The 288,358-nt window shown below is 39.8% G+C and overlaps 4 protein-coding genes across 17 annotated transcripts; 2 read left to right on the top strand and 2 right to left on the bottom strand.

The window, feature by feature from the left end:
- The first annotated feature begins 10,044 nt into the window (after nucleotides 1–10,044).
- Nucleotides 10,045–45,285, top strand: ZNF366 (zinc finger protein 366). 4 transcript variants are annotated; one of them, XM_027634947.1, is made up of 6 exons: nucleotides 10,045–10,175; nucleotides 25,596–25,665; nucleotides 30,147–31,475; nucleotides 33,565–33,756; nucleotides 39,406–39,580; nucleotides 41,534–45,285. In XM_027634947.1, the coding sequence occupies exons 3-6, from the start codon at nucleotides 30,177–30,179 to the stop codon at nucleotides 42,067–42,069; spliced, it is 2,202 nt and encodes a 733-aa protein (XP_027490748.1). In that variant the 5' UTR covers nucleotides 10,045–10,175; nucleotides 25,596–25,665; nucleotides 30,147–30,176; the 3' UTR covers nucleotides 42,070–45,285. The 4 variants fall into 4 exon arrangements, with proteins under 4 accessions (XP_027490748.1, XP_027490750.1, XP_027490749.1 ...); XM_027634948.1 differs by lacking the exon at nucleotides 10,045–10,175 and adding an exon at nucleotides 11,261–11,374; XM_027634949.1 differs by lacking the exon at nucleotides 25,596–25,665.
- Nucleotides 45,286–73,654: 28,369 nt separating this feature from the next.
- Nucleotides 73,655–89,675, bottom strand: PTCD2 (pentatricopeptide repeat domain 2). 6 transcript variants are annotated; one of them, XM_027634636.1, is made up of 10 exons: nucleotides 89,553–89,675; nucleotides 86,445–86,537; nucleotides 84,042–84,189; nucleotides 83,140–83,257; nucleotides 81,759–81,837; nucleotides 80,537–80,628; nucleotides 77,747–77,860; nucleotides 76,183–76,257; nucleotides 75,304–75,417; nucleotides 73,655–73,967 (listed from the first exon to the last, which is right to left on the bottom strand). In XM_027634636.1, the coding sequence occupies exons 2-10, from the start codon at nucleotides 86,482–86,484 to the stop codon at nucleotides 73,743–73,745; spliced, it is 1,005 nt and encodes a 334-aa protein (XP_027490437.1). In that variant the 5' UTR covers nucleotides 86,485–86,537; nucleotides 89,553–89,675; the 3' UTR covers nucleotides 73,655–73,742. The 6 variants fall into 6 exon arrangements, with proteins under 6 accessions (XP_027490437.1, XP_027490435.1, XP_027490430.1 ...); XM_027634634.1 differs by lacking the exon at nucleotides 89,553–89,675 and adding an exon at nucleotides 89,318–89,509; XM_027634629.1 differs by lacking the exon at nucleotides 89,553–89,675 and adding an exon at nucleotides 88,952–89,235 and having other exon boundaries at nucleotides 84,060–84,189.
- Nucleotides 89,094–128,199, top strand: MRPS27 (mitochondrial ribosomal protein S27). 3 transcript variants are annotated; one of them, XR_003526228.1, is made up of 12 exons: nucleotides 89,094–89,203; nucleotides 91,151–91,228; nucleotides 96,052–96,122; nucleotides 98,045–98,103; nucleotides 115,261–115,375; nucleotides 115,885–115,963; nucleotides 117,255–117,370; nucleotides 120,107–120,209; nucleotides 122,373–122,515; nucleotides 123,570–123,725; nucleotides 126,471–126,649; nucleotides 127,780–127,843. XR_003526228.1 is itself a non-coding variant. In XM_027634637.1 (11 exons), exons 1-11 carry the CDS (start codon nucleotides 89,140–89,142, stop codon nucleotides 128,017–128,019), a joined length of 1,224 nt encoding a protein of 407 aa, XP_027490438.1. In that variant the 5' UTR covers nucleotides 89,094–89,139; the 3' UTR covers nucleotides 128,020–128,199. The 3 variants fall into 3 exon arrangements, 2 of the variants coding, with proteins under 2 accessions (XP_027490438.1, XP_027490439.1); XM_027634637.1 differs by lacking the exon at nucleotides 126,471–126,649 and having other exon boundaries at nucleotides 127,780–128,199; XM_027634638.1 differs by lacking the exons at nucleotides 126,471–126,649; nucleotides 127,780–127,843 and adding an exon at nucleotides 124,383–125,560.
- Nucleotides 128,200–138,506: 10,307 nt separating this feature from the next.
- MAP1B (microtubule associated protein 1B) lies at nucleotides 138,507–208,136 on the bottom strand. 4 transcript variants are annotated; one of them, XM_027634679.1, is made up of 8 exons: nucleotides 207,739–208,136; nucleotides 202,960–203,061; nucleotides 159,597–159,679; nucleotides 155,762–155,902; nucleotides 144,459–149,708; nucleotides 143,195–144,266; nucleotides 140,841–141,079; nucleotides 138,507–140,275 (listed from the first exon to the last, which is right to left on the bottom strand). In XM_027634679.1, the coding sequence occupies exons 1-8, from the start codon at nucleotides 207,914–207,916 to the stop codon at nucleotides 140,120–140,122; spliced, it is 7,221 nt and encodes a 2,406-aa protein (XP_027490480.1). In that variant the 5' UTR covers nucleotides 207,917–208,136; the 3' UTR covers nucleotides 138,507–140,119. The 4 variants fall into 4 exon arrangements, with proteins under 4 accessions (XP_027490480.1, XP_027490478.1, XP_027490479.1 ...); XM_027634677.1 differs by having other exon boundaries at nucleotides 143,195–144,274; nucleotides 144,314–149,708; XM_027634678.1 differs by having other exon boundaries at nucleotides 143,195–144,082; nucleotides 144,275–149,708.
- Nucleotides 208,137–288,358: the final 80,222 nt, after the last annotated feature.

Here is a 288,358-nt window from a genome sequence, read left to right on the forward strand (position 1 = left end):
CCCAAAGTTACAAAGCAACTAAGCTAGTGTCTGATAACGTCCTTCACCTTTTCTCCAGCATGTGCAGTAGCATTAATGTATTTGGAGTGTGCATCAACTGCGACATGAAAGGATTTTAAATGACCAAACAACTTCAGGGGTAAGTTGTTGACAGTTAGGACATGACATGATTATATCCTTAGCCTGGTTCATTGTAAGTTTGAACTGCCTTTTCAATGAGTGTGCATTTTGATGAAAAAACTGATGAGATAGTTTTGCCTGCTCAAGAGTTTTGGGGACTGTAGCAATCACAGCAGTGGCATCTGCTCTTTGATTGCCTTCTACTATGAGCCCTGGCAGTTCTGTGTGTAATCGGATACATCAGGTAAAAGTCACGTTTTCAGTGATTGACAAGGAACCATATAGTACACATTTCTGCAAATAGATAAGGATTAGTGACATCCAAAGAAAAGAGGCTTCAAGATGCGAAATTAACCCTGCAGCATGACATGAGTCAGTGACAATATACAGTGGCTGATTACAAAATAATTCAAAAGCCCTACATATAGCAGCAAGCTCTGACTTGTACAGACTCTTGGACTGTGATCTGTACTTGCTTGTCCCAATGTCCTGTGACAGGATTGATCCATGTCACGGCGGCCTTTTTTGGCCATCCAGGTGCATCAGTAGAGACAGTGACACCTGACATGGGCTGTGGCCGACAGCGACATGTGGCCATCAAAGGTAAATTCCCCATCTCTACCCAGAGTCTGTGTTTCAGAAAATGAATGGAAATGTCACCATTGCAGTCTGCCAGAGCAGTTTGGAATCCAGCGTCCTCCACGATGAGCCAGTCTAGATTGTCCTTGGTGGCTGGAACGTAGATGATCTCAAGATCTCGTCCATCCATCTCCTGCAGGCGTCTTCGGTCTTTAATGATGAGATAGCAAACATGCCATTAGTAGTCCATACGGTTCTAGGTGGAAAGTGGGGTAGAAAAAGCCATTCCAGAATTTTTAGGGGGTCAGACTCCGTCTGATCCCACTGGGAAAGGATGGCAAAGGGTTGGAATTTGCTGGGAACAGTGGCAAGGCAGATGTGTAGGTCAGGGTGTTGTCATCCTTGCCTGTTCTCAATAGCCTGTGTACATATTTTCAGAGCCTATTTCGCTTCTGTACTTAGGGATCAAACAGAGTTGAAGTCTGAGTCACCTTTAAGAAATTCAAAGAATGGGTGCAGTTCCTCTGTCATAATTCCCAAAATAGGTCTCAGCCAATTAATGGCTCCCAGCAGTCACTGTAAGTCATTTAGTGTTAGAGTGTCCATTACCTTTAAAGTCAGTGGCTGTGGCATGATCTCCTGATGCATAATCCTCCATCCAAGGTAGGCCCAGGGTTCAGTTCGCTGGATCTTTTCTGGTGCAATCTGCAACCCTGCTTCTAGAATGACAGTAGTTAAGGCAGTCTTAACAGATTGTAACTCAGTCTCTCGGGCTGCAGGTACCAGGATGTCATCCATATAGTGATATATGATAGCTGAGGGACAAAGCCTTCAAACAGGCTGTATGACATTCGATACAACTGACATATTATTGGACTGTTCTTCATGCCTTGTGGCAACACCACCCAGTGGTACCTCTGCATAGGTTCTGCATGATTAAGGGATGGAATTGAGAAGGTGAAGCGAGGAGCATCATCCGGGTGCAGAAAGGTAGTAAAGAAGCAGTCCTTCAAGTCAATTACCAGCAGTGGCCATCCCACAGGAAGCATAGGAGGTGAAGGTAGCCCTGGCTGCAATGCTCCCATTGGTTCAATAACTTTGTTGATTGCCCTGAGATCTTGTAGCATATGCTACGTGCCACTTTTCTTAGTGATGCAGAACACAGGAGTGTTCCATGGGCTAGAAACTGGTATTATGTGCCCAGCATCCAGCTGCTCCTGCACCAGGCCTCACAGGTGGACTAGCTGTTCTGTCTTTATGGGCCATTGATCTATCCAAATTGGATCCTCTGTCTTCCACTTTAATTTGATAAATTCCTGGAACGGCTGACCAACAACCTCTATTGAAAAACCTTATCTCTCCTTGTCACAATCTGCATAGTGGTGCCAAATTGACCTAAGACATCCCTTCCCCACAAGGTACACGGGATAGGAGCTATGAGGGGTGCAACCCTGGCAGTCTGTCCCTCTGGTCCTATCACTACAAGCAAATGTGCACTCTGCCTAGGCCTCTACATACTTCCTACCCCCAGAATAGTAGAAGCGGGGAAGACTGTGGGCCAATCAGAAGGCCATTCTGTGTCCTTAGTAATAGAAATGTTTGCACCAGTGTCCACCAAGTCCTCAAACCTACGCCCGTCTGTTTGACAAACCAACATAGGCTGAGAAGCAGTAATAGTCTTAGCCTAAAGTCTGTGGCTCGCCTGTGCTTCCAAAAGCCCCTGAGCCCCTCCCGGCCTTTTCCTGGGGAGTCACACTGTAAAAGGGAATTAGTTGGGCAAGCCTCTGTCCTTCAGGGATAAAGAGTCAGAATCAGAATCAACCACTCCAGGTAAAACAAACAAAACCATCCTTGTGGTTGAAGAATGGCCAGCTAGTAAGCCATGGACCCCTGGTCCCAAGGGTCCCCACACTCCAGTAGGTATTAATGCCATGGCAGTGGATGTCATGGTCATTGGCTGTTTGGAGGCCAAGTCCAGGCCAGCGCTGCCCATGGTGGTTGCGAGTCAGTCACGAACTGATTGTTTAACGCTGAACTTGTTTGATTCACAGGGGTGCACAGCGCCCCTGTTTCCCGGCAATGCAGGCTGCCTTCTACAGTAGACGTTGAATCAACACTCTGCATCCCAGTGCTTCCCTTTGCTGCAGCTATGGCAAGTTGTCGAAGGGCGTTTTCTGGGGCAGTTTTTAGCAAGGTGATCGGTTGCTCCACATCGGAAGCAGCCACTATTCCGTTTCGCCCCTTCATATACCCATAACTGGGCTGCTAAAGCCATAGTTAGAGAAACCATGTGGTGGTTGACAGACCTCACGTTCTGGCAGGCTTGTACCATTTTGGCAATTGTGCAGCTTTCTCGCTTAGTGATAGATTGCAGCACCCACCGACAGTCACTGTTGGTATTCTCATATGCAAACTGCCTAAAAAGCAACTCTCTGGCTTCTTCATTTTTGATTTGTCTGCTTAGAGAAGCCTGCAACTTGTCAAGAAACTGCGTATAGGGTTCCGTAGGTCCTTGTAGGACCTTAGCAAAGGACAGATTACTGTCTTTGTCTGTGCCGGGAAGCTTTCTTACTGCTCTCAATACCAATATCGTGATAACCTCATAAATTTCTCCTGGATAATGAACCTAGGAGCCATGTGCTGTGAAAACTCCTTCTCCCACCAAATGGGCACAAGTCACTTCAGCCTGTAAACCTCTCTGATTATTAACATAAGCCGCACAACTCTCCCTAAAGTCTGTAAGCCAAACGCTGTATTGAGTCACTGTTAGGACCGTTTTTAAGAGCATCTTCCAATCGTGAGGCATGAACACATAAGGTTTCCAAGTAAGAAAACATATGGGGCAAGGAGACACCACTTTCTTTAACTATCTGCCTCAGTTCCTTCGTCACATCATAAGGCAAGCTATGGAACTGAGGGGTTTTTTGCAGTTGATATATTACAGGACATGCGTTTATCACTTCCCAGTCCCCCACTCATAATACCTCCTCCCGACACTTTTCCCGTCTGCTTACGGAAACATTTGCACCCGCGCCTCTGTCCTCAATCTGAGGGACTACGGCTGACCCCTCCCCAGCATCTTCCATTATCTCACGTCCTACCAGACCGAGGCATCCAATCTCCGATGTGTGCATGCAAGAAAACGGCCACTGGACTGGAAGAGAAGGACTCTCTTCTGCCACATGGCTAGGACAAAATGGCAGCCCCTAGTCAACCATGCAGTCGCCACAGGGCTGCAGCTCTGCCTTAGCCCTGTGGCCAAGGTCATCCTGCATGTGTCCCTCCATTTCACGGCAGGAATCTGGGAACCACCCCCCGGTAACACAGTTTGAATTATGCGTTCGCTTCCTAGGTCCCACACGCCCATGAAAACTCAGCACATAGCTACTGCCCACAACATCCCCATCCTGTCCTTGGCTGTGGGAATACAATACCAGCTCCGAGAATACACCTTCTCCTTCCCATATTCTTTCCTCCTGTATTCTCAGAAGTTCCCCCGCACTCTGATCTCTGTGCCTGGTCTCTAGGAGAATTCTATGGCTGTCAGAGTTTGTGGGGGGAACAGGAGGGTTAGGGTCTATTTCCATGGAGGGACTGGCTCTCCTCTGTGCGGTCTTTAAGGCTTCCATGACCTCCATCCAGGTAGTAAGGTTTCTAAATGCCTCCATGTCTCCCAGTTTTGCTCTGTCTCTTAAAGTCTTTCCAATTTTTTGCCAAGTAGTCACACTTAGAGTCCTGGCCAGCAGGAATCCCGGTACAGCTCTGTTAATCCATTTTAATAGCTCAACTAATTTGGCTTCCTTGATTTCTTGCAAGCACTTTTTAAGTATTCAGCTTAAGGCTTCAGCATTTTTCTCTAATTCTCGGGAAGCACTCTTCCCCATCTTGGCTGCTTGCCTGGAATTCAATCTGAACTGAAAACATATTATCTTCTTTTTTCTTTGTAACTTGATTCTTTTAATGCAGGATTCCTTCCTACCAATTCCAGGTACTATGCACGCAATTCTTTTTAGCAACTCCTTTCTTCTTTTAGTTCAGCCAGGGGTGCACCTGGTAGACATACACCCGATGTCTCTTACTTAATATCCCTGTTGCAGGGTGCCATTTGATGGCACTGTGGGCACGGACCCTTACTCTTGGGTTGACAAGTGTCCGAATCAGAGAACAACAACATCTTATATAAGCAGTTTAAAAAGAAAAAAAAATATGCTGAATCAATCAATGAGTATTCCACAGAGCATGTGTAATAGAGTATCAGGAACTACATTTCCCAGGATGCCTTTTGGCATTCTTCCTGTGACACTAACCTCCGCGGAAGTCCAAACCCAAACCCAAACCCAAAATAAAAACCCAAATATTCTCAAACTCCAACTAGAAGGAATCTTCTTTCCTTCCTTCTTTTCTTCCTTCTTTTCTTCCTTCTCTTCTTCCTTCCTTCCTTCCTTCCTTCCTTCCTTCCTTCTTTCCTTCCTTCCTTCCTTCCTCCTTTCCTTCCTTTTTTCTCATTTTCTTTCTCTCTCCCTCCACCCCCCCCGAGACTTTAAAAAACCGTTAGAGACACAATTTATCAACATTCACACGGGTACGGAGTACAGATTTCCCAGGAGGTTTCTTGTCTCTACAGCCTAGCAGCTATAAATCAGAAGTGCACTACTATTTTGCTCCCAGGAAGGACCTGAAATGAAAAGGACCTGAAATGAAAATGACAGCAACTGGATACTGATTAAAAAAACCCCCACATAAATTCATATTAATTTCTAATTAATCTTGAAATAGAATACAGAAGAAATAGTTATCAGAGCTAACAAGGTAAGAAACATCACTGCACAAGAAGAATATGCAAACCTGTCTTTTCCTGAAGAGTTACACATTTTACAACACTAGATGCCCAGCCTTCACCTGTAAGTGTATTAAGTAATTTCAGGTGCTACAGTACACTTATTAGACATTAGAACACATGAACAGACTTAATTGAGCAAGATAGCCAAGAAAGACTAGAACAAATGCTGGATTTATTACCCAGTCTAAGTAGACATAAAACTGCAGCCTTTACTGCTGTCAAATTACCATTTTGAGAAACCACCAAAAAACTTGGTGCATACTTCGGCAGATCTTCAATGTGACATCAAATTCAAAGATACTGACTAAAGCCAAGTTCTTGTCCACCTCTGACCTGAATAGGGCTCACAATCCTTCTTTCATAACTTTATGTATGTCAAAAGATGAAAACACATCCTCTTAATCATACCATCATACTTTAAAATAGCTTTTGATGGTATTGTTTTAGTAAAGGTAGTTGTGATGATTGCATACAGGGTACAGGAAAAGCATGTCCTTAAAGACTGCAGCCAATACCATTTACCAGAAATGAACTTGGCCCAGGATAAGTTATAAAGGCCACTTGAAATTATAATAAGGTGTTTATTGCCAGGAATGCTCCTCTCTTTGATAAAAATTCCCACATTTCTCTCCCCAAAACAATTGACAAATGTGGTTGGTCCAAAGGTTATAGTCTGCAAACGCTAATAGTTCATTAAAGTGATGGTTAGGTACTACCTGTCTCAAAAGTAAAAAAAAAAAAGTAGATTCAAGAATAATAAATTTGGCTGAACAAGCACATACTCATGAGAATACTTTGATCATACTATAATCATGAAAGACAGGCAGTAGCGTAAAACCTTTGGAACATCTAACATTCTAATATTTTATAGCCTGAGAAACTGAACAAAATACTTATCAGTGTATGCAGGCTTATTGTGTTGCAATACAGTAAGTTGCAAAACATAACCTTACATTGACATCTAGAGCTATGTTCTCCAGACACTGCAGAACAGAAGAGGAGTTCTTTAGGCTCAGCTCTGGTTGTTTCTGGTCCCACTAGTATTCTGCCAACTTGTTTCTGAATAATCTATGATAAACAGGCAATACAGAAAAGAAACCAGGAAAAGCAGAGATGAGAGTGACTTATGAAAAACAATTATGTGTCCTTCAGGTTTTTTGTCTCTGATTGAGAACTGTATTATTTTTACTCAGCTAAAATGCCACAGGTATACTGTAGACCGGAAGGAAGATATTAGTCTTATTTTTTTCACAGACAGTTCAGATATGTATGGTTATTGTCCTAAAGCAATCAAGAAAACCAGTAAATATTTCTGGGGTTTGCCTTCAGTTTCTTTTTCTCAGGATAAAGTGGAATACTATTGCTGATGCAGTTACCTTTGTATTCTCTCCTATTATGCTGGATAGATGCTCATTGTTTTTAGCATGCTGAACTTGTTTATTTAATTCTTATTTTGAAAGCATCAAAATAAGGAAACAGGAAAAATAGAAAGCATCTCTGCTGTCATTGGAAAGAGACTGTGAAACACAATCTATTCCCTACTGAAGTAAAAAGAGTAAGAAAGAAGGAAAAAAGAAAGAAATAGGGACCTTAACTTCTCAGATGTCAGTCTGATTGAAGATCTAGTCCGATCATATAGAGTGCTATTCGAGGAATCCTCCAGGTCCTCAATACTTACTGAGACCATGAACACAAGAATATTTTTTTTGGTGGCCACTCCTTACAAGGCATTATGTATTGGACCCAGGAAATACTTACACTTGATGTTGTTCATCAAACTGCATTGGGGCTGGCACTGTATCTGTCTGACTTTGTGTCAGTGCCTTCATTTTGGTAACAGTAGACTGAGAAAAGGTAAAAAAAAAAGGCAAACACTTCTTCCAGAAATATATTCTGAAAAGCAGATTAACTTGTCCCTTAAAACTTGGGTAAATATCATAATTTAATCTCTTATTACATGATTTGCACGACTCTAGAGTCCATTGGTTTTGGTCATGCTTTTTTTTTCCTCGGCAGTAATTGCACAGGCATGACCTTGCAAGGTATTTTTCTGTGAAAATCACAGTTTCAGTGCCTCTTCCTCCTTAGGTTGTGATTTTCTGGCAGCAGTTGGGAGAAATTGACAAAAGTAAGAACAGGTCAAGTGTTTCAGTGGTTGCATGCTGGGAAGCAAGATTACTTTACCCAGACTTGGCTGGGCAATTAAGTCCTGACCTCTTGGATAGTGGAAAGGCTGCTGACAATGAGTCCCAAGGTAGCGTTAAGTGAAATGCTACCCAAGGTAGCGTTGCATCTCCTGCTGTCCTTGCTGAAGTAAGGGGTTCCCACAGTGTCCTTCAATCAGAATAGCCAAGTCTTATACCCTGTTGTTAGTTAGTGTGGTAGTGCAGTACTGAAGATGGAGCTGCTTCTCTACAACCAATTCAGGTTCAGTTCTGTGAAAGAAAAAAAAAAAAAATCATATACACTCTGCATCCAGACTTTGCCCTGGGAGTAATAGCTAGACCAGTGCTGCTGAAATTTAGTGGAAGGACAGGAAGCTTTGTAGATATCTGTGTCCATCTGCTTAGTTTTGCAGACCTCAAGAAAGGGAAAGCTACCCTTTGAAGAAGTACTGCTGTGACAATTACGTGCTTCATAGAGGACTTCAAAGACTATCACATACCCTCAGTGACTTACTTAAGAATGATCCTAACTTGATTAGTATAGGTTTTCAACTACACTTCTGCAATGTATTCCCAATGGAGAGACACAAAATGTTACATAATGGCAGTCTTCAGGGTCTCATTAATCTGTTGTACCTGGCGAATAAATAAATTAAACTAGTTTAAAAGACCTGGAAGCTGCAAATATCTTCAAGATCTTGAAAAACAATTTCAAAACACAATGACAAGTTTTGAGCTGTTAGACTGACCCCGCAGGACAATACATTACTTTGGTGGCTTTCCATGCCTCTTCACTTTCCTTGTGCTCAGTATGCACAGGAGATCTATTTGATTAGGACTTCCACTCCCAAGGGAGAATTAAGGACTTCATTTGCAATATACAACCCAAGTGCATTGCATTCTTTTGCTTTTAAAATTCAGCCTCCTGTTATACTTTTGCCCATTTCAGAAAACCCTGGTGATGTGGTAAGGCCAGAGATTGGTCATAGCACCTGCACTGCTCTGCCAAGTACTGATACCCATTATCAAAGATTTCAGATTCTGAATATTAGAATATACCCCAGAAAACTGCTTATTATCCAGCCAAATAATTGCTATATATCTTCTGGAAATAGTACCAGTAACTACATGAAGGAACACAGGTGCTAAAGAGCTACTTCCTACATTGGTTTACAGCCTGTCAATATTTAGTATTCTATAATAAAAGAATAAGGTACCAATTTGTCCTTCCACTAAATTTCAGCAGCACTGATCTAGCTATTACTCCCAGGGCAAAGTCAGAGTGTATATGATAAGTCTACTTGAAAAGACTTTTTTTTTTTCTTTCACAGAACTCAACCTGAACTGGTTGTAGAGAAGCAGCTCCATCTTCAGTACTGCACTACCACACTAACTAAAAACATAACATGACTTTGTGAGTGTGAAGGTGTTTGCTGGCAAGAATGTTAGAATAAAAAAAGTTAACGGGAAAAAAAAGGGAGCATCTAATCACTGTAAGTGACCTTCAGATGATAGATAAAGTTAGGGGAAAAGATACAAGCAAACAAAAACGTAGTGGAACACAACAAACTAAACTTATCCCAAGTATAATTCCAACCAGCTGGCCAGTATCTGTTTGTCAAAATAACTTTAATGGTGAAAGAAAGAAACAAAATAAGGTATGAAATCTGTTCTAGAACATAGCACATTGGTTTTGTTTGAATAGATCAGGATGTCCTCTATAATGCCATTCTTTGAGATAAATTACCTGTTGCTGTACCTCCAATATCAAGCTATGAGTCTTAACATTTTTCTCTCCCTTTCACCCCTCCCCTTTTTTTCCCACAGCATTTTATAAACATCCAATGTGATATTTTCCTGTGGTCAGAGTAAAGAGGGGGTTTAGGCGTTTTTTTTACCTATATCACCATGGAAACAAGATCTGTGTATTCATCTACAGCCCATTTTTCTCCAGAGTAAAAACCTTCATTATCTGTGCAAGCTTATGGTTAATTGTTCTGCATAAGAGATGGTTGTCTTATTCCTACCCACTATTTTGGAAATTCATTTCATGTAGTTGCACATAATGGGCCGTAAAGAAGGTTTTATGAAGCCAATAACGCAGATATAACACTTGAGGAATTCCTTTTGGATTGGACGTATTTATTTTTCCAAACATTTTGTTTGAGAGAAAACGAGATTGCTATCTGCTGTTTCCTTATTTTTTTGCAGGAAAGCAAAGGGTTGTTGACTTCCTCTCCCCTCCCTTCCTTCCTTCTTTCTGAAGGTACTGTACTCATCTGAAAAAAAGAGAACGAAATGATTGTTCCTGTTCTCTTTCTTAAGTCATTTGAAACATTGTCCCTGCTAATTTTCTAAGTTTACTGCAATCTCTGCACGGGGGGAGGGAGAAAGAGGGAGAAAGACACAGATATTACAAACTTGAGAGCAGGTAGAGTTTAGGGCAAGACTCCTTCCAGCTTCAACAATTGGTAAGTTAAGTAAAATTCTTTTATGGTTAACTTTTTAGAAGTACAATATATATATGTTTTTGTATTAAGAAAAGGCACTAATCAGATAATAATCATATGCATTGACAGCAGTCTATTTATGCTATAAATACCTATAGTCTGGTTTTTAGATACTGGTGCTAATACCATATGGTTTAACCTATGCTGATACGAAAGAATTTCCCAGTAGGGCTAGAAACAAAGCATAATCTGCTGTGAATTTCGCATATATATGTCCTACCAGAAACTTGTTACGCGCTTCACTAACTTTATCAGTGCAGTTTCAGCAAGAGTCACTGGGCCATTGCTGAAATATAGAGAGGAGCTGTGTCACAGGCAAATCAATGTATTTAATTTACCTACTGAAGTTTGCTCTAACCCACCAACCTGTGCTATATCAGGAGAAGAATTACCAGGGCCATTGGGTTTTTTTCCTTCTAACTGTATTGTGTTTAGGATTACACATGTTTTTCTCTACTTATCTATGTATATGATTAGTCCAGAAACAGTAACATTTAAGAGGTGTTAAAAAAAGTTCCTGATTCTCTTGTGGAAAAAAAGAAAACAAAAAGTTGATGTTGTGTAGTATATAACAACAGTGAGGCTAATTACCTGCATCAGTAATAGGATGGACTCAATTGTTTATCTGTTATTTGCATTGTTATAGACACCAATAGCATTTTTCATGTTGGTCATTAATGTATCACAATGATCAGAACTGTCATGTGAAATGAGTGATTGAATGCAAGGGTATGTTTCAAATATTGGAAGAGAAAAATCCCTCCTGCACACTTTTATAGAAGCAGAATGCAGAGGTGGGGGAAGAATTGGGACAGGTGTCCATTTCTTTGCAGAAGGAGAGTTATTCATCTTATGATTCATTATTTCTTCAAGTTGCATCTCTCTGAAGTGCAGGGTCCTCTGCAGAATGCCCAGACAGAGAGGCTACAAATGGTGAGCAGATAGGGCAGAGAGCCAGCAGGCAGCTCTAGCTGCCCCTCTCCAGCTCCTGCTCCCACCAGGGTACCTGGGCTGCACTTCCGCCCTGCGACAGCCTTCTGCTCCCACCCCTCACTGAACCAACTAGTGGAAAGGACTTTCTGCCCCACTCTATCTGGCATCTTTGTGCAAGTTTTTTCATAGGAAGGAATGATCTACCACAAATTCAGCCCAGTTTCTGGGTAAGTTGTAGATTCCGTTTGCTTTGGGAGCAGCTGATGGGTTCTGCCAAAGGAGATTAAAATAGCTTGTTTCTTGAACTTCTTAGCTTAATGTTGCAGCTCCATTTAGTTTGGCACCAGTTATTAGTTTTTTTCATTATATTTAACCCACAAAGAATCCTCTGCTAATAGAAAGTGTATGCCAGGCGTTGCTGTGAAAACCACTTGCCACATTTTTTGATTGGGATATCTGGGTTTATTTTTTTGTGACTATATACTGACCCAAATTTAGTAAATTATTTGGACATCTATTTTGACAGTTACATGTTAAACACCTGGAATACCACTTTTTGCTTTAAATGAGAAGTAGAAGAGTCTTCCAAACACAAAAAAACCCCATAAGCTCTACATTTGTAGTGGTATTTTGCTCAGACTGCAGAGTGTTACTCTGGATTGCAATCATTTGTAGGTTTTGGTCTGGTTAGTTCAGAAGTCTGGTTTGTCATATAGGTAAGAGCCAGCCACAGCCTTTAGGTACAGACTTTGTTTCTGAAGATGATAAACATTAATGTATTATTGATTTAGGACATGTATACAAAAAATTCTTTCTCTCAGACATTGTCAGAAATATATAAATAAGAACACATGTGTTCAAAATCATAGTAGGTGACCAAAAGCAGTACATACTATTTTAAAACCCAGTCCTCAATAATGAGCACAGAGAAAAAACATTTTTAAAGGAATGCTTAGTAATTTGACAGCAAAAAGTAGAGCTTGAATTTTGAATTTCATTCTTAGATTTTACCTCTTGGCTTTATTTTTCCTTCAAATGATACACTTTTGCAGTTTATTTGTTTTCACTTTGTGTAATTTATTGCTGGGAGGGCTCTAACATGATTCAGTGTAGCAGGAATTTATAACAGAACTAATATCTTTCTTGAGGTATCAAGAAGATGATTCTTTTGCTGACCTGTTATCCTTATCCCACATTGCTGAGATACTTGCAAGCAGAGAAAGGTATAATCTGAGTCTGGTTGGAGTACAGATCTGCTACTGTCTTACGGCACAAATTAAATATTTGTGAAATGAATTTTCAATTATTCACCTCAACATTATAAAAAATATTGGCACAACAACCAAAACCAAAAAGAGAGAGACTGTGTTTATTTTTCTTGAAGTGTTATTGCTTCTATTGCTAAGAGTCATATTTATATATATATAAAAATAAATATAGCATAAATACATATGCTATATTTATGTATATAGCATAAATATAGTCTCTCAATGTATGTATTTTCCCAGAACATTATTTAAAGCTGTTATTTCCATTTGATTTGCTCTCAAGTATAATGAAATAAAATGTAGAGGAATTTTCCTTTTTTTTTTGAAAGAGAAAAATAAAACCACAACAGTAATGGCAAAGTTGTTACAGAAACAGGTTGTAGCCTGTGGGAATCTGAAGGTAACATATCTAATTCAAACAGCACAGAAGCTGAGAGAAGTCTTTATGTAAATGTCAGTTGCTTTTTATGTTTAGGACCAGCTTCTTTAATGGTGAATACTATTGAAAATGGGAGTTTTGGATGCAGAACAGTAGCACTGAGTTGCATTCCTAATAACATTTTGGCATCTTTAATGTAGAGATTTTGACCAGGAGTTAATTTGAATCTTTGAATCTTAGTGAGGTTTGGCGTTGTGGTAAGTTTTTTCATTTTTAGTTGGTTTTGGGAATTTGTTGTTGGTTTGTTTGTTTTTAAACAAGCTCATCAATAAGAACCTTGCTTTCAGACTATCTGGATGCAGAGCAGATACTGGTGATCTGAAAGCCATGATGTGCATCTCACAGATAAACATAGTGTCATGTCTTTAAAGTGCTGTTTCTAGTAGCGACAAACAGATATACAGGATTTAGAATGGGAGAAGCACAAGGGGATGAATCATGATAGCAACACAAGATAAGCCTAAAATACAGAGGCAGAAGAGTATGGATTACCCCAGAGAATGCTTAAGTTGTTTCTAATCTTTGAAATTGCAAGGACACAATGATGCAGAAAAATGTCTATCTGGATGAATAACTTCATTCTGCTAGGCACATCAGCAGAACAGCACCATGAGAAATAAAAGCCGTAAAGACTGCATAAGGTAATAGGGTTTTTCTATGGCTGTGGTTTAAGGACACTAATCAGGTAACACTGTGTAAGGAAACACCTTATTAATTGGCAAAAAATGAGCCATAGCTTTCAAGCACTAATGTACGTTCCTCAGTAGCAACTCATGCAATGAAACAAACTGCTCCTTCAAACAGACCTTATAAGTGCTGTGAGACTGCTACAGATTTTTCATTTGTTTGATGGACTAATTTTATACCCCAACCTATTTTTAAAAATAGACCACCTGTTAAAACCAAACAGCGGTTTTCTTCTTGAGTGCAGTAGTTTTCCTCATTCTAGTTTTCCATCCTAGAAGACCACTGAAAAGGAATTAATGTCATCTTGGACAAGAAAGAATTAGAGAGACACAAATAATGGAAAGCCTTTAAAAAGAAAGAAATAAATCTGGAAAAAAAATTACTTGGGATTATCTTTTTTCTGCTGAAAAGCTGATATTCTGAAACAGAGACTGCAGCTTTCCATTGCTGCGGATAGAATGGCATTTTATGGGTGATATTCAGATTTTTATTCAGTGAAGAGGCCTAAGTTAGTACTCAGCGGTTATTTAAAACACATATTGAGCTGCATGCTGGATATCTGGTTTTTGTTTATGTATATGGCAGGGACTAGTCCTTCTTGCTTGGCTTCTAAAATGCTAATGATCCAATTAAAAATGTTACTTAATATTCGGTTTAGTTCCTTCCAAACTCAATGCCCTTTTGACTTGCTTTTGTAAAACAAATGGTTTTATTTGAGCATTACTCTGCTCTTGATAAGCAAAATGCATAATTTTCCTTCTAAACCAACAATGCTTAATGTACTGTAAAAACTTCTAATGTCACTGGTAGTAATTAAAGTAAGAAATCATATAGTAGAAGAAAATATTTTTCTGCTCTGGAGGTTATGGGAAGAAATTATGTGAATAATTGCCCCTTTTTTAAACTTTCGTTCTTTATTTCCTGCTTTTTATGTTAGAAACCACCCCCCCTATTATTAACTATTTGAATGAAGGATGAAACACCCTGTTTTTAATTTCTCTTCCCTCTCTCCTCTACTATAACATCTAAAATGCAGACACATTTTTCCTTCTACTTTGTGGGTGTGCGTGAATTCATGTGATTTAAAGGAAAAAACCTATTTTCCCCTTGCCAATCTTTAAAAACTCTAAACCTGGAAACACCTAACTTTTCATCTGCATATGCTAATTAGTGGTATCAGAATTCAGAGGACACTGAAAAATATAAATGTTACTGAATTGGAAGATTTATTTAATTACAAAAACCTACAAGGTAAACTGAGTCTCCTACATTGATAATATCCCCTTTTGCTAATGAATTTGCAACAGGTACAACTGATTTGAAATTGAAAGCAGGGCTGTAAGAAGGGTCATGCATTTTCAGTGCTAGAAGGAGAACTAATGCAGAGCAAGCAGGCATTACCCACACAGTCCTCTGTCTGGAGGCCTGATGAAGAACAGAAATCATCTAATTTCCCTGCAATTAGGAACTTTGAAAGGTGGTCTTCCTAGAATGGAGGAGCAGGTGTGGTGGCTCTGGGATCCCAGAATGAATCACAGAATATTCTGGGTTGGAAGGAATCTGCAAGGATCTTCAAGTCCAGCTCCTGAGTGTCCCATATGGGGATCAAGCCCACAGCTTTGGTGTTATTAGCACCATTCTCTAACAGCTGAGCTAGTCTCAGGGACGGAAGCATGTGATTTTGCCCCTTTTTGGGGAGCAGCTTGTTCTGACAGCAGCCCCTCCGAAAAACCACAAGTGTTTTGGCTGGGAGGGACAAAATGACTTCCAGCCTTCCTCTTCACTAGTTTGTTGATATTTGTGACTGTACAAAAGTCACTTATACTTCAGTCATCCCTGTTTAAGCTTGCAGTGTAACTATTGGGCTCTTTTTTCAGTGATGAAAGACCTTCTGTTTTGTTAAGGGCTCTATGCTGCATCTGCCACTAAAGACTTTGTAAATTGGAAAGAATATGTGCTCTTACCACCACACAATACACTGGATTTAATCCAAACTTATACACACTCTAAAGATATCCAGGGAGATCATTTTGGAATGTCGTTTCAGGTTTAGTTGTTTCTCTGTGCTGCTTTCTAAAGCATCAAGTGTTTCAGCTTGCTACTTTTGCTCCAGGTAAAAATGATTTGAAAGCACTATTTGAAAATGGGCTGTCTGTCATACAGTACTTTCAGTTAGCATATTATTTTTCTACCTGTCTTCTTTTTCTTAAAATTATTTAGAGTACATATGTAATGAAAATCATATCAGGAGGGGGAAAAGGAAGGGATGACCTGTCTTTAGAGCATCTGTCAGCTTCTAAGGAACACCAGAAATTGTTTGAACCATCTGGTAGACACCAGCCCACGCTGGGTCAGTTCCTTAGTGCAGATTTCTGAAGCTATGAAGATCATCCTGTATTTGTCCAAAACTATTGTCCTTTGATAGGAATTCAAGAAAATTGTAGTGAACGTCCTAGAAGAGCAAGATGACAAAAATGTGCTCATAAGTTCACCAGAAATTAAACCCATTCATTTATAAAAGTGCAGGAAAACATTTTTTCCACAGCACCACAGCAGGCAATCACACTAGCATGAATGTTATATCAAACAGTTTTCCTGTATAGTGCTGAACTCACAATATGAAGTCACCAAGATTTCCAGAATAATTTTGTATGTTTGTAGGCAGCATTTTGTCAGGATGCTACAGAAGTTGTCACATACATCAGAGGAATGGTGCTGACCAACTCCTCTTTCCTCTGCCAGAAAAATGGAAATACTAATTAATGACCTTAGATTCCAAATACATTAACTGATTTTTTCATATCCTACAGAAAGCAAACCCTACCTGAACTTCATCCATAGGTAAAGAGTATCACCAGATATCACAGATAGCACTGGATTCTGAAGGCAAATGATTGGGACTCAGGATTTACTCTAATGACTTGAAGTGGGGATTTTCACTAATTTGTTTGCTACTTAAAAATACGTGAATAGGCATCCAGTGGAAGGCACTGAATATGATTAGGAGAGTAAGTTGTAACAGAATTCAGTGGGTAATGTCACCCTGCCCAGATCACAGCCTTACCTGCTACTCCTCCCAAAACACAGCAATAATTTCTATCAAGTTTTCCTGGGTTTTATATGTAATACTTGCTTTTTTTCCCAGGGAAAAATTCCTGTGTAGAATGACTGGGCATGGGGTCATGGGGATGTGGGAAGGGATTGATAGAGAGAGTTATATTAATGTATAAGGTGTTTTTTAACAAAACTTTACTTCATATTGCTGGCTGGCCATTCTTACTCATGTTGTCGTGGTGTAGAGTCACAGTGGTTTGATGGGGTTTCTTGGTTTCCTTTTACTTGTGATGAAAATCTGAACTGAGTTAATATCCAGTTCAAGTCTTTGTAATCACCCACCATGAAGGATTAGTACGAGTCTGGTTTGGGAAATGTTCAGAATCTCAGATTTCAAACTATATTGAGTTTCTTCTCACTCTTTCTTTTTTTTTTTTCCTTTTGGCAAAAAATAATTTCTTGTTTGTTTGTAGCTCTAGTCTCTGTTTCAGTATCTGCTGATGACACTTGGCTAAGTTTGAGCTGTCATTCCCGTGCCATATCCTAGTTTATTGAATTCAGTAAAACTGGCATTTTATATCTGTTTCAGCTTAAAATAATTAATCTCAAGAATTTTTTCCTGTATTTACCATAGAAATTTGTTTTCCAGTTGATGAAAATCACAGAAGCAAGATAAACATTTGCTTTAAATTTCAGATTTTCTATAGTTGTGACAACAAACTAATGCTTATTTTTAAAACTTTCTGGAAATCAGAAAATAATTAAAGGCAATATGCAGGATTCATTTTGGGGATCGGAGAGGGAAAGTGTTGTTTTGTTTTGGTTTTTTTTTTTGCTGTTTAGTCAAGGAGAAGATTCTAGTTTGGCATCACAGGTAAAGAGCAAAGACAGAGAGGAAGGTATCTTAAATTACTTCCTTGCAGATGTTTCATATGATCAGTCAAGAATACCATTCTGTGCTGGGGACTAATAATACTCCTCTGTGTTTAAGAAAAACTAGACTTTCACTAAAAACTAATGTGTTTTGGAAACTTTCTATGAAATCTCTCCCATACAATCGTCCTCAAGCATGTGTGCACATTTTACATGGTATGTTCTTTTTTGAGGTACCTGCAATACCCAGAACAAGCAATTTTGAAGTACATGCAATTAAATGCTAATGCAATGCAGCTGACTGGATTGAAGAACCAAGTTGAAGGTGGCCCTTAGCTACCCTTTAAGATAACAAAGAGATAGGAGGAGAACAGACCATCTCTCTGGCCTCCATATATGATAAGGACACTGGGACTACAGGAGGAAGAAAAGCTCAATGCATTTCCTTTTTAAAGGTCATGAATGCCAGTGGAAGGTTTACTTTCAAAATAACAGCACAAGCAGGACAGCATGAGGGTTATGGAAGGGCATGCCTTTTTGATCATTCTAATTTTGGATGTTCTGCATAACTCTGTTATTTTTCTCAAAATAACACACTGTACAGCTCAAAACCTCTCTGTTCTCTTTATAGTGTTTAATGACTATGCGTTGTAGGTGGAAAGGTTATACCCAAGCTCTCCTTAAAGGACTCCACACTCTATTAAAAATCACTGTTTTACTACCAGATCATTCCTAATAGTTATAATACCTATATGGTGAGAAAAGATTCATTAATGTTATTTGATAATTTTCCAGAGGAAAAATTATTTTATACCTAGGAATCCTGTGGTGCCAGAAACGTACTATTTTAATTTGCAGTGGCAAATATGTGATAGACAGGAAATGGGGATGGAATGAGAGGGCTTCTATAAACAGTGATTAAAGTGACTCCACATACTTTATAAAGGAAGGGATACATCCATGGTTCCAGCCTATGACATGAAAATTCCTTATTCATTTAAGAAAAAGAAGAAATCTGTCTAATTGTCATCACCTCATAACTGTCAAATACCAAATCTTGTTCTCAACTATATCATAGATCTTCCATAATTATTTCAGTACAACACAGATAACACTAGAGAGAGAATTAAGTCAGTTGCTTATGATGAATTGTTTAATTGAATAGTCAGCTGAGCTGGCCAATCCACCATTAATTCCAATTCCTAGTCAGAGCAGGATCAAATGATGTTTCCACCCTGTCTGCTGGCACCAGTTAAACTGTGCATTTAGAACTCCGCTACTACATGTGCTTCAAATGTCACCATCATGGCCAGTTTGATCTTGTCAGCCCTGAACTTTGGTCATGATCTGAAAACTCAGTACATCATTGCCCAAATGCTCTTGGGGACCCAGTCCTGTAAGAATATTTATATGTAACTCAATGTACACTGATGACATCAAATTCAGGGCAAAATATAACAGGTAAAAGACAGGAGACTTTGATTCATTTCCCTCCTCCTTCCTGATAAGTTTGGTCACACATCTCTATTCTCTTAAGGGAGTGTCCTAGCTAAAGCCTGTGAGGGTGACCCTCCCTGTGAGGGAGCTGGACCTTTAGACAGATAAAAGTGGAAGTGCCAAGGGGCAGGGAGCAGAGAGAGGTCAAACGTGTTTTTTGAGTGCTGCGAACTCTATGCCTTTAGAGATAGGTCTGTTCTGCTCCCAGGTGTCACTTCTTTAGGTTTATTGAAAGTTTAAGGCACTTCACCATCCTGAGTGATTGCATTTATAGCTTGGCTATGGTGTCAGGTTTCTTCCAGTTCATTCTGGCTTGTAACCCCTTCTCTGCAGTGCTAAAACTCCAGAAGAAGGGAGTGAGGATCCGAGTGAGGATCCAGTTTGGGTGAGTGAAATTTCTTTAGGTACATCCTCATTCTAAACTCAGACCTGCACTTGTTTCCTAGAGAACAGCTCTTGGCACTCAGCCTTTCTTTTCTGTTTTATTTTCTAAACAGGTGTAATTAGTCTGGAGTAATTAGTCTAATACAATTTCTTCTTGTCATGAACATAAGAGCACCTTCAAATGCAGCCCAGTGCCACACACCTGTCAACCTTCTTGAGGCAGTAGTTCACCCTTGCCTATCCTCCAAATTTCTATTCGGAATATGAATATATTTTGCTTTCCTGTTTTTGTGATGGTGGGGGGGAAACAAAAGAAAAGGAGAGGAATTATACATTTAAGAACCCTAACTAATAGAGACTTTCCAGTTGAACCGTTACCAGCAAAAATGATCCATCTTTACAGTGACAAAATAATGGTTTCTAAAGATGGGGCAAATGGCAGCAGGAGAGGGTCTGCTCTTCAGAGAGTTGGTAGGGAGACGGAAAGCAAGGCATAAGTGAAATAATCTACAGTATGTATGGGTTTCAGAGGACTTTAAGATAAAAAAATAGAAGTGCTTCAGGGAAAGGTAGATTGAGAAGAGTGTATGTGGGCATATCATCTCCTGCACAGTGCAGCTGTCAGTGCCTGGGCTCCTCTCTAAATCTTGGAGGTACAAGATTTCCATCAAACCACTGAGAGGTATATCATGTCCCCAGAACACAGTACCTAACTCTGTATGTCCCTCAGCTCACAAGAAACAGTTCTTTGTGTTTTTATCTTAAATAACTTTTATCCCCATCCATGCTTCATTGAATAAGAAAAAGTCAGAATGCAACATCTTTGGTTCGGGAAAGCACTGAGCCACAGACCTGAGAACCTACCTGAAGACCATGCTGGAAAGTTGACATGACACTGTGTCCTATGCCTTGTATTCTTCACAAGACCAAGATTTTGAGTTAGCTACACTGCTAGCCTGAGCTGATAGGTATGATTTTACATCCTCCTGTGCCTTACCAGCTGCTCTGTTTCAGGACACACTTAGCAGGTTTCTGTGAAGGAACAGAGAAAGACAAGAGTTTGGGTCAGAGCCCACCCTGATGTGAGCCGAGATGGGGTAGGGTTGTACTGTGAACCCAAAGGAAGAGATCTGCTGGTGAACAGCTATTCCCCCTCCCGCTTCCTCCCCACTCTAAAGCAGCCTTGAATTCCATGATGGTACCAGCAAATCAAGAAGATGGAGGTGCTTAGCTGAGGACAAATAATCTTTGTCACCTGACATACTTTTAGATCGGATTGTTTGCTCTGCCTTGTAGGCTCCCATCATGTGTAGCTGTGGTTTGGTGTGGCTGTGTATAAACAGCTAGGACTTCAGAGCCTGTGGACTTAATATCCACGTCGTTATGCAGGTTGTCTACGTGTTGCTGACCCTTTTAGCAAACAGAATAGAGTGAACAGCAAATGGAATACAGAAGTGAAGAGCTAAGGACATATAAGAGAAGAACTAAGAAAACTCATAAAGAGGAAGAAAAAAAAGAAAAAAAAAAGAGAAAGGAGGATAAGAAGAAGAGAAATAAAGAACCAAAACAGTAGTGAGCCTAACTGTACTCAAAACCCACTTTGTACATACCCAGAAATGACTAGAGAGGTCCATGAGGCTGAAGTACTGCTAAAGGCGTTGCCAGTAAGGCCCTAGAGTTAGGCCTAGAGTAAGGCCCCCAGTGGTTAGCCCAGCCATTCTGCTCTGAGACCTTCATCCTCTGTCCTGTTAGACAACAGAAGAGTAGTGAGAGTAACAGCAAAGGTTTCCCTAAAGTAAGGACAGAGTGCACATAAAAGCAGTGAGAGAGAGAGCAAACCATTTTGCTAAACTGACAACATGGCATTCATAGTGGGGAGAAGAAATACATCTGCAGCTACCTCACTATAGCATCTGGCAATCTTTTTTTTTAAAAATCTAATTAATGAATGATTGAAAAGCAAATTATGCCATAAACTACTCTATAAACATATTTGATACCACAAACAGTGCCCCATCTCTGGCAGCGTGGGTAGTGGGACAGCTCCAGACTTTCAACAGAGTCTAATCTAATCTAATTTAGACTAATCAAAATCTAATTTAATGCTTTCAATAATTATCAGAACAAAAATAATCTGTAAGTTATGGGAAAGTGAATGTGCATTCATTTTGATACTATTTTAGAGCATTTGCTCTATTACAAGGAATACAAAGATAACTATATTCCTGTGATAGTGCTTGTAGTGTTTTTTTCTCTGAAATAAGTACAAAACCAAGTTACATGCATATCTAAGATGACTTCAAAATCTACTCTATAGGCAGTGCAGACAAATGAGTATGCTTACTAAACTTCTCTATTTCCCAGTTAAAATAAAACAAAAATTGTGCAAGTTAAAATTTGGGAATAACAAAGGCAATGCAGGGAGGCTATTCCTATTACACGGTTTTCTGTATTTCTTTGTATTGATGTCATCTTGCAGACTATATTAATACAGCTACACTGGATAGGATGCCCTAAGAGCAAAAGGAATATCTGAAGTGTTAGAACTTCAACCATGAAGCAAGAAGGGTACCAAAATAGTAAATGAAGGAAAAAATTATTTAATAAATAAGGTATCTTTGAAAGTTCATTGCTTGTTTCATCTGTTTTCTTTTTTAATCAATTAAGTTTATTTGTTGTGTTATTGTATGATTTACATTAAGCTTGTCTGCAAATGTTACCGTCTGCTAACTTCTGAGGATATAAATATTTTTTCATTTGATTATGCCATAGATGGGTTCATATCTCATTGGACAATAGAACCCATAACAAAAAAAATTCTAAGAATTACTTTCAGACTTCATTAGAAGTCTTCCCACAAACCTTAATGAGCTCTGATTATGCCCTAAGAAGAATTATAAAGATGATCACTTTACCAAGCATTTACTGAGAAAAAAACCCCCACGTTTCTTGGTGGAAAGAAGAAGTTTTAACTTGAAGTCTGATACCAGCAGATGAAGGTAATTTCCCAGGGAGAAGTGAAAAGACAGCGATCTCCTTGGTACTATCATACTAATGTAGGAAGAAAAAACCTGATCTAGTCCACTTCTCATTTTCAGTCATTCCAAGTCATTTTTGTGAACAATTGTTTACTTGTTTTCAATTCTAAGTCTATTAATGATGGTAATCCAAAAAGGGAAGAGGGATATATGTGACAACACTTTTATCTTGATAGTGTTCTCCATTTAAGCAGACTTTTGTCTCACAAAAACATGGGGCAAGAAGCCTTATGTCAGTAGACAGTTATGCTAATGGTTAAATCATGGACTTCATTTGACACCAGGTCTACATGCATGTGAAAGTGAGAAAACAAGTGTTTGTAGAAGTGGTATAGAAAAAGATTTGACTAAACTCAATGACTGTTATTTCCAGCTCAAGCCTGTTTTTCTAAAGGCTTCCACAACATTTGTGTCTCTCTATAATCAGTATCCGCAGTTATTGTTTCTGAATACTTTCCCTAAAACCATATTTAATCTTACAAGTTAGTCCAAAGTTTTGTCTTCTCCCATCTCCAGATTGAGGCAAAAAAAGTACTCTCTTAATTTAAAATGTAAATAGTATTTTAGGTTAGCTTAAAATACCATAGCATAAAATCTTCAAGGCTGATTTGTGTATGTTAACATATATTTAGTTTACATACAGCATGCACACAGTTTATATACTCAGATAGAACATATTAACATACACTCAGTATATGTTAATAGAGTCAATTTTTCAAAATTGTGTGCTTGAAACATGGATATTTACGCATGGAGAACATGGATAGAAAATACAGCTTGCACGGACTTCTCTAAAGAATAGGACAGTAGGGTTGACACTGATTCTAGAGAAGTTCTGTTATGGGTTTGAACACAATCTTTTACCTTCTGTCTGGAAGGGTTCATACTGCCACTGAAGACAAATAGCAAGGAAAATTGTAAGGAGGGATCAGATGTGTACTAAATGAAAATACTTGATTACCACTAATGGATATATTCACATTTATATAGGTTTTTTTGGCATTTTCAAAGTCTGACAAATAGCTCAAAGCAGTGTGTCATTGAGCAGAGAGCACCTTCTCACTGTTGAAGTGAAATGAATTCATCATAGTAAAGTTTCTTTGTCAGATCCTGAGACAGATGCAAGTTTTGCATCAATAGTAAATGAGAGAAAACTGTGTAAGTAATTTGGTGCTTAGTTCAACAGTTGTATGACTGAGTACATTTAAAAGCATAATATATCTGGAAGTACAGACTGAGAGCCCATTAAACCTATTAAGATAATGGTAATTATCACCGTAACAATGATTGGCAAAAAACAGTGATTGAGAAAACCCCAGATGGTAGTTCAATAAGGCTGAACCTCAAGAACTGCTCAACTTTAGCTCAAGAAATGTAGTAGTGTTAAATTTGTTGCTAATACTTCCCACATCCAACACATTTTTTCATTTTTTTCCTTATAGATGCCAATATTTCAGTTCTCAAGAGGAGAGCAAACATGCACTGTTACGGGTCATGGTTCTGCAGTCCTACACATTCAATTAAACATGGAACTTCTCTTCCAGTTAAGAGAAGCTTTTTAGCCTATTAAGCCACCTTTAGACTTCCTCTATTTTCATGTGTTTCGCCTTCTTCTGAAAGAACAAATATAAGTGCAAACGTTGTGACAAAGTAAACCATTTCCTTTTGTCAGAGGGTACATACCACTTTTGCTCACCTTGGCCTCATTCCTGGTTTTATAACTGTGTTGCCCAAGAGCAAGATCACAACAGTAATAGGCAGCGTTTAACTTTGAGAAACTTCACAACCTCACATTGTTGTAGCTGGACACATTATTAATCTACAGATAGAAGGCATTTTCATACAGGAAGGAGAATCTTGGTTCTACTGAAGTCTAAAGAAAATTTGCTGTTGACTCCACTACCGAATATTAGCTGGACACTGCAACAATCCTTGTAGAGTGAATAGCAGCATTTGCATACTGTTTTAAATCCTTTGTCTGTAGAAGTGAGTGAACATGAGAAAGTAAATGGTGATTCATATTCTGTGTTAAACTCTCTTTCTCCTTCATGGAAGTTAACATTAGTAGCTGCTGCATAGATATTTTATTTTGGAAATACCTCAACAACTATCTGACCTCACTGTCACATTTCTTTTGTTGTTTTGAAAGGACAGGAAGACATAATTTCTGGTTCTATTTTTCAAACTAGTGTATTTCCAAATATATGTTTTTTACATAAAGAAAGAAACTGTGAGGATCCTTGTCTCTTCTATAGAAATTGACTTTTTAGTAAGCTCTGGAGGGCTAGGTTTTTTGGAGGGAGTGCTATATTTCAGTGACAATACAGCATGGAAAACTCTGTCTCAGTGAGTTTTCCAGACCAAATTTTCAAAACCTAGGAGCTGAAATATTATTGATGAAAGCTAGAATTTTTAATGAACATCCAATGTTTAGAATCACACTACATAGCACTACATTTTAAATGTGACGTTCTGTAGAAAGAAGGATACTTTGAAGTGCTTGTATAAGAAACAAGCACTTTATAGAAGACCCATAGGTGATATTCAAATATAAAAATATTTAAATAATAATAAATATAAAATAATAATAATAAAAAAATAAATTCACCACCTCCCTCCTAATTTGTTGTTGAGTATTAAAATGAGAGCAGCTACTGCACAGTTAGATAGAAAAAACGTATTGGGAAACTATTAAAAACTTTGAAGTTCTCTACTGAAATTATTTAAAGAAGAGGGACTCTCCTCTTATTTCACAGAATACTCTGAGTTGAAAGAGACATACAAGGAACGCCGAGTCCGAAGTGAATGGCCCATACAGAGATCAAACTCACAACCTTGCTGTTATTAGCACTATGCTCTAACCAACTGAGCTAATCTTAGTCTTTCTGTTCCTTAACTACTTCTTGCATGGTGGTCACATCTATCATCTCTTCTGTGGTTTCATCAGGACTCATGTTTTTACAGAATTCAGTTCTGGACAAGGTTAAGATCACAGCTCCCTTCAAATTAGCAAGGTTTTGCTGCCAGAATGAAAGAAGAAAGAATTAATTTATACATTATAGGTGTTGGCAGATTCAAGGGGGAAAATAAAGCAGTAGGGTGATCCATATATATAGACTTCCCCTTTCCTTTGGAATGCTCTTGTGTTGGATTATATAGCACCTCAGATTGTGCTGGTCACTGACTGTTTAAACACTTTCCTTTGTAGGCTTAGTCCTGTGATGCATGTAGCTGTGGACAGTGAAATCAACCCCTATGCTCAGTGAAAGCACTGAAAGGTTAGTAGCACAAGGAAATTATTTCTTTCTAGTAATTTCAAGGAGTTCTGCAGCCTCTGCTGTAACTGCGTGTTCCAGAAAGAACGAAACTGCACAAAACTGGCTGTGGAAGAAGGGAGTAATGGGCAGACAAGAGACAAGAGAGCAATTAGGCAGAACTCACTGTCATCTCTGTGTATTTTGGTAGCATTTCAATAATCCAACAAAAGCAGTAAATAACATAGCTGTTTCTCAATTGCTACATGCCTTTTGAAGAATTTTATACCCATATTGCTGGGAAAAAATAAGATACACAAGTTGACAGATATTTGAGGGACAGACCCTGGAAGGAAAGATTTTGGTCTACAAGCATATTTTATGTTCAAATTGTGTGAGTTTAACTTTGTTAAAAATTATTTTTAAAGTATTTTTTTCTTGTGGAAAGAAGTGAAGAATTTTTCAGTATTCAGGTGATTCCCTTGCCTTTCTCCAAAAATTTTCAAGATCTAACTGTTCCTTATTTTGATCTAATTGTTCCTTATTTTGAGGGAGTTAGGGTGACAAGGAAACAGTAGAACGAACAGTCGATCAAAGTCCTCTCTGATTGAACATATATGCTATGTATGCATACACACAGATACAGGTGTGCAGCTTTGGGTGCCACAATACAACAAGGATATAAAGCTATTAAAGAGTGCCCAAAAGAGGTCTATAAAGATGGTGACAGGCCTTGGGGGAAGCCTGATGAAGAGTGGCTGAGGTCATTTTATTAGTTCACCCTGAAGATGAGAAGCCTGAAGGGAGACCTTATTGCAGTCTACAGCTTCCTAGTGAGGGGAAGAAGAGGGGCAATCACTGATCTCTTCTCTGTGGTGACTAGTAACAGGACTCGAGGGATTGGCAGGAAGTTTTGTCAGGGGAGATTTAGGTTGGATATTAGAAAAAGGTTCTTCACCTATAGGGTGCTTGGGCACTGGAACAGGCTCCCCAGAGAAGTGGTCACAGCACTAAGTCTGTTCAAGAAGTGTTTGAACAATACTTTCAGGCATATCATGTGATTCTTGGGGTGCAGGGCCAGGAGTTGGACTCGATTCTTGTGAGGCCCTTCCAAATAGGATGTTTTATGATTCTATGATTCTATATTGTGTACATATATGTATGATATTTCCAGTCAGTGAGCTAGAAACTGAAAGTCAAGTTATCGTATAATTATTAGGTACTTGTCCAAGATGTAACAATTTTTTAATCTTTTTCCTCTATTGGATGTATTTTTTGAATCATAAGTTTAGAGATCCTTCAATTTTTGCTTCAATTAATACCCCCTCTTCGTGTATTGTTTGATCCTTTTGTCTAAATTTTCTGTCTTAGAGTTTTGTCATTGAGACTTTAGCTTCACACTTTATCTCAAAGATAATTCCGCAGTCTATTCCTTCTAAAAAACCAATGTGTTTGCAAGAAGTTATTTAAGATGCCTTCTCTTCCCCATGGCCTAACTAGGTTACAGAGATCTGCTTTTATCTATCTTTAGAAGAAGGTTTATCAAGCATGGAGCTTCCTGAAAAAGAAATAGGAGTGTATATAGTACTCCATTCACCTTCATACTCTCCACCCAGCATTTCCAAGAATGATGTTATAAATAGCGTCAACATGTCACAGATGATAGAGGGAAAATGTGTCTAGTTTTCCAGCCTAATCTCTCCCTGGTTGGCTAGATACATGAACACAAACACACACACATTCATATAAGTGCATCCCTCAGGAGGGCTGCAAGGATGTCATGAGGTTATGCAGGGAGAAAATTGGAAGGGTCAAAGCCCAGCTAGAACTTAATTTGCCTACTGCTACAAAAGACAATTTAAAATGTTTCTGTAAATACATTCACACCAAAAAGTGGGCTGAGCAAAGTCTTCATTCTTTATTGGATGTGGAGTGAAACATAGCACCAAAGGATGAAGAAAAGGTTGAGGTATTTTGTGCCTTCTTTGCTTCAGTCTTTAATAGTCAGACCAGTTGTTCTCGCTTAGACCTGTACAAGTCTATGGGACTGGAAGGGATCTGCCCATGGTCCCGAAGGACCTGGTGGAAATGCTCACCGAGCCATTTTTCATCATTTACTAGCTCTTCTGTCTATTTGGGGAGGTCTCAGTTGACTGGAGGTCAGTAAATATGACTTTCATCTACAGGAAAGGCTGGAGGGAGAATTATGGAGCAGATCGTCCTGAGTGCCATCGCACAACAAGTACAGAGCAACCAGGGGATAAGGCCCATGGGTTTAGGAAAGGCAGGTCCTTCATGACCAGCATGATTTCCTTCTATGGCAGGATGACCCAACTAGTGGATGAGGAAAAAGCTGTGGATGTTGTCTTCCTGAACTTAGTAAAGCTTTTGATGCATTTCCCATAGCATTCTCCTGGAGAAATTAGCTTCTCATGGCTTGGACAGGTGCACCGTTTCCTGGGTTAAAAAAGAGTCAGGATGTCCAGGCCCAGAGAATGGTGTTGGATGCAGTTACATCCAGCTGGCAGCTGGTCACCAGTGGTTTTTACCAGGGTTCAGTGCTTTGTCCAGCCCTGTTTAGTATCTATGTTGATGATCTGAATGAGGGGTTACAGTGTACTCTCAGTACATTTGCTAAGTTCTGTGGGAGTGTTGATTTGCTGAAGAGTAGGAAGGATCTGCAGAGTAATCTGAACAGGTTGGATTGTTGGGCTGAGGCCAGTAGGGTGAGGTTCAAAAAGACCAAGTGCTGGGTACTGCACTTGGGTCACAACAACCCCAGGCAGCACTACAGGCTGGAGACAGAGTGGCTGGAAAGACACCCAGAAAAAAGGATCTGGGGGTACTGGTCAACAGTGGCTGAACACGATCTAGCAGTGTGCCCAGGTAGCCAAGAAGGCCAATGGCACCCTGGCTTGTACTAGCAATAGTGTGGCCAGCAGGACCAGGGCAGTGATTGTTCCTCTGTCCTCGGCACTGGTGAGGCCACACCTCAAATCCTGTGTTCAGTTTTGGCCACTCACTAAAAGAAGCAATTCCTGGAGCTGGAGCTTGTCCAGAGAAGTAAAATAGTGGTGGGTCTGGAGCACAAGTCTGAGGAGGAATGCCTGAGGGGTCTGTAGTTTTTTAACCTGGAGAGAAGGAGGCTCAGAGGAGACCTTATCACTTTCTACAACTACCTGAAATGAGTGAGTGAGATGTGGCTTGGCCTCTTCTCCCAAGTAACAAGCCTTAGGATGAGAGAAAATGGCCTCAAGTTGGTCCAGGAGAGGTTTAGATTGGATGTTAGGAAAAAACCTCTTCATGTAAAAAGCAATCAAGAACCAGACCAGGCTGCCCAAGGAAGTGGTTGAGTCACCAACCCTGGAGGTATTTAAAAGATGTAGACATTGGTGCTTAGGGACATGTTTTAGTGGTCGACTTGGCAGTGCTGACTTAATGGTTGGACCTGACGATTTTAAAGGTCTTTTCTAACATAAAGGATTCCATGATTTTATGATTCTAGAAAGACAAGGGAAAAGGTAGCAGCCTTATTTAAGATGAAGCAAAATTTATAACCAATGTTTTAGATGAACCCCAAATCCAGAAAAAGACATCTGTATAATCAGTGGGATATAAAATTTTGCCAGAAGAAAATTATTAATCTGCCTCATCACATTGTATCACTAGAAAAGCTCAGAGCATTCTTAGTTGTCAATTACTGTGGAATCCTGGGGGTTTGTTGATATTAATTTTATATTTGGGTTTATAGTGGAGATTTTGCCCACCTGTTTAGAAACAAAAAAACCCCTATTAAACTGCATATAATTTGGAGAGTTGTCAAATGTCTTTCCTCCCCCAAATCTGCCAGGTAAATATCTCTGGGATTAAAACAAAGAAAATAAATTAATCTCCGCCTTCTTATTACAATACAAAGTGAGAGAAGTCAGGAAACACGGCGCAAAATCTGATGGTACACAGTGTCCTTAGATCACTTGGCCATTGTTTTCTCTCACAGTAGCACATGTTAATGATACAAAGAAGTTTAATATTTTTTGGCTTTGGCTTTTCATGTCACAACCATAATAAATGTCCACATTGCTGTTTGTATTGCCATATCCTTTAGATGCACCGCCAGTTTCTAGAGACTGTGCATGCACAGTCAAGGAAAGAATTTTGCTCACAAACAGCCTGTCTGAATTAAATTAAGCAGAAACACTGCCATACAGATGCAGCTAGAGAGTAGTTGTCACAGTACAGAATATTTATGTCGTAAGGATGCTGTGTGAGTCAAACTTGATTTAAACAACCAAATCTCCTTCAGGAAGATCAAAGCCTTTTTGTTCTTCACTAAAAAACTTAATTCTTCTTCAAAATGTCTTTGTCTTATATACGGCTAAGACATTCCTGGTTGTATTTAATTAAAAAAAGCCAACAACCTTCAAAACAATAAAATAGTCAATAAAATGTTAAACCCAAAAGAACAGGAAGAAATAAAGAGATTTTGGTTTTTTGCTTATTTTAAGGAATTTGGGCCACACAGAAAAAAATCGAGTATGATGAAGAACGAAGAAACAGATTTTAATGTGGACAATACCCAAGCCTCTCCCTTCTCCTGCTGCCTGCAGCCACTCAGCCCTGTTACAAAGCCACACAGAACAACTCCATTTGATGAAGAATTCAGAACACACCTTTCGCATTTCCGCTATGGTCCTCCTCCTCTTGAAAACATGGAATCTTTCCAGGGGTCCTTGGAAGGAGGGTCTCGGAAACGCAAGAGCATGCCAACAAAAATGCCACCTTCCATCACCCTTGAGGATTCCTCATCACCACCAGACAGACCTGACAATCACAATGACATAGGCTCTTCCAGTCTCCCCTTGGTGTTCCAACAGCCAGCACAGCCCAAGTACAGCTCCCAGATGATTGATCTCTGCAACTTTGGTTTTCAATTCTACAGAACTCTGGAGCATTTTGGAGCCAAGCCCATCAAGCAAGAACCAGTGAAGCCCAACATGGCATGGCCTAGTAGCCCAGCATTCATGCAGGCTCCTTACCCTTATTATCCTAAAGTCCACCCTGGTTTAATGTTTCCTTTCATTGTACCACCAAACTTTCATTTCAGGAACCCCTTTCAAATGAAAAGACCTCCAGAACCACCCTTCAGGAGGGCTGAAGTAAGAGAAAGCGGTGAAAACAAACAGAAAGTTGAAAGAGTAGATGTCAACCTTCAGATAGATGACAGTTACTATGTTGATGTGGGGGGTGAACAGAAACGCTGGCAATGTCCCATGTGTGAGAAGTCCTATACATCCAAATACAATCTGGTCACCCACATCTTGGGGCACAGTGGCATTAAGCCGCATGCTTGCACCCGATGTGGCAAGCTTTTCAAGCAGCTGAGCCACTTGCACACACATATGTTGACACACCAGGGTACTCGGCCACATAAGTGCCAGGTGTGCCACAAGGCTTTCACTCAAACCAGTCACCTTAAGAGACACATGATGCAACACAGTGACATCAAGCCTTACAACTGCAGGATCTGTGGCAGAGGTTTTGCCTATCCCAGTGAGCTGAAAGCACATGAGTCTAAGCATGAGAGTGGCCGAGAGAACATTTGTGTGGAGTGTGGTCTGGACTTTCCAACTCTGGCCCAGCTGAAGAGACACCTAACCACCCACCGTGGTCCTATACAGTACAATTGCACTGAATGTGATAAGACCTTCCAGTACCCAAGTCAGCTGCAAAACCACATGATGAAGCACAAAGACATCCGCCCATACATCTGCACTGAATGTGGCATGGAGTTTGTGCAGCCCCACCACCTGAAACAACACTCCCTCACTCACAAGGTAAGCACGGGTTGCACTCTGATCTTGCATCTGAAGGTAGCAGGAGGGTTACAGGCTACTAAGGTATCTACCTCCTTGGAAAGAGAAGAGACTATACAGCCTCATGTGGCCTTTTGCCAGCTTTTGTCATACTTACGCACAGCAGAACCCCCAGCACTGCTGGCGGTACTATAATCCAGGTGTCTCTGTCAGACTTATGAAAGTTCAAACAAACCAACTTCGTTATAAACAGGAGTTCAATTAAACTACCCGTATTACTTTCCAAAACTGTATTCACATCTCTCCGGCTTCTGTCTTCGGAATGATCTTCTGTAACATAACATAATTTTGCAGAGCGGTATAATAAACACCACCACCCCCTGCCCTAAAAATTTTAAAAGAATTTTTTTTACTGAAATCCAGTTCTGCTGCTTTGTTTTCTTAATTAGGAAGTAGGTCGGTTTGCAGGAGACTGCAGCAAAAGAAAGTATATTATTACTCATCAGATTTTGAAGAACAATTATAATGAGAGAATTTAAAACCAAAAAATCCTAAGAAAAATTCCCCTTCATGCATAAGTTATCCAGAATGCCAGTTAATAGAAATGGACAAGCAGGACCATAATCGCAGCCAATTCATATCAAGTGGCAGTCTTGCCACTGCTGACAATAGTGACAACAGAGTCAGTTTAGGGTAGAAGCAAACTTTGGAGCACTTCCAGAAAGATTGCTTTCAGAAACAGGGAAAATGTAATTGTTCTATTCAATAAGCTTGGAAATTGACTGTCCACCTTTACAAAAATATTGTTAAGACAAGATAAACACCCTCATTTTAGAAAAAAAAATTGCTTCCAGATTTGCATATTTTTCCTTTAAATCTTGAATTTTGGCTTTTATATGAAAAACATTAAAAATACAGAAAGCTACAGTATTTGAGTTTTATAGACATATTTTCTTTTAAAAAACCAACAACCTCTACTTCCATATTTGCTTTTTATTTCCTGCTTAATGATTATAGTTTTTGCTTTTCTTGAAGATTCCCTGGTCTTTGGATTTACCATGCAAAATCCCACTAATTGAAGACTTTAGTCACAGGAAATTAAATGTCCCTGTGCCTTTACAGAGCTTCTGCTTCTTTGTCCACAGCTGCAGGTGGATTCTGCTGTGAACACAGTTTACAGTACTTAGCTCACCAAACCAAGCCTCACATCAGATAAGCAGACACTCAAAGCTGCTGGTGATGTTCACAGTTTTAGCTTTCAAATTAACTGTGAAAATCACTGACAGTCTTTTCATGTCTTTGTGAAGAGAGCCTGCAGGAGGAGTAATTGCTCTCAGCACTTCACTAGTAAATCCCCATACCTTCAGCAAGTCATACTCAAACTATTAAGATTTTTGGTGGCAAATTCTTTGACTTTCATAATATCTGAATCACTTTTTGAGAAGCTGACATTTAGACCACACAGGTGTAAAAAGACTGATTTATGCATTTTGTATTGAGTATATGGCATAAAGCGTAATAAAAATGCCCTATAAACCTCATATAAAAGGAGATCATTCATTAGGGTTACTGTAAATCCCGCCAAGAATATATATGTTTTTTCCTCTTCTATGAATGTAAAATATTTAATCTTATTTGGTACCATTGCTTCACTACTTCTCAGTTACTTCAGGCTATTTTCTATAGCTTTCTGCAGAACAGAGTTATGACTTTTTCATAATCCAGTGCTGCTCAATTATCAAAGGCAACTACTGCTTTAGTCTTATAACTGCTTAGCTTTTATTCTTGGTCAATAAATGTACATATTTGACCAATACTTTTACTTAAGCAGCAGAGTAAGACATGGAAGCACTGACACTGACTGTCTCATTGATTTGTAAACCAACTTCATTATTTCATTAAGCTTATATTTTGGTTTACTTCTCTGCTTCTCAGAACCTTGTAAGAATTTCTCAGGAAAAATTACATTGATACCTCTTGAACAAATGTTAAAAGTGAAATAATTTATTATCTATTTTTCTAATATGGAATGAATAATTCATAAATAGCTCTACTGATGATTAAATTATCTAAAAAACTTTCCATCTACTGAATTTTTCTTTTCTTGCAGGGTGTAAAAGAGCACAAATGTGGAATTTGTGGCCGGGAATTTACTCTGCTGGCCAACATGAAGCGACATGTACTGATCCACACCAATATCAGAGCCTATCAATGTCATTTGTGCTTCAAGAGCTTTGTGCAAAAGCAGACTCTCAAGGCCCACATGATTGTTCACTCTGATGTCAAACCCTTTAAATGCAAGGTAAGTGCATTTGGAGACAGAGCCGTTAATCCACACTTTATGTCTCTGATATTATCATCTTGTGATATCAAAGAATTAGAAAAACAAGACTTGTTAACACCTACTGCATTTAAATAAGCATAAAACGTTCTGGTTTTCTTTATTTATCCAGGTTCTTCTTATGTAGTACAAAACAATGGAATTAAATACGTGTGGTTTAGTCCCTTCCTCTTCAATACCAGTAACTTTCATCCTCATGTAGTTTTGGTTTTGATTTGTTCTGTGAGCATTTAAGTGCCATAGAGGTTTGAGGACAAGACAATATCTGACATTTGCTTTGTACAACCATCCAAACAGAAGTCTAAGTCCTTAATATCTTGACACACTGACTAAAACCATAAATCAAGTCATGCACCCTGCAGAGGATCATGGAAAAGCAGCAGTCACAACTTCACACAGTGAGGCTATGCAACACTTCAAGAAAGGAGACAAAAAAACCCACAGAAAAATACAACTACAGAAGGGATTTGAATGGGCCAGATGTAATTACCAGACTGAAATTCAGGGCAGGACATCAATATGCTAGCAGAATAACCTCTGAGACCATCTGGCTTTTTTATGATCCTTTGCAAACTCCAGTTTGCTGCTTCTCTCCAGTACATTGAAGGCTGACATTTCCTTTCCATCCTCTCTTCTCCTCCCTCCCCATAAAAATCTAAGGGTTTCTTGACCCTGTTTATCTCTAATATATTCTTTATGGATTATTCATGTTTATATTCTTACTCTGTATTGGACACCATGTAAGTTCCTTTTTCTACCTATATGGTTCCTTACTATAGTCATACCTTGTGAAGTCAAAGGTTGTAGATTTCATTCTCAATTTCATTTGCTCTGATAAATAGTAAATACAGAGTGAAACATATCACTCAATTTCTATATAAGACTGATTTGAAAGCAATTTCTAAAACTCTTTCATCCTACATCTTTATGGAATTGAATATTTTCTTAAAAGGAACATTTAATCAAGAAATAGAGATGTATGAAAAATTTTAAATTGAATGATTTCACTTCAGAAACCATAGAACTTTAAAATGCTATAGGAATACAAAACATTCGGTACTAATTTTAATAAGAAAATGTAAAAGAAAATCTTTCTGACTTCATTTTGCTTTGTCATTTTATTTTGAAAAAATAGCAGCAAAGGTTTCTAACTTTGGTGTTTTGTTTTTTCCTAATTTATGTCCTATTAAAATGCTATTTTGTATACTTGGGCTTACGTTATTCTATATTGATAAAAAAAAATTTTTACTGAAAAGCTTGGGGAGTTTCATGTCAAGTCTGCTGGAGATTTTCGTTCTTTGAAAACATCTGGAAACCTGCCTTTTTGTTCCCATGTCGTCAAAGTCCTCTTCTGACTCCTCAAATTTCAGAAAAGAAACTCAATTGTTTGATCAGCTGTTGTGGGTGCAGTATGTGGACCCACACAATTTTTTAGGTACGTGCAGATTAGCTGGAAGATTGTGTTCAGCTTAGTGTTTGATGATGGTATACTATTAAAACTTGGAGATGGCAATAACTGGAGCTGGGAAATGGAGTATCACTAGAATGTTTTCCAGCCAGTAACAAAAGCTCTGCAGGAACACCTGTTTTTCTTATTTTTTCACTTTTCTGTCCCCACCCAGTGTTCCTAGGAGGAAAGAAACAAGTAAGCACAGTGAACCTGTTTCTCCTGTGGCTGAAGGGGTATGAATCAACATCAGTGCCCCTGAGAGTGGAGACTGCAGCAACAAGCAAAGGCAGAATCAGGAATTGCTCTTGGTCATTAGGAACATCCTGACATTACCTCTCTGACAGAGCCCTCAAAACACTCTTGAAAGCAAATATTTCTGGTTGGTACTTGGAGGGTTAAGGCAGTGACCAGATAGCAGCCTTTTGGCACCAAGCTCCTCCTCAGCAGAAGGAAGGATATAGCTGTATGAACAGCCTGCTTAACAATGGCTCACATGTCCCCGGGGAACCGCCTGCAAATAGATTTCATCTTGCTTTCTCTTGTACTTTTCAAAGCTTCCTGTTTTCTCACGGTCCTTTTGGACAGTTTACAGTCATTCTCCCTCTCCCTCTCTCTTTGAGGAAAGGAACACCCTTCTTATGAAGAAAAAAAAAAAAAAGAAGAAGAATGCAAAGGAAAGAGAGCACAGCAGTAGCCTTTCTATTTCACCACATGCAATGGTTTTCTTTACCTTTTTCTCACAGCGAAAGAAAACATGAGCTTTCCTATGAGTCTAATCACAGCTAAGCACAGACTATCAGAAGTGAGGGAGTAGCAAATAGTTGTCCCTTCTGTTTCCTCATCCAGCTGCAGCCTTCATCTGTGTTTGATTTCTCTTTGAAGAGTGAACTTCTCTGTAACATTTAAAGTCCTGAGCCCATGTTGCCGTGTTTATTTCTGTTAAAGAAAAAAAAAAGACTGAAGAGTTATGAAGGTGTTACACCAACTGTTGCAACAGTGCTAATTCTGACTTGTAGAGGAAGGTTCCATGAAATTTACTGTTGTTTTCAGTGCTGGAGTAATCAGTGTTTCAGACCTCCAATAAAGAATGCAATGGATTTTTTTCCAGCCCAGCCAAATACACTTCGCAGTGGACGTTTTGAACTCTACTTTTTTCCCATCTAAAATTGTGTGTTTTAATCAGGAGTTCAAAACCAAAGAAAATGTGAGAGAGAAGTACTTTGAGAAGAAACAAAACAGGCTGACAAATCTAGAAGTGTGATACTTCATGTGGTGTCTTAGGAAGACAAAATCTACCATTGAACTAATGCAGGATTCTTCTAGCAAACTGTACTGAAGTCCATTTCATCAGCAAGTGCAACAAAGTGTGTTCAGCAGACTTGCAGCTGAGGTCTGTTTCTTCAAGGCTTTAATTTTATCTTGTCTAGAGTAGACAGCCCAACAAAAAAATCCACAAGTTCCCAACATCCCAAGTTCTCTTGCATTAAACCACATCATCTCCCTGAGCACTATGGTGCTCTGTAGTGAGTTCTGCTGGAGCTCCGTCCCATGCAACTGTCATCTTTCTCACTCTGGTCATCAGTGCTCACAACCCTGTCATGCCACAGAGAAAGGAAATCTTGTTCAACCTTCCAGTTTGATATGCAGACTCAGGCTGTTCATTAAGCATTAGCTGTGTATCCCAACCAGCTTTGAGTTGCAGTCTTTCAGCATGTGACCAAAAACCTGTTTCCTCTACCCTCTGGATCATTCATCCAAAAGGTGTCTTGCACCTTTTGAAAAGGAGCAGTTAAACAAAGACCGTGACACACAGAAACATCATTCTGAAACACAATTTTAATATCTGCAATTCTTTAATTTTCCTGCCACACCTCTCCCTTCTAGTGCCATTTCCTCATGTATCCAGAAAAGATTTCATGGCAAGAACACATTATACAACCCTAAGATACACCTGACTTTGGGAAATGGAAAAATCTGTCAACTTTATTCAGAGACAAAGAACTTTTATACTGTAAAGAACTATCCTTTATGAAGTCCCTTTTCTTTATGAAGAAAGAGAAATAAATATTAACTTCACAGAAGAAAATAAATGCTCCTACTAGATCAGTTTTAATACTCAGGAACCTATAAAGATATGGATTTGCATGAAGTATTCTGGTCGCTCGCCTATTCAACTTGGTTTTCCTTGGCCACCAGTTTAGATAGAGAAATAAAGACCCAGCTATAGGAAAGCAAGATCTGGTGACAATATAGGTCAGCCACAACATAAGCAGATAACCAGAAGCCTTCATGTAAGAGGTATTAGAAAGCTATTATTACTGGCATTCTTGTAGCAAGAGTAATATTGACATATTATAGTTTGTTCCAGCAGCTGTCAGGATACAATCAGCTGCTGTTATTCCTTGAGAATTTTCTGGGCTCATCAGTACTTTTCCTCTTTGTTTCCCCTCAGCACTTTCAGAGTATTTTTTTGTTGCATTCATTTCTCTGAATATAAGCAATCCTGCATATTATCTTTGTTTGAATGCAAAGAAGAGATAATACTCTTTCCTAAATGGATGGATGACCCTTAGAACCAGATATCCTTATTTTAAAAATTAATAATTCATTTGCAGTGGCTTTTTTTCCCCCTCCTACTGTCTTGCTGATAAATTTATTTGCTAGAATGTTCATTTTAGCAAAATTGTGGAGAGAAAATCATGGAAGAAAACATATGCAGCTGAAGCAAATATTTGTTTTAAAAACAAGTGAATATTTCCAGAGTCTTTGTTTTTGCAGCACTGGCTCAGCTCTAATTTTAATTGTGAAACAGTAGACCTGCAAAGTTTTGGTATAAATGAACTGATTCAATTTTCCCTCAAGAGAGAGTGTAAAATGCAAACCACATAGTACTCTTTCACCAATGATAATTCCACTATCTACATTTCATCCAGGTGTTCCAGGTGATGACTTTCTGAATAAGAATCTACAAGTAGCATATCAGATCTTCTACAATATCAAAACAAATAAAATCAGAATTCCCATTATACAAAAAATGTGGTGGAATCTTAGTAATTTCTTTTTAGTAATTTTCTGCCAGATGATTACCCTGCTAGATGGAAGTTTCAGTTACTCAGTAATGGTGATTCAACTCATATAGAAATAAAGATAATTTTAAAAAATTAAAATCTGATGGTAGAACCAGTCAGAAAAAAAAAAAAAAAGGAGCTGAAGTAGAAAGCACATACAGAAGTTTGCAGAGGATGGAAATAGCCACTTGAACATGAATAAAACTATAAATCCTGATAAGGAAAGACCAGAAGGCAAGTAAGACTAGATACTTGTAATAGTGATGTCAAACTCTCATGTCTTGAGAATACATTTGTTTTATAAGAGTCCAGACTACAAAAGGACTCATCTAGATAAACAACAACAATGAAAAAAAACGACCCTTATTGTTCCATCAAAGGAAAAATTGCAGGATCAATGGCTTGAGCTGGCAGGAACATGCTTCAGGGAAAGCTGAGTCATTCTTGCAGCCTCATGACTGTTTACATTCCAGCTTACTTACCAGAGACATCAAAACACAGAATTTGATAAAAAAATGATAAAGGGATCAGAGAAAAAACGGTGAGCAAGAAACAAACTAAAATAAGGAATTGCTTTTTCTAGCTTTAAGCAAAATATGCAGCTGTTTAATTTCCACTTAAGGAGAAGTAATATTCTGTTTGACTGTGCCACAGAAACCCTTAATTGGTTTTATTTTTTATCTCCATCTCTACCTGGCATTGTTCTTGATTAAAGGCTAGATTTATAAACTACAAATTAAGTGCTTCGCCAGGGCAGAAAGTTATACTTTGAGTGTCATTCAAGTTAAGAGCCTACCAGATTACTCACTTAAGTCTCTCCCCTCCTTACAACAACATTGCCTGCTTTTGGGGAATCCTTGACTGTGTGTCTCGGTCACCAAATTAAAAAAAAAGCCAGCAGTGCAGAGGGCTCTAGATACTCAAAACACATATTCTTCTCTGTAGGATTATTGCCTGGAACTTTGAAAAACACATTGCAGCCAAAAGCCGCCAAGGCTAAAGTAGAAAAGTGTAGGTCTTACTTCCTTTTAAAATGTTCTCCTAGTAAATACTGATTCAAACTAATAATTTTCATTTTTACTGTTTTTACAGCTCTGTGGAAAGGAATTTAACAGAATGCACAATTTAATGGGACACATGCACTTGCATTCCGATAGTAAGCCTTTCAAGTGCCTCTACTGTCCCAGCAAATTCACCTTGAAGGGGAACCTAACCAGACACATGAAAGTCAAACACGGGGTCATGGAAAGAGGATTTCATTCGCAAGGTAATATTTTTCAGAAAGGTTGTTTTTTGTGAGATCTGAAGATGCTTATCAGTGAACCCAAATGGGCTTTGTACTACAGATCCACAAACTTGAACCATGGATCCTATGCTACTGCCAGTGATAGAATCCCATAAGCCTGAAAAGTTGCTATTAATTATATTACTACAATGTTACAGATCAGAGATTCCCAATAAATCATAAATTAATCCTAAATTGACAGAAGCAGAAAATCTAGAACATTTATGGGTCGTGCTCACTGCATATTGGATTCCAGTCTGGAATGCGGATGGAAGGCTGAGTGTCTCTACATCCAAGAGCCTTGGTTATTCTGTACTGTATTGGCATAGCTGATGTCAGGTGAAGGCCATAGGCTCAAGACCCAATTTACAAAGGAGTACATGAACAGGAGATACTACTGCCCCATTTCAAAGTACAAGGATTTTTTACTACCCAGGGTACCCTGCAAATAATTTCCTGTCTGCCATCTGCCATGTACCATTCCAAAAGTTATCCTTATGTACGCACACATGTCAATGCTAACTAGAGAAGTGGAGGAATTAGGGAAGATTGTTTTGAGAGTTTGATTTTCCAAGATATGTTTTTTAAGATTTTGTGGATAAATAATTCTTTAATGGGGAAGATTTCTTAGTGTTCCTCAAATTCAAGCGTTAAGGCAGTCCAGCACATATGTAGAACACTCTAATTACACTACATTACTCTAATGACATTTGATATAAAATGTACAAACATCTTAATGGGTAATGAAATAAGTGTGTTTTTTCTGTAAACCTCCTACAGCACCATGCTAGTTAGACAATTACTTGGAATTGGAGATTGCTAAGAGCCTTTCATTGTACAGGGATTCTGCATCCCTTGAGGCTTATCAGACACAAGATAATTTGTAAGGCCTGCCACTTGCTTATGAACCATTTTAACAAATACAGTCTGTTGCAAAGTAGCATCTGTTTTCTTATGAGACTGCATAGATTCTTCAGAAACTGGATTCAATTACTGAGGGAAAAAAAAAAACAACAAAGCAAACAAAAGCAAGTAAAGTACTGACTTTTGTATATATTTACTGTGAGGTGAAATCCTCGCCCCAGTGCTGTCACTAGTCTTTCATGAAAATGGTCTATGCCTACCGTATCCCAATCTTCTTTAGTGCCTCCTGGTGCTTGCAGCATATTAGAGTCTACAGTTGCCTCCTGGGTAACATCTATATTTCCAGTAAGAGGAAAGACACTGAAAAATATTAAGGCAAATCAGATCCAGGAGTACATGCAGATTTACTCTATACTGCTTGAAAGCATTATTTGTTTATAATGATTTCCTCAAGCTGAAGCACTATCTAGTGCATAGAGCTTTTCAGTTGACTGGTTTCTCAGTGGATGAAAGGAAAAATTAAGGAGAGTGGAGGTCATAGACTGCTGAGACTTTATTGTCTTTTCATTCTTAAAATATTAACTTTGAATTGGAGTGTCCAGAGAACAACTACATTAACACAATTTCAGTATCTTCCACTCCTATGGAAAAATAATATATAAAACCTGAACTTGGATTATGGACTGTGATGCTTTAGATCAAAGTTTTCATTTAAAAAAGAATAGGAAGGAGGAAGTGGATAGGTTCACTGGTAAAAAATAGCTTATAAAAGGACAGACCATTTCACTTTTTTTCCTAGCTGCCTCATCAAGAGTCTGTCATGTATAACACAATGTTTTGCGTGTCCTGACCTGTCTGTGAAGTGTATAGAATAGCACTCCTTTTTGCAGCATCTCAAAGGAGATGCCATGAGATGTAAATAGTGAAGTACTTGGAGGCAGCTGGATGGAAGACAAAGGTAAAGTATGAACTAGAAGGCCACCTCAGAATCTGTTTTTTAGCCATGTATCAAGTAGTAAAATTTCCGATATATAAATTTTTCCTCTTCTCCTCCCCTCAAACCGCTGCAAGGTTTTGGAAGAGGAAGAATTGCTCTGTCGCAGACAAAAGTCTTGAAAAGTTTGGAACAGGAAGAGCCTTTTGATCTTTCCCAGAAAAGCCAAGGGAAGGGAATCTCATTTCATTCTGATGGCGAGAGTGCCAAGGGAAGCTCATGCCAGGAAGAAGAGGAAGACAACTGCTATGAGGCAGAGCGGTACAGCCCTGTCATGTATCATCATGATGACAACAAGCTACGTGTGGCTCAAGATCTCTCTGGCAAACCCGAGTCCATGATGAAGGACTTCAGAGAGTCCTCCTGCAATGAGAAGGAAGAAGTGCTAAGTGAGGGAGGACTGAGGAAGAGAATAGGAAATTCGGACAAAGAGGAGAGCCAAAGAGAGGGAGAGCTTGCTAACAACAAAGAACGTCTCAGCTTTAGATCCTTTGAAAAGGCCAGAATTGGCCACTCTTTCTCTGATTACTTGTATTTCAAGCACAGGAACAAGAGTTTGAAAGAATTGCTGGAAAGAAAAATGGAAAAACAAACAATGCTTATAGGCATGTAAAATGGACACTTTGAAACAGCTTGAAAATTGGAACCAGAGAGTTTTTAACATGAACTGTAGTTTACCAAGACCTGAAGTCTGTAGTATTCTTTAGAATTAAACAAGCCAAATAGATAAAAATAATTTAGTGTAAAACACATACATTAAAAGCCACTGAGAAATGCAATAGATATTGAACAATAACACTTTTATATTTATCCATTTGATGTAACAGCAAACAATGGGTTAGGTACAGAAGTTTATTTTCTATTATATGGGGATAGATACTTACATGCAATTTTCTAGTTAGCAGAAAGCAACATACTTTAGCATCTGATTTATTGTCTGTCTAGATATATATGAACACTTCTAGCCATATGTCTCAAAAACATTTGAAAATACTAAACATTTCACATTATAAGCCAGAGTACTATTAAATGTGACACGCATGAAAATGCTGTCAACATTCAGAACTAACACAGTCCAAATACTTTGATTTACTGAAGTGACTCTTAATTCAATCACTTATAGTGAGAACTGGGAAAGAAATAAGGAAGAAATACTAATGTCTTGGGACGCAGTGAAGGGCAACTCCGTAAGGCTTTGAAAGGACTGGAATTTATTACAAAAGCTCTTCCTCTGGCACAAGGAATGTTCATGTTTTGTTTCAGTCAATATGAGAGTATTCAGTAATTCTTCAAGTGAAATAGCATAGACTGTGTTGACATTTCATTCTACTGCCTGCTCAGACCAATACATCTAATGGGCAGCAGCAGAATGCAGCATTCACAATCTTGCTAGAATTACACATAAAGAAATATGAGTAATTGCACTGAAAAAAATATGCAGTTTTACCATTTATCTCTTCATTTTTTCATGACTAGGAAGGATAACTTTGAAATACACAGGTCTGATCAATTTTATTTTAGAAGGTAAAAATAACCCCTATAGGACAAGCAGTACCTCAGAGAGTAAAACTAGTTTTCGATTTCCTCTTATTGGAGGCAGAAATTTTCCCTTATCAATGTGTCTTGAGGAGGGTCCAGGCCTTTCATAAGAATTCACTTACACTGTTTTTACTGTCACACCCAGCTTTTCATCCTCTGATTCCCATACAATTACATGTTCATAACAAAGATGCTTAAAGCATATTCCGTTCAACTTTTCATTATTTGCATGAAGAGTTTGGCCAGCATATTAATTTCTGCATCTTCAAGATAGAAAGCAAACAGCCTTGCACCATGCTACTCCTTATAAAGAAATAAAAATTTAATAAGTCATAAAATTTGTCTTATGTCCCTCCCACATCCCAGCTTAAAAGGTTAAAATTCTCTTCTAAATACTACTGCCTTTTTCACTTACCTGCCAAGTTCTTGATTTGAAATACATTGCTATCATGTTCAACATATAGCAAGTTATAATTAAATATAGTCATATACTTATGTTTTGCTAAGACTATAGTCAAGTAGCTGCAGCTCTCTGCCACTGTAAGAAAACACATACCTTTCAAACTAATGATTCTCACACCTACCAGTTAATCAGCATTCACAGCACAGAAGTCTTTATTCCTCAAATAAAACTGGATTTGTGTAGTCCAAGGTTGGAAAAGGTGGTTTCACTTTCCAAGGTTCAAACATGGCATAATAAATATTCTGAATGAAAAGCAGAAAAAGCTGTTGATAAAAGAAACTGTAACATACGGGTGACTCTTCTAAATCTAATTAACTTACATAATTAAAACTGATGTGCATTTTAAAATGTAAAGGGTATGCCAAATTGATGTGGAATGTAGGTCAGTTTAAACCTAGAATTAAAGAAGACTTTGAAAACTGAGTATATTTCAGTTATAAATAGCCATGATTTTCAGGAATGAACTGTTTTACTGTATACACTCTTCCTTGCCGCAACTGTAAGATGACGCCTCTTGAAAAAGGAGCCATCCTTCTTTCAAGGAAGATATTGTGGTCACGCAGAAGAAACTGAAAAAAATTCAGAATAATGAGTGTAACTGCATTCTTTCTTAGACTGTAGGGGAAATGATCCAGCAAAAATTCAACGTAGTCTAGGAGATGGTCCCTTAGAAAAGGGAACAACTCCTTCGGTTACCTTCTTGGTACTATCTTGTCTCTGTCAGACAAAAGGTCCCATTTGAGAATGTATACAGCCAAAAGCTGGGAGTCACTGAGTCTTAGAATTGTCTCTGTCTCAGTGGTGTAGTTTTCAGCTATGCATGATTCCAGATCAGTCCACTCTGCTTTTGCAGCCATATTAGCTCTCATGATGGGAAGAACAAGCAAGAAATCAGAAATCTCTTTGCAATTTCTAGAATGGTAATCGTGCAGATGGGTTGAACATAACAAGTCCTTCACTTCTGCGGTGGGTAAAGCAGGAAAGCACTCGGTCCTTCCATTGCAAAGCCTTGTTGTCTATTCATTGGAGAGTGCTACGGGACAGCTAACCAATCTTTACCAAGAAAGAAAGAAACAAACAATTACGTATCAACAGCAGTCCAGGCAAATGGAACAAAGGAGAAATTTTCAACAGAGTTCAGCTCACAGCAGCTAATATCATAGGATGTTATCTACCCGGACTTTAGCAAAGTCTTTGATACTGACTCCCATGGCACTCTCCTGGAGAAGCTGGCAGCCCACAGCTTGGATAGGTGCACTCTTTGCTAGGTTAAAGACTGGCTGAATGGCTGAGCCCAGAGAGTGGTGGTGAATGGAGTTACATCCAGCTGGCAGCTGGTCACCAGTGGAACACAGTACTCCCCAGAGTACTGGGGGGCAGCCCTGTTTAATATCTTATTGATGATCTGGATGTGTTTAATATCTTATTGATGATCTGGATGAGGGGTTCATGTGCACCCTCAGTACATTTGTACATGACACTAAGTTGTGTAGGAGTGTTGGTCTGCTGGATAGTAGGAAGGATCTGCAGAGCAATCTGGATGGGCAGGATCAGTGGGACAAGGCTAGTGGAATGAGATGCAAAAAGACCAAGTGCCGAGCCCTGCACTTGGGTCACAACAACCACAGGCAGTGTTACAGGTTGGGGACAGAATGACCGGAAAGCTGCCCAGCAGAAAAGGACCTGGGGGTGCTCGTTGACAGAGGCTGAACCTTATCCAGCAGTGTGCTCAGGTGGCCGAGAAGGCCAGTGGCATCTTGGCCTGTATCAGCAATAAAGTGGCCAACAGAACCAGGGCAGTGATTGTTCCTCTGTCCTCAACATTGGTGAGCCAGGCACCATTCCTGGAAATGTTTAAGAAATGTTCAAGAAATGACTGTGTGACACTTAGTGCTACAGTATAGTTGACCTGCTGGTCTTCAGTCAAAGGTTGGACTCAATAATCTGAGATATTTTCCAACATAAATGCTTCTGTAACGCTGTGATTCTGTAACCACAAGAATTATGTCTACTGAAAGCACGCAGTCCAGAGTTCCCTTACACATGTTGTAAGAGAATGTGCCAGTTGTGTCCTTGGGAAAGGAAATCACTGCAAACCACTCTGGTTTTCTAAATGGTTAACTTGAATTCTTTCAACCACACTGTCACTGCAGTCAATTTACCCTCTTCTACAAATGCACTTCTCACTGGAGCAGAAGCATCTGACAACCACATACTATTTGCAAATAATTTGTAATGGGAGTCCCTTTTTTTGCATTTTTCCTAGAAAGCAGAGAGTATTCCATTACAATGAGATCCTGAGATTCTGCCCAGTCACAAAGTCACACTAAGCTAATTCACAAACACTCAAGTGTAATTCATGCTAAAATAGTAAAGAATTCATCTAAAACTGTAAGTTATCATAAGAAGAGTTGCAAACAAAACTATTACTGAAATAAGGAGACAGTGCCAAGTGACCCAAGCAAAGCGATTAGATGACAGTCATCTCTGCTGTAGAATATAATGCAAATGGGTCTAAGACACTTGTTACAAAGAGGTCTCAAGGGACAAATTAAAAGTGAAATAACAGCCTTCATTGTGAAGCACCTTGCTTTTCAAACATGAGTTATTTTCATGCTATTTACATTGGCATTGCTTTAGGAACAGACAGTAACAGCCTTTGCTTTATAATAGCTTTGGAAACGCTTTATAGAAATTTGCTCTCATAATGAAGCTATTTCCCATTTCTATTTTTCAAGGGATTAGCTTCCTTATTTTGCCTTGTATAGAGGCTCAGAAGTCCAGTAGAGACATTACCTGTGTCCTGGACCTTGGGGGATATATTTTCTTCTTTTTCTAATTTCTGAGTTTATCTACATTCTTCTTGCTATGTTGTGGGAAAAAAAAAATTATTTATCTTACTGTTCTCTGCTATTTGGGTCTTCAGTGTGTGGTAACACATGAAACTAAAGCCCAGCCTCTAACATCTCTATGTAAAATCACATACATACTATTTCCCTGCATTGTTAAATGAAGTCTAGCTTCATCCTCTTGGAGAGCATAACAGCAAAAAAGAGTGGCCACAAACTCATGCAGCTGAGATGCTTCAAGAAGTCATGCTGAGAAAAAGTAAATTGGCCCTACCATAATGAGTCTGGGCAAGTGAAGGCAGGTGGTTTGTTAAATTAGAGGCTTTTCTGATGTTAAGGGCAGCAAGGAGAATTCTGCAAGACACTTTAGAGTACAGAGTAGGTGGAGGAAAAGCTAAAAGCTGAGTTACTAAAAATTAAGGATGAAGATAGACAACGTATTTATGTGGAAAGAGAAGTTATGGGTGACCCTGGAACAAGATGCTTTGACTCTAGCCACTAGGACTCATTCATCTCCTTGTGAATCAGAGTTTTCCTGGCTGCCAGACAGGTGCTCTGTGTTCAGAGGCTCAAAGCGTAAAACACTTCATGATAGTATTATAATTGATGTTTATCCTGTGCTGTTTCTTCTAAAACAAGTTACCAGAAAGACCAGGTAATTCTATTGCACCCACGCTTTTACAACTCTGTGTTTCTCTACTACCTATTCTTTGATATCTCTCTTTATATGGTGCTGCTGGACTCTGCTGTTTTGAGTGTACAGTTAAGAAGTAATATAAGTACTGTATTTATTATTCCAAGAAGTTTTTAATAATTATTAACAGTTTTGAAAATAAGTCATGTCTGCTTAGCTGAACAAGATGTAACAGAGCTAACATTTTGTACTCCTAACAGATTTTGCAAATAATGTGTTGCATATTTATTTCACATAGAACATTGAGTTCCTATTTAAAGCCACAACTCAAAAAGTGAACCAACTATATGTGAATATTTAGTTTCTGGCTTTCTATCTCAATAGTAAAAGCATGTATGATGTATTGTATTAATTTAAGCTAATAAATACATACTGAAAAAGCTGCTGTACTTGGTATTGAAATGCATCTGGAGTTCTTGGCATTCTATGCATTTTATATAGTAAATGCATGGGGCTGGTCTGACGAGGTCATGCTTCACTCAGCACCACTGAAGAGTGGTTCTTGTAAAGGGAAGCCTAAATCAATGATGGACAGTTAGTTAGAAGACCAGAGCAGAAGAATTACTAGGTCCTCTGAGGCAGAGGACATAAATAATGCTCTTGAATGCTTATGTTGTTTGTCAGCTTGTCTTCAGAGAAGCTAAAAAAGCAAGATTCTTATCTTAGACACATTTGAAAGACCTGTATGACGTAAAAAGACAGGAAAAACCAGATATATTGTAAGACTGAAGTTAAGAAAATAGGAATACTTTTATAGGTTAAGGAATAAGCAGAAGACTGAACTCAGAAACCCATTGTCACTGTTTTTAAAGGAAAGCATCACTTTTAAGTTATGATTAAACTCTTGAATTTGTTTGTTTTAATGAGATCCTGATTAAATTGGCATTATCAGATTTCACAAAGAACATTTCTGTTCTCTGAGCTGTTTCTGAGCACAGAGAGAAAGCAACTGGAATGTTTGCTATAAAATAAATCAAGTAATAACAAAAATAGAGATATTCTGTTTCTAATTCTCTGAGGTAAATGCCTTAAAAAGTGCAAAAAGACTTATGTAAATGCTAGAACTACATGCAGGAGGCTAAATAAAACAGAATGAAGTCTTTATTTTCTTTCCTGTTTTCTTATTTTCTTATTTTCTTATTTCCCCCCTCATGTTTTGATGCTAGGTAACAACTACGATTAGGATTATAGGCAACCTCTACATAGGAGGACAAGGATATGCTGGAGAGTGACCTAGTTCATTCCTATGGGATTCAGTATCACTGAATCTCAGATTCCCCTTTGCCAGTCAAAAAAATTAATTTAGAAAAATGTATGTTTGGTCTTTTTCATAAATTTCCAGGTGAAAAATGAGCCTATGCTCTCCTATGTTTTCAAGCAAGCAGAAATTAGGTAGAAGAGAAATTGAGCCTCTCAGATGTTCCCAGAGGGCTTTTCTGTGACGGTAGTGACATGTTGGAAGGCCCACTCCATCTAAAGGTATGGAGACAGACAGATCAATATCAATGGTATGACAAGAAGTGTGAATTATTAAAAGGAAAACCAACACTGGTTCAATACAGATGATATGAAGTATCTCTGAGCAGAACAAGTCACTGTCAAGTTGCAGTGTATTAGACTTACAGATTAAAATCCTGGTTTAAGTAACAAGTTTGCATACACAACCTCTTACCAAATTTGTTCCATTAATACGCTCTTAGTGTGACATGACTAAGTCTGTTTGCCCACAGGCTTATAAAGTGAAAATCTGATCTAAAAATATATGCAAGATGTCAGTCATTTCACCACCTGTAAATGATGAAATATCAAATAGGGCTCACTGCTAGTGCTGTTTCCAGATATGATAACGTGTGATATGACGTTGTATTGGATCATATAGCACAAATTTCCCAAATGATCAGCCTGCAATGAAATATAGTTGAATAGAAAACAGCCACTTTACAAATAAATCTTCTGGTGTCATATCACTCTGATTAAATACTGAATACTTTGAAAAAATACTTTACATCCAATCCCATCATAGAAGTGATTTAATTTGAATGGAGCCAGACTTTCCCTTTACTGAATTACTTCCTGGACTAAAATATCTCTGGTAGTGGAAACATTTTCATTCAAAAGACCTCTATAAATTTATATCACTAGAAGATATTGGCTTGTGGTTTTGGAAATGGGATTGTCTGTTTGTACTGCACTTTTTTCAGTACTTAAGTACCCTTATAGTTCTGAATGGAAAATCATTAAAGAATAAACTATCTTCAAAACATTAATTAGGCAATTAAAAAAAAGGTTGTAGTAAAATGAGAATGATGGAGTTGTGTGAAAACTAGAAATGCATTTTATCCTGTGGAGAGCTATTGTAAAATAAATGGAGATAGGAACTGTCTAAAAATGTCAGAGAAGATGTCACAAAAATGTCTCTAAAAGAAATAGAGTTAAATAGGATAAGTGGCAGATATAAATGCAGAAAAATATTTATTGATACAGAGTCATATGCTGCAAGAGAATTCTGCAAGCTGCTCAATTCTTTATAGACCTTGCTATTTTCTACTACAAATTATAAGACTTTTTTGGAAACACTAACTCTTGATGGTTTTTATTTGTTTCATAGGTAAAGATAATTTTTCAAAATCAGTATATAAAGCATTTGTGCAAGATAGAGAACCCACTCTCCAGCCAGCCACATAAATATAATGAAAACTGACAACAGTGGTGAAGACCTGCTGTGCAAAAAGTTACACTAAAATTGAAACAGCATTGTGCCTAGTTCAATCTATCTTGAAAGTCTATGACAGCAGCACCAAGATCAGACAGGTCCAAAATTATATAGGTTGATAAATGCACTTGCAAACAATGCCTGGAAGCTTAGAAAGAAACATGATCTTACTTAGGCGGAAAACATTTAAATCTGTTCCCTAATGAGAATTTTTATTAAACTGGGATTAACTACATTGTAGGGTCCAAAAGGATTATATGAGACAGACTTCACATGAACAATCAATTAAGACTAGACACGAGCAAAATTAATTCCACTGAAATATTTCCTACAGAAATGTCTGGGGTTGCTCACAACCATATTGGGTCATACATGCTTGTTACTACCACTCTGTGGGAGGCACCACACCGCAGCCAGCTGGCAGGATGGATCATGAGAGAGGATCATGCAAATGTCACCCATTCCAGTGCAGTTAGTTAATTTTAAATGTATTATCCCCAGGTTAAGCAAACCTGCCTAATTTCACTCTGAAGGGGATGAGGCATGCTCGTGCAGCCTGTTCAACACACTCTTCCATAACACGCAGCTGTGGGATAAAAATATTTTAAATAGCTGCAACGATGTCACTAACGAACATCTGATAAGGACATACACTAACGCTCCCGATTTCAGCAGTGAGGTCAGTGGACTTGTATTAGCAGATACAATGTCTGTACAGCATGAAATCACTCAGCTACTCATTCTCATTGGATAATATAGGGTCTTTTAATTTCTATCATGTCAGTGGTTCCATTGCAGAAGTCTAACAACCGTATAGTTGATAGTTTGACCTATTTCCTCAGTTTCTTACAATCACACACTTACAGGTTTATTTTATTCCAGGTCTTTAATTACACATTTTTAGTCTTCAATGTAGAATTAATTTCTGTGTAGATCCTATCATTCATATGAGGGAGAGTAAAGGTGAGTGACTACTTGTACGTGTTTTCAACAGATAGTGGCAAAATAGAAAGTTATATTTTATCATTCTTCTGCTTTTTTATTTTGTATTTTTTTAAAAATATTTCTTCTCTTTTCATTTTACTTGTTCTCATTAATTCTTTAAGACTGTAGTGCATAGATCACTGATTATCTTTCTACAGGGATTCTATGCGTGTGGCTAGAATATAAGTAATGTAAGTAAATATAAACAAGACCCTCCTAGGATGATGAAAAATGGAGAATCCTTTATTAATGACTGAACAAGTTCCTATATTTGAAAAAGGCATGGTTACAAAATGTGGGGTGGCCAGCGCAGTCCTGTCCAATCACTTTAAAGCTTCTTCCCAGGACACTTCTAATTGGTCATCTTTTTGCAGGCTTCCGTCAGACCTTCAATACCCGGCATACACCGTGACCATTACAGAACAAGCATCCCATATTAACTCGCTCATAACCCCACATAAGTGGTCGTGGTGATCTCTGAGAACACTACTGCAGAGCTGTTTCCATCCTATTCTTATTAAATGCTTGAAAGAAAAAAGAACCCACTGCGAAGGATGAGCAGACAGAATGACAGACCCAGGTGCACTCAACATAATTTCCAAGAGCCAGTACTGTGAGTGCAGCACATTAGTCCTTGCGTCTAAGCAAGTTGAAAATCTGAATATTTTTAGATTAATTTTAAAAAACTATATCAGTGTTTCAGGGTTTGCACTTTTCAGCTTACAGACTGAATATGTGAGCAATAGCAGACAGTGGGAACATACAAGTTCACCTGTAGTTGACAAAGATTGTTAATCTTGCTTTTATTTTTAGATCTCACGAATTAACAGTCTAGTCAGCCACAGTATATTTATAATGCACCAATTTCCACATGTAAAATGGTTTAAGGACACGCAAAAATAATACTTTTGGATTGACAGCAACCATAAAATCCTGCAATCAGGTTATGAAGGGTGGTCCCATCCCATTCACATCATCCCAAAACAATAGTTTTATAAAGGAACACAATCATCAAACCTAGACTCACTTTTGTTGCGTAAATGTGGGTTTGTTCCACAGTAAAGATCTCTTTGCCCAAAATTATCTGCTACTTTCTCTTTTCTGCAGCTCAAGCACCTCAGTTACTTTGTTGTCTAAAACAGAGCAGCAATTACCTGTACGTCAGAAGATTTTCCCCATTTTGATGTTTCGTTTTCAAGAGTTTTAACTTTCACTCTAAAATCGTATCCCAAACTGCCATGAGTCATCCAAAAAAACAGTTAGGGGACCTGGGAAAGACAACATAATAATTTTGAAGATCACATTGATTAAAAAAATAACTAATCTTACCAATATTAAATGACTTCCCAATGTATATTAAACATCTCTAAAATTTCTCTTATTTTAGAGCTGTTTTGAAGACAAGGCCACCTGCCTGGCAAGTAGAAAGCTATCCTACATTGTTCAAACCTGAAAGCCCTCTAAAATAATCTAGTTAAATGAGTAGCTTTCCAAGACTTACACTGCATTTTTTCTTTGCTATATTGTACATTCCTATTTCTGACCCTCCTCCTGCTTTCTGATTCAGTTACACAGGACAATGCCTGGAGGCAGGGCCATCGGAGGAACTATATCTCCCTTGCCCTGCAGCCCTATCCCCTATAGCCAAGGGGATAGGTTTTTACAATCTGGTTACTGATCAAAAGCTTTCCACCTTGGTCTTGTGGAGTATAAGCCATTGCAGTAGGTTTTACAGGAGAGATGTGAGGCTTTTGCCCACTGTGATAGAAAGTGACAAGCCTCAAACAGACCCCCTGGCTCCCAGGGACAAAGTGGCCAGAATTGCCCAGAGGCACACAGTGAGACTGGAGTCAGCCTCCCACTAGTGGGAAAAAAGGATGCAAAAGGTGTACAAGAAAGGACTACATCTGTATGTCATCACTACCACGAGTCACTGCTTCATCACCTATTATGCCACAACGCTCAGTGTCAGTGGATGCAAGAGACAGGGTTTTGATCAGACCCGCTCTGTGCATTGGCTGGAATTATTTTAGGAAATGTGTCTTTCAGGAGAGCATAAATACACACAGGAGCAGTCAGCTATGTTGAAAACCAGCCCCAGAGCTCAATCAGGGAAGAAACATGAAGTCATAACCAAGACACAGTTGTGTATTTTACTACTTCTGGCTTCTCCCTTCACTTAGCTCCACCTCTATATGCAAATATGCTGCTCTAACTGTGCATGTTAAGGTTCACTGTGCAAGAAAGTAATAGTAGCTTCATATTTTTGGTGAATGTGATTGCACTTTCCATCTTTAAATGAAAGTTTTACTCTTGTTGTTTTTAAAGGGGTAAATTTTAAAACCATGATCTATGGGTCTGACTTTTAGAACTGACTTTTGCTTTACCACAAACCAAGTGTAACAGATGTAAGAGTAAAAAGGACTTCATGGACACAGTTCAAAATGCTTGAACAGCATCTCAGGACTGTGTCCTCTCTTTAACAGGCAGTAGATTTGGCCTGACAATTAAAGCAGTGGTTACCTCATCTAGTGGCAACGACAACATCAACCTGAGCTGTGTGTCCTTAGGCAAGGCATACAGGTACAGATTGCAGAACAACATAGTCCACCCCACAGTTCAATTGGAAAACAGCTTTAGCTGTCAGTTGAGACTGCTGCCTGAGGTTTATGCTTTCAGCCCATTAACTGAGGAAGGGATGTACCTAAAACAGGTGCCACTAGACCTTTCAACTTTGAATGCCTGACCAGCTGCCAGTTGTCTATTTACAATAGAAGATAAAATAAGGTTTCTGACAGCCAAACTTCCTTTGCTCTCTCTTCCTACTCCCATGGCTGAGCAGACTCTGATCTGAAAATGCTCCTGTGCTGGCTAGACAGCATTACCCTGGTAGAGTGCAAACCTGACCCAGTTTGACTTGGTTGTTCAATTTTTAATGGCATATAGCCAACTTGCTACCAGTTAGGCTATTCATACTGCAATAGGAAGCAATCTTCCTGACATGCAAACTTCCTTCTCCTTCTGCCTGAGCAGCAGTGCACGCGAAGATGCTGAGCTAGATAAAGAACAATTTCACCCTGTAAAGATACAGGTCTTGAATAAGGCTTTACTTTGACTTCATTGTGCTAGCCAACTGCAAAAACCATCCTTACCCATGGCAAATCCAAAAAGACAGGACCGAGTTCTTGAAATGGAGAATCGCACCTCATAATCAGATGTAAATTTGTGGTCCAGAAATCCCTGGCAAAAAATGGACCATGAAAAGTGATAATCAAAACAGGAATTCAAGGTGCCACTGCAGAGTTTGATTACATTTAGCTTGCTGTCAGGAATATGAACCTATTAGAAAGGCTTTATCACTTGTTTAAATTGGTTATATGAGATTGCTTTCTTCCTCTCCTTTTCCATCCTCATGGAAACTCTTAATCCAATTTAAAAAGAAGCATGCAATGGGTCTCACAAATCAGTTTCTGGACACTTGAGCTGATATACAGTGTTCTTTCTGGATGACAGCAAGTTAGAAGAATTATCTGTTCCAAGAACACCAAGACACCTACGTAAGTCATGTCTGAACAAGGCTCTCCTTAGCTCCTTGTCTGAAGGGGAAGGAGAGGCTTGGAATAGCAGCAGGAAAGACATGGGCAGCCTTTATTTTAGTTTTCAACTGAAACAAAGATATTCTGGTGCAGTCTATACCATAACAGTCTTATTTTTTTTACTGTTGTGGTAGTTTAGTTTAGGCCTTCCTTGGTGACCAGTTTGTAACCAAGGAAGTGCCCAGATTTACCCAGTATTCCCTACGATTTTTACATAAGCCAGGGTATAAGAAGAAAGGAGGAGAGGCCTTTGCTCTTTCCTTCCGGCAGCTTGGAGGAGTGGGTTTCCCTGCTGTTGAGTCTGCCGTGTTGGGGAGTGAGGCCTGGTAAGGCCTTGTCGACCTTGGGAGGGGGAGGGTGCCGGTGATCGTTCCAGTGCAACTTTCTGTTGTCCCAAGGAGAGTAGTAAGATATTCTTTTGCTAATTCTTTTAGCTGTTAGATCTTGGGCTATTGATCACATATATTTTATTTTGTTTGTGTTCCTTTTTCCTTCCCCCTCCCCTTTCCCTTTTCCCTTTGAAATTGTACATATATTTCAATTGTATATAACTGTAATATAAGTGTAAATATATTTATATATATTGGTTTAGCTGTCTCTCTCTCATTTCAGTTCTCTTGGGTTTTTTTCCCCTCTTCTCTCTGAGGTTTGGGGGGGGGGACTTCTTGTGGTAAGGTTTGGAGACTTGGCAGGGAGCCAGCTTCAAACTATATCAACTGTTCAATTAAACAACTGGAAATCAAAATCAGTGATAAGAACAGGATGAGGTTCAACAAGGCCAAATGCTGGGTCCTGCACTTTGGCCACAACGACCAACCCCCTGCAGTGCTAGAGGCTGGGGGTAGAGTGGCTGGAGAGCAGCCAGGTAGAAAGGGACCTGGGGATACTGACTGACAGCAGTTGAACATGAGCCAGCAGTGTGTCCAGGTGGCCAAGAAGGCCAATGGCATCCTGGCCTGTATCAGGAATAGTGTGACCAGGGAAGTGCTTCGTTAACTGTACTTGACACTGGTGAGGCCACACCTGGAGTACTGTGCCCAGTTCTAGGCCCCTCAGTTCAGGAAGGATATTGAGGTGCTGGAGTGTGTGCTGGAGTGTGTCCAAAGAAGGGCAACAAGGCTGGTGAAGAGACTCGGGCACAAGTCTTGTGAGGAGAAGCTGACAGAGCTAGGGCTGTTTAGCCTGGAGAAGAGGAGGCTCAGGGAGACCTCATCACTCTCAACTACCCGAAAGGAGGTTGTAGCCAGGTAGGGGTTGGTCTCTTGTCCCAGACAACCAGCAGTAGGATAAGTGGGGACAGTCATAAGCTGCGTGAGGGGAGGTTAGGCATTAGGAAGAAGTTCTTCAGAGAAAGGGTATTTGGGCACTGGAATGGGCTGCCCAGGGCAGTGGTGGAGTCACCATCCCTGGAGATATTTAAGAAGAGACTGAATGTGGCACTTAGTGCTATGGTCTAGTAGATAAGGTGGTATTAGGTCATACGTTGGACTCAGTGATCTCAGAGGTCTTTTCTAACCTAGTTGATTCTGTGATTCTGTGATTTTAGGAAAGTGTTTAGGGAAATAAAAATAATTTGAAGTTTGTGATACCCCACCGTGGTCTCTGTAGTGTACAGTGTATTTGTCTACAATAGGAATAAAGTAAAAGTATTCATAGAAGAATAGCATGTTTTTGGCAGAATAACATCCCATCCAAGCTGCTTCAGCATTGTGACCATGGTGTTTTTGAGTCAAGTGCCCATGCACATCTTTTACCTCTTGCTGATCATTTCCACTAGTTTCCCAGAAGACTTAGAGGTGAGTTCAGGCAAGGGACACTTTCACAAAGCTGCTTTGTTGCAGAGTAGGATGTGGGTTCACAGTTTGAGAACAGCCTAGGCCAGCATCCAGGGAGCTGCCCCCAGGAATGAGGATTCTGTGTTAACCATCTCCTCAGTCAATTTGCAGATGACACCAAATCGAGTAGGAGTGTTGATCTGCTGGAGGATAGAAAGGCTGGGATCTGGACAGGCTGGATCAATGTGACAAGGCCAATGGAATGAGGTTGAAAAAGACCAAGTGCTGGGTACTGCACTTGAGTCATGACAACCCCAGACAGTGCTACAGGGTGGGGACAGAGTGACTGGAAAGCTGCCCAGCAGAAAAGGACCTGGGGGTGCTGGTTAAACAGCAGCTGAATGTGAGCCAGCGGTGCGCCCAGGTGGCCAAGAAGGCCAGTGGCACCCTGGCCTGTATCAGCAATAGTGTGACCAGCAGGACCAGGGCAGTGATCATCCCACTGTACTCAGCACTTTTGAGGCCTCACCTCAAATCCTGTGTTCAGTTTTGGGCCCCTCACTCGAAGAAAGACACTGAGGTGCTTGAGCAAGTCCAGAGAAGGACAACAAAGCTGGTGAAAGGTCTGCAGCACAAGATCCACAATGAGGCAGCTGGGGTTGTTTACCATGGAGAAAGGGAGGCTTAGGAGTGACCTTATCACTCTCTGCAACTACCTGAAAGGAGGTTGTAGCCAGGTGGGGAGTTGGTCTCTTCTCCCAGGTAACAAGCAACAGGACAAGAGAAGGTGTAAACAAGTTGCTCCAGAGGAGGTTTAGCTTGGATATTAGGAAAAATTTCTTTACAGAAAGAGTTGTCAAGCATAGACCAGTCTGCTCAGAAAGTGGTTGAGTCACCATCCCTGGAAGCATTTAGAAGACATGTAGATATGGCACTTAGGGAGGAACACGTTTTAGTGGTGGACTAGGCAGCATTATGACTCAATGATCTTAAAAGTCTTTTCCAATATGGATGACTCTATGATTCTGGAGGTGTGCTCGACATCACCAGGGAGCAGCACAGGGAGAGAAAGACTAGTGACTTGTCCTGCTACTTATGTCAGTGCACACTATGCACAGGGAAAAACACAATTTGCGTTTAGATTCTTGAATTGCCCATTTTTTTCTGCCTGAGATAAATACTCACTTGTAACTGTGTAAATGGAACTGAGCAGAGTTTGCAGAGACAGTGGGTTTTAAAAAAAAGTAGCTTTGAATCAAATATCAAGTACCCTGAGGCATATAATTCTGCTTTCAGCCATGAGTTTTTAGGTAAAGCACGTTAAAACTGGAAGTTTGCAATTTGGGGGGTGTGTTGCTCTCTGTTTACAAAGTACATACACAAAACTCTCTCTCTTTGAATCCAGTTGGGACAAACAACATGCGACGGTTTCTTTGTTCAGAAAATCAAATCTCTTTTAAGCCAGCATTCTGGCCAAAATTAGAACATTGTTTCCCACTCTAGATTTTTTTCCAGGACTATGTATATTGCTGGTACTTCCTTGGCTGGCTCTTTTTTGACTGCATTTTTGTTAAGTTCATGTCACACTCACACAAATGCATCCTTATGATCTAGTCAGTGTTTGCAGAATATCCCTGAGAAAGCTTTTTTGGCTGGTACATACCAGGCTTTCCTCAGGACATCACTGATCTGTGACTTGGGTAGCAGTTTCTATTGTTTCATTTGTTGCTAAATAAAAAGGTATTGAATAATTTTCTTCCAGATTAGAAGTGTTGTATTCACTTGAAGGAAACCAATGCAGGAGTTCAACTGGCAATGTGATGGAAAATGAGAAATTAATTTGAACTATAGACAAGTACGCATGTAAAGTGGAGCATTCTTACAGATTTAGATTATTAAGTGCTAAGGTACTGTGAATTTAAGTTCCGTTTGAATTTTAATTAGACTACATAAAAATTTAATTCTTAAAAACAGTACAGAAAAAGATTAAATGCAGCTTACCTTAGCACTTTTTATAATTAATTTTGTTTCACAACTCTGAAGGTCACATTGTATGTCTAAACTTCCCTGACTCCTTCCATGAAATGAAATACGTCTGGTCAGTGTAATATTAATATATACTGACATGCTTGAAGTAGTATGTAATAGACATTCAGCATTGTCCTGAAAAATTACTCCAGCTGATGATATACAAAACAGAAGGTATAACAATGTGATCCCTCTGCCAAAATTGCTCTTAGCAGCAGTGGTTTTCAGATGCGAATCAAGAACACTGTGATTTAGTAAATGCTTTGCTGCTTGGAAGTGTGTCATATCCCTAGCTAGCCCATTCTGGGAATCAAATAGGAGAGTTAGTTATTTCATCAATGGGAAAGGGGCATGAGCAAGCTGGTTTGTTGGTCCTAAAGCCACCTGAAATCCACTTCAATGAAAGTGAAAATTTGATGTTTGTTTTATTGATAGTGTCACTGAAAAGTAGTAGGAAAGATTGCCTTAGAAAAATGCTTTCTGAGCTGGAGCTTTTCTAGGATCCCCTTTTAGCAAATGAAGGGCAGTAATTGTCTCAGTCTCCAAATCTACTCTCTCAGTTCTTGTGACGCACCATCAGAGAATACGGACATATACATCACTTTCTCTGCTGGCTGTGGAAGAAGACTGGCTTCCTCGTGAGCAGCCAGCTCACCTGGGTAAAAGTTTATAGCATATATACCAGCTTCTTGTTCACAATATGTTTCAGTATAAAGCAAATCTGAGTCACATGTTACACTAGCAAATGGAAAGTCAGTTTCTATCAGGTGCCCAGAAGCATTAACAACTCATGTTATTTATGTAATATCATCTAATGATATCAAGTAATATTTTTGTTTCAGAAAAGATTCCAAAATGCAATCTGAATCTTTTCTGACTTAAACCCCTTTCTGACTGCAGAAATTTTCACTGAAAACAGTACAGCTTTGCAGGACAGAAATAGGTTTGAAACAGCTTTTTCTGACAGGAGTTACTCAGAAAGCATTTTTCAGTTTTCCTGACCTTATAAAAACTTTAACTGTTCTCTAAAACTGGAAAGCTGTGATGGTTACATGTGCAGTACTATGTTCCTTTGACTTTTCCCCTTCCTTTAAAATGTAAATCCATGGCAGATCCTCCTATTTGTTTATCTTTCACAGTACAGAGCCATGCACATTTCTTGTCCTATACAAAAGATTAATAATGTCATGACTTTTAAGCCACTGACTATGAAGAAACACTTTGCTTCTTACCCTCTGCTTCATAATTTGAAGTCTCCCACCCCCATCCATGACACACAGGCCTGTCATTCTCTTTCACTGTCATTTCCTTCTATTTTATCTGAGTGTTTCAGAGTTTTCCCCAGGAAATTCTTTTCTACTCATTTTTAGTGCTTATAAGGGAGCAAACAAGATGAAAGCTTAAGAAAAAAAATGTTGTCTTTCTGGACATTGTAAATATAGCTGATGTTTCCCTTTCTGCAACTATTTGGGATGCAATCTGAGAACTACTAGGGTAAATAGCAATTACTGAAGCCTTGGTTTCACAGCACAGCAGACACTGCTGAAACTGAGTATGTTTTTAAATCACTTAAAAAGCGTCACAGAATCAGAGAAACAGAATAAGAGATTTCAATAGATATCTAATACTTATTTGCTCCTCTCAAAAGCAAGTAATGTAAAACGTTTAACTACTTGTTGATTGTTATTAGTACCTTTGAACCCAGGAAAAAACTGGATTGCCTTCTTATGCTATAAACCAGGAATAACTCATTTAATATTGGGTTGTTCTTAAATGGGAGGCTGTTAATGAGATTCCAGTAAAACAGAGGATAATAGTTTACTTTTCTCTAGCTACTTTTGTGCAACAAGCAACATGCAGATGGTAAAATGTCTCTCCACATGTTTTACTGGCACCAACAGCCTCTGTGCAGACAATTTACTGAACACTGTCTTTCAAAATCCCCATCTGATAAACTAATAGCACGGTGAAAAAAAGAAAATCCTGTAATAATCAGGAATTCCTTCACCATCACTTAGGTCTTCTTGAAACATAGTAATTAGCCTAATAAGCAGGAAAAATTGAGAAATAGAAATTCCCTTTGTTACCATGGAAACTACTAGTTGTCCGACTGACAAAGGAATATATATTTGTTGTATTAATAACTTCAGCAGCTGAAGAGGATACAGTATTTATAGAACTGGAGAATCACAGGACAAATGAGGTTGAAAGAGACCTCTAGAGGTCATCTAGTCCAACATTTTATTCAAAATGGGTCCAATTAGATCAGGTGGTTGAGGATGTTCAGTTGAGTTTTGAGTATCTCCCAAGGACAAAGACTCCACCATCTCTCAGGGAAATCTGTTCCAGTGCAATGCAAATTATCCAATGAAAATTGTTTCTTATTCCTGTATTCTGATTTGTGCCTGTTCCCTCCAGTCCTGTCACTGCACTTCCAGGAAGGATTTGGCTCTGGCTCTATCTGCAAGTGCCTCACATCTTCCCTTGACACAGTTGCAGATAACACTAAAAAACACTCTGGAAAGTTAATTTCCAACCACTCATTCCACTCTCTCTATAGAGTTGCAGGAGGTTACTCTCTACCAGGACTTTGGACTTGACCTTGTTAAACATTTTGAGGCTCCTGATACCTTATTTCTACAGCCTGTTGAGAATTTCCGCTTCCTCTCAGCATGCCCTTCACCATATCTACTGTCCCCTGGCTAGATATCACTGGCAGGCTTGCTGAGGGTGAGCTTCCTATCATCCAGGTCATTAACAGAGAGAGATGTTAAGCAGCATGGGTCCCAGTACTGGTTTTCTGAGGGACACAGTGAGTAACCAGTGAACACTTGGAATTCATACTCATGGTCACACCAACCCTTGAGTCCTGCAATCCTGCCAATTTTCCACCTATTAGACCATCTGCATAACCAATCTCTAGCTCACCAACTTGGGTACTAGGATACTACATTAGATCATGTCAAAAGCCTTGCAAACTGTGGTGCAGCCATCTCATATTAGAAGTCAGTAGGTTTAGTGGTAGTGACCTTTGAGCTGCTAAAGATTCATTTTGATTAATTGGTTTTTGGTTAGTTATTTTAATTTCTTTTATAGTTTTGATCTTGCTATTCGTATTTAGTTAAAGCTTCTGGTTTCTGTTGTCTATTTTTACAGTACTGTTTGAAAACTCAAAAATCATGTCAAAAGAGGAAGAACAGGAGCCTATGAAAGGAGACCTGCACTGTCTTATGGCTCCTGCTAGTTGGTACAACACAGTTGCTTTTGAGACATATTTTTCAGCTAGAATACTATTTTTCTTTACTGGCCAGGATCTCTGGCTGTCTAAAGTCTCTGAGAAGACACTATGTGCTCTCCTCCTCTGAAAAAAAACAAAAGAAAATTTTGTTCTGTGCCTGCAGAGCCAAGATGTGTGATAGATGATGTTGTTTGTTCATTGCTGATAAGCAACACTTTGCAAAGACACTATTCAGAAAACAGGTCTTTATTTCAGTTGAAATATGATAAACTTCAATCACAATGAAAACCTCTGCTGATTTCTATGAATTCTTCTATTTGTCCAAAAAAGAGATTGATTTTTCTTCACAGAAGACACAAAATCCTTGAGGTAAAAGTCATAAAAAAATTTAGTTTTCACACAAAAACCAGTTTAACCAGAAAATATTTCCAACCTGTCAGCTGAGGATAGGTGTAGTGAGTCCCTGGAACCTAGTAGAAAATTAAATCCTGTCACTGAAAAGCAAACATAGAACTAATGACACTTATGTACCCTTCATATAATGCCCCAAGTCACTCTAAAAATGAATGTCTGCTATCAAGTTACTACTGAAAGTTTTGTTGCAATTATTCAAATACATGTTTCAAGTATATGTTTGAATATCCAGTATAAACTACCACTATTACTATTATTATTATAAAACACGTGAAAGGGTGTGGATAGTCTATTTGTTTCCTTACAAATCTCTATAATGAGGAGAGCCACACAGACTTACAAATATTAACATCGTTGTGTGATGTCTCAAATGTCCATATGACCTCGTGGATGCCTGATATGCTCTAACAAATTTCCATTGCATTCTTTCTCACTATGTTGTTCTTGCTTCCTTGTATCTTGCAGAAAAAGTATTAGAATAGTAGCTCCTGTAACATTATCCTTGCATGACATCAGTTCTTGCAAACACCTTATTAACACATATTTAAGTAGTTTCCATTTGAATTTATGTAAACATTTCTTGCTATTCAACTAAAAATCACTTACTTTTGCACCTGTCCCTTCCTCAGTTTAAATAATTTACGCATATTTCTCCTTCCTGTTATTGTTCTCCCATATAGGAAAGTAAGAAGATCCACAGTGTGCAACTTGTGAAGGAAATTACATTAATGTATATTGGAAAAGTGCATCAATAATAACTGACTTAGCATGTAGAATAGTCACTCAACGTGTCTTAATGTCTGTTTGACTCTTAATTGGTAAACAATGACTATTTATTTTGCATAGCTGCTTTTTCTAAGGGAAACCACCTTCCCTCCAACCACATACAGCAGAGAAGTAATTTTAAGAGGACAAGTTCCAGAAACTTTGTTTTCAAATTATTGGTAGAAAGTGATTGGAATGGTTAAGGGTTTTTGTTGTGGAGTGTAAAGCATCTCTAGTCACTCCTACAGCAAATACATGGGAGGACACCAGTACCTATCTAGACAAACTGTAGATTTTGCATGACACCTCTCTTCATAGTTGAGCATCTCAAATAGGTTGGAAAAATAACATTTTCATACCATGATGTAAGATCTCAGATAGAGCATATGGAACGTAATTCCTTCAGTGACGAAACTTTGGTAACAGTGGTCTATTTTTAGTCTTGCTGCAGAGACAAGGTGTGAGAAGAGGTAAGCGACTTTCTGACTTTCCATTTAGTGAAGCTAAGTTACAGTTGTATTCACTGAAATGTGTTTATGCAGCATGTGGGCATTTTTCAGACGTTTCAGGAGTTTTTCTAGATATAATATTGCTCAGTTAATAGCAGACTTCTGAGAGCCATGGACACCAAACATGGGGCACCAATACAAAACAGTGTAAGGTATTCAGAATAGAAAAGTCCATCAAGCTTAGTAACTATGATGCGGTTTTTTTTTTTTAATTTAGCAATTTGGTAATGTGTGTACTGTGTAAAGAGCAGAAAATATCTTTAACCACAAAGTTCTTCTAACTGTTCTTTTATGTGTAGAGGTGGATGGCTGAAGGTCAGTATTACCCCTGGGCCACCTTTAAAACCATACATAAATAACTTTTAGCATTATTTTGTATTTCCATTACTGCTTGAAACTATTCCAAAAATGCAGTCACTTTGATAGAATTATAGTTTGTGAAGTTCTTAAGAGTTAGTATCCCATACTGTAAATGATAAAGGGCATATTTTTACTGTATTAGTGTCACAGTAAGATAAATTTTATTTTGTGAACAGAAGTTTTTACACAAAAAGATGTTTCCTCAGTGTTACATCTCCTGATAGCTGAAACTAAGGTCATAGCCACATGAAGTTGCAAAAGCAGCGGTGGAGTTTAAGCAGAGCATCTTCTAAGTATGTGCAAATTTATTGTAGTCAGTAGGTGCCTGTTCTATCAGCAAGTGCAGTACAGAATTCAGAAGGTATGTAATACAAATCAAAAGTTGTATTTACTTGCAAAAAATCCACAACAGCAATTTTGTCGCACAGGTGTTGAACACAGGGCAGAACCATGTTGAAAATACCTAAAATAGGGCAAGTAGTCAGACTTAGGTACTAACAGTGCTTACCGGGTCAATGGCAAACTTGCAGTTGCCCCCCTTATACTTCAGAAACATTAACTATATACTCCTTTACATCTGCAGTATGTAAAGAATGAATTTTATTTATGTGTCACACAGTGGACTCAGTAAATTTAAAGTAACTATTTCCCAGATGAAACATTGTTTCCTAGTTATATATGTATATATTTTTAATTTTTTTTTAAGCAGATGAATAGATTTTGTTCTGTGGAATAGTCAACATAACTAACACTACTAGTCTGGGTTCCCAGTTGAAGAATGTTTCTCCTGTGTAGACAGAGTTTGCTCAAACTGGTCACTCTGTATTTGACACACGGGATTTTGAGATACAGCTCTTCTTGCAACACCTGGAGAGTTCTTGCTTTGTCTTGCCTTCATTTGTCTTCTGCTGCTGCTAATTCAGCATGATGATATCTGTATGGCCAGGTCTGATTCCAGCTGTAAATGCTTTGTAATGTGAGCTGATCTCACATTATTTCATCTACCATGCTTCAAAGTGCACATGCAACTATCTGGTCCGTGAAACAGCAAAATATTCTTCTGTGGATTTGCCCAGTTTCTGTCCATGCTGCTGAAATTTATAGCCTAACACTACAATGTAAAGCTTATGCACACAAAAGGTTGTTCTGTGCCAGAAGAGCAGTATCACATTTTTCATTCACAAGAGGAAGTGCACAAAGCACCAGCCAGCTTCAGTGGAGTATGCAAGCAGAACATTTTCTTTTCTCAGCCCTAGGGCCTTTGGCCTCACCAGTTCTTGAACACTTGAATCCATCAGTAAACTTAATTATAGTCTCACCCTACCTTCACACAAAAAGTCACAGGAGGCTTCAGATTTAGCAAGACATCTTTAGCACCATTTTTCTGTAAAAATGGTGAATTCAGAGTATCAATTTATTCCATAAATGAAAAGAAACAAGAAAAAAACAAAGAACGGCTACAGCTACAAGCAGCAGCAGCTGCACTTGTGAGATCCACAAAAAAAGATCGGTCTATAGCAAAGGTAAAAGTTTCTGCCTCCTGTCTTACTTGGCAAAGCCTGAGGCAGGTGAGAAAGAGAAAACTGTGCACAGATAAAGATCAATACTGGGAGAACTGCTTCCTTGGCATTCCAAAACAACCTTGCCAATGATGAGGCATAAATCTTACCAAAAAATGTGAGGTTTATTCACTTACACAATAAAGAAAATAAGTTAGACAAGGCAAACAGTAGCTTTGTGCAATAAATTGTGAATCTACTGTGGGTTTTTCTACACTTCTGGACTTGATTTGTCCCTAGTACTCAAAAAGTACTAGAGTACTCTAGTACTTTTAAAAATGTCTGATATTCTCAGTTTTATACTTACATTTTTACCCTTAAGGTCATTTAGGGAAACAGGAAACATTCTTACTCAGTAAGGTTCTCCGTATTGTTTAAACAATAACATTCACTAAGCTGACCCTAAACCACATTTACAAGATCTGCAAACTGGGTTCTTGGTGTTGGAATCCAATGGAAAATCCTCTAACAGCAGAAGTAATCAGAGCTCAGATGAAGCGAAGTAACATGCAACTTATTTCAGTGGAGGTCTGGCTTCCACATTTTCTTGAGTTTCTACAGAAACCCAGGGGCTTCACATATCTGAATGAAGCCTGCTGAGATAATGTAATACAGAATTACTTCTGTTTCAAGATATGGTATGTTTCATGGAAGTTTTCAGGTTAATTTCCAAGATTTCAGGATCTTTGGATTTAAAAGGCATGTAGGAAAAATTCAAGCTCAGATCACTTCCCATCATCCTTCTATATCTCTATTTCTGGCACAAAGAAGAGCTTACATAGTAAAACAATTTGGTTAAGAACACTTACAGCGGGCATGTGACTTGACTGCCAGGAGCTATTAATTCATTTCACAGCAGGAAGACACCGAGATACCATATAGCTTGCAGTCAAAGCTGTCAACAACACTTTTACAAAAGGCATCCAGTCTCATTTTTGGGAAACCTTACGTTGTTTGATTTTCCGAGCTGCCAGACAGTATAGAAAATCTATGCGGAAAAGTATCTGAAATTCTGTTCCAAAATTTCCAGAGATGATCTCTTAAAAACTGAGGCAGATATCAAAAGCTTGGCTATAAGTACATAATTGCTTCTAAAATACGTCGAATAATCCCATCACATAAATGTTACTTCTCAGACCCTCAGTCTTTCTGTCTAGAAACTGAGGAATCAGGATGGCTAAATTATCTCAGGTAGTCCCAAGGAACAGATGTCAGTTCTCACATGAGTTATTGGTTATGGGTATAGTAGCATATTGAGAATATATCTCTTCCTGTGCTCAGAATCAGAAAGACATGGCAGTCCCTCACGACAATCACAGGGAATTTTCTAAGGTATTGCATTGCATAGTGGAACTGATTCAATTATTCAGCATTCAGTAATTTTCTATGTGTTTTCTTTTAAAAATATATTTATTGGAAGCATATTGGGCTATTTAATAGGGTGTCACAGGTGTTGAAGGAGATGAGAAACATTCGCAGCATACGTATGAACCAGATGATTTGTTACTACTCTTCATTTCTTTTGATTTGCCCTAAGTCACATCAGGAATTGTGACCACATCCAGGATAGGAAAACAGCTCTGATGAAGTAAACACCCAGTGGTGTCGTTTTCTTCTGACATGGAGAAGGAGGTCTTGCTTTCTCTTCCCCACCACTCTGTTTTCACAGGTCTCCTTTCTGAACTTGCAAGTTTAAGGATGGATACATTAAGAAAACAGATGGAAGAACAACACAGTATGACTCTTAACTTGCAGCTCCCAAGATGTCTACATGAATGTCTAGCCTAATTATATGAGCAGTCTTGTTCAAAACAGACACTAATGGCCTAACTCACTATTTATAAGAATGATCTCGAAAATTTAAAAGACAAAACCCACATTTGTAAATTATTCCCTGCAGCTAACAGGAAGACTAAGCACTTATGCAAGCAAAATGCTATAATAACATGGATGATAATTGGCAAATTGAGCACGGTGTTAGACCTCTCGGTAAGTTACAGGCAAGTTACAGGATCGAGCAGAACACAATGGAGGGGAAAAAAAAATCACACCTGGTTTTATATGTGAGTACAAGAGAGAAGAAACCTGACACCTTGGGACCAGAGAAAACATCTGACTGCTCACATCTGGGGAGAAAACAGATTCTTATTTGGACCTCCAAACCTGAGCAAAGGAGAGGAGGCAGCACAGCAAGTCCAATATTGCTCATAAGCTTTAGACACAACACACACTCACACAGGAATAATCAGAGCCATAGTGGGATATTGCTTCTAATTGCTGCTATTTTGGCAGTGTGAGAAGTCTTTCCTTGATCTGGATATATCTAGATATGTCATCATGATTTGGCAAGAGCTCTTTAGACAAGTATCTTTGGGAAAAACATCACTAACACCCCAATCCCTAGGACTCAGAGGGAAAAATGGGCTAACTATATAAGCGCTCCTTTAAATAACTGACTTGGGAAGTCCTGACTTGGTTCAGGAAGTTATGCATACACTCTAACTCCAAGTAAAAGACATTTAAAAGTAGTTTGTGTAAATATAAAAAGAACATTAATGGAATAAATGGGACTTCAAATTGTGTATTATTTAATTGTAGATTCACCTGTAGCAGAGCGTGACTATTTAGTCAGTAGGTAAAAAATAGATGTGGGCAGAATAGAATGGTGCTACAAGAGTGAGTTACTTAAAATCATCTCTCAATGCAAGAACACCTCTTCGCTCCACTCCCTGGAGCTCAGAGGATATTTTTAGGCATCCTGGCTAAGGGAGAAAACAAAAAAAGCTAGTTACTACTGTAGGCCCTGATTTGGAGAGGTTTTCAGCCCATACTTAAAACACACTCATTTTAGGAATAGGCAGGAACAAGAGCTAGCTGTAACCAGGTACGAAGCAAGACAGTTAATTGAAAACATATGTCTCTTAAAATGAATAAAAAATGACAGAACAAGCTTGGTTTCACTAGCAGAAAAGGGAGCTGCACCCATATGGCTACAGTTGCACAGGCAAGGATTTTAATTTCCTTTCTCTGACCTAATGTTTCAGTGCAATTCTCTACTGATATATAATGAGGGGTGGGACAAGATGATCTCCAGAAAACTCTTCCATTTTAAGTTACTCTACAGTTCTGTGATTAGCTTGCAATAAACAAAAAAATTCAACCCAAGACATGGGTGTCACTAACATGGTTACAAACACATGTAAACCAAGAAAAATACAAAACTGTCTTTGGCAATGTAAATATGACAAGGCACCAGACTTTTTCCATCATGTTCTTCAAGATAGCAAACTATTTTGTCTGGATACCCATAGGAGATAAAGATACATGGCAACTCAGGTGAGAAATGCCTTGCAGGCTGACCAGTTGAGCCCATGCAAAAATGTATACGGTGTAAACTTTCACGCCTGAAATTTGACATGCTGATGTTTTCACCTGTGTGGCTGTCCATAAAGAGCTGCATTAGGGCTACAGCCACCACGGGCTCTTTTCTAAATTCAAGCACATACTTGTCTTAGCATTTTGTGAGGAATTTTTAAAAACTTTTACTTGCCAATGCTTACAGATCTTAAACCCTTCCAAAGGGTAGTAAAAGTGCAGCAGAGCAAATTTTGTGGTCTGAATTTCCCCTGAAAGTACTTAACCACTACAGCTATTTTGTAGATGCATCATCCTTTCTCCATTACAGTTCTCGTTTTCTGTCATTCTGATGTGAGAACTGATAAAGCTTCAAACATAAAGAAGAAGTTCTCAACAATGTCTCTGCCTTTTATTTCTCCTTTTTTTCCCCCCTTCCCTTTACCCCTCCCCAAGTGATGGTACTATAGAGAAGGAGGATGAGAAGTTTCTCAAACTATTTTGTTCATGCTTAACGATTCTTAGGACTTTTTTAATTATGTAAAGTGAATTTGTGAACTGATTCCCTTTCCTATTCTAACAAGTTATGCTGGACTCTCTGTCTCTAGTTCTGCAGCATATGGTGGCTGAAAGGAGTGCAGAACCACTCTCAAACAGTTAAGTCAGCAACAAAAGCCCCTACTATTAAAATCCTACCATCCAGAGGAAGGTCCATTTACTGTCAGAAAGCTGAAAGAAATGTTACAGCACTAGTATGTAGTTATAGATGAAATAATTACCAGGGAGTTGTTACTTGGTGTGCTGGTTTTGGCTAGTATTGGGCTGTGTTTTGAATTTGTGACGAAGACAGTGTTGATAATATAGAGATGTTTTTGTTATTGCTGAGCAGCACTTACAAAGAGCCAAGACCTTTTCTGCTTTTCATACTGCCATCGTGGTGAGGAGACCGGGAGTGCATGGGAGACTAGGAGGACACACAGTTGGGACAGGGGACCCAAAATGTCTAAAGGGATATTTCAGACCATATGACATCATGCTCAGTGTATAAAGGGGGGAGAAGAAGGAGGAGTGGGTGGACACTTAGGGTGGTGCCATTTGTCTTCTCCAGTAACCACTATGCATGATGGTGCCCTGCTCTCTTAGAGAACTGTCCTGGCATTGCTTACCCACGGGAAGCAGTGAATGGATTCCTGTTTTGCTTTGCTTGTGCGAGCAGCTTTTGCTTTCCCTATTAAACTGTCTTTATCTCAACCCAGGACTTCTTTCTTGCTTTTACTCTTCTGGTTCTCTCCCCGATCCCACAGGTGGGGGAGTGATCAAGTGGCTTTGTGGTACTTGGTTGCTGACTGGGGTTAACCATCACACTTGGGAATTCTCACTGCACTCTCCCAGCTGTTCCAAATGTTACTACTTTTCCATGATTCTTTCCTAAAATTTTCCGTTGAGATTGGTGCAGCCACATCTCCTGCTACAAGACATGTCCTGTTCCTAAAGTAAATGTGATAATCTGCTAGCCTGAATTGCATAGCAGACACAAGACTGGAGATGGGTAATTTTCTATTTCATTTTGATTTTGCAGTTTCTGCTGGATATGGCTGAGGCTCTAATCTCTCTTCAAGCATCTTACATCGGTCAATGGGACTGAGACTCCACAAACTTCCCTTAACTGCTTTGAAACTGAAAACAACTACCAGCTTACAAGTCAGGGAAACTGCACATGAAAAGTTCCTCTTACAGTTTACCTAGAATACAAAGCCTTGAAAAGAAAGCCTTTAATCTGAAATAAGAAGACAACATCTTTTTTGGACTAGGTGCTGGAGTGGATGCAGGGGCAGGTTGCTGCGAGCACATATCCCCTTGTGACTCCAGGAACAGTCACAGCAGTTCCAAGCAAACAAGTGTCACATTGCCTGTTCAATGATACCATCAGCCCAGGCAGCTAGGTCAAAGGTTCGTGTTTGACAACAGTGAGTGCACCTTTTTCGTCTTATTCCTGAAGGTAGTGGTAATTACTTGAACATAAAGCTGTGGTTTTTTGTCAAGAAAACTAGAGCAGCCTGCTGGTGAAATGGTGCAAGTGCACACCATTGTCTGCTTTGATATTGCATGTAGAAAGCTGACCCCTTAAATTACTTCAAAGATGGCAAGAAACATGAAGACCATTTCTCTGATGGCCTGTTCTTACTGATACAGTGAAAAAAAGCTCATTTGAGATGTATGTTTTCCTTGTAAATTGTGACGTTTCAGAAGACTGGCTGTCTGTGAAAACTTTGTACCAGCATCTCAAGCCAAAATAACAGGACTATCATATTCAAATGAACCAGAAAAGGAGAAATAATTCTGGGTCTAACTGGATAATCTTGCAATTGAATTGAGTTGAAGGCTGAGGACACTGGTTTTGTCTAGAAGAATTGCAGTAGCAATACAATGTTGATCTTATCCCACCGAAAAAGGAATTATATTTGACCATACACCACAGGTCCTGTAAAGAATTGCTGAAAAGACTATTCATGCCCATTTAGGATCATTGCTGATTCTCAAGACCACCTTGTTGTTATTACACCAAGTCTAGCTAAATTCAGTGGTTTCCAGTCTGAAAGGTAGAATTACCAGACTAGCTACCATCATGACTATTTGTGAGCACATGATTATCATATGATTTGGAAATTTGCACAGCTATATTCTGTACGTCTCCCTATTTTCCATACGGCTGCAAACTTCTAACAAGTCTTTGCTTCATGTTACTTAAACTCCTATAGAAGGTTCATCAAATACATGAAAACTCTTCTTAAGGCCTGGAGCCACTCCTGCAATGACTAAGCCTTTCACCTCTACTTTTATTGTTTTGAAGCAGAAAACTAACTTGGGAGAAGCACAAAGAAAGTGATCCTCCCTCACCAAGACTCAGGATATTTGTGGAAAGAAATATGAAAAACAAAGTATTAACTTATGGAGAAAAGTAGAAGCATCTACAGCAGAGGAATGTCAGGCCTTTAGAGACTGCACAAAATCCAGATCCCATTTGAATGTAAAAATGAATGCTTTTACAATTCAAGTCAGTGCCCAACTTTCTCTTAAAGGTAAAGCCTGTATAACTGTCACTGGTGTACAGGAAGAACATCAACACCCAGTCTTCTAGGTCATCAATTAGTATTGCTACAGAATACTGTAAAAAATGTATTATGATCATGAGTTGTTTCAATAAATGCAGTAAAGTTTCAAATTAAGTTCTGCAAATCTTCAGGTCTGCAGTCATCATCAACCATCACTGACCACTTGAGGCAGCCGACTGTTGCCTGGATTTTCCATTTTAACACGGCATGCATTAAACACAGGGCAGACCACTCATTCTGCCCTGCCTTTGCGTTAAGTGACACTGCAGGCGAGTACATCCTTGGAAATAACACTGGCAGCAAAGTATGGTCAAGAAACGCCACCTGCTGTCTCTTGGATCACTGCTCCAAAAAGCTGCTGGGGTGCAAGGACATGCACAAAAATCACGTTGTCTTTTACTGGACGAAGAACATTTGAATATGATAAGGAGCAATCCTTTTCCACACAAGAGGTCCCAAAAGGGGCCTCAGATCCTCATCTGAGCTACTTACTACATAAGCAGCACTTCCTACAGAATCTCTTGCAGTGAAACCTAGAGAAAAAAATGTAGCAATTCACTTTGAAATGTAAATGCCTTGGGTTTTTTTCAGATTGTTAAAAAAAAAAAAATCTGTTATTGAATTTAAGAATGTTGAATTATCTTTTATTTCAAGGTTCATAATTGAAAAAAAAAATATTAAAAGCTGCAATAACATAGTGTGGATCTTATTGTCTGAGGCTGTCTCCAAAAAAACTGTCTAGTAACTCAGCCACTCTGACCCAGCAAAATCTCTAAGTATTTGCTTATCTTTAGACAAGTTTGGTCTCCTGATCTTGGGTGCTTGGAAACCAGGAGTCAGCACAATCTAGTCAACTAAGCACAAGGATGAAGACTTTTCAGCACAAAAGCCAGTGTGCTTAGGACCTTGATGCACCAAAAGACAAAATCATAAATAATCACTCAAATCCAAGATTTCCCAATTAACAAGTCTCTGCACCTTGTATGACACAAATTTGACTTTGTTGGAAATCAGCTGCATAAATATTAGAGGTTGCTTATTTTTCCCAGCTTTCTTTTTTCTGAGGGATAATGTTACCAGTCTTCTAAAACACTTCAACATTCAATATTCTAATTTTAATTGTCTGAATTTTGTGTTTCTTTGAATGTATTCTTTAACGTTCATTGAGTCCCTGCTTTCTTCTTCTACTAAAGTATTTTTAGTTATTTAAATGTATCTCCTTTCTTAAGACAAAGACATGTTATTTCTTAAAAAAAAAATATCAATTTGTAACTTGGAGTAAATAAACCTCAAGAAAACAAGTAGCCGAGAGAACAAAGAATGGAAACATCAGGTATACTGACAATTTTAATAGAAGTTATCATTACTTCAGTTGCAGGTAGGATACAGCCTCAGGTAGGAAGCTATCCTGAACTATATGTGGAATTATGTGCTACACAATACTACAGAAAAAGTAATAGTTGTGTTCTTAGACTAATGTATGTAGTATTTAGTTCATGCCACCACTCATAAACACTGTGCATGTGATTCACAAAAATGTAATACATACTCAAATGATTCTTCACTTACACTTGTATGAAGTTCCCTCTACTGTGTAACAGTTTTTGTGCATTTTAGTATTAACAGGACATATTGCAACAGCAACAAATCAGAGAGTTAGAGTCTCAGACAGAAACCTCTGGCGTGCTGTAGCCACATTTTCTTTGAAGCCGTATTTCTGCATGGATGGGTTCTTGTTCCTTCACAGTGCCTCACTGGCTTCAACAAAGTTTGATATAGCATGCACAGATTCATTCACAGAAAGTATACTCTGAGTTCTGACACTGCTCGACTGGGGCAGAGACAAAATAAAAAGAACAGAATCCAGAGGAGATAATGCAGCCCAGCTTGGAGAGTACGAGTACCAAGCTGGGCTCCAACTAGTCTAGTGCTTACAGGACTGCCAGGTTCTGTATCAACAGGTTCATCACTTCATAGGCAGAAGCAAACCAAAAGCATGCAAAGGCCAGCCAAGGTATAACTGCTTCCGACTCCTTCTATTCTGGATGGTGAGTGAGTACAGATTTTTGGGTGTACAGGACTCACAGTTACAGATCAAGCACATTTGATCTGGAGCCATTAAAGCCATCACAGTCATTACAGTCTAAAAATGTGATCGTACTTGCTCTAAGAAACTTCGCAAATTTATGCCAAGATCTGCTACACTGGGAAGTTTAATATCAGAAAATTAGAAGAGGTCACTTGCTCATTGTGGAAATCGGGAGAAGGCATTTTATTTGAACCTGGCTTCTAAGAGATGCTATCGGCAGTTTAGTTTGCCACCAAATACTGAACTATTCCAACAACAGATTTGACTGAAGCGGATTAGCAGCCTGATAGCCCAATTGCTTCTGACTTAAAAGCTTTGCAGTAGTCTTCTTTGAACTAGGAATCTGGAAAAGCATGTCTTCTAGTGTGCACATGGTAATCTGTCCAGAAGCTTGTAGTTTTGTACAAATATCTCCTAATTTGACAGAAAGGTTAGGGTTTTCTTCCATCTTTTCCCTGACTGTAGCCAGCTGAGGAAGAGAAATTTACATATTGTTACAGTTCAGCAAGTGAAGATCATGTTCTACTATCATACCAAAGACAAGCAATCACTCATCGTAAACAAACAAACACACAGCATAAGACAGGTTGCTAAGGCAATGATTTTATGGAACACACATTATGTATCACCACACACCACACAATGGTGGAAATGCACTGGATACCTATCAGAGAGGGTTTATTACATTTAAAACTTCCTTGAAATTGTACAGTCCTATTTTCAGTCCTAGTACAGAATAACACAGTTATTTTCTATTTAAATCCAGGAAACTTAATTGCTTCCTGGAATCTACTTTTCAGATCAGCACAATTCTAATTATTATTACGCATCTCAGTAAATGTACAGTACAGAAGAAATCAATAAGTCAGACTGTAGAGTCTGACAGACTACAGACTCAGTCTACAGAACTGAGAAGTTCTGTATGCCATACACAGAGTATGAACTCAAGTGTTAAGTAAATCTCTTAAAAAACCGTTATTTATCCATAAGCTTTTGTGGAAGGGAAGGGTTAGGACTAATGCTTAGTCTTTTTATGCTTGTTACATATTTCCCAAACAAAATCAAAATACAACACCGACGCATGGAACGTTTATTGCGAAGACTTTACAAAACAAAATGCTGCTTAAAGAATTTCTTTTTGACATAGCAGTTAATATAAATGGGTTATGCCTTGAGAGGAATACCCCCTTCTACGTGATATTTTACATATCAGTTACAAATTCTGTTTAATAGGCAGCAGTGAATGGCTAAGTATTTAATTATTCTTGCCTTGTTCTACAGGCACATTCAAAAGGAATTCACTGATGAGTTTCAGGAAAAGCAGCAGGAATGCTGACAAACTGATAGAGGCTACGTATGTTCTATGAGAAAGCCTTCTTGCTGATCAAGACTGTAAAAACAGTTTTCACAGTAAAACACAGTTAAATAGCAAAAGCTACTATTTCTCATATCACACTTCCCTGTATAGCACAGATCTTTGCAAATATTACCAATCTAACAATATCACTGTGATCAGAAACTTTACTCTCATTTTCATATCAAATGAAAATAGCATAGAAAGCAAGGGATTAAATTATTTAATGCCACTAGGGAAGGCTTCACTTACATTCAAATGAAGTATGAGCTTCCAGGAGCAAGACCATGGAAAGTGAACAGCTAAGTGTTCTGTCCAACAGTACAGGAAGCCAGACAGGTGCTTTGGCATCAGAACCCAAACAACTTTAGTAGGGTGAACTTAGGCACCTGAGGTTCTGTAGGTACCACCATTACCAGGTCTCAGTCAAGTACCATTACTGTGTACTTACCACCTGCTCAGAAAACTCAAGTTTTTTCACAAAGGGAGGAGTATCTACTTCCACTGCTGCCTCTAGTGTCTTTATTACTTCTTCTAGCAAACCAGATCTGAGCTGGACAAGAACCTTAAAAATAAAATAAAAATACACCACACAAATAGTGGTGGTTACATTCATCAGAATGTAAATTTTTTAAAAAGTGTTTGAGAAAGACATGAGGCAAAGCAGGACAAAATACATTTCCAGATGCTGCACTGATAAAAATCCATTCATCACAAAGAAAGCAGATGGAATGATCAATTTCCTCACTGTTTTTTTTTTTCACAGTTGGGACCTGGAAAGGCAGGGTGAGTCTGAAGGTAGAGCTCCTCTGATGAAGCTGCATTAGCTGTTCTTGAACAAAGTGGTTTTTGCCATAGCTCAGAGAAGTCGCTTACATGACACCTGCAGTACACTTTCTCTGAGGTTATAGACTGTGCAAGTAAACAAAAAAATTGTTGTACGTACACATGTGGTTAAGGTCTGCAGGGCTGAAGGAGGCCCGAAGTGGGCAGAGCACAGCTAAAGAAGGCATTTACTTGGAGCTGTGGGTTTTTTTCAATCTTTTGTAGCAAGGAAGCAAAAAGTTACAGTGTCATAATTAGAAATTGCTCATGGTTCTATACCCACAGATGTAGGACTAGTCTCATCTATGGTAGGAAGTTATTTTAAAAAATAGTTGAGGACTGTTAACAGTTCAGAATTTGTTGACTCAGAAACAAGCTCATCAACACCACTAACACACACATGTGCTCCTAAGAAGTTGCCCCTCCGTTACTTTGCACATGGAAGTTTTTTGTCCAGCATAGCATACTCCTTTGCAAGACTTTAATACAAAGCAAGCATACTTACTTTAAGATTATTGTATAGTTTGTTCTCTGTTTTCATTATCTGGGAGCAATAAAGTTTGGCTTGCGCTACGTCATTCTGGGAAGGAATTATAAATAATAAAAAAAATACAGTCAAACATGCATCACAAACTTTTGCAATAAAGTTCAAGAGAAAAAACAGTCCTTCACAACTTTTCAGTAAATCACAAACCAGCATTTAAAACCCCTTCACCATGACCCATAGACACCAAACAGCATGCAGCCTGCAAAAGAAACACCCCATGCTGCATTTCTCATATCATCTGGGTCTTTACTACAATGTGTTGCACGTAACCAACACTGAGCATGAGATCACTTAAAAGATACAAGATCTACACACATGCTCAGTTTGACACATTTCAGAGTACTTAAACAAAGTGCAGCATATGTTAATGTGGATATTTATCCTGCCCAGCCCTTTTAACCTTTTGGACATACACATTTACAGTACTGTATCTCCTGTATACAATTGATTTGTATAGAGAGTTAATGTTACACTGGTATTTACTAGACCAAGCAATGTTTCTTGAGATCAAGAAACATCTTACTCACAGCAATAAGTACTGACAAAGGTCATGCACCTTAAAGAACAGTTAAATATAATGTGGAGCATTACTCCGTTTGCAAAACAAGAATTTTATCAGATTTTTACATACAGCAACATCAAGCACATTTCATTTTGTTTCAGAGATAGGGATTTTGTTTTTACTCAGTAAGTTCTATCATGTCATCATGCACATGAATAAATTTATTTCAGTGTTGCTATTGCTCAGTGTCTCTCTTCACAGAGACAGAGTAAAAAAGACCACACAATGCACAAGAAACCTTTAACAATTCTACTTCATTCATTAAAATTTGTGAATAAGACCAAATCTGTAGTCCTTCCAGTGTCTCTGACCTCTGTTTTAACATGAAACAGAGAAGGTTCAGAGCACACCCATGCTGTATACACAGATTAACTGCAGAGATTTCTTCCAGCCTTTAGAATTTCCTAAGTGTTATTCTCTTGCTCAGAATTTGACCCTGTGCTGCCTCAGAGCCTCAGTGCTTAGGCACATGAGGTATACGAAAACCTCCCCGAGCAGAAACATGTTGAGAAGAAAGACAGGCCACCTCCCATGCAGTAGGGCAATACACATCATAGGCTTTGAGCCTGCCTCCCAAGATAACCATTTTAAAGAGACGATTGCATAAATATTTTAAATTATAATTTAAATTCTATTTAAAAGAAATCATTACCAAATAGTAGTATCTGCAGGAGTAGATCCATGGTTACATCTAACCTGTTTGCCTAACTCATTCGTTTTCTAGTAATATTCTACACGGCATTGTCACTAGCCCAAAATACATTAGACTCAAGACATGTTTATATTTCAGAACTTCCAGGTTCAATTTATGTGAAAGTTGTCTATAATCACACGGTTTCAGGAGCCTAAAAGTTTCAATACTTGAAGTTGTTACATAGATCAGCACTTTCTCCATGTTAACTTTCTTTCACAATAAAACTATAGAGACCCAGGCAGAACCTAAAACAAAAGGCATTGTACCTGCTTGAGAGCAGTTGCCATGGCAAAGCAGTGTGCTCGCAGTGACAAGGTGTCACCTTTCAGCTGTGCTTCTTCAAGCAATTTCGCAGAGATTTTGGAAGACTCCAGGTTGTCCTGCATAGAAATTTCAAAGTAAGTTGCACTTGTTATTCTTGTGATCTGACAGGACTGTAAGCAAATGCAATCACATTCAGAAGGCATGCAGAAGTCAACATATGTATGATCACCAAGGTAATATGTATCTAAACCCAACCAAGCAGATACTGTGCAGCACTTCTTGAGAAACACAACGTCAAAATATGATATTTAAAATGACAGAGGTCAAAAGAAGGTAAACATAACTTCCATTCTTTTAAGAATTACACCTGGCCCTGTTTTGGCTTCTACAAGAGATAAAAAAAACTGTGGCAATATCCTAAACCAAACAGACTTTTCACTTTTGAATAATTCCAAAATCGGGAAGGAAGATTAATTTTTGTCCTTTATTCTAGAATCCACATTTGGTAGTTACTAAAAAGTCAGTATTTTCTAAGCATTGAACTACTCAGCAGCACTACACTAAAGAAGTCTGTGTATGAGCAAATTTGAACATTCAGCCATTTTTTTAGCCTCTCTTACAGATCAAATCTTGAAAAATGTTTCCAAAGCATATATTCTAATATGACTGTTTAGACATTTGCATGTTTTTCAACATAGAAAGCTTCCATTATTCCTGGGACAATTTTCACTAGAGTCTATAATAAAAGGCAATGAGTTTAGCTATCTGCTACCTCACAAACCACCAACTCTCCAAACCAATACGGCTCACACTGGAAACTATGGGTGGAACTGACTGGATTCCAAACAAAATAGTATCTGCCAAACTTAAAAGCTGGCAGCATGAAGATTTTGTAACAATTGGTACCACCAATATGGATAAGAGTCCTCATATTTGGTGCTGATTTCTGTTCCTAGTGTTCAGTGTCATTCCTGCAAAATATGGTTTAAAACATGTTCTTAAAAATTTAGAAACATTCTGATCACCAGAAGATTGATTATTACGTAAATACTTTGCTGTCATCCAAAGGCCTATAGCTCTTTCCTGCACTAAAAGAAGGACCATCTGTTGTCTCAGATGATAGTAGTGCCTTATAGTGATTGAAAAAATCCCAGGAGTGTTTCAGAGTTGACCTGTAAAACACCTCTGAACAAAGATTAAACATCAATTCCTTTGTTTATCCACTGGCAATAATCTGAGCTTTAAGCCTTGTACATTTTTCCGTACTGGTCTCTGTCAGAATTATTCATAAAAAACCCAAAAATTAACCTGGTAAAAATTGAGCACAGCTCTTAATGACATCACTACCACTATTTTCATTATTCAAGTAGTGCATATTGAAGATACTTCCCGTCAAGATTTTTTCTGACATTTCTTATCTTGCAGCATGCACAAAAGTACTTTTGAGCTTCATGGTTTCTCCTCCTCCTCCTCCATGAATCAACAGATTAAGCTTCTGAAAGACCTCCACCTAATCCTCTTTAGCGCATATAGGGTTACTACAGCTTATTCCTCTATTGGTAGTATTTTATCTCAATGAAAAAACCCATGAGTTTATTGTGGCTGTTAAAACAATTGGGTGACAGTTTAGAATTGTTTCCCCTCTATTTTCATCAATAGTAATAATGGGTTAGATTCTCTATTGAAAACACATGTAGGGACAGATGTGGTGGAAAACAGAAGCCTCGGGAACCTCTTCCTGTTGCATGTGCCATGGGTCCAAGCCTTCTGACTGCAGGCCACGTAAAAAAACATGTAAAGATTTTAGGGAAGAAGCTACAGCAGACCTAAAGGCAGGGCTAACTCATTAGAACTGAGAACTGCAGAGGCACCACGTAAACTACTACTGAGGTACTATTTTAGGCCTACTCCTTTTTCACATACGCACTCAGTTTCATTTAATGTTTAACTGAGAAACCTGAGGAAGTTTAGTCTGGTGGTATAACTTTTTCCTCAGCTAGCATCTTCGTAACACAAGAGAAAAAGGAAGAAAACTTTCTAACTGAGTTTGGGAAGGGTCCACGTTAATATTTCAAACAGCAAAACCGACTCAAATCTGGAGAGGAAGATCAAAATAAAAAAGTTCTGGGATCTCACTTTGCTACAAAAGGAAAACAGTTCTAAGGAAACACTTGTAAAACCAATGTAGCCCAGCTTCTCACCATGTTCATGCTCTTTTTCTTTGAGACAGGTAAGCTCAAGGGCAGCCTGTCTCTCACTAGAGGCATTCATTTAGGTTTTTTTTCTTCACTCAGCTGTCCATTTTCATCAGGCACGTAGGGAACAGATTAACTTTGACAACTCTATTCCTTGTCAAGTTTGGGTGCAATTACAGAAATGGTTCAAGGCTACTTGTAAGGGGAGGGGGGAAATGGATGGGGGATGTCTGACAAACACACCATATCACATATAAGCCTTGTCTCTTAAGGAAACCACACTATAAAATCGATATTGAGGCTCAAGCACACAGTATAGTCTGAAGAGTTGTAAAGTTCCCAGAGAAAGAATACTATAAGGCTGTAGCAAATTTGTTCCTTAATGCTTATGTTCAGAGATTTGTTTTGTGATATTAGTTTGTATGGGAAACTCTATATGGGCACTATATCAGGCACAATGAAGCAATTTAGGACTTAAATATGTCTAAAATATTTCCAGTAGACAGGAAATCATGACAGGGAAAATATGGAAATTTTAAAATCCAAAAAAAAAGGCATTTCAAACACTTTTTCATAATGTAAATTGAAAATACTTACCAGCTTATAGCATATTGCAAATGCAAGTAGATATGTTTCTTTGTTGAAAGGTATACCTTGTTTTTTCATTTCTACCAGAACTTCCAAAGCACCTATCAAAAATATATTAGTCTTACTCACTTCACAAATTTATGGCTATACCTTTAGTAACTGAAAAAATAGTTCAACATGCTATGAGCTCAGTAAGTCTATTTGCAAATAAGAATGCAAACTGAAATCTATTATTTTAAAAAGAAAATAATTAAAAAAGTTTAATGCATGGTCAGTTGGATATAACAGCAAGATTTCTGGGCAGTTAGGAAGAATGAGGGTGACTTTGTCAAGTGTCTAGAATTTAGCTTCAGATTCATATAAAAATAATGAAAGAGTAAGGCCATATTCTACTGCCCAGAAATCTTGCACCACTTTAGGCAAACTCCATAACATCCCCTCAATAACTCATGTGCCTCAGCATAACACCTGCATTCAGGTGCTGATCTAGTTATTTTTACAATGGGTCAGGCTCAACTTCTAGGGCAGCTGCTGAACTTATATTTGCTAAACATCAAGAGATCAAGTGCTGTGTATTCAACAGATTTCAAATAAAGGGATTTGCTTGAAAAGCTTATTCCATACTCAATTTAAGGTTTTCTCGTGAAAAGTCTTTTAAGTTAGGTTAGATGATTTTTCCTTATCCTCACAAAGGGCCAAACTGATTTGAAGCACTGGACTTAAACACCGCAGTAGCCACTCTGTGTGATGGCACTAGTAAGACAAAACAAGAGAAGACCGCAGTTTTGGAAAAAGGGTATTCTTCTCTGCACTGACACTAATGCAAAACAGCCAAAAAACTGTTGAAGAACATACCATTTCAAAATCCACATAAAGCAAACTCTGAATAGAGAAAACAAAATGCTATGGGAAATTACAAAGCAAAAAGAAGTTAGCACTTTAGAGAAGAGGGTTTAGGACACAAGGTCTCCTGGATAAAAACAATTCCAGGCAACTTGAATGGCAAGAATACTGCAGGAATTAGAAGACCAATACTGTCTTCCATTTTTATTACATGCTACAGCGCAACTCATTCCCATCTACACTTATTTACATGATGTTTGGCCATCTAAAACCATAGCCAACTAGCAATGTTCATTAAAAAAATACATATATTTATATACGCACACAACACATACAGTGAGAAGCATCCTCCTCAAAATTAACTTGTCTTAGTAAACACAATACTTACTTTCAAATTGGCCTTTTTTAAACAACATAGTCATCAAAATATGGAATGACGTACTCTCTGAGAAAAAACCATGCAAATTCTGGAAAAAAAATAGAGCAAACATAAAAAAGGTCGGGAGAGTGAACAGTCTTACTGTGCACAGCATTTAGCAGGTGTTCCTACTGGAATAAGTCTCTTCTTTACAAGTTCAACATTTAACTCTCTGGGTTCCCTGACTGTCCATCCCTCTGTCAAGTAATCTCTAAAATATCAGTGACTCAGTATGGTCAAAAGCTCACCAAAATTAAACAGAAATTTCCCAGAGAGTCCTCCTATCATTTTTTTAATGACAGATTGTAACCCCTAAGTCACTGCAAGTGGAAGTCCCTGACAGCTTGCAGCTGACGAACAATATCTTTGTAGTTAAGCACATCGCCATGAAATTGAAAGAATTTTTTTCTAATCACAATATCAAACGATGAACAGGTCAGCACAAGAGCTTGAGTGATGATGATAAGAGTAGCGGAAGAAAGAGAAATTACATATTATGTTCTACTTCAACCACACTGTGTTGGGAATAACCAAATAAAATATCAGACATATTAAGTTTAAATTTCTGTAGCAGAGTCTGAAGAAGTATCTCAGACTCAGTATCTCAGTATCCACCAGTTACCATGTCCTGCAAGTACAGCAGAACCTGTCTAATGACACAGATGCCAATAAGAAAAAAAACAAACTAAAATAAAAACTACATACTTTTACATGTCTAATTTAAGAACAAAGAAAGATTTCTCCCATTTCTTGCTGGGTGTATCTCATGCCTTAATGAATTAGCATCAGAGACATGACTTTTCACTGGCTAGCAGACATTTTTGAATGCACAACATTATTGCACACACTTGGTATGATTAACATCTTGCCTTAATAGCACACATAAGAGTTTCAGACATGTTCAAAAACAAGTCCTTAAGTTTCTTCAGCACTAAAATGGCCAAGTTCCTGAGCTGTTGAACATCATACCACCTCTACAGAGTTCAGAGGGAATCTGAAGTAGAGTACCATGATAAATCTGCTAATACAAATAACAAAAGGGATTTCAGAGGGCTACCACAGAAAAACTCAGAAGCATTCATTCCAAGAGTCATCTAATGCAATACAGGATGTGGGAAAACATGCATCAGTCATGTTAACTTAAGTAATTATTTTTTTGTCAATATTTTTTATTCAATTTTATCATACAGAAATAAAGTTACCAGTCAAACTAGCATTTAATTTCCTTTTAATTACTGTTTTGCTATCAGTAGCATACCATTTCTCATTTTTGAGAATACATTGACTGAGAATATATTGACTAATAATAACTACAACAACAACAGTATTTTTGAAATATAAGGGGAAGTACCTGATCTTTGATAAGTTCTACTGCAGGTCTTTCAAGGTCTAGCTCATAACATAGCCTCATAAAGAGGGGCCCAAATTTAAAATTCTGTAAGGCTGTTATTCCATTCTGTTCATGGTACCTATTGGAAAGATTAAGAAAGTTAATCACACAGAGCATGGAATTTGCCAAAGAGAACAGCTTTAAACAGAGAGCAAGATCTGTACGTGCAATGACAGAGGCACACTCCTCTATCTGCACCAGCCCAAGATATACAGATAACAGGAGATTAAATTTTAATGAAAAATATAGTTTTGATCAAACTAATAAATGAACTAGTAATAAATAATCTCTTCTATTACCAGTAGAGTAATCTGCATTAGATCAATAATAGAATGGGTCTCTATCTAAAAAATTCCCAGCTACTTTACCTTCTGTTCATGGAACGATAGCACAGAAGTTGCAGCAGTCTATTTTAGCAGCAATACCTGCTAAAATACCTCTACAAAAAGAGAGTATTTTAATTTTTACTTTATGGGTCCTACACTGTAATTGCTGGGAAAGTTTTCACTCACAAAACCTCCTGCCATTAATCTGCCACTGCTGGTTCCAGACCAGTTTATAATCAGGCGTGTCATGGCTGGAAAAAACCCTGAAAACACATCTGCTTCTCAGCTGTGGGATGATTTTTCTGTGTGGTTCACCATTCATTCTGCAGTAGGACACCACTTTGCTCTCATAGTTTGACCCTCCTTTGACCTGAGAGTCTTTGAAGGGTTTGAAGATCCAAAGAAAATGAAAACACAGCCTTAACTTAAGGGATTAATTATGCCTATAGCCATTGAATCAGGACAAGCACTCAACTGCAGATATAACCTGAGATGATCTAATAAAAGACAAAAAATAAAGACAGAAAAGAGCGTTACCTGGATTTTAAAAAATACCTGTAAATAACTTTTCTGGCTAATTCCACATCAGATGAAGTCTGACATAAATGCAGCAAATTTTTTAATTCATTTTTGAGAATTATTCCATTTTTCTTTAATTTTTCTTTAATACTTCTGAAATATGGATCTGAAAATAAAATACATAACAGGAGCAGTCTATAGACAATTCCATTACAGGTGTTGCATACTTGGTACCTAAAACATGGAGACTCAATGAATCAGCAAGCTTGTTTTTTCACCAAGAAAAATGCATAAAGCTTCTCACAGACAAGCATGCCAAGCTGTCTCCATGAAGTCATGTCAAACTTGGAAAACCAAGAAGATGCATATTGTGAACTTAACTCATTGTGTATGTTATGGAACATATCTGGTAATGGAAAAGTTTTAATGAGGAAGAAAGTTTTGTGACATTTTTTGTCTTCTGTTCTTTTTCTAAAGAGCAAGCAAACAAACAAAACCAATTCCACACAGCATTCAAACAACTGTAAGAACTACTCAACACTGCTCATACAGAAGACTTAAATTTCTTCACAGCTGATGAAAACACAAAGACTCTCCTATATAATCTGTGTTTTTCTATACACAGCCATAAACTTAAGAGTTGCTTCCTTTACCCTGTCCCAAAACAAGATGGTTCTCTATCCCACCCATTTTCCTATGACAAATCAAGCACAAAGATGAGTCCTCTGGTTGGTAATCTCAATCCTCTGACCAACACACACAAGATTAAAACCACATGTACCACCTGACAGCCTCATTCCTCTCATGGTGCTGACCACATCTTAGGGAGAGAAGCAATCTTTTTTTGTAGCAGTTGCTGTGCTACTGGTGCAAGCTATTGAGCTACACAAGAGGTAAAAAGTAGGCACCACAGGGAACAACATATTCAGTTACTGGATGCATATCTGTTGCTACATGCAATTGCAAGTCCTTACTCGAGACTGAAATACAGAGCTGAATCCTGGAAGTTAGAAGAATGTATACATACAAGTAGGCATATATAATGCTTGTGATGTGCTCAAAGGTGCACAGAAATTAAAAAAATACCTGAGATCTGAATGGTATTTATACTATTGTAGGTAATTGTATAACTGCTGTAGTTAATAGTATAACTATTGTCGTTAATGGTTGGATTATAACTACAATAAATAATAGCTATTATATATTCTGTGCAACAGTTATTACTGCTTTTTCCATTACTAAACCAAGTTTTTATTCGCTCTAATTACTTATTTTCATTTTTCATATATTACATTAAACACTGAGTACAGAAACTATTCACACATTCACATAAACAGATGTTTAGCACAATGTTTTCATTAGTTTTCAGAGGCTACTATTTGTATGAAACTAAAAGGTCAACTGTGACCTGTAAACCCAAACATTTGGCTTCTACAAATCTGCTTTAGCAAAAGTGATTGACCCACAGCAATAAATTCAATGTATCTCAGGTATGGGATGAATAAACTAAGTATGTCATCATTACAGCAAAATATAATAACATTATGAATTGCAACCGCACAATTTAAATTTTACTAAATATAGAAAAAGGTGTCAGGTTGACTTTACTTCCCTCTCTGTCCCAAAAGACTGATTTACATAAAACTAGATTTGTTTATTTGTCTCTTCCTTGTCTTAAAATTAAGTACAACCTTTGGAACACTAGAACACCCACACATGATAAAACAGGAGTTTTGCCTAAGCTTTCTTAAATAATAAGGGCATGTTTGTATCTATGTTTCTTAAAGAAAGGAATTTGTATACATTTTAAACAGCATGACAAAATCCCTGCCAGAAAAAATCCACTGATTCTGCTCCTATATTAGTTTGGAAAACCTGAATTTGTTTTTCATATTCGGTGTAGCATATGTCAGCTGGAAGTGGGTGTACAACTGAGAACTTACACTAGGCAAAAGAAAAAAAATCTAAAAGAATATGCTAACTGAACTTACAGAACAGATTAAAAGAGAATTACCAGTGAAGGCCTTTTCTGGATACTTAGGTAACTATTTGGCTTTGTGTTTCCCTTCTCTGTTGATGATGTATTTGAAGCGATATTCGTAGACTGAAACAGTATTTTCTATTAAATTATCTTAAAAAATTAGAAAAGGGAGGAAATAAACATTTCAGGTCTTATGCAAACACCTTGCACACATGAAAGCTTCTCCACACATATTCTCAACACAGCATAACTAATATTGTTTCATTTTACAAAGTCTCAGATCTTCCAATAATGGTAGATACAAAAAATTTGCAGGAGGAAGACATACGTTGTTTCTTTAAATGGGATCAATTGGTGTCATACTTTTGTAACTTGGACTGTTTTGTTTCCTAGGACTTATGCAAAAATTGAGAATGGTGACGATGAAATAAATTCTATACCTTTATTGCCATGAACTTCATTTCTAATTGCCACTTTCATCTGTTGAAATTCTTGTAACTTTATATCTTCTTCTGTTAGCAGATACCGCTTCCCTATCACAAGAAAAAAAAAAAGAGGAAGACTGAGTTTTATGTTACACTGTCTGATTTATTACTACTGAACCTTGCATGTATTAATTACTGACTTCAATTTTCTGATGCCAGACCATTGTCAGTATGACCTTAAAAAACAGACTGCAAAACCTGAAGTTGTTCATGTCACAAACAAAAGAACTCAAATACTATGTTACAGCTCTATGGACTTTATGTGAACAAGGATGAAGAAGTATTTAGTTACTGAATGAGCACAAGAAAAAGTAGAAGTAACATTCCTCTTCACCAAGGAAGAGGAGCATTCTGCTCAGTAATAAGATCTTTCCCCCCTTTTATACCTTCATAATGATTTTCTTGTCATTTCTTTATTGTCCACAATTCACTAGTGGCACAGCTTGCTTTCCCCTTAAGTGCTGTCCCCACTGCTGTAGAACGCATCATTCTGGAAGCTCCAAATGCAGTAGGAAGACACAAAAAGCTTATTTTTTGAATTTATAAAAACACCAATTGCATTACTTGGATTCCAGTAACACTCAGGAGACCTAGTGAAGTTCTGTTGCACTACAGACATAGAGGTAAGACAGTTAATTAATCTAGAAGCTCAACATTAACTTTGGGTGCTGACCTCAACTGTACCGTCTTGCAAGCTGCTTTAATAAAAGTGTCATGCAAAAGCTGTTTGACAAGTTTTTGCTGTTACAAAATCAGATGTCCATTAGATTTTTATTTGCAACTAATAACTTTGTAACAGACAGTCACTGTAGTAGCTTACATTGTTACAATCTAATATTTTAAAGTTGTGGCTTCTTAAAGAATTATCGGAACCATGAAGGGACAAGAATAAGTATTGAACTGAGTTAGGTTGTTTATTCTCATTCTGCATTTCCCCAGAAAAATGTAACAGGCCATGCAAAAAAACCCACTTGTTTTCTATGCAAGCAAAGCATGCTAATGACACACTTCATAAAACCTGAAGCAAAAAATCCATTAAATAGCACATTCATCCATTAAATTTAATGGAAACTATTCCAATGGGAAAACAAACACAATTTATCCAGCACGAAATTAACCTGTATTAGCCACCATTTAGGTTCCACAGACCTGGTTTAACAGCGAAAGCCCATCTCAGTCCTGGGCCTCTCCAGAGCTGGTGCAGGAATCATGCTAGTGCCTGGGGTGGGACCAGCACACTGCATATCACAGACACTCCGTGGTCACGGACAGTGTCAGCAGAGAGTGGGGGGCAGCAGAATTTTACCCTTCTTGAATTCAATTTGATGAATTCCACTGCTTCCTTAGATTCACACCTTACAGCATTACAGAAACAAACCAGTGCAAAACCAAGCAAAGGGACCTCCAATGAAAAAGGAGGGAGATGGATATGACTGCTGGCATGTGCAGGTGGTGCAGGCTATCCCAGAGAACTTAACCAACCAACCTGCTCTGCCTCACAACCCTCTACCAGGCTGGCCAGTGAAGAGGGGTGGGCAGAGCATGAGGCAGAATGGAGGGCTCCATGTCTCTGAGGGGTCTAACAGAGCTGTAACCTGAGCGAGGCCTCCACAGGCCAGGAGCCCAGCCAGGGCCTGGGCTCAGAGCTCTGCAACATACACCTCTTTTCCATGTGCCCCCATTTCCTTCTCTGGGCAAGGGAGTGCCTTTGGAAGGCCTCTGAAGCCCAGAGTCTGGATAACACTGTCATCCTCCCAGAATAAACACACATTTATGAAACTGCACATGTGTTCGGTTGGTTGTTTCCTTTTCAATGTCACATCCTGACAGCAGCAAGTAGGAGATCCACTCACTAACGCTGACCTCCAGGGTGACCTTACTGTGGCCTTTCAGTACCTGAAGAGGGCCTACAGGAAAGATGGAGAGGGACTTTCACAATGGCATGTAGTGCTAGGACAAGGAGGAATGGCTTTTGACTAAAATAGAGTAGGTTTAGATTAGATATTAGGAAGAAATTCTTTACTCTGAGAGTGGTGAGGCACTGGAATAGCCCAGAGAAGCTGTGCATGTTCCATCACAGGAAACGCTCAGGGCCAAGTTGAATGGGGTTCTGGGCAACCCGATCCCGTAGAAAGTGTCCCCATGGCAGGGGGTTGAAACTGGACGATCTTTAAGGTCCCCTCCAACCCAGGCCATTCTGGGATTCATTCTGTGATCTCGTAAGGCCACTGCCCACCCTCCCTGCACGGCCTGCCCACCAGGAGCCCCTCGGCGCTCCCCGCCACAACACCACGCGCCCCGAAGGGCATCCAGGCAGGAACTACAGTTCCCGTCAGGCACACGCCTGGCGGCGGCGCCGGACCTGCCGAGTGCTGCCGTACCCGGTATCCCCCGCACCGGCGGGCAGCCTCGCTCCCCGGCCAGGCTCCCCCCGCCCGCCCCTGCCGCGAAGCCCGCAGTACCTGCGGCCACGCAGCCCCAGGCGCCCGGGACGGGCAGGCGAACCGCCGAGCGCCGCGCCGCCTCCCGCGCCGCCCGCCGGGACCCGCCCGCCAGCACCGCCGCCATCTCACGGCCCAGCCCGCGGGGCGGGGCGAACCGGGGCGCTCGCAATCTCCCCGCGCCACCCACCTCCTCCGGCCTCGGCACCATGGCCGCCCCCGTGCTCCGGCGCGCCGTGCTCCGCAGCGGGAGGGCCCTCGGCGCGGCCCCAGGTCGGTGCACTGCTGGGGGGCGCGGCCGGGGCACGGCGCTGGTGGCCGTGGTTGCCGCAGGCGGAGGTGGGAAGCGTGAGCAGGGGTGGGATGCTGCGCCGGGACTGCCCTCACCTTCCCCCATTTCTCTCTCTCTTCGTATATCTGTGTGAAATTGGAGGCAGCTCTGTGGACGTCTTATCGCTGGCGTGCAGTGTAGGAGAGTGTTCGCAGTTTGTATTTTAGTGGATCCTCCACCGTGCGGATTTCATAGTTCGACATTTTAGGGCCTGCCCCTTTGGGCCGGGGGAACCCACGCGGAATTGTAGGAGAGGCCGCCAAGCCCGTGGCAGTGAGTGCCCAGCACAACCTGGTAACGCCGGTGACAGAAGAGCCGCAAGGCTGATGTCTTGGAAGAGACAAAAATGTGACCCCTTGGGAGGAACTGAGCTCAGTAACGTTTGCCTGAAGAGTGGTGGTGATGGGTGACTCCGTTGTGCCTTTTCACACGCGGAGCACGCTTTCCTGCGTTCTGCTTACTGGATGCCCAGGGTTCAACCGCGCCGCCCTTCCCTCTGGCGCTGAACCGGCGTGAAGAGCTCAGCCCTGACCTCGGCTTACCCGAGCATAGAGCTGTCAGGCGGACAGTTTTACTACAGAAAATAGTTCTGTAAAGCCTCATGCTTGCTAGTGGCATCCTTCGCGTGAATAAGCATACAGTAATTTATCCTAAAAAAAAACCAACCAAAAAGTCCCCAGAAACCCACACCAACCTCCCCAGGTCTTCCGTATGTCTCTTTTGTCAACCTAATGAAAAATAGCACTAAAAGAAACCGTATTAACCAAACAAAAATACCTTATTTCCTGTTTGGTGAAGTGATGTACATACTCTCATATTCTGACTGTGGAATTCTGTGTTCTGGGCCTTTTTGATAGAGGTCTGCAAGGTTGTTCAGAGGTGGACATGTGTTTATAATGGTGTGTCAGAAGGATGAGGAGAAAAATTGTTTCACAACCAAAACTAAACTTTCAGAGGGAGCTGATTTTCGGATTAAAGCCTTAAGGTAGTTGCTTAGACTCCTGTGTAGCATTGTAATGTCTATTTCTAAAATATTTCATATTTCTTAACATTACTTTCTGCAACCTTCTACATGTATTCCTGTATCTTCCTTCAACAAATTTTATCCATGTCTTCCTCATGCATTTTCAAGAACACATCATCTGTGGCTGATGTACAAATTTTTCCAGCTGAAGTATTTTCTGTTTTGTTTCAAAAGCTAGTACAGCATCTTGAGCAGATTTCAAAGGTATGAGTACAATGAGTATTTGGAAAAAACTTCCAAAAATGTTTCCGTGAATGCACAATTCACAGGAGATGGAAAAAATGGAGAATATTAAAAGGGAAGTATTTCCAGATGAGCTTCTAACTTTCACTTCCAGTGAGACAAGTCTTTACAGGTAGAAAAAATAACTATCCAGCAACAACAGAAAAGCCTTTTTGTGCATAGCCATGTTTTTTGCTTATGTTTTTTAGCCTACACTTAGCTAATTGATAGCATTTGATAAAAAAGGTCTGCGTGCACAAAGAAACTGCTTTTATTATTCTTTGGGGTTTTTTCTGCCTTTACAAATTTGTCCTTTTCTTAAATAGAGAGTTCAGGTTTGGAAATATTTGTTTCGTGATGAAAAAAACCTTATAGGGGAAAGCTTTTCTGTTTTAAATATTACAAGGAAATAATAAAAATAAATAAAAATAAGTATAATAATAATAATTAAATACTAATTAAAATAATAATAATTACAATTAATCAGAATTGTTACAGTAGTAGTTGCTGACTGCTATGTTATAAAAACAGCTTAATGCATCCCATTCAGTAAAGACAGTAGAAGATAATATCTAATAAAATGTTACTTTGTTTAGAGTTGTCTAAACAAACTAGCTTACATAGTATTGTCTTTCTTCATTAGGTAGAAGATCTCTTCTTTCTGCGGCCTATGTGGATAGCTCAAAATGGGAAAAGAGACAAAAAGAGGAGCATAACCTGGGTGAGAAAAGTTTGTTTCTTGTCTCCACTTTATCAAATGAATAGCAAGCTAAACTAATTTTTTACTAGCTCATCATCTGTAAATAAGAAAATGTGTGAAGCAATATGCTTCTAAGGTTCTATGTCAAAAGGTGTTCAGCATAACTATTCAAAGCTGTAATGCAGAAACAAGTTAGAATTTGCCCATTTGATTAATATTTGGTTTCTACAAGCTAGTTTTTTTCTTTCACAAAATCCAAAGTTTTATGGCTGTATCTGAGTGTCATCTTCGTTGACATTGTTTTAATTGTACAGCAGTGCGAAAGAAAAACTAAGTATCGCAGGGCAGTCCTGTTTAAAGACATTTTTTAAAAGGAACATTTTCCTCAGAGTTTTGCAGTTTCTTGTTGAATTACAGATTTTTTGGGGCGGAATGAAACTAAAAGTTTTATTTTCAAGAAACTATACATTAAACTGTATCTGCATACGGAACTGAGATCTCTAGTGCAAGTTTTATAGCTAAATTATTTGGCTGTGTTACATTTGAAATTACATTCCACCATCTTTTTGGTGACTATGTTAAATAGAAAACATCTTGCAAAACATATTTCCATGCTAAAGATAGATATGCAGTATTTTGTACCACAGGTGTTTGGAGACTCCTTAATGCGTAATCCTTGTCTTCTCTTTTTCTTTCCTGGGCCCCTGAACCGTAGTTGTTACTTACAATGCAGATTATGAGGCTGAAAGAAGAATCAGCAGGTGAAATTCCAGGAGTTGTGTCAAGCAGGAAGCCAGACAAAATGATCAGAATTATGTTTTTTTATGCCTTGATTTGTTTCTCGTATTTTCACTTGAGCATGTAGGGGTTGGGATTGCCAACATGTTATACTGTACCTGGATCAGAAACAATTGGTGGGTCCTCGTGGCTGTAGCTAGGATCCTGCAGAGACTGTTAATACCATGTTACCCTTTACTGTCAATAGGACTGCTCGTGCAGTGTTTTTTGGGCTGGAGCCACAAATTTGTGCCCTGTGATGTATTTGAACCAGTCACCTTCAGGTGAAAATGGGTTATTATTTTGACAAATGTCATAGCCAGTAGAAATCCACCACTGAAGAAAACACTGTTACGCAAGTGCTGGTCCAGTCTGTGTTTGGCTTTTCCCAGGCCTGGCAAGATCTTCTGTGACTGTTTGGCAGGCACAGTTCTTGCTGCTCCTCTGCTGATTATCTTGATCCAAAGCAGATGTCTGTTCCATGCTTTTCAAAGAACTGCTTTGCATTTTCATTTTGTGTTCACAGAAAAGAGAAAATAAGTTAACATGGTGTCAGCTTTATTAGCATTTTCAAAGAGGAGACAGCCCTGCAGACGTCTGCTCTGTAGCTGTCAGTTGTATGGTTGCACATATAATCTTGTGTGGTAACTGCTGATTATAGCTTCAGTGAGTTCCTTGTGCTGAGGAGATGCTCTTTTATTTGTTCTTCAGACATTGTTTCAGAAGTGTTATTATGCAAAACTATGTTGTGAGGATACTTTTAAAGGAAAAAAAAGTATTTAAGTATTTTCTTATTTAAAGTCAATTCCATTTCTCTGCTGCAATAATGTGCCATCCCAGACTTGAACTCATTTACTGCGTCCATGTAAGATACACTTTATTGTCATCTCTGTAACCTCAATTTAGAATTCCAGGCAGGAATGAGTTTAGCAAACTTCAGTACTGAAAAATGTGTGGGAAAGAACACGTCTGTATTTTGTGTACAAAAAGGCATTTGTTCAAAAAGATAGGAATAGAAATTATGTTAATTTGGAATTTACAAGCTGCTTGCTGGTAGGAAGATACCTGCCTAGATGTGGTTTGGACTCCATTTACTAAAAATGAAGTATCAAGGAAATAGAAGGCATGGCTCGGCTTAAATTCTCTATTGCTTCAGTTGGTTCATCACTAACAAGAATGAAAGTAAGTCACAGTAAGCACCTTCATGAAAAGAAAAACAATTACCAGAATCCCAGGGGATGGCTTGTTAGATTCAGAGTGCCTAAAATGGCTCACCTGCAACACCAGGTGGCAGTGCTGCCTTTACAGTCTTGAATAACTTCCATTCAAAGCCTTGTTCAGTACAAAACTGTTGTTCTTTCCAGAAGCTGCTAATTGTGTGGAAATAGAGAGAAATGTGGAACGTATAAATTGTAAGGTGTAAAATATTTGCCTTAGCCTTCCTTTATATTTTAATTGGATCTTTAAAATAAATCAAGGCTTTCCTTATATTAAATGGTTAGCCTATGAGTTAGCTCTGCCCATCATTCCCAGGACAAGTAAATTTTGCACCACATTTTTATCTTCTTTCTCTATCACTGGATCAAACCACTTCTAAGAATACAAGGATATAAACAGAATAAAAGTGACCTTACGTGGTGGTTAAACGTGCCACTTATTGATAATGTTCTACTTGTTGATGTGGCTACGTTCTGTGGATAGGTACACGCTGTGAACCAGACTGATACTGTGATGATTTCCTAGGCCACCAAACTGGTGTTAGAAGTCATAACAACTGACTTGGAAGGTGACGGTCAGTATTTTCTCAGTCAGTGTCCTTAATCACCCTGTTGCAGGCAGCAAGACACTGAGTTTATGTGAAAAAATTAAAATAAAAGGGAGCATGAAGTCTCAGACACCGATCTTCTAGAGACCACATGCCTGGAAGTTTACCTCAGCTCATATTTATGGTTTGTTTTGTTAGTTTGTTTAAATCCATTAGATTCTTCAATATACAGAACTATGTTTTTAGAGAAGTTTAGTTTTGAAGGAGTTAATCTTGTAGAAATGTATTTTTAGGCAGTGTGTATGAGAGATTATATACAGTAGTGTCCTCTTTGGTAAGTAGTCACATAAAAGCACTTGCAACATGTATCAGTTAAAATGAACATAGAATTCTGATCTGTCTGTTAAAATATTGATTTGGTTTATATACTAATGTTAGCACTCAAGTTTTACTACCAACAGTGACAGGAGATTTGGGCATTCACATGCTTGCATTCTAGTACTTCTGTCAAGTTTTTTTTGACGAAGAAGTTTTAATCTTGATTGTTGAGTAGCAACAATGGAGAAAACTTGATTTACAAAAGGTAGCTGAATTATTTCAAACTGTGAATATGAGGAAAAAAAAGTCTGATTTTAGATGCTCTTCAGAGAAAACAAACCAGTAAAGAATTACTCACTGCAAATTATTCTTATCTAGAAACTACCACAGAAACAACAGCTTGTATGGAAACAAAACTGAATTTCCCATTATCTTAATTTGTCTGCTATTCTTTTAGATTTAATCAACTTTCAGTTTATTGTGACTCTTACACTGGAGTTGATTGATAAGTGCTTCATGTTGCTTTCCATACTATAGTTCTGGTGGAGAGTTCCAGCTTTGTAGGCAGCATTAAAGGTCAGTGATTAAAATTCTGTGTGCGAACTCTCCCAGAGGATGCTAGTGTATAATGGCTAACAGTCTTGTGATCTTGCATTCATGCCATTGTATTTGTTGGGTTTATATTCTGCTTAAGTACTCAGTGGGCTGTTCATCTTCATGAGCACCTAGACAAAAGAAATGCCAAGCTCAGGGCTTGAGTGTGGCCCAAAATGGCTGTAGGGATCACCTAGTTTTCAGGAGTGATGCGTAACAACTGTAGTTCTGCAACAGATAAATGAACTCCCAATATGTGCAGTTGTCTGTTTCAGGCCCAGATTGCTGTGTCCAGTATATCAGATTTTGGAACGAATACTTCTTTCCAACTGTCTCGAAATGGAGATGAAGAATGGTGGATGACAGTTGGCTTGGTACATTTAGGCAAGGACCTAGGCAGTCTTTGTTCTGGAGAAGTTGACTTAGTCTTAGCATCCCTTCTCTCTAACTTCTGTCACTACTGGGAAAGCTCCCAACGCCTTTGCCCGTGTGTGTCATCATGGTGTTTGTGACTGCTAGAGAGTTGAATAATATAGAGTCAAATACAGACACTTCTTGTAAGGCTATTCCCACTTAAATTTCTTTACCAATCAAGAAGTCAATCTGCTTTTTAGTGGTTATCTGGTGTAGCATGGCTTTGGTGGCCCACATCAGCTCAGCATCCTTTGTTGTCATCTTCATTTTCCAGGAACAGTATAAAACTAAAACTCCAAATTAAATTAATTTAACTTCCAGTTAAATTCATTAAATGCAGCAATGGCTGGCTACCTGTTCAACAGTCAGAAGTTTCAAGTTGTGTATGGTTGAATTAATATTGTTACATGACTGCTGAAGAGAATGCTATAAAGTTAACAAGGTACTGGCACAGTGCTCAATTTGATTTATAGGATTTCTTTGTATTGCTGTTTGTGATGGAAGAGTTTGTCAGTAGGGTACTGGTTGTACTGTACCAGTACAATGAGAAACTGCTGGTTTCTGTTTCTCATTGTTTTACTGTAAAATAAAAATCCATGCCAAAAGCACTGTCCAGCGTATGCTAGGCTTGAAACCAAGTGGGAATTCTGAGGACATCTGGTCAGTTGTTTTTTTTTTAGATGAGTTATAGTAGTTATATGAATTTCATCCAGCACATTATAGGGTAGTTTGCTTCCCCCCCACTTTACTAATAAGTTAGGATCATCATGTTGAGAACCTTTTAATGTATTATTTTCTGTTAAAGTATTTAACAATAATTGAAAGTACTGTTTTCATACAACTTCAAAATGAGATGTTAAAAAGTAACCAGAATTTGATTTCGTGGACACAGGTTCTATTCAAGGTTATATGATGGCTCTGCAGATTTTCCTGTAATGCCAGTTGATTAAATGTACTCTTTTTCTGCTTTCTCCAGCTGACTTGGCCCACTTAATGGACAGAACCTATGAAAGAAAGCTGCCTGTCAGCTCTTTGACAATAGCCCGGGTAAGAAAATAAATCCCAATCATGAAGTCATAGAAATGACCGTGGAATGCTTGTATAATCAAGTGAGCTGAGAAGGAATAAATGATATCACCTCAGTTGGGAGTTCTGGGATCAAAAATGTCTTGCTATACTGTTACATGGCTGTATAAAGCCGTTTTATTGTTACTTTAGACTCATTAGTTAGTATCTGGACCGTAGGGTCTTCAGAACAAAATATTTCTTTTTTCTGTAAAATCAGGCCTCACTATTAGTGGGTTGTGTTTTTCCCTAGTATATGTTCCCAACCTTCTTGTGGTTTCTGTCTTTGTGAGAGCTTTAATGCCTCGTCAGGCACTGCATAAGAACCCAGGCTGCTAAGGGAATGCAATAAATTAACACCCTGCACTGTCTGTCTTCCTCCACTTCCAGACTTCTTTCAGTGAGGCAGAGGTAGACGTATTTTGCTTCTGTAGTTTTCTTTCCTTGCAGCAGACTGAGGCAGAACAAATGCTGACAGGGGTTAAGCAAAGCCATTATTTTTACTTGAATTAGTAATGAGTTCCATCCTCTGCATGGGTTAATCTGGAGAGGGGGAGTGAAAGCAAAGATGTGAGCTGTGTTTTTAAGTTACCTGTGTAAGAGAGTTTGTATTGAAGAAGGAGAATAAATATGTCACTTGTTTAAAAAAAGGAAAACAAACGAATTTCAGTCTTCAAAATTGCCACGAAAAACTGAATTACCGCCCTTGTACCTCAGTAATATCATTAATTAGGATCATTTGCACCACTGACTGAGGAGTCACAGAACCCTTTGTTCAGTTATAAGAGCAAGCATTTTTACAGATCTAGCATTCTTGATCATTGCTTCTGAGACAGGGTCCATGAGAGAAATGTGTTCCTCTCCCTTTTATTAAATAGCTTTATTCCTTTCCTGCATTCTCCTGCTTTGGGGTACCTTTTTTGTGGAGAAATGGCATTTTCAGATTGTCAAACAGCCCCACTTTCCAATACCTGGAGCTCACAGCAGATACTTATTTTCTAAAATGTAGATAAAGGACCCAGGCATGCTATTGCCACACTTAAAAGATGAGACCTATATATGTACAGCATGCAAGGATAATTAAGAAATGGGAGATCAAATACCAGTCAGCTGAAATTATTATTTTTAGCTTAGGATACAGACAAGTACTGACCTTGAGAACATATTTATATATTCTCAGCTAGAGGTATTATGTTGGGAAGACTCTAGTGTTTCAGTGTCTTTATGTTAGTACAAGGTGCAGGAAAACAGGATACACTTACCATAACACAAAGTCTGGGTGAAAACTTGGCTTGTATTTAGTTGATAGCACTGGGAATTTTGTAAGATTGCCTGAAGAAGACAGGGTTGTAAATGAAAGGAAAATTGTGTTTTATAGCATGGGGTTTGATTTTTTTTTGTACCAGTGTTTATATGCATGGTGAAATACAAAATGCTTTTGCTCTTGTCCTTCAGAATATATAGTAAGAATAGGCACAACAGTCAACTTTAGAGAAAAAGATATTTTTTTGAAGAGAATTAAGGTATGTCAAGGCTCACTTAAAACTGTAGCAAACAAACCTAAGGACCTGAATGTATTCTTAAAATAAAGGATGTGATTAAGAGAAAAAATTCAGAAGAGCACCAAAAATACAGGGTACTAAACTGTGGAGACTTAATCCTCAAATGGTCTGCAAGTTGCATAAAGTTTCTGAGAGGTGAGGAAGGGAATTATATCAGTTCAGAAAGATTTGACTTCTAGCAGTCTAGAAGAAACCAGAGTTAGGAGCAAGCAAAGATGTGAAGAATTCCAGTACTGTCAGACAGCTAAATATGCTGACGAATGTATTTTGTTATTGCATTTTTTTCTAATATGCTTTGTGAGTGCTCCGTCTTGAAGCTTTTGTTTCTTATGTTTTAATCAGTTTGTTGACAACATTTCTTCACGAGAAGAAGTGGATCAAGCTGAATACTACCTTTACAAGTAAGCATCTTTTCTCCCCAGCAAGAACTTTGAATCATACAAGTAAATACCATGAAGTGTTGTCCTTTGAAGAAGACTGACCCTTTACAGCTTACTGGCTTTGATTTCTCTCTAGCAAAGTATGCTCATCTACTTGTCTTACAACTCACACCTAAGGGCTTTCTTGGTTGTTATGGCTGTCCTCCTCTGGACCTCTGGCATTGATTCCTGTCAGGCATGTTAGTCTGAACTACTGAACAGCCAGTGCAACCTCCAGCTGTGGTTTACATTAGAAATTATAAGGAATTATGTTTGTTCACAGCTTTTCCTTCTGATAGTTTTTTATTACTAAGTCATTATTTATCTAAATGTGCTATTTGCATATTTGTGTGTGCATGTATAGGACTCAATGAAGCTTGTTTCCTTGGAACTAGCAAAAATGAAAATGGACATCCTATGGTAATGATTAGGTCAAGGTTGAATGAAGTGTAGTTTTTATCCCCTTACTACTTTCATGTTTCCCAGATCAGCTGTGTGGTTCACCTTATGCATGGGTTGTTAGGGTTTTCTGCAACTATTCTTGTGTTGAGTGAAGTGTACAGGGTACCTTTACTGCTGGTGTCAGGTTGAATGCTTGCTTGCTTGCTTGAAGTCAATACCTCTCAATATTGACTTTAAGAGGGCAAAAATTCTTGCTGATCACTAAAAGAAATTAATTCCTTTATGGATGGTTGCACACACACATTGAAAACTAAGTCTTCTGATGGAGAAAGTAACTCATGCTGTCAAAACGTGTGAGAAGGCATCCTTACAAATAATGTCAGGTTGTTATTTGTAAATAACAATGGTTTTTATTTTAATTAAGATGTTTGCTGGATGGCTGTTTTAATTGAATGCATAGTTTTAAATACATAATTTCATTAGAATTCAGATCTCCATAATTCACTGATACTAATGGGACAGTATCTGAATACTAGCAATATCCTGTAGTGAAAAAATAAAAATAGGAAGAATCTCTCACAGAGGGGAAGTTAGTAGAGCTTTCATTCCTTTTGATCAAGATTTCCTTAGTCGTGTCAGAATCTGTGGTCAAAAATGAATTTTCCATCCTGCAATGGCAGAGATGAAAACAGGACAAGGTAAAGCCACTTTAATGCAAGCCGTCTGGTACCCTTGAGTAACATTATTGAAGATTGAAAAGTATTTTGTGCCACACGTACTTAAGCCCTCTCTGACTGAGTCAGGACCTCTGTGATCAGGGGTGTCAAGAGACCTTTGATTTCCCTGACATGCAGAGGCAAGTGAATTACTAAGTCTCAAAATGGTACAGATAAAATCCAGATAGTGAGACATCCATATATAATGTATCTTTCAGGTTCTTTATTCTTACATGTTCTTTCTTTTTGAAAAAAGTTCAAGGAAAGTGACAAAAAAATAGAAGCAAGAAAATGGTCCATAGTAAGAGGTAGAGAATGGTATGGGAATCTCCTAACATGTAAATATCCTTTTTACTTTTCATCTGTACCTAGCTAATTCATCAGTTTAAAATACAAGGTTTCTATCTTAAGAACACATCCTTGTGTAGAGAGTTACAGTTCAAGAATAATTCCCTAAGAAATAATTCTCCCATGGCTGGTGAGAATATAGTTATGTGCACATCAGATATGATCATTTGTATCAATGTGGAGAGAATAGAGAAGTACTGATGTGTCATATGGCTTGTCAGACATGCTTTAGCTGGAATTTTTCTTTGTGTCTCTGTAATGCTGCTTTGTTTTGGTGTTGCAAAATGGTTAGTCTTTTGGTGATGTTAGCAACGTTTTTCAGTTCATTCCAGCATTGATCCATGAAACTGTTCTCAAAAATGCACATATATGCAGGTAGTGATTGGTATTTGCAAGACCCCTTTAACTGGTCTTTGCACTTAGACTGGAGTTCAAATGAAGGACGTGTTTATAAAGATATGCCTTTGCATCTGGGAGCATGTTTGGCACAAAAAAGTCCTGAAAAAGGGGCCACACCAGGAGACATAAATGAAGGGGGTAGAGAGGGAGAATTAAGGAGCAGAGAAGCTTTGACAAGTAATCTCTTTTTAGGCCTTCATGAGAAACAGTTCCAAGCACAATTTTTGTACTCTATGTAAGGAGAATAACCTTTTAAAAAGGAGAAAGGCAGTGTAAAATAAAGACTGGTTTTGTGTCCTCTGAGGTATACAAATCCATTGCAAACAGATGTCATGTACATAGTCTGGTAAGTTGACTGTATGTGCATTTTCCTGAACATAAATGAGAGAATGTTCCCAGAGTCCTGAGTTTTTCCCCTTAACTGCTTGTAGAGTATAAAGAAGGGATTTTGATATCTCTCCCCAGTGTTTGGTGCCTCTGGCAACCTGAGGTGAAGGGTAGTCAGTTCCAAGGCTCCTACAAGGCTGGAAGATGTTCCTGGTACAAAAGGCAAAATCCCTGCAGGAAGAATCAGGGGAAAGTATGCTTGCTATCTGGAGGTTTTCTGAAGACAGGAGTGACAGAACTTGTAATCGTTAACTTTGTAGACTGGAGAGTTTCCTTCTGTTATGTCACACGTTTCAAAAAGTAGTATTCTGGAGCATTACCATAATGCATTTAGGGTTCTGAAATACAATATATGTATTATATCTAGACCTGTTTCAATTTTCTATCCTTTAAAAGCAGTGGATCTCCAGCCGTACTGTCTCCACAGAGGCTCTTGAGCTCCCAAGAATAGCTGTGTGGAAACTGCTATGCCACATTGTGAAACATGTCAGTAAGATGGTAAAGGCCAGTTTGAGGCATGACGTCATCTGCTTTCAGTGCTCCTCTTTTTGTTCTCTTCTGAATACCTCCCCCCCTCTGTTAACTGTCAGACTTAAAAAAATCCTTTCATCTCCTAGGATCCCAGCAAAAATTCTAATCAGAATGCAGAGCCCTTTCAGCTAGATCAAAGATCTGCAGTTCGCCTTACTTTGTCCTGTCTCACTGAGATGTCACTATTTCACACATCAGGGTGTTTTTCATATGATGGAAACATTAGCATAATGGAAGGAGGTTTTGTGGTGAGGTAACTGCTGATTCTGTATGTAGGTTTTATGCCAACAAAGATTTTCAATGGGTATGAAAGCAATTGGTGAAGTTTTATGTTGAGATTCCTCAGGAGAATTTTTAATTGCATTGAATGCATGACCCACTCTGTAGATAAACGTATACACACTATCTGCAGAACACGTTTGTGTGTGCATGCGCTCTGCAAATTCTTGCACAATCTACCTAGATCTTTTTATTACCTTTCTGTGATTGATAATTGCTTTTTACCTGGACTCCTTACTTGATTATAATCACAAAATGGGACAATAGTCTATGAGAAGTTATTCTTAGATTTAAAATATATATGTATGTAATATCTTCATAGAATTGTTTAGATTGGATGGTAGTAAGTTACAGCTTTGAAGCCTGATTTCAGCCTTTAAATCGTTTTGGGACTAAGATAGTCCCAAAATGCTCTCTATATATGAAATTGTGCTTATTCCTTAAAATGCCTGTTATCAGCAGTTAATGCAACATTACATGCAAAATAAGTTTCACCTGCGCTGTCTGTATTTGCATGTCTGTTTTGTGGGTGCGGAAGTTGCAGTTTTTAGTACTTTCATGCCAGTCAGTCAGTTCAGTGTCTGAAAATGTTATTACTATAAAGTATCGTTTATAATAAATTATCATAATGGACCAAAAAAAATGTATTCCAGAGTTATACTTTACATGGCATTCATTCCCACTAGTATGCTATTTAGTTTCTGTATACAAATCTACATTATGTAATGAATACCATTAACCTGTTCTAACACAAATATAAAAAGGAGAAGAGATGTAGACACAGTCCTGTAACATATTTAATTCTTCCTCTGAGGTGTTTTCGTTGTCATAAAGCTGTAGCCAAAATAGACTTTGTTAGTTGATCAGGTCTTGGTTTTAAGTCCCTCCAGAGAAATATGTGTGTTAAAAAAGAGGTGTAAAAATAAATGAGTCAGAAATATCTGCCTACTATTCAAGTTATGCAGCAGTTATATTTTGAAATGATACTGAGAAGTGGTGCAAAAGAAGAATACGCTTTTCTAGGCAGAATGATACTTTTTACCAGTTTGGACACCTGCCTCAGCTGAGCAATCTCAAATAAGTCTATTTGCAAAAAATTTGGGCTGCTCTTTGGCAGGTTGGGAGACAGAAGGAAGGGAAGCACCAGAGAGATTAACCTCATTAGAATGTTTACTCGTTTTCATGTGAATGACAGAAATACCAGTGTTTAGTGCTGTTTCACTATGGTTGTCAGTGTGTGATGCTGCTTTATGTGAAGAAATATTGGTCACTATCCAAGCCAGTACTGTCAGATGTAAGTGTTCTGATTGTAGAGACTCCGCCACTTTTCTGGCTCCAGCATTCACTCCTTTCTGCACAGAGAGGCACATGTTCTTTCACAATTTCTTTGTTGTCATTGTCTCTCTGTGGTTTTTGACAGCATGAGCTGTAGGAATCGACAGAAAAAACAGCTAGTAACCACATTTCAGAACCTGGAGCCAAATTTCAGTGAGCCTTATCCTGTAACCACATCTAATTCAAGTGGGTGTGCTCAGAGTAACCATGCTGTGTAGCGCAGGAGAACTCTCAGTAAAGGTACAACACTGGAAAGCATTTAGAAATATTTCTTCCTGTAATACATGTCTTTTCAGTCATCTGCTTTTTGTAGTTCATCTGTCCTTTTTATCGAGTTTCCTTTAAACTTCACAGAAACTGGACAAGAATATTCTAGGCACTGCATATAAAAGCACAAAAAGTTGGAAGACTTTCCTTCAGCACTAGTCTCTTTTTTTTTGTGTGTGTTGCCAACAGATAAGCACTTGGCTTTTAAAAGCTTTATATTTAAAACAAGAGGAAAAAAAAAGGATTCTGCTACAAACAGAATGCAATATCAACATTATGGGGTGGTTCCCTCCTCCTGCTCTGCAAAATTTCTGGAGTCGATGGGAAGATAGGCCTGTCAGATTCAGAAATTAAAAGAACTGACTCAGTCCACACTCCATATGGATACATTTTTCGCTTAATATTGGGAGAGAGGCTTTCATTACAATTCTTGCAAGAAAAGAATATTAGCAGAATTTTTATATCCTTCTTGGCAACAGCAGGTGTTGGCTTTCAAATGTCCTGATGCTTTGCATAGCTTGCCACAGCTGTTATATTGAAAACACTCTTGAGTTAAATGTACATGTTGTCAAGCTGATCCACTTACCTGGATTTACTTTGTATTTTCTGCTACAATTGTTTTCTCTTATTTGTAGCTAAAGTAAGGCTTCTAATAAAGTGGGAGTGGACATCCACTAAGAATGTCAACCATTTGGAAACATTCCAGGGCATATTACACTGTAGGATATACATGGAAAGGGATTTGTGTCTGCCTGGCTTTCTATTTCTTTTTCTTTACATTGTTTGAAGAAAAATTTCACTAGTAAAATCTCTGCAAGTAGTTTCATGTTACTGTTGGTTTTCTACCATGGAAGCAGTATCAGATCTTGTAGGGTGCGTGGAAGCAAAGCTGGAACCAAAGCATCTCTGGCATTCCAGTGCCTGAGAATTCCGGTTCTGTACCACACTTACTAAGAAAACCATCAGTATGGTCGAATGATGTCAAGTTATGTACTACTTTATAGGACAGTGATGGAGAGAAGGCATTAAAATGTTTTTTCCTGTCTTACCTTGGCCAAGTTGTGAAAAGCAAGGCTTATGCACTATTTCAATGAGAACTTCCCTTCATTTTACCATGTACAATGAAAATCATTGTTTCGTTTAAGCTTGGTGTGTTACACAGGGCTTTTAAGATGAACATGGTCTGATCAAGCATGTAAAAAAGGGACTGCACCATATTATTGGACTTTGTACTAGTCGAGAAAAGTGTTCAGTGCTATGTTGGTAACAGTGAAGATGTTCAGCTTGGTAATATGATGCAGTAGAGTGGATCCAGTATGATCTGTTGTGCTCTGAGAATATGTGTGGTTTTGATGCATGTTGCTGCATAGTATGTAGTAACAGATAGCAGATGTGATGCAGGTTCCAGAAGGCGAAAGCCTTTGGAAGTGGAAAGAGCATTTAAGATGACCATGATAAGGGATGAACTAATATACCACAGTTACACATCCGATCTTATTTTGTTCTATTATACACCATTTTATATAAAGTCAGTTTATAACAAAATTAAAATTATTGTGATGCATCTTTCTTTAGCTTGTGAATGACTGGGCATGTTAATTTTCAAACACCTGACTTTTTTATTTACAAAAATTTATGGTTTTGCTTTTGTAGGACTGAAAACGTTTGGTCAACGATTGGTTACCAGATAATTTAGAAAATTATCTGATTATATCCAGCAGACCATAGATTTCTTTTTGGCTCCAGTAATAAAGAAATTTGAAAAGCCAGCTTATGTTGCTTGATTCCAATGGCTCATCTTTTTTCTAAATATGTCCATCTTCTTCAGAAACATCCAGAATTATTAAAGTGCAGAACAAAAATGAAAGTAGGTACATTAAGCTTGTATAGCTGCTTATTTCTGCATATACATTTGTACCTGTGAAAAAGTGTCCTACTCCCTAAGGGCAGAAAAGGCTTGATTGCAGACAGACCCACAAAACAATGTTTTGCTGTAATTGAAGAGTAATATTGACTCAGTAGATAAGCAAAGGTCATGGATTAACATTTTCCTGGGGTGATTTCTGAGGTTATTACTCTTTCTCATTGTTTTACAGAAATGGGAAATTAAAGTGTGAATTTTTGAATATAAGATGCAATGTGAAAAAAAAATGGTTATTTGGGGTGGGTTTTTTTTTGTTGTTGTTGTTGTTGTTGTTTGTTTTGGGGGTTTTTTTGGGGTTTTTTTTTTTTTGGTTGGTTGAGGTTTTGTTGTTGTTTTAATGTTGCTTTAATAGTGAGCTATTTTTAAAGATGCATTCTCCAGATAATCTATCTATATTTTCTGCTGGAATGAGTCCAATTTAATTTTTGGTGCTTCTCTGTACCAAGCACTTGAGTTACTCTGCTCAGGTACCCGCAACTGTTCCTTCTGCCATATACTCTGTTATTTCTTTCTATTTCTGACCTCTACTTGGTAAATCTTTGGTTCCTAGGCAGATTAATCCCTTCCTTACCTTTTTCTTTGTTTGTGGTTTTGTTGTTTTGTTTTGTTGCTTGGAGTTTTTTTGTGGAGGGCATTGGTGGTGGGGGAAAACAGTATGGGGTTGAGAAAAGCTTGGATAGAAGTCCAAGCCTCTCTTATTAGCTAATCACATCCCCTTACCTATTTCCTAAAATCCTGACATGTCCCCTGTCCCTGAAGGAGAATGTCCCCAGGCTTTCCAGGTGCCTCTCTGTCTTCCGTTTGCTACGTCAGTTTGAAAGCGTGGGGGAGCTTGTCCAATGTGGAGTTGGTTTCAGAAGTAACAGTGTGGCAGCTCTGAGTGGTTGGTTTCCATCTTCACCACCCTGACTTACCCCTGTGAAATGCTGGGCTGCACATCCTTGAAAGGTGCTGAGGTTATCCTTGCCTCCCAGCTTTAGTCTAATTAATTAGACCATGTGCATGTGTGATGTGTCAGGTCCTCAGCTGATTGAGGGGGAACCACATATTGTCTCTCTGAACCAGGTGAGGATTTGATCCAGGATCTAGTTCAGGGAACATTTAATCAGCCAGCAAAGAATGCTTTCTTGGGTTTGTTGTTAAAATTAGAAAGGGATATACTAGAGAGCAGCTGGTAGAAACTCCTGTTTGCTCAGCTGTAAATGTAGACACAATAAATAGTCCTTTCTCTTGCTGAAAAATGAATAGGGATTTTGGTTATTTCACCCCCACTCCACTCTCTTCATTCTAGGGCTTGTCAGGCTTGCAGTACAGATTTTGGCAACTGGCTTTCAAGCAGATATTCACCTTTATGAGAAAAATCTTTTTTTTCAAGAATTGGTGGGGATATAAAGCTGGCTTTAATCTTTAAAGTCAGCTAATTCTGATCTCTCTTCTGTCATTACTGTTTTCATTTCACAAAGGGGAAAAATACTCCTTTCTTCAGTCCAAGTTCCATTAGGGAGTGAGCAGAGCTAGACTAAATAAAGCTAAAAGCAAACTAGATGGTCTCTGGCAGCAGACATCTGGGAGTAAAACGGGCACCATCACCTTCCACCTTGTCTACACTTTTTGTGCCAGAGCTCTGACAAACCAGACTGGGTGCTGGTGTGTGTAACTGGGGGTGGACAAGATATGGCAGGTATTGTGAGAGCACGACAGAGGAACATTTGCAGTGGGAGTGGTACTGGCTACTTTATTGACAAAGGGGTTTCTTTTTTTGTCTTAATTCAAATTACTGTCCTCCAGTGATCACCTCTTTTTGCAGTTTCCCTTGCCTAGATTAAATCATAAAGTGGCAAGTTCCTCTTGCATAAGATACTACTGTGTTATTTTGAAAGTCATGATTCATTAGAGAAATAAAAGAAAGTCAGACTTAAATGAGTGTGGTATTTAAATACCACAGTTGTAATGTTTTTCCCTCTTGCAGTGGGTAATATGACATATATAAGAGCCCTGTACCATGACTTGCAGAACTGTGTGCTTTTAAGTGTCAGTTTAGGACCTGAATACAAGATCTGAGTAGGCCACTGCAATAAGACAGAGTAGCAGGATGTGCTGGCCTTGCATTACAGATTGATCACCAGCAGTACCAAAACCAGTAGTGGGTTATCATAGAATCACAGAATATGCTGAGTTGGAAGGGACTCATTGGGATCGTTAAGTCCAACTTCTGACCCTATGCAGGTCAAGAATCACGCCATGTGCCTCAGAGTGTTGTCTAAACGCTTCTTGAAAGCAGACAGGATTGGTGCTGTGACTACTGTATTTCTAACTAGCAGTCTTGGCTGTATTCCTGTCTCAAAAGGGGAAAAATTGCAAAATATCCCTTTGCATTATGAAATCTCCTGCCTGTTTTGGGTAGCACAGCCTCATTTTACTGCACAGCTTGTAGCTACCTACGCAAGGGAATATTTGTCCTGCAGTACATGCAGTACTTAAAGGGAAGTACCTGCTGTCTCTCTCTTTAAATAACAGATCTGACTGTACAATCTTTTTCTGAAAAGAGTAAAACAGTAACAAAGCTGGTTAGAACACACAGATTTCAAGCTACCTGAAAAATGCTTGATCCAGTTTTGCCATGTTTATCCTTGATTCATTTCCTGGTCTATGTGATTGACGTGATACACAATATGGATAAAGGACATTTCTGTCTCAGTGGTCTTAGGAGAAGTTAAGTACTAAGAGATATGCTGAATATAAGCTTCTGAAGTGCTGTCATTGGGTAACTTACAGTGGTTAGGGAATAGATAAAAATGTATTAAGACACAAAAAAATACCAGTAAGCTGTTGTTCATTGAGACGTGACATGAGAAGTAAACAGATTAATGGTGAACTACCTGGTAGCCAAGACCTGGCTGTGCACCAGTAGTTGACCTTTTGGAAATGGTTGCCTTTTTGGCAGTGGTTGTAGCTGAAACTACAGGTATCAGGTGTTTTGACTTCTTTGTTGCAGATGTTTATGTTTAATATGAAAACCTTATTTGTTTAACTTGACAACTTACGTAACTGATATATGCCTTTTTTTACAGCTTTGTGTTAATTAGTTTTCAAAGACCCAGGTAAAAGATTCCAGCAGAACTGACCCTTTCTTGAGCTTTTAAGCAGCAGGTTTTGTCCTGGCACACTTGGAAATTGCTGAGATTAAAAAAAATTACCTGAAGCAAGAAACATGTGTTGTATGGTTCTTAATTTCTCTATGTTTTTGTATGCCAGGATACCAGGAAAAGATATAATTAATGGAAGAGTTGGTTTTAAATTAGGATTTATTGTGGTTGCATGGGGACAAGGAAGGGCACTAGAGAGTGTCTTATCAGAATCACTATGGCAACAGCTTACTTAATCGTTCCTATGTTTTTCTCAGCCTATAATATTCTCTGTGCAATCACTAGATTATTAATGGCATTTATATTCAAAACCAGTAATTTAACCTGTAAGTCCGGAAGTATTTGTCACAAAAAGCTGTGTCCTGTACAGTCAATAGTTTAAGGGAATATTGGACTTTTGATTATTGTTATTATTATGATACAAGTTTTCCTTTTTCATCTTAACTGTTGCTCTTAGAGTGAATTTCAGCTTTATGGTGAAAGTAGTATATATTCTTCATGTGTGTGAGAAGAAAACTGGATTCTTCCTAACTGTCTTTTAAGAAAGGAGTGGGAGAGGTGAAGGGCAGTGGATAATTCTGTTATCCTAGGATGAGGAGAAAAATAAAAATACTTCATCAAAGAGTCTGTTTATTTGGTTTCTTTCATTGCAGTTCACTTCATCATTCTGTTAAGCCAAAAAAGGGGTTTCCTTTTTTCATAGTTTGCATTTGAAATTAAACTTCTGAATGTTTAGAAATTTGTTTTCTGCATGAAATGAAAACCAGGCATCACCACCCTTTTTTGGTAGCGATGTTGTTTTATCTACCAGTCATGCTGAGCATACCCAAATGACCAGTTTTAGTGAGCTAGCTGGCAACCTTCTCTTTAACCTAGAACACTAACCTGAGTTGATACTGGATTTTTAAATGTTAAGACCTTTAGTTTCTAGCTAGGTAAGGCCTGTTGAGGCATGCACAGCATGCTCAACCAAGCTGACATAGAAGAAATCCTGACCTGCGTTCTTCTTAGAAGTGAACTTCATTGGTGTCCTGCCAGAGAAAGCAAAGTTCTGGAGTATTTTGAAACTCCATGACTAGAGGAGATTTTTAGGAAGCACAACCTGGAAGCATTTTCCAAGGGACAAAGAGCATACAGAGTGTATGTTGTTTTGGCGTTACTTTCTCAGTCTGGTTATGAACTGATTAGAATGAAGGTTTTAGACATTGAGGTGAGCCCATGGGATGCTGAAGTTGATTGAGTAGTCTGAATTATTCCTCCTCTGTGCTTTGCTAATGATTCTGGAGGGATTCAAGGCTGCTTGGTGTAGCCTGATGCCAGAAGGTTGGAAGAGCAGCTCCACTGCAGTTCTGTTATATTCACTGCCTCTGGATGGAAGGACTGGTAAATAATTCAAGTATTTTTTCAGAAATACCAGTAGTTGCTTCGAACTGTTGCAGTACCAGGAATACCAATAAGTTGCTTTAAACTTTGCTGTAGGCTCCTTATCTGTTGTGTTACTATGTTGTGGTGGTTCTTACATCTATTTAGATATAAGGATTGCATTTCTTTCATACTGCTGCAAACTGCTTGGGCATTGTCCATTATTTTGAAATTTATAACATTTATCTAGGATTTTGCAATTCTTTGATACTGTTTTTTCTTTTAACATAATGAGGCTGTTCCTGTTTTACTCACAAGGGTGCCTTAAATTCATCAAAAGGAGAAAGAGCATTTAGTGATAGAAGAGATTGACAACAATGGGCAGAAATGCTTGTTGTATCAGAAATTCAGCTTGTCATTTATTAAGCAATGCTAAAAACTGTCAAAGTAACTAGGTCAGTAAAGGCTAAAGTACATCCTAGCTGCCATATGGTTGATTGCTATGTGATAGTTATTGTTAGAAACAGACTTTGCAAAGCTGAGCTTTCTGTGCACAAATGTGGTTTTGAGCAATGCAGTAGCTACCCTGAGACTACTGAATGGTGAATTTTCTCCCTTCAGTTGATAGGAGAGGGTGGTTACCAGAGTGATCCTGAGTCTTCCTCAATAACTGCGTAGTATGTACTTTGACCCAAAATATGTCCTCTTCCAGATTTAGTCTTATTACCAAGCCTAAGGGTTAAGGAAAGGTAAATCTGTAACATTGGAGTGAACAGAATTAAAAACTAAATATGGTATAAAATGAAAAAAGACCTAAAACTAAAAATATCCTTTAAGTCTCCTTTTCAACCTTGATGTTTGACTGTGCTGTCTGTACTGTCATTTCTCCATATCTGATCATTTAGGTCTGTTTTTATTTGATCATTTAAGTCTGTTTTGGTGCCATTACCAGGCATTCATCATGGTGTTAGAGCTCTGTACAAGTCCTCAAAAAAACCACTCTGCAAGAAATACACATTCATGTGGGGATGGAGTGAACCTAATTCAGAAGAATTAATTTTAGCATCAAAGCAATTGAGTAAATTAGTTCAAAATAAAAGATGGGGGAAAGTCAATAAAAATTAAAATAGAATAGCAGCTGTATGTGGGCTTTTTCCCAGGGAGTCTGCAAACCAGTTCTCTACTTGTATAAGATTCTGCCTCAGCATTAGACTATCCTCTGTTATCCTTGACGTGTATAATTTTTTAACCTTATTGCTGCTTTTGATAGTTGATTTGTTATAGTACATATGCTACTTGAGTTTTTTCTTTTAACACAAAAGCAAAGCGCTCCCTCTGTTTTTGAGTGTAGGCGGTTAATGTGTGAGGTGTTTCCTATAGGACTGATAGGTTTATATATGAAATTTTAGAAAGGATGTATACAAAGAAAGGTGAAGGCTAAGATGCAGGCAAAGAAGAGATGGAAAAATAGAGTTTTGTTCATGTTTAAAAGGAAATTTTGGTCAATAATGGTTGCTTTTTCAGGGCTGTTGCCTTTGACACCGACACATGAGCAATGCCCCTGGGTCCATTTAAAATGCAGATGATTTTCCCCAAGGCCCGTGACTTGAAATGACAGACAAAAGGAGAGTTTTGGATGACAGCCTTCCAGTTTCCAAGCTAAGACTGCCTGGAATCCATTTGATCAGTATGCACTGTAGCTTAAAAAATGTGCCTGAGAAGAAGAAAGAACATGCATTGCAAGGGAGTTTCTCAGCCCTGTATAACTGGTGTAAAATGTGGAGTTGCTTTGGATTTGTTCCCTTGAGAGAGCTTCTTCCTGGCTTGCAGAGGTATTTCTTACTATATTTATTCATTTTAAGTCTCATTACATTTTACTTCGGGACTTTTTAGAATTTTATGTGAATGAGAAGAAATCTGACACTCTTCCCCCTCCTGATTAAAGCAAATGAACATGCAGACCCATATTTCTCTCTAGTTCTAAAAGAAGTAAGGCACATAGGAAGTTAGGATGTGTGGATCATTACAAGGTACTTTCTCATTAGGTCAGGTAAATGTGGAGAAAGGAAGGGGAGGAGAAAAAATAGTGTCTTGCACAAGGATAGCCTCTGGCAGTACCAGGAATTGGATCAATCCTTAAGAAAGCCACAGAGTACAAAATTGAGCTTATGATCAGCAGAGAATTGGAACTGATCTGCTGAGCTGACTTTCCCTCTGTACTACCAGGAAGAGAACAGCAGAGCTCTTCCTGGTAGTATATTACTTCTGCAGCACTTTCTCTTCTGTAATCCAGCAAGTTTTCCTTCAATGTCTTCCTCATTTGTGACTGTCCCCAAAGCAGTGTACTCCCTTCTACCAAACGTACAGAAAAAAAAATGATCCAGCAAGAGGTGCTTCTGTTTGCTCTCAGGGTTGCTGTATTACTTCCTTTGGGAATATAAGGTGTGTGAAAGCAGCACAAGAGTGCATCACCACTTGATGGCACCAAACAAAATTGAAAGAACCTTTGAAGTAAATAGGGAAGGAACTCAGCTTTTCTGCAGTGTGTGAGGGCACCAATATAAGTCATGCTTGCTGTAGTACTACAGCACTCCATGAAGCGCTCTCAGCATCTGTTAAATTTTTTCATTTTTCAGTTTGTTTCACACAGCACGAGTACCTCAGCACTGTTGTAAATCATAAGCAATAGGGCTTTATGCAGGAACTTAGTAAACAGACAACGTATTCTTAACCCAAGATGCTCGCCAGTTTGTGAGCAAGAGAGTGTAATTGCTTGGCTAAAAATGTTCTGGTTACCTTGTACTGAGGCAGTATGCTCCCTGTATCTCTTCCATGTTATAATCATTTGCAAGAGTACAAAGCAACTGTTGGTGAAAATTGAGCTTCTGGACTGCATGATTTGAATAACTTTTCAAAATAAGGAGAATTCTAGAACCACTGCATTATTTCCTGTTAGATTAACAATGACCTTGATATTTCGGGATCTTCTTGTATTACAGATATTCCTCTTCATGTTTTCTGTGGGGGCAGATGTTCTCAGCTCTATGACTGAAAGGATGACTGTATTGATTCTTCAGCCATTAACATTGAAGTGTACCAACAGAGAGCTTCCCTAATACTGTTACAGTTGCTTCTCCTTGTCTTTTCTGAACACATTTTAAGACTCCTGTTCTTCTTGGGTTTTTATTAGTTCTCTGAAAAATGAGTTTCAGCATCAGGCATCTGCAAGATAACCTTCTGGTTTTTCCATTAAATACACAGCAATTGCTAGAGGCACCCTTTATTTAATTCATTCTGAATCCTCTGCTTTCTGTAGTTTTAGCTTCCTTTTTCTTTTCATCTGTCCCTGAACATATTGCCTTGCGTAATTATATCCTGTTTTGTGGACAAAGAGAAGGAAGAAGATGTTAATGCTTGTCAAAATGATGAGCAACCTCCTCTTTTCCCTGATTCCAACTGTAAAACCAGATAACTGTTGGTTTATCTTCTCAGCTAGCAGAATAGAGACAGAGCTTATCTCAGCCTGAAATGGATCAGAAACAATCAAAGATTGCAGCATACTTGTTTCCCTTTCACTTCCAATTCTCCTACATCATGGATTAATGGAAGTGTCTAGTGTTGAGCATCTTGTACGTGCCTATATGTTGCATTCTTGCACCAGCCCCGTCTCTTCGTTCCCATGCAACTGCTTTATAATTGATTGTTAGAATTAAGTAGAAAACTGCTTAACTGAGAAGTTATTTGCTTTTCATTTGCATAGCACCTAGTACAGTGGAGACCTGGTCTGAGCAAAAAATCCTGATAGTAACATACATACAGTAATAATACATGAGATATCCTATGGGTCACCATACACATGCACACTCAAATCATTCCCAGCCCTACCAAGCTCATGCAGATTTTTTAAGAGTTTTTATAACATGCCTCTGAATTTTGTGGGTGTTGATTCCAGCGATGAGTGTTGACTGAGGATCAGTTTCATTCTGTTTCTAGACTGCATTGCATCCCTGTTAGGCCTTTTTCTGTCTAAGTGCAATTTGACTTTAAACCTAGAAGCTTTTCATCACTACGGTAAGTTGTAGCAAGCCCAAGGTGTAGGAAGTATTGGGATGCTCTCTCTCACTGTGGTGTACTCAAGAGAATAAATAGAGCTCTGCAAAGAGTTGAATATTTAAACCCATTAAAAACCTTTGGCTGTGGTTTTTTGTTGGTGTTTTGGTTTGTTGTTTTTTTGTTTTTTTTTACTGCTTGCTTTCCTTCTGCAAAGATTTTATCAAAAGAAAGTCCTAGGTATTTTAGAGCATCAGTGTCATGTTTTTTGAAAGATGAGTCTTTTAGTTTCCTCTTGTGAAACTATATTAGCCATTTAATAAAACCTTAAAAGATGCTAGCAGCTTTAGTGCTGGGTGCTGGTGTTCCAGTTTGACCCTTCTTAAATCGCTGGTGAAACAGTCTGTAGCAATTAGATAATTTTTTTATCGAAATATGATTAAATCCAAATTCCTGTAATTGATGCTTCCTGTAAGGATTATTGATACAGGACTTTATTGAAAGCAAATGAATGTTTGAACTCCAGAGGGAAGAAAATGGAAAGCAATTACAGCAACAAAGTGGATGTTGTAATGTAATATTCAAAGCATGCTTTTCTTTGTCTATTAAATTCTAATTTAATGGGGAGATTTCATGTGCCACTTAAAACCCCATATATTTAGACTCTGCAGTGATTTAGCTCCACTTTTGGCACAGATGTCTCCTTCATTCTGAAGGCTCTCTAGGCTGCAGTACTTTTGCAGGCTTGGTCATCTGTGTAGCCCTCAGCAATAGGCAAGAGATTTACTGAGGGGGACAGGGAGTTGGTGGCCACGTTAATCTGATAAACGTTCTGGAAAGCATGCTCGCTCAGATGGAAGAGTCAACCCTGCCTCTAAGTGGTGCTGGAGCTTGGCTTGGGGCTGCAAGCATCTGCACATGAGCTCAGCTCAGTCATTGGCATTTTCTAGGGAATTGGCAGTCATTTCTGTGCTTATTTTTCATGCATACAAATTGAACTGAGAAACACTGCATGCATCTCTTCATGCTGGGGTGTGAAATTCAGCCCAGGACCAAGGCAGCAGTTTCTAACATTGGACTTATAACTGGTGTTTGAGTGTTGGCCAAAGTTAAAGCTCCATGTGCTTTTTGTCACCACTTCTCCAAATGCAGAGCAAAGTGCATGTGTGTGAATAAGGATGAAATAAAAGAGGCTGAACTTAAAGGTATTCAATTTTACAAATTGGTCAAGCACTGGAGTAGGTTGCCTGACAATACTGATGAAGCCATGACATGAGATGTGTCAGAGTAGGTTGTCAGTGCAGAGGGGCAGGGAAAGGCTTTCAGCAGAGTTTCCCCTTGCATAAGGTTTACCTCACTGATGAAGATTTCTAAGGCAAATGGAGCATGCAAGCAGCTCAGGGATGACCTGTGTTGAGGCATAATGGATTCTTAAGTGGTGAAGTGAGGCATGAGTTAGAGAGTATGGGAGGGACCAGATTACACAAGCTCTAAAGTTTCAGACTCAGTTATATTTTGATGTAATTCTGATATTTGTGGATATCATCAGTCACATCTCTTTGACGAGACCATTCTATACGATGTTATAGAATCACAAGGACAAGGTTAAAAAACACTACAGTATTTATAGCAGTATTTATATATGAAGTTGATCTTCATATATATACCAAGCTGTTATTTTATGGTATTCATCTTTTCAGGAGAAAAGCAGTAGGCTTTCTGGAAAGTGAGAAGTTTGAAATATTATACATTTGTGAGAAGGTCAGATTCCCCCTTGTACGTACTGTTAGGGTGTTAAAGTTTCATTTCTTTTACTTGAAAGGGCTATCTGGAACACTTTAGAGAGCGATGACTGACTGCAAAGGCAAACACAGAGAGATTTATATCTGAGTTCATGGATGGTGGGGTTTTGAAACTCACAGATCTTGATTACAGAATTTGTTTCTGTGATAACAGAGTCATATTGTCACCTGAACTGTTTATCATCTTTTAGGTTTCGTCATAGTCCAAATTGCTGGTACTTGAGAGACTGGACCATCCACAGCTGGATCAGACAGTGTTTGAAATATGGTGCTCAAGACAAAGCCTTATACACATTAAAAAACAAAGTAAGATTTACAAAGGAAAAGCCATGAGTATGTTTGATCAACTTTTTGAGACAAACGTGACTTGACTGGAATTCCTGTTGCAGCCAGGTCCTGTACACTGTGGTTTTAAGTTCAGATATTTCTTTGTCAAAATAAAAATTAATGTTGCATTTGAATTTTAGCTCTATCTCTTTACAGCTTTTAAAATCCTCTTCTTTCCCAGGAAGCTTTTTGGTTTTAAAGAGCATTGGTGTCCAAAACATGCTAGGTGCAGAAGATGCATAAAAAACTTGACAGGCAATGCCATTCCTGGTCCAAAAGGCTTAGATAAAATGCCAAAACAAATGCAGTGCATCAAAAGCTGGAAGGTCTCCATCACAGGAGGCATGCTAATCTCCTTGTGTTGCTTGACTGTACATTGCAGCAGTGTGCAGCACCATGGTTCTGGTCTTTCTGATACCTGTAGGGCTGTGCTTGGGAAGATTTGTACAGCACGTTTGCACACTAAGCTTTTTCATTCTTCTCTTTAGGTTCAGTATGGAATTTTTCCAGATAATTTTACATTCAATATTTTGTTGGATTATTTTATAAAGCAGAAGAAATATGAAGGTAAGAAAATATGTACCGATACTGAATCCTCTGTCGTATGCTCTTATATTTGCAGAACCTTTCTTTGAATTAACAACTTTTAGCCGTATTTTTTCTGAAGTCACGGTAAAACGTGCCTTCTCCTTCCTTCAAACTGTTTTTCTGCATTTTCATCTCTCATTTCTGTTGGGTTTTTATTCATTATAGAATTTTGAAACATGTAAGATTCACAGTTTCTACTGTTATTAATCCTATTACGAATGTAAACCATCTTCTTCAGTTTTTACAAGTCTGATTTATGTGCTAATAATGTAACAGGAGTTATTAGTGACAATTAATTAGAATGTTATCAGAATAAAAATGCATATTGGTAGTGTTCATCTTCCATAAGTTTAGCTGTTCAAAAAGCTACATATCTAAACTTTGTCTAGGCTTTCTGTCTGTCACTGGAGCAAGCCACCTATGCTGAATTGTCATGCTGGGGGTACATCTCACTACTGACTGTTTAAATGTTCAGATGAATAATCCTCTTGTGTTTGATGACATTAAAGATTTTAATTTCATTTCAGGTCTTCTAGTACTGTAGACTTACAGTAAGCTTTCCTTTGCATAAAGCTCTTGTAAAACAAATAACTGAAAGGAACAACAGCTTTTATCCTGAAGGTTATGCTGAATGGCAAATTAATACATGCATTTATTTTATTTTGAGACACACCCCCATCTTTGAATTCCCCCTTATTTCATCCATACTTCTTTTCTGTGTGAGGCTCAAGGCCTTTTGTTTAACAAACTGTCCTTTCTGACAGGGAGTGTCACTGGAACTCCCTGCGGAGCTCCTTCAGAGCATTGTTTGCTGAATACAGAAGACTGCTGTGGGTGATCTGTGACAACATTTCTGCTCCTTTGTACTCTCCTGTCACCCTAAGGGTAGTGAAGTTAAGCCAGTCTTCTCTTGTTTGTAATCAAAACACAAGAACAAAGAAATAATTTAAAAATATTTTTTAAAGGTTAATAATTGAAGAGCTGAGCAAAGAAGGGCCAATTGAAGAGTGTAGAGCTAAGATGATTTTGAGAGCTCCTTTGCTGTAGTTTCATGCTATCAGCTCATTCTTCCTTCTTGCAGTGTGTTTGAATAACCCTAATGAGTAAGATTCATTCTGTAGTTGTATCCTAGATGTAAGAAATGCTTAACTTTCTCCCTAATTATTTCAAAGCATACTACAGCAATAAAGTATGGGTGAACATGAGTGTGTACAAAAGGCAACTGTGTACTGGGAGCTGTGCTGATTATGTATTATGTTTTCCTCCATAGATGCTATGTCAGTAGTAACAGAGATCATGCTCCAAGAAAGTTTTGATGAATTATCAACACAGCTTCTTTCTCTCTATGTTTTATACCAGTATCTGGCAACCAAGTCTGATCATGCGGTAAGCTGACCACACACAAAATGATACACAAAGCCTCTACTTCTGAGTGTCATAGTGCAGTCAGTCGGGCATTCAATCATGAATATGTTTTATTTCCCCTAACTTTACCTGGATGAAATAAATACTCTATAGCTTTCATTTTTTTTTACAATTGCAGAAGAAAGGGAAAAAAACCAACAACGTGTGAAAGCCATCAAATCACTTGTCAGGCCTTTTGCTCCTTTCTCTGAAAGGGAAGGTGTGTTGGGATTTTCAGATGTAATGTATTTGAAGGATATGAAATGATAGTTCAAAGCAGACTCTTATCAATTACCACAAAAAAACTATGGTGCATATTGTATAGAACCCTGTTAAGCTGAATGTTGATGATGGTGGTGGTGTGGAATTATAGAGCATTTTCACTAGGTTTTTTAGTATCCTATTTGGCTTTGGGTGTATTGTTTCTTATACATATTCGTTTTAAAACTACATTTGTTACACCCCTCCTGTCTCCTAGGATGAGGGGTTTATTATTCACAGCTTGCTTGTTTAAGGCCAACATGACAGTCAGGGTCTTGGAAGTTGCATTATTCTACCTTTGCACAAGGGGCTCAGTCAGCAAAGGGCTCTACAGTGCCCATCACTTTTAGGGAGCTACTTTTCATGTAGTTTGGCGCAAGCTTTCAATAGCATGTTGTCATGCGTAAGGAAAATGCTTGAAGCCTCCATTTGTCTTACATGAAGCATCTTCCAAAATGCATATTACAGGTATCTTAGAGTTTTACGGAGCTGGGTTGTAATTTCAGTTTTCGCCAAAGAAAAGAGATGCGCATTTGCCCTGTTGGATATTCTCCTTCATTACCCAGAAATCAAGTATGCTCAGTCACTTTTATATGAAAAGCATAGGCATGAAAATCTCATTTTTCTAGTGTGTTTGTCCACACCGTTTGCATATCCTTACTGCAGAGACAACTATTTATCAGTATGCGTAGGGTTTCATGAAAGCTGAATGTGTAAGCAAGAGTGGTGTGACCATACAACATGTTGAAGGCAAGCGTATTGACAGAGCTGTGACTTACTTAATATGCATTTTGAAATAACCCCATCCAAAGACAGCAATGAAATCGTATTTTTATTTGTAGACACTATTTAAAACGTCATGATGCTCAGCACCAATTTTCTGTGTTTGATTTAGGAAGTGGGGGCAGACAGAGTAAGGAGAAATGCTCAGCTGCTCCTGAAAATCCCATTTTTTTTTCCCCAAGGTGCAAGACAGGTCAGCCAGTGTCCTGTTGCAGATAGGTCCTTGACTCTAGCTTGGGGTCCAGCAGCCTCATGAAATGTTTTTTAACTTTGAGAACTAAATCTTGGGCAATCTGACTGCATTAGTTCTTAGTGTGTATAGCAGTGGTGATAGGGAGCTTCCATTTCTCTGTTGTTCTACACATCACTGAAAGCCGGACTGGTCTTGGCTCTCCCCAGAAAGTTTCCTCCTTGAGAGTTGCAAATAATCAGTATGATTGCTGCCTTCTACTACAAAGCAGTCCTGCTAGCTCCCAAAAGAATCTAGGCTGGTAACAGCCCTGTTTTTCTAGTTGCATCTGATTTTCTTATAACATTCACCTGGAGTGTTGAATTCAGCACAAAGCAGCCCTGTTCTCTTGTATGCTTTTTCTGAGTTGGGCAAATACCTTGCCTGGCTGTCAGGTGCTGGTATTTTTTGTCAGAGAATAACATGCAAATTTTTGTAGCACCTGAATGGAGACACACAAAAAATGCTGTACCTTGAAAAGAGAACTCTAGTAAAACCAGAAGATCGAAACTTTTGTGTTTTTTAAGGCTCAGTGTGCTTCAAGGATTTTTTCAGAAAGCTGCTTCGCCAGGGGTATTTCTTTCCATTCATAAGGTAATCAACAAGACATTGAAGTACCCTGTCACAAAAACCATGTGTTAAGATAGTCAGACTTCCTTCAGTCTGTTGCCTTTTATAGCTTCCTTTTCCTCATTTTCTTAGCCATGGGAATTGTTCACCTCCTTTCACTTGCAATAAAGCTCCTTTTACTTGCTTCTCTGGTCATGAAAAATGCACTGTGCTGTGGAACAACTTAAACAAAATTTACACTACTCTTGCGGTTTTAATGTACTTACTGATAGGGCGCCCTTCTTTAGCCATCACTGGTGGTCTGGCTCAGACAGCTGGTACGTCTTTGTAACTGGAGAGAAAGCTGTACTTTTAATCTCCTGTGGCATGGAGGGGTCTTGGTGAGTTGCACATGCTCTTTTCACAGAGCAGATTTTGCACTCAAAGCAACCATTAGCTGCATATGCTTCTCTCAGCATTTTCATATTCTAGTGAGGGGTAGTGGAGTGTATATCTTGCCACATACTTTAAAGAAAAGGCTGCTGTAGTACAGAAGCCATGTAATAGTTTTCTTCAGCAGTGCTAGCCTGAAGCAAGTGGTAGGACATACAGGACAGAGACAGAGCTTGGCCAGTGTAAAGCAGTGCAATCCATTGTCCTGAAGAAAATGCACTGATTGACTTCCATGCAAAATTTCAACTACTCACATTTTACAGTCTTATGGGAAGAGAGGTGTTCCTCTGTATAATGTGTACTGCTCCTGTAACTGAACACTGGCCACGTTTAATGATTCTTTACTTTATTGCTAAGACATCTGATGAAAGCCACATGCTGTCTTTGCTGCCATTTTTTGTGTGTTTGTTTAGGAATGCTTTCTTAGTTTACATTATTTGCAGTGGGAAGAGGAGAGAAATCTTGGAGCATCGCTAGTGCTTGCGAGTCTAAAGCAAAATAGCACTGTGGGTTTCAGCTCCCAGCTGTATGGCTATGCATTCCTTGGTAAGTTTCACCTCCCTCAATCATCTTTTCCCTCATGTCTTCAGAGGCTGAATAAAATTGCCAACTTTGCTTTATTAAAGTGTAATCAAGGAGAACACAAAGGGGAAAAAAAAAGACATAATGGAAGGACAGTTTCAGAGTTATGGGTGAATCTTTTGTAAGCCTGGAGGGTAGTACTGACTTGAATAGTATGGCCTTCATCAGACAACTTCAGAACCAGCATTAGGGTTCCCTGCAGGTTTGGATTGGCAGGTGAAAGAAAGAAAACATTCTTAAAGAACACAGGATTGGTTTCTTGGTTGACCAACAAATTTAAAAAAATACCCCAAAAGTACAGATTTCCATGACACAAATTTAAAGGCAATAGACTCTTTTTCTAGTTATTAAGTGTCTTAAAATAATCTTTAAACCTTAGGAAGTCAGAGAGCACAGCCTGAAAAACACTATGTTTAGAACATATACTACTCACTGTAAAGTTAATGTTTGGCTTGTGAACAGCAGATAATAGTGCCTTTATCCTGTATCTGTTAAGGAGTCTTCACTGCTAATGATTTGCTATATTATTAAAGAGAAGTTAGATCAGAACATGTTCAGAATCGGAGGGAAGGGGAATGGGCAAGTAATTATTGAATTTCCTCTAAACCTTTAGAGGAATATAATGCAGATAGGTTTTTTCCTTCTCTACAAAATGATTATTTACTAGAAAGAAATTAATTGATTTACAATTTATTGTAAATTGTTGTTCCATTACTGCATTATTGAGAATATAAGTGGATTTGTACTTAAAATGTGGCCTCAAAATATGATGTGTGGTGGCAGAGTTAGGGTGCTGGCGCACATTTATCATTTCTGTAAAACAAAAAACTTAATTTTCAGTCAAAAAGGGCAGTAAATGTGAAAATTAATTTGAAAAAAGGATTTTCCGTAGAGCTGTAGTTTGTAGTCCAGTGGAGATACTGATACAAATAGGGACTTTGCTGTCCAGTTGGCATTCATGTTGGAGAGTTTTTAATGTTGTATGGATTGGTTGAGTAGTGGCTGTATTTCACAAATGCACTTCACTCTTGTCTGTGAGCAGTAGTGCTTGTTTCATGACATTGACATTCAGTAGATCAAAAGCTATTTACTGTTATGTCACATATTCCAAAGTCTTGCCAACACTAATGGAACCAACCTCTCAGAGAGTGAAAGATGTCTGTGGCCACAGACTGGCCTCAAGCATCTCAGCTATTTTAGTTTAGCCATAGTCCATAGACTTTGTCTGTGCACTTATTACCTTGCTTCTCCTAAACTGTTCTCTTCCATGTAAAGAAGAGTAAGGTGCATTTCATAGTTTTGTGTCATTACAGCCAGAGTGCAAATTAGATTGAGAGCTTGGACACAACTCCTGTGAGCTGTACTTGAAGGGGTATTACTTATTACATCAACAGTGACAAAATCAAAGCCTTAGAGTGACAATCATTGTAAATTACATGAACTGCAATGTGATGTGCATTTCGTCTATTATGTAGGAGTTTCATGTTCTCTAGTAGTTACTGTCAGAAGAAAAACCACATTGTCAGTGGTGCGGTACATCACAGGTCCTGCTAAAGTCAGTGAACACCTCAGTGCACAGATTGTCCTAAATCAAGAACCAAAATTTCATTTTGGCAGGTCTCCCCTATTTTCTCTCCGGAAAGAGGGGTACTAAGTTGTATACTTAACCAGAACATTTGCTGTAATCTGTGGGTAAAGCCTAAAGTCCACGGAGTTGAATCCAGAAAGTCAGATTTAATGCACATGTATTCCACAGTCAGTTGCTGAAAGCTAAGTAGACATTTATCTGCCATCTTCAGACATCCTTCTGAGAGCTGGTGTTCCAAAGCCAGACAACCAGAAAAGCTGGCCACTCTAGTCTGATTTTCATCTGGACAAAATTTCTAGGTGAGGCAGAATGGGGAGAAATCAGAAACAAGCACATAATAACCATGAAGTTGTGCAAAAAGAAGGTGCCTTAATAAAATAAGGTAATAGTTCAATCAGAGCAACTTTATAGAAGTGTGTTGTTTTTACCACAGAAGCTGGGACGCTTGCTGTCACTTCTGAAAACCAGAGCCAACCTGTCTGGATTCTGTTAAGACTCAAGTATTGAAGTAGTAACACTAAAGTATGCTTTTATCACAGGAAAAGTAGAGTTGAATAAGGGACTAAGAGCTGTATACAATCTAATGCCACTGATGTGGACACCTGGATATTTGAATAGAGCCTTGCAAGTGATGGAGATTGTGGCTTCATTGTCAGGAGACAGCAAAATCTGCAAAGAAGCTGTAAGTATGAAGGCAATAACCCACTGAACAAATGGAATTTTATATAAGTCAAATCCAGTAAAACCTGTGAATTCTGTGCCTTGCTAATGAGAAGATGCCTGGCAAACTTCAGAGGCCTTTGCAAGACAGAAGTAATGTTTAGAACAAAATCACTGCTTCTACTGGCATGTCCTTGGCAATGAGTGTGTTTTATTGCTACAAACCATTTAAGTATGTTTTCTAAGCCTTTCCCTCCCTATAGAGACATGTGGATCTGTGTCGCAGGGAGCACATGTCTGTGGGGGTGGGAAGACACCTTTGTTTCTCAAGTTTTTGAACTCGCTCAGAGACATACTTCTTAGCAGTGAGGATGAAATACCATATATTCTTACTCTCACAGCTATGTATTCTCTGCTCTCTGAGATGATGTCCTGAGTGGTACTGGTCCAAAAAGTCAACAGAGTGATTTCTAGAAGGTATTGCCCTCATTTGGGGAGAGTGGATAGATTCAGTTCATTTATGAAGTCAGCAGTGACAAGGGACTTGAGGCTTAGGAATGTTGTGGGGCATCAGACTGATCCTGGACTCAGATTAGGAGTAACTTAAGAAACCACCACAACATGTGCTGAAACATAGAAACATCGCTGAGGTCTCACCTCCTCTTTTAGGTACTTTTTCCTGAAGGTGTCCCTGGTCATGGAAGCTTCCCTTTTGCTCAGTAATTACTAGGCTTGCAGTCTCTCTTGAAACAGAAGGGCAGGGCACTGCTCAGCAGGTTCTGCTGTCTGTTGCTCCATTTTCTGAAGCATCTCTGTAATACATGACAGTACAAGGACAGGTCACATCTGCAACTTCTACCATTTTGAGTTACCTCTTTTGGTGTATGGTTTTGGAGGTATCTTTCTTGCTCCAATCTAAAGAACTCAGCCTAATACACTAAAGCAGTCATATTTTCTGCTTAGAAACCCTAGACAAATTGAGGAACTCATGAAGTTGTTTGAATACATGACAGTTGTGTTACTCAGATTGTATTTCCAACCTGTTTATGCTTACCGTGACAAATGTGATTGTTCAGATTGATGCCCTGGAGACCATTTTACAGTCTGTCCTTGAAGCCAAACCTGGTCCAGATTCTGCTGAAGAAGTCAAGGGATTAGAGCAGAAGTCACAGAGTGCAGAATCAGAAGAAACAGAACAATCTAAAGCACCTGAGTACTACAGTCGATTCAAAGTAAGAGAGTTTCATTTATTTAAATATCCTAAGCTGTAGGATATCTCTGTGATACATACTAGAAAATATATATGCTGAGTTACTGTGGCTAATAGACTGACACCCCTTCAGTGTCAGTCTATTAGGAGTCCCACTTGACGTTTTTGAAACTGATGTCACCTTACGTTTTCACTTGTTCAGTCAGGAAGCAGCAAAGATGTAAATGCTCAAGGCCACTTGTCTTTTGTCTGTCTGCTGGGATTTTATCTTCACTTTTCATACATCAAAATGATAAATCCAGTTCTGTTCGCATAAGTGTTATGTCATTAGAGACCCATTATTTGACCTTGTGTGGGCTCTTGCTCATTAAAATTAATTATAATAGGCATGAGACCATCCTGAATTTATTGTCCATTTGTGTACACTACAATTATTTAGAAATGTTGCATCCTGTACTTTCAGTCTGGGGAATTATCAATTTTATCACCTCTCTTTTATCTTTAGATTGTCATGCTGATGATAACAGTAAGAAAAACAGCTATTTGTTACAGTGCATCTGTATAACAAGTGCATTTTATGTAATCATCTCATAGCTATATAATGAGCTTATTTTATCATCTCTGATTTGTGCTGTGGTAAAAATCAAATACGCTAGGTTGAAACTCATCTGATTTATAGTTCCATGAGCAGTACTCATCTCACAGCCCATCAGTTTCCCTTGCTGCTGTCACCTGGATGGCTGTGACCTTGCACAGTTGTTCTGGATACAGACTATTCTGAAGAAATTTCCAGAAGTTAAAAGACAAGTATTCTATGGTTTCACCTCACACACACAGACTTTTCCTTTCTTTAATTTTTATTTACACAACTTTGCCACTAATCTTTAGATATTAAACTTGCTTTGTAGGCAGTTAGAACTTTTTAATTAAAATATTTGGAAATCAGTGGGTGTTCAGCATGTGGTAATTAATGCCTGGATGAATTACAGTGAATTAGGTAAACACAAGTGCCCTTTGAAAGAGGGAGTGAGACATTTTTATGTGTCTCTCATTGCCTATCCATTTCTTCTTGTTGAAGAAAATAATGCAGAGTGCTCGAAACAAGGCCTAAATATCAAACTGGGGACAGGCTAGTGCCAAGAGGGTAGTTTTATTCTCACCTCAACCTTTTCACAAGTTCCATAATTAATCCCCTTTTCAGGCATTCATTGGTGTGGCAGTGAGTGCCCTGACTTTGGGCCGAAAAATTACAGACCCATTGCTTAACTCCTAAAGTCTCATCAGGAAGGTCTGCATATGAGAAAGACATAGCCCTCATGTGGAGTCTAGGCATCTAACAGTAATTATATGTCTATAAGCCACACTTTCAGGTTTTCTGAATGAGAAAAGGGGCTCTCAAGTCAGAATGCCGTTTCAGCCAAGCCTGAAAGAGTTCTGAGAGTCTCCTCTCAAATCCATCAGGACAGCAGTAGTCACTCTTCCCAGCTTAATCCTGGACACTTACAGGTGTCGTTCACAGGGTAGAGTAGTGCACTAGAAATCCATACAAGTGTGAGGGAAGGTGGCAGCTCTGAAGCAACCTGGTGCTGTGTGCATTCACAGCTGCTGTCCCAGGACAGATCACCTGCTCTTCTGTGTAACCCCAGCAAAGGGTTTGAACTTCTGCTGCTGAAAACAATTCAGTTGCACTTTGTTCAGCCCTGCATTAGCCAGCATATCCAAGTCTTTCTCCTTGAACTTAAAACCAGTTGCTTCTGCCTCCTGCATGCCCAGTTCTCTTTCACAAATCATACACCTCAGAATTCAAGGAAAAGCATATGGATTTGCTCCAGATACACACACACTCCTCCATTATATTCCATGGAAGTACCTGAAAAAGCCATTGCAGCCTAACAGGTACAGATACATGTCCTTCACTTCCACAGAAACAAACAGAACTTGAGGGCATTTGGCTTTTTCTAGATAAAGCCTTTAGAGCTGTAATCTAGACACCGACACTGTCATTTGTGTTGTAATTACCCATTTTTGGATCCCGTATGCTGAGACTAACTCAGTACAGTGCTCCTCAGGCAATTCCTTCCATCTGTGAATGATCAGTGGGCAAACATTTCATCACATAAATGCTGGGAACACCTCCCCTAACTGTCTGCATGCAGAGCCCTGGAGACTGCTTATGAAAATCAATGATTTAGCCATTTAAGAATGTACTCTTTTAGTACCTGCAGGACATACAGCCTTCTGCTTTCCTAAATTAGTTTTACTGATATATCACAGAAGAGCAGTGAATATTCCAGAAGTTCAGTGATACCAGTAATGGCTTAGGAGACAAGACCTGCTAGTTTCCAGGTTGCCTTTCTGTAGTTCAGTTTCATACTGTTCAAGTTCAGTGCATAAAGCCCCTTTTCAGCACATCCTTGGTAGAGTCTAATAGTAAGAATCTGAAGGATGTAAACCAATTACATTTAAAATGCATATCTAGTCCGTAAACATGAGCAAAATTTTCAAATTCCTTCCCCAAACCCAAGCTGTACTGTCTCCTCACTTTTCTCCCTGATGCCTTGTATACTTACTGATACCTCAAACAAAATAGAGACTAATACACCTGAATAAGTTTATTCAATTTGGTTTTAGTCCATTAGCTTTGAAGACATTGGCTTTGTTTTTATTCTTTATCATAAACTTAAAAACCCAGACAGAGCCAAATACCAAGCCCCTCAGACCTGCATGTATAGCATTTTAAAGAGTCTTTAATCTGCTCTCTGTCCAGTTCAAACCTTCAGGGGCCTAATAAAACACAACAAAGCCTGCAGTTGTGCTGGCTAAGGGAGAGAGAACTGGAGAGACCTCAGAAGGGATGTAGTAGTTTCCTCCCTAAGAACAAGGCAGAGCCTCCAGCCAGGAGCTGAGAAGAAGCGCCTTTGCAGATTATTGCCAGCAATGGCTCAGGTAAAAGGAACACTGTGGGCCAGCAGCACAATGCATAGGTTTTCAGTTATAGCTGGAAATCTGGATATCTGCATCGCTCTAGAACTGCCATTTTGTTTGGAGGTGAATGATTCCCACATCTTCTTTCCATTATCCTTCAATGCAAAACAAGAAGTTTTATACAAATGAAAGAAGTATGGATGTACCTTTCTTTAGAATGCATGCTTACTTAAAACATTTCTGCAAGTGCTGGGCTCAGTAAAGTCTTTTATTTAAAAGAACAATCGGGAAAATATGTATAATGAGTGAACAAGGGATACAGAATCTTCCAGTGCAATGTCATCTCCTCTTTGGTTGCGTATCTGCACTTTTAAGGCAATTAATCAAAGTGTTAGTTAGCCGTCAGGCTAAAGATTCCAGAAAGCCAGAAACAGTATCACTGGATGATTCATCATCCTAAGTGAATTAACATATGCTGCATGAAATCTAGATAAGTAAAGCTTGAGAAAGAAAAACTCCAGTTTCTTACTGAGTTGCTCTACTCTTAGTTTCAGTGTAGAATATCCCTGAAAAAAATATCACTTAACAGTGTTGTGTAGTCTATGTAAGCGTAGTCACTCTTTGGATCACAGTAACTTAGGAAGAAGAACCATGGGAGTTACTAAGTATGCTGTTAAAACATTTGAAATTACATGCATCTGTTGAGAGGGATGCTGATGCAGGCAGTGTGGATCAAATTATCGGGCTGGTTTTGAGGTAAGACACAAAACCAAAGTGTTTAGATTATATTTGTTATGGTTGATTGGTCAGCTTTGTTAATATCAAATAAATGAACTTGGAAAAAGAAGACATTTTCAGTGGTTAGTGAAACTAGAAGTTCGTTGGTTTAGTTTTGTTGTTCAAAAAATAATATTCTTGATAATAGCATTTCAAGAGATGGTACCAATTACCACAGTTCAAACACTTTGATGTGATAGTTACCAGGCCTGTATAGCCCAGCTAATAACAACAACAACAACAATAATAATAATAATAACAACAATAATAAAATCAGTGATGTATCGGTTATAGGGAAGTATTTTGTGGCTGATTATTTTGTGATTGACTGGCTCTTTCCTTCACACTCCCTACCAAATCTCTTGTTATGACAGGAGCTGTACTCCAAGCTGCATTCACTTGGCAAGGTTGAATCTGAAAGCCTGTTAACCCTGACCACCCAACTTGTCAAGGAAAAGCTGCCAGCATGTGAAGTGGAAGACATTGCCAAACATGAGCAGAAGCTAAAGGAGTGGGAAGAAGAACAAGTACTTCTCATTGAGAGAGAAAGAGAGTTCAGAGAAAAGGCTAAGCAGGAAATGGAAGCCAGGAAGCTGGCTAAAGCATCTGCTTAGTACTGGAACTAGGAATGCAGAGGTGTGCATTCCTCTGTCTGTGAACATAAGTGCTCACCATTTTTAATATTTCACTTCAATCATGCTGCATGTGTGACCATATTTCACTCCTGTATGCAAATTAAACATCCCATTTTGTCTGTTTCCCAAAATAAAACACGTGTGGTTTAGAAATCTTCATCCTGTATATGATGTGTTTTCCTCTTACCATCAGCCAGGCAAGGGATGGGATAGAGACAACACAAGAAACAAAGGCATAAGGAGTAGCTTGCCTGTGATGAAGGGTCCAGAGTGGAAGGAACAAAAGAAAAGGGAAGAATTTCAAACACAAGTTGTTTCAGTAGGGGTTTCTCACAGGAAAGAATGCCATTGCTACTCTGAACTTCGAACACTAAGAGGATTAATGTATATTGATTGCTTTTTTTTCTTTTTCCCAATCCATTTGGAAAATTCAGGCTACTATGCATGGAGCTGGAAGCCTAACTTTAGGCTGTTTTTAAAACTACTCTTGAAGAGTTTCAACCTAGTGAGCTAGCACTTGTACAGCACTCAGATGTGCCTTTCCTTTAAGAATGTTTAAAATTTCTGACTTTGCCAGTGCTGCTTTGCTCCATTTCTGAGGTCACTAGAGAAACATGCACAATCATCTCGGCACACACCAAGGAGCCTCATACTGCAGTGCAGTTTCCTTTTATATTCTGGGCCCTGTTTCATGAGGGTTTTGACCTAATTCCTTTCACGGTCCCATGCCCCATTCTTCAGATCCATAAAACAATGTAGCTATTCACAAGAGCACGAGGAAATGGCAAGGAAGGAAAGCATCATGGTGTGTTGGTTGTGATGCATCAGCATCCATCCCTGCTTACATTCCTTGTCACCACTGAATCTCATAAGCTGCAGCCAGCAATTTTAAGCAGAGGATGGCAGGACAAGGTCCTTTAAAACAGGGAGTCCCGAGCAATAGCCCTGCTGTAATTGCAGCTTGTTATGGCAAAAGGACTCGTCTCACTGTGCTTTATCAGAGGATCTAATAAGCATTTGCAGTTTTTATTGTGCATCTGTTTGGTTTTACAGTGATAAAACTCACTTCAGAAACTCACTGTAAATCCAGTGAGAACATGCTGCAAATCCATGAATTTGTTTTAAGTGTAGGAAAATATCACAGATACAGCACACACCAGACATCTTTCTTACTCTCAGCAAAAACACTGAGCCCGATTTCTTTTTCATGTCCAAGAACTTGGCAACTTGGCACTAAGGTCCTTCACCCCATCTTGTCAGCAGGTCCCATAGTTTCTCCCATACTTCAGTAAGGGCATGCTGTCTCCAACCAGGAAAGTGAGTGGCTTGGCCAGCAGTGGAGCAACTTGAGAAAAGTCTCCTGAAATTTTTTTCCTCTTTCTTGGTCTAAATGCTTTCTGATTACTAGGAGAGGTTAGGGAACCTTAAGAGAGAGTAGAAGGCCAAACACACTCATAAGAATGATTTCCTTAAAGCTGGGTGGCTTTAAAGGAGTTGTCACTCCTAGCTGAGCCACAGGAGAATGTAGTGTCCCTTCCCTGACCACATATTTCAGTTCTTCAGTGTTAGAACATGGGTTATAGCTCCAAAGGTTCACAATCACTCCTGCATCCAGATTCCTCTATGAGCTTCTCTCTACAGGCATCAGCTTTTGGAATATTCTCTACACCACCACAGTTTTAAGACCCTCCTTGTTGACATGGCCTCTAGCCACTGTGTTGCTTGTGAGCACCATGCTGGCTAGGCCAGAACAGATAGGGTTCTCCATGGCCTCTGTTTCTTGGCAGCACAAGGAGCCTGTTTCTGGCCCAACCTCTACCTCCCTTGCCACACTGATAGATATGCTCAATATGCTAATGCTAACTGAGCTCCAGCAAGCTTCCAGCTGCCACGTCCATGCTGTCTCAGAGTACACTGCACTTCCCCCACAACTAACCTCCCCTTCCATTTCTTTAGACTTAAGTATTACAGCAATAAATAGGAGTAAAAAAAAAATAAATAAAAAGTGCCCCTGTGAGCTCTGAGTGGCCTGTTAACGAATATTACAGGTTGCCTCCATATTTTACTCCAGGCGCTGTGGACTGGAATGCTCTGAGCCCAGTTCAAAGTATAAACTTGAAACAGTATAGATAAAACCTTGCCTTTTCCCCCATCTCCTCCCATATCCCTCTCCGCCCTTGGGAGGAGGATATGTCCTTGTCAAATGCTTTGCAGGCTGCAAAGCAGATTCCTGGGGCCAGATGAAGGACACTGAACCCAAGACCTGCAGCAGAGGGTCCAGACTGTTTGTGACTTGAGAAGCCAATTTTTTTGCCAAGGCCTCTTAATTTATCTGTCCCCTCAATTTTACTCTGAGTGAGAAACCACTTCTGACAAGTCTACCAGCTGGACCAGCTGCACAGCAGTGCCCCTCTTCCCCTCATGCCCCAGCCAAGTATTTCTTCATGGTCCAGTAGCTACTATCTTGCTCTTCCCCATCCAGGTTTCATCATAGTCTCAACAGCAACCAGTTTCTAATGTTTTGTCTAGCCAAACTGTTTTCACACCTAGCAAATCCTCACATTTCCAACAAGTGTACGTGCACCCTCTTGAGTTCTCCAGCAATCCTCATTGCATATTCCTTTTTTGATCTTGCTCTTAATCCCTTTCAAGTTCTTCCTATATATCATATCACATTTATTTCTTCCCCTTTTGCAAGAGACTGGCCATGTCTCTGCCCTGCACCCACATCTCAGTGGTGCAAGCAGCCTGAGGTACCAAGCGCTCAGGTACCCTGAGTTTTGAGGACCCCTGGACACTGCTGAGTCTCAAGAGGCTGGAAACATGAATTAGCAATTGAAGCTTGAGGGAAGGGAAGAAGGTACTCTCCCCTTTGGTGCTCTCTCCTACCTGCTGACTTTAAGTAAGGTTGACAATGAGACAGACAAATTGTGAGAGAGGCTGATTTAGTGACCAGTGCTGTTCAGGCATGTGCTTGTCTTCCTAAGGAAGACACGGATAGTAGCTGTGTACCAAATGCAGCAGCAGGAAAAATCAACAGAACCTGGCTTGACTTAACTGCTTTTCTCCTTCCCACTCCAGGAAAACTAATATAGATTTGACTATTTGCCCCTTTGCATAAATCACGTTGCACACACAACCCATTTTTTACCTGCTTGCTGAAACACTCTGAAACTGGGCCCCAGGTAGTCAAAAGCCCTTCTGTCCAGATGCCTATGGCTGTTTGTGCACTGCTGTGTTAGCCATCACCTGCTGTGATGCAGCTGTCCACATTTAGAAGAGGGAGGATGGAGAAGTCATACAGCTGCTTTTGATCTGCTGCTGCTTAAATGTGAGCTCTGATGCTAAGGGAAGAATGTGGATGTGTATATATGCATATATAAAAGATAGGTTTGTGCTCTACAAACACAAAAAGCTCTAATTTCATACAGCCCTGCTCCCTAGTACTTAATTTGATGCAAGCTCACAACCCAATAAGCACTTCCTCACTAAAATACTCTCAGGTTTTTTAAATGTTTCTGGTTCTTGCTGTACTGTTTCAGACAGATGCCTAGACCTTTCTATATGTGAGTGAGACTGGCTAAATATTTCCTGGAGGGGACACACCAAAATATTTCTTGGTAGTAACACTATCTCATTTTTTTGGATCACCTCTCCCTGAAGCATTCTTTCACATCCTGTTTTCATTTGACTACAGCTGTGATTTGGATTAAAGCTATTGCCATTTCTCCCTTGTCAGTATATTTCTAAATCATAGGAGCGCATCTTTCTTCATGCAAGTTTTTAAATTATTTCCCTACTCATTGTCCTAGTATCTGTATAGCTAAAGGCAGGGGAAAATCTCCCATTGCTATAAGCAATACATTGGCATGCACAGTCACTGAGCTGTGACAACCAGCCCAAATAATACCTGACTGTGGCATTGCCAGACTTGCACATGCCAGACAGTGTTAACAGCTCTCCTGTGTTTTCCCAGGTGTGGGAGAGACCATTCAACAATACCAACGAAAAGGAACAGAAACCAGTACAAATGCAAAGACTGCTTGATATGCTGGTAAGAATTTGTCTGTTCTTAGGAGAAGAAAAAGTAGCACTTTAAAGGTTAAAGCGTTTCCTTTTAATTGAATAAAGCAGCATCCCAATTCAAATCCATGGCAGACAGCAAACACACTGATGATGAGGCAAGCAAATATGTAACTTTTCCTCCCACAAGTGTTACTGGCAAAACACTTCTAGTGAAGCGTTGAAGGTCATTATCCATTTTTCACAAGAGGAAAATTACATATTTATTCTCTTGCAGCTCAAATAAATGTTGCCAGAAGCCTTGTGCAGATGGGCCCTATTTATGGTAACACTAGCCAAGATAAGATTACAAGATGCTTTCAGACCTGGTCAGATGTTGTGTCTTACACAGTGCTAGTATCAAACCCCCACTTCAAGCACCTGCTCCTTCCATCAGTGGCCTGTCCCAGCTGCTTTCCTGCCCATCCCAGGGCTCTTCGGTCACCCTAAAACTGTGGAACCACAAGGATGATGTTCCACAGCTTCAGAGGAAGGTTCGCTGGTACAAGATGGTTTCTGACCTGAGCAGTCATCACTATGCTGCTGAGACAGGCAGAAAACAGCCTGGGGCACAAGTTACCAAGTGTCCTCTCCTCCCCTGCCTCCTCAGGAAGCTGGATTCAATAGTTACAAAAGGGAATTGCATCATTGACTTTGAGGGATAAAGACATGGTCCGCTGAACAGTATCTGACTTTGCTGGGTTTCCTGGGTCTGCTTATGTACAAACCAGAATTCAAAATGTATTTGAGTATCTGTGGAAAGTAAAGTTAAATTCACCTTTCCAGAAATCTATATATTTAATAATAGAAAATGTTAAGATGAGGAAAATGCTTTTCAACTGTAGAAGAGAAAGTACTGCTGACAATATGAACTTGGGACAGATTTCAAAACTGTGGAGAACAAAGTATAGGTCAAGAATTAGTGAAATAACATTAATTCAGGAGTTACTTAAGATGATAAATGTGCTAGAAAACTGTCCCACCTACACATGTCCCCACAGAAATCAAAGTTGTCACTGAACTTGGCTAGCAATTGCATAGTATTAACTCTGTTGCTACTCTTAAACCCTTCTGATGAACTGAAGTCCACTCAACCCATTCTAAATTGCAGATGCCTCAGGCACAGAAATACCATTAGAGATCCATCAACAAGCACATTAGATTATCAGGACAAAATTCAGCTTCCAATATATCTTGTTTATTGCAAATTCTGACAATTCCTCCCCTAAAGGATTTGGGAAAAAAAATTTTCAAGCCTGTTCTGGTCCTTACACATGGTAACTGCTGCTGTAATTTCATCTTTGGAAAATGTAAACTCTTCTTGGAAATACAGACTTGCACTCTGGAGTGGGGTTCATATTATGTACTTAAGTGGCTCAGTGGTTCAGTTTACCTTCAACTCTTTAAGCTAAAAATGTAACACAGGTGAACTGAGGGAACATAACGTGATGTTTGTAAAAGCTCAGTGAAAATTAATTTCCAGACCTTAACAGATATAGGGGATGAAACTGTAGCACATACAGGCATTGTTATGTGTATTTAGCTTTATTTGTATTAGGACATAAGTTTCAGCTATTTCAGTTTTCTTTTCTGTGTTATTCCCAAGCATGTGTGATGGGCTGCGCTGCGGTATGATGTGTAAATCATGGCAGTGTTTTGGCAGTGAAGCTGACATCAGATGCACAGTCAACCTCCACCTTGCCAGCTATTCACACTGGGTCTGGTAATGCTGGAGCTGTTGAAGTGCAGAGAAGCAGCTACATCAGGTGGTAAGGATCTGTGAGAACCAGAGAACAGTGCTTGTGCAGACTATAGTGCCTGGTGATTTAGTTCTGGATTTCTCCTCTGGATTTCGTTTCTGGTGGAAATCATGCTACATAATAGTCTAAAACAACCAAATCCCCTGGAATGATGAGGGCACTCAGCATTACTCAGCCTCTGGTAGTTTGGGGCTGAACCTGAAGAAGGCACAGACAGCACAACAGAGGACAGTGCATGCTAGTGTGACTAGTCTTGTCCCTGGTAAATGAGAATACGGACTACAGCAGTAGGCAGTGGCCCAAAACTGTTGAGTGAAGGACACGGAAAACGCTCATGTGCTCAGAGACATGCTTTAGAAAGCTAAGGAGCTTTGCGGCAGTGCTGGGCATGAGCTGGATCTAAGTTGTGTCACTGTAGCTCTTACTCAAGAGACCCCTCAACATCTCTTTTTTGCCCCATCAGTGAACAATGAAGCACTACAGTTTCCTGCCATCCACAGAACTCTAGCAATCAGTATTAAACAGTCCACAGGTCTAGGATGCCACAAGAATGGTCCTTCCTTTTAGATAGACTGAAAAGATCAGAGGGACCATCATGTTCCTATACCACCTAGAACACTTCATAAGCTGACTGAATTTGTGATCCCACCTGTGCAAATCCAGAACATCACTGTGCAACTGCAGATAAATAACTGGGATTGAAGCCTAACCTGGCCTCCTTTACACAATCATTATAATATATTTTAAGTAGTGCCAGACTACTCTACCACAACAGCTCAGAAAGCCTGGATGCACACATATGCAGAATTATACTTAGGATGTAGGATTTGCAGCACTTGACTCACCTCATCTAGTCATCATTTTCCTCTACTTCACCATGCTCAGCCCAATTAAAACCAAGTGCAGCATTTCTTATTAGTGTCATAAGTTTTCAAATGAAACCTTGGACACTGGAGATGGTTAAGGGCCCCCAAAAAGAGACTGCTGTCTCAGGGTGAAGGAAATCCCCCAGGGCCTCTGCTCCTCCTGGGAATGAGAACCCCTTGCACCTTTCTGCCCCAGCCTTTACCTGCTTTTTTATCATTACCATCTCCCTGAGAAAAAAACATTGACTGCTGCACGTCACCACAGCAGGCATCACAGCAGCAAGCAGAACTACAAAGGCTGAAAGCCTGATCTTAGCAGTAGAGAAAGTCTGATGTTTATAGAAAAAAAACCCCTAAACTGAGGGCCCAGCTTCCTCAAAAGCTCTATCCCCTCTCACTGAAATGACTGGGCAGTGACAATTGGGAAGGGTCCTCATCTACTGGAGACAAGCTGTACATTATTGTTTAACTGCTATAACTTTGGAAAAGATCTCTTTTCCAAACCAGGGTGGGCTCAGTTGAATGTAATTTTATTGGGTATCATCTCTTACACAGCTCCTTGAACATGTACTTACCAAAAATGAGGTGTTTTCTCATTCTGCTGAGGAATACAGAAATGAGAACAACAAAAAGAAGCCACATCATGGTACCTCATGGTAATGTTTTAAACCACAAGAGATAAAAGTAATCTTCCACATTTATTTTCCAATTTGTAAAGAGAGATTGGGATTTATCTGATATTTAAATAGTCATTGATCTTTAGAAAAAAAAATCCTGTATAGTAGGATAGGGACTAAAGGAAGGGGAAACTTAAAAATACATTCATACACAAAGACAAGAAACATGTCAACACCACTTTACCACTTTTGTATTTTATTGTGGAACTGAGTTTATTTCCTTTACATCAAATATCCTCAATGGAAGAGGGGATATTGCACACAAATATCATAAAAGCACTACATATTACTTTCACTGGAAACTAATTTTCTACATTAGATATGACTGGATAGAATAGAAGTGATGCAGGATTATAAGACATAATACCATACACAGCTGCAGACTGACACAAACACCATTCAGAACAAGAGAGAGGAGGTGTGTGAGGTGCTTCTCAGCCAGCAACAAGACTTTCTTTCCATAGTTTGGAAGATAATGGCTGCATGCAAATGCGTGAAAGCATATTTCAGACTTCATCTTTTACAGTTGTGATTACAGCCCAGTCTTGAAGAGGCAGCCCCTGCCACCTGGAGCTCCTAGCTAGTCTAGTAGAGAGAAGCCGCTTTCAAGATTTTTTTCTTTCTATATTTTACGCCATTGTTTTATTTAATTACTTAAATTTTTTTAGATTTTTTTTTTTGTAAAGTCACAACAAACAGACTTTTTTCTTTTTTTTTTAAATTTTAAATAGCAAACATTTTTAAACCAGGTGAATAATATAAGCATTCTAAGAAATGCTTACCCCTAGATGCTCTTAGTGTTTTTTCAATTACTAAGTGAAAAGATGAAAGCTTACAGTTTCTTTCAAGTGTAAACATTATATTTTTTCATCTTCTAGTAAATCCAGACCAACAAAATTACTATTTCTCTCAAAAACATCATTACTGAGCAAGAACCTCTGGTGACAGATGAACAAAGAGAAGCGTATGACAGAAATGTCTCAAATGCACAGTAAGCGCTCTTTGGAGCTTATTTGCTTATGGTGGGAGGGATTGAAAATTCAATTAACAAATTTATTAAATCTTAGTAAAAGAGTACCAGAACTCTCCTAAAATGCATAAGCTATCATAGACAATTAAAAAAACCCCAACATTCATATACACAGTTATCTCCATTCACCACAGTATGTAAAGTAAGTAAAAAAAAAATCAAAAGTGATTTCTATGAAAGATGGGGTGAAAATAGAGGTCAATGAAGTTAGGCCCACCACAGGACTTTGAAAAGGCATGCAAGAGAAGCCCTGTCCAAGTTCAGGAGTGGGAAGGGATCCCCAAAGTTAATTCTTCATTGAATTATATGAAGCAGAATATTAATAGCATAAAGATCATGATTGGGAATGCTGTTATGGGTAATACCATCATTGAAACAGAGTGTCCTTTACACTCAGATATTGAATCTTTACAATTAGAGTAATCAATAATAAACCATGCTCCTAGAAATCTATGCTGATCAACAGCACTCATCGTTAATGTACACAGTACATTTTGATGACTGTTACACTAAACTAGTTGTGTAGTACTAGGATTAGCACAGGTAGATTAGTTCGACAGGCAGGAAAGACATTAAGGGCAAGAGGAGCTAATGGAGGAGCTCATCGCTGTGTTGAACCTAGGTGCCATTGCCATTTGGAAGGGAATGGATGGAACAGGCATTACAATACCTCAAAATAGCCAGACCAGGGTTTTAATATTCTTGTAGCAGCAAAAAAAGCAAATGTACATGTTAAGGTAATCTGTAACTGTCTAATTATCACTATTATTTCAGAAGTAAAACAAATGCTTCAGCCATCATAAACTTCCTCAGGGATATTTAAGGCTTGATTCCAATTTAATTTACAGTAGGACTAGATGATTGTAACTTCCCTGACAGTAATGAAATTGCTCCTAATTCACAGGAGTAAGTGGTGTAAGTGAGATTAGTCACAAGACCACTGATGTACTTAAAACAAAAGCAGTGATACAAACCATTTCAGGTATTGTCAGAAAATCAGAAAATCTGTTCCCACCCACTCAAAAAGTCTGAATTCTGACCTATATAATAAAGTAGACAAATCAGAAAGAATTGTAGAAATAGTGTAACTTATTCTGCCAAACATTTTGCCTGTATCTTCGTAGACTATATATTATAAAAGCAGTTTTAAGTGAATGATATGAGCTCAGCAAACATGCATGTTTTCACAATACATTTCCATCTGCCTTTTGTGCCATAGTCATTCTGAGTTTAACTACTTAAAAGGTATAGCAATAAATAAAACAGCATTGCTAGAGAGACCTAAAAAAAGAGTAGACATTAAAAATAAATCAAAACCCCAACAACTGACAAATAGGAATTCACAGCATTAAATGGGCCTCAGGAGCCCACATTTAGAAGATCCTAAAGCAATATTAAAAAAAAACCTCATAAAATTAGAAGTGCAAACATACACCTATTAAACAAAAATATCCTAACACTGTAAAACTGAAATAAATTATACGTAAAGAAAATAAAATGAGGTCATAGTTCACTACATTGTGAAACTTAGTATCAGTCACAATGGTGAATCATACAAACCAGCACATATGTCCATGCTGGAGGCCTTTACACCTTCTTCAAAATCAGATTTGCAGATCTTCTGCAATGCAACAACTTTTTTTTAATTGGGATAAAATTTCTGAGACTAAAAAATCCAAACTGTCTTAAATCACAGAGCAGTGGTGCTGTTCCTCTGCAAGCAGTCCAGAGAAGGAAGGGAGATATGAAGGAGGAAAGAAAAGGAAGAGTAATATAAAAGTAAAGGAAAAAGCAGGGAAAGGAGAAGGAAAGGAAGAAGAAAGGAAGAAGAGTAAAAGAAGAGGAAATGAAAGAAAGAAAGAGGAGTATAGGAAAGAATAAAGGGAGGAAAGGAAAGAGGAAAGAGTAGGAAAGGAAAGAAGAAAGGAAAGAATAAAGGAAGGAGGAAAGAGGAAAACAGAAAAGAGGAAAGGAAGGAAAAGAGGAAAGGAAGGGAAAGAGGAAAGGAAGGGAAAGAGGAAAGGAAGGGAAAGAGGAAAGGGACTTATTTTAGCTTATTGCTTCTTCTATCTTTTTTCAAGATCTTGTGAGGGTTGAGAATGTAGGTTACATCCTTGTAAGTACTGGGCAATCAACTCCTCAAATCCCATTTTCTCTCATCATCAATAGAGTAATCTTATAACCAGGGTGTCCTTCCACTCCCCTCCCACCCAAAAGGTACTGGCAGTTGACTGTTTTCAATAAATTGTACCTCAATATCCATTCTCACTAGAATCTTAAACAACATTATTCATTTATCTTACAAAACTACTAAAAAAGTTGCCTTCACCTGAAAAATTTTTCTTTGCATTTACCTGCAAATGAATATGTTTGTTAAAAAATCATGTATTAAAAGTTCATGCAGCACTAAAAAAAAAGGTTTCTGTACATTTGTTCCCATGTTCACTCTTAAATTAAAGAAATAAAATAAGGTAAGACAAAGGAAGGTTGAATACTGTACAGGTTCGCAGGTAACCTTTTTCATCATTCTGAATGTTTCACTAAGTTTTGTAACTCTGATACTGGACACCACTTCAATCTTGCTTCCACAGTACGAAAGAAACTTTGAAAAAAAATGCTCATCTTGCCTTGTTGAGCTGTGCAAGTGCATCAATGAAGTGTTCACATATTTAACATATGTAATTCATAGCACCAAACCGTTTGACCAGTCAGATAGGTTCCTAACACCACACGTGCACATTCATACTTCTTTACTGGTGTAACTATGATCCTACACAGATGTTTTATAAATACGCTGTCTCAGCATTAAAAAATAAGTGCATCAAGTTTCTTTGTACATTCAAGTCACTTTCTAAGGCAAATTGTCTACTGTATGTATTCCCGACTGCTTTGGTATTTTGCTTCAGTTAATTGACAGTGGACATGGGTGTTCAAGCATGTGGACTGGTCAGTTCTGGCTAGAGTGAGTGGGCTTTCACTGGAAGCATGCCTTAGACCAAAATTCTGCATGTTGAAAAAAAAAGGTTCTACATTTCTGGATAGGGTGCAGACTACATGCATATTTGGCCTATGACTGTTATGGTATGTCAGTATGCAGAGTTCAAATTAAAGTGGAAAACTGCTGATGAGTGATTAGGCTGTACATCCCTTCCTAGCTACGTTCCATTTCTTTTTATTTTTGAGCTAACTTAATTCTTTAAAAAAAGGATCCCCATAGTGATAGCTCAGATTAATACAAATTTAAAACTTTCTTCTCATGTAAGAATATAAGCAGACTGCAGTAAGCGATACATCTATTGCCATGAGACTAATGCAGACCTAATTATTTACTACATTCTCCTCCTACCCCTCTCTCTCTTTGTGTTTCTTTAGAGGGCAAATGCCTCTACCTGGCAGAAGTCAGTTGGGGTTGCTAGTGCATGGTTTCCAAATGTTCAGCAGAGATGCAACTGGAACTGTATTTTCGCAGTAATTTGTACTCTACAATGGGAAGACTGTTATTTCCCTTAGCAATCAACAAAGACTGAAAAATATTAGTGATTTGCATCACTCTGACACAGTATAGCATTTGGCAGGTATATAGTTCAGCAGTTGAAATAGATGAGTTGAATTTTTAGAAAAGGTGTTTTCAAATTGAAGAATTTCTGGAAGTAAAGTTTAATCTTGTGATGCACGGTTTTGTTCTTACAATTCGATCTTGCATGCAGGAAAAGATTCATCTTGCATAACAACGGTGCTGCTGCTTGCCAAAACCATGATGTTGAGGTCCTGCTGTTTCTCATGGGTCTCTTGGTACCATTCCCTCATCACTTCTGAGTCATGCGTTGGGATTAATGTCACCTGCAACACAAAACAGAAGTTCTGATGAATGGACAACAGAAACTGTTGATAAACAAAATGTCTTTGTAAGAAGCCTGAGCCAACAAGTATGTTTCCCTTTTGGAAAGAGTGGGTCTTTGCACTCTTTAGATAATGGAAAAATATTTTATTTCCTCATTCATCGTGATGGAAGGCATATGAAGTTTCCAAATGCATGTAATAACTGTATAAAGTGTGCAACATACGCTTTTCTTCCCTACTTACAAAACGCAACGTTTCCAAACATGGATCGTATCTATCGTACAGTAAAAAGATGAAACAGCCAACTGGCCCTTAAGGCCAGCTCTCAACTGTTTTATTCACCAGGAACAGGTCTGAAGGGCCGGAAATGTGGGAGCAGCTGAGTGCTGTTCAGCCCTGTGCTTCACTCATGCATCCTCTCTTATCATCAGTGAAACAAGGTGTCCAGCCTGGGGACTGCATTCCCTGGCAGCTGCCAGCCACTCCTCAGAGGTGCTCTAGCTTCTCATAGCTGTTCCCCAGACAAGGTTAAATTTCCAGGCATAGATATGAGTGAAGAACCCACCTGCATGTTACTCTCCCACTGTGCCTTGCCCTCCAGCAGGGAGTCCAGAACAGCCCTGCTTGGCTCCTCGGCTGCAGAATCATTCCCGCTCACCACATAGTAGGATGACCGCACCCTCTTGAAAAACTCAACGTCAACATTCTTGCTATTGCTATGGTTGGGAATGTATACCAGATCCAAATACACTGGAGGTCCTGGAGGCACTGCTGAAGATTTTGTCACCTTAGTATTCCCAGGTCCTTTGGAAACAGAAGTATTTATCACAGGCTGGTTAAAAACATGCACTTATTAATTACTGTTATAACTACTGAGGTGAATGTGTCCAATTATGGCATTACCCTCATACCTACAACAGCATGTTCCACTTTTGTTGTGACTGTAAGAGGAGAAAAACCTGAATAACTGGAACTATATAATACAACAAAAAAATCACTACCACAAACAAAAACTCAGCTGAACCTTACACAGTAAAATACTACTATTATCCAATAATTACTATGCAGGGCTGTGATTACTGAATTACCATTCAATAAATGGTGGTATTATTTTCCAGGTGAAGAAGTGCAGCTTTTTGAAAGTCTCACGCACACAGGATTATAAAAGGACTATAGAGGGTCTTACAGGGAGCCATGCAGATTTGAAGCAGGCCTGAAATTTGAGGTAGACAGCAAGACATGGTAGCTATTGATATGCTCAAGCTGCCTTACAGGTGCTTTAGAAAGCACCTGTAACGTGAGCAGAAAGAGGGTCAAGGAGGAACTTGGAAGGACAGAGACATTTGTAAAGCAATTTGGGGAACAGAGTCAAGTGCTTGTTTGCCTGCTGTATCCTAATTTGCACACTCAAATCAGTCACTTATCACAAAAAGTAGGAGGAAGCATGTCTTTGCTGTTGCACATAATATATACAGTACTTGTTCTAAGAAGAGCTTCAGCGAAAAGGAAGTACAACATTTAAACACATTGAAGATAATACACAAAAAACCCTGTCTTTTGCTACAAACTAGATCATGGTGTGAACTGAAAATTGGGATTCAACCAGTAATTTTATCCAGATGATCACTATCACAGTCTATTAGCCTCCTCATGTTGATGAAGCTTGGTAAACAATTATCTGAGCAATACACTCAATTTAGGGTGACACAATGTAAGGCCAGTGAAGTCCAGTTGTCTAGCATATCCTGCCATTCATTAAAGGGCAATACCTCAAATGATATGATAAGATTTCCTGAATTAGAGAGTTTTACCATTGGGGTTTTTTTACAAAATATTTTATCATCTCTGATGAAAAAAAATCTGTGATATTTCTTTTTGAATTGTGCATACCAACACTGAATAAGTTATTAGTTACACTTTACACTTAAACATCATTACCAATAGAGCCCTGTCTTATTCCGGCATATAGTTGAGAAGTATGCCTTAAGGAAGAAGACTCAGGTGGAGCTAAAGTGATGGAGAAATGCACACCATGGAAAACTATATTGCTGCTTTGAAATATATCTACTAACAGAGATATGCAAATGACGGTGTAAGAAAGGAACAGTGCACTACTAAAAACAGGGAAGACAGTTGAATGCTGCTTTGTTTGTACAGAATCCCAGACCTGCTCCTTGTAAAAAAGCTCTTGACAGAACGTCAGTCCTCACAGCAAAATCAAAGTATGCTCCAACACTCCCTAACAAGGTCTGCCGGAAACAACAGATTAGCACAATGCCTCCTTCAGATATCTAAATCATATTTTATTGCTACTTAGAATATACCACAGTTGTTCAAAATTACATTAACTTTCTGTATGTTTAATCATCACCGATGGTGTAAGACTTTAATCCGATTATGTGATGTACATGCTTAGTTCACTGAAAATGCTTTCACTAATGTTATAATTTTTTTTAAATGCTTCTTTTAAAATCAATCCAGTAATGAGAGCATCCAAAGATTGATCATGACTTTGTCTCCCACACTATTGAACTGCATTAATTTATGTTAAAGAGAATTGTGCCTACCTATTTCCCACAATGAATAAAAGAGTTCACTTTGCTACTGATTTCACCTCACCTACAGCAGTGGTACTTTTAATACTATTAGGTGATTAACCATTTAGACAGATAGTATTAAATTCTTTCTATTTTATGTACTCTCTGGGCAAACTGACACATCAATTTTCTCAGATTACAACAGTAAAACTAGTGAATTCCATGCATTTAATGTGGTCTTTACATGCTGGATTTACACTTAAAACTGGAACTTTTTTGAGGATTTGCTACAAACCACATTCTCAGCTGATAAAAAGCTAAACTAACTTCACTGCCACAACTAAGAAAATTGTAACACTAGGGAATTGCTATTTGTCTTTACCTGTGGTTGCAGTCTTTGCTGACTTGGATGTTGTTGTATTTGCTGCATTCTTGGTATCCTTATCTTTCTCTTCCACTCGAGACTTTACCTCTGGATTAGAGATATTTTTGGTTGCCTTCTCCACAGATTCCTTCTTTTTTGGAGAAGCTGTTCTGGAAATTTTGTCTAAAGATTCTTTTATAGCTGGCTTTGGTGAAGCCACTTGTTTTGATTTACCATCACTTTTTTTAACAGGAGAAGATGACTTGGCCTTTGTACCCTGCTTTTTTGTCTTTGTCTTTTCTTTGAGGTCTTTCTTCAAAGGTTTACCTAAATTCTGATCAACTGGCAGAGCTTCTGGATCAACCATGGTAACATCAGGGTGCCGAGGGGAAGGGCTGCGATCCTGCATTGGGACAGGTGGTGGGTCAATGTGTTTGTACGTAATTGTCTTGTCCGTTGGAATGGTTTCTGACTCATCTTCTGAGTCAATGTTAGCATCTGCAGTGATGGAAGGACATTCCTCAGTCTCCGGTGGAACATCTGAATCAGTCTGAGATGGGGCAGACTCGCTCACAGATGTGGGAGGGGTTTCATCACACTGCCGCCCTTGCTGCTTTCCCCCAGAAGGCGGCTGAGCTCCCCCAGACTGAGTTAGAGGCTTCTCTTGATCTTGAGACTGTTCTTCATTTGCAAACCACTCAAGGGGGTTTGGGTTGATAAATGAGGGTGAAAGTTCAGTTTTCGGATGTTTATACTCGCAGGAGGACACAAGGCATAAGTCAACATCTTGACGGGATTCTGCTAAAGATTTACTTGGAGTGAAATGTGCACTTGTGTCATAGGAATAGCTAGTAGCTTCGGGTGACCTGGTGGCTCTCCCAGTTGTCTCAAATGAGTAATCTGTGGCTTCAGGTGAACTGGAGGGCTTCCCAGTTGTCTCATAAGAGTAAGCCATGGCCTCTGATGACCTGGTGGTTCTCCCAATTGTCTCATAGCAGTAGCCAATGGCTTCTGGTGACTTAGAGGTTTTCCTTGTTGTCTCATAGGAGTAATCCATAGTATCAGGTGATCTGGTAGCTTTCCCAGTTATCTCATAGGTCTCTGGTGACTTTGTGGTTTTCCCAGCTGTCTCATAGGAATAATCTGGGGCCCCTGGTGACCTGGTAGTTTTCCCTGTTATCTGATAAGAATAATCTGTGACCTCAGATGACCTCATATGTTTTCCAATTATCTCATAGGAATAATCTGTACCCTCAGGTGACCTAGTAGTGTTCCTGGTTATCTCATAGGAATAATCTGTGGTTTCTGGTGACCTAGCAGTTTTTCTGGTTGTCTCATAGGAATAATCCATGGCTTGAGGTGATTTAGTAGATTTTCCGACTGCCTCATAGGAATAGCTAATATTCTCTGGTGACCTAGTAGTTTTCTCTCTGGCCTCATATGAATAACTAAGTTCTTCGGGTGACCTCCTGCTTTTCTCTGAATCTTCTTTCTCTGGGCTGAGTAAAGGTTCTGGACTGTGCTTTGTTAGGGATTCCTGATAACCAAAGGCTTTGACAGAGGACACTTGCTGTGACAACAAATGTGTGTGACTAGCTGATACTGCTTCTTTGATTGCAGGAGGTGAATCTGGAAAAGTAGGAGAATACAGAGGAGAAGATTCCCTTGGAGTTAATGGAGATAGGTCAGATTTTGGTGACAGCTTTTCGCCTAGGCTCTGCACCTTTTCTGAGGTAAAAGAAGAATATAGTGACATATCTCTGTGTGGAACAGCACCTGAAAAAGTTTCCTCTGGCAGTGGTGAAGCTACCTGGGAAGGTGTATGAGCTGATGAAGTTGAGGATGAAGCTTCAATCTGAGAAACTGAAATAATTTCTGAAATATCTTTCTCTTGAGAGTAAGACGACTGCTCCGTGGGTGAAATTTTCCGTGCAAAAGGAGGCTCCTGTATATCTGAAGGGCTATAATCTACTTCTGTTGGTCCATTTTCAGATATATGGTGTATACTAGCGCCTACAGCAGGATATTCTGGAGACTGCCTAGTAAAGTCCATTACTAAAGACTGCTCAGGGGACTCCTGACCATATCCTACTGACATAGCTGACTGCTCAGGAGATCTGTGATCATGCACCGGTGTTCTTGATTTTGCAGTTTTAGGTGAGAAATCTGGTGGAGAAATAGACATGGGCCTTGGGCACTCTTCTTTAGATGGAGACATTTCTGTTTCCTGAAAAGTTGTTGGTGTTTGTACAACTGACACTGAAAGGGAATCATCAACTTCAGTAGAGTGGGGAGAACCAACCTCAGCATGCAAAGAAGGAGATACATCATCAGTAGTTGGTTCTGGAAATGAACTAGTGGCAACAGATGCTGTAGAGACAGAAGCTACTCCTTCTATATGGGAATAGGTGTCTTCTGCGACAACCTCATCAACGGGAGTTGCAGACTTGTCAGAAACAGTGCCTTCAGAAATTGACATTTTGGTATCTTCTTTTAAAGAGCCAAACTGACTGCTATCTACTTGAGTCGGTGAGAAATCATCTGCTAACTTCCGCTCATGCAAGATCAGTGAAGACTGAGAGCTGCTGGGTTCTGTATCCTCCATTTTCCTTTCCAGGCTGAAGCTTTCCCTAATTACCATAAACTCCACGCTTTTTTCATCTTGTCTCTCCTGGAAAAGGCCCACAGAGCTGGCTTCTGAAGCTGGGCTCATCTGAACAGGGGATTTTTCTTTTTCAGGTTTCCCCTCAGAAGGACTTCCATAATCTCTGGTGGGAGACTTTAAATCAGCACTCAAAAATGTATCATAAGTGGTCTCTGAACCTATCAGTGGTGGACTCCGTAGAGGCGAGAGAACCTTTTCAATAGGAGATTCTGAGTCTGGCACAGGCTCATCCATAGGGCTTATTCTGCATTTTGCAGACTCATCTTTGACTTCACTGAACTCAAAGCTAACAGGTGCTTCTGTTGACTTTTCACTGGTTTCAGAGGGAAGCTGACTGGACTTTTCATCAGTGGGAGACTGATAATAAGGTGTGTGGCCAGCACTACCAGCAGCAGACTGTGAGGGAGATGCTACTTCTAATGTTTTATCTTCAGGGCTTGCACAGTGCTCCTCAGCAATTTCTTGGTGTACATCAGGCAATCTAGCAACAGGGACTGACTCAGAAGGGACCTTGATCTCGTTTGGAGTAAGTGAAAAGTTCACACTACGTTCACCCAGTGGTGTTTTGGCAACAGGTGATGGAGGGGACAAACTGGCAGCTGGACTCTTGGCTGAACTACGTTTTCCATCAACATCTTCTTGATAGGGTTCTTTGACGTCTAATTTGGCAGTGCCATGGATTTCACTTTCTTTTTGCTGGTATACATCTTGGAACGCAGATTTGCAGAATTTGTCTTCCTCTAATGAAGAAGGTGGTGAGATGGTGGAAGCTGAGGCATTATAATCCTTACCTTCTGTGGCCTCTGTTTTGGATCCTTCAGATAATCCATTAAAAGCATCTGGAAGTGGAGAAAGTTTAGGTCTGCCAAACCCTTGAGAGAATAGTGATGTCTCACACTTGGTAATGTTCACATACTCCTGAGAGGGTGACTCACTTTCCTCATTGTTAGTTTCATCACTCATGACATCTCGGGGTGTTGACATTTCATCCATTGGAGTTGGTTCACTGGATATTTCAATGGTAGACTGTGTGTAACCTGAAGTAGCAGTGAATTCCTCAGGTTGATCTTCTCTATTTTCTTCATCAGAAACAGTGGCTTCACTTTCTGAACCACCAGGTAGTGTCTCATCATGGATAGAAGAGGCTGGTTCAATTACTGGAGACTGAGACTCTGAGCGTTTAGTTGGTGTAATTATGAGTAAGCCATATTTATCTTCAGCTTCACCCGATTCTGCAGCTTTGTCTACCACAGCCATCACATAATCTTCTTCGGCTTCTATTTTTTCAGTTTCCTCTTCATCTCTGATGTCTTCTGCTTTGTCTTCCTCATCTTCTTCAGTCTCTTCAGTTTCTGCCTTTTCTATTGCTTCTTCCCTGTCTTCTTCAGCCCGTTCATCGGACACCTCGTAATCTGCCTTTTCAATATACTTTTCATCTTTAATGTTAGCATCTACTTCAGTCATCATTTTTTCTGAGCCACCTGCAACTTTTCTTGCTTCTTGCATGTACAGTTTTGTGGCATCCAGATGGGTCTTTTCTTCTTCATTTTCATCTCGTTCTTCAGCTTCTTCTGTCTCTGCCTTTTCTTCATAATCTCCTGCTTCAGATGATTCTTCCAAGCCAGTTCCCTCATCTTCAAACTTTTCATTGTCATCAACGCTGTGCTTTCCCACAGGTTCCAGTTCTTCAGGCGTCTGTTCACACTCACCCTCAGCCTCTGTGGTAGTTATGCCTTCATCAGAGGACTCTGCAGGTCCTTCATTATCCAATTTTTCTTTTTGTACTGTGCCATTGAGTTTCAGTTCATCCTTTATAAGTGCAACTTGAACTTTTGTTTCTTTTGTTGTTTCTACTTCTTCAGCTTTTAATTCCTCAAAATCCTTTGTTAAGTCCTCTGGTGAAGACATAAGGGATCTCTCTGCTTCAAGCTCCTTTCCACCAGCTGTAATTTCTGCAGCTGCTACAGTTGTGGCTCCAACTGCTGCAAGGGCAGCTTGTGTTCCACTGACTTTGAGATCCTTCTTCACAGTTTTAACTTTTCCTTTTTCCTTTGGCTTTCCAGCAGGTATTACTTCTTTTTTAGCAGGTTCCTCCTTCTTTTGTGGTTTAGGCTTTGCTGCTAGCTTTTTACCTTCATTTGAAGAAGCAGCTGTCTTCTTTGTTTCTTTAGGAATCTTTTTTACATCCTTTTTGGCTTCTTTGTCTTCCTTCTTAATTTCCTTCTTCTCTTCTTTTTTAGCTTCTTTTTTAGCTTCTTTTTGTGAAGCTTCTTTCTTTATTTCCTTCTTAGTTTCCTTCTTCTCTTCCTTTTTCACCTCTTTTTTAACTTCTTTCTTGATGTCCTCTTTTTTTGGTTTCTCCTCTTTTTTGATGGGTGTTTTCTCCTCTCTTTTAGAAACCTCTTTCTTTAGTTTTTCTTTTTCCTCTTTCTTTTCTTCAGATTTTGCTTTGCCTTCCTTTTTCACTGTCTTCTCCTTCGACACTTTTGGTTTTACATCTGTACTTTGTTTTTCATGAGTTTCGGATTTTACTAATTGTTCTTCTTTACTTACTATGTCTTTTTCCACCACTATTGGTTTGGTCTCTACTTTTGCTTGTTTTTCTTTTTTAACTGGAACTTTTTCTTTGCTTTCCATCTTCTGAGGCTTTTCTGGTACCAGACTAGACTTCACAGGCTCTGGTGTTTCCTCTTTAGATTCCTTTCTCACAGGCTTATTTGGTGGTGTCTTTGCAGCAGGCTTGAGACTCTCCTTGCTGTCTGTTCGTTGTTTCAACTTCGCTTGTTTCACAGCTGGACTAGCAATGTTCCCAGTTAGGTCTTTCTGTGTAACCATTGGTTGTTTAAGGAAGTCTAAGTGTTTGAGTTTTTCTAGTCCTTCTAGAATATTATATTGGGTGCTGTTTCCAGGAAACAGAACTCGGATTATTTTTTCTGCAGGATTAGCTGGATGCCACACAATCAGGGATGAGACAGAGGTGAAATAGGACAATGGAATGTCTAGTTCTTGGCCATTCGGTAGCAGGAATTCAGCTTTATCTTTGTTAGTACCACTCCACTGCTGCATAAAATATTGCATCTCTTTGCTACTTTTGACAGGATTAAGCACATACATCTCAAGCTTGCCAACTCCCATTTTCTGAAATAAAATTATGGGGTCAATGGTATTTCCTGTGTTTCTGAAAAGAGGTTCTGGTTTCATAGACAACTTGTTTAAATACTGGAGAGTAAAACAAGCTTCTTCTACACTCCTTTTGACTCTAAAATTAGGATCCAGGTTTTTCAGATTCTCAGGTACATTAAGAAATACAACTCCTAAATCAGGTGAGATCAGATTTTTCATCCAGTCACTATTGGTAGTAGACCCTTGGGACTGTTCTTCTTCTAGTTCAGCTATCTTTCGCTGAAGCATGCTATTGATGCCTGGCAGATTGTCATCTCCGATGTGAGTGAGCAGAATGGAATCTACTCTGTCCAAGTGCCGGATAAGTTTCCAAAAGCAAGACTTTCTTTCAGATCCTCCATTGATAAGCATATTGAATCCATTCACTGCAAACAATGCAGAGTCCCCTCTTCCCCCTGGGAAAATATAACAGCAGGGTTTGGAGAGTTTCAAGAAACCACCTGAGGTTGGAGGTTCCAAAATGTCAAAAGGTGATGGCACTTCTACTGATTCTGACAGATACTCTGTGAATTCAGAGAGTCCTTCCATTTCGGGCAATATAGAAGCCGAGTTGAGTTTAATGTTTATAAAGTCTTGAAGGTTGTGTCTGTCAAGGTTGGAATTTTTCCAGTCCCCTTCCTCAGGGCAGAAAAGAGTTAGGCTGGCTTTGTTGGCAGGGTGTGTGGTGCTCAATAATTCACCAATCTAGGGTTATAAAACAAAAACACAAGAAGATACACACAAATTCACTTTTTTAATTACAATAATGTCAGAACATAATATTTCCTGATCAGTTAGATAATACCTTTTTCATTTACTTCTGCAGTGGTGAGTACTCATCCCAGAAGCCAAAGTAACCTGTTACTACAATTAGTTCACTGCCGTGTTTTTTAAAACACAAAGGAGGACCTTGTCCTGGTCACTATTGCCCAAAGAACAATAGCACCCAAGGTTTCCTCATTCCTTCCTCCATATAGAAGGATGGTACAAACTTTTATATTGAGAGGGTATGAGGATTATGAAGCTAAGGCAGCCTGCACTGCCACTACATCTCTACCATTGACTCATGAGTCTGCCTGATGCCCCAGTTCAACCAGAAGAGCCAGCAAAATATCTAAAGGACAAAGCAAAACCTCTTAACAGCCAGAAAGTAACTGCATCATGGAGGAGGCCAGCATCCTCCTAGGGACAGCTACCATCCTTTGTCCTTTTCTCATGGGATATATTGCACCGCACCATCATTACTGCAGGCTGGCTCCTTAAAAGCCAGTACTGCTCCCAGATTTATCAAGACTGGCTGCAGAAGAGTTTTTCAGCACAGTGGCAATGACAGTGGAACTCAGGATCCTGTGTGGAGGAAGCAAAGAAGTAAGCAGGACTAGAATCCTGAACTTTGACCTCTTCCAAGACCTACTTAGAGGAATCCCACGGTTTAGGGCTCTAGAAGACCAAGAGAGCTAGTCAATATTCAAGCATCACTTCCTTCAAGCTCAAGACCACTGTATACCCATGAGCAAGAAATTAGGCAAAAGAGGCAAGAGACCGGCATGGATGAGCAAGGAGCTTCTAGCAAATCTCAAATGGAAGAAAGAAATTCATGGAATGTGGAAAAAGGGACAAGCCACGTGGGAGGACTAGAGGAACATTGTCAAAGTAAGAAGGGATGTAACGAGGAAGGCCAAGGACCACTTGGAATTGAGTTTGGCTAGGGATATCAAGGACAACAAGAAGTGCTTTTACAAGTACATCATCAGCAAAAGGAAGATTAGGGAAAATGTGGGGCCACTGCTGAATCAGATGAGTGTCCTGGTCATGGAAGACACACAGAAGGTGGAACCAGTGAATGCCTTTTTTGCCTCAGTCTTTACTGCTGAGGTTGGCCCTCAGGAATTTCAGATCTTGGACATAAGAGAAGGCTGGAAAAAGGAAGACCTTCCCTTAGTCGTAGAGGGTTGGTTTAGAGATCACCCAGACAGACTTAACACCCATAAATCCATGGGCTCTGATGGAATGCAGCCATGAGTGTTGAGGGAGCAGGCAGATGTTGCTAAGCTATGCTCCATCTTTGAAAAATCATGGAGGACAGGAGAGGTGCCTGATGACTGGAGGAAAGCCAATGCTACTCTCATCTTTAAAAAGGGCAAGAAGAAAACTACCAGCCAATCAGCCTCACTTCTATCCCTGGAAAGGTGATGGAACAGATCATTGTGGAGGTCATCACCAATCAGGTAGAAGAAAAGAAGGTCATCAAGAGTCATTACCATGGATTCACCAAGAGGAAAATCATGCTTGACCAATCTGATAGCCCTCTGTGATGGTATGGAAGGATGGGTTGATGAGGGGAGAGCAGTGCAATGCTGTCGACCTCTACTTCAGCAAGGCTTTTCACACTGTCTCCCATAGGTAAGCTCAGGAGATGTGGTTTAGATGAATGGACAGTGAAGTGGGTCAAGAACTGGCTGAATGGCAGAGCTCAGAGGCTCAGGATCAGTGGAGTAGAATCCAGCTGGAGGCCTGTAGTCAGTGGCACTCCCCAGGAATCAATGCTGGGTCCAGTCTTATTCAACTTGCTTATCAATGACCTGGATAAAGCAATAGAATGTACTCTCAGCAAGACGATGATATGAATCTGGGGGTAGTGGCTGATACACCTGAAGGCTGTGCTGCCACTCAGTGAGACCTGGGTAGGCAACAAAGGCAAGTTTAGGGTCCTGCACCTGGGCAGGAATAACCCCAAGTACCAGGACAGGCTGGGGCCAACTGCTGGAAAGCAGCTCTGCAGAGAAGGACCTGGAAGTCTTGGGGGATGATAAACTGAGTATGAGCCAGCAGTGTGCCCCTGTGGCTAGAAGGGCTAATTGTTATCCTGGGTTGCATTGGGAAGAGCATGGCCAACAGGTCGAGGGAGGTAGTCTTCCCCCTCTTCCAGGCCCTAGCAAGGCTACATCTGGAGTATTGTGTTCAGTTCTGGTCTCTGCAGTTCATGAAAGACAAGGGGCTACTGGAGAGGGTCCAGTGGAGGGCCACAAAAATGATCAGATGTCTGGAGCATCTCTCTTATGAGGAGAGACTGTGGGAGCTGGGCTTGTTTAGTCCAGAGAAGACTGAGAGGGGATCTCACTAATGCACATAAATATTTCAAAGGCAGCGCCAAGAGGATGGTGCCAGACCCTTTTCAGTGGCGCCCAGTAGTAGGATGAGGAGCAATGGCCATAAGCTGAAACACAACAAGGTCCACCTCAATATAAGGAAGAACTTTCATGGAGGGTGGCAGAGGAATCTAACAGGCTGTCCAGGGAGGTCACATAGTCTACCTCTCCAGAGATACTCAAAACTCACCTGGAGGCATTCCTGTGTCACCTGCTGTAGGTAACCCTGCCTTGGCAGGGGGGGGTTGGACTGGATGATCTCCAGAGGTCTCTTCCAACTCTAACTATTTTGTGATTCTGTGATTAAGAAATAAGTTATTACTTCAGAGATGGAAACAGCTACAAGTTTTTGGGCCATTCACTCCAAGCAAGACATTGGAGATGCTGGAGTGTGTCCAGAGAAGGTCAACAAGGCTGGTGAAGGGTCAGGAGCAGAAGTCCTTTGAGAAGTGGCTGAGAGAGCACCAAACTTCTTTAAAGAAGTAATTCAGACATAAAATGTCAGTGGAAAACATGCCAGTACATCATCATGGAGAATACCATAGCCTTCTTTGCAGAGGCTCAAGTATCAGTTCAAGCTGTAAGAAGAGTTTTCATCAGCTGAATAATTGGGAATTTTTGGACCACAAGCTGTATCAACAGCAGAAATGAATATATAACAGATTAAAGATGTTTGATTGCATTAGATCTCTTTGGGCCTCTCTGCGTGTACGTCTCACTTTCTTTCTTTGTGTTACATAACTTATTTTCAGCATTTACTGAAAATAGGACTCAGCAAAGATACAGTGGCTGTTTGTTGTTTTGGTGTTTTTTTAAAGTCCAACCAATAGATAAATAAAGCTGAAAATAAATATTTTCTACCTTCCTTTGTCATCCTTTGTTGAGTATCGAAACCATCTGACAGGAGTATAAATTAATGTCACCCATATATCAGACATGGCCCTATCTGAAAGGGAGCAAGTGAAAAAAAACACAAAACAAAACCAAATAAATGGAGAAAAGGCTGAAAAGGCTGAAAGATAAGGACAATAAGGTAAGTATTGCTGTTGTCTACTGGAGAAATAAGAAAAGATGGGCAGTACAGACCACAACTCTGAAATGGATTTAGGATGTCAATGAGATGTCTCTGATCAGGGTTGAAAACCCATTATTAGGGAGAGTTAAATGTAGTAAAAAATCACTTTGTCTGAATGAATAAATCCAAATCTGTTGCATACATAAGGAGATAACTTGAGTAAAGACTGTTTCTCATACAGAGCCAATTTTCTGCCTAGATAAAAAATCATATGATAATATAGTGGGATAATTAATATATTGCATCAATGAATATACTGCACCAAAGTCTGGGGTTAATCCTCTCCCATTTATATGAATAAATCCATATCTGTATTTATGCTCCATACTTCTAAATTCTGACTTTTGCTCCTAAAAGTTGGCATGCATAATGCAGACAGTGTTAAGCCACTGGTAGTCCAGGCCAATGAAAAGCTGAAGAAAGATTATTCTAGACATAGATCAAAACCGTTAGGAACAGCAAGTTCAGAAATGCCCCAGAAAAGGTCTCAATGGGTTTGCATTTCAGATGGTGACACCAGGGATATCAACAGTTCCACTCATTTGATAACATGGAGATGGAACTGCTCCTTCTCCTCTCCAAATTCAAAGTCAATCTGGGAGCAAATAAATCTGCCTGTGAACCTGATTGTCTTTGTGAACATTGAGAGACATCTGTTGAGGAATCATTAAGTTTTAAAAGTGATGGTGAAGACAAACAGCAAGTTGGTTGCTCAGAGAAAACACAATATTGTTTCCCACCCTGAACCACAAAGGTGCTGGTGTTGAAGAAGCAAGGGACTACGACATTTTCAATCTTTCAGCATGGGAGAAATTGAAAATCCTACTTTTAGACATTGCATGAAGGGAGCTCTACATGTTAGAGATGGATTTCTGGTTAGACTTTATACGAGTATCTCCCAAAGGGTATTTACTCATTTGTAAACACATTCCTTGACCATAGCTCAGATTTGACCCAGTGAAGTGGAAATGGGCAGAGGCCAGAAACACCAACTCTATGCAAAAGACCCTTAAGATCATTGAGTCCAACTGTGAACCTTGCAGTGGCAAGCCCATTGGGATCAGGATTGCACATGAATTCTTTCATCTCATTGCCACTTAGAAAACCACTTACCACTTTTTTCTAGATCTTTTTTATGATCTTTTTTTTCCTCAGTTTTTAAAAAATGTCGCACACATGAACTGCAGCATGGCAAGTGTGATCTTTCTTTGGTTTTGTGAAAACATGTAGAAACACTGAGACCCAGAGGCTTCAGAAACAATAGTCTGGAAGCTGGTGCTTGCCAAGAGCCATGCCAGCTGGCTGGTGAGCACACTGCCAGCTGCAGGGACGAGCCAAATGAGGCTTAGTCATAGCCCATGGGAGTATGCCCTGCACACTCACTACTGTGGCAATCCCTCAGCAACTGTAACTGATAGCCAACCCCCCAACTCTGCTTTCCAACCAACAGTTTTGTTTCCTAATAGTAATGGTGATATTTGCCCCTAGTTTTGCATTTATCACAGAATCACAGAATCAACCAGGTTGGAAAAGACCTCTGACTGAGATCATTGAGTTCCAACCTATGTAGTCATATAGTAATTTTGTGTCGCTAACTAGAGATGTAAGGAGCTTGGGTTTGTAATTTCAGAGAAAAGTAACTCTGAGAAGTGCCAGTGAGTATTAGGTGTCATGCATATTTCAGAGAGCAGGAAAACAGTTCTTTCCCTAACCTACAAACATATGCTGAACAAAGAGGCTCTGGGAATAGATCACATGGATACAATAAGGTCATGCAAACTTTGCTTTCTCACTGCTAAACTTTCAAATCTCAGTCCACTGACATGCAACTAATTAATATTGGAAACTAAATCCCTGGCGATTGAGCCATCCAATTTATTTAAATATATACTTTACACAGCAGCCAAATTAAGTGTGACAGCTTGTTTACTATGGATTCCTGCCCTATGGGAGCTTTCAGACACAGTACATTAAGAAAGACACCAAAATAACAAGTCGCGAAACAAATGGCATTAAATACTGGTATAGCTGATGCTTATTTTTGTGGTATGTAAAAACCAAAGGTTTTACAGATTTACTGGCCAAATTTTAAACACTAATATAAAGAAGTTAAGCAGGTAGATGGTACCAAAAAATACAACTATTCCGACAGCTACCCTCTGTCTTATTAATGCCTCCTATTATTTAGCTGCCACCATGTAAGAACCTGATGTCGAGTTGAATTTGACTGCTTTGTACTGCACCTCAGATGAATAACCTGTATACTTTAAACACAGCACTCTCTCCTTCGATTATCAAAACTTCCTTGATTTCCTCTTGTAATTTAATTCCCCAAATCAAAATTTAATGCTTTTGTTAAGCAATTTACATGAAATCTAAAATAAAATAAATAAATGTTTTGAAGCCTATAATTAAGAGTAAAGACCAGCAGTACCATGGCTGCCTAAGCTAACTCTATCAGAGAGCCATTTTTAGTATTCTAGAAACCTCTGCCATCACACAACAACATATGGAAGACACTTTTCCAAACTAACCTCTTGATCTGTGAAGATCTCAATGAAGTTCTGGAAGGAGAAGGACCCTGACTGAAGAATAAGTTCTCCCGTGTTTTCAAAGCACTGTCCAGTGAGAACGAGGAGCTTGTGCCTCGCAGCATCTGTGATCATTAAGCGCACCTAGAGTGAAGGAGAGAAATACATCAATAATGGGATTTACTATGTGTTTCTGCATTCCACTGAGAGCATACAGTTTATTTCTCCTAATTTAAAACCGTTGTCTGGAGCAGGACTGTCAAAACATTATCAAGTATAGTGCTGTTTACAAAAGACAATGAGAAAGGTGAAAAAGGGAAAAAAGGAAGGACTAGAAGCAACTAAAAAGAAGGTCTGAAGAATAAACCAAACTAATGACATGGAAAAAAGAGTAAGGAGCAGAATAGAATACATATTGATTGAAAAAATAATTTTTTCAGTGAACAAACATATTAATAGTATAACTATGGTTATACTTCAATAGTATTGTATCAGGACAAACTTGGTAAACTATTTAAAAGCAGATGCTTGTTATGTTACTTGACCCTACTAAGCTACTAATCATTCTTGTTTACTATCCCCAGAGGGAGATTTACTTGCATGCTGAGAGAAATCCATATATTCAGTATACTTCTATTGGCTGAACTGAACTTAAGAAAAGAACTAAATAAAACCTATGTAAGATTCTGTACTGTTGAATAAATATTTTGCAAATACTTCAAAAGTATTTACGGAAAACTGAAAAATCAATTCAGCCTATGGTCGGGTACGAATTTCAAGCGCACTAATTCCTCTGTTAAGGAGGAATTAAACTAAATTAAATTCAATTAAATTATTAAATGAATAGTGATTCTAGAACAAGGCTATCCACATACTAAACTAAACGGAGCAAATGAGCAAAGTCCATCTGGGACAAATCCACATGATGTTGCATCCAAGCTCCATCTCCATGGAGATGACACAATCACCTCATCTCTCCTTGCAAGACATTCTTTCATTTTTTTTGTATTGATTGTTAAGCAATCAGTTGTTCTAAAAAACTCCTGCTAATGCCTGGGAGGCTGAGCCAGGAAGGCTTAACCTGAATCTCTGCTGAACAGCTCACATTTTCAGTACAACTAGAAAAGAGACACTGGAGAGTTTACATCTAAAATAATATCCCAACTCTACCATGTTTTCATTGTTATTTTACTAAATATGTGACCCTGATGCCGAGCAGCAAAAAGTTCCTTTAATTAAACGTAGGACTAATGCTGGTCTGTCACTGATTGAACTAACTATAATACTGAAATATCCTTGATGGATTGAATAGATTGAGTGTATCTACTTCTATTTTAGACAAAAATATAGACAAGTGCAGCCATCTGTCTGATGTGCATTACTCAATTTTTCTCTGTTTTAGCTCTATTAAAACAATATCAGAACTGGCTTCCTCTTCTATGTTTTCTGTTGTTGCTGGCAGCAGTACTCATCACTCTGCCAACTTTGGTGTAAACTCACCAGGTTTTGCAACAGCAAAACTGTTTTCTGACTTGTGAATCACTGATACGTGACTGTCACATAATTCCCCTTCAACCTATTTTATTAATTGATGATAAAATACATTCTGCAGAGCTACCAAAGTATGGGAAGAAAAAAAGTAAATAAATGCTTGCAGACTACAGAGCATAATGTATCATACACATGGAAGACCTTAAAGATACACATAAATTCTGTGTCTGGGTACAAGCAAGGCTTCCTGAAGGACTAGCAGAAATTTGTCTCCTGATTTCAAGACCACTCAATTTCATAAAAAATACTGCAAGGTGATAATTTTGTTCAGTTGAACTGTTGGTTAAATTCCCAAATTGTTTGAAGGAAGTGCACAAGCAAGAGTAGCCTCAGTCCAAATGGAGGTAAAGACAGAGTATATACAGAGATGGGCACACGAGCAGATCAGTGTTTTACCAGACTTATGGTAGGCACAGGAGCAACAGAGAAGGGACTTCCTAAGAAGGAAGTAAATATTCATGGGCATTTCAGAAACTTGTTTTCTTCAGGAAACTTCAAACTCAACCTCTCTCTCTTTGGGCCTCTCTCTTCTGGGAGTTACTTTGGCATTTGATAGAATATGACAGGAGCTTCAGGCAGAACCTTGCTTGGACTGCCACTAGGTATGGCTAATAGCAGCCAGAATAGGAGGAATATCATATTTCTTTCTGATTTTTATTTTGTTTGGGGCTTTGTTGTTGTTGTGATGGTGGTGGTTTTTTGTTTGATTTGGGGTTTGGTTGGTTGGTTGGTTGATTGGTTGGTTTGGTTTGGTTTTTTTCTGAATGAATAGTTTCAATTTCCTCTTCCGGTAAAGTTAGAGCTTCACAGTATATCACTGTCTCCCCAGATGCAACTTGGAAATCTCTTGATATGTGAAACTAAGTTTTCTATTTGCCGTAGTGGGCAGAGCATGTCTGCTCAAACCTCTGATTTAATTCTTCCACCTCTTTCTTATTATCTCTTTCTGGATTGTGTTCAGTCAGAGCCTTGCTTAGCTAGCCAACTTCAAATCTCAGCTTTTAACTTCTGACTGTGACCAGTTTGGCAAGATGAACACAAAGAAAAGATTGGCTCCCACAGTCTAGTGAGATGAAATTAACAGTAATGTAGCCAAACATCTTCCAGAGCCAAAGGAGTAAGGCCAGGGTTCAGAAGTCATTAATGGGCCTCAAATCATGTTCTTCCATGTGGTCATCCATCAAAGGAATGACAGGTACTAGAGAAAGAAATAGCATTTCCAGGCTTTTGGCAGTTTTTTAGGTCTTCTACTCCTCCGCACATGCACACGCATTATAGCTTTATAGTCTGAATAAATGTATTGAGTGCTGCTACCCAGGTGACACCCTTGTTCTTACCAACTACCTCTAGTGGCTTGTAACAGATTTTCATGCGTGGTTTTTTGGTGAATGAGCTGCCTTTAACTAAGATGACTTTTAAACTTTTATAACTTCAGAAATTTCATTTGTTTTGGACTCCTTTCTTCTGTTTGCATTTAACATTACTTAAAGTTGGTAACAAAATAGATTTTTTACCATGTACCACAAGCTTCATTTCCCAACAGAAATTATATTGTGGCAGTGCTTCCCAACACAGGCCAGCAATGAAATTATCCCTATTATTTCAACCTTCAGTTTCACTAGCTAAATATACCAGTTTTGTCTTTGAGCTACCAATCAGTTCTTTGAATCTACTGAGTTCATAAGCAATTGGCAGTCTTCTTGTGGGCACTCTCGAGAGTCCATTAATCATGCCACATGGTTTTTGAAGGACAGATAGACCAACCTAGAGTCACTACCACATAGTTGGTAATTCCTCTCAAAGACCCAAATTTGTCCCTGGGCACATTCAGGCACTTTCTTCATATGTAAAATTGGCATCCAGAGCTAACAAACAATGGAGAAGCAGAAGAAAATCAGATGTACTTTCACCAGAGCTGCCTCCACTGCATCAAGAAGAGAATTTGGTGCATTAGGAGAAAAAGAATGCTGGGATCAGAAGCATGTTTCTCTCCTATGCCTCTGACAGTTTGTCAGGAGTCTGGGAACCCAGGGAAAAAATCCAGGGAATAAATCTAGGGATGCCTGATGTTTTTCATATTTGCTCCTAATATGCCCTTTCATTCACAGTTAGGACCTGCTCAAAGTCTGCTACAGCTCTGAAAGACAGTATTGGAATTTGTCAGTCACTAAGCTGGAAAGCAATGACTGATTCTCTATAATCATCTAACTATGTCTGCTTAAATGCTCTCATCATGTCCACTTAATGGACCCAGTATGAGATGTCCAGTGAAGTATTTCTGACTTACCTCAGTACTAACTGCTTCATCTGAGGGATTGATGAGGACTACAGTCTCTAAGATATCACTTCTGTGGTGAAGAATCTTCTGACCTGCAAGCATGGAGAGAAAGAAAAAGATAAGAAATTAAATTCAACCGTCATGGTGTAAGCAAAGTTTCCTGTGGGGATGGTTGGACACTTGCTGCGCTGTCCTGCTTTGTCTTCCTCCTGCTTACAAAACCTGTAGCAAGCGATGTCAGGCAACAAGAGTGAAAGGGCATACAAATAGCATCCAGATACCGATTTAATAAAGTCTGTGCAAGTTTGGAGGAGCCTTGCAACCCACTGCCTTTCATACTTAGTCTGTCTCTGTAGTTAGTAGTGATACTCATCTGACTGGGAGCGGATGCCAGAAAAACACAACAGGACTGTTGATTTTTTTTTTCCTTACATTAATTGGCAAGTTCTTATCAGACTCTCTTTCTGTGAGAACTGCAGTGAGATTAATTAGAAGCCATATTGTCATTCAGAAATCCAGACTGGTAATTAGTCTAAAAAACTAGAAGAGCTGTCCCTTCTGAGCAAACTGCTTGGCTGCTTGGTGCAATACTAAACAATTAAAATAATTAATTGGGCTTAAAAGGGAGTATGAGGGACACAGAATAAGTTACTTATCTGCCAACTTAGAAAAACTCCTCTGTCAAGAGATGTAAATTAACGAGGCTGAGGATAGTCAGGCTGAAAGGAGCTCTGCATGCCTGAGGGCATCGTCTGAGAGGACGGGCAAACAGCCATTCCCACACTGCCCCCGGCTCAGGCAGGCTCAGTGCTGCCTCCGCCCCTGCCCCGAGCAGACTCAACCCTGCTGCCGCGAACTCTACCCATCCCAGTGATGCCCTCCTCTTCGCTGACCTGCCTGCACCCCTCCTGCCTTCCTCCTCCTTGCCCTCTGAGCTCCCACTGTGCTGAGTCTGTCGCTGTCGCTCTGGAGAATCTCTACATTTCTAAGCATGCAAGTTTACAATCAAATGGCAGAAAAGTAAAGGAAAAGGGAAAAACCCCCAGTGTTTTCAAGTAAAATGTGAGATGGGGTTGTAGTCTATTCTCTTATGCATGACAGTGCCTAGAGACTCAGACTAATTAGTTTAAAGAAACCTAGTTTTCTTATTTCCTTTTTGCTATACTTCCTCGAAAGAAGGAGACAGACTATATATTACAAAAGGGGAGGAGGGCAGGTCTCTTTCTCTCAGGAACATCCAGTTCTGGCATTACCCTTTGCAAATCAATTTATTTTTATAGCTTTGCTCCCTGTTTAACAGGAATGCACATCCAGATGGCTCTGCTACTGCAGGCTCCTTCAGAAGATGCTCTATGGTCTGATATTTCAGTTGTTCTTCAGATTTCCCTTAAATTAAGATATTAGGTGGAGTTTATTGAATCTAGTTTATTGAATCATCACCCTTTAGCTGACACAGAAATTTCTTGCTTAATAGTTGGTGACACTGAGCACATACTTTGCTTCAGGCCAGACTAAGACTGATATATCATTAGACAATAACACATTAAACACAGGTAGAAAAGAAATGTAATTAGCCACATGCTAAGTTAGACAAAGATGCACAGTGTCCACCTGACTCAAAGAACACACTCTGGATTTAACTGAAGCTGCTCCAGGTCAGGTGTCTGTAGCTGGGAGGGATTTGACCCCAGCAGCTACAAATCCTGCTGACCAACACCAGTGGTGGTTACTTACATCCTATGTTCCCACGGGCCAGACACCCAGCTTTAGTGCTTGTGTGGGTTCATGGGCCTTGAGACTGATTTCCAGAGGCAACCCTGTTGGTCTGCACCATGTACACAGTGCCTGTTGAGAGATGCATGCGTAACTGTCTCCCTTTTCAACTCCTTGGCATCAACATGTGTTACTGCTTACCATACAGGGTGGGGACCCAGCACTGGCACGGTGAGTCACTACAAGGGCTCCCATCCCACAGAACACCTGGGAAGTTTGCAGCTATTTGCTGATATTGGTAACATGGTCCCATGTCACTGCTTGGGAAGTAAAAAAAAAAAAAAAAGACTTTTTAAAACTATTTGCAATTTTGTAAGAGCAACACAGGCTTGCTGCCCAGGTTGATACCCTGAGATGCTCAGCTGGAATGAAGGAAAGTCTCCCACGGGAACAGTTTTATCAGACAGAAATTAATTATCACAGCGTGGGAGCAGAAAGCTCAGCAAGAGCATGTCACAAATTGGCAAGAAACTGCAACTTACTAAATTACAGATGGAGTGGGAGAATCTGAGACTTATGTGGAAGATCTGGGACTGCTTTAACTCTACTGGATTTTTGCAGCCCCTCTCTGTGCACATGATAGATCATTTTTGTGATGAGACAGAGGAAGAAAAGAAGGAACTTTCAGGTCGCACAGAAGTGGTTAAGTGAAGAGATTTTACCTGCTTATAGTTTCTGGGAAGCAAGTCAAAGCCCTATCTTTGGGGCTTTATATCTTTCATATATAAATATTATTTATGTTTGGAAGAAATCATCTTTTGATTTTATTAAGTAAAGCTTCCAATTAATACCCTATATGAGTAAAGAGTCTTGGCAGCTATTTGATTCAGAACCAGGAGAGAAGTAAACAGCAAGTGACAATTGCTTAAAGGGTGACTTCTGCATGCATCATCCCATTTCCTGGCCATAGGATGCTACTGCTCCCCTACTCAGCCAAATATCAATGCAATTTCATTTTAGGATTATTGAGATGGGGATGGTGTCAGTAATACTTCCTAGAAGTGACTGAACAGAATTCTTAACTTACACAGTTGATCTTTTCAGGCCAGTTAAGCAGCGTGAACATGAGGCCCATTTTTAACTATGTTACATTCGTGCAAACACAAAATGCAAATGAATGGCAAGGGAAAGAGACCAAATCCTCTTTCAGGTCTTGTTTAACCAAGAATCACTACTGACACACTTTTACTGGGCATGCCTGTGCCGCCTCAGCCCATGGATTTGCATCCTGTAGGCAACTAGTTACTGAACAGAGGGGTTCCCATCAGCTTCTCCTGCCACTCCAGGTGAACGTCAACACTCACTTGCTCTCCATCAATGCTATTCCCACACAAAGTAAACGCAGAGGAAGGAGGTAAATCTCTCCTGCAGTGATTCCTGGCAGAAGGGGTGAAGGTATTCCTTCTCTCTGAAGATGGTAACTGTTTGACACCTGAGCTGGCATTCAAACACATCTTTGGCAACTTTACACCAGCAGAATATATGACTGCTGTGTTACTAGCTGCTGTGTTATATCAGCCACTGTGTTGGGTGGTATTAACAGATGGATGGTACAGCCTGCAAGGCTGGCTAATGAAACTTCCCACAAGCCATGAATAAGCAATGAACTGTCTGCAGCTAGAAACTTCCAGTGCTCTGCACCTCTAAGTACCTCCAAGATGCAGTCCCCCCAGCTGCCTCCGTCTTGTGGAGGACAGTGAGGAGAGAACACTGAGGGGAGAAAAATCCTCCAAAATGAACCATAAAATATCCATTCCTGGAGTTCTTTTTCAAACTCTGAGAAGACACTTTCAGCAGACAAATACACTCAGTGAAGAAAAGACATTTTCCCAATAGGGCAATGCTGCGTTTGAGAGCAGAAACACGTAAACTTTTCCCACATTTCTAGGTATAGATGGTAGAAAAAGCTTGGTGTATTTTAATTCCTATCCAGGACAATACTTTGTTTATTTATGTCCACATGTAGTATCACCTTCAAAGCTTTTGTCCTTTTTGCCTTTACATTCATGGTAAGCAAGAGCTGGATGACTGAAAAATATTATTAACTAAATGATTTTGTATTTATTAGTGCAAAGGTGGCTTGGAAGAGAAGTGGGAGAAGAGAGGAGGGATTTTACACTCCATTTCTATGCACCCATGAGCTAAAGGTCAAGGCATGTGCAAATCAGACATTCTTTTACATTCAATTAAATTGGTAGAAGAAAATACACCTTCAGCAAAACCAGAAGTAATAAATAGCCTACAGAATACAACAAAGGTCTTCACCACTGAACAAAAGGTCATATGAAGCATGATCTTTGGGCTACTAAGCCTCTGAAAGATAGTACCAGGGCTTGTCAATCACTATGCTGGGAAGCAATAACTGATGTTCAAGAATCATCTCAAGTAAAATCTTTTTCAAATTTACAATGTCAGATGAAGGTTATTGGAAGGTTATAATATCCCTTGCACGCAATACATTTAAAGCAATAAATTCCTTTGGAAAAAAGAAGCTTTTTGCCTAGCAAACAGTAATCCAATAATTCATAAATCTTAAATAATTTTAAACTGCTCACTGTTTCATCTTCTATTTCTAGGACATCAAATTTGTCCTCCAAAACCAGATTTGTTAACATTCTGTTCATCGTGGTTGTTCTATATCATCAGCGGAGTACTCAGAGTCTGGATGACTGGCCATCTGAAGGTTACTATGTCTTATACTAACTGAATAAGTCTATTTTAACTTGTTTTCAATACAAAGATCTGTGGGTATAAATTGTCAATAATGTTGTAATTGTGACCAGCCCCCAGACACCCATACTATCAACCTGGAGGCACTACATTGCAACAAAAAATTCCAGACCAAAGAGAAAGGATCAAGATCCCCTTTTACAGCAGATTATTAATTATCTGAAGAAATCTTGCGTAAATTATATGGAACACTTCATCATCTCCACCTTCTTTGTTGAGACAGGGCCACCAAAGCATGCTAAGTTTCCTGCTGAACTAAACTGCAAGCTGGAGAAATAGGTAAGCGTATAGCATTAAGCAAGGGAGCGGGCTTTATAGTCACTGAAGGAAATCCTGACATTGTAAAAATCTGGAGTTCTGTATCTGCAAGTAAGAAGAAAATGATTTGCAGACTTGATGGAGAAATACATCCTGTATAATGCCCAGGCACTGTACTACGAGAACAGGACTTCAGAAAACCCCTTCCAGGAACGGTCTGAAAGCCCTGCAGGTGATGCCAGTGGCTGCGGAGAGTAATCAGGCAGCCTTGTAATTAGCTGACATGATGGGGAGTGCATAACACCGGTGTAAATTCATTTATGCCAGAGAATATAGATTCACTGCCTCCAGGGCTCAATTCAGCCCAAAGGCTTCTTAAATTTAAGATGCCTGCAAGGACAGCATAGTAATTTTTTCCAGCAAGAACTCCTATATATGAGTGAATATCAGAGTACTTTACACATTTCTATGTGAAAATAAAATCCATATACCTGCTAGGATGACAACTTGGCGTGACAGCTATGAACAAAAAGTCAGGTCTACTAACATTGCTGAGCTCTCTGATGGTGACATGGACTTGGAAGAATGACGCTTACTGCAAAGAGTGACTGCAGTCGACAACTTCCTCATGAGGGGAAGAGGAGGGGCAGGCACTGATCTCTTCTCTCTGGTGGCCAGTGAAAGGGCCTAAGGGAATGGCCTGAAGTTCTGTCAGGTGTCGGGGTTGACAGCAAGCCTGTCAGCAGCCTGGCATTTATTGATGAAGCAGTGGACATAAACCGGATTACAGTATACCCCTGAAAGGAGGAGAACACAACATGCAGAGGAATGTGGACAACTTTCAGAAAGGAAGAAGATGGAAGACAGAAATGGACTTCCTGTACTTTCTGCAAGTCAGGATGACTCGACAAAAACTGTGTTTACTAGTTTGCAACCGATCCTGGTGTGTGTATACACGAAAGTACCAATAGCAGGTTGACATGTGGGTGGCCTGATGGCCTGATGTATGTATACCAATAGAAAGTGACATGTGTGTGGCCTGATCTATGTGTACCAATAGCAGAATAACGTGTATGGCCTGATGTATGAACGCACCAATAGAAAGTTAACATGTGTGATGTGTGAAAAGTATGTTTGCAACCTGTTGCAATAAAGTGATTACAGCCTTCTTGTAATCCTGTCCCTGCTTTGAAAGAAGATTTTATGTCACTCTGCCCATCCCGACTTTAACAGCAACAGTCAGGGGAGGTTTAGGTTGGATATCAGGAAGACGTTCTTCACCCCAAAGGTGGCTGGGTGGTGGAACAGACTCCTCAAGGAAGTGGTCACAGTACCAAGCCTGAGAGAGTTCAAGGAGTGGTTGGGGATGGTGCTGTGCAGGGCTAAGGGTTGAACTCGATTCCTGTGGGTCTCTTCCAACTCTGCATATTCTGTGATTCCGTGATTGCAGGGGACCTCACTGCTCTGCAACCATTCCCATTGAAATATCCTGAAGTAAATTCAAGGCATTATATCTTCTTTTTACACACCCCGTTCATCAATAGACTATTTGTATTATCTTTTCACACTAAATATTGATTTCTTGCATGTTTGCCAACTTTGTGTGACATCTAATTTGCTGTCAAAATACAGCTATTTATCAAGTGGAAGCAAACTGCTGGCCTTTCACTAACATCTGTTCCTGTCAGGGCAATTTATTACTTTCAACTCCAATTTCTTACCTTCAGAAAATTGTATTTTTCACAGTCTTGCTATTTTACAATTTCAGGGCTTCTGAAGGACTGCTAAAACATTAAAATCAAAAAGGAACTCTGAAGAAAAAGTTGAAGCAAATGAGTCTAAAGTACAATAACAAGAAAAGTTTATATAATATAAAGTAAACTAAAACTGGTTTATCTCCCAAAAAAGGGAGTATGCTACAAAAACTGAACCAAGTACTCTAGTGATTTCATTATTGATTTCACTGAGGCTCTGGACAGAAGTGAAATTTAAAACCAAAGACTGCTGAAGACCCCAATAAAATCAGTCAAAGAAAAAAGATTACATCTCCTGCTTATATACTGAACTTGTAATGGTAGCGGAATCCAATGCTCCCAATAAATGGGTTCACCCTTGACTTTGTTTAAGAAAAAATTATATCCAATAGTCAGTCAGCATTCTCATTTGATGCCATGGTCAGGCACAGCTGTCTCCAAACTCTGCCATTTCTGTTCTTCCATTGATCTGTGTCATTTACAACCCATATGGTGGGTAAAATTTAAATCCCAGAAGCCTTGTCCACCACTGTTTAGCAGCACTGTGATTTCAGTGAGAGAATGGAAAGCAAAGGACATAAATCTGAACTGGCACTGCTGGAATGCTTTCCAGACACAGAAGTGCAGCTGTATGATCCCACTCCAAGAAACTATCTCCTGTAATTATAGGAAGGGGGGGGGGGGGGGGGGAATAGGAGTGTTTAGATAGCTGAGCAGTTTAACATCTGGGCAGAAAGTGAGGGAAGAGTAATGTTTGTTTACTAGAGGGCCATGCAATGTCCCTAGTCATGAGAACTGCCTTGTTCAGCAGCATGGCTGTAGTCAGTGTAGCTTAGAGAAGACACCTGTTTCCAACCCAAGTGTCTGACATGGGCTTTCTTCCTCATGAATCACCCTTCCAACCTTGAAACAGAGACAGCTAAAAGACTGCTGCAGTCATCAACTAGTTTACCCTTACATCCTTTTTATATGAATGATATTTTCCATTATTTTCAAGGCAATATATAGCACTTATTAATAATACTCCATATAATTAAAACTTAGGATCTTCCTCCAAAATATTCGCAGTTCAAAGTGGCTTTCTGAAATGTGTATCTTAATCTTGTTTGGGAGTATCTCCACACATTGATTTTGTAGATTAAAACACTACAGACACTGTGAACTGTGAATTACTTTCACAATTAATTTTATCTATAGAACATGTCTGATAGGTGTGAAAGTATTTTAACTCCATAAAATACAGATAGGGAAAGAATTTCCAAGGTCATATGGAAATAGAAACATGAATCTTTAGAAGCCAACCAGAGTGCTGCAGCCACACAATCCTTTTGGTTCTGCAAGTACATCACTATCTTGTGTTTTAGAAAATACTTAAAAAGCTAAACTATGCATAATGGATTATTTTTTGAGGCACTCCCTAAGTCATCTTTAGCTGCTTCCCAGAGCTGAAATTCTTCCATAAACCACTTGCCTGACTGTTAAGATATCAATATTATCTAACAATAACAATATTATCACTGCAGACCTTGGTAATCTAGCTTCAAATGGCAAGAAAAAGAGAAACCAATGCCAACAGAAATTTCTCAGAAATTTGTCTGGGACTATCTAGGCAAAAACCAAGCAACTTTATCTTTTCCTCTCTTAGATTTTGTATGTCATAAACTTGAGGGCAGGTAGGTAGGTAAATGTGAGGTTCTCTGTAAGCAGTTGTCTTGAGTTACACATCTCCATTACAAGTAATGATCTTAAAAAGCTCTTCAGAGCAAGAAAGTGGTATGTGTACCACAGTCAGCCCTATTTTTTAAACTGTAATCCTTTCATTGTCTTTCCTTAATCTCTCTCATTAATCTCTCTCCTATGCTTAAATCTTAATCATGAAGAAAATGGCAAGGACTGCTCTAGGATGCACTGTAGAAATAATTCGTGAACCTGGAGATTTAGTTTTCAGCAGCAGAGCACATTGCCCTGGTACTGCGTAGAAACTGGCAGCAAACACACACCACGATGGGAGACTGCAGTGATGCAGAGCTGACTCATCAGTACTGAAGGTCAGTAAAAGTCCTCATCTGAAACTGCATTTGGGAGTGTTACTAATCAGGGAGAGAAGCAGGGCTGCGCAACATCAGACCTCTCCCACATACAACCTTCTCTGTCTAGAAAAAAGGAAATTTCTTCTTTTACCTCTGGAAAATATCTTGGACCCAGAAACTAAAATAATCCTGAGCAGAACAGACCCCTTCCCACTATAATTTATTTAGAATACTTCCTGCAGTGTGATAATTTAAATTTCCTCAGTTATTCAGAAAAGCAATCTCTCATATCCTAACTGTTGAACAGCCAAATAAAATCTTATTTGGAAAAAATTGCTACTTATTTCTCAATACCTCAGTGGCATATTACCTCATACTTCACTGTTTATTGAACACACCATATATTGTAAGTCGCAGGACTGGTTAGAAGCTTAAATGTTTTTTTATTGTATCAAGTAACTGATATATTCATATTACAAACAAAACCATTTACTGGGCTGTTAAAGATGCTAAGCAAATTTGTGAATCCAACATGGTTGGCACTTTTTGCAAGGGCTGATTTTAGGGGGGAAAAAACCCCCAACCATCAGATTTACTTTAATTACTTTTTAAAACAAAATATAATTGTGCCGATCCAATATTTAGCACAGCATCTAACTCAAATCTAAATGTACTCCATAGGAAAATTGTCTCTGAGCTCAATGAGGAATGGAAAAGGTTGTATGATTATAAATATGTCCTGTTAAAAACAAGATAGGGAACATCAGCATTATGTTTCTCCTTAGTGGTATTTAACCAAATAGTCAAGATCCTTCCTGTACATCAAAAAATACCCAACAACCTCAGTTAAATTTATTTTACTTCCTTTCAAATGTTGCTATTGCTAAAACCTCTTTTTTTACATCCTTTTATTTTCCCTCCCTGTGCTGCAGTGCCTGGCTGTGCCGTTCTGCCCCCACCATCCCGATGGCCAGGGAAGGGAAGCTTGCTGAGAATCTTTTCCTCTTCTCTGCAGCACGCTCTGCAGATGCTTCGTTGCACTTCACCGCAACTCCCACCTTTCATAAGGAAAATGGAGCACAGCAGCATCAGGGAAAAGCTGATGTAAATTTAAAATGTGTAGTGAAGGGATAAATATTGAAATGAATATTTCAGAAAAAAATAATTCAGAAGTCTGCCTTTCCTCTTTACAGACATCTCTACCTGAATATGTTTTCAGTCTGTTATTTCTCTTTAGAGACAAGTATCTAAATTTTGATCACTTCAGAAGGTTTCTGTTACTGTTTCTAAATTGCCACAGCCTTCTTACTAATGGGCTTTCATTGTTATGGCATCTGAAGCCAAACCCAACAGCTCCAATTAGAATCCTCTGGAGGATATTTATGGTCTTGGTGTCATTACTGTGTACGCAACTGAGTTTTAAGTTCATCTGCCATCCTTGTTGAAAGTCTGACAAGTCAATACAACCTATAAGGGCTTCACACATAGGGAATCCATTCTTTCCCTAGAGCACATTTTCTTTGCCACGTATTTATTAAAGTTTCTCAGTTTAGCTATAATTTCTATCCTTCCTTCTAATTCAAATCAGAAAGGATTTCCTCTCCTTTGGCAGCCTATGATTAATGAATGACAGATCTGTTTACAAGCACTAAGGCTGTTGCAGGGAGGCTGGCACTACACATCAGACACTTCATTTTGCAGTATATAAAATTATTTATGGTTGAATCTTCCTACAGTCTGGCAATCAGTAAATTTTCTTGGGTAAAAAACTCCACGGTTCATAACCTACCCTTGATACTTGTACTGTAATGTTTATAATGTACAAGAAAACCCCCATGTTTTTTGCCAAAATATCTCAACAAATTTACCTAGTGGTGCTCTTTGAAGAACTGTGAAGTTCTTCTTTCTCAGGTAACATCACAGCTTTATTGCTATTTCCTGAACAAATCACATAATCATCATAGCTGAATTACAGTGGAAAAGTTATATTTTTTAATACTTGGGCTTACTTTTGTGCATTTTAGAAACCTGTTTTCTGTTGAATGTATTATTACTATCAACTAATTACCAGCTGTGGAATATCGCTGAGCCTCTGCAAACACTACTAAACATAACAAGATGCTCTGTTTGTAAGCCTTTAATGAGAAGCAGGTTTAAGCTTTTCCCCTGGCAACCATCCAGCTTCCCAGCTCCACAGCACAACTTGCCCAAAGCTTCTATTCTGCTTTTACATATAAGCAGTGTTGCTAATCAATTTCTGGATGTGAATTTGCTGTGCCTTTCTAGCAGCAACCATTTTCCTTGTCTGAAAGAGCAGAGCAACTGTTCTACTCCAAGGCAGAGACCTTGCTCTGCCAAGAAAAAGACTCAATTAAAAGCCTCAAAACACCTTCATCCTTCGATTCTTTTACTGGATGTGTGCAGTTCTCCACTGTGATGATTTTATATAAATTGCAAATGTAATATGAAATCAATTGCCTCTGCATAGAATACAGGCAAGTACTATTAATTAATTCCAGGTTTTACAAAGAAGAAAATGAGAAGGCACACCTGTTTCAACACAAAAGGAACACTCTTTTGGGTTTCATTTCTGGAATTAAAACAAGCCATAAGTAGTCCCTCCAGTCTTTGGCCTTTAATTTTCTGGTGATGTGCATAAGTACAACCAATTGGACTATATCGTAAGACTGAAAAAGTCAGCACTATCCTGTAATTAGAAAATCACAAACAGGGAGGGAGGGAAAAAACAGCAAGTATTTTCAGGAAATACAAACCCATATCCAAATATTATCTTGCAAAGGCAATGTCTTTTAATACCTAAACTCTAAAATTTCACAAAGCAATTATCCTTATCAGTGGTTGAAACTGTAGTAACAAAAAGCAAAATATGAAAAACAAATAGTGATAGCTCATATCTGCTGGTACAAGAAAAAAACAGAAAACAATGAACCAGCAAGTGTGACAAAAAGCAAAAATTTGCCCTCTGAATGACAAAGTGAGCAGACTTTAGACGTCAGTCAAGAGTCTAGCTTGGATTATTTCATTTCTTTACTGGCCCTGTACCCTCTCGCCACATCACCTTCTGTAAGGAAAAATCAGCAAGGAACAGATCTAGTTCTGAAAACACCTATTTTAATCTTCAAGTACTCAAGTTGTTAAGTCATCATCTTTTTAGGAAGAACCATGTGCCCCTAGAAATAGTTCAGGCAGCCTCTGAGCTGAGGAGCGGAGGACTACTCTTGCAGACTCATACTGGGAGAATCCTTTCTGCTTTACGCAGCCACAGCAAGCTTTTACAGGAGGGTGCAGAACTCACACCTAGTGAAACAGTTTACTCCTGCATAATGCAAGAACTGCTGTGGAGCATCTCTAACTGGATAAATACCCACCACACTCACAGAAAGCTGACATCCTCAGTACGTATCAAAACTATTTACTTTAAGATGAAAGAAAGCAAAAGCTCACCCTGTCACAGAACACAAAAGGTTTTATTAAATATGAGCTCTGCCTTGGGTTCTGTCTCTTGCAGCTAAGTATTCTTACCTTTTACTAAATCTTCATTGTTTTTTCGGAACCCCCTAAAGACCCTTTAAGCCTCAAGCATACAAATCTCTGAAAATACTTAGTGGGAATAATAAAATTTTGGTCTGGTCCTTTGTGAAATTGTTGGAAACCTCTAGCATACTGTGATTGCTTAAACTTCAAGGTCTATTCTTCACTTTTTGTGCATGCTTAACTCCTATTAATGCCAATGAGAGTTATGCGCATACAACAATAAAAGATTAAACTTCATTGTTTAAGGGGCAGTGTCAGCCCTCTGCTGCTTTAGGGAAAAAACCTCAAGGATATTGCAAGTACTATGGGGAGTTAATCTCATTACACACTACTAATAGCATTTGTGGCAGTGTTTGCTTCTTCAATCAACCATAGGTGACCACCTGGTGCCCTGTAACTAGAAATCTGCTTCAACAACACATGCACAGATCAGGGTCTGCTTGGGAGACTAATCTGTAAGCTGCTATGGATCTATTCTCCTGACACTTTCTCTCCCACTGAGAACAACATGTGTTTTTTATTTTCAGCTTGAATATTTTCAAGTAAATGATAGAGCTTTTAAAAGTAATTTTGCACGACACAAATCCTTAAAAAGTAAAGATGTTTCATTGGGAATGAACATATCGTGATGCTTTTCAGTGCAAACTTCACACTACCTAGTCTTCTTGAGTTATTGTTTGATTGGCTTCACCAAGTAATTTCCAAATGTAAAATTGCTGCAGGGATGATTTTAAGTAGTCTTCAGGACAGCCATCAGTGAAAATAAAGACATCCATCAAAGAGAAACTAGTACAATGAAAATCATACCAGATGTTTCTTTTATTGGTCAGTATTGTCTTGTCTATGTAAGTATTATGAAAGATAAGCATTAAATGTACAAAGGTATTTTTAACTAGGCTTTCTTAGTGCATACCAATTAAATCAGCAGGGTCATGCTGACTCAAACCAGCTAGCGACCTAGCACACAAATGAGCTTCACTTCACATTTGAACAGAAAGGACACAATCACTAAGCAACTGTTTGTAGGCACCAACTGAATAATTAAAGCTGGTTTCATCATACAGATGACACATCATGCTGTGAAAAAAAACCACCCCTGGCAACCCCTGCTTCTGAAATCTAGAGAACTTAAAAAAAGAAACACTAGGCTCTGTATTACAAGTAATTTTGCTGGCTTGCATCCTCTTCGGATGCTTTAGGGTAAAAGCACAAAGAATGGTCATCATCAACCTTTTAAACAAATTTTGGTTTTCTAATTACCTCTGGCAATTGACACCAAGTAGCCTCCAGCAATGGATTGCTAAGAAGACACATTTTAAGTGTCAAAACTAAAATCTACAGATGTGTTGTGAGAATATTTTTAATAGAGCTGATGTGTTGATACAAACATACAGGAATGAGAACTGTAATTAAAATACAGTACTCTCATTTCATATGTTTTAAAAGATGGTTTGTATCCATATTCCATTTAGGGATTTCATAACAACACTGAGAATTTATTTAAGCGGTAGCTCTTGAGCAATACAGGGTGGATCCTAGAGATCTAAAGGTTCTGTTTAAATCAAGGGGTCTAGAACTGCTCAGATTTTTAAAGAGAGCCAACCCACTTTCTCACTGATAAAGATGGTCCCTCCAACTCTTAGGTGCCTCTCCCCAGTAGAGGTCCAAGCTTTGCCTTTACCTCTGTGCAAGGATTGCCCTTGGAAATGTGCTGCAAGAGTCCTGAAGTCTGGAGGCTCTCACCTTTGGCTCCAAGGGTCATACTGTTGAAATTAACTTAATGCTGTCTTTTTCCCTAGATAAGACACAAGAGCCAGAAAAAAACCCAGGTCTTAGGAGTTTCTTAAAGAAGATCCAAATAACAGGAAAAAATCCTCAGCTCTCATTAGTTGAGAATGAGAGAGTGTGGTAAATTCAGTAGATAAAGGGCAGTTTTGTTGCAAGTTTTTAAGTATACATCATCTATCAATAATCAACATCTTTGTTTTGATTTATCTATTCCTGCAGGGTTTCACCTCAAAAATTCTGCAGAATTTAAAGTGGCAGAAGTGAGAATTTTATAGCATTTGGCAAGACTCCCTGAGGACATCAAAAAGCTTTAATATCATGCCCTTGGACAAGCAGGCACAAAAGGAGGCCCATTCCAAGACACCTTGAAGGAGACCTCTAGAAAAAGCAAGAGAAAAACATCTTCCTGATTGAGATATGATGGTGTAACATTGTGTGTTTTCTAAGAACAGATGTGTATAGGGTAAATGAAGGAAATCAAGTCTAAAAGTAGCATTAGGGTAGCCAAGTGCTGTACAAATTCAGAATGAATGTGCCTGAAGCCATACCTGTCTTACAGTGAACAGTATGCACTAGCACTGTACAAGTGGCAGGAAGCAAGGAAACATCCATCACCTTTGCACAAAGGGTGAGATTTCACTGTGTTCTCCTAAGAAAAAGAGTGTTCTCTATTGCCTGCATTTCTTACCTTAAAGGTAATTTCTGGACACCTCTTCTTCAAAGTACAGTCAGTGCACAGGTTTTTGGTTTTGGGTTTTTTCCCCCCAGCTGACACAGAAAAGGACTTTCATTCAACTTCTAGCTCACACAGTGCCACAGGATGTGCTCCATATCCCCCTTTCCTCATTGGTACACAGTCCTACTTAGACTGATGAAAACTTCAGCCAACCCAGAGACCCTGTTCCTTCCTCATTTGAAAAAGAATGGGCACTGAAACAGCTGATTTTTAAACACCTGGAAAAAATAAATCCCTGGTGATTATAAAAAGAGCTGTTGCTTTACAGTGGCTTTCCCCACATAAGCCTAGCAGCGTGACTAAATTCCATATGCTACTACTCAATTTTTAATAGGTCACTGGGCAAAATTTCATTCATTTTTTATGAACACTAGATTTAAAACTGAATACAACTGCTGGTAGGCATGGGGTAAGAGATTGTATATTTCCATAAAGAAGTTTATATATGGAGTAAGAGGTGCATATAGCTATGAGAGATGAAATAAAAAAACATATATGTTTATCGCTGCACAGCTGGATACATTCAGTGCTTATCCTAAAGCTGCTTGTATAACACTCAGTTAAAGCAGAAAAACAGAAGACCCATTTACTGATCTGCAAGGCATGGGGATTTTAGAAACACATCAAGATCACCCTTGATGAGAGCAGGTACCACCTAGACATGAGAGGGCCTTAGAACTATCTCAGGATAATTCACACTGGGAATCCACAGGGAGATTGCACCCCAGTTTGAGGATCCAAGCTCTGCGATGATGGGCAGATTTGCTGAGGTGAATTTACTTCCCCATCACTTCCAGAAAAAAACTGGTAGGTCAGACCCATGCTCTCCAGTGCTTTAAGTAATCACTAACAAGGTAAGAATAAATTAGATTTAGATTTCAAAACAATGTTTCTGATCCCCTCCCTAGCATTCCTTCCCAGACTGAAGGTCTCAGTAAGATTCCTGGATTTCCAACAAGTCTTCTTTTGCCTTTTTTCTCTGCATGTGAGACAGTGCCTGTGCTTTTGTTTTTAATTTAGATGACAACAAAGCATGGGATAGAGACCAATCAAATTCTAAGCACAGATAGTGTCTGGTATGAGTATTAGACCCTGACACTTCTATTCAATTTGTTCATCAATAAGTTACAGTTAAAGGAAAATGGTTTTTTTTATATGCCAAAGAACAAAAAAAAGTATGAAAGAGTCTCAAGAAAACTAGCACACTTACCTATAAACTGTCCTTGAATTGGTTGCTACAAAACAAAACCAGAAGTTCTTTGGCATAGCTCTCATTGCATAGAGATTTAATATATTTGCTCTTGGTGAATATCAGATCTTGATCTGCAACCATGAACACACATCTCTGTTGTTCCCGAAGGTGAAAGCATGTAGCCTTGTATTTTGTATCATCAAGACACAGTACGTTTGCTGTTATTTCAAAATATTTATAAAATGTCCCATGCAGCTTTCCTTTGAATGCAATAAATTGCTTTTATAATCTACTTTGGGATACTGAGAATTCAACTGGCATTGTAGTATTTCATTTAATGAATAAAACTCTCAGAAACACCTTCTAACAGTCAGCTAAGTCAGATGAGAGAATTCTTAAAATATTAAGGGCTCATTTATATCTTCAGAGCATGGGTCAGTTTTCAAGCCACATGAGTTGTGAATGCACACTACATGTGTGGGAAGGATATTCATGAGCACAAAATCAATTAGTAGGTCTGACCTGAAGTTCTAATTACACTGATACAATTCTCTTTTCCCTCACTTGACTTCTGTATAATAACACTGCTATGTATTACCAAAACTAGGAGATGGTGCTTCATTTTCATTTGTCGGAATGTTGATCTATGCTAACAGTAATAGATCAACAGTAATAATTTACCCTGTCCATTCCAAATGCTCAAGCACTTACAGCCCTACTGTCAGACTTACTCTATATACCATTCTTCATCCACATACACACTCAGTTTCCATAGTGCCCTCCTCTCTGTCATTTTAATCTCTAAGAAAAACATTCATTGCTTACTTTAGCATCAGATAATATATTAAACAATAGGTTCATTTAATTTACAGATTGCAGGGCATCTTTACAGCTTGTAAGGCAGTAAATTCTAAACCTTTCGGAACCGCAAAAGATCTTAATTCTTGCTCTGAACAACTCAATTTCAGTGTTTGCCTCTTTCCTGTTTGTAAATCCAAGATCTGAACACCATTCAGATGAATTGTACCACTGAGGTACAGTCTGATGGCTTGCAAGTATCTGTCTTCACTTGGCCAAAGGCACTGCTGGCTACCTGCAGCTCCTGGTGACTGGGAAGGAAATAGGAAAGCAGCAAGAAACCAGATCTTCTGGAAGGGTTTGGCTCTCTGACCTTACAATGAGGATAAGATGTCCCCTCCCAACTTTACACCACTGAATTTCATTTCCTTTGCACCACCGTCATCGCAAATGTTGAACATGTTTGTGCTGATTAATTACAAAAATCTCAGAATTTCTCTGCCCATTCATGCTGATTAATTACAAAAATCTCACCATTTCTCTGCTCATTCCCTTCTCCTCTTGTTCCTTGTCTCCTTTCTGTCTAAAGTGTAATTTTCAGGGGCAAAAACTCACATGAGAAGTATGTGAACTGACATAAACGTGCAGAACCAACACTGAACATGAAAGCAGCATGGCCATGAGTGCAGCATGTATTAGATGTGATGAGGCAAAGGAGATGTATGGGACATTGTCTGCAAGTCCCCCAGTGGAGTGGACACAGGCAGTATCAGCACATCATGCCACAGCTGTTGCTCCTACAATCTTACTGTATAGATAATAATGCTTTTATGGTAAGAGTTTTTAAATGAACTAATTTTTACAACATGTTCCGTTTGGAAATTGTGGGGGCAGCAAAAGGAAGATAAGATTTGACACATTTTGCTAGTATCTGAAAAATCCTTTATATAAGGAAAAATAAGACATTTTAGCAGAATGTGAATTCTATTGAAAGGGCATTTCAATTAAAATTTGCTTAGCTCAAACCTTTGACCAGCTTAGCAATCTTTATTTTTAGCGATAAAGGTCAAAATTCTACTTTTGGTTTCCTTTCAGCATTCCTTCCTTGAACTCCTGGGAGCATTTGCTTTGTTCCTGACAAAACCCCTTCAGGCCACAAGGACGGAGGGGGGGGGGGGGTTAGTGCCTGTGTATGCTGCATTTACATTTGGAGTGAGTGCTCTGTCTCACAGCTGCATCTGCTGGCCTATAGTTTCTGTCATTATTTGCATTTCAAACAGAATCAATGAATCAATGAACTACAAAACAAAGTGAAGTTCTGCAGAGAAAACCAATGCCTTTTTTTTAATCTGACTCAGCTGCTGGAGTACTGAAAGACGGAAAACTTGATAAGATTGCACAGTCCCTAATGCTGAGAATCATTTCAGGTGAACAGTACTTATACGTCAAAAAATGTAATTTAAAAGGGCAACTGCTTCTACAGCTGGTGATAACCTAGTTTTCATAGGTAATCACCTATGTGATTAAAGCCCAGCTAAAATACATTAAAATACAGTTCCAAAAATAGTGTAATAGAAAAGAAATTGAGGCTTAATAAGTCTTCCTCTTTTCTTCCCTAAGTATCTTATGCTGCTCTTCCAAATGTTTCATGTGCTATAAAAGTCTGCACTTCCTGCCAGGAAGTTTGATTTGCAATTCACAGATTAATACCTATCTCAGCCCTATTGCTATGTCCTTTAGGTCATTTCTCACACTGATCCAAAATTTGAAAACCTGCTTTGGAGGCTAGTGTCAGATATAAGGGGGGAACTGAAGGCAGTTACCCAGATTCTGGAAGAAAACAGAAAAGGCAGAAAAGTCAGAGAGAAGCTGCAAAGTCACTATTCAAATTTGATGGATGTTTCTATAACAATGGTCAAACACCATCCTAGTTTATATGCTTCACTGCAGCATGGTAGCTCTTCTGCAAGGTGTTCCTACCGTACTAGCATGTCTGCAAGCAGGTAGATCTTCTGTAGGGAGCAGAATAAAGAGAACTCTCCCATCTTCACCACAACTAACCACTCCAGCCACTCCTGCTGTAAAGGCAGCATTCAATCCTACACCGTGTAAGAGGCTCAAGTGTCATTTAATCCTGTTCATTCTCCCCTACTTCCAAATCACACTGTCATCCAGGCTGTACCACCAAATGATTGATTGTGTATCATCATGTTTGAATACTACAGAACATTTCTGGCAAAAAAATCCCCCACAACTATTCCTTGGGATGCAGGGCAGTGAGGGAGCATTAGTATTTGAATTGGCTGCACTGATCCTGTGGCTCTGATGTCAGACCTCTTAAGTTGATGGTTGGGACACTAATAGCAAGAGTACTTCATTTCTTAATGGACCTCCGGGTTCTTCAGTGCACTCTCAGTGCAAATAGGCATTAGTCCTTTCCTCAACTGTTTCCGTTTTTTTCCTCTGCAGAGTTGAGATAATGCTAGATATATAATCTTTGCAAAAAGTGGCAGAATCAAGGTTACTCTTTTACCTTTTGGTCCTTGATGGGAAAAGTGTTCAAAGGATAGCCAGATCCTGCAGGGACTCATCTCATCTCTTTGTAGATGTCTGGATGCCCTTGGAGCGGTGGTGACTCAGCTAAACACAAAATCAAGGTTCTGTCCACAGAACATCTCTCTCATCTTGCAGAATAGTCTCTGTGTCACAACTGAATTCAAACACAGAAGTACTTTGTTTTCTGCCTACTTAGTATCTCCCTGGCTAATATATTTGCTAGTTTTTGCTATAATTCTCTGTGTGCAGTAAATAAAGTTGTCACATAGCTGCACTTCAAATAAAGCAATGTCTGTTTAGTGTTTGCATTTCTGTTTGTGAAGTTGTTTAATGAATGTTTTGGAAATACTTGCGTTCTATAACTTGCTGCACACAGGGATCTTTGTTCCAGTTATGACTATTGTACGTGATTTGCAATAAAAATAACAGAAATACTACAGATCCCCTCTCATGGGCTGGGACACCTTTCACTAGACCAGATTGTTTGGAGCTCCATTCAACCTGGCCTTGAAAACCTCTAGGGATGGGGCACCCACAAGTTCTCTGGGCAACCTGTTCCACCCTCACAGTAAAGAACTTCCTCCTAATATCTCATCTAAACCTACTCTCTTTTAGTTTGAATCCATTCCCCCTTGTACTGTCACTACACGCTCTTGAAAAAATGTTCCTCTTCATCTTTCTTGAAGGCTTCCTTCAAGAGCAATTGGAAGGCTGCAATTAGGTCATCCTGAAGCTTTCTCTTTTCCAGGCTGAACAAAACCAATTCTCTCAGCCTTTCCTATAACAAGAGATGCTCCAAACCTCTAATCATCTTGGTGGCCTCCTCTGGACTCACTCCAACAGGTCTATGTCTTTCTTGTGATGAGGACCCCAGTGTGGGATGCAGTACTCCAGGTGGGTCTCATGAGAACAGAATAAAGGGGCAGAATCACCTTCTTCAATATTGTTCTTCTGTACAGAAATAATTTGACTGTGTAAATTTCTCATGTACCATGTATCACAAATGGTGGAAACAGAAGAAACATCCTAAGTTACAGACTAAGGGCAGATCCAACTGGCCTTCAGACAACAGACCTTTTTCCACTGATTTCAGTGGGAGTTGGACAAGCTCACTAGATTAATTAAAAACAACAGTCTAGAAAATGTGTTTTACAAGACAAAAATACACTATTTTTCACACTGCCAGAAGTATTTTAACTTGCTAATTAGCAATCCCAAGGAAACTTAATGTTGACAGATTTTAAGTGAATTAATACATTCACCATGCACCGCAATGTGAATTTTCCTGTGACTTCAAGAATAAGTTAACTGTGAGTTTGTTCTTGGTCTAATATTGTGAATTCAGACCTAAATTATTCATCCTCTCTCATATACTTCTATATCCCCTCTGCAAGTCACATGGAAATTACCTCCCCATCCCCGGCACAGATTCCATCTAATGTAAACTGGCACAGCAACAGTGGATTCACAGTTATCCTATGTTTAGCATGCACTTAGCAAGAAGCCTAAGCAATTCTACTTCAAAATGTCTTCAGTAAGTAAGCAGCTACTGTGGACTGAGTTTTGCAACATATGTGTACAGCAGAGGTCCCAGCATAAACTCTCTGGTTCAACTACGAGATGGATTAAGAGCTGTAGTAAATAGTTCAAAATAAAAAACAGTATCTCAGTAGAATGCCTAAAAACAATTTAAATTAAAGGTCTTGGTCTAATTTTACTAATTTAGGTCCAAGCACCTGCGAATATGTATGTCCTTTTTCACCATCATTCAAGCTCTTCTCAACAAATTCAGACTACAGACACAAGTTGGAAGACAAAGGGAAAGTTTAGAAAACTCCACATTTAAAAGAGCTATTTTTTACATCTCCATTAAAAAAACCAAAACATAAAAATACAACCAAGTGTTTAAATCTTTGAAGGATAGGATCCAGCCAAATCTCTAAGTCCACTGACTGAGTCAGCTGAGTGAGAAATTCAGAAGTACCCACATAGTAGTAGAGCTTTTGTGATAATAAAGTTATTATAAAAATATCAGAAGACAATCTCTTGATTTCATATCTGTTCATCCCACATATTAGCTTTTTGTTGTGCCTTAGGTTAATGTTGAAAGTTATTTTTAGGAAATATGTTTGTGAAAGTGCTAGTTATTTTAAACCATTACCTTTAAACTCTCACAGGTATTTATTTCTCTTAAATGTATGTGCAAATCAGCACCCAGATTGCCGCCCTTCTTTGTTCCATGAACAGTACCTGCCAGTTTATGTTTTCTTTTTTGTTGCTGTAGACAAATCCTACTATCATACCAGATATTTATCCAGTGACAACTTAAGACAAGTGAAAGATGAAAAGGAAAGTTATTTCACTGTCCTCTCTTACCTTCTAGCATGTCTGATTTTATTCATTCCTGTCTTTTGTGATCTCCTTTTGCAGCACACATGGCTTATCAACTGACAAAAAAATAAACGTATAACAAATATTCTACAAGACCAGACAGAGGGATTTACTAAATATAAAGAAATTGCCTGGTCAGACTTCTACCCTCTTCCCTGAGGGTAGATACTGTTGCTTCTGACATCTCTCAAGTTCTTGCAGCACCGTTTCAAGTACTACTAGCAACTAGCAACCAGTCTAGTTATCACATGCTTTAAGGGTCAATAGGGGAAAAAAGGCAACAATTCCTACATAGATAACCTTAAAATCATTTTGCACAACTGGAGTGCTGCCTATAAACATGGAAGCCTATAAACTCTTCAGAAGGGATAGGCAAGGAAGGAGAGGCTTTTAGGTAGCCCTGCATGTTAGGGAGTTTTGATTATCTACATGTTTTGATTATCTACAGCTTAATCATAGTCATTATAGGGTTCAGTGTTTACAGGTAATAATCAGAGGGAAGGCCAACAGAGCACATATTCTGGTGAGAGTCTGTTATAGATCACCCAATAAGGATGAAGAGGCAGATGAAAGCAGCTAGGAGAAGTATCATGATCCCTGGCCCTTGTTCATGTGGGGAACTTCAAATTAACAGATGTCTGCTGGAAATAAAACACAGCAGAGATAAAACAGCCTAGGAGATTCCTCTAGAGTGTGGAAGATACTGTCTCAGCACAGCTGATGAGGAAGCCAACCAGGGAATGTGCCCAACCGGACCTATTGCCTGTGAATGGATACAGACGGGTGGGTGATGTGATGGTTGGGGGCCATCTTGCGCACAGCAATCATGAAATGAGTTTTTGATTCTGAGAAGTAAGGAGGGGCATCACAACTGGAATAGTACCTTGCATTTATGGAGGGCAGACTTTGGCCTGTTTCGGACACTGACTGACAGAGTCCCTTGAGAGACAGTACTGAAGGTCAAAGGGGTACAGGAAGGCTGGACATTCTTCAAGAAGGAAATCCTACTGGCAAAGGACCAGGCAGTCCCCATGTGCCAAAAGACAAGGTGGTTGAGACAAAGACCATCCTGTCTGAACAGAGTTTGGCTGCAGCTCAGGAAAAGAAAGAGTTTACGATCTTTGGAAGAAGGGGCAGGCAACTCAGAAGGACTACAGGGAGGTCATGAGGTTATGAAGGAAGAAAATTAGAGGGGTAAAGCCCAACTAGAACTTAATGTGGCTACCGACGTAAAAGTTTCACTGAAGTAAAAATGTTTCTATAAATATAAGAGCAACAAAGAGAGGGCTAGGGAAAATCTCCATCCTTTATTAGATGTAGGGGGAAACATAGCAGCAAAGTGTGACAAAAAGACTGAGGACTTAATGCTTTCTTTAATAATAAGACCTGCTGTTCTCCAGCTACCCGAGGCTCCTGAACTGGAAGACAGAGATGAGGAACAGAATGAAACCTCGTTAATCCAAGGGGAAGTGGTCAGCAATCTGCTACACCACTTAGAACTGCACGAGTCTCTAGGGATGGATGCAATCAACCCAGTAGGAGCTGGTGGAAGTGCTGAGTACATTTACATTATTTGTCAGCAGTCCTGGGTAACCTGGAGGTCCCAGTTGACTGGAGGCTGACAAATGTGATACCCATCTATATGAAGGAAGAAATACTCAGGGAACTACAGGCCACTCAGCCTGGCCTTGGTGCCAAGGAAGGTCACGGAGCAGATCATCTCAAGTGCCATCATACAGCATGTACATGACAACCAGAGGATCAGGCCCAGCCAACACAGGTTTGGACCAACATGATCTCCTCCTATGACAAAGTGCCCCAGTTAGTGGATGAGGGAAAGCCTGTGGATCTTGTTTACCCAAAGCTTTTGACACAGTTTCTCACAGCATTCCCCTGGAGAAACTGCCTGCTTATGGCTTGGATGGGTGCACTGTTAACTGTCAGGATAGCTGGGCCCAAAGAGTGGTGGTGAATGGAGGTTCCCCAAGACTCAGTACTGGGGCCAGTTTTGTCTTCTGTCTTTATCACTGACCTAGGTTCAGGGATTAAATGTACCTCCAGTAAGTTTGTGGATGACACCAGGCTGGGTGAGAGTGTCAATCTGCTGGAGGGCAGGAAGGGTCTACAAAGGGATCTGGACAGGCTAGATTGATGGACTGAGACCAACGGTGTGAGGTTCAACAAGATCAATTGCCAGATCCTGTTGTTCAGTCACAGTAGCCCCAGGCAGTGCTACAGGCTGATGGCAGAGTGGCTGGAAAGCTGCCCAGCAGAAAAGGACTTGGGGGTGCTGGTCAACAGCAGCTGAACATGAGCCAGCAGTGTGCCCAGGTGGCCAAGAAGGCCAATGGCATCCTGGCCTCTATCAGCAATAGTGTGGCCAGCAGGGCCAGGGCAGCGATTGTCCTCCTCTACTTGGCACTGGTGAGGCCCAGGAGTACAAATAAAACATTTGTACAAAATACACAAATAAAACATTTTCGGGACTTTCTTCATAAGCTGCTAGTTTGAGTGGTTTAGAATTTGACTATTGTAATTTTCTTCCCTTAGAATAAAAGCATGGGAAACTGAAAGTCTACTGTACCATTTTGAAATGAGTAATGAAAGTTCACAAAAACACTGGGTTTCAGTTACATTTCTGGTCCTCCAATTGTTTTTGTTTCTTCTATAAATACAGAAAAATACAAAGTATCATTTAAAATTGCCTCTCTCAGCTTAAAAGTTTCCTATGAATCATCTAGTTCTGGCCTTTATAGAATCCAGTAGTTTTTTCTTTTATGAAAATTATATATTTCCTATGCTGATGGGCTTGGAGTCTAAGTAGGTGGGAAACTCACAAAAGAAGTGGAATAACATAAGAAACAAACAAGCAAGTCCAAGGAAGTGTGACACCAGCACAATTACCTGTAAATATACCAGCTTACAGCAGCACTGACTAGTTGTATTTGATAATACATGGACTTTACCGAGTTCCTCTGATATTAATGACAATTTTCTCAGCCTTCTTTCTACAAAAATTCAGAATGGAAATCTGTTTAAATAAGGCACAAAGGAAAGACTTGGCTTCCCATCTCTTATGTTTCATTAAAGATGAAGGGAAAGAAAATTTAATTCTAAAATCATTTTTCAAAGGGTCTTGTGTCAAATTTGGCCTCTGCATTGTTTATGCATATTATACATACAGACATGAACTGCTAACTATTTATGCAGAGTAAACATTCCTGTGCACATATGGTCTCCCATTTGGGGACTGATTCCATATTTCTCCATTTTATTACTTTGTTAACAAATGTAAATTTCTTTGTAATTAAACCAACCATTTATAGTTCTGAACTATGTGACCATGTCAAGATTTGCTCCAATTTACCCCCAATTATCAGGTATGTACGGTAAAAGGGAGCTGTTAGCAAAGGAATGAGATAGCAACCCCCAAAAAACTATAAAGAAACACAATAATGATGAATCTCTAAGCTCAAATATTTTTATGCCGATGACTGATCTGAACAGGTCATTTGACCAGGGAAGAGCCAAATGACCTGGTAAAATTTTAAAGGTTTAAGCTTTCTAAGAATTCTTCTTTAGCACTGATTAACCTGAAAATGATGTTTGAAGAGCACATGTAACACCGAGTATACACTGCACTCACTTTTTTTTTTTATGGGAACACGAAAGCAATTTCCAGGTCTGAATTTCAGTCTATTAATAAGTATTGCCTCCATGGGAAAAAAATATATTACTTTGGAAATAGCAAGATTTCCCTTGGGCTGATACTGGGAAATAACAGGCTTTTTAAAGGTCTAGATTGAGGGGGTTTTACTACCCTTTTTTTTAAAACAAGTAAAATTAAAGCAATACCAGGTACACTGCACTTTGATATAACCAACAAATCATTTTCGCTAGTAATGAATAAAGCCCACTCAGTGAGACTCTGAGTAACATCAGGGAAAAGAAAGTTTCCTCTAGTCTCCCTCATAACCTGCTTCTCTTCCTCTCAGTCAGCATTAGACCAATTCTCTTCTAGGGCTGGCTGCAGGGTGGATGGATGTACCAAGTCTAGCACTCTAGAGTGCTCTTGTTTTAAAAGCTATCTCAAAACAAAGCTGCACAAGAAACAAATCACACCTTTCTTGAAACATCCAGAGTGATTCTAGAGCTCTTTTTCTGCAGCCTTACCTGGATGATTTTCAATTAGAAAATACAGAAAAGCAGTGGGCAAACTTGCTCTCATTTTAACACCAGTGTCTACTTTGGCTTCTGTGTTCTATAATTATCACTGACATAGCAAGAAAGCAGCTGGTAGCTGTGAAAACTGAGGGGCTCTCTGGCCAACCCAGTCTTAGGAGATTGGCCATTCTCATTCAACATTTGAGTCTATTAGAAGGTATGTGAGCAGCTACCACAAAGAGGTCTGAGTGGACCACAGACCTAGCTCCACAGATTGGTGACTGCGAGTGTTATGCTGGAAAGGGTACACTAAAGGGCAGAAAGCAAAAGGGTCAAAAAAAAAAAGCAAAAAAATGCCACTCTCCCTCTTCAGGGCTTCTTTCAGCAGGAGCTACGAAAAAAAAAAATCTTGATGATGTTTTGATATGAAAATATTGAAAAACTGGACTTAAGTAAATCTAATAGAACTGAAAGACATTCTTTCAGCCCATGTAAAAGTGAACAATACGACAGTAAATTTCTGCCATTTTATTCTTTTATAGCCATGGGGGACATCCAGAGATTGCACAGAAAGTGAGTAAAAGCCATCCAGTCTGTCTGTTTACCACTGATCTTCCACTTGATATATTCCTTAGTCCCTATTGTTCCTCCCCCGAGAACTGCTGTCACTAAGACATCAGTCCTCATGTGCCTTAGAGGACAGATTTGCAGTCTCTGAGAAGCTGTGCTAGTGCTGATCTATTCATCATCTGGCAGACTGTGCTCTCACAGGCAATTCCATTATCAATATCCATCTCAATGACAGAGTACATCTTTTACATGTCTGGTTTCCAACCACATAGATCTAGGTATTATGCTAGGTCCCTTTTTCTGAAAATGGAGATCACCAACCTAGTGCAAGTTGTGTTTATTGCCTACTTTCTTTCAAGCAGCTGCATTGACAGAAGTTTTGCCTTAAAAAACATCCTAGATGCTTTGGTGATAAGCACACTGCTTTGGCTGAACTAAGAGAACTAACAACAATGTTCAGTTTTCCACATAACACCAACAAAAAATGAAATTAAATTGATCTTTGAAATCTGAAGCTGCGCTTTAAAAGATTAATATTTCAAAATTAGGTCAAGAACACTGGGAAAGGACCCTTCCAAGTTATTGGAGCTCTGCACCTAACTTTACATTATAATTGTTGTTTAAATGAGAAAAGTAATCCAGTGAAAATTAAATGAGCAATTTTCATTTCAATAAAGCCTCTGGGCATTATTAAGATTCACAGTACAAAGTGTCATGCTGCTTCATAATAAATTGATCTGAACAAGGTAGTAAATATCTACTGCCTTTATAACTAAGAAAACATTTTGCATTACCAGTGCTTCTGAAAGACTTACTGAACTGATTTTTTCCTTAAATACACAGCCACAGGTTAAATGCTCCAGGATTTTCCAGTGGCATCATCCATCCTCCTATACTTTGGCAAGCAAAATAACCCTAATTAATTAGTGTCTTCAGCTACTGTTGAACTCATTAGCAACCCTCCAACACTGTATGTTCTGAAGATATATCTTTAAGTGCAGTAATTGTAGGCGTGGGTTCGTTAGTAAGTATGATCAACATGAGTTATCAAAAATATTTTTCATGCGTAACAAAGAGAGCAAATTACTAAAGCAATAAAAGAAATATCTAAGATCTACAGCAGTCAATCTACATGATGTAATATTTAATTAACATAATTAGAAGTAGATTTATAATAACTTAATTTGCCACCTTCTTTTTTCTGAAGGAGATCAGGGATACTCTGTTGTTTCTTGAAGAACGTTTACGCCCTAGCTGGCAAAATGTCAGGTGAAATTAGACTGAGCAATGAAAAAAATGCTATTTTGGATGTGGTAGACTCCCTTTAGAAATCTTGCTGATTGCATACGGGCTGTAATCACAAGTGTAATTACAGACACTTGTGAACTATACTTCATTATAATGACAAAGTGTCGGCACTGGTAAGATATTTAACTCTCCCTGTAATAAATGAACACAACTCAAGTACACTTTTAGAATCATCATAATTTTTTTAAAACAACACAGGGGATGCTTAAGGAACACAAAACTAACATAGTTGCATTCCCTCCCAAAGGTTAAAACAACACAGTGTTTAATTTATTTTCTCATTTGAGGGGAATAGAAATCCCATGACTTTCAATATTTCTCTTGACAAAGAAATATGGAGACTGCCATTAGATTTCCAATGGAAGCTTCTGCTGTCTTGTGTGATAGGCAGAGTTGCAGTATTTTTCTTTTCTCCATATGAACTGTGACCCATTTTAAGTGTGGTACACTTAATTTTCTAAGGAAATTACACTAACAGGAGAACTCTTGCTAGATGTTGATGAATTGACCTATGATTGATGACAGTTCTAGCTTGTACAAGTGCACAAGTATTCTTTCTTAACAAAAAAGTACTTACCCATGGAGAAGAGAAATAACAAATAATGGAGGGATTGACCCTGACTTCACTGGGATCAAGAGCAAAATTCTAGCCCATTTCCAAAAGGACAATTTCATACACAAGATGTGCTACAAATTCAGTTTATATTTGAAGACTCCAGCAAAGAAAAGAGAGGTTTATTTATGCTGAACTAGTAAAATCATCTGCATTTGCCAGTCTGAGCGTACTTTTTAACTTTGCAATTGTGGTCTTTACTGTATTTTTTGGAGATGGTTACACTTCTACAAAATTACATTACTGTGTAGTTCATAAGATGTTAACCTGGAAAATGCACATTTTAAAACAGAAATATTTATAATATGTAATATTATAAATATACATTAAATAAAGCCATATATAAGGAAAATGCACTAAAGATAAGTTTTTACCTTGACTTTGTCTGTTAAAAATTTTGATTTATGGCTTCTGTTTCAAGACCTTTATGAATGTTCACAAATGAGCATATTTTGCATATTATTCCAACATGCTCTCTAAAGGGAAAACTGTTTCCCTTGCAGAGAACACTAAAAGTAATTTGAAAAGAAAAATCACAAAAAGAAAATCAACAATGACCTGATCATGCAAGCCCTCCTCATGTGACATTTACTGTATGGCCTCTATAAAGCTGGCCACTTGTGTTAAGTGTTTAGAAGACTAGATCACTTCATACTTGCCTTTCACATCATATTTGCATAACCATGATAAATTTAATAGAATTAAGCTACTGAAAGTTCTACCCAGCACAGTGGTTGCATATTACTCTACAGCTATGTATTTACATTTGGGCTTGATAATTTTTAGCCAGTGCCTTGACCCATTTTACATAGACTCTACACTGCTTCAAGGGAAGGACAGTGGTCCCTGAACCCAACTCCCTCTATCCAACCTAAGTATCAAATGAGAATAGCAAGGCATAGGAATGTAGATGAAACTAGAGATGAAACTAGAGACAAAACATGGTCTGTCACGTAACTGTTAATCCTTTTTAATATTCCACTTCACACCAAAGAGGATTTAATTGTTTCTTAAATGGCTCTAAAGCATCTGAAAGACTGTCTAACAGAGCAGACATTTATTTGAAAAAAATCTCTATAATAAATATTGATCTATCATAGCCATAGATCGTTCTGGAGTCACAGCAATCTCTCCTTTCCTAATTAAATTGTGCTAATATGAAAATGAAGGCCAAGCCCATAAGGCACAACAGATCTAAGGAAGTGTGGAAATGCCTGGAATTCATGAGCTCTGGGAAGAGAGGCAGAAAGGCTCAGGAACTCTGCCTGCATGCTGATGAACTCCACCAGATCGTAATCCATACAGATGCAATTTAAATTCCCTTGCATATCTTCAGCCTCAAATTCTTCTAACTGACTCCCGGTCATGAGATAAGCAGAGGGGGGGATGACACAACAGAGGTGATAAAAGGCGAAAGACTACTCCTTGCCACTTCTGTTCTGCCCAGGATTTGAAGGCTGTGTCAGCCACAAAGACAAATTTGGAGGGATAATCAAAATGTCATTTATTTCATCTCCCCATGGCATTTTAACTTTTACCCTGTAAGCTTTCCTGGATTTAGGACTGGTAACAATGTTTTAGCAGTCACAAAACACACACTTCCGCAGCCATGTGGTAGCACTTAAAAGCATTTCACTCGTCCTTGACATGGAGCTTTGTAAGAGATGGCAGGCAGTTTTTTCACCAGCTTGGCTTACGTTTTGGACAGACCCTCAGCTTCCTACAGAGGCTTAAGTTTAACGGAAGTCAGAAAACTTATTGCCTTGCAGACTTACAAGGAAACCATAGGAGAGAATTGCTAAGTTTTATTTCAAGTTGCTGGGTGCCACAGCAACCCAGTAGTGTTGCATGTTATTATACATGGAACCTGTTACAAAGCATAGTTACCCACAGCCATTTCCCTCAAACTGTCCGTAGATGTCTACAAATTGCAATCCTTCAGCAGCACTCCAATGCTGCCCTAATGTGTAACAGGGTAGATCTGGAGACACCCTTCTGTTTTCAGTAAAATTCCTCATAATTTACACTTGTTCAAGGCAGAATTTGTCAAATTGTTTTGGTAATCAGAATGTAAGATAAACTGCTGGATATGGTCTTGGGTGTTTTTTTCTTTTTTTTTTTGTTGTTTGGGTTGGATTTTTTAAATAAGTGGTAACAGACAGCTGCTTCCAGTGAGTATCCAAAGCTCTGCTACTCCACCACAATTAAATCAACTGAGAAGTATTTGATTGTCTATTTATCAGTATTTGCATATATGAAAAGATGTTCCCTAAACAGATGTATGCAGGTGTTTGCTTTCATAAAAAGGTCCTCACATGTTTGGTTTTTTATTTTAATACAGCTCAGAAATCTGAAGGAGTTACACGATTTTGAGAAGGCCTAATCTCAGCTTTTCATCTTTACTATTATTTTCAAATCAAATTGAGTGATCCCTCTCCTGTTTACTCTCTAACATCTGGCTAGTAGCTTCCTTGAAGAGAGTAGGTGGCCTTATTTTGAATTTTAATGAAGACCACGCTGCATAAATCACTGTTGATAGATTCCCTACTGGCATACTTGGCATAGCAGTCCTCAATGAGAAGCTGAAACAAGACAAAAAGAATCCCATTACAATACTGCAGATGAATAATCCAAATCATGGGTTGTCCACAGCATCTGAGTGTGACTGCCACAGTCAGTCTTTGCATAGTTGAGGGGCAAAGTTTAGAATTAAAATTCAGGTTTCTTGATTTATGATATATCATGTGTTCTACAGTCACTTAGAAAGACGTGAATTTTTTTCCCATCTCTAGGAAAGGCAAAATGCCACACTGGGATTTAACTTGTATGAACAAGTATTTTTAAACAGACAATACTGAATTTCTTTGTCAAACTACCTGCTACTGTACTCCTGTATTCCTAACAGACTGTCATGGCACTGACTGAGACGGGAAAAAACCTGATATATACTAAACTTGACAAGTGAGTCAGACTCTACTTGCTTAGGTCTCAGGTCTTTTATTCCATGCTGTGCTCTGAATTCAGCATGGGAGACAGGCACTACTGTACATCTTGGTGTGGTTTATATTGCAGCTTCAAAATAGGGGAAGCTCAGGTCTACTAGAGACATCCTGAATGTATAATCTCTAAGGCTGATTTTCTTATCTGTATCCACAGATGTGTTAATTTATGCACAAATATAGCTGTATGGGTAACAAACTTGCTTTCCTCCCTCCTGGCTCTGCAGAGTTAATGTATTGTTAATCATTTTCATAAAATGATCACTCTCTGTGGTCTTCAAACTGAGGGAGCTCTTGCCCTGCATGAGCTATACTCCGCTTCTCCTTCACTGCTAGTGAGAGATCTGAAGTTTGCTGAGCTCACTTCACATTGAGGGATTCGTCTTTCACAGTCAATAGAGCTGAAGTCTCTGAAATTTTGATTCCAAACAAGATCTCAAATAGAAACATATGTCCTACATCAGCAACACAAGTATTCATCCTGACTTTAGTATGTGGTCATTTAATGCACAGCAGTGAGCATGGGCATTGTGAATGCCATCTACTGGCAAAAAAAAGCACAAGGGAGCATAATTCCATGGCAGGCAATTTCCAAAAAAGGGTGAGTAAGAAATATGATCTGGGTTTTTAGTGTGTTTGGTTTTTGTTTTTTTCTTAATTGCTCATTTGAGTTTTTTCAATAAAGTAACTTTGCAGGCTATGATGCTGAATTTTATGTAGAAACTTCGGTATAAATGGATTTTGAATGGGAAGAATACTACTACACCTTAGTTTTATACTGGAAAAGCCTAAATAATAACAATTTTTAAGGCATCAGGAATAACGACAAAATATGAATAGAGCTGCAAGACTGAGATTGCTTTTACTTTCCTATTCTTATGGAGGGTACGCCTTATGAGGAGCAGCTGAGGTCACTTGGTCTGTTCAGCCTGCAGAAGACGAGACTGAGGGGAGACATCACTGTGACCTTCAACATCCTCATGAGGAGAAGTGGAAGGGCAGGCACTGATCTCTTCACTCTCATGACCAGTGACAGAACTGAAGGCAATGGCATGAAGCTGAGTTGGGGGAGGTTTAGGTCAGAAATCAAGAAAAGGGTTTTCACTCAGAGGGTGGTTGGGCACTGGAACAGGCTCCCCAGGCAAGTGGTCACAATACCAAGCCTGACAGAGTTCAAGAAGCATTTGGAAAACACTCTCAGGGACATGGTGTGATTCTTGGGGTGTCCTGCCTAGGGCTGGGAGTTGGACTTGATGATTCTGAACGGTCACTTCCAATTCAGCATATTCTATAATTCTATGATTCTCCTATTTCAAAAATATTTTAAAAAATATTTGGTGAGAATACCTCTGACACTAAAAATTGAAAAAAAAATCAAACTCAGCAGTGAATCTGTTTGTTATTGTGTCATCAGCTATAGCAACTGTGATTCCAAGCTTTATGTAGCCATTTGTCATTTGACCACAAATAGTGTCCTGTTAACTCCACTTCCAAAATAATGACTATTGTCGTACTACTATAGCAAGACCCACAGAAGCTACCTCTCTGCTGGTTTCAGAACTGTCTCTCCTGGTTGGAAAACATCTTCTCTTTTTTTCCCCTTGGTGATTACTGATGAAATGTTTTATTGTGTCCAGTCCATAGCCAACAAACAACTGAGTTACCTAGACTATCTAACAAAAAACAATTGGTCTAATATTGCCCTAATATTTTCTGAGAGTATCCCATCTTTGCAAGTGAGTCACAGACATGGGATAATACAGGGAGTAACATTTGGTGGGGTTCAGCAAGGACCTTGGTCTAAACATAATTTGAATATTGCTTAGGTTAAGTTAATAATCACTGACAAGGAGACATCAATCTGTTCAAAAGTAAGACCAACAAAAAAGTTAGAAGTGACAGAAGTCATCTCCAACATACTTAACAGCAGAAGGAAGTCAGAAGTGAAAGGAAGAACTACAAAACATCATCTGTGACCAGTCATCCCTGACCACAGCTTTTCCTAAACTCATCTCTTAAAAAGTAAACATTTATTTGTTGTCAGCTGTGGTGCAGCTCCAAGAAAGGCAGCAAGCCTGGAAGAGCCAATACTTACAAGATGCCATTAAAAATTTACCACTTAATTACCATGAAATACTGTGACATATAGGAAGACTCCAGAAGGAGCAGCATAGGTAAAGGAAGAAAAGTGTCATCTAGGATGAGCACAACCTTCTCTCAAGTCTTGAAAACATCTGCTAATTTGTGTGCTAATATGAAAACTCAGCATTTCACTCATTTCAGGAAAGCAGAAGGGAACAGGATACAATGTTTAAAATAAGCTCAAGAAATACAGAAAATCAGGAAAAATGGAAAAATAATTTTGGATGTTAGTGTCACAGAAAAAAAAGCCTTTGATCATGCTTTGTCCATGCAAAAAACTACCCATGCAGGGACACCAAAGCTGTCTCTGAAACATGGCAGTATAGCACTGCTAACTCAGAGCTGTGGCGAAGCTACATACTGATATGGTGAGACCCTCCTGATGGTCTTCTGAGAGGCCCATCACTGATGAGATCATTCTGCTCTGAGGAACTGAAGTCTGGGGCTGAACTGTACTTGGTTAGAGGTACCAGCTCATCTGCAGCTGCCCAGGTAGCTTTACACAGGGCTGCCTTGCACCACCACTCTTTCTGTAGTGAAGGAGAGCTTTTAGGGTGGTCCCTTCTTTTAATATCATCCCTGTTTTTTTGTGACTACAAGTCAAGACAAGAAGGGAAACAGTGTTAATTCTGCCAGGACTGGAATATTGCCCTGTGCTGAATATACATCACTACTGTCCCCCTGGAGAGCAGCAGGCACTGTGTTAAAAACTTATTCGATTCTCAGAGTACTCTAGGAATGTCTGAAAGATACATAAGGAGACAGGCAATTTCACAGATGCTCAGCTGTCTCCAACATCAGCAGGGAAACAGACTCCAGTTAGGAATGGACTGAAAGCTGGAGAAGCATCAACTCTGCTAATATATATTGTGCTGTGTGAAACTCAAAAAAGTAGAGACACATAAAATAAAGTAAATCTCTAAGTTTTTCCCAGATTCTCTGCAAGAAACTGATTCCTTGCCCTAGAATTTTCTTTCAGTTTAGAGCAATTTAATTACAAAGGTAGCACACAGGCCATGAAACAGTCCAGAAGTCAAAACAATACCTTTTTAGGTAGGTACAGGTCTAACATGATTGTATTATACTTTTCAATGAACTGAATAGTAAGTCTATACTGTTTAGGGAAATCTGAATGCTTTGCATTGCCTTATTACTGTGTATAAATGGTTGTGGAGAACCCACAACCCACACCAATCAGCACAGCCCAGAAAATGGGTTTCCCCCACTCAACAGCTCCAAACAAATTAATAGTACCAGATCCTCCTATTCAATATGAAATGAGAATGCTAGCAAGGTCTTCTTCCCCATGGTAATCCCCTACTTGATCATCATGGCTGGGCTTCGCGAACGAAGATTTGGGAAGGGCTCTACCCACGTTCGTTAAAAGCACGCTGGTGGCTAAAAAGGCCAATATGAAACAGAGAAGTCCGGTTGCAAAAGGCACAGCAGAAAGACTCCTTAGGTGGTATATTCTGCAAGACACGATTTTTTGTGCGTTGTCTTTTCTCCTCAAGGGTGATCCTGTGTGCTTTCTCAAAAGCATCAGCAGCATTACAGATGGTGTCTCCAGACCTCCTGACTGGAGGCCAGAGTAGACCAGTTATGTTGATCAATATGGCCAAGGCTGAGATGTTGTTTCAGGGAGTCCTTGTATCTTCTCTTCGGGGCTCCTCTCGTGCGGCAGCCAGTGGCAAGTTCACCACAGAGCACAATCTTAGGGAGGCGGTGGTCCTTCATCCTGGAGATGCGTCCTGCCCAATGCAGCTGTGTTCTCATCAGCATGGCCTCTATACTTGTGACTGCTGCTTGTTCTAGAATAGACATATTGGTCACATAATCTGACCAGTGGATGTTTAGGATTGTACGGAGACAGCGCTGGTGGAAGTGTTCTAGGAGATGCAGGTGGTGGCAGTAGATGACCCATGATTCCAACCCATATAAAAGAGTAGACAGCACGATGGCCCGGTAAACACTGATCTTTGTGCTCTTCTTCAAGTGTTTATTTTGCCAAACTCTTTTATGAAGCTTTCCGAAAGCACTGTATGCCTTTGCTAACCTGCTGTCTATCTCCCCGTCAATCTTACCATCCAAGGAGATGAGGCTACCTAGGTAATTAAACTGTTGGACTGATCTGAGCTCTGATTTGCCAATGGTGATATGGGGATGATGGAAGACTTCCTGAGGTGCAGGTTGATGGAGAACTTCAGTGTTCTTTAAGCTGAGTTCCAGCCCATAGAGCTCTTCTAATCATGAAGCCAACTCCTGAGAGATGCCTTTCGGTTCTGGGTTTACCTGACTAAAAGAGTGTATAACCGGCACGCTGTTCTCTGAGGCTGCCTTCCTCGTGGAGACGAACTTCACTGAGAGCAGCAATGTCGATGCTGAGACATGACAGTTCGTGGGCAATTAGGGCAGAGTGACGCTCAGGATGTCCACTATCCACAGTATCAAGCATGGTTCTTATGTTCCACCATGCGAGAGTCAATTTGGTTACACCTTTGGAGGCAGGTGTATGCCTTTGTCTTTTGATCTTTGTGTGACCACATTAGATGCCCGTTGGCCGCAGTTAACCAACCAGGTGAAGGGGGAGATGAGCTTTGGTTAGGCCACCTTTGATATACAATGACATTATCCCACCAAAGCTGAAGACAAAATGTGATTCTTGTTATAATTACAGGCTTTAATAGGTACAGAAGGTTGTTAGGTGCAGAGCAACTACTACTGCTAGGGACTCCTCAGCAATGCAAATGGTGCAGTCAAACTAGTTATGCACCTGAGATGGTGCTATGATCAAAGAAGCCAATCCCTACTTTTTAAAGAGTTCCTTAAATATTAATGTCATCTCCATTTGGATTTCTTTTCGGTGACTTCAGTGTCTTTCCTGTGTTATGTTGAAAGGTGACGTGTTTTCATCTGATAGCAATTCACATTGTAGAACATAATAAAAAAACAAATGAAATACCATTTCGGTTTTTTTTAATATAGAGTGGATTGAAATGGAATAAGAATGGAATTATTTAAAACTTCCTGTTGTAAGATTAAAATTTATGAAGTTCCTTCAAAATGTTAAATGTATGAAAGCCTAATTAGTATTGAAAAATATTTAAATCTTCCACATCTAATGAACTTTTAGAATTTGAGCTTTGCAGCTAGTAATGATAAGTTTGAAAGAATCAATGGCACTCTACAAATTATTATGAGTAATGCCACTGAATTATTAGTTTGAGACAAGCATTAAATCCTGTCCTGAAATACTCTTGAAGGTTTGCCCCCTATATCTATTTAAAGTACTGGTCACATATTAAAAATGAGCAAAAAAATTATTTTCTAAGTTTGTCTGTTATGCAAGCTACAGAGTTTCTAGAAGAGTTTAGTATTTCTCACTGGGATTGACTTAACTTTCTTCACAGCAGTCAGTAAAGTGCCATGTTTTGAATTTGAGTCTAGAACAGTGTTGATAACACCAGTGTTTTGGCTGCTGCTGAACAGTGCTCAGACAACATCAAACTTCTTTTTCCCCACTCCATCCACCAGTGAGTGGGCTGGGGGTGGACAAGAATTTGAGAAGAGACAAAGCTGGGACAGCTAAGATAAGCTGGCCAAAGACATGTTCCATACCATATAATATCATGCTCAACAACAAAAGCTGGAGTAGAGGAAGAAGGTGAGGGTTTTAGTTATCAAGGTGGTGACTGTTTAAAGACTGGCTGGGCATTAGTTTGCCTGTGTGAGGTGCTGAGCAATTTCCTTCACTGTGCTTGCTGGTTTGGTTTTGGCTTTGGTTGGGTTTTTTGGGGGGTTTTTTGTCCTTTTTTCTTTCATCTGTTAATTCACCTTTATCTGGATTTATGCATTTTCTTACTTTTGCTCTTTCCACTCTCTCAGAGGTGAAGGGGATACTCAATCCACCATAAAGAGCTTACAAAACCTAAATAAGCTTATTTGTGAGTCAGGATATGGGAACCAAAGCTGGGATCAGCCTTTTCTCCAGAAGAGCTACAGAACTGCCATAAAACTGGTACAGCTTCCAAAGGCTGCCATTGGCAGTGAGGAATTGACTTCCAGGTGAAAGTCTCCGTGGCTCACTAGAATCACTCAGATTACACAGCCTAAAAATATGGTTAATCTCATTGGAAGAGGGTTTTTTGCTTGGTTTTCAGGCTTTTTTGTGAGTTTTTTGATTGTTTGTTTTAAATAAAACCCCAAGCTTTCCAGAGTTCCAATGGGCAGAATGTCCCACACACAGCTATGCAGGAGACAGGGGCATAGGGACACAGGACAGTGACTCATGTCACCATTATAGACAAGTTTTACAGACAAGGCTGATACCAGGAGCCACAGTAGCAACTCTCATTCTGTAGCTGGCAGCAGAGATAACCATGTGCTCTCCATTCCACTCAGGCTAGAGACAAGGAGTGTCTCAACTCTTCTTACCTGGGTCTGGTCATATTTCTAAGTATAGTAGTACATAGTTCACTGCAAATAAAGTAACATTTTTGTCTGGCAAGAAAGGAGTTAAAATGTTCACTTTCTCCCTCACTATGTGATAATTTGGTTCTTGTTCTACCTTCAAAATACTAGATAGCATTTTCTCTAATCCAAAGTCCAATCCAATTATTTCAGTGGCCTTTGGATCAAGTCTCTTCTCATTATAAAGTCCAATTAAAACATTTAATGTTTCTCTCAATAACTGATAAACTAGACGAGAAAGTAACACAAAATCCAGACAATTAAAATGGTAAGTCTTTACAAAATTAAGAAAAACAGACATCTGAGAAAAATGTTGCTCATGACAAACAGATATTAGATTTAAGAAGTAGCAATGATATTCTGGTTATACATTTATTATAAATCCATGATGGAAGAGATGAGAGGTAGGTCATCTAAATGATACTGGGCAGGGGTCAAAAACAAAATACTGTTGAAGTTTTCAGTTTCAGAAATCCCACATAAACAAAACCTTACAAAGAAAGATTGAGGAATCTCACAAGGGACAAATAAGGAATTATAATTCTGTAAGATAACCCTTAATAAAATAACCTTTGTGAACATACCATTAGTTATGCTTAATTATCATTCTAATAAAGAGGAATGGGAATTCAAATTTCATAATGCGGTTAAAATTCTATCATTATTCATAACTAACTTAATCCCATTCCTCTGGTAGCTGCCTCACACAGGTCAAAAATCTATTCTCATAACATGTGAGCTATTCTAAGACTATTGAACTCATTGTATATACTCATGATACGCAGCATTCAAAAATAACCCCTCAGTAATTTTGCTGACTCATGCTAACAGCTTAGCATCAGCAGGTACTGGTATTTTGGCAGCAATGTAAATTCATGCTAATTTTCTTTGAGATCTTGACTAAAAAAAGAAGAAATGGAAGTCAATCCCAAAATGATTGTCACATAAGTGCAATAACACTCACTTGAAAAAAGACAATAAAGTCCCTTATTAGCCCACCTCTGGAATTTTGATTACTACTAAGAAAAGGTTTTGACAATTCTTGTATCCACAACATATAGCTGTTACATTGTAATTCTCTCCTGAACCATCAAAATCCTAGGATACCTCTAAAAAAAAAAAAAAATCTCACCAGCAGTCCAGAGCTCCCCAACCGAGAGCCTCCACAAGGACCTGGAGCTCCCTGGCCTTGTGCCGTGGGCAGCACCACTGCCGCAGCCCTGGACCACTGGCAGCTGCAGGTCACTCTGCAGGGACACCATTCACAGCCACTGCTGCGTGACTCAGCTCAATTCACTTTTCAAGTCCTAGTCTGCCTCCATTTTCTTTCTTCCAAGGCACAAATATTTAAGAGACACAAAACAAGTCTAGTATGCAACTAAAATTAATCTCTGCAAATGCATAATGAGGTAAAATGACTCCACTCAATAGATATTCCAGCTATCCATAGTCTCTAATATCAGAAGAATCATATTTATAGCATATACCTAAATGTGCATACCAGACTACTTGAAATATTAACCAAAATTAATTCCTAGACATTTAGTGATGGTACTCTGATACTACCTGAGAAATCTGGTCTGGCCTTCTTGTCTTTTCTTTCTTCCAAGTGATAGGTTTTGCTTAAGTACCTACGTACTCTGACTTGACAAATTTTGGCAAACTGGAGTTTTCAGTAAATCAGCATTAAAACCATGCCCTTTAGGATTTTATCAGTGACTTCATGAGCTCACATTGCAAGCTACTAGGTGCGATGTTAACTGGATTTAGATCTACTTTGACAAAGGCAATAGGACTATACAGCATTTTGGCAAAGTATGAAGCTGTGGTCATTGATGACCAACACTCCTAGATCCAAAAATTCTCCACAGGTTATTCCCCACAGGTTACTAGCAGTCCTAAACAGTAACTTTCGAAGTGGTAACTTTCAGAATGGAAGTTATTGAGGCTTTTTGGGACAATCACAGTTTCAGAGGACCATGACCTTTCTTTAGGAAGCCTGACGGAAGAAAGCTCACTGCTGTTGCTGCTGCAGGTGGCTACCAAAAGAAAATCAAACATGTCTCACACTTTGCCAAGGTGCCCCCTGGCTGCAGGCAAGCTGCCAGTTATAAAGGCTTAGGCACAGGTAAGGAAGGAGTCACTTAAGTCAGCTGTAGGCGTCTGTACTGGCTTATGGGCAACAGGAGGCCTCCTGGTATTGTTCAGATAGGAAACACACATGTTCTTGGTAACCACAGGACAATGTACAAAGGACAAAGATTGAGCAGTATTTATTAGAATGTTTGGGGTGACTAGCTACTAAACAGCTATTTAAATTAAATGGATTTCATCTAGACAAGGGCTTGAACATACACCAAAGCAACAGTCAAATATTCCCAGGTAGAGACTGAGAGACAAAATGGCAGTGTGGAAGTCTTACAGAGGGGCCCTCACTGGCTTCACACTCCCCCACGCCCCTAAATCCATTTACTTAGTCTTTTGTGAAGCTGCTTTATTCAGCTGAAAGTTTCTCATTAATTAAGAAAAGATTGGTAAGTGCAGCTGCAATTTCAATGGAGCTCTTTCCAAGACTCTCCATTTTCTCTGCCTCACTACCAGATGCACAGTTCCTTCTCCAGCTTGTACATTATAATTCATTGTTTGCATTTTTTGTCCTTTTGACATTAACATAAGATGGAAGTTATCATTACATGACAGAGAAAACAGAGGCACTACTGGAGTAGCCCTTTTAAAGTCATGTTGCCTGTCGTTTTTGCAACCACTTAATTAGTTGTGCTACTCATTTTTCACCAGCACCTGACATCATCTCTCCAAGATTTGTTGTTATTATTAAGGAGCCTGCTAACTCAGTTCCTTCACAAGATAGCAGAAAAGATCTTCTGGCATTTCCAATCTGAATCCTATTCTTCAGGAATCATAAATCACCCATAAATTGCGCAACAGCTAAATACAATGTGCACAAATACCACTGTGACAACCCATTCTCTTGAAAAGAACACAAAAAAAGTGTTTGGATCCAGTCATGCTCCCTGCAGTATCAGTATGTACATTGCTATCCAGTACACAGTGAGAAGGATTAGACCTTAAATTCTTTAAGTGAAAACACAGGAATGCTTTGACAGAGATAATCTCTTGTATGTTTCTCCTTCGACATCACAGGCATATGTCATGAGGACAGAATTGGCCACATTTCCTCCAAGGTTCCTTTTGGTGAACGAGCCCTACCCTTCACATTGCTGCTGTGCGTATCCTCGAGCTGTTCTGAAAAGCATAGAAGCATGTACTGAGCCAACACTGCAATTACCATAATTAAACATGATAATCAAACAGGCTTCAGTCAGCAGGCAGACCTGACTACAGTAGGAGCCTTCCTCAAGAGTAAACTGTCCCTACATGCGAGTCACACAAAGACTTCGGTCTCAAAGGGCTGGAAAAAAAGCTGTTTAATTACATTCCATAGACAAACCATCACCTTGGATGAATACTTCCCTTGGACAAAAGGTCACCTAGTTACCTAAATCCCACAGAATTTCTGAGTTTGAGACCATAAGAGAACATGTACTTACAATCATTTCTTTAGTATGAAAGCTGACCATTTCAGCAGCTAAACACCCAGAATTCAACATTTGGGTGCTGTAATAGAAATCAAAGATTCTGAAACATTATTTTAAAAAATGGCAACAAGGAAACCTTTTCTCTGCCAAACAGTAGAGAGGATGCAAAGGAGCCTCATGTTTCTCTAATTCAACATCAGAAACCAGCAGAGAAACTAAAATAAATGATCCTCTGATCTGTACATGGGGATTCTAGAGATGCAAATGGGCTTCTCCAGAAAATTTTAGACACAAAAGTTGGTTAAGAGGGATAGCTTTGTGCCTGGATATTGCCTTTATTCAAGTTTCAGCTTCCCTTAATTCTCTTTAAACATAGATTTTCGCAGTTTCTTGTTTAAAGATTAAGCAGTGGTGAAAAATACATTCATTTCTGCTTGTCAGAGATGTTGATGAATTCCAGTCACATGCAATTAAGCTGTAATTCAACACAATGACAGACTAAACAGCCAAGTCTAGACAAACAAGGAAAAAAAAATCAACCAAAAATACAATTCCTAGAGAAAAATTCGCAAACAATTCTACATTCTTTCTGTTGAAAAGGGGATGATAATATTATTTATCATATGAAATAAGAGTATTTTCTTTATTTTAATTTATGCAGTGGTACCAGAATGTGTCATCTAAACAAGACAGTAAAAATATTAGACATGCTGTAATATTTTTGCTACAGGAGAAACACGGAATCTTTTTGTCTCCCTGAAGTTTTAAAGTAAAACACACACATGCTAAAAATGGGATGCATTGCATTTTGCCTTCCTTAAAAATAAATCCCCTCTCTGTAAAAACAAAGCAACTAGTGTGACCAAGAATATGAATTGGCTTCATGACATTTAAACTGAAATGAAAGGCATGTATACTAGGCCTGAGTTTACTCCCAAGATTTTGCCTTGAGTCAAAATCTTCGTGCTGTGTGTTGTTGTATTAGTTCTGATGGTTTTCAAACCAGAGGAAGAATCATAGAGGTATGTAACTGTTTTCTTAACTCTGACAATATTTTACTCTCTATACATATGGGAAGATACAGAAAAAACTACCTTAATTTATGCTGCAAGAAGAAAAACTAGTTACACAAGACATTTTTTCACATTGTTCAAAACCACGAGATCAGTGCTGTCATACTAACATGGCATCAGGATCTCTTTGTCAGCAATGTATACCAACAGGCTTTAGGAATGTGATGTAGTAGCGAGATACAACATTTCATCGCCCTTTTTCACCACTTAAGAGATACCCCTGAAGCTGGATTTATAACATGCATCAGTACTAGGTTGTACTAGTCAATGTGCACATGGCCACAGTGATTCCATCAAGGAGAACAATCTCTACTACTCGTTGAAGGTCAGATATTTTTACATGAGAACGTTGATTAATTTCATCCATACTCACTCAGCATTTGTATTAGAGAAATGAAATCTTACAAAACTTACCAAACACTTGATTTCCATACAACCAGAACAAAACCAAATTTTACACTTCACCAAATTGGAAAACAAATGTTTCACTTTATTGTATGAATCCTTGACAGGAAGGACAGGCTTGAAAAAAGGTAGCAAAAGAGTTTTAGTCTTATGAGCCCTACAAATTTCCTCATACAAGCCAAAGAAAGTTACTGTGAGTGAAGGTAGACTCACCACAACTCAGCTTTTCATACTAAGGAAGAGAAAAGTCCATGTCCCTTGGGAAGAAACATAGGGCTTGAGCTGCACTTGTGCAACAGCTGTGACATCAGTTCTGGCTCCATCAAAACGTAGAGCAAACCTTTCAGGTTATTTTTTTGTATGTATTCTACCTACTACAATAAGCTTCAGTATCTGGGGCTACTAAATTGGTGCTACATAAAGAAAGTGATCAGTCAAAAAGGTAAGTTTTCTTAACTTTAATAAGGCCCTAAAACCAATGTAATTTATTAGTTCTGCTCTTAAACTCACCTCGAACTTCAGGAGAGAATCGAGCTGAATGGCGAGACACAAAAAGTTTCAGTTCTTGATCCAAGTTGCATTCGACCAAGTTTGTGTCCCATGACCGGATTCCTAAAATTCAAAATACAAAACACATCTAGCTTGAAACATGAGCACTGGAAGTTTTAACTGAGTATGTCTCCATTTGCATCCAGGCTATTTGCATATTTCTAAATGCCAAACCCAGCCTCGCTTCCTTTCAAGGCACACTGCTATTTTTCAGAATGTGCTGAGTGCTAAGAAGACTCTGGCAGGAATCAAAAAGAGTAAATCTGCCTTCCAAAAGGTGACCATTCTTTAAGCTTTAGTACTGCTGGTCCCATACCCTCGTAGCCATTTTACAATAAGTCACCAATGTCCCTAGCTTGACTTTAAAATAGAAATACACAGGCTTACAAAACTGAAAGAGTGAATCACTCAGAGGACACTTTTGTCACATTGCATATTGCTCTTCTGAGGAAAAAAAAAAAGACAACATTACATAGCATGTTGCTAATTAATATTTAAATATAAAGTATTAAATTGCTGACTTCATTCAAAAGCTTTGAAGCATCCCATATTTTAAATTAAAATTTGTTATCTTTTATTTATGAAGTGTCAAAACTCTAGTTTTGTGATTTAAAAATGCTATGCTTGATCTTTTTTCTTTTAAAAACTAAACAGCACATTGCTGATCCCTACTGCTTTTCCCCCCCAGTTACTTAGAACATGAGACTCTTGACACATGTATAACCAAAAAATGTATTGTTCCAAAATATATTTTTAAGGATTGAAATTTGACCAGGAAAAAAAAAAGGCATTACAGCCAAAAGACAAGTTTCTATTTTTTTTCATAAGATTTTGATGGCTAATTAAAAAAACAACCAAAAAAACACCCCAAAAAACCCACCACCCAAAACCAACCAAACAAACAGAAAAAAAACACCAAATTAAAACACCAACAGGAGAACATGCTTTAGATCTTTCTATCATTTGCTTGTTTTGAAATTGTTATGAAAAATCTTCTGGTTTTGAAAAAATGATCAGGCAGCAGCACTACAGGTCAGTCCAGGCACAGCTGCAATTCTGAAAATCAAAATTACACTAATTTTCTTTTGTTCTAAAAGAACATCATTAAATTCACACAAATTAACTGGCAAACATAAAAGGGATTGTTGGTGAGGAAGTGTCTGGTGGCCCCTCCCCACATGCTTGACCATGCCTTTGCATGAAATCGTTGTTAAACCACTTTGGGGTTTGACAAGGGGATGCCTGGAGAGGTGTGTGGACAACCCCTTACCATGAGTCTAGCACTAACACTGCTGGTAACTCTGTCAGGGTTTCAGGATGTTACTGTCAATGCCACTTCCCATGTTATACATTTTGTTTCAAGCCAGCAGAAACATCAGGGCTTAGATGGCAGAAGCCATGTTGCTGGGTTGAATGATGAGAAGAAGAGAGGGAATAGCAGAGAAACCAGATCTACAGTGCCAGTCTCCCACTGCAGCTCTGAATAGGTTCCCCATGCAAATATGAACATCTGCATTTCAACAGCCTGAAGCCTCTTCAAGGAGAATGCATCCATGGCTTTTCCTTGTCAGAATCTAAGTCCACGTAGAAGCATGCTTACTATTGTAATATGCTATGAGCTATTAAGTGGCTACCACTTGAATCTCTGGAAAAATTTGAAAATACAATATTATGTATAACCACTTGAGAAAAATAACTCAGCTATAACCAGCCACCTCCACTTTCTGAATGATGCATCATTGTTCTGAGGCATAAGCAGCAAGCTTCTTCTGCAAGTCTCCTTATTTTCTTTTATCAAAAATCTCTTGGCCATATGGTGCATTTTTGGGGCAAGTTTTGGCAGACAAAGACAGCTCAACAGACTTTAATATTTTCCAGGTGTTGGAATATTTCAGAGCAAGAAAGCAAGGATGATATAATACCATACACAGAGCGTATATGAAAACTATAACTGTTAAACCAGCATTGATCATAAAGTTGAAGTATGCTGAATGAATGAATGCTGAATTTCAAGAAGCCTGAAGATAAACAGCTCACTGGCCTATCACACCAAGCTTGTGTGGAGAGACTACGAAGCTCTCTGGAGGTCAGTTAAGCGATACGGACTATGATTCAGCAATGCTGCTAATGATAGGACCTGTCCACTATGCCTAGCTGTTTTTGTCGCAAACACAAGGGATAAGATTCTGACTAGATGTAATCAAGAACGCTGAGCCAGGCAATGTCCAAAATACGGGACTCAACACAAAATAAATAGGAAAAAAAAGAAAAACAAATAAACAGTTTAAAGAAAGCCTATATGCCCTATGCACGCAGAAGTCCTAGAAGCCGAAGCTGGACATTTGGATAGAATGTCCCAAATCTGCCACCGCATCATTCAGCAGTCTGGATGCAAAAATTATGCATGTACATTACAGAGTAGCATAATGTATTAAATACTTGATATAACAAAATAAGGTCTGGGGTAGAATGAAGGTAAACCTGGAACTAAAATCCAAGGTCAATCCAATGATGTAGATCATTAATAGCATGGACGTAACTGCTGTAAACATGGCTGAAGTGGAGCTATTTCTTTCTTTCTGCAGTCTTCAGGGTGCACTGACACTAGACACAGGACTAATCAGACAGCAGGCAGGGCACACCCAGTAGCATTTGCCAAATCAGTGGAAAAAACTTGAAGCTTTCTCTTCACTCCCTTCTTCTCTTTTGGTGGACAGTGGGTTGGAAGACTGTGCCCTTAGCAAAGCCGCATCCCAAATGTAATTACTGAAAATGCATCTTGCCACGCCATTCCCTCCTCATGATATATTAAGAAATGACTCTGCATTCCACCAGGTTGCGTAGCATCACGCCACTGATGTGTTATCAGCAGATGTTTTCTTCGACACGTTGCTCTGCAGTTTGGTGCACAAATCCACAGTTTTCAGTGATGGTACTCAGGAGATGTACCAGAGAAGGCAGGGAGGCTGAGTTATCAAGAACCAACATGCATTTAAAGCTCTTTTGAGCATAAAAGTTGAAAGAAGTGGTTTTTTCCACACTACAGTAGACTCTCCAAAGAGAAAGATATTTGCTGAGCCCATATTTGTCTCAAGTAGATAGAGCTTCAGACTCTCATCCAGAACAATGTACCTCAAAATTTCATGAAGGATTCCTCCCAGCAGGCAAAAATCTCAGTCAGGTGGTCTGATACTAGGAGCAGCAAGGTGACTTCTAATCCAAAATTACGAATTAAAAAGCCAAAATGTTCCCTTTGAATATCTAAACCTGTAAATGGGCGTTTTGCTTAGTGGCAGGAGAAAGCACCAACTGAGCTATGCAGCAGCAATAGAAGATTCAAGAAGAGACTGAAGAGCATTTCTTCAGAGGAAGGGTATTGGCTGTTTTGAGGGAAGAAATTTTAAGCTTGTTCTAAAATTTTAACAATTTAATTAAAATGCAGCCAATTCACTTTCACACGATTGAAAATTAGACAGAATTAAGAAAGTGCAGTGCTGAAGAGGCTCTGAATGACAAAGCACCTGCCTCAGTAGTTCTTCCTAGGAGACAATGGTAGCAATAAAGATGAACAGGTCATGGAGAAACTGGTTAGCTGAGATGAGGAAGCCTTTTACCACAAGGCATCGTGAAAAAGAATCCAGAGAAATAGCCAACTAAAGCAACAATGGTTGAGAAAGCAACAATAGAGACAGATGAGGTCCTAGCTGTACTGCTGAACCACACCTACATGACAAGGCTGCTATCAATTCCCCGTTCCAGGGTCTCTTCCTTCCCTCTAACAATAGCAGGTTTCTGAAATCTCGGCTTTCTCCAGCCCAGAACAAAAAAATGCATGATATAAAATCAGGTATAAACTGAGTTTAACAAACTACAGGTTCTGGCAATAATTTTCTTTGTGCTTCATTCCACTAATACTGCAACGTTTTTTTCCCCCTCTCTGCATATACGCTGCAATCTGTTGTATCATAAACCACAAAGAAAACTTATTAAACTGTCATTTCACTTGCAATACAATCCTGCATCGCTGTTTAAAGAAAAAGGACAAATAAATACCGAGTCAGAGCAGTCCGCAGCCGGACAGTAACGAGGCTGAGCACTCAGGTAATAGCCTTGTTACTCACATGGGTTATCTTTATTGGAATACATAAATGCGTATATAAAGCTTGGGTCCTGAAAAATTCCCCAGACGGGAGAAAAGTCCCACCACCCAAAGTTAGACACAAAGGCGCGGCTGCGCTCCCACTCGCGCAGCCTCTGCCGCCGAGGGGGAAAACGCCCTGAACCCGCCGGTTTGGTCTGGCGGCGAGGAACGGGGGACTGCGGGCGGCAGCCACTCCGCAGCTCCAGCCCACCCACCCCATCCTCAGCCGCCCTTTGTCCGCCCCGGGCTGCCATCGGGACCGCAGTGCGGACCGCGCCACGCCCACCCGCCGGTGTCTCCGGGCAGACGGGCTGGGCGGCGGGCGCTGCGCTCCCGCCCGGCTCCTCCGCCCCGCCATGGCGGGCGGGGGGCTCGCTGCGGCTCCCGCAGCCACCGCCCCACCGCGCCCGCACCCCGCCGGAGAAGGATGGGGGGCGGCTGGGATATTGCGGCGGGACCCTCGGGAATGAAGAGCCGCAGACCGCTGCTGGGCGGCTGGCGCGGGATGGGTGTCAGGGGGCGACCCCGGCCGCGCCCAGGGAGGGGCAGCGCGCCGGCGGGGAGGGTCGCGGCGCTGCCTGTGGCTCCCGCCGCCTCACCTCGCTCGATGTTGGCGATGGCCCGCCGCAGGTGCTCCTCGGTCACCAGCTCACCGATGACCACCAGCAGGTAAAACTTGCTGTCCAGGAAGCGGTGAGAGAGGCTGGGCGAGGTGGAGGTGGGGTTGGCGATGCTGCAGGAGGGCTCCGAGTCCACTTCCACCACCACGGTGGCCATCGCCTCCGCCCCGCGGCTCCGGGGCGCTGAGGGGACAGGGGCCGCTCGGCGATGGCTCCGCAGGCAGCAGGGAGAGAGTGAAGGCGGGTGGGGAGGCGGCGGCGCTTTTATACGGAGACGGTGCAGGGCAGGGACATGGTGAGGAGGAGGAGGAGGAAGGGGGGGAGCCGGCGCATCCTCCGCGCCGCCGCCGCCGCTTTTCCAGCATCCACAGCTGATGTCATCTGCGGCAAATCCTCCCCGCGGCGGCCCCCGGAAGCAGGAAGGACGCGGGGGGCGAACAACGCCCCGAGGGGATGCCAAGGGCTGTACCCGGCTCCCGGCCCTGGCGGTGGGACCCCGGGCCCGCGCAGCCCCGCCCGGCCCCGGCCCCGCGCCCCGCGCCCCGGCGTCCCTGGCTCCTCGGGACCAGCCGGGGCGTCACCCTGCCGGGCTGGACACCCAGAGGCCCGCCGGGGGTCCCAGCCTTGAAGGGGGGTGGTGAGGAGCCGCAGGTGATGCCCTGGCAGACCTGGGGAGCTTATCAGGGAAGGCCAGCATCGGGACTCCAGCAGCCGATGGGTGAAAAGCAGTGCCACTGCCCAAGGCCAAGAGTCCTCTCTCCTGCATCTTGCTGTAGCACTGCAGCAAAATTTGAATCATACTTAAATGCACACCCCCACCCAGCAATTTAAATATTCTTGATAACTTTTTTCACTTAATATTTCGCTTAATACAATATTTCAGACATAGCCTTTCTGCACATATTTAATGCCCATGGATATATGACATACACCAGAAAAACACTGGTTTTGGACAAGCTGCTGAAACCCATATTCTTAAAGCTCCAGAAGTTCGAAAGGTTTTGGATAACAAATTTTTGCCAGGCTCAATCAACTCCAGGGACCAATGGTATTGGAAAACCTCTACAGTTACAAAACCAAAAGTTTCATTTGCCTTCATGTGGATATTACAAACTGCTCCCCAGCACTCACTGAGACCCACTGAAGAGATAACCACCTCCTAGAAGTGTTTTACCCTCTCTTAAAATGGCTTAGAGAAGTCAAATAAACCATCCTCTGTGAAATGTTCCTCTCATTTTACTGACATAAGCAATGCACTGCTATACACTAAATCTCTTGTTTATATGGCTGAAATGATGCAGGAGAAATTTCATTGTGACCTAGGAAAGGATATAAACTTTTACAACCTGTTTTTTAAGGTAACCTCTGATCCCTGACTAAGAAGACACTCCTCTGAGCGAAGCTTCTTCCAGTACTGGGTGCTCAAATGCACTGCCTGCTGCTCAGAAATGGAGTGCTTGCCTGGATGAACCAATACATCAGACCTGTTTTCTTTGTACTTAGTTCCAGGGCACAGTGGACTTATTAACACGCATTTCAAGTTGTCACTACCAAGTTTGAAACACCAGTGTTAAACGTGCTGGTCCATAATATTGTATCTGTCTATAGTAGCTAGTGTTTTTAATATGACTAGTTCCTCTGCATCACTACAGCCCTGAGAGCCTTGGCTTATAAGGCATGATGCATTTGGATGTTGCATCAAAAGCAGACTCTTTTTCTGAGCTGCCATTAGTCTGAAGGTTATAGAGTACAGACAAGCATTTTTACAGCCATATTAGGTGTCTGAGATGACACAGTAGTAAAGAGCATCGGAGCTCATTCTTCACTACAGCTGACACTGCTGATAGAACAAATGCAATGGCAGAGATGCAGGAGAACTAGCAGCAGTTTTAAAGTTTGCAAGGTATTCAAAGGAACAGAGTACTGCTTTTTGGGTACCCCTGTTCATCTGAGCCCCACTGTGACTTTACTGTTTCCTTACTGATCCTGTCAGTTTCCATGGGATGGTATAATGTCCATCCCCTTGTGGGCATGTCCTGTATGACCCCCTCCCTAATAATCTATTCTAATTATAGATACCCTCAAGACTTGCCACATGGAGAAAACTAGCTTCAGGCTTCTCCCGCTGCAATACCTAGCTCTGGGATGTGCCTTTATTTTGATCACCAACAAGAGCAGCTAGTCTCTGGAGCATGGAAGAGGCTTGCCAAGGGAACTTGCCGACTGGTTGCAGAATAGACTGATAATGGTTCCTGGACATGAAGGTAAAATGATTACTTGCATCACGAGCACAGCAGGTTAAATATGATACTCTGAGAAATGCACACCAGTACTCAAAAGGCATTATATATGCTTTTAAGCACTTTCTGATTTTAAGGAAAAATTAAGACATCCATAATTGGAAAGGTGCCTGTGAGTTTGAGAAGTAAGAGGTGAATAGAATGTTTTTTATCAGGGAAGAAAACGCTTACATATACGTAGGGAATACAGTTATGTCTGAAATAGCTTGCTCAGGTAGTCTTCTATTTTATACAGCACTGCATAATAGTGTGCAGCTAGAATACGGTATATAAAAAAAGGTGAACTGTTACAGTCAAACTGTCTTGTGATGGAGGATGTGTCGCATTAAAACTCTGAAGACAAGAGGTTGCCTTCAGAAGAAAATGGTCTTCTGCCTTGTGCTCTTCAACAGATGCAGACCTCTGCCCTTGTCTATTCAAAAGCATATGCCACATCATCTGAGATGGAAGGTAGACAAGAAAAGATGCTTTAACCTCTTGAACATGTCTCTGAGGAAGCTGCAGGGTCCTGACTCTGTGGTCAGGTTCACACTGTGACTTGTCCTCTTGGTATCTCAGTCAGGTAGATTTGTTTGTCATCACCTTTCCCTATCTGGATACCCATTTATATTCTGCAATATGGAGCATATCATCAGGTCTACTGCGCAGTGAAATGTGGAGATGTGCTGCATAAAGCTGACTTAGTATCCAGTGACCCTCACTGTTTGAAAGCAATACCAGCTGACTAGCTACAGCTAAATCACATAGATTTTTTTCAGTAGAAGAAAGAACAAAATTGTTGGACTGTGGAATATGTCGTGCTGTTTCAGAGAGACAGTGATTGAGACCTTCACCTGTCTGGCTTTTGTATGTTTTGGTTTGGTTTTACTGTTTTAGTGTGTTCAAATTGGAGTGCCCAAGTTGAATATGGTCAAACATTGCTGTATTTTTTAGATGTAGTAATTTTTAAAGCAAAGAGGCAGTTTTAAATAAAGTGCTTGAAATCTAAAACATGATTCTTGGTGGTATGTGCCATTTGTTACCCATTAATACTCAGATTTCATTCAAGTCCTGTCTTCAAGTTTTAAATGAGGTTTCAGTGATGTACAAACCCTTAGGTTGGCCCTTTGTCTGAGGCCAAATGTCACTCCTGGCATAAAAAGAATTACATACCCATGGGGATTACTTCAGATCAATTGACATCCAGACTGGGGAATGAGAAGGTGGAGAGGAGTGCTGCAGAAAGGGACTGGGGGTTGAATATGAGTCAGCAGTGCCCTGGCAGCCAGGAGGGCCAACCATGTCCTGGAGGGCATCAGACAAAGCATCCTCAGTCGCTTGAGGGAAGGGATTGTCCTGCTCTGCTCTGCACTGGGGCAGCCTCACCTTGAATATTGTGTGCAGTTTTGGGCACTGCAATATAAGAAAGATACTGAGCTCTTAGTGTCCAAAGGAGAGCAACAAAGATGGTGAAGGGCCTTGAGGGGAAGCCATAGGAGGAGTGTCAGAGATAAGTTGGTTTATTCATTCTGGAGGAGTTTGAGCAAAGACCTCATCACAGTCTACAGCTTTCTCACAAGGGGAACTGGAGGAGCAGACACTGGAGGAGGACCACACTCTCTCCTCTGTGGTGACCACTGACAGGACTAGAGGGAATGGCATGAAGCTGTTTCAGGGAAGATTTGGATTGGATATTGGGAAAGGTTCCTCACCCAGAGCACTGGGCACTGAAATAGGCTCCCCAGGGAAGTGGTCACAGCACCAAGCCTGTCTGAGTTCAAGAAGCACTTGGACTATACTTTCAGGCACATAGTGGGACTCTTGGGGATGGTCCTGTGCAGGAGTTGGACTTGACGATCCTTGTGGGTCCTTATCAACTTAGAATATTCTATGATTCTTTGAATTTAAGAACTTCACTGAAAGTGAAGTGTCTCAGAAGGCTGTCTTCACTGAGAGAAATGCCAATCAGAGGACTGCACAATGTGTCATGAAACACGTTCCTAAAGTGGGTAGGATTTCATAAGGATAGGAAGGAAGCTCTAATTTCTAGAGATGAAGCTTTGCCAGTCTACACCAGAAGTGACAGAATCACAGAATAGCTGGCATCAGAAGGGATCTCTGGAGGTCATCTTGTCTAATTCTGCTCAAGCAGGGCCACTTACAGTATGTTTCTGACAGCTGTTTCAGTGGGGTTTGAGTATCTCCACAGATGGAGACTCCATCACCTCTCTGGGCAACCTGTGCTACTGCTCCATCACTCTCAATGTACAAGTGTTTCCTGATGCTTGATGAAGTCAAGAATATGGCACCAATATTATAGCAGATAATACTTGTAACATTTCCTACCTTACCTAATGCCTTCCCAGTGTGACCATCACTCCCAATACTCCCACTCCCCCATGGAGTGTGGAGTGTGACCCCACACTCCACATTTCCCTCAGTCAGCAGCTCTACCCTCCCCACATGGTCCAGCCTTTACCTCCCAGAGTCTCCTCCCTGTGATGCTCCTTTAGGGCAACTCAGCAGAGCACGCAAGAGCAGCACAGGTGCAGAGGGACAGTCAGTACGTTACCCTTATCCCAGCAGAGCAGAAGTGTCACCCTCCAGCCACTGGCCATGATGTGATTAGTCGTGAGCCCTTCATGTCCCTGCAAGCACCTGGATATGGGGTTCATAAAGACAACTTTTGCCTTCTGCCATTTTTTCAGGGAGCGAAGCATCCTCATCTCTTAATATTCTCCAGCTGGTGCTGCTGGAGGAGCTTCTCCTGCAGCAGCGATATGGCAAAAGCCAGGATCACCAGAGAGAGCTGTACATGGATGAGCAGCCAGAGATTTGGACTCCATGAGAGACTCAGAGTCCATGAAAGACTCTTAATTTAAGAGGGGAAATAACTTCACGTTTTAAGATGGCAGGCTTTATTTTGATCTACATACAAAATAAAAGTTACTGATCATTCATTTCAAGTATTTTAAATTATATTACTTGAATTTAAATGATTACTTTTTAAATTGAAAAGGAGAGAAAAATTTTATTTGCTTATGGTGAAATACCCATTTCAATTGGTATTTCGTCTGTTTCCTACTCCTCCCACTTTCCCCATAGTAAAAGAGAAGTTAAATATTCAAAAAAAAAAGTGAAGAAAGCAACACTAGTGCTTTTAAAAATAACATTTTCTCTCACTTTCAGCTTTCTGTCTTGAAGTGAGAGAAAAATAACACCAAGTAACATTTTGCTTTAGTTGCCAGGGAAAAAGTTAATTATTTTTTATCAGAGTAATTTCCATCTGTTCAGTGGAAAAATAAGTTAGAAACAAAAAAAAGGAAAGAATACTTTATTTAACTGCAATGAGAATTAATTGAAAAAAAAAATTTCCTCTTGACTATTAAAAAAAGACACATTAGAAAATAATGATTTTGTGTAATTTTATCCTGAAATTTGCTAAGAAAAGAACACCTAGCTTTACATGAAAAAAAAAAAGATTGCTCCTCCACTGTTGAAGGGAAAATAGAGAGGTTTTAAATAATTAGATCATGTTTACTAATTAGGATAACACTTAAAATTCAGCAATAAATGAAAATAAAAACATTGAAAGCAGTGATACCCATTGTACCACAAAGCTGGATGGATAAATAAAACATCATTGGCTGTCTTACAATAGTAAGACTAAGTAATTACCATTAGGTCATAGTTTTGAGCTTTCTTTCAACTCAGGGTTCAGTTTTGTACCGTTCTGAACAAGAGGGACAACGGTCTGTTGATGTGGGATATAGTTTGGGTTTCAGGAGATGGGTTTGGCAGCTTTTTAATTCTCATTGAAGAACTGCAAGAAACAGAATTTCACTTAGCTTCTAAGGGTAAAATGCAATGTATGTCCTGCCACAAGAACCTGAGCAGCCCTGCAGTCCAGAGTCCCCACATATGCTTCCTTTCAACCTAGTTTTAGAGCTCACTCTTGACTTAAGACAGGGTAAAACAAGCTGTGGTAGATTTTGAATGACTCCATGTGCACTATCATCTCCTTAATTTGGGAGGCAGCTGGAAGCAGAGAGTTCCTGCACCGTGGTGTTGGCTGCCATGACACCCGTGTTCAGCCTGGCTGCAGGCTGCCTAAAGTCTGTCTGCCCTGGCAGCACACCCTGTGCATGGCCCTGCTGGAGAACCATCAGCGACCTTCTATGTCAGGTGTTAGTCTCGTAAGTCACGACAAACGCGTATTGGTGAGCTGTCAGCCTAATGCTACTCCATCCTAGCTACTCGGGTGGCAAAAGCACATCGAGGTGCTCTAAAGCAAAGGGCAGTTTTCATTTGTTTTTTTTGTTTTGTTTTCTTTCCAAGGTGAATTGTCTAAAGCTGCCTCTGGAAACTGAACAGCAACTAGATATTTTACAAGATATTCTCATCTAATCTTAAGATATGCCTTAAAATACTTTGCTGAGGTTCCCTGCTAGCTCTGCTAGTTCTGTAGGATTTAAAATTGCTTATTATTATTTTACAAGGGTCCATTCTCTTGTTCTCTTGAGCACACTACAATAGAAATAGCATATTGCTACCACATAGAGAATAGGAAGCAAGAAATTCAGGCAAGCATAATTCATACAGTGCAATGACAGGCTTCTGAACACAGAATGGGGGGATTTGCCCAATCTTCCTATTCCAAAGGTCCAACAGAACCTTCTCCTGCACTGGGAACATCACAACTCTTCAAAGCTACAGCAATTTCACATATTTCATAGCTGCGACCAGGGTAGTCCATCATTTTGCACCCTTGCCCAGGATTTTTTGTGCATGCAACTATATTCCTGCAAGGATCTTGTTGGGGCCTTTCCTTCTAGTTCTCTTACTATGTTGGAAATTACAGTGAGTCCTATTCCTGAGGGAATAGTTTGTGACTGATATTGCCTAAACAAGGTTTAGCCATTCTGCTGGTGTAGCCTTTAGTCTTACTGCTACAGTCATCCAGTCCTTTAACTGTTTCAGCTACCACAAAATCTCATACTTTTTGCATAGATCTTGATACTCGAATAGCTTAAACAGTAGGAATGGTTAACTTCATTTTATACGTCTCAAAACAAACAGTTAATTCAGACCACTTACAAGACTGACTGTCTGGTTCCTTTCCCCTTTTGTGCACTTTGTTATTATTAGCAACATTATTATTGGTACGATTTTGCAGCATCATTTTAGCATTTTTTTTGTTTCCCTGTGTTTTCTGTCTACTATTTATTTGTCCATTCCATGCATTTTAGTAGGGTGACACAAAATAAAGACAATTTAAGAATATTTTTCCTCTGATCTTTTATTTCTTTCTTCTTTATATGCTCTTTAATTTAATAAGTCATTCCTAGTCATTGATATTTTGCAGGAGGTTGGTATGTGCTGTCTAAGAGTTGCATTGCAGAATTTAGTGAATGACCCAAGTGGAGAGCGTGCAGCAGGTGTGCCCAAAGAGGGCAGTAAGCTGAGCATTTTGCTAAAGGACCCCAGTTTTGGGAGTGTGCAGAGACTGCCACCCCTGTGCATTCTGATATATAAGGGGTGACCATCAGTGTTTGCCTTGTGCCCATGGGATTGCCTTCTAGTCCTGCCATGGCAGTGCCTCAGAGTACTTGTGGAGCTGGAACCATGCCATGGGACAGACAGTGGTCTGCCATGATTTCCTTCTAAGAATTGCCCTGATTTTTTCTCATATACCCTGCTTGCCAGAAGTTGCATTATAACCCCTTTGGTTAATTCTAGAATGGTGTTATCATATTTCTGAAATACAGGGAAATTTTGTTCTTTTTCATTACTTGCAAAGGCAGTAGAGCAACAATGGTAGAGCCTTGCTGAAACTATGATTTCCAATGCAAAAATATAGATCAAGCACATTATAAAATGCAGGAAAGGAACATTTTTTTAATGTTCTTTTCCAAATATTCATGGTATGATTTTTGGGGTTGTCCTGTGGAGGGCCAGGAGGTGGATTCAATGATTCTTTTGAGACCCTTTGAAATCAGGATATTCTATGCTCCTATGAAATATTCCATTCAGTTTCACCCAAGATAGCTTGAACTTCTTTGATTATGCTTTTTTTTTTCAACTTCTCCTTATGCTGGTTCCAAACACCTTTTGAATTCCAAATTTAAAAGGGTATGGTTTAGTCTTTGAAACTCAAGGAAGTCAAGATTTGTATTAGCCTGATCTGATATATTTAACTGCAGTCACCCTGAATATGTACTTTTGAGATAGCAGTTATTATATTATCATTCTGTGGAACAATAGTATGTATCTGTGTATATCATGTAAATTATATAGGAAACCCCTCTTTCTCCTCCCAGTAATTCTACAACTACTATTTTTTTACATACAGTGATATTTTTTCAGTACTGAAATGCTGGTATTTCTGAGATTACACAAAGTGCGGTTGCACTCAGTTTTGTGAAAAGGCATGAATGAATATGTCCTTCCCAAGCAAAGTCATGGAAATATATTGCATAGGTAAAATGTAATCTCCATTTTGGGGTGTTATAAAGGCGCTGGATTTCAGCAAGACATGGTTCGAGCTTTTTTTTGATGTTTCTGAGAAAATCCCCATTCCAAAAACCCTAATGTATCAACTTCGTAATAGGAAATAGGTTTACTAATAAATTGAGGGAGCAGTGTTATTTATCTGGACATCCTCACCATAATCTGTGCATGTTTTCTTTGGAGGATTTGCATTGAGTAGGTTCAGTCACAGTAAATTGTGTCATCACTGAGAGAAAGCACTAGAAAATTCCTTATGACCCATCGGTCATAAAAATATTTATTGCAATTTTCCTGCATTTTCACATTGTATTTTTAACAGCAATAAAATCATTATAGATGGTTCATTCAGTGAAAAAATTTTCTTATCTCCAGAGGAGTCTCTGATTACCTTTTAATTTTTTGAAATCTCAAGGCTGTAGGCTCAGTCTTCCAGTTTGGCCACAGCATTTTTCTTGGGTTCAATTAGTGTCTCAATCTCATTTGATAGTAACGAATTCAGTAGGGAGTATAAGCAGCTGTCCATGGCCCCTTTTATAGAAAACTAAATTAAGACCGTGGTGGAAGGACCAGTGAAACTGTATCTAGAAGAAAACAGCAAAAACCACCTTATGGTGCAAGGTACTGAGAAGAGAAATAAATAGAAGAAGAAAAGATTGAGAGACTGTGCCAGTTTGGGCAGGGATAGAATTAATTTTCTTTACAGTAGCTAGGATGGGGCTGTGTTTTGGATTTGTGTTGAAAACAATGTTGATAATATAGGGATGTTTTCTTTGTTGATGAGCAGTGCTTACTGCTAAGGCCTTTTCTACTCCTCTCACCACTCCATCAGCAAGGAGGTTGGGGATGCACAAGGAGTTGGGAGGTGACACAGCTGGGACAGCTGACCCCAACTGACCACAGGGATATCCCAGACCATATGGCATCATGCTCAGCATACAAAGCTGGAGGAGGAAGAAGGAACGGGGGCTGTTCAGAATGATGGTGTTTGTCTTCCCAAATCACTGTTATGCGTGATGGAGCCCTGCTTTCCTGGAGGCAGCCTGCCATGAGAAGCAATGAATTAATTTCTTGTTTTACTTTGCTTGTTCATGAGTCTTTTGCTTTACCTATTAAATTGTCTTTCTCTCAATGCATGCGTTTTCTCACTTTTACCTTCGGATTCTCTCCTTCATCCTGTTGGTGAGAGAGTGAGTGAGAAGGTGTATGAGGCTTAGTTCCCGGCCGGGGTGAAACCACGACAGAAATAAAGTGCAAAGGACATTGATTAAGTTATAACAAAATGGACAAGGAGTTATTTTCTCCCTCAGAAATATTCTCTGAAGTCTAGGTCTTGGTTTTCTGCCCCAAGGATTGTCAGGGTTGATGATAAGCTTTTTTTGCCCTTTCAGGAAGTACAGTTCGGTTGCTAGCATAGTGGTCTGACTCCAAAGGGAATTGCTGGCTGGCAAAGCCCATGTTCTGCTAGCATCCAGCACAGAAAAGGGGTAAACATCAAGGACTGTGAAATATTTTTAAGAAAATAAGTTTCTGAATAAAAACAACATGAAATCAAGACAGTCATGTTATTTTATCTGAAAAAGATACCCCAGATACTGTGCAACTTCCTGTTAAAACACATACTAATACCTGCTTTCAGGCTGTTGGCACTGGAGGGAAAGTAGAGTAAGACCAAAGAGGGGATGAGCAAGAGGGCTTTGGTATTGTCAATTGAAATTGGGTAGTAATTACATAAATAAAGGATGAGCAGGTGTAGGGAGAGATTTGGATAGATACGGTAGGAATTGAAACAAACATTAAACATGGTCACCTCTTCCCATGCGTTCTCCTTGGAAGTATCAGCATGAGAATTCATCACCTGGGGAAGAAGAGGGAGAGGGTGGGTTCTGGCACATTTCCTCTTCAGCCTTAACCTTGCAAAAGCCAAGGCATTGCACAAAGGACAAGTCAAGGTGTTCACTGACCAAAAGAGTCACTTCATTCCCTCAGACAAGCAGAATGATTTCTTGCAGCAATGATTGTCTACATTCCCTATGGATCAGAGCACTGGCCATGCAGTCAGCACTTTGGGCATCTCCTGACTCTCAGGATACCTCCAGCAGCTCTCATTTTCTCCTCTGGGCTCTTATGAGAGGTGAACAGTATTGATTACACTCACCAGCTGCCTCCAGGCAAACAACTTATTATTTTAATCAAATTTCAGCATTTTTTGAATGCATGGACCATGCTGTGTAGTTGCAGATTACCACAGAGAGAATTTCAACCTACTGACAACAGAATAGGTTTTCCAGGTTGCCTCCTACAGCTCCTCAGAGGGCACCTGAAGATTCTCATGCATCTACAGAGGACACTGAAGCCCCTGCTGTAACCAACAAAATGTTTGTCCAAAGCAAGGGCCCAGCATCCTGCCACAGGTTTGCTGTACAGCGTGCTGCTCCTCAACTTCTTTTCAGGCAGTGCCAACATGCTCTGGCTCCAGTTCTGAATGCTAATGGAATGCTCTTATGAGTAAGCATTTTCTGGGCTGAGTGCACTGTGATCTCCCTGAACTGCACGTCTTTGGGAGAAATTTCTCAGGATTGCTTGCAGACCCCTTCCTCCCTCTATCTCTGCATTGTACCATTGGTGGCTTGGCCTGTCCATCCGCTATTGCACCAGCAGCAGGAGCAGAATGAGGGGCATCTAACATATCTCCAAATTGGTGTTGCCGTGCTGACAAGGGTAGTAACCACTAACATTTTCATTCCATGAGAATTGTTTTCCAGTGTCTTCTCTATAAATTTCCATTTAAAAGCTTCTCTTAGGGTTTTTGTTTCTCTGGGTTTTGTTTGGTTTGTTTCTTTTGGTGGGGGAGGGGGTTGTGTGTTTTTGGTTGGGTTTTTTTGTTTGGGTTTTTTTGTGGGTTTTTTTCATGATCATGAGCAGGAAAATATACTCAAGAATCTAATAAACACTGAAAGCCAAGCTGGGTTATTTTGGGTTGATGCATCTACAGTGATATTTTGCACTGACAATTTAATTAACAGTTCTTTTGATGATAAATAAACCAGAATAAAATCCAGCTCATCTTCCAAGAGCTGAATTTGTTCTCTACTGCTAATGGCAGTAAAAATTGATAAAATATTATTTTACTGTGCAGTGTAAGCTTAGATAATTCTGAAAGAATGAGAGGAGCCCACTAGCCAAGGGAAACCATGTGTTTTACATTTGTCACATAGATGTCTTTATATTAAATCATGTAGTTGACCTTCATTATTCTTCTGTTTTCTCATTTATAAACTACAGGTTTGCTTGGCCTTGGAAAGCTATTTGAAATACACAGGAGAAAAGGTAGATATAAGTTCTTAGAGAACAGCAAAGTAAGAACTCTTCCTTCTCTGGATTTTTGTTTATATCCATTTCCTTCTGCTCAATTTCCTACATGTCTGGTTTGCTTTTAAGAAATTTTCTGCTAATGTGACTCAGTTGTTTGGGGGTTTTTACCTCAAGCATTTATGCTCAATGTCTTTGATTAAAAAAGCAGGGAGATGTCCATATGTAAGGGAGTGAAGGTGAGTTTACATAACATGAGAGGATGATCACTCTCTTTTTGCAGTCTCCTAGCTTGAGGGGCCCTCTCATCTACTCTCCAGACACATTTTAAGCATGCTGTGATAATATTAACACAAGGAGTTTATCATATATAGAGTTTATCATTCTCACAGAGTTTAAGATCCAGGCATGCTGAAGAAAAGTCTACAGTAAATTGATTTTTTTTTCATGAGAGACTGAAAAGCTTACTGTGTTGGGGTAATAGTATATCCAGTACAATATAGTAGCATTGCTCTCTTTTACTTGTGATACAATGCCTCTGGCTTAGTATAAACTCATTAAGCAGTACGCCCAGTTTACTGAAATTCTGAGAGCTGATAACAATAATTAAAATACTACATGACAAGCAGTATTTTATTATATAATCCCAGAATGCCTCAGTGAGTTGTTAGGCACATAGCCAACTGCTTTGAACCACCTGGAAGAATTATTTTTACACATATTGTGGATGGTAGGGAATGATCTGATGTGCTTGCATATCTGCAGTTATAACATTCTAATTGCACTGGTAAGAATTCATCTCCTGAGTTTATATTGGCTGAAGTGATAATGATCAGGGGTGACTGTTGCTACTGATTTGATGACTGATGGGGCTAAACATATGGCCCAAGGCATAACAACAGGCCCTTAGTCACCAGGCAGAGCCCCAAATGCAGCTGTGGATATTATTATAAGCTGAGACTGACTGCAGGTGTTTCAGGTTTGTGGGAAGGGCAAGAAAAAGCAACATCCTTGGGTAAGCATAAGGTACACCTAATGAAAAAAGTGTGCTTGAGCTACATGTTGTAAATGTGCTTAACATTTCATAGCCATAAATATGTGTAAATTGATCTGAGTAGCTTCTAGCTTTTTTTTTTTTTTTAATGCTTAAAATTTTTCCAATCGAATTATTTAACCTGTCTTTAAAGGTTACATTTCAAGAAAATGAGACATCCTCAATCTGGACACCTAGTCCTCTGGCATCCAGTTTAATCAATTATTGCCTTGATTTTCAAATTTGTTTGTGTACCATTCCAAGCCTTTGCTCACACTGGGTCTAACGTGGGGCATAATGAAGTCACAGCAAAAATCTCTGTTGTTTTACAACTTCAAGATACTGTCAGGTTAAAATTTGAAGCATTTCTCTAGTCCAGACCACAATAGCTGCATCTCTTGTCTTTATTGCAACCTTAAGAACATGATGGTCTGTCCTTGAGTATTACTACTTAACAGTGATACATGTGCATTAGGTAACAATTATATCAGGATTTCCCAACAATAGCCATTCCAAGTTAAGTTTGAAAACTGCACCATGAGTATTGGGAACAGTCAAGTTCTCTAAGAAAGACACCTACCTTGGGTTTCTTGGTTAGGAAGGAAATTTCTGTCTGCTACTTGTATTGTCAGGAGGGAATGAGATAGTGTTCAGAACAGAAGCCTAATTGGGGTGCTGTGAGGAGCACTCTGTGGGAGCATCCCTTTTCCTCCACTTGTTGCAGTGGAGACTGAGGTTGCTGAACCATTCACGACACTAGATTAGGTGCCTAAAAAAATAATAACTTAAAAATAATAATAACTTAAGCTTATAATGTTAAAAATTTGTATTGTACATGGAAAATAACTGAGTTGTTAGTTTTGGCAAAGGCTAAAGTAGTTTTGGTTGCTCAGCTAATGACATCTCATTGTTTCTTAGAATATACGGAATATTCATCATTCATGTGTGTCATGATTTAAGAATGGTACTCCCCAATTTAGTGCTTCCACTGGGGCTCTCCAAACCATGCTGCTATTTGCTTGCTCCTTCTCCCCTTGCAGTGAGCTAGAAAGGAGAATTGGAGGCACAAAAGGTAAAGACCACCTGGTTGAGATAAGAACAATTTACTGGAAGCAGTAATGAGATAAGAAAAAGAACAGTGACAACAACAAGATAAGAAAGCAAACAGTAACAGCAACAATATTAATAACAGAAGTGTACAAAAGAGAGAGTGACTCTCATGCAAAATCCTCACTCAGAGCCTGACCCTACCGCAGCCATGATATCCCAGCTGCTCCCTGTGGCTCAGAACTGCCATTAACACAACCACTCCCTCTGGCTTGGAACTGGTGTTACCCCACTGCTTCTTATGCCAAGCTTACTCAAACAAAGGAACCCCTTCTCCCTGGAAGAGACTCCCTTCCCCTGCCCCCGACAATGGTGTGAGGTGGTATAGAATAACCTCTGGGTCCTGGCCACGCCCCCTCCTGGCAACTGCAAAAATTAACTGTCCTGACTGAAATAAGGACACTGTGTAAAGGAAACCCAGCTGAAGAGAATGAATACTTTGTCACTTGTTCAGTCGTTTTATTGCTGGGTTTCTCGTAAACTTAACTCCAATAAGGTGTTTGAAGAAAAATTGATTTTCTGCTCTTATTAACTCAAGGGCCTTTAAGCAGTTTTGCCTTGAGTGTTGCCTCTGGAACATCATTTTGTACTACTTTTTTAACATTTCAGAATGCAAATTCTGAAAATGCATTAACACAAAATTCTATGCACCAGTTAAAAAAATGAGATTTATTTTCTTTAAAAATATTTCTAACTAAAATTGGAATGGAAATGTTTTATAAATTAAAGGTGGTTATGCAAATAGCTGCAGCTCAGCTTCTCCTTTTGATAATGTTACCCCTTTCAGAAAACCCATCTTGCTCTTTTCCCATTTTTATGCTAAGTGCTAAATGAGAGCAGTGATTGTTCTCAGCCAGGAGGCCTGACTGTGTCTCTATTGACGTTATTCCCTTTGTGAGTCTGTGGCTGAGGGTGGATATGGTAGATTCCGTAAAACAATGTATTGATCATCCAGATGATAAGAACAGAGCAGTACATAAAAGAAGAGGAAAGCCTCTAGACAAGCTGTCTAATTCCTGAAAGAGCTTCCAAACAAGTCTTGCAAATTAGTAACTTTTTACATGGTAAGGTTTTGTCTTGGCAGTTTTCTGTTCCTTACCCTGCATAGGTTCATCATCTATTTCCTGATCACTTTGGATCAGCTGTTCAACAAACTATCTTTAAAAAATACCCCTAGGGTTTGTGGGAAAGTCTTTCATCCTCATTGCATCATTTTTATTCATTATTTCTATCCTGAGAGTCCTGCTGGCTAGTCCTGATATAGTTACATATTGTAATTTATTAATGTTGTATTGTACACAATTCAACTTTAATAAATTTCAGACTGTATGCACAAAGTTTAATTCATATCTAGTCTCAGGATAATAGAGTTGGTATTGAGGCACAGCCATGAACACTGAACTACTTCAGTTTTATTTCCTGGGAGCATTTCACCTGCTTAACGTAAGGTTTTGGGTTCCAGGCACAGAGTTCCCAACCGTGTCCAGTCCTGGGACCCCTGCTGATCAACCTGTTGTCCCATGGGTTTGCCTACTCTCCTCAACGAGGCAGGAGTCAGCAGGTTTGTGAAGAGATCACCCTTGGCTGCAATCTCAGCTTGACACCTGCTCTGGTTCTCTGAGCCTCATGCACAGGATGATGAAAATGGTGAGTATCTGCAAACACAAGTATGTGTGTGAACACCCGTAGATATGTTTGTGCTAAGGGGATTTACTGTGCTTTTGTGTCAGTGTAAAAAGTACCATGATTTCTGAAAACATTGCTATAAACTGATCCAAGTCATACCTGTGTCAAACTCCAGGAACATGAGAATAGATTTTGAAAGATGTGCTCCTGAAGCCAAGGATGTGCTCCGTACCTGTATTTAAGACATAATCTTTTTTTAAGTGGAGTTTTCCCATTGGCTTCCTGTAGACAGAGGAATCTTACTGGAGACACCTACTGAAAAAAACCACCCTGTTTGTGCATATGCCAACACATATTTTAGTTATATAGACTAAAAGGCAGAAAAGATCATGCATCTAACAATTCCCACTGACAACACTGTTGTTTCCCTGCTTTATACTCTCAAATCTCTTTTGTTCTTGTAGTTGTGTAAATACGTTATTCAGGTGTAAATGGACACAGACTAAGTAACTGACCAATAATAGGTATGCCATGGATCCACAGAGGAATGTATAGTGAATCAAGATTTTTTTCTTGAATGCATTTCCCACAGCATTCTCCTGCAGAAACTGGCTGCTCATGGCATGGATGGGCACACTGTGCGCTGTGCAAAAAACTGTCAGGATGTCTGGCCCCAGAGTGCGGTGGTGAATGGAGTTACATCCAGCTGACAGCCAGTCCCCAGTGGTGTTACCCAGGGCTCAGTACGAGCACCAGTTCTGTGTAGTATTGTTATTGACAATCTGGATGAGGGGACTGAATTTGCGGAGTACACAAACTTGGGCAAGAGTGTTGGCCTGCTGGAGCATAGTAAGACTCTGCAGAGGGGTCTGGGCAGGCTGGATCAATGGGCCGAAGCCAATGGTATGAGGTTCAACAAGATGAATTGTCAGGAACTGTTCTTGGGGCACTACAACCCCAGGCAGTGCTACAGGCTTGGGGCAGAGTGGCTGGAAAGATACCTAATGAAAAAGAACCACGGGGTGCTTGTCAACAGCAGCTGAACATGTGCCAGCAGTGTGCCCAGGTGGCCATGAAGGCCCATGGCATCCTGTCTTGTATCTGAAACAGTGTGGCCAGCAGGACTAGGGAAGGGATCATCCCCCTATCCTTGGCACTGATGAGGCCACACCTTGAATCTTGTGTTCACTTTTGGGCCCCTCACTCCAAGAAAGACATAAAATTATAAAGAAGGCGTACACTTCTCAGCACTTTTGGTTTTCAGATAGCACACTGTTGTAACTCAATTTTATCATTTCTAACTCAAAAGCAGCCTACATCTAAGAAAAATATTGTTTCCAAGTATGCAGTTAAATGAATCTTAACCATAGTAAAATATTTTTTATCTCTTTAGAGCCAAAATTCCTAGTCCTTATTACCTCTATATATAGTATTTGATAACCATAATCATTACGTTGATATTTTATTTATAAGGTTTGCTCAAAAAACAAGTAAGCTAGAAACTGTTGTTAAATGAAAGTGGAGTTTCTTGTTTACAGGATCATGGGAGTGGGCACTTTTCTTTACAGGATGCTAAATATTCTAAGAAGAGTGATTTCAGCCCCTGCTGGCATTTTTTGCCTCTTTTACTTCAATACCACTAAAGGAGCGTGGCTTTCCCTTGCTATGTTTTCTGCAGTACTGCCACCTGAGTCAGCTACTGAGTATAGCCAAGTGCTACACATACAGCCAAAGGCTTGCCACAGGTTACTGCCAAACACTGTATAATATCAGAGATTACTGCCAAACACCATACAATATCAGTTTTTACTTCCTTTCTCTGAAATGGGGCTCTAATTTGTCACTAATGCTCGTAATATGTGTAAGAGCTTAATTGTGTTTGTGATACCATCCACTGTCTCCAACTTGGTTAAAACCAGTCCATAAGTCACAGGGGGGAGGGAGGAGGGAAGTCGACAGGCAGACAGACATTTCAAAATCCAGCTGGAAGGACGGCTCAAATTCCACAAGTCTTTGCAATTTGCTGTAACACAGAAGGGAATTTGTAACATCCAATGGTAATTTCATTTGCCTGAGTGGCAGACCAGTTTAGGTGGCTGTCTAACAATGGCTTGCTCTTGTGCATGCTCTGGTCAGGTGGATTACACCAGAAGAATCACCTGGGGATAGAAGATGCCATTTGGATTCTCACCTGTGACCATATGGTCTGTCATAAAAACAAAAAAACCAACCAACCAAACAAAAACAAAACAAAACAACAACAACAACAAAAAATGGGTGTAACTGATCAATATGTGAGCTGCAAGTATAGAGTTGTGAGCCCATACACAGGTTGGCGATGTACAGTATTAACATATCATTTAAATCAATCTCGTGAAAGAAAAAATTATGGAAGAGGTTTGGGAAATCAGGAACCTGAATAACTTCTGTGTAACAATTAATAAGTAGAGTGTTTGAACATGTATCTACATGTCAAATAAGCGCTCCATCTTGGAAAAAACATTGAGCAGAAATCTTTTGGCAAACTTCATTCATGCAAGTTGATGACAGCAGCGAAAGGGCGAGTGGCATAGGGCATCATCTGTATAGTAACACCATCCCCAGAGCCTTATGAACTGTGTTTCCAAGAGCAGAGCTGTACAAGATAAGTGGAGCTATCACAGCTATCCTTTCCCCAGCTTTAGCCTTGCCTTGAATAGCTGTGCTGCTTCTTGCTTCCCTGACAGCTTAAAAGAAATGCAGCCCATAAGTATACTGCTGCCAGCCCAAGTGTGACTTCTCATTGTTATCAAAATGTTCCCCACAATGTGTAACTCTAGACAGCACAGACAAACACAGCAAAACCCCTACTTTAGGTTTTAGTTTGCTGTTGTAAGCCCAAGGAAAAATGCTATGCATGAAGTTTTCTGTGAAACATAAATGGGGAATGGGGTGGGAAAAAAAAGATGACAAGTGAAGATTTTTCCATTGTGCTACTGTCCTTGCTGGTGTGATGGGCTCAAAAGCTGCCTTAAAACTAGAGCTCTGCAGGTGGCTGCAGAAGACAAGCACAGTCTGTACTGCCTGGCTCTGAAGAAATTTCCAGTTTGATTGCTTAGGAGCAAGTAACCCTGAAAGGTGCTATACCATCAGCAATTGCTGCCAAATGTGCTCCTTCTCTGGGAGTTTCAGGCTTTTAGCTCTAGGACCTCATCCAACTGAAGGCTCAGCAGTGATGATAAAGCAAAGCTAAAAATCAGCTAAGCTAGATGGAGAGTTGTCTCCTTGATGTAGTCAAGGAAGGTTTCTAGTCTCAAACAGCAGCATTTAAGGTTTCCTTTGCATTGTTTGTTTTTCTTACATTTTATCTGGACTAGAGAAATGGGGGGCCTTGAGACTTCTCACGTACCTTGTTATGAAAGTAGGTTAGTATTGCATTCCAACATCAGACTCATACAAAACAGGAGGCTGTATATAACAAAATTTCTATCCCTCACCTTCTTAAAACATGTAAATATTTTCACCTTCTTCTGCTGTAGTGTTTTGACTCCTTTGGGTCCTTTGAATCTTATCTCTTACTCAAAGGCAGTGCTGAAGAATGGCTGAACTCCCTCGCATAGCACAGGGAGTTGTGCCAGAACAGATTGCAAGGAGAGTGATGCAGCACAACTCAGCTTCCTCCTTCTCTTAAGATAGAAACTGTGCTTTGAAATACATAAGCCTCTCCACTAGGCATGCTCAGAAGCTACCCACCAACTGCTGATTACTGTCAGCATCCACTTATGGCCTGGAAGCCCTTTTCTGAGGTGCCATATAGTGAATCACTGCTTTTGTAGTCTTGAAAAATATGAACAGTTGAACTACAGATTATCATTGCCTCCCAGCTCCTTTTCCTGCACTGTATTTATCACATAGGAACCAACTTGAAATCCATCTCCATACAAAGATAACATATCTGCCCCTGTGAAATTGACTGTTAAGGTAAATACATTTAGGTGTATCCTATATGATAATTAAAGTCGCATTATCCTATACTTTGAATGAAAAAACACTTTGCAGATTACAGATTTTCTCTTGCCAAAGCAAATTTCTTTAGCCCTTTCCCTTGGATTTTTCAAATGTCATAAATTTTCAGTGCTATTAGTTTAATTCAACATTAGTAAAAAATTTATCACCTCCACAAGAGTATTGATCTGAGACTGGACAAGTAGCCCCCAGTTACTTCTACAAGTAGCCACCAGTTACATAGCAGAGTGTCAAGCTGGCAGAATAGAAGTCAGGGTAACTTTAAGGGTAAGGTCACCAATAAGTGGTGACCAGAACAGAAATACTACATTCAGAGAAATACAGAAATAACAAAAGCCAAATAATTAGCATAAATTTTGAGGAAAGACTAAAGATTACCAAATTAAAATAAATGGTAAATTTTTTTAATTAAATTTTCCATGGCAGAACTTGGACAAAGGCTTTTTGAGAAGCCTTACAAGGAGCTTATAGCTCCCTCATAGTCACTACCAGAAAGGAATATTATCTTTTTATTTCAACACATGAGAAAAATCAATGCAATCATGACATCAGGGTCACCATAAAAAGAGGCTTGCCCAGTAATTCAAACTATGTGGGCTTTGACAAAGAACATTCACAGTACCTGAGAGTAAAGTTTGTTCCTTGTTTCCTCTAAAGCTAGAACAATTCTTATGAGTTATTGCACTACTGAAAACAGTTTATTCTCTAATTTTCAACAGTCCCTAACTGTCTTAGAAATTCCAGCCCAACACTATTATATTATTCCCTGAAACCCAGTATTATGCATCTTCACAGCTCACAAACACTTTTAGTCTGAGTGGTTTTATTTAGATTATTGCAGTTAGAATAGAAAGAATCACTGTAACATCTTGATGAAGCACACAGCCTGTACAATGCGCACAACAATATCATTGCTCTTGGACTATCTCACATGGAACAGCCCCACAACAGCATGTGACCCTCACTCTGTACCTAAGGAGGCACTGTACAGCTTTCCCATGCACGACGCCATATGCTATTCAGCAGCAATAAAGACTATGTGTTCAAGGAATTGTTCAAGGCCAGGCTGGACTGGGCTCTGAGCAAACTGATCTAGTGAAAGGTGTCCCTGTCCAGGGCAGAAGGGTTGGAACTATACTTGATCTTTAAGGTCCTTTCCAATCCCAGCCATTCTATGATGGTGAATATTCCAGATGAAATTGTGGATTACATGCCATCACTCAACATTCTAGAAAGTCTCAAAGGTATTCACTCCATCCAAAAAAATAAGTGCATAAAGTCCCAGGTCCTTCACGGGGGAATATTCTGTCTCTTTGAGTCCAAATATCTCTCTTTGTAGTGCTTCTGTAGCATCTTGAACTTAAAGGATAACTATTTGCCAAATTCCACCAAAACAGGAAAATGAGACTAAACATAAAGAAAGGAAGAGCCATACAACCTCTCTTTTTTTCTTTTTTTTTTATATTGTCGTGGACTCTTCATCCCCAAAAGAGAAGGAATAATATTTTTAACTCTTAGGTTAGTAGGTATTATTTTTTCCTAATCAAAACACAGCAATCTCTCTCATGAATTAACTTTCAGCTAAGAATCAGCTTTGGTGAGGTAAAAGATTTGTGTTTCTGAAACAGTTAGTGCAGGCTTGGGTAAGTACAATTGTGGATGAGGACCAGAGCTATTTCCAGGTCCATTAGTGAGAATAAGAGTGATGCTATGGTGGTCAATGCAATTATTTTGCTTCAGACGAAAATGGCTTGGCAGGCACATTGCAAAGGGACATTAACTGAAATGGTTTTTTACTAGATAAATGACCAAGATGGTTTCTGTATTGTTTTAAATGCATGTTTGCTCACTTCTATTTTCCAGTGTGATACCCATTGTATACCTCTATAATCACTTGCCCAAGCACAGTATTTGGTAATCAGGCCAAATGATATCCAGAATAGTGATTCAATAGTCTGCATCTAATTGCTGAAAAATACACCTGCAACTGGAAAATACATAGAATGATCATAGAATCATAGAACTGGTTAGGTTGAAAAAGACCTTTAGGATGATTAAGTCTAACTGTTAATTCAATACTGCAAAGTCCACAGCTAAACCATGTCCCTCCTTAAATGCTACGTCTTCACATCTTAAGTACCTCCAGGGATGGTGACTCATCCGCTGCTCTGGGCAGCTTGTTCCAATGCTTGACAACCCTTTCAGTGGAGTAATTTTTCCTAGTATCCAATCTAAACCTCCCCTAGTGCAACTTGAGGGCATTTACCCTTGTCCTATTACTTGTTACTTGGGAGAAGATATAGTCACTCACCTCGCTACAACCTCCTTTCAGGTAGTTGTAGAGTGTGATAAGCCGCCCTCCACCCCCACCTTATGATCTAAGGTCCTGGAAAGGAACATTTGCATACTCCTGCCTTTATCAGTACCTTTATTTCTTCCCTTTGAAGAAAGAAGACAGACAATTTGTTCGTTTTTCATGATAAATTTGAACCCTGATGAGACTATAGTATTTGTCCTTTTTCCTTATTTCTTTTATCACTATTTTACAGACTTAGTTTTCCTTCAATGAAAAGGAGCATATTAACACAGACTCTTCAATGGTATGATTCCTTTCTCGGCACCAGTGCAGTAAAGTCTTTCATGTGATTTGCCAAAACTGAGATATCTTCATTTCCCTAGGGTTTGCATTCCTGCCTCAGCTGGCAGTGCTGGGAATGCAGTAATAAAACACGTTGGATGCATACAGAGACCTTCCTATAAATAAGATACATCATTTGGCTGTCAAAATGGGTGATCATATTGTGTTTTACTGATAAATAGTGTTTACCTTTCATATTTAAATGCATTAAAATATTTTTAATATTTTAACTCACAAAAGGAAGACATTACAAAAAAGTCGTGCTTTCTTTCAAAGCACAGACACACAGGCTGCATATCTCAGTGGTAACACACTGATACACAGTAGGTACAGCTTCTGTGCCATGCTTCTGGATTAAAGTAGTAGAAAATAAATTAAATGTTTGAGTTCCAAAATACTGGCCAGATCTTTTATTTATTGAGTTACATAAAAAACCTTTATTTTCAGTAAATGCAGGAGGAAACAGAAAACATTTGGATGCACTGGTATGAAACACCAGGAGTAAAATTACGGAGCAGTCTTTCTTCCAGAGCTGTTTAACGCTTTTTTTGCCTCTGTCTTCAACATGGACGATGGATCAAGGGGGTCTCAGTGCCCTGAGCTGGAGGACCATGACTGTGAGAATGATCAGCTCCCAGTTGACCCTGAAATTGTGCAGAATCTGTTGCTCCAGATGGATCCCTATATATCTATGGGGCCTGATGGGATTCAGCTCAGAAGCCTCAAAGAGCTGGCTGATGTCATGATTTCTGAGTTGTCTTGAAAATGCAGAGAGGTCCCAGCTGACTGGATGCTGGTGAACTTTGTCCCAATTTTCAAGAAGGGCAAGAAGAAGGACCCTGGCAACTACAGTCCTGTCAGTCGCACTTCACTGCCTGGTAAAGTTAGGGAGAAGATTATTCTGGTAAGTACTGAAAAACAACTGAGACACAACAGTGACATCAGTCATAGCCAGCACAGCTTCATGAGAGGAAAGTCCTGCTTACCAAACCTAATTTCCTTTTATGACAAGGTGACCCACCTAGTTCATAAAGGGAAGCAAGTTGATGTAATCTTTCTGGATTTCAGTAAAGCTGTCAATACTGTCACTCACAGGATCCTTCTGGACAAAATGTCCAGCACACAGCTGGATAAACCCATCATGTGGTGGGTGAGCAATTGGCTCATGGGTTGAGCACAGAGGGTAATAATGAATGGGGTAATATCAGACTGATGACCTGTCACTAGTGGAGTTCCACCTTAGGCCATGTGCTCTTCAACATTTTCATAAATGACCTGGACGCAGGGCTGGAAGGGATGCTAAGGAAGTTTGCAGGTGTCACAAAACTGGGAGGAGCTGTTGACTCCCTCGAAGGCAGAGAAGCCCTGCAGACAAACCTCAATAAATTAGAGGGCTGGTCAATCACCAACCATATGAAGTTCAACAAGGGAAAGTACTGGATTCTGCACTGGAATGGGGCAACCATGAATGTATGTACAGACTGGGGAATGAGATGCTGGAAGCAGTGCCACAGAAAGGAACCTGAGGTCCTGGTTCAGTATGAGTCAGCAGTGCCCTGGCAGTCAGGAGGGCCAACCGTGTGCTGGAGGGCATCAGGCAAAGCATTGACGGTCAAAGGAGGGGATTGTCCCGCTCTGCTCTGTGCTGGGGCGGCCTCACCTTGAGTATTGTGTGCAGTTTTGGGCACCACAATGCAAGGAAGATACTGAGCTATTAGAGAGTGTTTAAAGGAGAGCAGAGAAGATGGTGAAGGGCCTTGAGGGGAAGCCGTATGAGGAGTGCCTGAGGTCACTTTGTCTATTCAGCCTGGACGAGACTGAGGGGAAACATCATCTTGATCTACAACTTCCTCCTGAGGGGAAGAGGAGGGACAAGCACTGATCTCTTCTGTGTGGTGACCAGTGACAGGACACCAGGGAATGGACTGAAGTTCTGTCCCTTGATCAACCAGGTGGGTTACCTTGTCATGAAAGGAAATCAGGTTTGATAAGCAGGGGAGGTTTAGGTTTGATATTAGAAAAGGTTTCTTCACCCGGAGAGTGGTTGGGCACTGGAACAGGTTCCCCAGGGAACAGGTCACAGCACCAAGCCTGACTGATTTCAAGAAGCGTTTTTATGATACTCTCAGGCACATGGTGGGACTCTTGGGGATGGTCATGTGTAGGGCTAAGGTTTGGATTCAGTGATGCAAGTCCCTTCCAATTCCGCATATTCTATGATTCTGTCAGAAAAAAATATTGCCACTATCTTATTGTCCAGAGCCAATAGGATCAATGTGAGACTGGACACTGCTTTTAAAAGGCATTGCACTGGTCTATGCTGATTTATCAATCCCATCCCTTGAGCAGGCCTTATTTAATTGCACACTCAGACAAAGTTTCCTAGCAGTCAGGTCAGAAAATTAATGAAAGATTCATGATGAGACTGGATATGATCCTAATTTCTACATCACTTGTCATATCCTTATTCATGAAATAAGAATCAGTGCTGAATTTCCACTTTGTGATGCTATTCTGAGACTACATGGAGTTGCCGGAAGTGGTTCAGAAAAGTTCAGGATACAGGGCAGAGAAAATCTATCTGCCAGGATCTTTAAAAAGGGTTCTTGAGGGCTCTGAACTGACTTTGAGATTTCTGAAGAGCTGAGTGATCCCTGCTCTTCAGAATTTAAGGGCTTCAGACAAGAATGGCCTTTTGAACTAAGATAATATGCATTTAGCTGTCTGCTCTGTGCAAATCTCTTCTTCTTTGCTAAGGAGCCTTTTCTACTCCATGTCATTTTGTCTCTGTGCACAGCCCCCCCAAAAAAAAAAAAAACCCCACCCAACAGTCTGCAGGTCGGACTGCAGCAAGATTTTTCCCTGGTGATAGTTGCATCTCCCACAGCAGACAGGGCCGATGATCCTTGGTAGAGCAGCTCAGCTTGGTATGCTACCCTGAATCAGCTGTCACAGAGAAGCTGACAGAGCAGCTCTGTAGGCACAGAGGTCCCATTAGTGGTACTGCTGCATGTATAGGACATTGAAATGTGCAAAACCTGGGCCCAAGGACATAGGATTGACTAGGATGGCCTCGCTTCTCTTAAGTAGTATATTAGAAAGTATATGAACAGCAAATAATAGGTGATGGCTGGTAAATAAATGAGCACAGTCACTGTCAGATTGTCAGTGCCATGTGTTGACATCAAAGCTTGTGGAGCTATTCTGGATTTCTACTGGTAGAAATAAGATCAGCATCCTGTCTCCTGTATGTGAAGTGGTGTAAATATAGAATAGCACAACATATTAAAATGAAACATGTGCCAGCCTTTTATATATACAGCGTGATTAACTTCAAAGTTGCTTCTATAGCACAGAAACCATCTTATTTACAAAAAAAAAAAAAAAGAAGCCAACAAAAAAAAGACCAAAAAAACCCAAAACCAAAAAAGCTTCAGAAGCAAGTATATGCAGTATACTAATTTGTCATAGTTTCAGTGTTGTTCTAAAGATAAGAAAAATAACAGTCCTATACAAACTTTTTTCCACTGCACATTGATCTTCTGTATTAGACATGTTTTATTCCACATCCTTTCAAGAATATCACTTTTTGTCCACCCTCTGAGTTGCTATGCGTCTGAGGTCAGGTGTATCCTCTGTTGTACAGGCTTAGGAGGGGAGATATGTAAACATGCTTTGAGTTACCACACATGCATGCAATCCATGCACACTAGCCCCACACGTCTCGGGGAGCATGGAAGACCCCAGTGGCTGTGCAGCCTCCTGTCCGTCCCCCTTGTATTCATCCTGCAGCTGCAGCAAAACTGGACAATAGCCTTTCTTCTCCCACATGATCCAGCAGTGGCAACAGTAGAGTATCGGCCATGAGGATAAAGTGATTCCTGATACATATTGTATGTTATGGACTCCCTGGACTGTGCACCCGGGGCATCAGTGGGAGTTTGGAAGCCTGAGTAACACCTCCACACAGTGTTTTCCTGGAGTTTATTTGGGACATGAGGCCAGTTCCCAGTCTAATGTGTATGTGTATGTGGGTGCTGCCCATCCAGTGTCCTGGGAAAGCTCAGAGAATCCGTTGCCTCAAAATATTGCAAGGGGACTGGGAATAAAAATTCCCAGTGAAGTACAGTCTCCTTTCATAGCCACACCAAGGTCACAAACCTCTTAATTTCCCAGTCTCCAAGAAAGTCTACCAGGATAAAGAAGATATGGTTTCCTAAGGTAAGAAATCAGCACATTGTGCTATATAGAGCAGAGACACATCCACACAGAAGTCACAAACCCTTATTTACTCTCCACCTGGTTTGAAGCATGTAGTTTCTTTGGGAAAAAAAGGTATTTTCTTGTTGAATTATTCAGTTTTGCTTTGTCTACACTCAGATATACTTTATCATTACTATCATTACTCATTTGTCATTACCCACTAGCTCAGTTCCAGGGTGAGCAGCTTTGTGGTGGATATTGCAGAAATCTGAAAGAAAACAACAGTGACTTCTTCACACAGACGAAAGTGTCCTTTTCCGGCCTGATCCTGGCTCTTCCTACAAAAGAATGAACTGTGAAGTACTCAAGGGCAACATTTTCCCACCAATAATAGAATTAAACAATTTCCCCAAACAAATGCATGCATGAGGAGGAGAATAAAGCAAGGGCAACCTGAGAAGCTGCTCATGTAGATTAACTGTGCACAGTTTAACTCACCACCTGCCTCCTCCTAACCTGCATGTTTTTTGTAGTTTTAGTTAAAGGGGAAGGATCTTCAGTGATCAATATTTTATACCACCATGTAATTTTGGAGCATAGGAACTACCCCAATCCAAACTGTCCCCAAGAGTCTACCGGAAAGAAAGGTCCCTAGAGTGGAGCATCCTGACAACTTAGGACATAGGACGTAAAAGGCAGGCACAGAACAGAATCATAGAATCAGCTGGGTTGGAAGGGACCTCTGAGATCATCAAGTCCAACCCTTGATCCACTACAGCAGTGGTTACTAGACCATGGCACTAAGTGCCACATCCGGTCTCATCCTAAAAGCTTCCAGGGACGGAGAATCCACCACTTCCCTGGGCAGCCCATTCCAGTGCCTGATTACCCTCTCTGTAAAGAATTTCTTTCTAATATCTGACCTAAACCTCACCTAGCGCAGCTTAAAACCAGGCCCTCTTGTCCTACTGCTGTTGCCTGGGAGAAGAGTCCAACGCTCACCTGGCTACAACCTCCTTTCAGGGAGTTGTAGAGAGTGATGAGGTCTCCCCTGAGCCTCCTCTTCTACAGGCTAAACAACCCCAGCTCCCTCAACCTCTCCTTATAGGACTTGTGCTCGAGTCCCTTCACCAGCCTTGTTGCTCTTCTCTGGATCTGCTTCAGCACCTCAATATCCTTCCTGAACTGAGGGGCCCAGAAGTGGACACAGTACTCCAGGTGTGGCCTCACCAGTGCTGAGTCCAGGCCAACAATCACTTCCCTGGTCCTGCTGACCACACTGTTCCTGATCCAGGCCAGGATGGCCTTCTTGGCCACCTGGACACACTGCTGGCTCATGTTCAGCTTCCTGTCAATCCAAACTCCCAGGTCCCTCTCTGTCTGGCTGCTCTCCAGACACTCTGTCCCCAGCCTGTAGGGCTGCCTGCGGTTGTTGTGGCCAAAGGGCAGGACCCAGCACTTGGCCTTGTTGAACCTCATCCTGTTGGAATCAGCCCAACTCTCCAGTCTGTCCAGGTCCCTCTGCAGAGCCCTCCTGCTTTCCAGCTGATTGACACTCCCTCCCAGCTTAGTGTCATCTGCAAATTTGCTAATGGTGGACTCAATCCCCTCATCTAAATCATCGATAAAGATATTAAACAGAACTTGGCTCAACACTGATCCCTAACTAGTGAGCAGCTGCCAACTGGATGCAGCACCATTCACCACCACTCTCTGGGCCTGGCCCTCCAGTCAGTTCCTAACCCAGCAGAGTGCCCCTGTCCAAGCCATGGGCTGCCAGCTTTTTTAGGAGTATACTGTGGGAGAAGGTGTCAAAGACTTCGCTGAAGTCCAGTAGACACATCCATAACCTTCCCCTCAATGACCAGGTGGGTCACCTGATCATAAAAGGAGACCAAGTTGGTTATCAATGAGGAGGTTCAGAGACATAGTAACACGATCAATGTGATCAAAGCAATGTCCAATTTATTATTTAAATCAATTAACTTTTATACAGTTTAGTTTGTTTTGGGCACATGCTTACAACAAGATGATTGGATAGCTCAGTTTGTGCGCGCGTCTAATGCTCTCAGTTTATTGGATCTGAGGTTCTGTCCATGCGACCTGTAATCATTCTTGGCATAGAAACCTCTTTCTAATTAATCTGCTTTTAGGGTTTTTTTAAATCTGCAGGTGTTTCATTATCTTCAGTTTCTCAAGGTTTTCTTACTATAAACATATTATGTTCTCAAACCTTATAATTAGACACACAGCTAACAAGTATAAACATCACATATTTTCACACAGCCTAGAAGTATAAACAGTACAGCTTGTCACTTCCATGGCAAGCAAGGCCTACAGAGTGCAGGAAAAACTCTGTTGCCAACTCTGTTGCCAACTCTGCTCCGGCAACAGTTGGTCAGAGAGGACCTGCCCTTCCTAAACCTGTGCTGGCTGGGTCTGATCCCTTGTCCATCCTGTAGGTGCTGTGTGATTGCACTGAGGATGATCTGCTCCATAACCTCGCCAGGCACTGAGGTCAGGCTGACAGGCCTGTAGCTTCCCAGGTCCTCCTTGCAGCCCTTTTTGTGGATGGCCGTGACATTTGCCAACTTCAAATCATCTGGGACCTCCCCAGTGAGCCAGGACTGTTGGTAAATGCTGGAGAGTGGCTTGGTGAGCTCTTCTGCCAGCTCCCTGATCATCCTTGGGTGGATCCCATCTGGTCCCATAGACTTGTGAGGATCCAAGTGGCTCAGCAGGTCACTAACTGTTCCCTCCTGGATTACAGGGGGGATATTCAGCTTCTTACCTCTAGCTCCAGAAGCTAGCTGTCCTGAGGACGACCTGTCTTACTGTTGAACACTGAGGCAAAGAAGGTACCTCAGCCTTTTCCTCATCTTTGATAACTATGTTCCTGTTGGTGTCCAATAAAGACTGGAGGTTTTCCTTGCCCCTCCTTTTGCTATTGATGTATCTGTAGAAATATTTTTTGTTGTCCTTAACGGAAGTGGCTAGATTGAGTTAAAATTGTGCCTTTATCTCTCTAATTTTCTTTCTACATGACCTAACTATATTCCTAAACTCTTCCTGAGTAGCCAGCCCTTTTTTCCATAGTGGATAAGCTCTCTTTTTTACCCTAATTTCCTTTAAAATCTCCCTGTTCATCCAGGCTGGCCGTCTTCCCTGCCAGCTTGTCTTTCAGCAGACTGGGACAGCCTGCTGCTGCGCTTTCAAGACTTGCTTCTTGAAGCATGTCCATCCACCCTGGACCCCTTTGTTTTCAAGGGTTGTTTCCCAGAGTACACTCTGAACTAGTCTTCTGAATAGGCTCTTTTCCTACCCTGAAGAGCCATTTCCTGCTCTTACACCCACATGTCTCTATTACCCCACCAAGCTTTCATAAAGGCTATTCTTTTCCAAGCACAGAGAAGCATCTTCTAAGCTCTAACATATAAGAGTCTCCCAGTCCTGCAGATACCAAACTTGGTAGCCCAGGTTTTCTTCCAATTGCATGGGCTGATTGGCAGTGAAAATGAATTGCCTTCAAGAGTGCATGATATCCCAGCTCCCCATCTGGACTCCCATAGCTTTAGGGGTTTTGTAAGCAAACATGATGCTTTGATATGAATTTTGAAGGCTAAACACAGAGCTGAATAACTCAGATCCCATATGTTTATTATTACATTTCAGAAATGGCCCCATCTATATTTTTGACTGCTAATTTACACTCCACAGAACCCTTTTGGTTTTACAAATGTCCTGCAAAATGTAAGGTCACAAAGATGCTGCTTCTAGTTTTTCTGTTATAAGCAATTGAGGATGTCTTGCCCCTATTCTCTCCCGAAGGTAGTCTTCCATGTCCAAAAAATCTCATTTAAAAGCCAGGGTGGGAAAAAATATCAAGATCTGAAAGACCATAGGGAACACAATACCTGCAGAGGTCTGTGTGGATTTCAGGTGAGAGTTAGGATCTGGTCCCCTTGTTCATCACTTAACAACAGGAGAGGAGCAGAATTCATCACTTGCATATAAATAAATAGATGAACTCTGTGATAGGTTGCAGGGATGATCGCCTCTTCTTCAGCAGCCTACTAGAAGGCCTCTGCCTGCAGGAAAGCGTCAGGTGCTACCTTCCTCATCTCTGATGTTTTCTTCTGTCTGCCTGTGTTGGATTTTGTACTTTTGTTCAATCCATCTTTCATATTCTCTCAGTGCCACTTTCTGCTCTCCTCCCTTTTCTCCTTCCTAACTAGACACTTCCAAGTGTCTTCAGTGTAAATTCCAATCACTATTTATTTCCTTGCATGTTTACTGTAGGGAGACTGTAAGCACAAAAACATTTGGTTTCAATCAATCAGACTTTCAAAACTGATCAAACCTCTTCTCATATTGTAATTATTATTATAGTATTCCCATTTTGCTAAATGAGCTTTTTAACTTACTTTTCGCTGCCTATGCTTTCAAATCGGTAATTACCAAAATATAGAGAGAATCCATGTTTAGTAAAGCTTATGTCTGTTTGCTAAACAGAAGAGAATGTTTGCTAATAAGAGGGCATTTAAATAATCAGCTACACAGCCCTCAGGAGCAATGCAAGAAAACAGGAAACTGCAAGTTACGGTGGATCTGTAATGAAATGCTGTGTGAGGAGCACCTGAGCTCTACTAAATCAGATAATCAAGGCAATGAAGGCCCTACTTGCATGAAACAAAATCAATAGATAAATAGCATCTCAGGACAACCTTTGAAAACAAAATAATAAAAAGGGAGGACCTTAAGCATGTTGCAGCAGCAAGGTAAGTGCCTTCCTACTGTAGGGCTTCAGAGCAGACATTGCCCGGGCAGCTCTCACACAGTGCCTGGATGCAGCAACAGGAGAATGATTCCTATTGCCTGCCCTGTAGTCTAAAATTTTCTTAGATGCCACTCCCTCTCTTTTCAGAAGTATTGTACTTAATATTTGATGTCTTGGTCTCTTTTTCCATCAAATTATTTAGTGTCATCTCCTAGAATGGTTTGCTCACTTTCCGTTGCTGGGAAGTCTTAAAACTGAAGTACTTCCTAGAGTATCCCTCACAAAGACCCATTAAAAGATAGCAGCACAATTTGAATCCCAACATGTCTAAAGTTGCTTGATAAAAAAATTTTCTTATTTTTCCATTTCTAGTATTTTTGGAACACTGCCACCTGCCTCAGAGCTTTTGGCCATTTGCCATCACTTTGAAAAGGGAACTGCCACAAAAGTCAATGGGAGTTAGCATAACACTCAGTGACAGATTTGGCACATTGCAACTCTAATATTGAATTTGCTTGAAGGGTCATAAGATTTAATCACTGTTCATATCACCCTTTGGCCATGTAATAGTATATTCCATCACTGACAAAGCATTAAAAAATTGAAATTTATTATACACTGAACCACCCATAGTAATTTTGCTATCAGTCACCCTGATGCAAGTCAACTTTAGTACCATAGGCATTGTTTCATGACAACTCTGCAGTTCTTTATAGTCATCACATTAAGTTGTTTTTGTCCTCTTGCCTCTTCTGCCTGCCCTAGGGTTCTATTTTCAGTACTAGTTTTTAAAATCCTGCCTCTAAAACTGTATGTGAAACATATAGACATATAAGCAGGTATTCATTCATTCATTCAAATTCATACATTCATTGTTAGGTACTTCCTAACTGGCCTTTGCATAGTTACAGAAATGCTAATTCTGAAAGCAGATATAAAGGAAGATTCAGCATGTGTACATGTGATATCAGTTTGAATCTTGCTGGCATTCTGACCTTTTCCACTCACCCAGCTCAAACTCAGAAATGTGGGAAAAAAAGAAGAGAGGGAGGCTTTGTTTTCATCCAATATATGAGCAATAGGTGACACTTCTGAAACTGGGCAATCATTTAATCACCAAGAGAATGAAGCTAATTCAGGTTGATTTTGGATGAAAGCACAAAGTGTTACTAATCCCAACTGAAACACAACAAACAACAATTACCATTCATTTGGAGAAGTAAAATTGAAGATTTGCCAACATTCTTTTACAAACCAAGGGCAATTAATAATTCTACACTAAACTTTTGCAGCTGAGTCCAAATGCTCACTTTGTAGTGTTTAACCTCTAATAACCAGAAAATAACCTCTAATCAACAGCAAATAACCTCTAGATCAAATTTTAAATAAACTCTAAACTTGGCAAGTGAGCATCCCCAATTAAAATTGGGATCGCCAATCAGGATCTTCACCAGAGGCTTTCAGCTGTTGTCTGTTGGCCACTCCTGAGAAAGCTGAATAAGAAAAGCAAGGACACACACATACACATACATGTGACATTTCCCTGGGGAAATGCCCCTCCAGCACAAAGCAGCAACAAATGCAGCAGGTCTGGCTCTGTAGAGGGTGGCCTGCAAGCCCATTTTAAGCTCACTACCTATTATCCCACATCATTTCACCCCTTATTTCCATAAAGGCCCTTGCTACACCTTCCCTTCTGATTTGCTTCACTGTTCAAAGTGGCCATGGAAAAAAAATGAGTGCGTGGTGCCTTTCACAGTCCCTGGCAGCATGGAGATGAAAGATGTCTTTTGTAAACAAGACTCCCTGCTGCTGCAATTTCAAACCATTGGGGCAAAACAGAGGCCGACAGGCTTAAAACCCTTTTTCATAGTTCCAGTTCTTCTTTCACGGTTTTGCTAGCTGAAATGGTGTTTTTCTAGATTTGTTACTGGGCTTGCATCCAATGTTTACATTGCATTACCAATATCTGCTCTATATTGTTTCTGTCACAGTGTTTCAGCTAGAATACATTTTCATTTCATAGCTCTCCTGCTTCCCTTTAACTTATGACCTCTATTGAAAATAAATGCATTTGTTTGCAGACTGCCAGGCAAAAGGGTTGATTCACAGGGGCTTGGCATCTGTGAAGTGCTTTGCAATCCAGTGCAGCTGTATCAGGGAAGAAGTGATAGAAAACTATAAACTGCCTGAGATAGGCTTATTCTAGAGGACCCTAACTCTCCTTTGGATTGGCAAGCACGTTTCACTTAACAAAATAAAAACAAAAGCTTGTTAGGAATTACCTTCTTGCTGCTTCTCTAATACATTTTTTGTTGACTCTTTTAAAAGCATTTCTGTCCTTTTCTTTATATCTGTACTGCTCACATATCTCACAGGCCTCCTCAGTGGATCCCAGGTGCTTGCATGAAGTTCTTACAGAAGCCAAATGGGGACTGGGTGAGTTCCAGAACTCAGCAGTGTTTGGCAGCAAGGTCCAAATCGCAGTGCTGAGACATGGCATGTTACAAAACAGAGGCAAAAAGTCATTTTTCTTTTATTTCAGCAATTCATTAAACACCAACCACTCAGGATCTTACATCTGCATTGTTTCCCAGCAGCCTGAAGGATGCTCTCAGTTTAAGAAATGTGTGCATGTTGTGTTCAGAGAGGAGCAGGTTGAGCTCTGTACCAGTGCCCCTGACAAGGGGAAGTATTTAGAAGGAAGAGGATGGGATGGACATGAGACTACTTGTGTACCCATGTGCTGTTACTTTTTCCCTAGAAAAAGCCTCTTCACATGCAGACTTGGAGCTAAGGAATTTCTACCTGGGAGCACCATTAAGGAGACTGCACAATTTTTCCTGAGTTTTACATAGAAGCTGACACTGGATTAAGTAATTTGTAAAAGGCAACCACAAGTTAAGCAAATCTTCTGCCTTCTGCCCACCATCCTACTGGTAATGCTCTGAAAATGCGTAGTGGCAAGGCCATGTGCTGTTGCCCCTAGCACAGACCAGAGTTGGATATCTTCATTCCTCTGGATGCAGCAAAATTAAATCTTGTGGTGGCTTCCCCTAAATGGGCACAGCCTTCAAGAGTGGTGAAGGGCATGAAAAATGGGCCAGAGGTCAGTGGTGCAAGCTTTCTTTTATTTATATGACTACCAAAATGGTGCTTAGGCTGTCCTGCTAGCTACGTACCAAGTATTGAAAGCTCATACAAGTTCTAATAACCTTTGTACTGGTCAGAACAACAACAGCACCTTTATTGAAGTCCGAAGGTTTGAAGTCAGAGGGCTTTGAGATTCTGTGACAGTAAGTTTGGAACACATTTCTGGGGAAAAAAACCCAACCAACCAAAACAAAAACAAGAACCACAATTCTTGTCAAGAAGTTGACAGTGGCATTTATATATGGTCCATAAAACTTTGAGTTAAGTTGGTATCCTAGTAAAACCTAGTAAAACCATACATGCTTGTCAGAGTATACTGGAGGCTTAGAGAAACCCAGCTGATCAAGGTTGAGCTGGGGTGTAGTGGCAGAGGAAACAAGGGAATTGAACTAAAAAAGATGTATGGAGCACTTGGAACTCTTAGAATGGCTTGGGTTGGAAGGCACCTTAAAGATCATCTAGTTCCAACATCCCTGCCATAGGCAAGGACACCTTCCACTAGCCCGGGTTGCTCAGAGATCCACCCAGCCTGGCCTTGAACACTTCCAGGGATGGAGCATTCATGACTTCTCTGGCCAACCTATTACCATGTTTCACCACTCTCATAAGACCCTTTTATAAGACCCTTTTAAGTACTGAAAGGCAACATCTACAACAACTCTTCTAGCTGTTCATATGAATTCTCATTTGCCTCAGCAGGCTGTCTCAGGCAATGCTCTGAACTAAACCCCATCCCCTAAAAAAGCAAACACCACAAAACATAATAGACAATTATGTTATAACTTACCCTAAAGAGACATGTATCCTTGCCTCTCAGATCCTGAGCTACAGCCTTGGAGATGAAGGGAGGTCTGGTAAAGACTTAGACAAGTCACCTAGACTAGCCCATTGGCAAAGAAACATTGAGGTCTAAGTAGCAGACAGAGTTTCTAAATGTAAACTGCATATTTGTGTGGAAAATACATTCTCAGAACCCAGCTGTGCTATTAGGGACAGTGCTTATCTCCCTTTGGAAAGCCACATAGATTTTTTCTGGCCCTGCATGAAAGAGATGAGATCCTCTTTTCTTTTTTTTTTTTTAAGGGTGTTGTGTCAGTGTTGTCCTCGCTCAAAGTTTTTGACTTTGAGTCAGTTAAACAAGATTACTTATAGGCTATTGGATATTTTGTGATCTCTTCTTGATGCCTCAAACAGCTGGATCACTTCATAGCAAATTTAGGCTTTGTCTCCAAAGCATATTTATTTGCTCTGAAGCTGAAACACCTAGCCTTGTCTTTTCTCCTTTTTGCCATCACTGCATAAGTAATGTGCTTCTGGGCAGCCTTGTATTGATCTATAAAGCCATCATAAATTTTCAAGGTTCAGATTCAAGTTACTTTAACTGGAAAAGGCAGATCACTGTAAAATGCAATATTCTCAAGGATCAATAAATCTTGCTAAAAGAACGGATGATGGTTTTCACTACCTCCCCTCCAATTCCAAGTCACCTCTTCAGAGGGAAGCAGAACATCCTGCTGTACAGGAGGAATGGTCCAAGTTCCCACAGTACCCACCAGCGTTGTTCTTCCCATGGCAGCAGCATCACCACTCTGGCTATTGGACTAGGCATGGGTGCCAGAGCAAGAGAAGGGCTTGAGCTGGCAAGTTAATTGAAGTAGTGTTGAAAGAGCACTTCAGGCTTACCAGTCATCTTGCTGTATTAATAGAATTGGGGTGTACCAGTCTGTGTCAATCACTTGCGTAATTCTTTTCACTATTTTGCTTTTTATTAAGGTTGATCGTTAAAATTTAATTATGCATATCAGTGTTTCCTATTTTAATTCCCACAAAGGATGTTTTTTCTTGCAAATATCCCTTAAATATCAAGAACAAACAGTGTGCCATTTAGATTTTTGTCCTCTTCCTGCATATTTTTAGTTGTAAAATCACTAGCATGGACAGCTGGTCATAACAAAATCTCATTGCAAGACACATTGCTGCATTAGACTTGTTGCTGGCTGTTTTACCAGGGACAACTGGTCACAGAAATTTTATCCGGTGAAGCATTTATTCCAGGTCTTGGATCTATTTCCAACAGTTGGAGATGAAGTTTCACTACAGCTACTTCACTCCTGCATCTTTTCACTATACAGAAGATTCATATAAAGACATTTCTCATGTGGTCAACACAGCCAAAATATCCTGGATAACTGAGAAATTATAAAAGAACTGGTGGCCTTTCAGGGAGATTGGACACAGTGAAATCACAAATTCAAGTGTCTGTATCCTACTTTTTTGCTTCAGGGTACGATTTTAATCAAGACTGTCAAAGCTGCTTGTCTTTTATTATTACAATCACAAGGAAAATGACAGATCTAACATTCTATCAGTGCCATTAGCAAGAATATTTACATATTTAACTCCTGTTCCTTTGGTCCAGTGACTTCAGAAGTGGTTCCATGCAAATTTGCCTCTCCAATGATCAGGAAAATTTCTTAGAAATCTTGCACCATTTTTTCCTTTGCAAGTCCTATAATCAGCACCTACTCACGAAGAATTGTACATTTCTTTTGACAGCTGAAAAAGCTGAATTAAAAGCAATGTCTGATTTTACTCCCAGTTGCCTTTATCACCTGGGCTAAGATCTGGCATAGTACAGTTCCAATAAATGCTAACTGAGCATTAGCAGCAGCACTGAGCAGAGCAACAACAACAACACAATTAACTCACGTTAACTGATGGCCTGGTGGGACTCCCCCTCCCTTCCTCCAGCCATCCTACTGATGCCTCTACTGGAGGAAAGACCCCTGAATCCAAAAACAGTTTTGTTGCTTCAAAGTCAACTTGTCATGGACCTCCAGACATGACCTGCCGTCAGAGTTTTCCCCCATACATGGATGTGACCAATCTGACAAGCTGATGAAAAAGAACAAACTAGACAGTTAGGTCAATATCTCAAAGTCTGGGATCGTAACAAACAAAGCAGATGGCTGGCGCTCAGTAGGATGCCCTCTGTCTACATGAGAACATTGCTGTTTGTTTTTTTAAAAAAAACCAAACCTCTGGCCTCAGCTTTACCAACTGGGCTCATCTCGTGCTCTCAATTTCCCCTGACTACAGTTCAAAAGTTCTGACGTGGTTTTCAAGGAATAAATAATCTAATTTTGGGTCTTTTTGCTTTAACTTTTTCTCAGCCTTGGTTTTCTTTCTAGACCCTTTATTTTAAAGTTTAAAATGCTATTTATCACTCTTCAAATTTTCTATGTAATTTATAATTGCTCACTAAAACCAGAAGACAGATGCACCAATCAAATCTGTTTGGGGGGGGGGGAACACATGACTGGCATAATTAATAGCATCTTTAACATTAGGCAATATAGAATCACAAAATTCTAGGGACTGGCTGCCTCCTCTGGAGATCCTCTAGTCCCACCACATGCTCCTGCAGGAGCAGGGGCAGCAGGTTGCTCTGAGCATGTCCAGTTGAGCTTTCAATATCACCAACAATACAGAACAGTATTGTTTCATTGTTAAAAAAATTAAAGTATCTACAGAGAGCCAGAGTTGGCTATCTTGCTAATTCAGTGTGTAAACAATTTTTGGCAGTATTATCGTCTGAGATAAATGATGTCTCATTAACAATTGGGGAACTTCCTTTGTTAACAGAATCTTTTCAGATGCATCTTTCCATCTAATCCAGGAAAAATGCTTTTGCTTTCCTCTTTTCCAATGGTAAAAATTATTTTATTTTGGGGACAGGGCATTTTAACCACTTGCACAATACAAATGTCATTGCAACCAGAGTATCTTGTATACTCGGTATTTCTTTAATATCAGATATATCAGCGTTTCTTATGATGCTTCAGGAAAGAGAGCGTTGGGGCATGACATTTTTGGATATCTGCTCCTTGCAAGCTGGTCCCATATCCTACGTCCTACACTACCACTGATGGGTTAGTCACAACCTTGTGGTCCATATTTCCTCTTCTCTCACAACCACTGGCATCTCAGGTCTTGGTTCTGGCTATTCTTTGCAACAGGGGAGATCTTCACAGAATCAAAGAATATGCAGAGTTGGAAGGGACCCACAAGCATCGAGTCCAACCCTTAGCCCTGCACAGCACCATCCTCAAGAGTTACACCGTGTACCTGAGAGGATCGTCCAGCCACTTCTGGAACTCTGTCAGGTTTGGTGCTGTGACCACTTCCCGGGGAGCCTGTTCCAGGACCCAGAGCCACCCTCTGGGTGAAGAACCTTTTTCTAACACTCAACCTAAAGCTCCCCTGACACAGCTTCAGACCATACCCTCGGGTCCTACCACAGAGAAGAGATCAGTGTCTGCCCCTCCTCTTCCCCTCATGATGAAGTTGTAGGCTGTGATGAGATCTCCCCTCAATCTCCTCTGGAAGCCAGTTGATGTAATCTCTTTCAATTTCAGTAAAGCTTTTAATACTTTTTAATACTGTCTCTCACAGGATCCTTCTGGACAAAATGTCCAGCACACAGCTGGATAAACCCATCATGTGGTGGGTGAGCAATTGGCTCATGGGTCAAGCACAGAGGGTTATAGTGAACAGGGTAACATCAGACTGGTGATCTCTCACTAGTGGGGTTCCATCTTAGGCCCTGTGCTCTTCAACATCTTCATAAATTACTTGGACACAGGACTGGAAGTGATACTAAGGAAGTTTGCAGATGAAACAAAACTGGGAGGAGCTGTTGACTCCATCAGGGAGGTGCTGCAGAAAAACCACGACAAGTTAGAGGGCTGGTCAATCACCAACCATATGAAGTTCAACAAGGGAAAGTGCTGGATTCTACACCTGGGATGGGGCAACCCCAGATGTTTGTACAAACTGGGGAATGAGATGCTGGAAAGCATTACCATGGAAAGGGACCTAGGGGTCCTGGTTGATGGCAAGTTGAACATGAGTCAGCAGTGCCCTGGCAGCCAGGGGGGCCAACCCTGTCCTGGGGGGCATCAGGCAAAGCATTACCAGCCGGTTGAGGGAGGGGATTGTCCTGCTCTGCTCTGCACTGGGGCGGCCTCACTTTGAATATTGTGTGCAGTTTTGGGCACTGCAATATAATGAAGATAATGAGCAATTAGAGGGTGTCCAAAGGAGGGCAACATGAGGTGGGAACTGTCATAGCAGTAGGTGTGCCTCCTGTCTCTTATCGGTTTATCATTTGATGACTCTTGGGCCCCAGGCTCCTTCTTGTGACATACAACATGGCACAGCAATTACCCCAGAGAAACCCCAACTGCTTACCTGGATCTCAGGAAAGTGCTCTTATAATGAATCCTCCTCCCCCCTGCCACATATACATCAGTCAAGACAGGGTATACAACCTTCATCTACCCTTGCCTGAAGCAAGTGCTGCCTGTTTTACCTCCCGTCTGATCTGCCTGTCTGGTCACTACAAACTTATTACCTCCTGTGAAAGGCCACATTTGCACAGGACAACCTGCAAAGATGCGTACAGTAAGTTGACAAATCCTGTTATCCTTTTTCCTTTTTCAGATGATGACAAAACCTTGCTGTCGATTCAAAACCAAATTCTGCAACAGGAAGGTAACTGAGCTTTCATTAAAAGCAAGCACTTGTGCGAAATGAAGCATGAAAGATGTGAAAAGGTAATGGGAGGGTCATTATCCTGGGGTGCAAGGACTCTAGACCTTGGGAGACGTTCCTCCTTTACAGGTTAGAAATATGGAGATGCATTTGTCATCAGCACAGCCAGGGTCAAATAGCAAGAAAAAAACTAATACAGTCCACTGTTTGCCTGGGCCTGGTGGGTGATAGAGCACTTCACTGAGTGAGAGGTACTGAGGCTGAGACCTGGGAGGAAAGAAGCCAGGAAACCCAACTCCATACAAGCGCAGAAAATGCTGAAGTGACAGCTCGCTCACATGTTGTGGAAAGCATGGGGTTACAGAGCTGTCACATGAGTCACAGCAGTAAGGTCTGTCACTGCTCTTGTCCCCTGAGAAGACTGGATGTGTATCAGGAAGGTGATCTCTGAAATAAACATACTATTTTACACAAAAGCGTGCATGTACATCTAGAAAAAAAATCAAGGTGTCTCCAAGCTCCTCTCCAGCCTGCATGTAAATCTCACAAATGCATCTGTGCTCAAGTAAAGTAAGCAGAGGTGATAAATGTTTCAATAAATCACATGGCTGACTTCTTTTTCAGCCTATCCATTTACGAACTGTAAACAAACCCCAGCAGGTAGTAAACCAACAAACCTTGCTATGAGATTATTTATTTCTATTCTTCCAACATGCTTACAGTGACAACATAGAAATCACAGAAATAATGTAGATGACATTTTCTGTTACTGCTTACTTTGAATATTACTGTTAGCAGCAATGTTCAAAGGCTGGACTTTCAAATCCAGCTTGCATTACCTTGATTCTGATCCCACGGAAGAAAATGAGGTCAGCTCTGAGAAATACTGAGAATCTCAGCCATGAACACTATTGTTCGTACCCATAAAGTATCTTCCCCTCTGAGAAGGCAATAAGCCATTCAAATATAAATCACCTTATGTCAGACTAACTCTGGCCCCTGCCCTATGGATGGGGCAATACTCTCACATCAGTGAGAGTATTGCAGCTCAAAGCATGCACCACAGACTGCTTTGTGTTGACCTGGCTTCAAGGGTCTGTCTCAGAAAAACTCTGTGGCAGAGTCAGATGCTAAAATTTGCTTTCCTAATTTCTGGAACACTGCTACAACCCCCATTTTTATGAGCTTTTCAGTATTTATGTGTGGATATCATGCTAATTTATGGTGTTTCTTTATTAAGTGTGTCTGAAAAAAAGATGGGTTTGTCACAGGTGCAGAACCAAAATACTGCATCAAACTGAAGATGAATTACTGAGATCATAATCTTATTCACAACTCAATTTCCTCAGTTTAAAAGAATGGTAAGATCTACTTTGTTAACACACTTTTTTTTTCTAATTAAAACATTATCTAAATTCATTTTATGTTGAGAATGACAACAATTTTGGTGATGATTTCTTGCCAAAAACTCACCCTGCAATAACCCTTTTCCCTTTTCAAAGCTTTTGTCTTACTCTATATTAGAATATTAATACATCAAACCCAGGATTGTCCTTCCAAAGGCAGAGCATAATTGTACTCCATTTTAGTACCAGAACATCATTCAGCAACAATGAAACTAATTACCAAAAGAACAGTTCACTGTCAGTGTGCCAACTTACTTTTTAAAGTACCACTAGCTAAAGGTATGCACATGTTTTTCTCTGACTATTCCTTGGAAAACACTCTTTGCTTTTGTGCTAATTTCCTATAATTATTGGTACAATTTCACTTTTTTTTTTGTTGATACTTACAGAGAGCAAATTTCAAATTCACAGGTTTGATACTCCAAGCACCCTTCTCCAAACACAGGCATCTCTCAAGCTTTTTGTCACAAGCTATATCCATCTAGAAAAGGCATGAAACCCTGAACACAACAGAGCAGGATGATCGGATTGATGGTCTACTCAATGTGTCTCAGTCTTAACACCGAATTCTCAAAGCAAAATATTTGGCATAAATCCAGAGTTCAAGAAGAAGGGAGAAATTTTACTGAGAAACTCAAGGATAGGAAATCACGGTTGTCTCACTACCATTCTCTAAGAATAAGGAGCATTGAAACAAATCAAATAAATCAGCACCACTGAATTATTTACTCAGAACTAGCCAGGACATATTTGGAACAGTGTTGCTTTAGAGGTGAGGTCAAACTCAATGTTACTGCAGTCTTTGCTATCAGGTGAGTCATATTTCTTTGGACACCAAGTGGTTTGTTTGCTTTTTTTCCACATGAGTGAAGTGCTTATGTTCCCTTCTTGTCAATCATCCACAGGGGATTGTCTGTCAGGTCTCAAAGTGTTGAGTGACAACTTCACATGAAACACTACTAATTCAGTAGGAGCAACCATGAGGGGAAAAAAATTAAACTTCTGCTGAGCCCATCTCTGATTCTCTGTTCCCCAGGAATTAGTGCTCAACCAGGCATTCATAAAAGTCAGCTGAAAACTTACAGCAGGAGTCAAGCATGTGATTTCACTTGGTGCTCTACCATAAAAGTGCTCACATCACAAAGTAGAAAAGCGTTGCTGTGAAATACCTATCGAATAAAAGTAGGACAAAGATGCTGGAAGAGAACAAAGGGCTGGGGGGGGGGAGAAAAAATTTGAAAAAAACACCAGCACTTCTCTTTTTTTTCCTTGAAACTACCAGCATGTATCTCTCTCTCAAGGTCTGTAACTGTGCTCTGTGTCACTCCACAGCACAGTCCAGAGATTTTCAGGAAGCGCAAGTGTAACACTGTGCTTCGGTTAATGTTCTTTATGTTATTCTGCTTGGTGATATGCCTCCAATGACAAAGAGGCTGAGATGGCTACGATGCCTCGTGGGCAGGGATGGCATGCCTGACAGGCAGCAGTCCCACAGAAGGTCCCACTGGGGCCAGCCAGATGCCAGACCACAAGCCAGAAGCCAGTTCAGCTAGATGACTAATTTTCTGTGCTCCACAACACTGCTGAGCTGTTTCTGGCGCCTCCCCCTCCTTTATCTCATGCAACAAAGGCTCTTTTACAAGGAGGGGCATTTCCATTGAAGGGTAGAAAATCTATGTATTCAGTATTTTGGGGGGAGGATGAGGGGAAATAATTACACACTACCACATCCAGTTGCTCTGGTTTTGCCTGACTGCTTAGTGAACTTCCAAAGGAAAGCGAAGAATCACTATAGAAACTGCCACATCATATTGTTGTTTATGTTGCCTCTGAGATATGGAATATTTTTTAATAAGAAATTTGTATTTTTTCCTGTCTTTAGAAAACACTCTGCAATAAATAGCTGGACTGTGCTTTGTTGTGTGTGGGTGTGTTTTTCTTTTTGGTTTTTTTTTGGTAGGTTGGTTGGTTGGGTTTTTTTAATTATTATTATTTCTTGAGGTTTGCTTTTCTACCATGGAATAGAATACAATATAAAAGGGTTTACATGGAAATTCATTTCCACAAGTGATAAATTATCAGTCATTTCAGACTGTCTGAGCTTCGTTTTAGTACCAACATGTGGAAGAACTGACAGTGCAGGATAGGTATAGTAAAACTGAGGACAAAAATAGCGGTCAATCCACAGCTCATTGGGAAGGAGAGGTACAGCAGGTCCCAGTCTGATGGCTGGTAATTCAAAACTAAATGTCTGTGGAGAAAAAAGCACTAGCTGTTTGCATTGACTTTATAGATAATTGAGCTGTCACACGAAAGGTGAAACCTCTCAAAAAAGTGCTGATACATGCAAAATACCTTGACTCAGTGAAATTCTAAGTAAATACATTAAAAAAACACAGTACATGTGACCACCTAGTGATCATTTACCTGTAATCCACGGTGACCTATTTCTATTTTATTATCTTCACCATGATAGAGCTGACAAGTTATAAATGGCACAAACCCACTGAACTTCTTCGTTCAAAATCTCACCTCTCAGTTCCCAAGTCTAGTTTTTCTTTTATTTCTCCCCACTGAAAGGAATGGAGGACTTTTGTCTGAAGTTTGTGATGTGTTGCCTGGGCTCCCTCTTTTCCCACAGTGAAAGCCTATTCTTGGGACATTTCCATGAATAAAGAATTATGTATTCAGAGGTGCAGGATTATTTCATGAGATGCTCTGGATGTTTTCCACTCTTTCAGCACAGCCTCCAGCTCAAAATATCCTGTTGCACCAACCCCAGCCTGCTTCCTCAGCCCCATGTCTTCCTGCTCCACTACACAGGCTCAAACATCCTTGCTCATCCTCAGATGGTACTGTCACCATGTGTATTGCTACCTGTTTATCTTTTCCAGCCCCTCTCTATCCTGAAACTCTCCAGGATGCCAGCTGCCCTTCTTGCCTCAAAGTAGGCTTTTATCTGCTTGGTTCTGCCAGAGCTACCAAGCCTTTACTTTCACCCAAAGTTGCAGGCTGCCTTCTGTATGCTCTATGCCTTGTGCAGAAAGCAGCAGGCAGGAGGAGAAACATACCTGGGGCCTGGCTGGGTGCTTCATGCCTACATTGTAGGGCTGGAGGGCAGCGAGGACAAAACTGACTACCACAGTTGGGCCCAGATACCTGGGTGGCAGCAGTCCCAGGAGCTAGGCAAGGAGCTCAGATCAGTAGGTGATCTGACCAATTGGCCTAAATTGTGTGTCTGTCCTCTGCAGAGATGCAAGCCTAGCAAGCTTGCATTTCTATCTTCACCCCTTTCTTGGAGCCACCACAGGTCTTACTCCACTGCTACCAAAACCAGAAAGGGCTCCTTTTGATTTTCTCTCTCTTTCTCTTTTTTCTTTTTTTTTTTTTTTAAATCATGCCTTCATAACATACTTCATAGTTTAACTCCTGGAAAATTACTGTTAATCAACCGTAGAGGACTGGCCATGGTCTGAAGACTGACATGAATTACAAAGTACACAGATTCTGGATCTCTGCCAAGCATTACTTCAGCAGAGTTTTCAGGCCAGTTTTGTATGAGACACTGGATAAAACCTATCCACCAGTATAAACTTGACCAGTAGATACCTTTGTGTATCAGCTTGGCAGATTCATATTGAGATGTCTGTCTGCTGCTAGATCTCAAATTTACAAAGATAGATGATAAATGGAGGCATTTCTGATGGGCCAAAGGAGTCTGTTCACAGTCCAGCGCTATTTGATACATTTTCATTTAGATGAAAACCATACAGCTGGAAAAGTTGGAAGATGAGGCGGAACTGGTGGACTGCTGAATAGATCAGGTCATGGTTACTGTTAGATCTATATCCCAAAGGTTATACAACTTCATACTAACTGCATTGTGTCTATAGATGTACATGTAGGAGTGAAGGGTATAGGACATAGTCTGGAAACCCACAATACAAAAAGGTTCAGAGTCAAGCACGTGAACCCAATGACCCTGCCCTGCCAGCATGCCTAACAAAACAAGTAATAAGCACAGAACTATGAGCAGATGAGGGAGGGAGGTGTAACTAACTCCATAGCAATATGTGGCATTTGTACAGCCTCTATGGAATCCCATACCTCTGCTGGGAACCACTGTGATGGACACATTGCAGCATTGAAAAATGCGCAGAGGAAAACAAGGAGACTGACAAGAAGTCCAGGAAAAACTATTTACAAAGAAGCACAGTCTAGTCGCTTTAGCAAAGGAAAGGTTAAGAGGTGATTTTCTCCCCATCCAGGAGCAGCCGCATGGGCAAGTGATCACTATTAGCGGAACGATCTTCAGCGGGCAGGGGCTTAACAAGATCAAATGGCTAGAGGCAGAAGCCAGCTGAATTCATAGCAAAAAACCCAAATCCCTGCTGTTTAAAAAATAGTAACCAATAGAGCAATTTTCTAGGCCTATTTTCTCACCTCAATGTTTTATATCAAAACTCCCTGTTTTTCTTTAAAGATGTGTCAGGAGTTAAGCTCTTGAGGTTAGGAATAACTCAATTAATTCCTATGGACTAGTTACAAAGTATGACAACAGCAGCTGCACGTCTGACTTCTAGATCCAAGTAACACATCTCTCTCCAAGAGAGGCCAGTGTGGGTGACCAGAAAGGGCTGTGAGAGGGGCTGGGCACAGCACAGTGCTTGCAAGGACAACCTCGTCAGTCTCCTCTCTTGACAGGGCCAGGAACCAGCTTGAAAAGAGCTGGACATCCCTGGAGCGAGTGTTTAGACTCTCTGCACCACAAGAAGAGGCATGATGACCAACCAAACAGAAACCAGCACACACAATAAGCAGAAATGCCACCAGAAGAAAGACCAAACCAGCAAGCCTAAGGAAGACATTCAGAGTCAGTGACAAGTGTGGGGAAGAGAACCCTCTCTGCTGGTCCTTGGGCCAGGGGCAATGCACAGCTCAGCCATTTTTCTCTTCCCCTGAAGCCACCTGATGCCCTTGGCCAGCAACTGCTGCTGTGGTCCCTTGGGTCCTACTGGCCTACTGGCAACATTGGCATCACTCCAGACACCTAACTGCTGTAAAAGTATAAGACCAACTCCAGATGCTCTCTCATTTCTTTGCTCTTCCCTCATTCATGCTCTGATGATACCAGTCATTACCACCTATCAGCTCTCCTTCATTAGGCCTCCTGCTCGTTATCACTGTCCATCTTCCTAGTTTCTCTCCTTTCCCAACAGCTCTTAGCATTGTGCAATGTGATGAAGGGTCCAGTACACAAACCCTTAAGCACAACTTCTCCCTGTTTTGTGGCCACCAGAAGTAGGTAGATACCTGTTGGAAAAAGCCACATTCCTTCAAGGAGCTGAAGTGTTTCCAACTGGAGTCTTCCCAGCAGGGGGTTTGGGTGGGGGAAAAAAAAAAAAGCTTCCAAAAGCCTAACATAACAAATGGAAATACATGAAAAGGAAAGTATTGTCAATGCATGGGATAAGAAACTAGAAATTATTCAGTGCTGCAAAAAAATAAAATCAGAAGGGAAAAAAAGTGTTTCAAAGCAAGTGCTATGTTAGAAAACCCAGATGTTGTAGACACCCTGAAGACTGTAGCAGTTACCAGGATTACAGACCTGGTCATACAACATACTTGGGAAATACTATAACTGAGTGTCCTAATTCACTAGTAAAGCTAAATGTTTACACTGTCCATATATAAACCATTAGCTCTTCAGAGCAAAGACTGCATGTATGTAAACATGAAACACCATCAGGATTCAGTCATTAAACAGAGAGTTCATTCAGTCATTAAATAGAGTTCAGTCATACAACAAAATATTCTGTACAGCTCCCAAAAGAACAGGTAACTGCACCAGAGACTTGTCTAGAAAACCATCATTAATTCTTGCAAATTGTTATCAGGAAAAAAATCCACCGCCATCAGGAAGGAGAGCATTTCACCTTCCATCTGCAAACCTATCTTTGGTTCAGATGTGCATCATGCTAAGATGATAAATCTCAGCGACCAGACTATAGCCTCCTGCTTCTCTGGCCAGCTGGTCACCAGTAAAAGTGAATTTTGTCATCCACCACTAAGATTTTCATAATTGATCTGCACATTCAAACCTACATGGTGTTTGCAGAAGACTCCTCCACAGACAACCTCACTGCAGTAAATCCCAGAAGTTTTGGGCTCCTAGATCAAATCCATGCCTGCCCAAGTGACCTATGCTACTGTTAGTATGGGATGGATTCCCACCAGAGCCTATGTCACATGAATGACAATCAACAGCCTCAACTGTTCACATCCCTGAAGCTAAAAGCCATGCAGTACCCTTTAGCCATTAAAAGATTGGTGGCCTTGTTTCTTGTAGCCTGTGCAAGCAGGGTACTCTCTATAGACAGATGACAGGAGGCAGGTTATAGTGCAATTTTAGTTCCCCTTCAGTAGTCACAGAGGCTTTTAATTGCAAGCTATATTCTGCAGGGATCGTCTTGCCTGTCCCCATGGTGAAGCAGGTCCTGTTTACCACGCTCACACTCCCTTAGGAATTTTCCAAAAGGAAAATAGCAGCCTCCTTAAACCAGCTCAGTAGACAACATGTTGAAAAGGATATGAGTATTTGATCCCATATCTTGTCTCTTCTCTTATCAATCTGAGAGATGTTTTAGCTAAATCTAGCGAGTTACATTTTATAGGTATCCACAGCTGCTTCCAAAGAGGCTTTCCAGACTGCACTTCATGTCAGATCCTGAGCTGTGACCATTGCCACAAAGGTAGCCTGATGTGGCTCTGTGAAGCTGCACCTTTGATGGCTTCATTAGTTCTTTATAGTAAACTCTCTTCACCCCAGTGTAACAGCAGTTAGAGACTTACCTTCCATGTGTATGCCGGATTCAATAAAAATTATTCCATGATTCCATGAGCAATACAGGATTTCCAATTTTGGTAGGTTTCTGTCTTTTTCTGTCAGTGCAAAATTCTTGACTGTCTATCCCATAAATTTAATTTTTAAAGAAAAATACACACCTTGTGTTCTACAGTTTACATAGCTGTTGGTGTAACCCTTGTTAAGTTTTATATTTGTATGTCTGAAGGGCAGTTCAGCTACTAGTCTAGTACAGTGTACGTAGAAAAAAAGATATGTACGCTGAAAAAACTCTTTTAAGGAAGAACTGTTGGTTTCCATTTCCCATTGAAACAAACTACAGTCCTTTGTGCAGGAACCTTCCTTACTAAGAAGTGTTAGAACAGGTTTTTAATAGGCTTTTAAAACAGGAGAACTGAGAAACCTCCTACTTGTCTGACGGAGCAGGCAATGAGGGCTCTCACAATGAGAGCTCTGATCAACTGGGTTACAAAGCATGACCCTGATACTGAGGAAAAATGTGCAAAGAATAAATTCTAAGCATTTCATTGAGGTTTCAGCTATTATTTATTTTTGTCCTTTGAAACTGTCTTGTTCTTTGAAACAAAATCTTTCTTTCTGGAAAACACTTTCTGCTGAGAAAGCATCAAAACAAAGCAGGTAAAGAATTTCAAGAAGTTATTGCATAGAAAGTTGGGTTCTCTATACAGAGCACAGCTTCTGCCTCTCCCATCATTCCCCCAACCTGCACTGTGCCTGTCAGGGTGCTGATTAGCCCACAACATGATTAGTCAGGTCAGACAGATCAACATATTGTACACTGAGTTCTAGAGGCTGTTAAACCCTGATATTTAAGTTAACCTTTAATTAAAATATTTATAAGCACAAAACATGCTCTCTTAACACAGTGCACCAGAAAGACACAGAAAATTAATTGACCTAGTAAAACTTTAAGATTAAGAAACAGTGATAATCAGAAGAAAGGACAGCAGATGCCGTTTTTATGGTAGCCTGGTCTTAGTTTACACTCAAGAGACATCAAGAGGAAAGCTGCAGTATCTCCGCAAGTCAGTCACTTTTTCTGTAAAACATGAAAGCAGTAACTACAGTTCAGCCAAAAGGTCAAGAGAAAACAAATATATTTGAATGGGTGAGTGAAAAGAGTAACATGGAGCATTTCTAAAAATACTCTTGATGTTAATAGAAAGACATGAGCTAGCAGTTTAGCAACAGACAGAGGAACCAGTGGCTTCTGATTTCTAGCCCCAGCATCCTTTGTGGGCTTCAGCACGCCAAACTTAGTATCGATCTGAGGCATTTTTAAGGCCCTGCCATTTCAGTGCTTTCTACATAAATCAACAAGTTTTAGCAAAATCCCATATGCACTTTCAGGAGTTTCTGGCACATCTTCATTTTTGTGTAAAAATAGCAGACCATTGGCATTTTTTGAATTTTGGTTATTTCAGTTCCTATGATGAGGAGCATCATTAGTTCCTTGGCAGTTCTGTAGTTGTTTTTAGAGAAATAAAAAGGAAATGACCAAATACTAAGCTGCCATTTGGGATCTGTGTCAGATAACTCTGCTCATTATCTTGGAGATACATGCTTATGAAAATCTGTACATGTTTCTAAACCTCGGCAGAGATGGCAAATACCATTCAGGCTGTGATTCGTTGCTATATTTGACCTATTCTGTAAAGAAGATGTCACAGAGTAGAGGACAAGCACTGGTCTTGTGTTTCCCCCAGACTTTCATGTAGTTTTTGCAAGGCTGGGCCTGGACCCTCTTGGCCTGGTGGAGTTAACCCCCACTATCTCACCAGGTGGGCTAATATACCATCTTTGACTGGAAGCTCGTAGCACTATTTTATTGAAAAGACTGAGGCCAGATGCACAGCCAAATGATACTGAGCAAAAGGGCTTAACATGCGGCTCATCAGTGGTTATCCATCACCCAGCTGCACATTCTTATTGCTTGCTCTAAGTGCAAGGCAGCTTACATCTACCACAGGCAAGCCATTACATGTGCCTGTGACCATTGAAATCTCTCTGAGGTTTGTATTCATTTCTCAAAGCCTCTATTTATAGCTGAAAAATAATCTCCATACTTTTAGAGACACATTTGCTAGACCCTTTTAGTGACAGCAGCCAGAGCTAAAATAGCCATGCACTTAAAAAGCAAGGTAGTTTTTTCCATACTCCTCAACTGAGACTGTTTTTTGCACATATTTAAATTTCCTCTTAAGGGCACACACTATGCAGAAAATGTAGGTGTCTCATTACAATCACATCCCTGTAAAGAATGTGCTGACTCCTGCTCTGAAGGTAGGGGCGGATAAGAAGTGTAACCTAAGGCTGGAGAGAAAATGATCTGGTGGATAGAGAATAACTTAAGGCAAAATTAAGGTTAAAGCTAAGGAGTCTTTATGTCACATCTGGGATAATTCTTACTTAGAAACAAATTGCTATAGTAAATTTTGTAGCAAAAGCCTGATGCTGTGAATGCACATGTTTTAGTCCTTGAAAGGTAATAGATGATTTTTCTGAGAAAGGTGTGAGTTCTAAGCAGCAGTCTAGAATTTTCTAACACTTTGTGTGAGAGCTAATAATAAGGAGGAAAAAGACAAGAGGAGTTAGCAGAGAAAAAGTACGAAAAAAAGGAGTTTCCTGCATAATTGGCTAAAATTTTTGATGACAGTTATATGTTTAAATGCAAGTGGACTTGCTAAAGTTCACATGTGTTACGCATCAGAAGTGCATAGATATTAATCATGATGAGTTGTTACCTTTGATTGTGAGGTACTCCTGGGTTTTAAGTTTAAGTCCTAGAGAAAAAGTACTGCTACTGGAAAGGATGGAAATAATAGGTTACGTGGATCTAATTTTAAACCTCCGTGTTTGTTAACAATTTTTAGGAAAAGGAATTATGATAAAGAAGATATAAACAGCAAACAAATATAGCAGTTTATGAGGCAGCTGAAAAGCAGCACCAAAAATAGAAGCTAAGAAAGATTGGAGACTCTATCTTAAGTGATTATAAACGACTTTAGAAGGTTACACTGACAATCTTTAAGGTAGGTCAGACCCAAACACTTCTTTGAAAGGGTGCTTTTTACTTCCTGTGTTTTTGCTAATAGGTTTTTCTCCTCTCTCTCACCCCTGCAATGCTAATGAGAGACCATCTCCTATCACTTTGTTCCTGTTACTGACCCTGACCCCTATTCATGTATGCCATATATTAGTGTAATTTAATTAATCCTTTTTTATAGCAGAAACTGAAATATTGCCCACTGGTGATTACTTTCATTCTTTCTCTCTCTGCTGTAAACTTAGCTAACATCTTCACAGAGGACTGTCCCGTGAAAAAAAAAAAAAGCCGAAAAAATTATGAAAGTAAATGAACAAACAGCCAGATGGAGAGATTCACATGTGAATAACCACCATGGCTTGTCTTCATTAAGTGGTTCATGCCAGTGGTAGTTGCAAAAGCTGATTGACTGAAGTGAGAGTGATCTTTAGCAGTCAAGGTGCAGGCATTAAGTGGGCTGATTTCAGATGTAATTCTGATGTTGCCATGAAACTTTTATTTCTAGATGATTGGTAGACAGATATTCTTTCCATGCTTGTATTTGTGGTATTTCCATCTGTGGGTCGATGTGATCTTGCTTCATCACTTTCCCTGTAAATTTATTTCTGCATCTCAGAAAACTTTTGCAAACATGTTTTTTGTGATCCTCTTTCCTTACTCTCTTGAGGAGATTTTCTTCCCTAGTACACAAAAGATTCACACCTGCTTTAGAAACTCAGTCCCATCACCCTTGTATCACAGCCCCATGAACTCTCAGATTGAATTCTGCTGCTCAGGCATCTAGCTGCTGCAGGTATGTTATTGCTCTGAAGCAAAAATTGCACCTACACTGTATCATGATTTGTATTCAGTTGCACTCAAGTGTTAAAATCCAGCTCCACAACTATGAACTAACAAATCACAGAGAGAGAGTGAGCCTTGAATGGACAGCAAACCTCACTCCCAGGAAGCCTCTCTGTCAGAGAATTGGAATACACACAGTCTTGGGAAGGGGCAGAAGAATCAGTTTGCTGTACAGCCTCCTGACTGAGAACTGTAGAAAACATCCATGAATTTAATCAGAAAACAAAAATATGTGTGAATTTAACTTTTAAATAAGAAAGTGAAATATCTTGTGCATTCAAAGTCTGAAACACTGTGGCATGATTCACAGGTTCAAAAAAAGAATCATGGAAGTGTTGGCTGAGATGGCACTCTGGTGATCTTTCTTATGACCTCCCATTTCAGGCAGGACTTTGTCTCTCTGACAGGTTTGGTGGGATTTTGCCAAGCCTTTAAAGCCTCTAAGGTTGGAGACCCCTCTGTGGGGCACTGCACCATCCCCTAGGGAGTAGGATGGCTGTCGTGAGCTTGCGGCCTCATCTCACCAGCTGCTGCTACCCAGATGGTATCAACCCCACCACCTTGGCACAGCTGCAGGTGACTCTTGGACTGTACTGCAGACTCCTCTTTGCAGACCAAGCCAGCTCAGTTCCTTCAGTCTTTACATGTGCCTTAGGACCTAAATTCACAGAGAGTCTCTTCTAGACCTTCACAGGTTCCTCTCACCCCTCTGGAACAGGAGGCTAAACTCCTTGCACAGCATCCTGAGTGCAGCCTCACCCAGGGACATGGAGAGGGAGTTCACATCTCCCCATGGTGCACTGGCCATAATATCCAGCGCATGATGTGCCTTCATCATTTAGTGCCCCCTGGAAAGCACAGTAGGAAAAATCTGAGAGAATGGAATTTATTTAACAGTTATTTTCATGCAAGCAGTACTTGCTGACAAGTATGTTTTCTGCTGCTGTTACTTACTTTCTTCCCAAAGTTCACTAGACCCAGGACAAAGACAACAAGCTGCTTTTACAGAAGTGATTAGGAGTGTGGGAATGTACACAGTCCTCTAAGACTTGTGAGAAATACAGATAAAGCCATTTACAGCTGTCTTTGTTGTATTTTTAAACCATTGTGGAGCATGCATTGACATGACTTCTAAAAAACAAAATTCTTCTGCCAGGCTGTGCTCAGGGCAGTACAGTTTTCAAGGCCATGGGTATTACAAGCCGCAGCTGAAGCAAAAAGCTACTTACATTTATTTTAAAATATTTGATACGAAAAAGTACTGATATATTTTTACTAGTGAGTGATCCCTAATTTATGAATTACTGCAGTTGCAGAAACTCAGAGCTTTGGAGAAGCATAGAGGAAGAAAGCACTGCTTGAAGTGCATAGTCACAGGGCTGCTGAAGGTGCAGGAGGTTGTTCTCAAAGTCAGAACTAGGCTATCTGCGAAGTCTGAACATCTCTCCAACTAATGTCACACCTGATAGGGAAAGATCTGCTATATCATTATCTTCAACAAGAGTTCATGAAAATTTCAATGACAATTCTGTAGTTCTTGTGCATTACTGATTGACCTTTGTGTTTACTTTGCAGAAATAGCAGCTCAGATTGATGTACAGGTGCTATTCAAAGAAGGAGTAATCCCAGCATTTGTGTTTATGGAAAACCTGAGCACCAACAGCAAGATAAAAACCATTTGATAGTATTTTTCAGCTATGAATTTATGCTAAGTGTTACAGAGAGTACACATGATACCAGTGGAGAAAAGATGCCCTATAAAAAATTAATTCCTCAAGACAGAAAAAAAAATCACTCCCTCATTCCTTGTTCTAGCAGAATGTGGATGTCATGTCAGCAGCTTGGACCTGCATGCGAGATGTGAGCATGTCACAATCACTCCATATCTAGTCTGATATTACCTGTCAGAAATGAAAGGCTGTCAGGTACTGATTTGAGGGGGAGGGGGGAATGACAGTGTGTGTATGCACACATATGCAATTTGTTGGATACATGCACACATCAAGTTTATAGGTCCACCAGAAATGTTTCCAGGGTAGAAAGAAAGAAAGCCACTTTCACTTGAAACCCTCGTCTTCATGTGTCTGCATCTTTCTGAATGAAATGTAATTTCTTGAATATTTCACATTCAGAACCTCGAATCAGTGGTTTCTTTTTCCCCAGACACATCAGGAAGATTTCACACAGTTCAGAAAATGAGTTTGCACCATTTAAGCAGTCTCTTCAGATGATTTTTCATGTTGACTTCAGTTAATTTAGATTGTCACTTCCTTTCTGAAAGACAAACATATCTTAGTCACTGAGGGTGACTTAGGGCTTATCAATGCTTCTATATGTCAGGGCTCTAGCCCTCTTGAGGAAGGTAAAACGGATTTCCTTAATTCAGTGCTTATTGAATAAATCCTTTTGTTCCTAATTAAGGACCCTGAAACACATTAAGAAATGGAAGGAAAGGGAAAGGAGAAGATAATAGGGACAGCAACGAAAAAGGCATACCTACAAGTCATGGCCAGTGATCAGGAGCTTCTACTGTCATCTCTTGAGGAAAATCAGAAACATCTGACGGTGGCAGGTGCTTGCCTCTTTGAAGGTACACCTAGAACTGCTTGCAAAAGGTATGAGCCCAGCAGGCTGAATCTCTGTTCTCTGCTGCATGAAAGTGAGATTCATGAGTGTTTGGAGTGAAATATCTTGGGGCTTTTAAATATAGTTTTAGGCTGGGACTTTTATGACTCAAGGGAAATAGACAAGTGCATGTTAAATTTTGTGATTCTGATATGGTAAAAGGAAAAAAATTATAGTGTTTATGCTTTCTTGAAAAGAGAATTGCACATAGACACTCACTGTTTTTTGTAAAACTTTCACCTTGGATTCGAAATATTTTCAAGTTTTGCAACGTGCTAGTGCAAAATAAATTGTTACTCATTCAGTCATCAACATCATTTCTGTATCAGTTGTGGACTCTATACCACACAGGTTACCTTGCGGGAATCATGACTTTACTGATCTATGTGGATGATCGGAGCCTTTTAGCTCCTGTGACAGGCATTATGCTGTCAGGCCAGGGAGCAGCTTTCTGATGGGCTCATAAAAGAGTAACAGTATGTAGTCTTACACAGCCATAAGGTCCAGCCCCCCACGCATTGTCAAACCTTTAATTTAATAGACTGTTAAACACATTTTGAATTTAAGCTACAATTGTGATTTAAATTTTATTTTACTAATACTTTTTTATTGCTAGACTTTCAACTAAAAGCTTCAATTTTTCTTTTATCAAGGAAAGAGGCAGCACTCCCATCTGAAGTTTTTGGAAAAAGGTGTACCAAGGTGCAAGGAGCACTCTCTGTGTACACTGCCTCCACCAGGACAGTGAAGTCACATGATCCCCAAAACTTTCAGGGTATGGGAGGGCTGGGATCTGAGATCTGGTAAGGACTAAAGGACTGGAGGAGGAATAACTGCAGGAGGAATAACTTTTTGGCAGGATTTCCCCCAGAGCAAGCATCCACCTTACTAAAAACAAATAGCTGACAGACACACCATGACTCCAGGTAAGAACTGAAATGTCACACCTGGGCTCTGACTTCTCTATAATGAATAAAATATTCTCTCTGGTCTAATCTAAACATACACATAGATATATCAATAAAATGCAGATGATTAAAGTGGGTGTAATCTGCATACTACAAATGAGATATACCATTCTCTGTGCAAAGCCAAACGTCACTGCCATGCTGCAGTTATGTAGGGTTTAACTCACAGTTGGAGAAGAGAGAGCACGTGTGAGAGCTATCAGTGGAAAAAATTTAGGCATTTTGTCCAAGTCCAATAAATCATACCCCAAATCAACAGAATGAAGTATGCCTAACAAGATATCAGAATACTACTTAAAAATAAGAAGTCAGATAAATAGTATAATTTTTCACAATGACAAAGATTGCATAAAACTCATTTGCTTTAAATAATCAAGGATATTTCTGAATAACACTCTTACAGCATACTACACTCAGACCAGTGATCATGATGCTGTTTTCCTGGCAGATGACTTCTCAGTAAGGTGTTCCTTTGTGAATCTCATTTGTAAATGATGTATACAACCATAGATTTGATGGGAGACAAATTTCTCAGAGTGTTTTCTGGCAGTTGCTCTCTCTACGTAGGCCGGGTCTGAAACAAAGCATGACACATCGCTTACAGATTCAGTACAGTAAAGTGTAAATAATCGGAAGCTTGTTGATATAATCCTGTCTTCTTTAGCACATCTTCAATAATTGAATAATTTTTTTCTCTAAGTGTCTTGTTCCATATTTTCAGTAATTTCCACAGTTTTTCCAATTAACCTTGGGATAACATGATTTGCTCTATAAATGCCTGTTTGTGTTGTGCTACTGTTTATATGTTCTGGGAATTTTCTTATCTTGCACTCATAATTTTCCACATCATATGTCAATCCCGACATCAGCTGCTTCTAGTAACTGTTGTTAGCAATAATAGGTAACATGATTACCGTATTAAGTGTTTAATTAGAATTAGGATTTAAGACCACAGTTTCTTCCTTCCTTTTATTGAATGTATACTTGCCGCCCCTGGAGAATTCAACCTGCCACAGAGCATCACTTCCCTACTGCTCAGGTGACATATGATATAGTAACGTCCTTCATGAGACCAGACTGCCCCTGATTCATTAACCTCACTTTATCTTCTATTAAAAAACAAAACCAAAACCAAAGTCAAAACAAACCAAAACAACCCCCAGAAAACCTAAAAATGTTTATTAGTCTACTTGCAAAATGTTGTCAATTTTTAAACTTACAGATTTTGAGGGAGAACTTTTCTAGACTAGAAAACTCATTTCAGGCTAAAAATGTGTCACCTATGACCTGTAGAAATAGATCTTTCCTTAATTCACCATTGTAATTTGATTTACTATGCCAATTTCTGCTCCTATTTAAGTCACCAAAATCTGCTACCCGAATGAATAAGGGTGGGTTTAACCCCTGAAAGTTTCTTTTAAAACATTTACTTTTTAAGCTATTTTTACCATGTTTTTCATGCCCATTAATTGATTCAGTTGTGTGTTTCTTTGAACAGAAATGTTTTATTGCTTTAGGACGTCAGAAATACGCTTTCTCTGAATTAGTTCCTTTTGCTGAAGCTTTCTTAGTCCTTAAAAACCTGTTTCCAAAAAACATGAAAGAACAATAGTGAAGAGGATAAATTGTGGAGACAATAGATAGGAGGCTCAGAGTAAAAATGGTTTCAAAATAAAATCTGTTAGGAAATTGATTGCTCCTCACGCTTTGTTATTAGCACCTCACTAATCTTTGGGAAAAACGGATCCAGAACAAGGCAGCATTCAGCTTCCAAAGGCATTTATGATTTTCCTATAATGTCTCATTTACATTTTTGCTTTGTTTCATATCATGCTTTGAATATTTCCGTAATAGTTTGCCATTGTGGTCATTCTGCCATATTATATTTATCTACCTAGCTCTGTGTGTGTGTTTGTATTGATGTGCATGAGTGTGATCCAGCTTGCACAGATGGTTTTAAGCATCTAAACACATTTCTGAAATATGCCATGTCAGACACAAAATATGTGGTTTATTAAGTACATATCACACAGACTGAATATAAAAATTCTGTCAATTCTTATTGCATATATGTAGTACATGTGTTTCTAGACTAGAAGATTCATTTCAGACATGATTTGTCACATTTGACCAAACTAACCTACAGGAGTGGACAACAGTATCTTACTTTCATGATCTTTGTGGTGCCAAAAGGATTGATATTTCAATTTTTATAACATAAACTGATATGTTTAATATATACTTCATTGAATACACTCTTTTTTTAATGGGTAGAGCAGGAAGTCTACTTGGCATTGCTAAATTTCTCCCAGACTGGTGTTTTATTTACTCAATCCAGACCGAAATGCACAAAAATTTTTCAGTAAGGTCTCCCTTACTGTGAATTTTAAGACACTTTGAAATGCACACTTTGGTAGTGTTGGCTGCTATACCTATGCCTATGCCTACGCCTGTTGTTTAGCACACACAGGTATTTCTATGTAGCTGAACACACTCTTGAATTATGCCAGCTTAAGAAGTATGCATATGGTCTACTGAGTGAGGGCATCATTCACCTGATGTCATAGACTTGACCTTCTTCCCTTAACCTGGTAGATTTTCTAGGTCTACAGAGGTGGCCCCTGCAAGATGTCTGGAAATGTCTACACTTCTAGAATACAATTACAAATTAATAATAGTAATACCACAAATTAAAATGCTTCCTTGACATACATCAGTGCAAAAGATCAGGCATGCCAAAGCAGTAATGGTGAAGCAAAGAAGGTGAAGAAAATTAGTATACATAATATTGAAATAGTACCTGACACATTGACAATTTTGTAAGAGATAGCTTCATCTTGGATCCAAAGACACTTCCTCACATGCCATATAGTCCCCTGCAAAACAAAGATGAACTGAAAAATGCAGGGTTCTTTTGCACTTGCTCCCTAAAAAATTTGTATTTGTCTTACATGGTGAACCTGAATAAAAAATGGAAACACCATCCACACCAAATGAAGTCAGATCATTTATCTCCTTTCTTTAAGCAACACATGGTGGAAGGGAGAGAAGTAATTGATTATGCTTCTTTTGTAGATAATTACATGCATAACATGAGCAAGAAAGATTGTTCTCAGCCTCACATGTTGAACTTGCAGAACAAAACCATTAATTTTGGAGGAGGTATCATCAAGAAAAGAGCAAGGGAAAGCAACTGTGCTGGCAACCAGCCTCTCTACCCAGAAGACCAAGGTCCTTTGGGGCTACATGGCAGTGTTGGCTTTGAATTTATGCCTTTTTGGAAAAGATTACCAAGCATACCATCATGGTCCACGTTTTGCTGTACTATCGGCAAACAGACTCATTTGTGGCAGGAGCTCTTTGGGTTTGGTGAAGAGTGAGGTGGGTATTAATCTCACGGGTATAGTTTGCAGTCGGGGTGCTTTAAATATGCTTCAGAAATGGTCTTTCACACTGAACAGAAATGTTCTCATGAAAAGCTTCTTCCCAGAGACAGGGTCCCAGAGGAAGCCTTCCTGTTAAGCACTGTGCATACAGCAGCTGCCAAAATTCACCATCAGGTATTTCACATTTCATCATTATGTGAACCTTGTATAAGCATGAAACCTGCAGGGCTTATAAGAGAAATGTTTACATGGACAAATGAGATCTCTCACATCAGATGACAGTGCTAGGAGAGGCCAGGGAGAAATAAAAGGTGTTAGCAAAGCAATAGATGTATTCACTAAGCAAACCTAAAGAAACAAAGGAGAAATTCCTGCCCCGGCATCCAGACAACACAACCAATGAGAAGAAAAGTAGGAATGAAAAATACCATCTTGAGTGAAGGGAGCTTGTTTGGAAGCAACATAGGACAAGTGATGTAGGATTACCCCTGCCTGCCCTCACCCTGGATATACCAGCTCCCTGGACTTCCTGGGGCAGGGAGTCACCTGTGGACAGGGTGGTGGGGAAGAGCCCTCTTGATAAGTACAATACTCATGATTTTCTGTTTCGATACCTGTTTCTGTGATTGGCAGCATAATATTTGACCTTCTTTGATAGAAACCAGTGTACTTAGTCTTTTCTTTCTTTGACCTCGGAAAACTGCATACAGACTACTCTGCACTCAAAGGTACCAAACGTGTCAGCAAGAGGTGAATGACTTATGAAGTACTATGCATTCTTTGCAGATCTGGGAGACATAGCACCTCTACAGGTCATCTACTAACCTGCAAGGCCGTGGTTGTGAGTTGATAAGAGCAAACAACAAAACTATAAGGAGATTGTGAGGTTCATCAATAACTTCATATTCATCACAGTTACCTACAGAAATAAAACCTGACTTTACATTCCTAATGGTCTCTGGGATTTAAAAGCAAACCCAAGAGTTTTGCTTGCACATAGTGCAGTTCAGAATGAAAATACAAAAAACCAACCAAACAACAACAAAAAAACCCCCAAAACAAACAAAAAAACCCCAACAAATAACAAAACCCCAACAAACAAACAAACAAACAAACCCAACAACACACAAACAGCTGAAGCTATACTGTTCACTTATAAATTATGTGTTTGATAAACAGTTTCCACATGTAGAATCACAAATTACGGTAGGGACTGCAGATGTGGCAAAATTGATCAGTTGCCTTGGTTTAGGTGCTCCCCAGAGGATTTGGATGTGTACCATGGAGAGCTTCAACTAGTCCTCGCCTTCCAGTTGACTTCCAATGTGACCTTGGACAAGTAACTTAATTCCTCTGTGCCTCAGATAGCCAGCCATAAAATCATGCTCTGATTCTAAATCTTTTATTGACCTTGCTTATTTATACTGTATATTTGTAAGAACAGATATTACTATGTTACTTACTGTTACTACTGTTACTTACTATGTTTTTGTATAGCAGGTAGCAAACAGAGTCTGACCTTGGCTGGAGGTCACAGGTAACCCATCATGTTCTGAAAAACCAGGCACCTCAGAGTGTGTCTCACCAACAGAAGCAAAAATAATGTTATCTCTCTCCTGATTCATGCCTCTACATTAATGAATTTGAAACAGTCTTACGAAAAAATTCAACAACACTTTAGATATGCATGGATGGCAAGTTTTTCTCCATGACTTTCTGCATTGACCTCTGACATAGGGAATGGAAGACCATAGATTTTCCTTCTCCACCATATGGGGATATTTATTGCACTCAGTTTTTCTGTTTCAACAGCAGATTCAGTTTGGTATGAATCCTCAATTACATGTCTTACCTCAGTTCAAAGAACTGTAAAACACTATACTCTGGGTCCCTATGCTAAATTTAGAGAGGATATTCAATACTGTAGTGTTACTGTCTTGTCAAAGGCAGAAAATAAAAGTCCCCACACAAAGCAGAATATTACCATGCCTATGTCTGTTAGTTCACCTAAGGATGGAGGCAGTGTGTGACTTCTGTCAGAGGACACCAATGGGACAGTTGGTGGCAGAGTGGTTTATAGCTCCAGAAAAACAAGTCCCAGCACTGCGTAGTGAGTGCTCCCATGTAGACACATGTAAATCGCTTAATTTCTGACCTTTTACTAAAATGGTCACGGCATCATGCTTCTTAGCACAGGTAATAAAACCTTTTCTCAACTGCAGAGTCTGCAGAGTCCTGCAGATAGCATGTCCTGAGCTAAGTGCTGCTCATCCTTTGCTGTAGCAGGTGTCTAAGTTCACCAGGCTAGGGCAGGCCCTAAACCTGTGTTGCTCTCACACCTCTGATAGTGTGAAACAGACCTAGAGACACATCCAATCTCCATTTTTTCTACAAATTCTATGAATTATTTTCCCTAAGACCATTTTTAATTACTTGTAAATTATATACTTGAGTAGTTTTTTTCTTCAGAGCACCTCTAGGTCAGTCTTAAACTCACAGCAGGTAGTGCCAGACTCACCAAGAAGGACAAAGCCTTTAACTTTACATCAAAACAGGAGCACCCTGCCGTCATCCAGGACTGCACAACAGAAGCAAGGAGAGACACAGAAGTGCTCAGGGGCCAGCTTTGCATTAGGGGAATAAGAATTAATTTTGCCCTGGTTCTATGGAAACAGCAAGGAAGTACTGGAAAGGCTGGAAAGCAAAGAACTACAGGAGGTGGACAAGATCTCTCCAGTATAAAAAATAATTCTGAAAAAATATTAGCAGTAGTATAAATGGGTTAACTGGAGCAGGTAGCTGGAATTTCCATGTCACAGATTTTGTGATGTGCAACCTGAAATACGCAAAGCAGGTCAATTAGAGATGCTGAGGATTTTCATTGCCAGTCATGTTTACCATGCCCTTTCCACAAAGTCCACTGATTCTTCTCTCTCCTTTCCACAATAGAGAGTTGAGCTTTGCAGCTACAATGGAAATTCCTCTCCTTTCTGGGATAATGGAAAAAATTTAGCACCCACCCTTCCCAAGCAGGCCACGAAGAGGTGGAGAAAGATGGGACTAAACCCCTTCCTCTCTTCTTTCATGGTGCCTCCCCTCCACTGCCTTGCAGTCCCCTGAAGCTGGCAGGAGAACACTACTGGAGCGCCTGCTCTACTGTGGGCCTGTCTTATCTCAGGTAAATCATGTTTCTCTCAACCAAGGTACCCTGCTCTTTAGTGCTGCCATTGCTTGATAGGAAACTGTCAGTGTGCAGCCTACTCTGTGCACATGACCATATCCTTCCATCCAGATGCTCAGCCTCACACAGCTTTTGCTTCACTGAACTTCGAATATTGGAACACAAGGCTTCCCAGGCGCGTATGGATGTTCAGTGTTTGGAGGCTGTTTGCTACAAGCTGTACTTTATGGAGTGTGGTGCTGTGGACAAGAGATTTTAAAGCCATTGAGGTCTGGCCTGGAGGGCAAACTTCACCTTTATCAATGACCAGTTACAGAACAGGGTCCCATGTCACAGAAAAATCAAAGAAGGCATTTCTTTGAGGTTGAGGGAAACTGGAATAGAGGGGAAATACAGAAAATACCAAAGCAGGTCAATGTGGGTTCAATTCCTATGGACATAAGACATCAACAGGAGCAGGAGGAAACCCCAGGAAAGGCAGGGCAGGCAGCGAGGCTGCAGACAACCTTGCCAGGGCCATGGCCTGATCCCATCCCTGCCATTTGTGCCCCACAGACAGCTGACTCCTTTGGCAGTGACAAGAGGAAGCAGCCCCGGGCCTGGGCAGGCATCCAGGGAGCCCTGCTGGTTTGCAGTCAGAGACAAAAGCTCATGAAATCAGACTGTGCAGCTGAAAGGCAGTTATTCTGCTGTCTTTATTTTTTCTTAAGACAAGAAAAGGATGGATCTACAAGCTGAAGACTGCTGTGCCATGCTGACAGCATTTCTTGTAGATGACCTCAGCATTTGCTCATTCTGACATCACTGTCAGGAGCAATATAATTCAGGATAGTGTCCTGCGAAATGCTCCCTAGGCAAATTTACAAGAAAAATAAGGGCATGTGCCCTTCTGGACAGCAAGCTACTGTGTACTTGTCTTTCCAAACTGTCTGTAGATAGTAATGAGAGAGGTTTGAAACATTCCCTTTCGTCCATTAAAAGGTTCACTGCTTATCATTTCTAGTGCATTAAGAAATGAGAAATTAAACCCTGAGGCTTTCATAGCGTTTTCAATAGCCTTTTGGGGAAGAAAATTCTGGTGCAGAGGTCTTTAAAGAATTTCAGAGCAATTTCCATCTTGTACAGGCTTAAAAGTTGTGTGCTTAACAGCTGCTGTGCAAAAGAAATGTTTGTTGAAAAAGAACATAGAAATACCTTCATGAAAGTCAACAATTGCTTTTATTTCTGAAACAAAGGGGAGTGACCTGAGCTCTAGATCTCCCTTTAAATCCTAGGAATAACTTAGTCCCTTTTTGATAAATCCCATCTCCTCAGAAAAATTTCCATCCTTGTATGAGTGAACTTTATACTGTAAAAGAAACAAGGACATCAGAAGCTGGACTAAAATGATTCATACAGTAGGACAAACATATTGCGTGAACATTTGTGCTAGTTAAGAGAAGACCAGAATGTATACTATTAAAAGGAATTGTCCTGCAATTTTTGTTGTCAAGCACTGAACACAGCTTAGCACTGTACCTCTGTTTCAGACAACGTGTAATCACTAATTCAAGTTGCAGTTTGATCACATTCAACTGAAAAATCAGAGTGTCCAGGTCCCAAGGGCTGCATCCTGCTAGCACATCTGAGGGAGCCAAGGATGCCATACCAATTGATGTGAGTGTTAGATTGCAGTCATATTTCCTTCACTGTGAGGAAAACGTAGATGCTACTAGCTACATGCAGAAGTGAATAAGGAGAGTAGTCTAAGGTATGTCAGGGCATCTCTGTTGCAATTATTTTACTTCTTTCTGCAGCTAAAAAGAGCTAATAATTGAAACAAAGACCTCTCCAGCGACTGCCACTTTATGTTACATGACAAGACATGACCTGCTTACTTTTTCTTAGAGGAAGTGACCCCTCCTGTTTGTTAATCCAGCTTCAAGATATCTTTTCTCCGTAGTTACCTTTAGATTCCAACAAAAATGTACAGGCAACTAAAGCATACCAGACAATGTCTTTGGTGACTGTCTCAAAGGTATAGTAAACATAAGACTGCCATCAAATTTGATGACTGGATATATTAAGAATAAGAAAGGCATGAAGTTCCAAAACTTTGGTGGTCTTTCAAGCTATTTTCAAATTTCCAAAGAGTTAGGATTCTACTAAATTACTTACAATCCTGCTCTAAGTTTGCAAGCTTTTTGGGGCTAGGCAAAGTATGCTACCTGAAACATGATTTCTTTAAACTAGAGTCAAGACACATACATCAACTTATTCTATACTGCTACTGCTACTGCAACATCAGTCATTCAGGTTATAGTGGTTTCAGAACAGTATAGTTATTATGACTTATGCAGCTTAGTGGAGGAATTTTATTAGGGAGCTCTATCTACATATGTATTCTGCTTGGATGCTTGTGTTCAAAAGGAAACTGTTTTTACATCTCTACAACATATACTCAGAAGTTTTTGGCTATTCAGCATAACTATAAAAAGGTCCACATAAAAATTCAAAGTTGCAACGCCTTGAAAATAATCAACTAAATTAGCCTATGGATTTTCCAGGTACCTTATTTTTTACCATGCTTATAACATAGCACTGCAGGACTGTTAAAAGGCAAGAGCTAGAGGCTTCCTGTGTTTGCTTTTTGTTAAAGTCAGTGGTAGTGATATTTGAAATTAAATGGGGTCTCAGGTAGATAAATGTAATGCAGAATTTCACCTTTGGGTTTGGGACCACATAACACATTCATTTTTCAAGAGCTGCAGGGAATGTGGGAACTTAGGGAATAAATGGAAACCTTCCTCCCTGCCTGTTCATTCATGCCATAGCAGGGCGCAGACAAGGACTCTGTTATCTGAGACTGACCTCAGTCACAAGATAAGTTGTGAGAGATAGTTTTGGGGAGGGAAACAGACATGGGTTTAGTTTGTTAAACAAACAGCCTGTTGTTTAGCCAGTGTTGAACTGGCTGCAGAAAAAATCCATTTCCCACAAAAAGTTGATCTACCAAACAAAGAGAAGCTCTGGTTCTTATAATTCCCACGTAGCACAGACCTTGCCACCTGTGATAAACAAGAAAGAAAAAGGCTGAGTTTCAGTCAGTTTCTCTTCTGTCCTGTAAAAGCTAGTTATGAGCTTCCCTCCTATCAAATATAGTTTTATAAGTGTCAAAATGCAAAGAGGCTTCATATCACTTAGATTCTGCTCTGAGTTGTTGTGCAAATAAGTGAGGCCAGCATAACTCTCCTTTCCTGTGTGCATGCTGAAATTATTACCAAAAAGGTCACGACAGAAATGCGGGGAAAGCTTGCAGTACAGGCTGCTTCTCTCTCCTGTTCACTGGAGGAGGAGGTCTGGGACGTGTCACACTGCTTAGTTCCACAGCCACTTTTGCTCTTAAGTGGATAGGATGCTCAGGCAGCAGGAAAAGGAATAATGCTAGTGGTCTCTTAAACCTTTAGTGATGCCATAGCTTTCCCCAAGCCAAAAATTAGAATCTCATGAGTCTCCCCAAACTGGAACTCCAGAAACAATTTTGATCTACATCAAATGAAACATTTTCCTTTTCCATCATTGTACATCTTTTCTGTTTGTATTTCAGATATTCTGTTTTTACCTTTTTTACTGCAATTAACATTACTATACAAAATGAGACTATGTTTCAAAATAAAAAAGAAAATATATTCTTTTTCACTCCAAGATTCAATTGATGACAAACATCCTCTCTAAAGGGGAAGACATTCTCAAGGTCTCACTTCTGTGCCCTCTTCCTAGTGCACCAGTGAAGGTCATTAACACTCTGAAGTTCTGCAGGAACATCCAGCTGCTGGCCGCCACCAAGTCCTGCTTCCCTGAAGACCAGAGGTTCACTTCCTATACTGGATACAAGATTACTCTGTGTCAAGCCTTCATTCCCCAGGATGTGATTGATCATTGTTGTCACAGGGTCTAGCTTCTTTCCTCTGGTTGAAGAGCAAATTTCAGAACAGGTTTTTAACTAAGTTCTTGGGCTTGTAACACTTCTCAGTTCTGCAGGCATGCCCAAGAATACAACACCACAGTGTACTGTGCTTATGGTAATCACTCAAAAAACAGTCAAGCTGAATCGTTGTCCTTAACTGCCAGAATGCTTTGGGGACATCTTTTTACATTGTTTGAGTAGTAATCCTGGCTCAGATTCGGCTGATGAAAGACAGCTTTCATTTTCCTTATCTCACTTGTCATCTATAGATTCAAGCTTGAATTACGTTTTATTGCTTAACACCTGAAGGGAAGGAATGGGCAGTCAGCAGCATTCAAAGCTGAGAGGTCTGTCTATAGACCAGGCCCAGTATCTGCGCCCTCCACACAGATAGAAATCAGTCATCCCAACTTGGCTCATTCCCACAACACCCCAGACAGAGGTGTTACAATATGACACTTGCTTCTGAGCTGGTGTGGGAAGTTTAAAGCTTTATGAATTTCAGAGGTGACAGAGACAAAAGCACGTCAGCCCTCTCCATCTGCTGCTAGCCCCGGCATCTCTGTCTGTCAGTGCAGGTGTGTTTGCTAGCAATAGCTCCTGTATACTTTATCCCAGCGGATTTAGATGCTGGCAGTCCCCAGGAGCAACTCTGGCAGCTGACATCCTTCCCTAGCCTTTGCCCTTTGCGTGACAGTGAAACACAAGGATGCATGGACATCTCTTTTGGGACATCCAGTAACCTTCAGGCTTGTGTGAGAGAGCTACCAGCCCAAATATAATGAGCAGTCTATTTGCAACTTGTTGCAGCCATTGAATAGCTTGCCAAAAATTTCCACGCAAATTTCATTCCTGTAGACTTCTAGGACTATTGCTCTGCTTGTAGTTCAGTGAAGACAGTCTAAAAGATACTGCCATAGCTCTTTGCAAAAGCCTGGCTGCTGCTGCTGCTGCTGTCTGTGGTTTCATTCATTCCTCATCTACTATGACTGCCTTATTCATTTGTTTTTTGCCAGGCCTTTCACATAACTCAGTATCTTTCAAAACAGCTAGAGTTTGCTCTGCAATTATGCATATTGTTCATTTCTTAATCCAACCAAAATAACTGCAGCTTTCATTGGATCAGATTTCTGCACACTGCTTTCTATTAAGACGTGATCTAGGTATTGCTGGTGCAGTTATACGTCCAGAAGAAGAAGACAGAGTTTGCAGAATCCACTGACAACGTGTGCATAAGTCAAGGATGAAGCTGATTAATACAGGCAAGGCTGCTGCACTCTGGGATGCGAGGGGTCATGAGCAAATCTTTCATGACTAAGGAATTCGCACATGCAGAATTCAATCCATAATAAAATGCTTTGAAGTATCTTGTACTATGGCATTTAATGTGGCAGAAAGATTTCCTTGAACCCATAGGGGTAGGGGTATACAAGCAGTCTCAGCCCTAAGAACACTCAGAGACTAAACACTGATAACAGGACTACCTGTTTAATGCTTGTAAACTGCTTCCATATAGACCAAAAAGAAAAAGAAATCAAGATGTGGACAAACCTGAAAACTGGGAGATTGAAACACTTTAAGCACACTTTGGAGATGCACAGCAGACTCTTCAATGTATTCTGCTTCCCTGCTCAGCTCTCTTTAGAGAGAGAAGAGATTATATTGCAAGAGTATATTTTTGGAAGTTTTTCCCTCCAGTTTACAGATGTTTCTTGCTGTAGCTACAGCTGCTAGTGACAAGCATACCACTACTTTTACTACAGAACAGAGAACCTCACAGAATTGATATCCATGAGCAAAACAACTTTCAAAAGCACACTTATGTCCTACATCTCCAAAAAAACCTTTTGCTCAAGGATGAGTCCAGCTGGAACAGACTCTATGGTGACTCCAGGTCGCCAGAAAATTAGTAAAAACCCAAACGTCTTGGAAACACATTGTTGTAATATGTTTTCTATGAATCAGTAGATAAAACTTAACCTCTTGCCATAACAGAAGAGATCACATTTGCAAGTGAGTATCCTTCTGAAGCAAGGGTAGCAAGGCTTTCACTCCAGACTTCTAATGAGTTTCGTACTGCAGAAATATACCCTGATTTCTTGTACTTTAAATGCAGCCTGTCAGAAGCATCTGACCATCAGTGCTGAGTAGAGGGCTTTGACGTGATATGTAGGCCCGTATGCTGTTTTCAAGGCCTCATAGAATCCTCTATAATCACCCGTATCTGCACACAATTGAGTTTTTTCTACTAGATCGATCTACCACTTGTTCTGGATGTCATGGAATTTCTGTTGGAGTTTGCTGCATGCAAGGCGAAAGGCTGCTTTTCTTACATGACAAGATGGCTGAGCAAGGTGTACTTGGTGAGTAGTTCTCTTCTTCCTCAACAATTCCTGGATCTCTTGATTGTTTTCATCAAACCAGTCCTTGTTCTTCTTGAAGGAGAACCCTAAGGATTCTTCAGAGGACTGCAGGATGCTATTTTTAATATGTTGCCTAAGTGCTTCAGGTGTGGAATGGGCAAAACCTCATGGCAATTGAACTATTGCCAACACATTGGGCAATCCTCACTTTTGAGTTCAGGTGGTTTTCCTCAGATGAATTAACTGAGGTGAGAAGAACAAGTATCTGCAAAGCTTGCAGAATTCACACACTGTTGCTTGACAAATTTGCTTTCATGTTTCCTTTCATTTGCTCAGATTAAAAGACGGAAGAAGAGGGGTGACCTGGTGATTCTTGGCCTACCTCCTAGAAGGAGCACTGGGAGCACAGATGCTGTCCTTTTCAAATTTCAGACCTGCTCCTCCTACAGCATGCTGAGTTTGGCGGACTTCCAGTTTCTCGTGACAGTGATGCGCAAAGCAGTTTACCTACTCCAAATCTTCAGAGGCAGCAAGGAAGGACCAGATTGTTTGACAAACAGAACTACATGGTGAGGGAGACCAGTGACCATAAGAGAAATGGTTTGATTAGGAGGGGAAATGTGTTTTCAAGAATGAACAAAATGCCATCAAGCAGAGCAGAAAAAAAGTTCTCAGAAAAGCTTCCTAGACACCTCAGACATTTTTGACCTATGCCCAAGGACTGTTCTGGAACCTTAACAAAACTGTTTCTTGTACTGGCTAAAACACTGAATGAGCAGATTAGAAAGTCTTACTAAGCCCTTCCACTATATGCTTCAGTTAGTATAAGCTGCTGGGAAAAAAATACAACAAACAAACAAACAAAAGAGAGAAAAATTCAAATGGAGCTCCCACAGTTCTTGGTGAAGCAGAAAGACCAGTCAAAGTGAGAGCTTGAAAATTAAAATGTTGACTAGCATTTCCTAGCTGTGTTTTAATCATGGAGTGTTCACCCATGATGTGAGACAATCCAACCACCATGCACATGGAAAACCCCACCCTGTGCTTTCTGCTTTCCCAGGCACCTTCAGGAGAGGCTCTTGTGCCTTTGCAAAAAGACCATCTGAGCAGCACCAAGACCAGATTGCTGCTGTGTCTTCTAGGAGGTGCCTGGGGCCACCTGCAGTAGAGGCAGAGAGAATTTATTGGCAATTTGACTTCAAACCCCACTTAGGTTGCCAGAGGGTCCTTTGGCTGGGAGGTACTTGATCTGTGGTCTCTGTTTTCTGGGTGGACACATCCCACCACAGCATGACCTTTCCCTGTGAGTGCCAGGCAGTCAGACTAGGGACATGCAATAGAATCAGTAGGAGGTAAGTCTAAACCACATGAAATACGCTTCTTCTATACAAGTACACCCAGCAGGTAGCAACTTCTGTAATTTGATGCCACCATGGTCAGAAATGTTTTAGATGAACAAATGGACCACAGTTTTACACAGGGATCTGGAAAGGATGGCTCAGAGGGGTGTTCACTAACATGTCTTGTGCAAGAGCTATGGCTGTAGAGTCATAGGAGGGAAAGAGGTCCCAAGGAGGGCTGAGGCTTACATTTGTACCCCAAAAACTTCTCCCATTGCTGCAGCAGGAGACAGAATTTAGGTCTACCAGCCTGATCCCACTAGAAGATCCTTGCACCATAATGCATTCCCATGTGTCTGTGCATCAAGGTTTATTACATCTGGGTCTCAGGTGAGCTGCTAGAAGTTTTCTTTATTTGGTTCCGAGACAAGTACCTCACATGGATCCTCATAATCCTTTTAGGGCATTGATTTGTGAACAGAGCATTGAGCAAAGGGGAGCAAATCTCTCACCCCAGGACATGAAAGCACTCTGCAGTCTTTCTTGAAATTGAGCACTGGTATTGTTATTTAAGTGCCTCATTTTTCAAACCATTTAACTAGAAGGCTATTCTCTAGCTAGGTTGGATGCAGGGAAATACATCAATCCCCAGCACAGGGTGTTAGGTACATGAGAAACGGGAAGGGATATGCTGTAAATGCCAACACCACATGATCATATTATGTATACTCAAAACCATGTACTCTGATACACAGCCAGTCAGTCATGTCTACTGGCAGCTAACAACATTCTGTTCTGGAGGAAATCCTCACCAACTAGAGATGCTGCGCCATGGCACATTTTCTCTAACGGAGAATGCTTCCATCTCTGTGCCTGAACAGAAAGAACCAGAGCTGCTGCAGATAGTAATCTTCAAAATTATGCTATCAAGATATTTACATATGTACAGCCTGGAGCAAAAAAAATCAGTGCTCTGACATGGCAATGATGCACCATTAGCTTCCTCAGAAGAAGTAACAGCTCTGCTGTGCTCACCACAGGCTCACTGGCTGGACACAATCAGATGTGATTCAGGACTGTCTGACTCAGCAGCTGTCAAGACTGCAGGTCATATGCCAGTGCCAAAGTCCTGTCACTCTGCATTCTTACATGGAAATACAGAAGGAATGTATGTGATCTACATGATAGCTGTAACGCTACACTATTAATCACATGGGTACATAGAGCTCCCAGGATAAGAGTGTGGATATACACATTGTGGTTCAGCAGAAGAATGACTGTTCTCTTTTTTTGGCTTCTCCATTTGTAGTCTTCTGTAATCTGCCATACTTCACTCACCTTATCCCGTAGTAATTGTAAGACCTCAGGCTGCAGAAGAGTGATACTGTCTGGAAGGGCAGAAGCCCGCTTTGCCAGTTGTGTGAACCTTTGTGGCACTGATGTTGGATGGATCTTGTCTTGTGGGGAGAAGTCCACATCTGATTCCTCTGAGCAAATAGAAAATGCTCACCTTGATCTTCTAGGAGCAGGTATCATTTTGGATGTCTCACTCAAAACTGGGTTATCACGTAACTGTCCCATGCAAATTCAGACCTCTGCAACCTATGGAGTTGTGCAACTTGAGCCACCCAAACTCACAAGCCATTTGTTAGATTTTGTACTAGTGCTGACTCATTTGCTCCCTCAGTATCTGCATCAAGACAGAAACAAGACATGGGCAGAAACTCGACCTCTCTCAGACATGTTTCCTAAGCAACCTGCAGAAGACAGTTTTTAGAAGCTTTTACAATTCCAGCAGGCTAGGTTTTATGCACAGGTACCACTGATGTCTTAATGCCTTCAACTGCTAACAACTTTCCTTGGTATCTCTTAATTTATTTGTTCAATATTAATCATTAATTTGTACAAATTCTCATCAGTGTCACTACACCACTGAATCTCTGTAGTCTTTTATTTACCCCGCTTAGATTTCTTTCACACAGAAGATTGGTATAACTCCCAAAAGACACAAAACTAGCGAAGGATTGATTTCCGCTCTGACAATTTTTTGCCCATTTAAGTTATAAAGCAAGAAAGCCTGGCATGTAGATGACACTGGGTGAGACTGTCTACAGTAAGTGCTTCAGTCTGGAGATTTCATAGGAGAGAAATATACCATCACGTGAATGCTAAACTGTGATAAAAACAAACAGAATTTATTTTTTGTAACAATGGGACTTCAATTGCCATATTCTTGCCATCACTGGCTATTCTACCAGCAACAACAACTACACAGCTATTTTACCACCCTTATCTCAATTCCTTCTGAATACTATAATACAAGTACTATTTCCTTCTTCCTCCTTTGCAATTATTTCCTCAGATAACATTATCTTCACTTGAATGTAGGCTCTAAGTAACTCAGTAACTCAAAGACAAAACATCACAGTGATGCTGCAGATAAAGCTAACTACACGTTAAAAATGTACAAACTAAATGGCAAGGATGATGTAGTGTTGACTATTGATATCAGAGAACTTGTAACAACCAGATTAAAAATCATCAGAGTCATAAGTTGTCAAATGCAGAATTATTGTCCACTGGGGCATAAACATTAGTTACTACAATGATGACAATATATTTCCAGTGATTTTTGAAGATCTAATTTCATTCAACCATTACAGGCCTTGCAAAAAAATGGCTGGTAATTGGCTGAAATATCAAAAACCAAAATCCCTAAAGCCAAAACCAGAGCTCTGCTGAGCTTTACTACTGCTGCCAAAGGCAATGATGTCTCATAGTGCAATGGACGCAAGGGAAAAGACGTGAGCACTTCCTGGATGTTCCCATCACCTACTGTGTTCCCGGTTCACCGGTGAATCCCAGGCTGTAAGGGGGAGCTGAGGAATGGGCAATGGCAGAGTTCCTCATCTGCTTTTTGAAGATCAGAAAACTTTCCTCTACCAGTTGCTCCTAGTGGCTGCATGCCAGCAGAGCTGCCAAGCCATGGGCAAAGGCGCCCAGCTGCTCAGCAGGAATGCCAGATGGGGAGCAGCCCCAGCCCAACCAAGCACTGGGACATTGACTGTTTGGCAGGGGGCTGAAGAGGGTAAAGACAAAGGAGCAGGAGCTGATCCTGGCAGGATGCTCCTGACATCAAAACATCTATGACACAAATTGTGGTCCTAGTAATAAGACAGTTACTATCTATTTCTGTTTGACTGTCTTATTTTTTAGCAGGGAAAAGCAGGCAATGCATTTTTCTGCTTTAAAAGAAAGACTATAGTCTTCTATTCATCAATAATTAATCCTATTTTTCCCTCTTTATTGGCTGCCAACTGTAAGAAACTACAGTCTCTCGAAGGATGAAGTCGGGATCCACACTAAGAAAGAGGATAACAGTCCTACACAGGACAGTGGTTTTTTTGTTCGCCTTCTGAAAGCAAACACTGACACATATAATGGCAGTAAATCCCACAACTGACATTAGCATACAGTAGTCATCTACTTTGAATAGTGTTGTGAAATAATGCAGCACTATCAGAAACAGAAAGAAATTTCAGTTGTATAGTTCTTGATGTAAACTATACAAGTCCTCATCTTCAAAGGTAATGTAGAAGGTACACAGTGTAGGCTGTATATAAGTCCTAGCCCTTGCCTGGCTCCTTAGTCATCATTTCACAGTTTTCACAGGGTGACAGTCTCCTTCCAGCATGCACTGAGTCTGGCATGAGGTCCTTCACGGGCTGCAGGTGGATCTCCACTCCACCATGGACCTCCATGGGCTGCAGGGGCACAGCTGCCTCACCACAGGCTGCAGGGGAATCTCTGCTCCAGTGCCAGGAGTACCTCATCCCCTATCTTCTTCCCTAACCTCAGTGTTTACCAAGTGGTTTCTCTCACATAGTCTCACTCCTCTCTCTGCCTGCAGTTGCACAAGGTTTTTCCATCCCCTCCTTAAATATGTTATCTCAAATGTGCTACCACCATTGCTGATGGGCTCAGCCTTGGCCAGAAGCAGGTCCACCCCAGAACCAGCTGGCATTGACTCTGTTGGACAAGGAAAACACATCTGGCATCTTCTCACAGAAGCCATCCCTGCAGTGCCCTCACCCCGCCCCCCAAATCGTCGCCACATAAACCAAATATACATAAAAAGTGATCATTTCTCAAAGATGCACTCAGGCGTACCATGTAAGAGAAAACTGTTTGAAACACTCTCCAGAAAGTGACCAAGGCAGGACTGTACTATGATTTCTATTCCTTCCTGGAACCAGGACTATTAAAACATTATTTGAGAAACCAAAGGAGTGGTATTTTAAGTGTAGAAGGGAGGCAAGATAAGTCGATGTACCATATAATTTTCTTCAAACACTAGCTGAAGGGGATAAAGCTAAAAGCAACTGTTTGAAATTGTGAAAGAAGACAAAGCAAAACCAGCTAAGCAAGGAAGAACCACAGGCAACATTGAAAATAGGGCAGAAGTCTTAGTATCTGACGGCATTTAGTTTCAATTAATGTACAGTATTTAATCTCAATTAATATAGTAATACAAATTATGGGATCTTGGGAATAAAACGTCAAAGAATAAAAGGAGTTCTTGCTGAACAGAGATTTTGTAATAAATACAGTCACATATCTGTAACTTGTGCTTCTGAGTTCTTCCAGTGCTATAAAAAGGTTAGTCACTCAATCAGCTTTGGAGTTTCAGGTCTGACACATCTGGTTACATCCAGTCCCACACAGTTCCTCAATTGCTAGGAGCTTAAAAGAGTACTTCAAGATCAACCTGAAGACAACTGTCAGCAACAGCAAGTAATGAAGAAATATTTTAAAATACAGATATTTTGTTAGCAGTAGCAGTTATTTGGATGAGGAAAATATTGCAAGGTCATAGTTACTTAGTTTAGAGTAGTTCGTCAATACAGTGTTATCAAATTATCAAAGCAGTGTTTACATTGTGCCTCTATGTGACGAATATGCAGACAGTGTTTCTGTGCAAACTGAGCAGGTAGTAGAAAAACATGAATTTCTAAGTCTCATGGGTGTAGGTATAGGTAATAATTTTCAGAACAGATTACTGAAATAGATTATTAAAATGCTAATCTTTGTGATTTAAAAAACATTCTAACAAAATCTGACATCACCATTGTTCTATTTATTAGGGATATAATCCAGGGAATTAATAGAACAGCATGCTGTGGATCCAAGTCTGGGCTCCCTCATTACAACCTCCTTAGAAATTAGACAAAGGAAAATATTTAATTTGACTAATAAAATGAAACTTTGACATACTGCATTAAATGCATGTCACAGGAACTTTGGGTGGCCAGTTTGGACACTTACGTACACATTCTGTCTGCCACTGCTCCAAAAATTTACTTTTGTTTTAATCAAATATCTCATGTTCTTAATATCTGGAAATACAGAAATGCCGGAGCATTATTTCCATGGTACATTCTAGCATCTCTACATTATAACAAGATGAGATGAGAACAGATTCTTAGAGAAAGCTTTTGTAAGTAAAATCAACAATCCTGTTGATTCAAATGGTAGAAGTGAAGTAGTATTTCTGAACATTTCTTTATCCCCCACTGAAAATAGTTTATTAGTGAGAAAAAAATACTTGATCACAGGTTTAGATTTACGGCTTTGGTTCTATATGATACCCTGGCACAAGACTAACTTTAAATTTGAGAGCAGTCCTCTAAATTAAATTTTTCACATTTCTGAATTAATTATCCTATAAATAATGAGTCCTCTTTATGATTACCAAAGAAATTAAAACAATCGCTGGCAATCAACCCAGTCACTATACAAGTTAGATGTACAGTCTATATCTTTCTTCCACCTTTCCTGCAATTCTAAAAGTTATTCTTAATTTGTGAATAAATTCTAATAGCAATGCATTAAACAGATGCAAAAATGGTGAAAGACAACTGATTATCAAATGCTATCAATTTCCTTTTTCTTTTACTGCCCTAAAATTATATCTTCCCTTAAAAAAAAATCATTCAAACAAAAAACCACTTTGCCATAGCTATATTAAGCAGAAATAAAAATCCAAGTATAGAAATTTCTAACTATTTCTGGTTACACTTTGCCACGATAGATGATCTGTCCTCCACAGACCATGTTCCTCAAAACACAAGGTTCCTTTTAGGTTTTCATTAACTGGGCTATCACAGCAATTTCAAAATTCCCTGTTTCTGAAAAGGGATTATTTTTACACAGAGTTGCATTAGAAATCTTGCATTACAGGTCTTTTATTCTGTGCATTTCAAAAAAGCTTCAGGCAGAGGAATATATTTTTCTCATATTCCATATTTTTGTCCTATGCAAAAAAAAAAAAATACAGCCACATGTAAAAACTGACTGTGACCTCAAAATGCTGCATTTAACTGAAAGAACAAGGCTTCAAAGGTCAGCCAGCTACAATATATACTGAAATGGATACAAAACAGTGACACTGTTGGAAAAAGTAATAGAATATTGATCTCCCTACTATTAGTGTATCAAAAAGGTAGAGAAAGTGATAAATTATCATCATCTGTCATTGGAAGGATACATGGGTCCCAGTAAGCAAATGCAGAGTCTTTCTTCTAGATCTCTTCTATGGCTGCTTAATGCTGATAAAACACTCGTTCTTGGATCAAGCCCCAGGATTGGAGGCAGTACATCAATACACAGAAAGTAGACAGAGAATTTTCAGTCCTAAGGCTAATTTAAGGATTCTTCTTACAGAAATGCTTTGTGATATCCATGCATATGCTTGTGGCTTTTCTGTCCTGTGTCTCACTATAAAATTGTAGGAGGAAAGCTAAGATCCATTTCTGACTTTTATATTTATTTATAATTATCTTTATCATCACTGCTCTCTCCATTTTTCTTAACTGATTGTAGGCATGTGTTTATCTATTTAGCTACTAAGCTGACTACCTGATTTTAGCCTGAGCCTGTAATGTTCTGCCTTGCTATCATCACTATTTGTAGGCCAGCTAGGCATGATCCTATATCCATGTGAATGGACGCGGATGCTGCCCCTAACCTGAGTTGCTGGTGGTCAGTGTCGAACACAAGTACATCCCATTCTATTCAATAACCTGTAACTTGCTCTCTCCATAGAGTTGCGGAGCAACTGAGCAACAGTTAGTAAGAGGGAGAAAAGGTGGGAGAAAAAAAATTACCCGGAAGACCAGTGTTTATTATCATTGCTGCTCTTGCCAATGAACTTAATGCACAAATATAGGTTGCAATGAAACAGAATGCAAACTGAAAAACTAAAACAATCAGAGAAAGCTACATACAGGAACACACGCCCCATGATCACTGATTGTTCTTATTTATTCATGAAAATACTAATACTTCAGAAGACACGCACCTATGCATCACATGGTGCATCAGTTAATGCACCCAAGACTCTACTCCTTCCTTTTAAGCAATAACTAAGCATCTAACAGCATATTCCAACTGTAACACAGTGAAGTCTGCCCACAAGTACAAAAAGGTGATAAAATAAGGCAACACGGCCCCCAGCAGAACCACGAGAAAAGAAAGACAAGGGGCAAAAAAGCAAGAAAAAAAAAGCAGGAAAAAAAAGGCAAGAAAAAAAACCAAGAGATACACCAGATGAGGGCAAATATGCCAAGCTGCACCAGAATAGCAAAGGAAAGGTGATTATGGACTCAGGTCAAGATGAAAATAAGATAGTGCTGCTTAAGAACAAAGGATAAAGACCCAGTATGGGCAGATGGGAGAGAGAAGGGTCAGGAAAGCACATAAGAGAAGAAGAGAAAAGTAGGAGAGGGATTTCGTGGCACTGTAGTGTATTGTTACAGTCCCAGCTGCAGAGCAAAAATTCCCCTTGTTTTTTTGTTTTGTTTACAGCCTTTTAGACAAGTGGGAATGTTAAAAGCTTGAGATTTTTGTAAAGATTAAGCATTAAGTCAATAAGTGCCCAGCACTAAGCCCACTAGTATGGTGGTGGGGTGGTCTTCAAGGCCTCTTTCTCTCCTTGCTCAAGTGTGAGACAGTGTACAGCAGTAAAATGTATGCCAGTACTTTTCTGTGCTAGATTTGTCAGTACTGCAGTCACTGCAATGCATATTTCTTCTAATCTACAACCAGTATTTATTAGCAATTACTCATGTGAAAACCGGAAAAGGGTAGGTGATGTTTCATGATTTAATATTGGTCCCACCATGCCTAGAGATTGCAGACCCCTTGCTAGTTTATAAAAAGACTAACAGGTAGAGCCTGAGGTAAGAGCAAATTAGAACAAATAATTTTAGAAGCAAATCTCAAATTACAAAACCTGTTTGGACTTCTAAACCACAAAGAACTGGAATGTGATCTAAATGTTGCTTTGCTCTAACAAGTCTTTGCAAATGGAAGATTATTAATGCAAATCCATGAAATGTGTTGCTCTGTGCCTATTTCTTTTTTCTAAACCAAACGTCCAAAAATATTATCATTCTATATTTTCCATTTTATACATAACAAGCCAAATTTTCAAGTGAAATCAAAAGGTCATTTTCAAAAAAATACAGAACGATTACATGGCTGATTTTTGTTCAGTTACCTTGACAGCACCTACATAGCAGGTAATTTTTCTTCCAGATGGGCTATTATGTATCACACAGATACAGAAAAGCAACTGATCTTACACAGATTGTAGCTCTTAGGGATTTGGTGCCTTTCTGATAAGTAGAAACAAAAGGCACAGTAAAAACCCATTTCCCTACTCCTTCTTTACAATTGAATTCATACATGATTTTAACATTTTAAATATTTTCTGATATCAGGTTTAGCTCTAACAGTTCTTGCAAGACATTTGATCATAATAAGAATTTAATCCAGTAATGCTGAGTTTCTCAGAAACTCTACTGAATTTACTGCCAGGTCTGTTGTTCTCATCTATGCACTTCTATGCCGATCTCCCCTTTTTATTTAATTCTCCTTGAAAGAACTTCTGTAGTTTTGCTTGATTCCCATTGATTAGAGTGGTAAAGAATGCTGTGTATTAATCATTGAGCAGTACAGTAAATCCATTAGCCCTGCAGCTGCTGCTGCAGATGCAACATATGCACTCTCACAGCAAGCACAGCTTTCTTAAAAAGCTGTGATGGTGCGTGGTGATAGTATGATTCCTGCTCCCTGTCTGGGGCAGGTAACGATGCTTCAAGATCTAGGCAGCCTCTTTGGCCTCTTGACTTCTCACGAGCCTGTCAGTGCCACTGTCTTCATCCTCTCTCAGCACAAGGATTTTACAGGGAGTTTTATGATTCACCTCCTTCTGAGAAATAACACCTTTCAAGTCATATTTGAAGACATCAGAAGAGTTTTGTTTCTGCCTCAGTTGTTCTCTGTCTGCCCCAGGGACTCTGGAGAAGGCTACAGAGCCAGCCCTCCATCTTGTGGGTCTGCACCGTCTCCAGCCTGCTAGGATGAGGGAAACACAGACTCTCTAGACTGCAAGTGCTTCCTGGGTGCTAATGGCATAGCCTAGATGGAGGGTCTTCTTGTCAAACATACTTACTATTTTTCAGACAAGCAGAATTGTTTTATTTTCTCAGGTGGGTCAATAAGTCAATTATCCTCCCAAGCAGCTCATTTATAATTAGTCATTTACAATGGAAGGACCAAGATGAGGCAAAGGCTCTCACAGCTTCTGTACCCGACTGTGGAGTCCATGCATGTGTGTCCTTCAAGGGGAGGAGGGCAATGACAGTGTCCCCACGCTACCTGCCCCACTCCAGTGAAGGCAGGCGCTGGAGGACTGGGAGCAAACGCTGGCACAGCCTTTATCTGGTCTTATGGCAGCTGGCATGGAGCATACTGCAGAAGCAGAAACAAAGCTGGGCTCAGGAATGGGTTCAATTTTGCCCTTCTGGTCACCCAGAACTCAACTTCAGTTAAATGAAAATGTTTTGCAGAATTTACAGAAATTAAATTCATAAATAATGTCCAACAGTGGATTATCAAAGTGGGTGGCAGACCATAACAAAGATTTGACAAAATCCACTTCTACACTGGTATCACAGGAGCTTAACTAAAAGTATTGGTTCTTGCTACTATATTTTAAAATTACCGTAATTTATGGTCCTTGCTTCACAAAGTTGCCACTGTTCCCTGACAGTGAAAGGGAGAAACAATACATATTTTTAAAATGTGTTTTTACTTTTTTATCTAAGAGAATGAAATCTACTCCCAGCCCCTACAGTACTAGCCATTTGGAGTGCTGACAGCTTTCAGGGGCAGAGAAACGCAGAGAAGACAAAACTTAAGAATTAGTAATTGGTATGAATACAACTGGTAAAATACGAGAAAAGTCTAACTGGCCATCTTACAAAACAGATCAATTCTGCATTTACGCTGCTGACTGCAGAATCATTCCCTATGGTTTTTGACCACTGAGCCCTGGCTGTGGGAAAA

The sequence above is a fragment of the Corapipo altera genome, unplaced genomic scaffold (genome assembly GCF_003945725.1).
Source record: "Corapipo altera isolate COAL_440 unplaced genomic scaffold, ASM394572v1 61411, whole genome shotgun sequence".
In the NCBI taxonomy this organism is placed as follows: domain Eukaryota; kingdom Metazoa; phylum Chordata; class Aves; order Passeriformes; family Pipridae; genus Corapipo; species Corapipo altera.

Excerpts from the sequence above, each read along its gene's own strand:
- ZNF366 (XM_027634947.1), top strand. The coding sequence starts at position 30,177 with ATGATGAAGAACGAAGAAACAGATTTTAATGTGGACAATACCCAAGCC. Across the intron at positions 31,476-33,564 it reads AACACTCCCTCACTCACAAG|GGTGTAAAAGAGCACAAATG; the intron begins GTAAGCACGGGT and ends CTTTTCTTGCAG. Across the intron at positions 39,581-41,533 it reads AAGAGGATTTCATTCGCAAG|GTTTTGGAAGAGGAAGAATT; the intron begins GTAATATTTTTC and ends AACCGCTGCAAG.
- PTCD2 (XM_027634629.1), bottom strand. The coding sequence starts at position 89,141 with ATGGTGCCGAGGCCGGAGGAGGTGGGTGGCGCGGGGAGATTGCGAGCG. Across the intron at positions 86,538-88,951 it reads CTGGGGCTGCGTGGCCGCAG|GGAAGCGGTATCTGCTAACA; the intron begins GTACTGCGGGCT and ends TTCTTGTGATAG. Across the intron at positions 73,968-75,303 it reads TTGAGTTTTCTGAGCAGGTG|CTGGCTACAGTCAGGGAAAA; the intron begins GTAAGTACACAG and ends TCTCTTCCTCAG.
- MRPS27 (XM_027634637.1), top strand. The coding sequence starts at position 89,140 with ATGGCCGCCCCCGTGCTCCGGCGCGCCGTGCTCCGCAGCGGGAGGGCC. Across the intron at positions 98,104-115,260 it reads GCTGAATACTACCTTTACAA|GTTTCGTCATAGTCCAAATT; the intron begins GTAAGCATCTTT and ends ATCATCTTTTAG. Across the intron at positions 122,516-123,569 it reads GCAAAATCTGCAAAGAAGCT|ATTGATGCCCTGGAGACCAT; the intron begins GTAAGTATGAAG and ends GTGATTGTTCAG.
- MAP1B (XM_027634676.1), bottom strand. The coding sequence starts at position 207,916 with ATGGCCACCGTGGTGGTGGAAGTGGACTCGGAGCCCTCCTGCAGCATC. Across the intron at positions 159,680-202,959 it reads ATTCTCTCCTGAAGTTCGAG|GTCAGAAGATTCTTCACCAC; the intron begins GTGAGTTTAAGA and ends CCATGCTTGCAG. Across the intron at positions 155,903-159,596 it reads ATGAAGCAGTTAGTACTGAG|GTGCGCTTAATGATCACAGA; the intron begins GTAAGTCAGAAA and ends CCTTCACTCTAG.